Genomic DNA, 272,959 nt, shown 5'->3' with positions numbered 1-272,959 from the left:
ATTAAAATCTTTCCATGCACCCTACCCTAAGTAAAAGTTAATTTTTGCTCTACACTTATTTTTTATTACAGCGACCACCGAAAATCCAGCTTTGCATAAATATGATGTCGAAAATGGAATTAAAATCCGCTGAGCCTTATCACTTAGAAGGGGATATTCATCTTTTATTGAAATCCAAAATTCTGTCATTTCTATGCTGCCAAATTTTGCCTACAAACTGTTGTTGCAAGATAACTCTTTAAGATTCCCTTCTTCTGCAGAAGTAAATTCAGTCTAGTGTTAAATGAATCTTGAATCCATGCAAACCTATTGAAATTTTAATTTTGCAAGTATTTCTAAAACCAGATAATTAGCTGTGATGATAAGTAGCCTTTAAACATGGTTTTTATATCTTGAGAAAGATCAAGTTCATTTGACGTCAAAAATTGCTGCAATATTAAAAAACAATCTTTGCCTACATTTTCATTCAATTTTCTTCCCCATAGTTTGAATTTTTTTAATAAAAACTGATATTCCGTTGACTTCAAAAGGTGCATGTTTTTTTCCCGCAGTGAGAGAGATTAAAAGCTGAATTCCCATTCAGCTTTTTAAAAATGTCGCATAAATTTGCCAGTTTTATTAAAAAATTGGCATCAGCAAAATCTTCTGCAACTTTGTATCCTTCCTTTTTAAGGAAAATAAAAATTTCTTGTCGCAATTCAGAGGTACATGATAAAACATTATCACTAGAGGGTCATCATGCACTGCTATAGTACAACAAAGACAAGTGTTTGGCTCCCATATCCTCACACAGTTTTTTAAAAAAATTTGCTTTCAATGGATGAGATTTTATAAAATACAATACCACATTCACCACACATTGTAACACTTGATTCAGATACTTTGATGTAAGCGTTTTTCTATGAATAATGCAATGGGTCCACAGTGCATTTGGTAATTTGCTTCAAATAAGTGCCTGTAATCCTCCATAGCAGCCAGACATGGAGTGAGCTCCATTAGTACAGACACCAACGCACTTAGGCTAATTCAAATTTGCAATGATATTTTTACAAAACAGAAGGTCGTCTTTAATATTTTTACCATCTATAAACACCATACAAATCAAATGAGCATCCTTATTATTATTATCTGTATCTTCATCTAGCTGCAATCCAAATTCCACTCCTTTAATTTTTTCAATTAATTGATTGTCTATATCCCCTGCCATATGTTGTATTCTCCGACTAATTGAGTTGATTGGACAAAGGCACTTTTAAAAGCAGCTTTCCAGCAGTCTCACCAACCATGATGTTTGTACAGCAGGTGGTAGAATAAGTTCTTCTGCAATGATATATGAGGTTTCTTGCATTTCAGGATTCTGTAAGCCACCTTGTAAGATGCTAGCAAAGTGATGTTTGGTATTGATGCAGTCTTAAAAATGTATTTTTTTCTTATTTCAGCTCTTTTAACTTCCTGGCAAAAAAAAAAAACACAAGGTTTACCTACCATGTTGCGGTGTTTAGCTTCCAAATGGGCTTCAATTTATTTGGAAGCATACACTCTGCTGCCAAAAAATTTCATACAAAATACACATTGTGGTCTCTTTTCACCATTCATTTCTGTTGTTGTAAAACCAAACTCTAAATAAATGTCATCATATTTTCTTTTGTTTCTTCACAGTCGTGCCACTGGTTGAAGACATATTTTTTTTATCTGTACTATTATGTTTATTACTGTTCAAAAATCGGTCCATCATTAAAGATGCAAGAGCAAAAAATCACAAACTATTTATCAAAGACAACAAACAAGAAGTAATATAATACTAATTATATTACATGAACTAATTTATATGAAGCGCTGAGTTTAATTTTACTAGACTTAGATTATAAACTGACTTGACTGAATCGAGCTGGCAACACTTGCTTATATGTTTTTCGCAAGTTCTTCCAGAACAGTCCAAATCTGTTGCGAAGGGTCTACGCACCTCAACATGTCTAACTCAATCAAGAAGGTGCAGCATTACTGGCTTGCGTTTGCTAGAATATTATATGCCGGTGACTACTTTTATACAGAGTCGAGTAAAAACAAATCACACAAAAATCTAGATATTTTTAGCTTCTCACTTTTTTGTTTAGTTAGGCCAAATGTAAATGTCTTGGTTCAATTAATTATGAAGGTTTTACATTTCACAGCTTCCCCGGGGTGCCATGGTGCACAGTTTAGGAATCACTGTCCTAAGGTGTTTAGAATCAATTCATCTTTTTTTTTGATGCTTTTTATCCAGTCACAGAATCTGGTTGACCATTTTTTTGAGGTTCATCCTCTATATTTGTCCTTTACCTGATGACCGTTTTATCTGATGCACAAAATTTTATTGCCTGCCTACTCACACACTTGTTCTTTGATCAACAGTTCATCACTATAACAGCTTTAGACAGTGATAACAGCGTTTACTTCATCTGCTATTAAAAATTCAATTGGGCATGTTGTTTTAGATTACATTGTCTGGTACTCAACTTCATTACAGTGGGAGGTTGAGAACAGTGGTAGTGATAGAAAATGTGAGGGCATGGGTCAACAAATTTAAATCTTAATTGAAAATTAAGAATTAAAATATAAATTTTTTAAAAAAACTTTATATTTTATTTATAAATTATTAATATAATATTTTATATATATGTAATATTAATATATTTATATTTTAATTATTAATTTGGTAAAAAAACAAATTTTGTACGTTAAACAAATTTGTATGTACTTTAAATGTCTTTGAGTTTGATATAAAAATTACAATTACAACTGAAGATGTGGATTGCCATGAAAGCGCTATGTAAAGTTACAATAAAATAAGGTAAGTGTCATCTTATTTACTTTTTAATTTCTGTACTTAGGTGGATCTAGTTGGGTTATATATATATATATATATATATATTAGTACAGAGGGATATGGGTCTTGAAAAGATTGACTTTAGAAAAATCAATATATATATATATATATAAATAAACCACCTAATACAGAATATTGAGATAAGACATATCTTAGTTTTATGCAGAATTCCACAGGATTCTGCATCCTCAAATGATTGAAATATTTAATTACTGCACATTAACTATTAAAGATACTAGTACTTTTGAAATTTTCCTCTAATTTGATTTTAGCCATATTTATTAAACAGAGTGTGTTTTTTAATCTAATCTCCTTTAGTAAAAACACTTTTACGACGAAACTTGCTATTTTAATCTCCTTTAAATGTATAATTTAACAAAGTGATTAAAAATGAACTTTCCCTATAATTAGTTGCTATTGAAAAGTCCCTTTTCTTGTGCAATTGAAAATTATTGATTTCTTTTGTAAGTGATAATGGATATTAGCCCCTAATATTCTGTGAAAACTCAACAAAAAAAAAATTTAAGTATATCTATTCATTGCTTGTTTTTGTATCTCATAAGGTATCCTACTGTAAACCTAGAGCTTTACTATTTGCCCTTTAGCATCTCTTGCTGTTGCTTTGTCAACTGATTTTAGTCAAACCTTTCATCCCTACAACAAAAAGGAGCATGGACACCAAGCAATCAATTTCTTCCATCATTATTCAGTAGTTTATAAAAAATGAGTTGCTCAGTCTAAGTCTTTACAACTGGATTCTGTCGAAAGGTCCTTTCCTAGAGATCTATCTCAGCTTCCTAAAAAGGTTTTCAGATCACTAACATTTTTTAAATTTATTTTTTATATGCCTATAATATTGGTATTTTTTTCTGATGACGTACTTTTTGTATTCTTTGCTGACCCAGCGGCATTCTTTCCTTACAAGGCTTGTTCATCTAAACAATTAAAATAATTTGAAAACCATCATCCTATATTTTTTACATTCTTTGTCAAACAATTTCTGCTTAATTTTTCAACAAACATACTTACAAAAAAGCAAGGGACTTTTAACAGAATGACAATTGTGTTCTTATACCTTCATGCTTTTGATTTTTGTAATTTACATAGTAAGTTGTGATATAGTCAAGTGGTCAGGTACAATTTTCTTATATCAAACACTGATTATTTGTAATTATAATGAATTTCTAAAAATATTTATATAATGAGAAGCACATTAATAGTGAAACATATCTGTAGAAAAGCTCTATAAAGATGAAAGGTTTGAATTGTGTGGTGTCTGAGAATGTGATGTATATGCAGTAAATTTAGTGAGGTAAAGCGGTTAGTGTTTATATAAAAATTAATGAGCGAGTAATATGTAATAAAGAATTAACTGGTAAAATAGTTTTACTGTGCTAGGGAGTATGAATCATGGTTTATCAGTGGTATGCATACTACTTATATTCAACATGCTTAGGTATTTGTGCATGATCGCATAGTGATGACTTTTTCCCAGGACTTCAGGCATGCCTATCAATGAATGGGAGAATTATTTTGTACAACATTTCTATCATTATCATACTAGAATCTTGCTTGTTTCAATGAATAAGGAGTAACAGAATGTTGTTTTACAAATTATCATAGTTTTAATATATCACAATACTGCATGCAACTGGATCAAAATCTGATAGGGATTTTTTTTTTTTTAGAAAAGTTTGAAATGCTTTGTATTAATAATTTTCCTTAAATTTTTTTCCCTGAAATGCATCCTGGTTGAAGAAAAACGAAAAAATACTTTATGAAATATACATAACCACATTTATTTTTGTAAAATGCTTGATTAATTAATAAAATATAAAATAATTCTATGAATAAATTACTAAGTTAAACAGATGGTTTAAATATGTTTAAAATAGAATATAAAATCATTTTGCATGTTTTCAGTGAGGAGAAAGCTTGGACTAGATTGACTATTGTACTTTTTTGTACTACTTCCCTCTTGTTATTTTCATTATCTAAGTGGTTAGACTTTAGTATATTATTTTTTAAATTAGCTATTCTTTTCAAAGTATAGAAAGCTTAGTTGATGAGCAGGAGTTGGATAGGTGGACCAGTGGACTGATGTCTTGTTATCTATGACACATGATACTATGACCAAATGGATAATATACTCCCACAGTAGGAAACTGTTCTCTGCTGCGCATGACATACTGACAACTGCTAACCTGCGCCATCAGTTAGTATATAGTATACCTTTAGTTTATAAGCTGGTAATTTAGCGTGAATTGCCATTGTGATCCGTGCTTTTCTGTGTGTGATTTACTTATTTTTTGTTATTCTCATTTTAGCAAGCATATTGTTTGTATGTGTGTAAAATTTGTGAAGTGTGTATCTAAAAACTGTGTGTAAACTGGTACTGTATGTGTGTCTGTTTTTAGTTTGAACACATGTAGATAATTTTACGAATTCAAAATTGTGATGTGTACTGTTTTTTGGGTGTAATAATAGTAATAAAAAACTCAGAAATAATATCTATAAACTTGATAAGAAGGTTATGTTTCACTCATTCCCAGAAGATAATACACAAAGAAAATTCTGGGTAAACAAGCAGCAGACAAGACAATTTTAATATCGTCAACACCAAAATTTGTAACATGCATTTTAGACCAGATCACTATGAGTGAGCCTTACAAAGTAAACTTTTAAATGATTAACTGTGTAGAAAAAAATTAATAAAAGATGCCTTTCCTTCTGAGCACTTAACCTAAAACAGAAACTGAGAGTAGATTAACTGGTTCAAGGAACTTACGGAGTGAAATGAGAGAAAGGAAGAAATAAGTAAATGAGGTGCTATCAAATAAAAAAAAACGTTGCTTCATCATCGAAAAATGACAACATTCATCTGTAAACATTGAAGAGGAAAATCTCACCATGACGGGTTCTCAGAGAGCCAAAAGCATGGTACTAAGTACATCTACAGGTGAAAAACTTAAGCTGCTTAGAGAAAATATCAAGTTAGAAAACACATTTACAGGAAGAAATTTCAAAATTAAAATCAGAAAATTATTCACTGAAGCAGCAAGATAAATATGAAAAAATATTGACTACAGGCCAAATTCAAAAAAATGAGAAAGAGCGTTGAGAATCTGATCAAAGTACATGCATAAAGTAGTCTTTAAAGATATTTCTAAGGCCTTGTCATTACACTCAGCTGGACTATATGCTTATAGATACCTATTGAAACCGAAATATCCACTACCGGCAGTTTCGACTTTGCTCAATCATTTTTTAAAAGTTACAATCACACTAGTATGTCATCATAAGTATTTTGAAGGACTGCAATTTATGTCCATTTGAAAACGTTTATGTCCTCAGAGCCGATGAAATGAAGGTGAAAGAAAAAACGATACGCTTCTACAACCTGCTAAATATAGCCAAGTGATCGAAATTCCCAGTTAATTCAAAAATTGGAAGTAGCCTGTTTTTTATGATTACAACTGCAAAACAAAACATAATTTTTAACATAACTGTGTTAGAGACTATTGGATTCAACATCGTGGCCAACTTCTGACAAGCTTTTTTACAAAATCTTTCAAAGAACAAACTTAGTGCTTAAAGAAAATATTATCAAATCTACTTGAAGAATCAGAAGACATATTAAAACTTTTCTTCAGAACTTTTATGTTTTTTCCATTAAGAAACATAATAGTAATCAAGGAAAAGAAAACTTCAAAAGACTGCTATTTACCTAAAAAATATCTAACTTTTCGGCATATATTCTTAATGTAAATTAGTTTTCCATTGATATATTTTTTTAACATTTCAATTATGCTATTCTTGATGAAAGAAATTGTGATTAGTGGTAATGAAAACATAGTCGTAGCACATAGTGAAAAAATATTATTTAGATTATAGCAGTCGAAGTATAGGTCTACTCTAACTAGACATGATATATGCACTTTTCCCATAGATATTTTTAGGAGTAGTCATTCATCAACATTTTTGTAAGTAATCAACTTCATATAAGTAATAAAACAAAATAACGACATACATGCAGGATAACAATAATGTGTTTTGTCAATTTCTTTTGGGTCTGGGCCTATACTAAATAATAGTTATTTTCCTCTTATCTAATTAAAAAGGGGGTCGACATTGCAAATTATCATTATACAAAACCATAACTTCCAACAAAAATATATACAAGCTACAACACATTATAACTGTTTGACAATATAAGCAGTGAGTCAATCTTCGCTTGGGGATGAGTTGTCAGGGCATGACTTCAAATGTGGGAATGAAATAGCTGCAGATGCGCAAGAGACTATCTGTAATTGTAATGTCATGTCTATGATACACTGTTGCAGTACACTATTTCCTGTAGTGTACTAAATAGTGCCAACAGTATCTCAGACATCCCAATAGATCTGCTGCATATCTACGTATTAATGCTTCTTAAATTTTAATGAGCAATACTTAAAACAAAAAAATTAATTGTAAATTTTACATTTCAAAATAGAGAAATTATTATCAAACATTATTCATTTTTTGGATGAGAGGTTGAAGATGAAATAACCATTCCACTAAAGAAAGTTAGAATTTTAGACATAATGAACATTTAAAAAAATTGCTACATGATTGAGATGGTAAAAATATAGAAAAATCAACATCTTTAAATATGATATGCAAAATTCTAGTTGATTAAAGTAAATGCTTAACAAAAAACTATTTTTTAATACCAACTACAATAAAATAGTATTTTTTGATATAAAATCAAAATGCCACAACCGAACTCAACATGCTTGTTAGACAAAGAAGTGATGCTTAAAAGCTAAAGTAAATGCATTATGATTGTATTTAAAAACATTTTTAATAGAAAAGCCAAAATACTATGTTAATTAAGGTTGCATGGCTAACTTTCTGGGATATCAGTAAACATGTTATGGAAATGAAATGGAAAAGTCTCGTCTCATTTCACAACACGACTGGAATATTTCAAAAGCTATTTACCAAATATAAGAGTGCATGCATTTTTGGTTAAGAGCCAGTGCAGTTGTTACTTTCACATAAGTGTGTAGGTAGTATATCCAATTTTTTGTAATTGTAAAGTTTGTTTTTTTTGTGCCAGCCAAATGCCATCCACTTTATTGTAACGAATGGATATTAGAAAATTTTTTTGTTGGAAAGTAGCCTTGTGAGATGTTTATTACATGCTTTCATTTAACTTGAAATGTATGTACCATTAATTTACATGAAGTGTGGCTCTTGGTTTAAAAGCATGTAAGCTAAAATTTGTTTTCTTTATCTTTTTGTTATCTTTCTATGCTTGTAGGTGTTATACCCCACCCCTTCTTTTTACTGTTTAGCCTCCGATAACTACCGTTTAGATAATTCTTCAGAGGATGATATATATGAGTGTAAATGAAGTGTAGTCTTAGTTCGACCATTCCTGAGATGTGTGGTTAATTGAAACCCAACCACCAAAGAACACCGGTATCCACGATGTAGTACTCAAATCCGTGTAAAAATAATGGCTTTACTAGGACTTGAACGCTGGAACTCTCGACTTCCAAATCGGCTGATTTGGGAAGACGCGTTCACCACTAGACCAACCCGGTGGGTTAGGTGTTATACCCCTAGGGATTCTTTTGGATCTTTCCAACATAAAATACAGTTTTGTATTAAATTTGTAATATTAGTTAGGTTCTTCTAAATAATCAATACTTTTGATGAACAATTAAAAATAATTCAAAATGTAGCCTAAATACCAACATTGCTTTTGGCAATTGCTCGGTTTTTATATTAGTAAAATTGGCTCCTTTCTAGTTTATCTTGAATTCGTCAGTAAAGAAAGGAAAACATTTAACTACTGTTTGACAAATTTATGATTATGATTGATATATGAAAATATCCATTTTGGATGCTTTCATTCCAATTCCAACTATTATTAAATTTTCATCCCCTTTTATATGTTAATTGCTTTATCAATTTCTTCGTATACACACTACCTCATCATCATGGGTACTTGTAGGAATATAGACTTTAACAATCATTGTTGCTATGCATTTTGAAATACTCTCTTCCCTATCTTCTTGTTCATTACAAAACCTACTCCTACTTGCTCTTTATTTGAAACGGAGTAAATATAAAATCACCTAACCAAAAGTAGTTTTCCTCTTCTCACCGAACCTCACTAATTCCTACATCTACGTTTTATCTATACATTTACCTATTTAAATTTTCTAATCTACCAACTGTTTTTAGACTTTTAACATTCCACGCTCGGCCTTGTAGAATGTTATTTTTGAATTTTCTGGTGACCACCTCCTTAGTAGTCTCCACCCGGAGATTCAAATGGGGAACTAGTTTACCTCCTTAATATTTTACCAAGGAAGGCGTCTCCATCTTAGTTACATGAAAATGCAGAGAGCTACATTTTCTTGAAAAAAAAACAGCTGAAGTTTTCCACTGAGCACTCAAGCCTTCTCACGACCGGCAAGGTCTCATGATTCATAGAGGGAGGATTCCATCATATCATCTTTCAAAGTCAGGTTTTCTGCAGAAAATCGCCTACATTTTCATTGATAAGTTTCCATTAGAGTAAGATAAAAGGTGTCTGATAGGAATGGAGTGAAAGTGTCTTGTGCAACTTTCTAAAATTTATAAGGCACTGGAGGAGAAAGGGAGCTGTGGTTCAAAATGTGGAATGAGGTACAGGAAATGCCAGACATAATTGAGGTTTTAAAAAAGAGCAAATTGTTTATCCTGACTTTTAGAAAGGGTCTGCTGATATTGCTTTCACAGCCCTGCACAACGCATCGAGTGTTCATTTAGCTCCCTTCGTTGAATTAAAACATGGCTAAGAAGCACCAGTGGTGAAAACAGATTAAGAGGATTAGCTATGTTAAGCATTCACAGACAATTGGTTTTTGATAACAAGGTTCAATTAGTTAATACTGTAGTTAGACAATTTGCATCTAATCCTTGCAAACTATTGTTACAAAATTATTATTTTTTTAAATAAATATTTTATTCTTTTTGTTATTGTGTACTATTGCATGCACCCCGCTCATGGACTAACTTTCCACCATGAGTAAAATTCAGAAAGCTGAACCCCCTTTTGTTTTGAGCTGGATATGTCCCCGACATGCAATCTGATAATTTAAAATTACGGTACTTGTAATAATGAGGAATCTGAGTCATTCTGAGGAATCAGATAAAATGGATGGAATTAAGCCATCATAATAAAATTATTTATACATTTAACTTTTTGTTTTCACGTATACTTATTGTAAATAATTGAATAACATGTAGGCTTAATGTTTTACAAGAAATAAATATTATTTTTAGTATATTTTGTATAAATAAATAAGTAAACCGATGCAAAATTTAAAAAATTATCACAGAAAGAAACCACACGTTGGGTGTTTCACCTTACTCTGGTGCTGTAACAAGATAGCTTTGTTTCGTTACCCATCCCTCATCTGAATCTTCCAACCTGCATGAAAACTAAGCTTACAAAACTTCCTCTACTTGCAACTCAGGAATAAACTGCTTTCATCCAATGACTTGGAAGATGTTCTGCCAAACCAGTGAACAGCATTACAATTATATACGTTCAGAAAATTTAATTAACATTTTGTGAACACCATATACATCCATTCAAAAAAATATATTTTGTTCTGTTGTATTTCTGCTTCTATAGGTCAGGGCAATTATACAATTCAATGCATAAATTCCAGTATAATTTATCATAATTGCAATAATTTCATTTTTCTTCTAAAAAGATTTATATTTAATCCATAAAAGTTTATTTTACAAGTAGATCATGGGACTGGTAAAGGTTTTTGCCACAGGCAGGATTCTGGTTTAATGTACATTTTTTACCAACACTTTAAATGCATAACTAAAAATACGATAGAGGAAAAGAGACAACAAAAGGGCAAGTCTGAAATAAACAATTTTCCAAGTTTTAACAATTAAAATAGAATTGTTTTATAATTTGCATGATTTATATTATAACAAGTTTAATTATATTAATGTACTTAATAATGCTTAAGAAGTCACTATAACAGAGCATCAAATTATGACAATACACAGGTCTGTGACCTTATTTACATCATATTTGATTACGAGGCAGGTAAATATATAGTATCACCGACAGATATGTTGCCTTTTTGATACAATCCAAAATATCTTCCAAAAGCAGGTGAATCTCCTTCAAGTTTTATTGCAGCTGGTTCAGTTAGTTTCCTGTAACTATAGTAATACATATTATTTGAAATATTTTTAGTGAACACCAATCAAATAACAGACTAATTTATTAGAACATATTAAAGTTCTTAATTTTTAACTACTATTGGGTAATTATGGAATAACACATTAATAAAATGATTAGAGCTGATAACCATTTTTTTGGGGCATTGCAGCACTGAAAAACCTTTTTCTTAATGTTAATAATTATTGTTAGCAACTGACAGTAATTTACTGACAAAGAGAATGAGAAATAAGAGATTCCAGAGTTTTTTTTTAGATAAATTAAAAAGAGCCTTTTTGTAGCTTTGGTTCTAAATGCCTTGCTTGCTTGATTTAAAATCATGAATCCATAACCACATTGTTTCAAATTAGTAATTTTTCCCATTTTTTATCCACTTTATGAAGACAACTCATCTCTGTACAATTTGATCACACTTCATTGACTTAGTTAAGAATTTATGTTATATAAAATTAAAAAAAAGGAATGTTATTATGACATTTTTTTATTATTCTTTTACATCATCTAGAACATCAGCACTGCTGATAATGCTGCGAGCACATTAACTCTTGAGATTATGTAAAAGTGAACATCCACATCCATTTTAATTTTTATCATTATGTCTTCTTATTTTTGCTAGATCAATTAATCCAACTGCAAAACCAAAATTGTTATCCTTAAAAATTTATAGAATTTATTTATGTGGCTTATTTTCAAGGAAAAATTGAACCTAAAATTAAATTTTTTTAATTTTACAATTCTGCTAAGTAGTAGTACAAGAATTGTACGACTTAGCATTCCAGTGTTATAGTACAATGGCAACACAATTGTTACTGTAGCCAGGGAGATCGGCATTGCTCAGCAACTTGACCGGTTTCAAAAATGTGCCCAATTCAAAGATCAATAATCTTAATAGTAACATTTTCACAAGCTACAACTCCAAAACGGTAAGTGTTACAAGAAAATTGTTTGAATAAAAGTTGTCTGTTTTTTTGAGATTAACAACTTTTCCAAATGCAAAATAGACGAACAACAATTTTTTCTGGTGAAAAAACACGTTTTTTACAACTTCAGCGCCACCTAGTATTTCAATTTCAAATTATACGGCAATTTGACTTCAAAGATATTAATTGTAGAGGAGAATGTCCTCTACATTTTTTGTTTGAAAAACTTTTCTCTTAAATGCATAGATTCAGAGAAAAACACGTTTCAAAAACTTTTTGAGTTTTCAAAACTCTATGAGAGGGAGATGTTACAAATCTGGAGTTAAGCTTCCCTCATCACCCTAACATATGGAAAAAATATCAATCGGTAGGTAAGGATTTTCAAATAAAAATACAAATTTACTATACTGAATAGAATAATGTACAATGAACAAAAATTAAAACTAACTAAAATCACATTAAACTTCATTATATAAATTTTTATGTATGAAACTATTTTTGTGTTGATGAAAATAGAAAATTAAAATTACACTTCTCAAAAGGGGTAAAAAATATGGTATTGTAAAACGTTGTACTTGAGGAAATTATCATTATGCAGTGTCCAAACAAAAATAAGATTAATAAATTATGTTTAAAAAATATTTTTTGACAAGACATTTTTTTAAAGATATCTATAAAAAACTGTCTGTTTCCCCCATCGCTAAATAACTCGTGCCCTTGATTGTATGGTAGACTCTTTGATCCCAGAAAGAATAAATAAAAATGAACGTCTCTGGCAATTTTCATTATTACACTATCCTTTTACTTATAATTTTCTATTCTTATTTGCTAAAATTTAATATTTTCGATTCTACACTTTTTTTTTTGTTAGAACAAAATCTTAAACTTTTGTGCTTCAAAAAACATTTTCAATTTAGCGTTTAAAATACTTGAAAAATCATCTTATATTTATCAATTTTTTATAACCACTTTCTGATTACATAATATGAGTACAAGGTGATAAATTACAACAGATGTTAAAGCTACACTTAAATCTACCTACAAGTAGCTGAGAAGAATTCTTAAATGGGGCAAAAACATAGATTGACTGAACAACTTAACTAAAAATGAATTAAACCTTTTAGAAAAATGTTGTTTTATAACATTGTATGGTAATTTTTCTATGAACTTTAGTCTAACTAAGTGTAGTATTTTCTCAATTGTAAATTCTATTTTAAAGTAACCTCAAAACTGTTATATGAATAAATTTTTATTTCAACTGATTAGTCCCATGTATGTGTCAGATGTTGGCAAAGATGTTTAGCAGTTGCCTTCCTCCTGTAGATATAGAGTTTGAGGTCCAGCAAACTAGACATCTTTTTAATGCTAATGGCTTACTGTACTAACACAATTGTACATGCTGCAGTAAAATCCCACTACTATATACAACAGCTACAATAGCTGCTGAACACAATATAAATACAACATTAATGGCTTATTGGTCTAAACAGGTAAAAAGCTATGGAAACATCTACTATGTGAACAAGACATAGCTAATTCTCAATCTTGAATAAAAAAAAAAAAACACTTTATGTTTTAAAACTTCTAGGTGATCAATCAGCATATGAGCCTCAATCACTTTAAAAATTCAGCAAATGAAATCAGAGAACTGCAAGTAATAACTACTGACACTTAACAATGAACTGAGTGTACTATAGTAGCTTGACAAGACACGATTTGTTATACAGTATATATACATGTGAACAAATAAACAGGGAATACTTTGCACACAATAAACAAATACAGAACAAATTTAACCTAACAATAAGTACAATTAAAATAAAAGTAACATTAATAATATACAGTAATAAGATAAAAAGAAATAAATCAAGGTATAGCACCTTCTCAGAGTTTTTAATGGCTGTACATTAGGGTCACGTTTCCCAGTGTCAGGATCCAAAGTAATCATAGCGCACCTAAAAAATAAAAAGTTTTATAATAAAATAATGTGTTCATGACAATACTACTACAGTGCCATATAGTAAAACAAGTAATCAAGATTATAATAATAAAATAGATCATTATCGCTACAGTTTTAAATACCATTATATCAAAGTACACCCTCATGCAAATTATTTGAAAAACTAATTGTGATTTAATTTTTATGGGTTAGAAGAATTGGAAGAACTTGCACCTACAAAACGTACCAGAAAGACGAGCAGTGTTGGATCCCTTGTGGTGGCCTGACCCAGCTTCAGAGAAGACTGCAGGCAGGAGTTGCATAGGCCATGACGGGCTGAATTTTGGGGGAGCGTCACTAAGTATGCAAAATATTTAGGACGACTCGAGGCTTCACACAGGAGATGTTTATGCTTATAATACAGTTTCTAAGGAGATGGCTGAGGTCTTGGGTGGCCTTTTACCTATAGATTTGCTGATTGAGCAAAGGAAGAGACCCTGGGCAGTGGGACTTCTATCTCCTGCCGATAAAAGGAGAATTTCTGCTGATACTGAAGAAGAGTTGTTAGGAATCTGGCAAATCAGGTGAGATGACGAGATGAAGGATGGTGGACACACCGCATTGTTGAAGATATTAGAAGCTGGTACCGAAGGACTCATGACAGCAGGGTTACTCTTTAATGCAGTAAGTTTAATGCATAACTTGACCAACAGTAAGCAGGGATTGTCTCGGTTAAAACTATCTTTTTGAACATTGGTTGTGTACTTTATGAGTTAATCAAAGTGTTCCTTAAATTAACGCAGAAAAAACAAACAATTAACTGCTTTAAATAAAATAACATGAATAAAAAAATACACAGATTGATGGCAGCTTTTTATTTATCTTTTTTTAGACATACTTCAAATATACATTATGATTCAAATAAGAGCCAGATTAACAAATCTAACAAGTCTTTAATCATTTTATTTTTGATGCTCTCACTATCGGGATTAAACGGATAATCAATGGTAATCGATTTTATCTAAATGAATGTGATTTTTGTTTCACAAAATACACAACAATTAAATATATTTATGACAAAATAAATAAGTAACTGTTACCTGGTACATGGTTTGAAGCCTCTCATTATGACAGTGTCACCTATCTTTATCCACTGCCATTTGTCTTCACTGAAAGGAGAAATTCCACTTCCTGAGACAACAATATTAGGCCTGAACTGCCTACAATTTGCAATGCCATTTGGTTTTAACTTTTCATTCAAATCATTCAAAGATTCTTGGCTAAAAAGCATGTAACTTGCAAGATCAGAATAAGCACCCTAAAAATCAAACATAAAGACATTGCCATAATTAATGCATCTAATTATCTCAAATCTTAGTTATTATATAAAATGACTTGCACTGAAAGCCCAGGAAACTTCAATTCAATGAGTGACCTATCATTTTTGATATTCATCACAAACCAATATACATTTTTAATTCATGAAATTAATCCATCTTCTGTGAATTTTTAAAATGGTATTTTTGTATAAAAAAAAATTTATTAAAAAATATTAATTTTATAATAAAAAGTTAAATTAAGCTAATAAAGTTCTAACCCACATATGGCAAAAGGCATATTTAAATGTATTGACAGACAGAGTTGTAACTTAGAAAGCATCCAATTGAGAAAAATTAATATTCAGAAAAAATACTTTAAGACAGAAATCTTTTAAAAATTCTTTTATCAATTTTGGCTTCATTATCTACTAGAATGCTGCAAATTCTGTATGTTAGGAAGAGTTTGTACCATAATACTTAAGTAACATACATGGAGAACATAAACTGTTATACAACAGTTAAATAGAGGCAAATTGGAGCATAAATTGGCAACATGGGAATTTCATATATAGTAAAACTTCCCAATATCAGATATGGCAAGGGAACAACAATCTGTTTGTTATTTAGAGGCGTGCACTATTCAGAAATAATATTTATGTTTGATTATTGTATAGAAAAAAACACTTTGAATAGATCAGTATTGTGCATTTATTTCATGTAAATAAAAATTTAAAAAAAAAAAAAAAAAATTAGTTGCTAATTAAAACGACTAAAATTCAAGTTTTTTAAAATTGTTTTTCTGAAAATAAAACACTGTCCTCTTAAGTTCACATTTGAATAAAAAAAAATAAAATACTATACTACTGTAGTTGACCAATAAAACCAGATAATAAAATTAACTACTAGTACAGAATTTCCTTCTACTCAGACACCAAATTCTCGACTACAGCACCAGCATCACCACAAACATTTTTACAGCGTCTGAAAAGTTCCCGAACTAAATTTCTGTGGTCAGTACAAGTAGCGCCATGTCTCAGCCAACCAAGGAACTATGTAGTATGTCTTGACGAGTGTGTGTACAAAATTTCATCATGTTTTGTCACTCCAGTCTCGAGTTATATTCGGTCATGTGACCTTGTGCAAGCTCACAACATGAAACAGAGAAGCAAGATAAAATTTTGTGTTTGACTTCAAAAATCTTTTGTTGAAACTTATTCTGTAGCAAGCTTTCAGTTATGAAGCCACATCTCATACTACAACATATATGTGGTGGAAGCGGTTTAAAGATGGTACAGAGTCGTTGGATGACGACGAAGAAGTGGGAGGCTGTTAATAGCTGTTCACGATGAAAACGTTGCGAAAGTGTGAGTGTTTCTGTTTAAACAACCTCATCTTTACCTTTCAGCCTATAGCAGAAGAGCTAAACATCGGTAAAGACATGGTACATATAATTCTAACAATGCTAAGGTGTGTCTTTCTCACGCTCAAGACTTTGTTGAAACTGCCAATAGCAGAAGAGCTAAACATCGGTAAAGACATGGTACATATAATTCTAACAATGCTAAGTGTGTCTTTCTCGCGCTCAAGACTTTGTTGAAACTGCCAATAGCAACCCGAATTTTTTGCAAACAATTGTAACTGCGGATGAAAGCTGGTACTTCATATATGATCCGCAAACGAAGTGTCAATCCACTGCTTGGTTGAGCTCTGCAGCACAAAGACCAACGAAAGCCAGGTAGCAAAAATCACGAGTGAAAACAATGTTGATTGCATTCTTCAACTCAAAGGGCCTGATTCAACATGAATTTGTCCTGACTAGTCAAACCGTGAATTCTAAATTCTATTTGGAAGTAATGAAATGCCTAATCCGATGCATTCGTTGAATCTGGTCTGAATACTAGGATCCGAGCAGTTGAACTCTCTTGCACGACAATGCCCAGGCATACATGGCAACAGTTTTAACATGTTATTATGCTGCAAATCAAATCACCGTCTTATCCCACCCACCCTATTCATCTGAGTTGGCTCCAGCAGACTATTTTCTGTTCCTGAAACTCAAGTAGAAGATGAAAGGCCACTTTTTGGATGACATTCCGACCATCCAAAGGGCTTGCACCGAGCATGTGAAGGTGATTCCAAAAAGTGATTTCTCCAGAGAGTTTGACAGGCTCTACCGGCACTGCAACAACTGTATAACATAGAGAAGGGTTATATGTAGAGGGCTGATGTGAATAATTCAATTATCTAAATCTGCATTTTTATTTAATTTATTTTGGGAATTTTTCAGACATACTATGTATATGAAACGCTATGTCTAATTCGGAATTTATCTAACTAACCCTCTGATATTTTAAACTCATCGTAACTGAATTCTGTAGCAATTTCTAAGGCTTTCTTATGTATAAAAGTTCTATAGACCAGAATCTTTTTGGCATGAACCCTGCAAAACCATTCATAAGTCAAATGGTCAACCATTAGGACTGGTATTTTAGGAAATGCACGCTTGCTTAACTGACTGTCATTTTCAGTCCATGACTTTATGATATCAAATTTTGATATCATGTTTTTTAAGATATCGCTTATCTGAGTTGTCCTGACATAAAATTTTGCGATATCACACACACTGAGTTTTTTCGTTCACATTTACAACTCCTATTTTTTCTTTTCATGTCAAACACTAACAATTCTGAGGTATTTTAAGTTGCAGTTATGATGGTAGTAAGGATTTTTATAAAATACACAAAACTGAACGCACAGTAAACACATGAATAAAAGATGTACTATAAGAAAAAATACAGTAATATACCATAACAAAAAAATTACAAGTGTTCAGTGTACAGTATACACTTGCACAGCAACTGATGAAGAATCATACTGGTAGATGAATTGACTGAAATCATAATAGCAACCTAAGTGGGAAGTGATGCAATTCACAACAGATAAACAAATTAGATGCACTGAGTATAAAATAAAACAAGGAAAATTACAATTTTTATTCCTGCTGTCAGTTTTTCAAAACTTGATTGAACAGTTTTTCTAGGTAAATTCATTGTCCGCATCTGTTATTTAGAAGGTCTGTTATTGAGAAGTATTTCATCCATTAAACCTCTATAAAATTTCCGGGGAATCTAAAAGTGTCCAGTATTAACAGAAGTCCGTTAAGGGAAGTTTCACTGTGTCAACCAATCAACAAATACATTCATGAACCAAACACAAACAGTAAAGGATGACTACTTTAGCTGAAAATTTAATCTTTTTCTCACATAACTGAGTTCCTCTTTTTCCAACATGAGGGAGCACTGTCAGCAATGTATACAACCAACAACAAGTAATGTAAATTTTCAGACATAATAGGTACATTTATTTCAAATTTGCAGCCAAGTAATTAGGTTGTATTTTATTATGAGTGGAAATTATTTGATTTATTTGTTCGAAAATTACAGAACAAAGGATTTGCATTAAAAATGTAATAAAGTGCAATGAAATAGTAATGTTGGAGAAAGTTTTTAGCAAGAATGCTATTTTGACACCAAGGTTAGTGTTTATGATGGTACAAATGGTTTTAAGAAGACCGTGAAGATAATGAAGGTGACAAAAGAGTTGGATGTTTCAACACACCAACAACCAATGAAAACATTCTTTGAACCACTATGAGAGAAATTGTGAAGAGGTGGGAATCACCTCCGGAAATATCTCTTCAAACAAGTAAATTTACTTGTTTGAGAAAGGCAAATCAAACATGTAAGCCAACCAACCACAAATGTACACTCAAATTCAATCAACCTGTTTACATAAATCCACATAAATAACAATCTATTGTTAAAAACTGAAATGCATAGTGTAATTCAACAAAATTAATATAGCCCTTCCTGTAGAGAAATGATTCACTATATATACACTGCCTCAAAATTTATGCAAAAAAAAACCTTCAATCCCTAATATTTTTTTTTTTTTTTTTAGATAAAATACAAAAATTGACTGAGATATCTCAGATATCTGAGTTATCATAAAATTCAAAATTTATTTATATGTTAATAGGAAGAATAAAGATGCTATTGTAATAGCAAAAACACTTTCATGAGGTTGGTGTCTTATTTTATCTACACTGTTAAGTTGATAAATAAATAAATATAAAGTGTCTCATGAAGAAACGGAAAGAATTTCGGGGCATATTCTGCAAGTAAACATAAAGAAAAAAGTTCATATAAACATGAATTATGTCAACAGGAAATGCTTCATTTTTGAGTAATAGCTTGTAAAAATTTCATCCTGATTTCTGATCCAAAGGAATAATGAAGGCATACTGAAATTCTTATAATTATATTAAGGATAAATTTCATGGTTTCTGTCCTGAATAAATAAGTCCCAGAACTATAACTAGTAATTTTTGGGAAAATTCATTTATTCACAAAAAACTGATGTCGCAAAACAATTTTTTAATAGTATTCAACTCTTAATAGTCTGAAGAAAAAAGAATTGTATTTGGATACAGCAAAATTTAGAAAAGCATAGGGTGAATTACAGGTTTATAATATTTTAGCCAAAACGCAGCAAAAAATGTAGAAATGTTGAGCCATTTGATCTAAAGGATTACCACAAATACATAGAAAAAATGATGTCAGTCAGTTAATGGTTTACACTTTTATAATAAGATATGAAAAACCATTTGGACTTCAAATTAAGACAAAGAAAGCCTATTACTTTAATATGACCAAGGGAAGTTAAAGTGGAAATATAAAAAAATATAAGATATGAAAAAAAATTCTTTTCATATAAAGATATGAAAAAAGTTTGGGCTTCAAATTAAGACAAAGAAAGCCTACTACTTTAATATGATCAAAGGAAGTAAAAGTGGAAATATATAAAAGTAGTATCTTAAACTTACCAATTCTTTATCAGTGAAATTTTTATAAACTTCAGCATACTTTTCATATGGTCCCATTTTTATTTTTCGAAGACAACCTTCTGAAATAGGGCAACATCCTAGCCTGAGACCAGATTCTTCATCTAAAATAACTTTTGATAACCAAACTGCCACGTCATTTCCACAATCAATGGTTTCTACAACTTCATTACTATGCACACTGTAACCATTTAATTTCATGACTTTAAATTTTAAATCAATCAAAAATCTCACATCATACAATTAAAACAGAACATACCAGCACATCTATGTAACTATAGACTACAACCATTTTTTTCAATGAATATAAATAGGCCCCCCAACACTATCATGCATTATTTCACATCTAAGTGGTAGGATGGCTAATGCATACATGTATAACACAGTCACTGAAATTTTGAATATAAAAACTCTTAATTTTTCTACTTAGTTCAACACAATAATCAAACAAATACATTGAATATTACCAGATATTTTTTTTCAGATTTTTATATTAAAATCCAAACACCTTTTTCGATGATGGTGAGTTTGTGGTATGTGCTACATCTTCACTAAATTATATACTGTCACTAATACAACTTACAATCAGATAAGAACACTATATATTCAACATTTTATCAAAGTTAAATTCAACATATTAAGTTAATGTAAATAATTGACAGTAATGATCTAAAAATTATTTTACATTTTTCAAATGACACTGACTAAAGTTGTTATTAGTCACCAATAGGTGCCAACAGCAAATCGAGCAAAGCTACATCCAGTGTTGTTAACTTCAGTAATCAACAATTCATTAAATGCAGATTTATCCTTATGTTACAATTCTATTCCCTTAAATGCTGCAGAACTATCACCTAGTAAGAGCTGTGTTGTCTATGTTAGGAACTCAAACATATTTTTGTCAGTTTTCCACCTCATGACATTGGTGGAACCATATGTCATGTCTAATGTTTATTTTAAACAATCTTTTTTTTAATTCCTGTGATAAAATTCAATGATAATTGCTGTCTCTTACTGACAAACTTATGAAATTGTGACTGATTCAAAACAAAAGACACAGCATGCATATTCAGAATGTAGAGTTGCTTAACAACAATGCTTGCTTGTGCACTGCTGCTCAATTCTAATAACTCATCTCATGATTTGGGTGAAAATAAATAGATTGTATTCCACACCTGCCCAGATTTAGGATCAAATTGTCATTTATTTCTGTAACTAAAGAGATCCCTTTTCAGGTAGCATTTCAACAATGATGACTATGTGAAATGTAGAATAAGTTACTGCATAGGTGAGTTCATACTATGATGTTGGAATATAAAACTTTCTACCCCATTATGAGAAATGTCTCCGTAAAGGGGAAAGGAATGTAGAGAGAATTTTTTTTTAGTATAAATAACAAAGTAAAAATAAATTTCTTTTGGTATTTACTTACTGAATACTGTACTTTCTGTAATTTAGAAATATAACAAACTCCCAACTTATGATCAATATCTTCATTGGACAAATTATAATGACCCCCAAAACTTACTAAAAGTAAGTGTTTGATGTGTTATATGAAGAATCTAGGCGTTTACTTGCTGTATGAGTCCATGAAATAGTACAACAGGCTTTTAAAATTTGATTTAATCCAAAATTGTCTCTTCCTTCCTACTGAATACTCTAGTATCTAATGTTAATATATTTCATTTTCAGAATATTTTACACCCAACATTATATATTTTATATGAATGCTCTAAAGCAGAAATTTCAGATTTTCAAGACAATTATCATTTGTTTTCTTATGCTTGTTAACAGCTCAGTGAACAGTTTTTTGAGTATTAATAACAGTATTTTAGTCAAATATTTGACCAAAGTTTTTGTTTAGTGTGTTCTTTTATGTAGAATGAAGTTATTTAAAATTTTTACATTAACTGATATTCATCAAAATCATCAACTTTTACAGAATAAATTATAGACATAATTAGAATAATCAATTTACCATCACAAGCACATAATATTTTAGCAATATGATAAAAAGAATTTTACAATATTTAAAAAAAATTCCAACAGGATGATTACTTTAAAAGAAAAAAAAGAAAACAAAGAAAATCGGGTATAAAAGTATATGAAATATTTGAAAAATGTAAATTATCTCATTCAAATATAATTAATATTATGAAAACAGATATTTGAAATAAATAAAAACCCAAAACTATGCTATTGAAGAAAATAAGAACTTATGAAAGTCTTTTATGTTAGTAAACACAAATTTTAAATAAATGGATTAACCATCAAATGATAAGCTTGTGTGTCTTTCAAGAAAGACACACAAAAGATAGAATCTTCTGATAATTTTCTATTTTTATTGATTACGTTTATTGAAAATATAACTTAAATAATAGTAGTAAAAAAATTGGGAAGTGATTAGTCTCTTAAATGCTGCTTTGAGCAATTAAGAGATCAGTTAATTTATACCATACTAAAATGTTATAGTAATCTATAGATCTAAATGATTCAGATGCTTAAGACTATCTTAATATATTATCAACTGAAGAAAATAGAGGAAGGAAAATATTCAGGTCACTTGATAATCGAATAACAAAACAAGTTTCTACTGGAAATATATGCCTTTGGAAACATATACAAAGAATAAAAAAGTATACTTGGTTTTCAAGTTGTGCAAGACCAAGTGTATACAGGACAAAACAAACTGATTGTACAATTGAAATGATGAACTTTAATTTTATCTAAAAATACGCTGAAGAAGTAAAATCTTCCTGTGTTTGAGTCTATAACAATATCATTATAAGATGCTGAAGAGCCAACTACCGACATACAATTATTTTCCAGGAACCAGTAAGCTCTAAAGGACGAACTGTAATAAAATAAAATAATCAAAACCTAGGTTAATAAAATACTCACATGCACTGTGTTCTTTCATTACTTTGATCAGGTACCCTAAATGTTATTTCTTCCTTGGCATCTGGTGAATTTAATGTGACAGTATCTTTATCATTAGATTTAACAGCTATTAACAGCAAACTAGTTTTCTGTCTAGCCGTAAGGAAGTTCTGCGATTTCTCATTATATATAATAAAGAACCTGAAAAAACAAAATGTATACAAAACACATAAAAAATATTAAAAATCAAACTGTTTTTTGAAATGAAATGATTTTAACAACAGGATTAAATAAGACGTCTACAGGTAAATGTGAATTACAGTTTAAAAGACAAATATTGATCAGTTAGGTTATGGGTAAATATAATTAGCAAATACAATTAACAACACATATTATGTGTTTTAGATTAAATTATGTAAACATTATTGGTACAAGAGTTGTGGTCCACTCATGTTTTCAATAAACCAAACTAGTTTTAAAAAAATGGTAGTTTATAATAAATAACTTTTAAAATACAAATATCACTGACTTTGTTTAGATCACTATTAAAGGCAATATAAACAATGATAAAATGATTAGTTTATAACAAGAAAATGCACAAAACAGAGGTGCAGAATATTGTTATTTATTGTATGTGGCAAAGTAGTAGATGGCCAAAGACATCAAATCACGACTAGCACTAATTAGCAAATGTTTCATCTAAATAAGATATCTGTTGACTTCAAATATATACCAAGAAATTCAAATATTAAACATTTGTTTTTCATCATTTTTTTATGTAAGAACTTATTTATTTTAATATCATTTTAGTGCAACACTCTATTTATATAAACATTTGTTATGATCAGATAACTTGATCAGAACAGAGTTAAAAAAATAATAATAAATAAAAACAAATCATATAAAAGCCTCTGTACTAATATATAAACATGAAAAGAAATAGGTTATAAATGAAGTAAATTTGTAAGGATATGGAAATAATTTAAGCACATATTTTTTACGTATGTTTTGTGAGGATGCAGAAAGTTCACATTTTATTTTTTAAAATTTTATTTTAAATAAACTGATGGTAGCTAAGAACTGTTAAATGATTAATAATTATTAAATATAACAAAGGAAACATATTCAGATCCTTAATTGTACACTAAAGTGCATTATGTTGAAAAAAGTGCTTTAGTCTGGTTTGAAAAATCTGGACGCTGTATTTTTTTGTTGGAATAAATGGCTACATTTTAAAATTAAATGATTTAATTTTTACATTTTCAGGCTATATGAAAAATTTTTCTTATAAAGAAAAGATCACATTATGCTAGCCAGTGAAATTACCTGTCTCGCAGAGTGAATCTTCCTTTTTCTTCATCAGAAAGAATCTCTTTTAATCCAAGTTCAGTGCATTCTGCTGTTTTCAATTCTATTGCTTTGCCAGACTTCAATGGATATACAAATAGTTGTTCCACTTTACCAATGGGCTTCCATTCTGTAGGGATTCTATTTCTTTTTTTTTGTTGTAACCAATATGAAATTGCAACCACAGTTGTTGCTATAGCTATGCTAATACCAGTTGCTATAGCTGCATTATGTGGTACCTCTATCAAACCCATAACAGAATCTAAAAACATAAGATACATAAAAAATAAATAACAACTAAGAACAACAAAACTCTAATAAGCTTTTAAAATAAGAAACAAAACAAAATTTTATAAATGGAACAACTTTAAAAATCTTAAAAACCAAAATTGAGTTATATTTGTATGAAGATTACTCTGTTTTTAATACTTTGAAAAAGTAATTTTTTTTGCAAATAACATTTTAGAAATACCCTTGGATCAAAACATGTTTCAGATAACAGTTGTAGAGCTTTCAGTTTTTGGTCATTTGCTTTGTTGTACTAATGTATTAAATATTTTTACAGCGTCTGATTGAATTTGGCCATTGTTCATTTATTTTGAATAGTTATTGTCTACACCATGGAATTAAAATGCTAAATATAGAATAAATATGTAAAAATGTTTTGTATGAAAACTGTTTCAAATTTTATTGGCTTCATTTCTTGTCACCTGAAATCTTTTACTAAAATACATCCTTAACAAGCTAATTTCCAAAAGCCTTTACTTAAGATAAGGGAAGCAAATCCCTGTTTGATATTTAAAAAAAGTTTCAATAAAGCTGTTTAAAATTCTTTTCAATCAATTTTTAATGTTAAACATTCATCCTCTACTAAGAGGATGAAAAGGGAGTTTTGGAAAAATGAGTATAGAACACCATATCTCATTTGAAATGAAAAACACAATTTTTAAGTAAATGTGTCCTTAAATTTTATTTTTGTACATTGAAACAATTTAGTAAAATTTATCATGTGTAAAATTAAAAAATAGTACACCATTAGGGTAAGTAGTTTGATTTGTAATGCTATTATTTTATTCGTTTATTATACATATATTTTTGTTAATGAATTTGTAGTTTAACATCCTAGCAGTATATAATGATTACTATCAATAATAAATAAAATAAGAAAACCACTTGCTGCTTATTTCTAAAAAAAATTCTTTCACATTAGTGCTTTTGCGGTGTTGTGCACTGCTTCATCAGATGTATTAAAAACTTTCTAAAAATATGTGAAATTTTAAAAAAGGATGTAACTCCTTAATCACATTGTTAAATGGCAATTTAAAGGAAAATATTTATTGATAATAACACATACTGCAATCTGTTGGATGAATTTATAATTACATGACTTCTACTATTTTTTTTTTTTTTTTTGTTTAACCTCCGCGGGACCACGGTTAGATAATGTTTCAGAGGATGAGATAAATGATTTGTAGCATAGGTGAAAATGCCATGCCTGACTGGGATTCAAACCCAGGACTTCTAGATGAATTCTACTATTTGCTGAATCCATTAATCACATTCACTTGCTCATTTATAATATTAATATTACTGTTTTTATTATATGAATTTTTTCAAGAAACCATGTTTTTAATTTATAATTACTTATTTCTAGAACTTTTACGTCCTGTAAATTCAAAAATGTATTTTTGCTGTATTTTATGTTATCTGCATAGTTTGATCTTAGTATATTTAAATGCTTGTAAATGTTCCTTGAATCTTTTTTTAAATGTTTTATTTGTCATATGTATACAAAATTTATTTATTACACTCCTTATTATCACAATTAATTCTATATAAATCTGGTTTTCATAAACCTTTTTATCAGATTCTTTAATATTATTTTTTTTTGTGTATAACTTTCTTTCTTTTTCCTGTTTAGCCTTTGATAATTACCGTTCAGATAATACTTCAAAGGATGATATTTATGAGTGTAAATAAAGTGTAGTCTTGTACAGTCTCAGTTACCATTCCTGAGATATGTGGTTAATTGAAACCCAACCACCAAAATTACCGGTATCCACAATCTAGTATTCAAATCCGTGTAAAAATAACTGACTTACTAGGACTTAAACACTGGAACTCTCAATTTCCTAACCAGCTGATTTGGGAAGACTTACAAAGTGAATAGTTTACATAATTATCCATTTGTCATGCTGTCCAATGAAAAAATATAAAAATATTGCATATAGAATGTACAATATATGTAAAAAAAATTATAAATAGTCAACATTCTTGAAAACAGTAAAACTAAAGAATATTTGTAAATATTAACTAAAATTTTCTTTAACTAAAAAAGAAAATTAAAGAATATTTCTTCAAAACCTGCAGATGCAAGTGCATAACAGTAGTATTAAAAAATGCATACATGATAATAGTCATACAAAGTTGCAGTTATCTGTGTGAGCTTGATTAGTATCGACTTTGGTACATCGCATTTAAACTATATAAAGCAGCTCAAAATTGATACGATAATACATTTCCAATTTAGTAGTAAAATTTTACTTAAGTGAAAATATGTTTAGCCTGATTTGTGAAGTAATTGTCTTTTCTTTTTCCTGTTTAGCCTCCGGTAACTACCGTTTAGATAATACTTCAGAGGATGATATGTATGAGTGTGAATGAAGTGTAGTCTTGTACATTCTCAGTTTGACCATACCTGAGATGTGTGGTTAATTGAAACCCAACCACCAAAGAACACCGGTATTCACGATCTAGTATTCAAGTCCGTGTAAAAATAGCTGGCTTTACTAGGACTTAAACGCTGGAACTCTCGACTTCCAAATCAGCTGATTTGGGAAGACGCGTTCACCACTAGACCAACCCGATGGGTTGAAGAAATTGTCTGGATTGTCATTTCTTGTTACTCTGCAATTCACTGTACATACTTCACAGAAGAATTAAAAAAAATTGATTTGTTTATTTCGAATGTGTAAATGGTGCTTGTGTATGAATTTCTGGTTACTAGAAGTAGTGACAATTAATTTGATTCAAGGTATACTAAACCCTTAAATTTGATATTTGTAGGTAATACAAATTTTGTATTTTGCCACATATTTTAGTAATGCTTCATTTGGTCAGTTATATATGAGTAACGCTCCTAACTTCAATTCATCTTCTGATTTTATACAATTTAACAGGCTACTTAATATAGCCTGTTAAGTGGTAATTTAAATAAATATTTTGTCTTTGCCACTTAAGTTTTTTCTTTTTATAGTAATTAATGCTAGTGCTGGCTTCTGGATCTGCTACTTTGGGATTCACTATTGAGCAAGGGCATTTTATTAAAACATCTGCATGTATGATGTTTTAGTAAGAAAAAATAAGTAATAATAAATAAATATATACAGAATCAGCTGCTTTGTCTTTGACTTAAAATCAATAAAATGAGTACATGTAACAAATCTATTTACTTATGTATGATATTTTGTGCTTAGAGTTAATTAATTTTTTCGTTATCTATCTGTTATCTTATTAATAAACTCATTTGGGAAGTGTGGATAATTTGATGATAGGATTTTTTTCACAAAGATCAAGTACATTATTACTATTTTTTTGATTGTGGAGAGGAATGTAAGCTAATAAAAAATTCTATTGTGAGATAACTTCATGCTAAAACGAATGGTTTAAATAAACTGACTACTAATATTAATGAAATGACTATTATTGAAATAACACAAAACAAAATAAATACCGTATGTATTTAAAAGTTCTCTGATGCTAAATCTGGGTTTATTAACGAATAATATAATAAAGGTTTTACTACGTATTAACAGTCAAATATACATATTTTTCCTTTACAGGGAATGTTAACATCTATAGAAATAAGTACTTGGACACATATTTTTTGTGAATACTTGAACTAATTTAGATCTAGTTTAAGCATTAACTTAATATTCAAAAAATTAATACTCCAATAACTTTCGCCTTACTTGAATCGCGCTCACAGTTTGAAAACTACTGCAGTAAATTGTTTTACACTCATCAATTTTCAAAGAGTATGTTTACTAAACTCAATAAGCTACATAAACACATTCAGCACAAAATACAACGATAATATTTTCTTCTGTACTGATAACCTACTGAACCGCACGTCACTATTCTGTAACTATTTCGTATCAGAAAGTTCACTGCAGTAGTTAAACATTTACTTTTGTTAGCTTAACGATGTTTAAAACAATCGATTCTTCTGAGGAGTACTGAATATTCGATATTACACTTTTCGGTTTACTTGTGCATTTCGGTTATGGCTGATAATTTAGGTTATGAATCTCTTTTTTGGTTGTGTAAAGTTACAATGGGATTTGATCCTCAAAGAGAACTGATCTCAGATGCGATTAGCGACAGTAAAAACACTGAAAAAGGTAAGAATTAGTTGTTTCAACTAAAAACATTAATAATTTTTTTTTATAAATTGGTATCGGGTTACCTGCGAACGTATTTGTGCATTCATCTTAAACAATTTGATTTTTTAAATGTGTCAGTTATTGTTTTATTTAATTATATTATCAATTGAATGACAAATTTTTAAACATTTGACGGTTTAACATTATTCGTTTTCAGGTTTGTTATAAAAATTATTTTTAATTGAATGAGCCCATTTTTTGTGCTCATTCAAAGTAATGTGTTAATTTTTTTATTGTAAAATCTAGCAGAATTACCCAAACATTTTTAATTCAAGTGTATTATCCGACACAAAGTAGCAACATCGTTGTACTGTTAAATTCTCTAAATAAGTTATTGAGCTGAACATATACGTAATTTAGTATTTCATAATGAGTACTAAGTATAGCCAATAATTTTAATTAATGAAATTGATAGGATTATATTAAATATGCTCAATTATCTAGAATCGGGAACCGTATATTTTTATTCCTCTGTGGTTTGTTGACCTTTCATTCTTAATGTCTTACTTGTAAATAAAATGTGGAGGTATCTGGAAAGTTAAGGGTTCTTATATTTTTGATACCTTTGTATTATAATCTATGTCTAATTAATTATCAATCTTAGTAACTCTTTGTCCACCAAGGTGAATACATTGAGGAAAGTTCATGGTAGCTTTACACTTTGTTTATGAAGGGTAATTATTTTTAATTAGGAACTCGCCTCCGATTTTGATGAAATAATTTGGAATATATCTTGAACCTAAGTTATTCATTACAATTGAAATGTTTCGTCTGAAACGTCTTTTATCTTAGTTACGCCCCTCATAAGTTGCACAGTACCGTTTCCTAGAATTTCGTAATTCAACATTGTAGATGTGTAATATACATTGTTTTTGGACTAAATAATTTAACCACCGGGTTGATCTAGTGGTGAACTCGTTGCAAATCAGCTGATTTCGAAGTCGAGAATTCTACGGTTCAAATCCTTGTAAAGGCAACTTTTATTCGGATTTGAATACTAGATCGTGGATACCGGTTTTCTTTGGTGGTTGGGTTTCAATTAACCACACATCTCAGGAAGGATCTACACTTTGCATTCATAAATATCTTCATTCATCCTCTGAAGTATTACCTTACGGTGGTTCCGTAGGCTAAACAGAAAAAGAAAGTTTATGTTAATATTCCGGCATCCGTGGCGCCAGAGGTAGCGTCTCTGCCTTTCATCCGGAGGTCTCGGGTTCGAATCCCAGTCAGGAATGGCATTTTCACACGCTAAAAAATTGCCGTTTCATGTTATCCTCTAAAGCATTACCTAACTGTGGTTCCGGAGGCTGAAAAATAGTGAAATTCAGTACACGGAATCGTTAGTTACCTAACCTACCGTAACCTTAAACGTAAATGAATCTAAATTTAGTTAAATTTTACTTAAACCAAATTATATATTCTGTAAATTATGTTATTGTATTTAACCTAACTTGCACGTAAGCTTTTCGTTTCTTAACCTCTCTTGAGGTTAAGAAAGCGTGGTGACGTTTAGGGCCAAGGAGGCAGCCCTACTGTGGTGAGGGTGTAGGTCCACCTGACATGTAAGAGGAAGGTGGGTCGGCGCTACTCGATGAAGCACTGGGGACCCTCGAGGTAACGAGATAGGTCGCGAGGGGTAATGGGGACATGTAGAGGACATGTTGCCCATTATAGGATAGGATGATGAGGGTAGCCCTGCCGGGGAGGGGGTCATGGGCACGCCAGAAGAGGGATGTCTGTGGTCTCTGTCGATACCGTGAGGACCATAGCTTGGCCCGTAGAAGGGCCAAGCTAGGGGGTGGTAGTCTGCTGCCACGGCATGTTTATGGGAACTGTGTTTGCTTAACGGCGGGGATCGGTTACCATAGGGGTGATTAACCTCTGAGGTTAAGCACATGGCTTCTAGGTTGGTTGGCGCGCTTTTTGGTGACGTAATCCAGGGGATCCGGTATTGTGTGCCAATTTAGCAGAATAACACAATGTGATTCGAGGTTTGTTGTTCAGTATTGTTGCGCTAATCCCTGGCGTAATTGGCACCAGTGGTTCAGTCGAGATCAGGTCTGGGTGTTACCTGGCAGTAGGTTTCGATACCGTTATCTCTGGTGTTTGGTATCGGAAATCAAGCCCCTACACGGCATGGTGCAGGGCAACACCAAAATCAAGCGGAAGATAAAAGAAAGTATCGCACCTCTCCTCAAAGCGGCTGATGACGTCCTCCCGTTCAAGGGATCAGAACGTACCGTCAGACTAAAAGAAACAGCGGTAGCTGCCATCCAGACACGAGGGAAACGATGAGCTAAATTCCCGTATTTCAAAGGAGGTGACATATGACGAGGTTGTGGGCCTTGTCTGTAGGATTTGGCTTCGAAAAGTCTGAGCTCGTGAAGAAATCCGTTTGCAATTACCATGAGGCGGACAGAGTTGTTGTCATTGACCTGACGATCAACAAGAAGGATACCTACGTGCAGAAGGTCTTCACCAGGATCCCGGGCCTCGGCCATTCGTTGAGGGAAGTCTGTGAAGCCTGCTCAGGTTCTTGTGGACAGACCTGCCGCCGAGTTCTTCGCTGACCAAACAATGGAGGTCAAACTGCATCAAACCTTTGTGGTCGTTTAGACTCCAAGAGGGGGCGAGGAACTGGCCGTCAGGGAGCTGCAGAAGCAGCTCTGCAAAATCACGGAGACGTCGATTACCGCTAGGCTGGGTGTCGAAGTCCATTCCGGCAAAATCAGAGATTTACAGGGGAGTGGGTAAGGCGGATGCGGAAGCATTGCTTACCCGCAGTTTACAGGACAGATGGGATCAGTCGACGGAAGGCAGATGGATCTACAGACTGATCCTGGACCTCCAGAGATGTCTGTGCTGGAAAAACTCCGCAGGATCCCGATTAGTTCAAGGCATGGGGCCAGTAATAGAGGTGTGAGGATGGATACAGAGACACATGAGTGCTGTGTTAATACTATAAGATTGGTCCGGCATCCCGTATTGAAGACGTAGAGAGGTTTGAGTGGGTAGGCTCGCAAGGAAGAGTCCCACACTACTATGGTGCCTATAAAGGTTTTCCCCTTCTCCGATAGAAAAAAAACTTAATTTAGTTTTAAGTGAATATAATCTCATTCTGAACAAACTATTTATTAACAAACTTTACCAAATTATTTAATCCGAAAATAATGTATTTTACACTTGTACAGGGTTGAAATTTGAAATAACTTATGAGTGACGTAATTCGGGTGAAATGCGTTTCCGACTAAAAACTTCAATTGTAACGAAATAGAAATCAAATTGAGAATGGTTGATTTTATTTTTGACGTTTTTAGTAAATTAACGGGCTAATATGTCCGAGAGGCATTGTTCAAAAGAACAATCTGATTTTCAGTAGGCAGGCTAGATTGTTGTACTTTTTATAATGAAGAACATTATTTGGTAACTATTTGCAGAAATGACACACATTCAAAAGAAATGACACACATCTTGACATATATTGTTATGGTCGAGTTAATCATCAATAAACAAATAAAAAATGTTACTCTACCGTATTTTTTACCATCTTTTTGTTGTAATGATAATGATGATGAAGTTTTTTCTTTTCTTGACTTATAAAGATTTTAAAATCAAAAAATTACATATCCCCATAGTTGTTAGATTACTTTGAAAAAGGTTACGTTAGGTAACCAACGATTCCGTGTTCTACAATCTCAACGTAACTTAACGCTCGCTAATCTCGTCTAATTGTTAAAAACATTATCCTCGTCACCACGGAGTATATAATTTTTTAATTTTAAAACATTTATAAGTCAAAAACTACAATAAAGGGACACTTTTTTGCGTGTTTACAGTAAGCGTGGTGAACACAACATACGTTAAGATTATTACTTGAATGCACATTATCTTTCTAAATAATTACCGATCGTTTCTTTATCTTTATTTGGCTGGTTTTATAATTTTCTATTAACAGAATACTGACTTTTTTTAGTTTACTAATAAGTACTGTAATCTGTTTAGTTTATCCATGAAAGTAATTTTTAGAAATCAGTGTTTATATTGAATAAAATTAAAATTACAGATTTGGAATAGCTGAGCCAAAATAATTAAATCTTAGTTTTTTCTGAAGAAATTATTTTTTTCATTGACAATAATACACTAATTTTAAGTCTTTATTTCTTACAGTAACGAATTCTGCACTTAAACGATTGTTTACATTGTCCTGTAAATAATTCTCAGCATCTTTTTGAGATAAAGTGCATTTTAATAAATGCATTTAAAAATTAATAATTAACAGTCACACACAAATGTACATCACACTAATAAACAAACAGTATGTGGTGTACATACTGACTAATTGTAATAAAACAGATTAGCCAAATTATTGTATGAAGTATTTTTTTAATTTATTCATAATATTATGATGTTTAAGTAGATTTGAAGGTATCATAATATTTATGCTTTATTGTATCTAAATGGTTACAAAAGATGAAGTTTTCCAGTAAAGTATATCATTTGAATTATTTATGTGACATAGCATTGGTATTTGGAACTCTTTTAAATTTTACTGTTTGATTTAAAGTGCATTGTGAGTTAAATTCAATTCAATTCAATAGATGTGTATAACAAGCTATTCACACACTTTTACAACATTTGTCAAAGTATATGAATTGGTTAAAAGTAATTGTAGTTAATTCTATTCTTTTCTTAAATTAAGAACAACAGTTAATTTCTATTAAATAGCTAAAATTGATTATAGAAAAAAAAGTTATTATACTTAACAGTCAAATATTTACAAGTAATTAATTTTTTTTGTGTTTTGTTAGTAATTTATTTGTATGGTAGTTTATTTGCTGCATACTGATTAAAATTATTCCTTGTCATAACAATTTTTTGGATTTGATTAATCATGAAAAGCACTGCTACACATGTCTGGTTTAGTTTGTGTTGCATAATCCTGTCTGGTATGTTGTGTCAAATGTTAAATAAGATTGTAGTAGTATGTGATTACAGTAAACTGTTAACTAAATTTATATATTTTAATGTATTTGAAAATTGTTGCTCAATAATATAATTTTATTTTTTCATCAGTTGTAACAGTAATAATAATAATCAGAGTGAAAAGAATATCATCCAGCACATGTTTCAATTGTAATTTTACAGTTACATATAAAAAATACAGACCTTTAATAATTTCTGTCACTGATTTTAGTATCAATTATGATGTCTATACAGTTGTAAGCTGTGTTTTAAATAAAATGAAAATACACTCCTAGTATGTTTTATGTTGTTAAGTATGCCGTTTGTATAAATTGTTAAAAATAGTATGTGACCTTGATACTGTAAAGGAGATTATAAGTAAACCATTTTTTGCTTATGTAATATCTTTGCTTATTCATTGTTTAGATAATACTCATTCTTTCATCACTTTTTATATGATAACGTAATAAGTTTTGACTTCTAATAATTAATATTTAAAATGAATTGTCATCATTTGGGTTATTGTTAAAAACCATTAAATTACCTAGTTAAATTAAGGCTTTTGGTTGAAAAAAGTAAGAGTGAACTGAGTTTTTGCTTAAATGTCTTTTATATCTTTTTTAATCATTTACCTTTGTGGTGGAATTTACCTTTGTGTCTTCTATTAGATCTAGATTTGATTTTTAACTTTGTAATGTTTTGTACCATAACTCTACACACAAACATCGAATCATGAAAGCAGTAATATTAATCTGTTTTATCATAAAAAAATCTATTCTTTGTTTTATTTTAATTGACAGTTGAATTTAAGCTTATAATTAATTAATAATTGCTTACCTGAACTCTTTTTCTTTTTTTTTTAATGAAAAACTACATTTTTATTTTCAAACTAAAAGAATAAAACTTTTCAAATAAATTAGTCTTGTTTTAAAATAAAAATATAAATTGAATTAAATCTAAAAACTATTTTTTTTGTGTATTTATTTTTTATGAAAATTTTAATTTTTTATTTACTAAAATACATTTTAGTTTTGTTTAAAGCACTCAGAATAAAGCCATATTTTACAATCATCACATGTGGCACATTGACAGTTCCTGCAGAACAGTTTTGTTGATTGGTCTTTTGTCTTTGACAAAAGGTGTATCTGGATTCCTTTTTGTATTGAGAATATTCAAAAGAACCTTTGGCTTGATCTTAAGTTCCCTAGTATTTCATGTGAGGTTATTGTATTAATCCTGACACACAAGTGTGGTTTCAGTAAGTTATAGAGCTGATGAATATATCTGTTCTGGTGGTTTTTTTTTACATGATGTACAAACACCTGATAACACCTAAACATGTTATGCTATTTAAACATGTTTAAATGGAAGAAAACAACTAAGAGTGTTTAGTGGTAAGGACAAGTGAAGGAAGAATAGAAAAAATAAAAATGTATAGACATTAAGGACTATGGTGACAAGAGGAGTGGAAGAGGGCATTGGAAATAAAAGAAAAGCTAGCAAAGGTAAAGAAAGCTGTAATAAGAAAGGGGAATTACTGTGTAGTAAAAGTCTGGAAGAGAGAAGAGATTTGGCAAATGCTATCTATGCAGTGTCTTGTTATATGGGAATGTGAAACATGGACGATGGGGAATTGGAAAAAGGAATAGATTAAGACTTTGAGATGTGGATTTGGAGAAAGATGGAAAAAATAAGATGGATGGATAAAGTGAAGAATGAGGTAATAATGAACAGTATTAAAGAAGAAAGAGCACTTCTGTGGGAAGTACACAAAAGGAAACTGGTTAGGACATGTGGTTGGAGGAAGTGGAATATTGACAATTGCATTGAAAGGATCAGTAGAAGGAGAAGAAAGCAAGGAAGAAGGATGAAGTTAGTAGAAAAAATGAAGATTGTAAAGTAAAATGGTATGAAGGAAAAGACTTTGCACAGAAATGGATGGAGATAGTGGTGGCATAAGGCACCTGTTGCTGGACAGAAAACACCACCTGTAGGAAACTTTTCTGGCACCTGCCACCACGAATCTGATTCAGGAGTTTTGTTATCAAAATATTTAATTCTGAGAAAATTGATGAATAAAGTCTAAGGAAAACAAAAAAGAAATAATCAACTTTTGTTATTAAAAACAAGCATTAACAGAAAAATGCTATGAATTTGTAAAAATAGAAACAGCTGTTTTTAGTTCAATAAATTTTGACCTTTGAAAAATTAAACTACTTTTAATTTATTTAAAAAAAAATCTGATGTGACACCACCTTTCCTTGTACGCCAATTAAATTACGTATAAACATTTTTTGCTGCACCTCATTTAAACTTATACTGGTTAAACTTTAATTAAACAGTATACAGGAATTCACTAAATGGGTTAGTTTAATTATTAGTTCATGTATTCATTTTGTTTCATGTCGCTCAAGTAGATATGTGATGTAAGTGAGAATCGCTCCAGTAGATATGCAAGTGAGAAACGTGTCGGATCCGTAACCATGCACACATCTGTTTGAATCCGACTTCATGTACGTATATTTATAAAAAAAAATTGTTAAATTTAAATATATTGATTAATTATTAATCTTTGATTATACATTTTTTTGAATTAAAATGAAAAGTACATAAAATTTTATTTCACTAATAACTTCTGATTTTTTTTCATATTGTTATTATTTATTGTTAAATTTTTTTTACAATTGGAGTTTAATAATTATTAATAAATCAATATATTTAAATTAAAAAATATATTTATATGAAGTCGATTCGAACCGATGTTCCTTGTCCCTGTAGATTCAAATATTTCTCTGGAACCAATGAAAATAAGTACTACTTATATATTATTGAAAAACTCTCAATGAGGTTGAGAAACATTTATTACTGCAGTTAAGAAAAAGTCCAAAATCCAAAAAAAATTGGATTTTGGTCCTTTTTGGACACTTTTGGTCCAGTCGATTGCAATCAAGAGAGAAGGTGCACAACTAGATGTTACAACAGTCCTAAATACAAAATTTGAACATTCTACGGCTAATCGTTTTTGAGTTATGCGAGATATATACGTATGTACAGACGTCACGCTGAAACCAGTCAAAATAGATTCAGGGATGATCAAAATGAATATATCCGTTGAAATCTGAAAACCGAAATTTTTCGCGATTACAATACTTCCTTTACTAAGTACAAGGAATAAAAAAATCAGTTGGTAGTTTTATAACTGAGTATTCTTCAATCGATTATCTCATTACTATATTTAATTTATATAATTATTTACCATTTTTAACATTTTATCTTTGAGTTATATATTATTACTTTGTTATATTACCAGTGAAGAGATTTTCTTTAAAACGATGTGTATTGAATAGTAAAAGAGTACGTAACTTATTTTTGGTTATTTATTTTTTTATGTTTTGTATTTCCGCCAAATGTTTATCAGTTGCTGATATATCTTAAATTTGTAATTTTGTAGTAACTTTTATTTCTACTTTATATTAATAACTGGTTTATATTACTCGTATAATAATACTGATATTTGCCATATTTTTTATTTTAATTCTTCAATAATACTATCTTAATGACTATAATAATCTTTATGTTCTGATAATGATCTTTATTTAAGATGGGAAAAATTTTGTGAAATTTAATTTAGCATAATTGATTTTGCGGTTTATTGTGTTCGGTTATCATTTTTCACATGTATGTACATGTATTTTATTATTATAAAATAGATCTGGGTCTAATAAGGTAATTTTAGTGTAAGTGTTGAAAGTTAAGAAAGCGTAAACACACAAGTCTAGGCGTAGGGTGTGGATGATCGGTATACAACGTAGGAGGAACGGAGGATCGGCCACACTCACACAAGTATGTAGTGCGTGCGTGCGTGCGTATACTCAACAGTGCGCTGAATGTTTACGGATACACAAGGTATGACCGTTTCTCTTTTGTTATACTTATTGTTGGTTTAATTTGCCTATTTCTTTTTGTTCGTTTAAATTGCTAAAATATTTAGTTTTTTGATTTTACATTTATTACCTTTTGGAATTTCATTTATTATCTACCGGTTTTTTAAAATTTATTTAATTAACAGAAAGAGACAGTAAATTAGGATAGACAAGGGTGTTTTAATCAAGCGGCTCAAACCCATCCATTATCGGATCTCGCATCACCTGTATCATCCTTGCTCGATAACTCTGATTCATCGGCGCTCTCGCCACTGTCATTAACGCAACTGTAAACCTTTAAGTTTGCATGACGTTTCATAATATATTTTTTTTCTATTGTTAGTGCGTGTTCTCAACATTGCTTCCAATATTCCGCTTGCAGTCCAGAAAATTTTTTCTCAGCAGTTTCTGTATCATTTATATTTTTCCGATGGGACATTTTCGTCCGCTATCTGACTTATTTTCGCCCAAGTCAACACAATCGGGTTAATTTCAGGATGGTAGGGTGGCAATCATATTACTTTGTAACTGTAATGCAGTACTATATCGAAGCAGTACTCTTCATATCGAGGCTTGTTAATTCGCACTACTTCGTACAGTTCTGTTTTTAACATGTCTGCTGAGAGCATGGAATATTACTGTCTCGTGATACCACTCTTAACAGTTCATGTTTTTGCTGTTTGAATATGGCACCTTGTGTAACTTTACGTTGTTACCGAGCATTATCTATTACCAAAACCAATCGACGTGGAAGATTTGGGAGGATTAGCTTTGTTCTCAGCCACTTTTGGTATCGGCATTCATATTGTTCCGGTATTTTCCGTTTTTTTGGCCCGATGTAAAAATTAAAAGACATTTTGAATTTCTCCTGCTTCATTGCCAACGTGAACCAATATCAGCTTCGATCCTTTGGATACAGGTGTTTTATAGCCTTTATTTGAGCCATCGGTCCAACCAAAACTTTTCTCTTGTGTCAAGTGAATATAAGATTCATATGAAAAAAATTATTGGTCTTCCTTCCCGTCTGTAAATGCTCATTTTCTTTAAATAATTTACTCGTTTATTACATATATCTTATTTTTCTACTAAAACTTTCGTATTATTTTCAGTTTTCTTCCATCTAAAACCTATACTTCTTAGAATTTTCCTTAGAGTTTCGTGACCTCAATTCATCTGTAGATCTGGGTGACCGGTTTTTAAAACGAATTATAACTTTTTAAACGTCGGCTGGGGCTTTATGTTGTATATGATATTTCGAACGCGCATTTTTGGAAGTTGTCGATGTTAACTTTCATTTTCATTTTATTACGAGTTTTTCCGCGTACTAAAATTCTCATTTTCTCCTAGTTTATTTGATTCTGTTAATACTTTACGCACAATATGAGCAGATACTCCACAAAGGTCTGAAAGCAAGCATGGATTTCTGCATTTACTATCGCTGGATTTTCTTCGACTAGTTTGCTGTACATTCTTTATTATATACATTTGCTTTGGCTTTTTAGAGGTATTCCTCTTCATAATCTATGATTGCTTCTTGGATAAGGCATTAGGAAAATTAAGTATTTAAAAATCCCGTTAATGAAACAAAATTAGTTTTGAAAAAACTTTATAAAAAAGTATTATTGAAAAATACTGCTTATAAATACTGGTAACAATGTGCGAGTCAACTACAGACAACTGAATTTCCGCTTCCACTCAGTCCTTGACCGCATCGCACTAACCTTTTTTTTCTCCTGTTTAGCCTCCGGGAATCACCGTCAGGTATTACTTCAGAGGATGTTATGTATGAGTGTTAGTGAAGTGTTGTCTTGTACAGTCTCAAGTCGATCATTTCTGAGATGTGTGATTAATAATTGGAATCCAACCACCAAAGAACACCGGTATCCGCGATCTAGTATTCAAATCCGTTAAAAATAACTATTGCCTTTACTAGGAATTGAACGTTGGAACTCTCGACTTCGAAATCTGCTGATTTGCGAAGACGCGTTCACCACTATACCAGTCCGGTGGATTACGCTTTCTTAAGTTTTCCCCCCACAAGATCACTGAGAATGGTCCAGCAGTTTCGCATTACGCATCCTCAGTGGTTGCTGGCCTCTAACCTGCCGGGACCCTTCAGGATCCGGCGATTCCGTGACCTGCGGTGGTTGCTCACCCAGTAGGCCGGGACTCGGTTTTCATTGTGCTATGCCTCAAACCAATTCCCCTACAAGGAGGGGATCTAGCCGGGTCTCCGGTATTTTCATTTTTCCCCGAACTCAAGGGGTCCTCGGTCACTCATCGAGAGTGACCCACCTCAGCGAACTGCCTCTCATAAGCAAGGCTGACCTTGTATTTCCCTACCTCCAGTATCAGTCCCCATCCCACTCCCTAGCGTCTCTCTCCTTGATTTGTATTACTCTGGTTACCATAGAGGCTACGTTATCTCATTCATGTTTTCCCTTTAGCATGTACTGCAACGTGTTTTCTGGATGCAATTTACTCATCCCAAATGAGTGCCTAATCTCGTTCCATCTATTACATCTGTATATCGAGTGCCCTACAGAGTCAATTTTGTTACAATGTCGTTAGTCTGGGGTCATCCACCTACCAAAACGATGGAGGTAGGCCCCAGACTCACGATGTCCAGATAACAGTTATGTGAGATGGAAGCCCACCTCTCCGTACCCTCTGTTTATCTATGTGCTGACTTGGGGAATTATCCTTCTGGTCCAGCCTCCAGTGTCTGATGTTTCTCCCTGTTCCTGCCACTCTTCAAGCATTTGTATTTTAGCTTCACTTCTAGGTATCCCACAGTTAACTCGTTGGAGCATCAGAACCTTAAGTCTGACAAGGGGTATTCCCGCTATGACTTCTACTGCATTTTTTGATACTGCTTATATGCGGACACAATTCCTATCGCAGCTTCCTCTGCAGTGCAGATACCTTATATAGGTTCTTATCAAAGGCCTCGGCCGATGCAACTGACAAAATCAGGCTCCTTATCAACGAACATGTACCTCTGTGATTGATATGAGCCTGCTCAACTTAACAATTACAGCCTTGTCTCGCTGTGTTACCCTGTTCAAGTGTTCCGTATATAGCCTTTCTTTCATTTTTCTGTTTAGCCTCTGGTACTTACCTCTCAGATAATACTTCAGAGGATGAATGAGGATGATATGTATGAGTGTAAATGAAGTGTAGTCTTGTATAGTCTCAGTTCGACCATTCCTGAGATGTGTGGTTAATTGAAACCCAACCACCAAAGAACACCGGTATCCACGATCTAGTATTCAAATCTGTGTAAAAATAACTCACTTTACTTGAGCACTGGAACTCTCGACTTACAAATCAGTTGATTTAGGAAGACGCGTTCACCACTAGACCAGCCCGGTGGGTAAGCTCTGTATATAGCCTTTTTTTTCCCTACTCCCCCCCCCCGGGCCGTACATAGTAAAACTCAGCCCAGGGGAGTGTCCTTTACTCTATTGCAGTAAGATTATTAGAAGGAATGAAATGCAGATAGTGCTAATGACAAAAAGGAAGTGCTAAAAAAATAATTTCGAACCTAAAAAAATAATTTCAGATTTGACAATGTTGCTTTAAAATGATTAAAAAATAATTTACCCCAAAAAATTAAAGTTTGTTTTTTATTTGTTAATTATTATTTTTATCACACTTCATAATAACTTATTACTTACAGCTGTTCTTACAAGTTATAAAAAATGAGTGAATACCACATAACTTCCTTTTGCACCTATTAATTACATATACACATTTTTTTAAAATGAAAAGTACATAAAATTTTATTTCATTAATAACTACTGATATTTTTTTCTTTTTTGTTGTTATTATTGAGTTATTATTTCTTTTATAATTTTTTTTTTACAATCAGAGGTTAATAATTATTAATAACTCAATATATTTAAATTAAAAAAAAAGTAGATGAAGTCTGAAACCAATGTGTCTTCTCCCCTTGTAAGATCCAAATATTTCATTAATTAAAATTTTATTTGTCTATAACTCTGGAACCAGTAAAAGTAAAGACCACTTATGATATATCATTGAAAAGCTTTTCATGAGAGGTTATACTTCACTTAAAAAAAAGTCCAAAATCCACATTTTTTTGGAAAAAAACAACAATCCTAAATCCAAAATTTCAGCATCCTATATCGCTAATCGTTTTTGAGTTATGCAAGATACAACATACATATGTACGTACAGATGTCATGCTGAAAATAGTCAAAATGGATTCAGGGATGGTCAGACTGAATATTTCCGTTAAAATTTTAAAACCGAAATTTTTCACAATTTTAATACTTCCTTTATTTCATACAAGGAAGTAATAATGTAGTTTGTGTTGTAATAATGTAGAATAGATGTTTGAAAATTTCACCAAAAATGTCAATACACATCTCAACTTGTTTCTTTACATTTTCTGTTGCCAGCTTAATGACATCTTTGTGTTCCTTGATGAGGACAGGAGCATTGAGAATGCTAGCAATTGCTTCATTATGCATGTCTACTTTTTGCTTGTATACCTTGCATTTCATTTATCCCCGCCAACAGTAATCTGAGGAAGAAAGGTCTGTTGATCTAGGTGGCCAATTTAATGGAGCTCTACGTCCAATCTATTTACCAGTAAATTTTTTATCTAATAATTGTTTTACTTCATCCGTGAAATGTGTTGTTGGTACTTCAGTTTGATATAGTACATTTCAATTTGTTTTTCCAATGAGAAATTTTCAAGCACTGTAATAAAAATTTATTGTTAAAAAATTTCAGATGATTTTTTCCCGCTTGTTTTTCTGTTACGAAATGTCCTATTTAATTGGTTGTTGATCATGCCACATCGTTGTTGGTAATTTGATTCGACTACAGCGTGTGGGCTTAATTCAGACCATCAGTATGAATCCTATGTGTTGTTTATGGCATTACAGATAAAAGTAGCTTCATCCAAAAATAGTATGAAAAAATTAAGTGGTAATTATTGTTAACCAATTAAAATTGCAGTTGTCTGGTATTTTCACCAAGCTGGAGGTGTTGAACTTTCTGTACATCTTAAGGATGTAGTCAGTTAGCATGAAACGCCCTCATTGCACAATGTACATTGTGCAATGTTGAGTATGTAGAAGTTCTTTGTGTGCTCATTGTAGGACTAAGCTGTACCACCTGAACAATGTTTTCCCTTTCATCATCATGTACCAGCTGACAGTCAGGTGAAACATGAGTGCTGGGAAGTATACCATTCTCAATTTGTTAAAATTAATAATTTACATTAGTGATTTTAATAATTAATTAATAATTTAATTAGTAAAATTAAAAACAGCTGTTTTATAATTTTTACAAATTCATAACATTTTTCTGTTGAGTTTTGTTCTGTTTTATTTTTAATAATATAAGTTGATTTTTTTATTCTTCATAGACTTTATTATATCAATTTTCTCAAAATTAAATTCTCTACAAGTTTTAATAATAGAATTTATGCTTTGTTAGTCATTTAACAAAGTTATTATACTTCAGATCTAAAATGATATGTTTTTGTCACAGATTTATTCTGTTTTATGTTGGATATCATGAAAACTACAAGAGATACAGTTCTGGAACCTGTTTTATCTGATTTTTCAGGTCAATAAACATAAGAAACCATAAAGTTTACCTCTTATATAATGCCTTAAAAATTTGAATATGACCTCGTTTCACCAGGGGAACTGAAGTTCAGGCGAAATTTTACTAGCCGTTATTTGATAACCAAGCATTTTTTAATATCAGTTTGTATAAGCGTTTTTCCTTATTTCAAGCTCTAGAATATCCCCCAATTATTTCCCTTTCCTCCTGAATCACTCTGTATATCTTTTATATATATATATATATATAAAAACAACATTATACACCATATTAACACTGACTATATTCACATTCTTATGCAGTTTCTTTGCATGCACATTCCTTTCTAGTCTTGAATGATTATGTACTGTTAAGGAAGCCAATGGACATCATAATATAAATATATCTATTAAGGATTTTTAAACTCACAATTTGTAGCTTACTTTGTATATATATATATATATATATCTTTACAGATAAACTTTTAGATAAACATATGGACAATTTTTAAATTAGAAAAACTTACTTCACTTCAGATCGTTTTAATTAATAAAAAAAATAATACTTTTAGGAGAACTGTGCTTGCTTGCTGGATTTCATTTTTTACAGTTAATTTAATATTAGTCTAGCTATTATTATTTCTGTTTGTGCAATTAAAATTATTATTACGTTTTACTTTTTTATTTGGTATATTTTCACTTAGAAAAAGAAAGAGAACAAGCAAGCTGTATAAGTAATGATGACAATTGTGGTGGTAGTAGTGTTATTAGCTTGGATAAAACTATCAAAATTCATGCTTGTGATTATCCAGATTGTAACGCAAAATTTGATCGCCCATGGAAACTGTCAGCACATAGATGCGTGCACACTGGAGAGGTGAGTTATGTATGAATAATTATATATGAATAATTTGGCAGGATTAACAGGCCAACCAAGCTTTACTTACTGGGGACCTCAGTCCAGGTTGGTTCTTTTTGTAGAAACAGTTTTTTGTGGAACAGTTGTTGTAGAAAATCACACGACACACAATTATCAAGCTGAATTAGTATGTGGCTGGTAAGGATCTTACCAGCCACAGGATTATGGTAAGTATCTTACCATAATCCTCAAAATGCCACTGAGGAGGGAAGTATCAGTTGTGAGAGAAAAGAATGAAAATTGAGAAGGGATGAGTTAGTATGTTTTTGAAGTAGCTCTATAAATTTTGTATGTTTTATTTTTTAACTCTCTCTCTCTCTCTCTCCTTCCCCCTCACTCCCCGCTCTTCTTCCCCCTCACTCCCCCCTCTTCATCACCCTTCCCCCTTTCTCAACCCTCTCTCTTTCTCAGGAAGGTTAATCGTATCAAGCTGAAATTTCATTTACTGCTTGGGTATTTAGAGGCTTACCTGTATAAAAATAATGGATTTGTTATCTTTCGATCCATTTCAAAATGGTGGTCAGGTAGACTCTTTAATTCTTTATACCTTTGCAACCACTGGATTATTAAATATTTTTTTTATTATCACAAAAAAAAACATTTTAAGCATTTTGTGACAAAGAAAGTGACATCTTATTTAATCAAATCTATTCATAAACTACAAAGTTATGGCCAAAATTCTTGAAGTGAGTCACTCTAGATCAGTATTTCTCAACTTGGAGGTTGCAAAATTAACCTACAACTTTACACTTAAACAATAATGCAATCATTTTACGAGAAAAAACATCTTTTATTATAAACATTTTACTTATATTATTTTGTAAGTCTGCATGTAAATAAAATAATTTGATGAGATGTTTATGTTTTTTTTTATTTAAAAGTTTCTCTATACAGGGATCTATGTTAAAAACACACAAAAGCAAATTGCTTTCAAGTGTTGACAGATTATTCCTATATTTACTTTTAGTGCAACCATAGATGAGAAACCCTTTTCACAGAGGCAAGATGTGGCAAAAGGCAAGGGAGCAGAATATGTCCGAATGCGCAAATGTGGTTCAGGGGAAATTTGGGCTGTCCAGGAAAATTTCATGGAAATTTTTACCAGTCATGAAAAATAGAAATCACGACGTAAATATCAACTGATGTATTCATATCATTTTTACAATTATTAATTAGAATAATTAATCTTTTAACAAGTTTTGAAAAGAAACATTCATACTATTGAGTATTAGGCATAATAAGAACAGAGGTAATGTCATTACTGGTGAGTGACTCATAGACTCAAATCGCAACAGGCAAGGGATGTATTAGTGATAAGATGCATTGTGGTCACCAGTGTGTGTGTCTTCAGCTCTACTGTTTTTATTAGTTGGCTGGCTGCAAGCGTATTGTTTTCTTTTAATAGTGAAATAGTTAAATGACTTTTAGTAGTGTTAAGTGATATACACAATATACAGTATAGTGAGTATAAAATATCATAATTTTATTAATTAACTATGATGATATTTAAAAGTAAAGTTAGAAGACATAAACTGTGTGTCTTGTGACTATCACAGCAGATGTGATAACTTGGAAATCATTTTGTAAATAAACACCCAAGTGAAAAACCAAGAACTAAAGATTAAGCTAGTATTTCTGTATTTAAAAAAAAAAAACAAACAAAAACTCGTGATGATGAAATAAGTACCAGTGACCCTTTAAACAAACAAATAAAACTTGATGAATCACAGTTACTTTGTACAGAATTGGACTCATCTTGCAGACAAAACAATGTCGATGTTGGCAGTAACATGTCCATCTCTTAACACGGCAACTATTTATCCTAATGTTTTTGAACAGTTATCAACTATAAAACAGGTGATATCCAGCCTTAATAAAAAAGTTGATGAACTATTAACATCGAATCAGGTTAAAACTATTGAAATAGGCCCATCTAGTGCACTAGTCAACACTCCAGTTGAGATAAATGAAGAATTTGAAGCAAAATCAAATTAATTAGGATAAGCAAATTGCTTCCAGTTATTTGTCAGCTAATCTCATGCTTAGTAGAACATATGAGCACAGTACATTGCTCCCCATTTGTAGAGCAGTATAAAACCATTCCCAAGGAGGTAGTGGTTCTTAAATCTGGCATCTTTCGTATTTTCTCTATCAAATGAACACCAGTTAATTCAACCGGTTTAGAGTGAAATTCAACTGGTTCAGTTTTGAAATTGCTGTATGAATAGCTGTATGTGAATCTGTTGGATTAGTCATTGGCAACCATCTGCACAACCGAAATGTACAACTGGACCCCCTTTTTCAAGATCAAGAAGTATTCATTTCTTGAAATGGTCCTCCCATTCATCACGCAGTACACCTTTTAAAGAGGTCTTTGGACAGACACTTTAATGGTGGAAAATACCATTTTATGAAATTTTCCTCAACCAATCTTATAAAAATATTTAAAACATCAAAAGTCATTGACAGTCTCCACAAAGGTTGCCTTTTCTTAATAACTTGAACTGATAATCACAAGAAATCATCTTTATTTTCCGGGAAATATTCTGCCAACTGAATTTTTAGTTTACACAAATGCACTTATATGCTATCCAGATTGTGGTGAATAGTGTCTTCATCCAAATTTTTGGATATAGTCGGAAGTGAGTGGAGACATTTCACTCACTTTTTGCTTTGAAGAAGAATAATCCAGATATTTAAACACACTTCTTAATGAAAACATGAACTTCATTCATTCTGTCTCATTAATAAAATGTTTTTATCATGTCCTTGTAGTCACATCCAGGTCGTTTATTTGCAAAAATACATCAGCTAAGTAAGCTAACAGCAACATATATTCATTACTCTGTAAAAAACATTGAGAATGGCATTTGTTTATCCTGAAATAATATTATTAATTCATATTGCAATTTCAATAACCAGGTTAACACTTTTCCCTGCAATAATCATCTGACTTTTGTATAGAAAAGAAGAAATATTTTCTTTTCGCCCATTTCATCTCATAGTTTAGCAAACAGCCTGTTCGGTAATGGTCAACTTTGAATAAAATTACCCATTTTTACAGCTTTACAAAGAATTTGTTTGAGATTTTCTGGCATACTTTTTGTGGCAAGAGCATGTCCGTGAAGGAAGCAATGCATCCATTCTGACCTTTATATAAGATGGAATATATAAATCTTTAAAATTTTTCAGAAATCCACTGTTCTTTCTTATTGCCTTTGCACCATCACTACATACTGCAAATTTTGTCCAATCTATGCTATAGTTTTTAGTAGCTGTATAAAAATCATCAAAAAGACATTGTCATGTTGCATGACCAAGTGTTGATTTGCAAAAAAATATTTTCTTTGATTGATCTGTCCCTTTCGTGTTTGTATCTTACAGAACAAAAGAACTGAGAAATGTTTGCCATATCTGTTGATTCATAAAATTTAATACCAAAAATTCATTTCAACTCGTTGATTTCATTGAGTTTTGGTTGGGGGAGGGGTTGCAAAATGTTCATTATATGTTTTTTTTATTTTTTGCGAGATCATGGAGTAAAAAAAAGATTGGGAATTACTGCTCTAGATTAAAAAACCAGTTTTCATTCTTCCCAAGTAAAAAATAACTTGAAACGATCTCAATTGGAGTAATTTTATTAATGTTATCATGTGATAAATTATAGAGATTTAACAATACTGAAAATATTACAGTAAAATAAAATATTGAAATCATGGAAATATTAATATTGAAAAGTAATTTGCATTACATGTTTTTCGTTTAATGAACAGGCACTAGTTATTTTCAATTTTTTATATAATTTTTTATTTATTATTTTATTAATTTTCTATATAATTTTCATTTTTTTTCAATAAAATTTATTTAACAGCAATAAATTATCATATCAGATAATAAAACAATAAAAAATTACAATTGCTGTTCAAAATTGCAGCCCTTGTTCAAAATACATGGAATCAGGTGTTTTTTCATTGACCAGACAACTCTTTCAAAGATGCCAGTTGTCTTATGAATCATCTTTATCTCATTTACAATTCTTGTGTACAACTCTGCTATGGTATCCATGGAGGTGTTGTGTACAAATGTGTTTAAATAGCTCCATAAGAAAAAATCAAGGGGATTGAGATTGAGAGACCTTGCAGCCCCATGCAACTGGGCCTCCTTGACCAATCCATCTGTTTGGATATGCTTCATTTAGCTCATCTTGAACTTGTAATCTGTAATGAGCTGAAGCCCCATCTAGCATGAATTACATTTTGTTGTATGTGTTTAATGGCAAATCTTCGAATAAAAGTGGATAATTGTAAAAATCAACCATCAAGAAATACTCAAATTCAATTATTAAGAAATGTAAATATCTTTCACCATTGAGTGTTTTGGGTAAAAAACAGTCAAATAAGTGGTCACCCAGAATATTACTCCATACGTTAACAAAAAACCGATATTGGTGATGATTCTCTGAAATGGCATGAGGTGTTTTCAGTTGACCATATGTATGTGTTGATCAATAATGGCCATTCTTTTAAATTTGGCTTCATCTGTAAAGAAAATGCCAATCAAAAAATTCAGATGAATAACATTTTTTGATAAGCCATTGAGATAGCTGAACACAGTTAGTATAATCTTGATGTAAAATAACTTGTACTCACTGATAGTGATAGGCATGGTGTTGCTGCTTATGCAAAACCATCCCAACTGTTATATTACTAACATTGAACTCTAAAGTCAGCTCTAGTACTATTTTCGGGGTGGTTAGATATTTCATCTAACACATCCTCCTTGAATTCAGGTCTACATATGAATATGGTCATACTGATTTACCATGTTTTTCATGTTTTAAGCTTCCTGTTTCTCTGAGTCATCTGTGAATGGATGAAAACATCCATTCACTGTGTGTGAAGGTAACACTTGATTGAGAAAATGTTCCTGATGGAGCTGTCTCACCCAAGGTTGTTGCAGTGTGTGAGACTACATTAAATACATATCAGCCATTCCCAAGTTAGTAAAAATATGATTCACATTATCTATCATGGTGAATAAGAAAATAATAAAAAAAATAATAACTCGTACAGCACAGACCAATGTATTCACTTGATTAGTAGCAAAAGACAATCTGGGTATTGGATTTTATTTACATAACTATGAGTTGTTAATTATAATATGTTTTAATGTAAATTATTTTTCAATAATTTATTTTATAAATTATTATTATTATCATTTATTATAATATTTCATGATTTCAATAATATTTTATTGTAACATTTCCGGTATTATTAAATTATAATTTATTACATAACATTAATATAAATTAATTATTCCAGTTGAGATTTTGTCAAGTTATTTAATTTTATTTTAGAGGAAATGAAAACTGATTTTTTAAACTAGAGTGACTCACTTTGCCAAAATTATGTTATTTATGAACGAATTTGAATAAAATTTGTCATTTTCATCATAAAATGCTTTAAATTTTTTGTAATAACATAATATTTAAATAAACCATTGGTTGAAAAGATATTAATAATTAAAAAGTTTACATGGCTACCATTTTGAAATTGATTGAGAGATCAGGTTCATTATTTGTAGAAAAGTATATCTCTATGTACTCTAGCAGTAGATGAAATTTCAGCTTGATATGATTAACCATTTCTGAGAAATAAATTTTTGTGTTAAGAATACAAAATGGTGGATAGCCGGTAAACTAAGGTTTTCTGGACATATGTTGATATAAAGTATTTTCTTTATTTTGATGTGGGAACCATATCCTGAATTCTTGCAATGGATTTTATAAACACTATATTCTGCATTTCAGAGAACTTAACATCATTTCTCTGGACTCTTTTCTTATTTTTACAAAGAGTTTCTCTTATCTTTGACTTTCTTGGAATGGATTTTTTCTTAGCATCATTCTTTGTTGACCTTTAATTAAGTAAAATGAAAAAATGTAAAATAAAATAAGTTTAAAAAAACTTGGAAAATTGCATCCTAAACAGAAAAAAAATAATAGTATAATTTTTTTTAAATTGTAATTTTCCTGAAGTCCGTTTAAATTAAGTCTTAGCAAATTATTGTTAGTTGTTTTTAATTTGGCGTTGATTTGAAGATGTTAAAAATTTATAAAGTATTAAAAAGTTTTATTTTTTACAGAAGTTTTGGTTTTCTTTTAGAGCAGAATTTTTTGAAATGGTTTAATTTTTTTAAATTGACTTAATTTTTAACTTTAGTTTATAAAGTTAAAAATCTGGATTTGACAAAATTACTTCAGATTAATCAGAAGTTTTCTTTATTATCTATGTCTTTTTGAAGTATTTTAATCGTACACTAACTTTTAACCACATTGGCGTTTTACTGTGAAATTTAAATAGAATTTAAAGTAAAATTTACAATTTGTTTATTATTATTTTAGATTAATGTAATTTTGCAACATTGAAACAAAATGTTTGGGAAAAAGTAAATTAATAATTTTCAGAAAATGAATTACCCACTCACTCTAACAATGTAGTATGGTGTATTAAAATTAATATTTTATGGAATGTAACTGAATTTATTAATTAAATTTCCAAAGTGTTATATTAATTTGTTTGTTTACATTATCTGTTCTGCTCTTTTTTTATTCCTGAGATACAGTAAAGTAATTTTATGTGCTAGTTGGGGCTGCTTTCGCTAAAGCTAATGATGTTCATTTTACAATCAATCCCTGTTGTATGTAGTGAAGGAGTTGCTTATAAGATTGTGTATTGTTCACCTGCATTTTAGTAGGCTTGGCATGATGATTTTCAATATTACACTTGGTTTTTAAATAAAGTTCCAGGAAATCAGTTTATTCCTTATTTTACCTTGTAAGTTTGGCATGTGATGCTTGTTGTTTGTAAAAATAAATGTGGCATTTTCAGAGGTGACCAATATCACATGTCAGACCATCTTTATCTGGTTTGGTTATGATATACCACACATACAATAATTGCATTTTGTATGTAGTGTTCATATGAAAGTTCTTTAATGTATCTGTTAGTTATAATTTCTTAAAAATTGTAGAGAAATTTATGATTGGCCTGGATTACAACATTCAGATTAACAAGATTATACTTAATCAATTTTTATTCTCTGTCTAGTTTTCTTCTTTCTTTGGAATTCATTAAGTAATGTAGTGTTATTCTTTCTTGTTAGGTAGATGCTTGATTTAGAAGATGGATTTTTATGTCTTTTCTTTATAATGGAATTATTGGAAACAAATTTATATTAACCTCTGTGACAGAAGAACTTGAAATGTTAAAAAGTTTCATTATATGCATAATGAAGTATCTTAAAATTGTGATGTTAAAATAAAATATCATTACAGGAAATTAATGGCTGAGATTATAGGTAGTTAATATCTGCCATTATTAATTATATTTCTTGATACTAATAAGATTCTAAAAATATGTATATATATATATATATATATATATATGCTTTGGTAAAAGTAGACTCAATTTTATAATAAAAAGGAGAAATTTAATGGTGCTTTAAAAATTATCATACATGTTCATTTTCATTTATCTTTCAGTAATCAAGTTTCAACTGCACAATCGCTGACATAAATAGTTGTAGGAAAGAGGAAGAATTGATTTTATTATAAGATTAAATGTTAAGATAATTTTTTTAAGCTTATAACATTTTCTTTAATTTTATTTTTGTGTGAGCACTATAAAACCACAAATATGCTGTTAGAGAGCATTTTGAATCATCTCTGTGCATGTAAATATGTAGTGAGATCTTTCTAGCTTTCACAAATATATTACCAATGCACTACTTGTCATTCATTTGCTTTGTAGAGTTTAAATTTTTTTAAACAATTGACGGAGTTTCTGACTGAAATATTGGTTATGTTCTAATGGTTAGCCATTTTTTTGAATGCCAAGTTTGTGAAACCAGCTGAGAAATTAGCAGATTTGTATTTATGTTAAAAATATAGACCATGGTGGAATTATGAGGAGTAGGTTTGAAAGTTTAACAAAAGATGAGAAAACATGCTTGATGAGACACAGCATAGCAACCAAATTGTTAAAGTTAATGATGATTTGGTGAAGATCATAGATGAATGAATTCAGCAGATGATCTATGATCATTACTTTTCTGTTTTAATTTTACAAATTTCAAGAACTGTTCTGTATGAAATTGTGATGAACACTGGCCATCTTCACAGGTGTCATCATTTTGTAAAGATGGTAATTGATTCCATACTGCAACAAATGCCATATTATTTTGGTAGAAGCTATGTTGAAAAGTAGTTTAAAATATAATTTTTCTTGTAATAATAATTTTTTTTTTTAAAGTAAATTATTATTTTTCAATTTCGTAAAGAATTACTTTTTGATTGTGCCTTGTGTATGTTGCTTTCAACATTGTTTTACCTCCTGCTTTTCTCTTCAATAGACATATACTTGTTGGAATATATTTTGAATAATAAGTTTCTGGATTTGATAAAAATGTGTATTCATATATTCATTTAATGAATAAAGTTAACAGTATATAAATTTCTAGTAAATTATCTTTTTAACCTTTTATTTTATTTATTTGTTTCAGAGACCATATAAGTGTAATAAAAATGGCTGTAATAAATCATACACAAATCTAACTCATTTAAAACGACATGAGCACACCAGTCATATTGATAAGCATGGTGATTCTGGCCGTACACCTTCTGCCTTCTTGTATGTATTTTTGATTTATAATCAATTATTTTTGTAACACAAATAATTTTGAAATGGATGTAGCACATGGATCATTTTTAAAAATTGTTACTGTAAAGCAAAAAATTCAAATTTTCTTTATGGTTTATGTCATGAGATTGCACATTTACCCTTCTGTCCATATAGAACCTGTATAGAAATATCCATTTAGAAGTTAGTGTACTTCTGAACCAGTAGACAAAAATTATAATAATTTTGCAATTTAAACCCATTATTCTAAGTTTTATATTAATCTCTGTTATCCATTGTTATTTAATGAGTTGACAGATTAAACTGATCATTATATCTAACTCTTAACTTCAACCCACCGCTTATCATGCACTTTTAACACCCATATTGCATCTTTCTCAAAATCATTTCCTTCATTTTTGTAAACTATATTATGTTATCAAAGATTAATTTAATATTTTATTTTGCCATTATTATTGGAAGTTATTCATATAAGCAACATGTTGATAAAATTTTACATGTTGCAGAAAACAAACAGTGGTGATGAGGGTATATGTTTGTTGAAAATTGTTTTTGCATGTTGTCATCACATCACAGACAGAATCTACAATATTCTTTTTTGCTGAGATTAAGTTCATGCACTTCAAATATTAGATGACTAATTTATTTCACAACCAAAAAATTAGAATGTACAAGCAACTTGCTCATTTCACAGGAACCAGGTGATACTTCACTACGCCCGCAACATAACTGGTTTTTAAGAATTCATCACATTCCGTCTGAGTGTGTGTATTATGGTGACATTGTGATACAAAATTTAAATCAGCATTATTTGTGTCTTGTTACAATTCTGTTTTTTTCTGTTACCAGTTAGAAGTTGTCTCATACATCTTCAAGTTTATTAATTTGTATTAAATTCTTCAAACTCTGAATGAGTGGTGGTGTTTCATAAATTTGGGCAAAGTCAAAAGATTGTGCTCATAGTATGTTGAGAACTCATTCTTAGTTTCTCACATCTCTGCTAGAAGTATCCGTCAAGTTTCAGTTAAATTCATTCATAATTCTGTTGTTGGCAGTCATTTGATTTGGTCAAGTATTGTAATTTGTGAAAAATGGATGAAAGGGAATTTTATATGGTGATCAAACTAGAGATGGATAGTTACAGGATTTTTCTGTATCTGATACAGATTGGTAATATACTGAAAAGTACCTGGTACTTTTCATAACTGACACTAAGTATGTTTTATTAGAATAAAAAAATATGGGCTGCAGTTGATACAATTTCGCACTATGTTTGAAACTTTATCAACTGTCTTGCAATGCGTGCACGTATTGGGTTGGTTTTACGGTTACTAGGAATCAGCACCATTACCACAACATCACAAGCATTCAACATTAGCTTACAGCTTAGCTGCTTAACCCGGGATATGGTGTCTTAATTATTTTGTTTTGTAAACAGTAGTAACCATTTCTAAAACTCATGTGTTGTGATTCATCGTATAATCATCTTTCATTTTTAATATAATTTCTTTCGTATGAATCATCCTTCATTATTAAATAATAATTATTAATAATTTTTAATTAATACAATATATTTAACATTTTTAATATTTACAAAAGAAAAATGGCATATTTCAACAGTTAAAAAATTAAACAAGTAAATCAATGCAAGGACACATGACGAAAGTAAAGCTTTTACACAATATTATATGAATTATTAATGTTGTAAAATAATGTATACACAAATGATATAATTTATTATTAATAAGAAATATATACTAACAATGAAATATGCATATTATAAAAAAATATTTTTTTACATAAAACAGAAAAATTTAAACATAACATTGTTCAGTCATTATAAATTGGAAGCTGGAAATCATCAAATCTGGAAATTGGAAATCATTATAAATCATTAATTATTATAGTTACAAAATATTAAGTATTTTTATTCACACATTTTGGATTAGAAAGATTGTTATTAGAAAGTTTGATTTAACATTATTGCTATAGCAAATTATTGAATAAATAATCTTTTGTAAATTAATTAAATTTTTGAATTGTGTTCAAATTTTTATGAGTTTAAATTACCAAAGTTTGACTATATTTTAATGTTGAGAACATTGGCAAAGTTAACATCCAGCTCTATATGGTCGATGAATAATTTTCTTTATAAAAAGTTTGAATAAAGTTCTGTTATTTCAGATTTAAGTTTTTAAATTATACTTTTTGGTAATGCCTCTGTGATTTCTATTTAAAGAAATGATATATATACTTTGTTTTTCTTATTTAATTATTAAAAATATTTTATTTATGGTAGTTATTATATCTCATTATTATTTTATTTATTGTTTAAAAGTTGCAGTTCACCCGGTTGTAATCGTAAGTTCCAAAGCAAGTGCAGCTTAAAAAGACATCATCTGCTAAAGCATGGTGGAGAAGGAATTAAGTGTCCTGATTGTGATATGGTGTTTACTAGCCGCAACCTTTTAAAATCACACATGTTTACTCATGATGGCGTATTTCCATTCAAGTAATGTCATATGTGATGCTTAATTATTATGCTTTGCTTGCTGCCAATTTTAAAATTTTTATTTGTTTATTTTATATGTTGATAAATAGTTAAACTTAGTTGAATTAATTTATTCCTTTTAATGTAGGTAGTTTGTTCAGACCAAACCATTTCAAACCCAGTTTGTGTTTCAGCATTACTTTTTTCATAGGTCTGTATTCATAATAATCCTAATTGTAAAAAAATTACACATTTGTGTGAATCTTTTTGAAAGGTATCGACATACGAGGGATATCTTTAAAGTAAAAACTGCTGGGAAATTTCTCTCCTTAAGGTTGGCGAACCTGTGTCGTTCATGGCCAGGCTGGTAATATACACACTGCATTGTTGTCTATAAGTTGTCATGTTGTAGTGTCTTTGATTATGTGTGAGTTATTTTGTTATAAAGTGAATAGGAAAATCATTGTTGCTGCTGGTTGTGAAATACATGGTCATACATTTTTTAAACCATCAAAACGTTAAGTCAGCTGAAACCCATAGGTAGTTGTTTGGTGTGTAAGGTGATAATGTAATGAATGAAAGAAACGTCTGAAAATGGTGTGAAAGGTTTAAAAATAACAATATTAATGTGAATGATGAAGAACGTTTAGGGAGACCCTTGATAATCGTGGACGACTTGTTGAAACGCGTCGATGATGAAATCAGAGAAGATTGTCGTTCAGTGATTTCCGACCTGGCCCTTCTTTTTCCTGATGTTTCAAGACCTCTTATCAATTTCATTTTTCGTGACCATTTAGGCTTCAGAAAGGTTTGTGCACGTCTTAACGGAATGTCACAAAAAAATCCAAATGGGATCTGCTTTAGAATTTTTCATGGGCTACACAGAAAAAGTTGATTTCCTTAATTCAGTTGTTACCGGCAATGAAACATGGATTTCATATTACATGCCAGAGAGAAAACAGCAGCCAAGTGAATGCTGTCATTCTCAATCACCAACCAGACCAACACAGATCAAGTAGCATTTGGATGCATACTGATGGCCATAGTTTTTTGGGATTGGTTTGGCATATTGCTGATTGATTTTATAGCACATGAAACGACTATAATTGCAAAACTCTATAAAAGTTACAGCGTGCCATTCAAATTGGTGATGTGGGCAGCTGACCAACTGCGTTGTCCTGCTGCATGATAATGCACATCCACATGTTGCAGGTCCGACGTGATTTATTGAGAACATTTAGATGGGAAATTTACAATCACTCAACTTATAACATAACCATTTGTTTGGGAAATTGAAAGAATTTTTGAGTGGTAAGCAATTTGCAGGTGACTATGAACTTCAAAATGCTGTTAATCAGTGGGTAAATCAACTGGTGGCAGATGAATACGATGAGGGTATATTGAAGCTGGTGTATTGCTACGATAAATCTCTTAATTCTGTGACAATTATATATAGAAGTAGTATAAGGTATGTAGTTTAAGAGAAATAAAAAAAATATTTATAAACTTTTCAGAATAAATTTTTTTACAATGAAATGGTCTTTATTTTAGAGATAACCTCTCGTATTTTCAAAGTTGTATTTTTATTTTTGAGGTTTTTAATTATATGAAATTTTTAATTTGTTAAAGGTTTTCATAAAACATACGAGCTGTGTTCAAAAAGTAATGAGAATATTTTTTTTTTTGGAAAGAATTTTATTTATTCGTCTTCATTAATGTTATCCCCTTTAGAATAGTCGCCATTAGATATTATACACTTTCAGTGCTTTTTCCAATCCTGAAACATTAATGAAACTATTAATGTAGAAAACATAGTCCAAATTATCATCAGAATTGCAATTGCAATACCAGTATTTTTCTGTTAGCCAACTTTCACATGGACTTGGTGGGACTATGTTGCACAGCAGCTGCTATGTCTTACAGTTTTTCTTCTAGTAATGATTGTCTACCATTCGCAGTCCTTTATTGACCCCATTTCCCTAAATTTCTTGATTGGCAGTTTTACACTAAGTCGAATAGGAACTGGTGGTATACCTGGAAATCTAACAGAAAGCTAATCTTTCACTATCTGTGTGTGCTCACCATGCTCATGGAAGTTATATTGAAACATGTATGAAAGGACATGATCTCAGTCATTGAGAGGTCATGAATACACAATGAACACAAAAACCAGACACATCTTCTCGTCTCTAGGTCACCATCCTGACTGGCTCATAGAAGCAAACTGCATCTGATGCAGGATTTCCATCTGTTGCAGAAAACGTTACTTGCAATGCATGGATTAAATTCCCTCAACATATAATTGTGTTTTTTATATAGGTGCATAATTACTTTTTGAACACTGTACATTATTCTTTAAGCTGTTATAGATATACTAAAGCCAATATGGATAATGCTTCAAAGAACTTAATTAAGGTACTTGTTGCACTATATTTTTTATTATTTCCTTTCTTTTTGTTAAATCAAATTTTTATAATTTTTGTGGGATTAGGTGTGGGGGATTTAAAATTATTTTTGCAATAGATACTGTTTTTATATTATAGTACAGGATCTTGTAGCAGGTTTTGTGAATGACTGACTGCTTATAAATTTACAAATTGCCTTTTGTTTTCTTTTTTGTTTAAGAACAGGTGTGTCAGTGTACCTAATATTGCTAATCTCTGCTGTATTTATAGAATAATCATAATTGGTATTTATCACTGTGCTTGTTTGATTGTTATGTGGTATTTGAATCACTTTTTCTGTATTTCATTACTGTTGATGTTAATGATGATTTTCTCTAAGATTAATTAAAAAAAAACAGAACATTTGTTGTTTTAGGTGTGCATTTTGTAATAACACCTTTCTTCGTCATGGTGATATAACCAAACATATTAGAAAACATAAAACCTATAAGTGTGACTACCAGGATTGTCCTGAAGGTGAAACTAAAATATTCAGCAGCCATAATGAACTTAGAACTCATTTAGCTCAGATACATCCATCTAGTAAGTGGCTATTTGTAATCTGTGTATGAGCATTTTGTTTTTATTCATGTGTTTTTTTTTGCGTTGATTAACATTCAGAGTACCAAGAGATACTATTTTCTAATTGCTTATATAATTATGTTTTTGTATAGTTGCTTGTGATAATTTTCTTTTTGATTTTAATTTTTTTTTTTTTATTTACAACAAAATTTATTATAAACTAGATTATTATAATAATATAATTAATATGATTAATAATGTATAATTATTAAATATATAGTATAATCCAAAAAAATTACAATGAAATTGTAAACTGTTCTGTAAGAGTCTCGCAGATATCATTTCTTCTGCTGAAAAAACAAAGATTTCTGTAATATAAATAAAACTGTATTTAATAAAATGATACTGATATCAAAAAAGGTATTCTGCATTTATATTATCAAAATCTTATTAATTTAGAATTTTGTTTAAAAAAAAAATACATGTTAAGTATATGTAATAGACAGTAAAATACAATAATAAATAGTAAACAATGTTTAAGCGTTCCATGTAATAAGCAAGTCCCTTGCTGCTGAGTTTTCTAATTATTCGCCAGATATTTAATTTTTTTATTGGCAGTTATATATTAGTTTTTATTTTAAAATGGACAGAGTTGGGGATTGTGCAGTCCTTTGTGGATTGCGTTTTTAAATACATTTTACTTGGGTTATTCCTTGGGAGATTAGCAAGATATTTTTCGTTTTCCCAGTACAAATCTCCTTCAGTCCATCCACTGAAGGCCTTTCAGTCTAGTAGGAATGTGTCTGATGGGGCCCTAGTTTTTGGAAGGTGCAATGCTCTCTCTTCATGGATTGAGTTGTATATGATAACTGTAGGTTAATAATTGTAAGATGAAGAAAGGAAGGATAATGAATTCAGGTTTAGTAGATTCTAGAAAATTTGCGACAAATTTTTATCATTTTCTCTTTTTTTTTGGTTTTATTCCTCTTAATGGAAATTGCCTGTTTTTACTGGGTTATTCATAATTTCTCGATTCAAAAAGTTAAGTAATAATTTTTTTTTTAGCTTGTGTACTTTCTTGTGTTTTAAGCAAGATTAATTGAAGGTACAAGTTAGTTGTACATTGGTTTATTACTTAGGATATTTGCATCAAGTACATCAAAACCCGGTCCTGATCAATGCTTGATTATTTATTATATTCTCAGCCGGCTTAGCAAAAAAGCGAATGTCCTTTAAACTAAAATCTGTATTCGGAAAAGTTTCAGCAAGTTGTTCTGCAATAATAAACTATTTAGTAAGTGATTTACACATTGTAGTCATGCTTTCATTTCTACTGATTAGTTGAATGTTATAGCTTTTATTGGGATAGGTTTTTATTACTTCACAGAATGATTTAAAAATCTGTGATTGATTGAAATTTTTCAGATTTTCCATGTGACTGCCTAGTCACATGGAAAATCTGTCATTAAAACAGGTGCTTTAAAAAGCTGAGATCTATAGTACTTATTTTTTTTTTAAAGCTTAACTAATTTAACTGGCTAATTTCTTTATCTAAGATAATAATATTTTAATCTAATGCTAAGTGATTGCATTTTAAGTTATATGAATTGTTTGTTTGCCTTCATTGAAAGTTTAAAATTTTTGTATGCTGATTGTATTGTTTTGTCATTCATAAATGAAACTTGTACTGATGGACTGAAGTTAATTCTACCTTATTTTTCACACCTGTATTAACTATTAATTTATTGTTCTAATACAGAATCTTAAACTTCCTTATCAGGCAATTTTATTGGATTTTATTTTATTTTTAATCCTTCCTTTATAAAAAAGATTTTTCATAAAAATTAAATAGTATTTGTTATTTGCCAGAATATTTTGTTTGTACTTAGATTTAACATATTAAATGTTTTCAATTGTTTACAGTATGTGGAAGTTGATTAAAAATTATTAGCAACAGAGTAAAAATAATGCAATATGACTTGAGGGAATAATGATTAATGTTATTCTAGAGCATTCATTCTCAAAGTGGGCGATAACGCCTCCTTGTGGGTGCTGGAGGCCTTCAGGTGGGCGGTAGAAGGCCCACAGAAAATTGGGGGCGTTCAGGCAGTCTAGGAAAGCGATGGCTGATTAAAAAAAAGATAAAAATTGTTTTCCTGATATTTGAAATTAAAATTAAATACCTACTACACTAGTACAAAAAATTAAATGGACATCTATATTTTATGATAAAAAATGATTGTATTTAAACTACTTTAACTTTGCAATCAAGAGGCTTAAGAGAGATGAATAAAAAAAAATTAAAGCTTGAATATTGTACTTTTTGACAGTATACTTCAGATTTAAAAAATTATCAAATTAAAATAAAAGTCGTGAGGAGAAAAGTTTTAAAATTGTAAGTTTTTCTTTGTGTTGATCGAGCGCATATCTCCCAATTTAAGCAACGTATTGATACAAATAAATATGGAAATTCAAGGGTTATGATCTAGCTGCTCTAGCTTTAATGGCAAATTGTGAGGTCTTTAATGTAGTGTTGCAGTTTTTGGATTTTGTTTGTTTTGTACTGAGGTATTGAAATCTTTAAAGATTGAGACTCAGCTTAACCCAAGATCATGTTGGCAGTAAAATCAACACTTGGAGAACCTCCACGATGATTTCAAAGAATGATTCTAGGACATTTTAAATATGGACATGCCAGACTGGGTGTCGGATCCTTTTTCAAATGTCAACATAGCAGGATCATTCCATTAGAAGAACAACTTATAGAACTGACAACAATGAAGAAATAAAAATAAAATTCAAGAATGGCTACCAAGAATTTTGGTCACAAAAGCCAATCTTGCAACTATACCCTGGGTTGTGGTCAATTGTTCAATGATTTTTGATAGCATTCTTATTGTCAAATATGTCTGAACGTGGATTTAATGCTGTAAAAATTTTACTCTAACAGTTGGTGTAGAAAGTAATATCCACTTTGGTTATGAAGTTATTCTTTTATGTGTCATTTAATAAAGTTTTTTCTTAATATTTAATCATAAAAATATGTGATAAATCTTTAAGAGAAAGTAATATTGTATTTATATTAGGAAAATTAAGTGGTGGTATTAGTAGTGATCACTTTCTGGATATCAGCAAAGATTACTTATGAATGTATTTCATATCATTTAGCAGACAAGAGTTAATTATGTGCTGATATTAATGAATAAACATTACAGTGTAAATATTTCTGGTAGGTAATACCATCAGAAAAAGTTTCATTTTAGAGTAAAGATGTTGGTATTACTATCATCCTAACACAAAACTCACCTCCTATTCTTGAAAGCTTTTCTTTACTTCAAATATTGAACAAAAAAAAAAAAAGTACAAAAATTTAAAAAAAAGTACAAAAAGTAAAAAACAAAAATTTGATGGGAAGATTTTGATGGTTATATCAAAATCTTCCCATCAAATTTTCATTTCACTTTTACTTTTCTGATTATAGCTGTAAAGGAAAAGTATATATAGAAGGTCCAAAATTTTGATGTAGGGTTTTTTTTGTAAATTTGAAACTTCATGACCCTGAGTCCAAAAAGTATTAAAAAAAAACTAGAAACTTATGGAAGATGTAAAATATATAGAATGTATGCAAATATAAAACATGTAAATACATGGCCTGTATTGTGATTAATATCACTGAACTTGCTCAAAGCAAATTCTAAAAATTTTTAATAATTGAATTGGTGGCATTAGATTTTGTGAAAAATTAAAAAAGAGGAAGGAACAGTTTTTCATTTTGAATTTTTGGTTTTTTGTACAGTGGTCATAGAAAACTGAGGTTTAATGAAATGGAAGTACTTATTAGGTTATTTAAAATAACAGATTTTAATTCAGTCGGAATTAGGGGTTGAAGGATAGTGAACATTATTTCTAAACAGTTTTCACCTTACATGTCAAAAAAAACTGTTAACTAAAAAAAGTTGAAATTTGGTACAAATATTTGGTTTTATATACATATTTATATATATACCATTTCAGACATAGGCATCAGGTAATGATATTTTTGCATTTTTTTCTCTTAAAGACTATCATGGAAGTTGTTTGACAAATTTTAAGGAACTGATTCAGGACATCAAAGTAAGCAAAAAAGTCTCTGTAGCCAAATGCCCTAATCCGTCTGTCATTTTCCGTCTGTCATTTTTTTTCCTCTGAAAATAGCTTTATGGGAGCCTGGGATGTTTCAGCCAAAAGAGGCTGATCCTGGGCATCTAAATAAACAACTTTATGATAGTTAAATACACTACCTCGCTTTATTTTTTTCCTATGCTTGCCATTTTGTGTCTTCAATAAAAATTTACATTTTATAAACAGATTTTTAATTCTAGTATTGTAAATTAGTATCAAATTATGTAATAATTTTTTTTCTTTTGTAGGAGCCGAAAAATATCTTTACATTATCATTTGGAAAACAAAAATATAAGTTATAAAAAAAAAAAAAACTATAAACTAATAAAACATCATAAATTGAAACAAAATAAAATAAAACTTGCATGAACTAAAAAACTTAAACTAAAACATTAAATATAAAACATTTTAATAGAACTACTATCACAGCTAACATAATATAAATTTAATTATAACCACTATCACAAATAAAAACTTATCTACTGACATAGATAACAACTGTTTATATATATATATATATATATAAAACTAAAATAAATTTAATGAACTCCAAGAGGAGTGTAAAAGGCTCCTTTTTGGTTAACAGAAAAAATAAAAATTTTAAATGAAATTCATAACAGAAAAAAAAAAAATAAAACAACACTACTAGAAATTGTCATAAATACCAACACTTCAAAGAAATAATAGGACTGATAATAATAGGACAGTGACAAAACTTCTTTGTTATTGTCCAGGATTTGACAAATGTTCCTGTGCAATTTAAATTTAAATTTATGACGCAAGGCCGCATAATGTATGCAATCCACAACGATGTGGCACACAGTATACGAGTCGCTACAAATAAGGATATGACAGTAGTTAGGGTTAATAATATTCAAAGCCTTATTTATATTTATAGTGTATAGTTCAGCACTCGTAATACCAGGTAGATCAAACATATATAGGTTTGGTCATTAACATTAGTGTTCATCGAACGGTATCATTCTGTTTCGATCCATCTGTGTATACTACTGTGTCTAGCTTTGTCTTTGAGAGAATATGGTGAAACATTTGTCGGAAGAAAATAGGTGGTGTTCATTCTTTATTGTATATCGTGAGGTCTAACATAAAATTTATAAGGCTGATTCTCCATGGAGGATATGAACACGGATAAGTTGGAACAATAGAAGGTGCGTCAATATCCATAAGGTGCAGTAAATGTCGGGTATGAAAACCTCCACATGCAGTATAACATGGACAATCCTCATATCTTTGAAAATAAGGATTTCCAAGACTGCGTCAAAAGCCCAGACAAAGATCTGCGTCAAGATTTGGCTGTCCCGTAAGACGGGTAAAATAAGGTGCTAAAACCTGACTCACTGCAATCAACAAGGATGCTTACGACAGGGCTTGATCTAAAGGCACCTGTAGTAAGTTGAAGGAAAGCACGATGTACAGCATTCAGCATTTTAAGCTTGGTATTTTGCATTGAAGAGTAGGTGACACAACCATAATCCAAACGGGAACGAATTAAGGAATAATTTTCTAACAGTGATATTTAATAATAATAAAACAATTGATATTAATTTTCACATTTGGATAATTTTACTCGGTGACTATTACTGCTGATATGTTAACAGTGTAGAAAGCAATGCACATTGTTTAAAAAATAAAACCATATGATTTTAAAGTAATTTAAACTCATTGTTTACTTGCAAGTTTAACATTCAGTGTCATTGATTTATTTTTTAAAGTTTGTTTTTTATCATCATGGAGTTTGAATATTCTTTTGCGAAAATGTGTGACAAGCATTTAAAATGTGGTTTAGTAAACTGCAACAGGGCAGGAGCAAAATGACTGTATGAAAACAGGTTTCCTAATAGATTTGTGTCAAATGAAAAAGATTTTTGAAAAACTTCATGTACGACTAAGGGAAACAGCTTCATTTACACCAGGGAATCATGACTGGTAGACCAAGGAATTAGATGGAAGTGTTCTAAATCGTGTGGATTCACGATTTATACTTTTATTCAGGGGAAGAATCCCCTGATAAAAGTACACATTCTCTGGCAATACAAGAAGGTGTGAGCCATGTGACTGTGTGGTAGATTTTTAATGGTAACTGTCTTTACCCTTATCACTTGCAGTGCGTACAGGGGCTGACTGACAATGATTTTCCACAAAAATTGGCTTTTTGTAACTGGTTTCGAAGAACATTAATTGAAAACTTTATTTTCAGCAAGGATCCTATTCACAGATGAAGCTTCTTTCAACAGGAATGGTATTCAAAACTATCACAACCAGCATATCTGGAGCGACGAGAATCCTCATGGTGCCTTCCTAAGTAGCCATTAACAAAGATTTTCCCTGAACATATGGGCAGTTATTTGTAATGACTATCTTTTGGGTTCTGTCATTCCACCAAGTTGTTTAAATGGGGAAAATTATCTTGCCCGTTTGACCAAAAATCTTCCACATTTGTTGGAAGATCTACCTCTACAATTTAGAGGAAATATGTGGTTTCACCATGATGGAGCTCCAGCACATTTAAGTCAGTTGGTATTAAGATTCCTGCTTGAAACTTTCCATGAAAAATGGATAGGCCACGAAGGGCCAGTGCCCTAGCCTACTCGATCACCTGACTTAAATCCTCTTGACTTCTACCCGTGGGACCGATTGAAACATATTGTTTATTCAATTCCAATACTCAGCATTGAGGATCTTCAACAAAGGATCCAAAATGGATTTCAAGAAGTTAGGAATACTACTGGAATTTTTGAACGGTTAAGACAGTCTCTCTGAAAAAGACTGGAGATGTGGAGATTTCTAATGGTGGGCACTTTGAACACCTCTTATAACTTTTAATGATTGTTTACTGTTTATTTTTTTTTTTAAAATACACCTAGCATTCTGTAACAATCAACATAAGATTATTACAGGTAGTTGTTTTATTTTTTTTATTACTTGGTCTATTATTGTGAGAAAATTATTACTTAATTTGATACTAATTTTTAATACTAGAATTAACAGTAAATGAAAACAATTAATATTTAATCGAATTGAACGTAAAGTGGAGGACATGAAAACAGACAGAAAATTACATCAATTTTCTGCCATAACTTTGCTATTTGTTAACCGATTTTAAAAAATAAAATGTAATTTGGTTCAAAATAAAAGGCTTAATATTTTAGCAAAACAAACATTTTGATAAAACTAATATTTATGGAGATATAACGGATTGAAAAATAAACATGGCCGCCACTTCGTAATTTGCAAAGGTAGTTTGCAGATTTTAGTTTTTATCCTTCATTAGTAGGGTTGGGGGTTTGTATTTATGGAGTTGTTCTTTAGAAGGTTTTGTGGTAGTCTCTTGACTGTATTTTGTTGAATTCTATTGATTTCGGTGTGTTTTTATGGTTTTGTCTTCTTATTTTCTTTAAACAGATTTTATAATAACGTGTGAGATTTAATTAAAATATTTCCTTATAAGGGAAATATGCATTATGTTTTTAATTTTTACATAAGATAATCAGAACCTCTATGAGCACTCTGTAGAAACCTATTTCTAAAATTGTTTACTAAATACATTATCTAAAGTTGATTAACAAAATCATTTCCTACTTGTACTTCTTATTTTATTCAATTGATTTTAAGTAAAAACAATAGTATTTAAAAATCCAATGGTGTAATTGAAGTAAAGGTCTGTCAAGGCCGAAATCAGAATATGCTTACATAGCTATTACTACATTTATTATTATAAAATGATTAAAGAAATTAGTCTCTAAATGGTATGTAAAATACTATTTTGTAATAATTTTCAAAATAACTGTAATGATTAAAAAAGAACTGCTGTAAAATTAAATAAATAAAAATTTACTACCATTTCTGGGATAAAGATGCTAATGAGTTAATGGCTGTTTGAGGCAATAGTTAAAGTGCAGCTTCTATGTGCATTAAAAAAAAACAATAAAAAAACATCGAATTAAAAAAAAAAGATAAATTTAAGTGACATTATGTATCAGGAACTGATTTATTAAACTTGATTTTTGCTGTGGGCATCTTACCTTACTTTAGACCCTTCAGTTTTCAGTATGCTATTCATTGAGACGTTCCAGAAGTTGCTGAATCATCATGTTGTAGGAATGCAGTTTTACTACTTACAATTTTTTCATGAGCACAGCTCTTGAGTATGAACAGGTACTTGAACTCTTGATTTTTTAGTGATCATTTTTTTACTTGCTCATAAAATTTCATAAAACTGTTGGAAGTGACTTTCATTATCTTTTTCTTCCATATCACGGTCCTTGGTCTGTCTGAAAAATCTATTTTGTATGACAAATAGGGTTTATAGGCGATGAGAAGCATTCTCATGACAAATTTGAATTGTATACAATATCAAATATAGTATGCAGTATCTGTTTTTATGAAAATTAATAATTATATTGGAACATGTTTTCCCTATATTTATAGCTGCATTACTGAATTTTCTAGACCATGTAATAAACTTTTCTTTTTTTTAGCCAAAAACAAATTACTTACATTACTATAGTTAAGTGTGTGCAGTCGCATTTTCTAATTTATTATTCATTTTTGCTTTACATCATATGTGCAATGTAAAATTTATATGCTTGCAATTATATGTCCCCCAGTTTTCACTATGTATGAAGAATTTGTATTTGAAAGCTCCCTGCCAAACACAAAACTTTCTTAGATATTGTCTTACTTGAATGTTGAATATGATTAATGTATTGTAAACACATTCACTGATACTATTAGGCCAAATCTGCTTAGATAAAATTAGATTAAATTTAGTGTTAAAGATATACTATTATCAAACGACATGTAAAACAATTTATAATTTATTAAATTATAAATCTATATAATAAATATAATTTATTTTTTTGTATAAATATAATTTTCTCTAAATATTATAATTTTTTTTCAGTATAATTTTTAATTCTTATAAGACCAAAATAAACATGAACTAAATATGAATGAAAATACAGTTACTAAAGTGAAAAGTATTGATAAGATACAAATAATTCATTTAATGTAAAATATAATATTGAGGAATCATTGTAAAAAGTATAAGTTTTGATTTTTCTTCCTTTATTTGACTGTTGGAAAGCTTATGGAAAGATTGTAAATCAATGATTTAATCTGCAAGTTAACTTGACTTGTAACCATGCGTTTGGAAAATATGTACTAAAATATAGTAGTAAATTATTTGGAGTATATGGCAAAATCTTATCATACAAAATGCATTTTTAATTCTTAAAGATGCTAGGTTTTATTTAAAAGAAAGAAGAAATAAATGTAAATACATTTACATTTATTGTAAATAAATGGTTGTGCCTGCATTTGCTTATAAATAAGCAAATGTAGCACAACCAAGAACACTAAGCAGCTACGCTATCAACAGCTTCCTTGATAATATCACTATACTTACCACAATGACCTAATGTTGGAATGTTGATTCACTTTAATGCAGCACTACTGGTGTGTAAAATGTATTAAGAAAAAAGTTTAGAATATACTTTTTGATGTGGTGTGCTATGGGATTTGAATTAAAACATCAAACAACAATGTAGATTGAAGGTAAAAACAGAAATATGTTGAGGATAGCAACATATCCGTTCACAAGATGGGCTATGTGAAAATTGTGTATGCAAGTGTGGATGACCTTAATTTATTTTAATATTTTATATGATATCAGTTAATTAGGTTTTTTTTTTCAGAATATACTTGTGAAAATTGTAGCAAAATATTTACATTGAAGTGCAGGTTAAGATCTCATAGTTTATCATGTGGCAGTGACAAAAATGATAAAAATTATAAATGCATTATGGATGACTGTGGTCACACTTTTAAATTACACCGTAATATGTTGCAGCATGTCAAACATAAACATGGTGCTCCTCGATATGCTTGTTCTGTAGAAAATTGTGGCAAGAAATTCATTTGGAAGGTGATTATGTTTTTCTGTTATCATTTTTAGGATTACTAATTATACTATTTACTGTTAGAGATTTTTCCAGAAAAGAACTTAAGTATTTTTGATCTGCCATTTCATTTTATTTTTTGTAAAATACTTATTGCGTAAGTCTTATGATAGTAATATAATATTTCTTAAAATATTTTTGTATCTGCAGAGTTGTTATCAGAATTTCAAACAATTTTTCTGATTTATCATGTAAAGCCTGAAGTATCACCCTTAAAAATTGTAAAATCTGAATATGTTTTTTAAACATTATTTTCTGTTTCATTATTTTGTTATGACTGTTCTGCTTACATAGTTTTTCCCATTATATGTTATAACTTGGTTGTTTGGGCCCACTTGTTATTGAATTGTTATTGAATTTACAGCATCCATATTCAAATTAAAAAATATACATTTATTTGTAATATTACAGTTGCATAATAATTAAATTAAACTAACCAAAAAACATAAGAATCCGTGATTAAGTAATTCATCCTGAATATTTATTTAGATCGTAACATAATTATAAATTATATAGAGATTATATCAGGAATGTTAGGTGACCTATTTGGTTGATAACAAATAGAAATTTCTCCAGAGTTTCCCCAGAATAATTGATGGAAACCATTGAAAACCTTGCATCTCAATTAGAGAAATGATTGATATTTATAATAATATAAAAAAGCTGACACGGAAGTTGTAATACTTTCCTGGCATTTATTATTTATTTATATATAATGGAAGAATAATTAATTCTACATGACAAAAGTTACCTAAGATTTCTTTATTGGGGTGGGTGTGAATAATAATAAAATTTTATTATATTTTACCTAAAGTTGATAATGTAGACTTTTAATAATAGTAAAAGTTTAATATCACTTTTAATAATATTAAAAGTTTAAATAAAGAAAAAAGTTTTGAAAAACTAAAAAAAATTATTTTTTAACTTTGCCACTGGGCTCCTCTATCCCCAAAGTATTTTTTTTTTGGTCGCTTGCACTGCAACTGTGTCTAGGAAGACATTAAAAAAAATTTAGTTAAAAAATATGCAATAAATAAGATAACTTTTTCAATCTTTAGGGAAGGGGATTTACAAAATTTTTTAAGATGTTTAGGTAAACGTGCACACATGTATTGAAGTTAATGTAAAGTGGGGTTATGTTTACAAAATTTTGAGAAATTTAACCCACAAAACCCCCACCCCATCCCCTGGAGATATTGATCCCAAAAGTTTACTAACAAGTTACTCCATATACACAAGTTTCTATAAAATTTCATCAAAATCGGTTTAACCAGTCAAAAGTAATTAAGCTTCAACCCAGCCAACACATGTACATATAAACATTACCCCTATTTTTGTTTTTTGGGGTTCCTGGGTCATGAAATGTCGAAAATTGATAAAAATCTCCCATATGCCATTTTTTGATTGATTACCAAGCTTTCTTTCTTGCAGCATAGCTCTATAATTTTATGATGACTGAAAAGTAAAATATTGAAAGTACAGGAAATAATGTTTTTGCTGCTGTCTAAATGTAATAAATAAACAATATGTATTAGCACAGAATAAAATGACTGTTTTGATGACAATTGATAAATATACTTTTAATTCTTATCACCTAGTGGCTGAGATAAGTCTGAACTACAGAATATTGCAGGCTTTAATAATTAGATAATTTTTAATTATCCAGTTTACATTTGTACCTCTTCAACAGTCGGTTTTTAATTTAAAATCGTTTTAAAAATTATTTTTTTTCTGAAGGTAAGTATATTAAAAGATTTTAGAAAGATCATGTTAAAAAAATTGTGTTTTTTAACTGAATTTAGAGAAGTTATAAAAATACCATTTTGGGAAAAATTATACAGTGCAATTCATTTTAATTTGATAGTGTTAAAAAATACATTTAATGATAAAACCATTTAAAACAATACATTAAATTTAAATAATAAAAATTAACAAAATTTTAGATGTGATATAGACATTTTCATATCTTCTCCTTTACATAATTACTGTTCATATTTATGTATTGTGTAGTTAAAATATATATACAAGTATGTATTATTTATATATATAAAGAATGAACTAATTAAAACTTAATTTAAAAATGGAAATGTATTGGAAAGTAGATTTAAAAGAAGCTGAATGTACTATTTTATTTTATTTTACTTTTTAAAATAAATAGTTAATTAAAAAAAAAAATTAGAGTAGGGAAATTAATATAGGGTGTAATGTACACCATATTATTTTATAAAATACATTAAATTTCTTTTCTTATAAATCAACAATTGTACCAGATATATATAAAAAAAAAAAAATTAAAAAATCTATATGGATTGTGCCAGAGCTGAAAGAGGTACACTGTTTATGGGGCTATGTATGACTGTTGACTGGAGCAAGATATATATCTAGTGCTATGAGCCAGACTGCACATGTTTTTAATTAATTGATGAGGAGATTTTAGATTCCTGTTTAGTTTACTTATTTATTTATTTTCTTTTTTTTAGAAAGTTGTATTAGTAAATACTAGTATGTGAAAGTGTTTGAATTTTTAATTTACTGAAAATCAGTATATATTAATCATATTTACCAGCACCAAACAAAAGATTTGATAGCTCATTTTTATGTCCCGAAAAATTGTTTGTTGACTTTATAAAGTAACCCCAAGATGTAATATTATATTTTAGTCAGGAGAATACATAGGCTTACTACTAAATGTTTAACAACAACAAGCTTTAGTAGCTGACTAAGCTACACCGTTTCAAAGTTAAACTATATAGTTTGATCGTATAAACAAAATCGAACATTTTGTATTATTTGATGTGTAAATGTAAACTAAAAATTATAAATAAAAAAAATGTATAAAAGAGAAAAAGAAAATAAAAATTCAGTTTTAAAATTAAACATTTAAAAATATAAAAGATTAATTCTTTTTTAATAATTTTATGAAAATAACAGAGATGCTAAGATTCTCCCCAAAAGTATAGTGTTATATGTAACAGCAAACCTGTTAATGCTTTATTAAAGTCATATGAAGCTATTCTTAATGTAACTAACTATTGCTTGACAAATTAAAAAGAAGTAAAAACAATTTATGTACTCTATGTTACATTGTACATCCCAGTGATGTAAAAAATAATACATTTTTTTAAAGGAATGTCTGCTCTATCTCTGATGTATGTTTACACTGAACTTAAGATTAAGTAGGGAATAGTGGTTCAAGGTACTCATATTTAGTTTTATAAGAAATCAGATGGTATAAAACTGTCTAGTTATAAGTTTTTTAAATGTGTTATTCTTTATTTTAATAATTTGGAAAGAAACAAGAAAGGTGTGCTATGCTTTTTGATAATGTTTGCATATATTAAGATTCATTTTTAAAACTTCATTTGCTATGTATAGCCGACAAGAAAAATTAGGTTTTAAAATTGTTGGAAAGAGGAAGGTTTAGTATTAGACATAATTACAAAGAAGAATACAGATCAGAAATCTTCAAATTAAACCACATGCAGTAGAAAAGAAATTTAAAACCAAAACAATTCAAGTTAAAAAAATTGCCCTTATAAAAATTACCCCATTTTTTATAACATTTTTTTAGTAGTGATGAAAAATTTGAAAAGCTTTCCCTCTACTAAGTAGAAGAAATGCTTATAATGCATTGCTTCTAGATAAAAGAGATATTTAGATTTAATTTATAAATATGTAAGTTGAAATTCATATATTAATTTGTTGATTTAAACAAAAAAACAGGTTTATCTGTGTTTTCTTTCTTTTAGCTACAATGGGTGTAGAAGCATCTTCATTACACTAATCAAAAATTATTTTATCTAAAATTAATAATTATTACAGCCAATTTATGTGGTGAACAAAGTAAAGGTGTCTTGTAGAGCAAAACATTTTCACTTCAGTAAGCTTGGTGTGCTGATGTACAGAAGAATGGCTTAGTGAAAACTAGTAGGAAACCTGTTCATGTCTCATATCAAGTAATGTTAAACATAATTTTAATGCTTAATTTAGCAATTCAAACTAAGGCAAACTCTCCCACGTAAAAATTGCTTATAAAAAAGTTAACTGTTTTTAATTATCTTTATTTTTATATAATTTTTTTTTTTCATTGAAAAATTATTTTAAATATATGCATAATACACAAATATGGTTCTTACCTTTAATGTCATACCACACACTTCTTTATAGTACTATGTAATAACAAGTGCACAATTATGAACAATCTTGTTACTAAGTTTTCTTGTTTTAATATTGTACTTATATTTTAAATCATTTAGTTGTTTTTCATTTACTAGCAGTGTAGGTCCATTATGTTTCATCTAGATATTTTCTATGTGTATTATTTATAAATTGATTTTTGTAACCATCTTATTTAACTATTAATTTTATGTGAAATATTACTAAATTCAGGTATTTTTCATTGTTTTAGGTGTACTTTATGCTCTGTGAATCATGTGCTATGTTCCTATTTTTGTGACCATGACTGATGTGAATCTTTATATATTGTAAATATTGTTACTTTTTTCCTGTGTGTGCCCCAGTTGCTATTGTTTGGTTGATTATTATAAAGTTTTCAAATCAAGTGTAGAGTATCAACATCATTAAGTTATTATAAAAAATTATAAACAATTTGAACTTTAATGGCTCCATACTAAACATTTGTCTTATGTTGTTTATACTAACACCAACTGAGCAAACAGCATTACACATCATCTTACAGAAAATTTTTAAAATGTGTTCAATACATGATCCAAATTAATTACAGCACCAACTTAACTGGAATTCCATCCAAAATTTTCAACCATATTCCATTACATTTTGAACAAGATATTGTGTAAATATAGCAGTGCAGTTCTACATTCTATAAATGTTATCATCATTAATAGGCAATGAGAATTTTGTAAACAATTTTATGGATATTTCTTTTATAAAAATTGTTAATAACAGTGCTTATGTTCATTGAAGACTATCATCAAGGAATTCATTGAAATAAGTTGTTTAGTTTATTTTATTTACTGTTATCATCATCATCTGGTTTTCTGGAGTGGTTTAATCTGCTTAGACCTCTTGCATTGTTGGTTATATCCTTAACACTGCTTACCAACATCAGCTCTTTACGCTGGTTGTTTCATTATTAATAAATCTTTGTTAATTTTTGATTGATTAGTTTGACATAAAATTGAATGTTTATTTGCTGCTCACTGAAGTTACTGATGTAAAAAATTCCAAAACACACCCTACGCAGCATCACTTCAAAGTAACATAGTTTGATGGCTTGATGTAAAAAAGGATTTTTGTTCTCTCAGTACCATTTCGCACCACCAGCAATAATAAACTACAGCTATTTATTTTTGTCCTTCATTACAAGTTTAGGAACTTTTAAAATCAGTCTTTGTGCTGTTTATTTTAACAAATTTATAACATTTTTAATAGTTTTCTTGTTGTTTACAGTTTTATTGCTAATGTTATATAAATGTTGCATTGCTTATTTCAGATGTTAATCTGAGATCTTATAAATAACGATTTTTAAGAATTTGTACATAGTCATGTACATTTTATTATTTTTTTTTTTTTACTATTTCTTATAGTATTATCTTTTTAATGTTTCAGATTTCTTACAAAAAACATATTAAAACTTACCATGATCCAGAATACAAACGAGAACAGGTTTCTGATAGTCAGGTAAGAGTAAAAAAGCAGAGAAAGAAACGAATAGATGCAGGTAAACCCAAACACTCAGTGGCTGAAATTTTATCAAATGTAGTAGTAGATGAAGAGACAGAACAGGTGTTGTTATCGAAAGGAGATGTTGATACTGATGATGAAATGATACAGAAAGTTATTCACTCAACTTCAATTGGAGAAGATCTTAGTGATGATAGTGATCATGATTGTAATGTTGGTGATAATGATTATATTAATAATAATGATGATGATGATAATGGTGATAACTGAAAAAGTATTTCTGCAGTGATAGATTTATGAACTATTCACAGTGTTTTGGCTGGCATAAAATTAATTAATGACAGTTTGATTCAGTTTTAGGTAAATTTTCCTCATAGTGATCATCAGTTTTAACTATCAAGAGCAGTAATCATTAAATGATGGTTATAGTGATATCTTTCTCAGATAATTTTTTCAATGTTTTGTTATATCCTTGTATACGTTTATATTTTATAATTAGATATTTCAGAGTGTAGTAAAAAATTAAAAATAGCTACAGTAGAGTTCTAATTTTTATTTTGATGGAAAAATAGCCTGTGTGCAAAATGCTATTTTGAGAAAGTTAATTTATAAAGAATTAATTATTGTAGCTATCATTTTCAATTTTTTCTTAAGCTTTGATTTTTTTCTAATGTAAATTAATGTGTGAAATATTTTTGTTTTCTAAATAAAATTCCTTCCAGTTTGCTTTCCATCAAAATAACTGAAACTGATGAATGTTATTAAAATCCTCACTAACTTAATTTACATTATATTTATTGAAATCTGTTGTGCAAAGATTTTAAAATAAGAATATATTTATTATATATAATTTTAAGAACAGCTGATTACATCCGTATTGTATAGTTTCACAATTGTTCTTATATAGTAGAATATATTTATATTTTTCTTAGAAAAATTACATTCTTTGTGATTGAATTATTCATAATTTGAGTCATTATAATCACTATTTCCCTTTGAATAATTATGTTATTATATTTCTTCAACTTTCTGAATGATATTTTCAATATTATTATTGCTTTATGGATAAATTTATTAATAGCTTTGTAATTGCCTTCAAAAGATTCTAACTTTTTCTAGTTAAAAGATTATTATATTTATGGATGTGAATGACTGTTTAAAGATTAAATTTAAACAGTACTAATCACTAGCTATCATAGCTATGTTGGTTTTATGAATAAAATTAGTTTCATATTTAGTATGTGTCATTTTAAAATATGTTTGAATTTTGAAAGAATCTTGTTTTATTTTAGGTTTTTAAAAAATATTAAAGACGAGATAAACTGTCATTTAGAATTGGACCAGCTCGTATGACAGAAAAGGGTTGAGATATTCTATAGCAATTCCTAAGAATATTAATGTAGTCTTTTGTACTATAAATATTTTCTAGATTCTTTTATTTCGTTTTATAAATTCCAAAGTCACAGTCATACTGATTGTAACTGTAACTGTGCCTTAAAATTGCAAGAACTGGATGATATTTATATTGCTTGTGTAAGATATTCTGAAAGAAAAAAACTGTATCGCATAGTACTTATTTATCTCTTGCTGCATACAATAGAAGTATTTTTAACTGGAAATGAATTAAATTATTTATTTTGAAAATCTGATACCATTAAACATCTATTATTGGCCTTGTATTAAAAGAGGAATAAAAACTACTTTCTATATCAATTTTTCTCTGTAAGTCAAAAATACATATCCAAATTAATCTTTATAGAAGACACATGTAGTTTCATTTTTCTAAAAGCAAGTTCTGATCAAATTCAATTACCAGTGTGCCTTTACTAGTAACTTAGAATTCTAAATTTTGTTTTTATATTTATTAAGGAGCAATTTTCCTTTAGTTACATTGTCTACTACAATAGTACTCGGCAAAATACTACCTTGAATGAAAAAGTTGCACACATTACTGAAAGGAAATCTAAATGCATAATCATAAACACTTTTTAAATTGAGTGTGCTTCATTTTTAAATATCTCTCTCTTTTCACAGGAATACAGTTTTAATGGTTCAAATAAAATTGCTTCAGTTATTTTAAACATATTTTTCTGATTTTTTATTATCTTAATGGAAATACTTGTAAGGATTATATTTATAATGTGTTTTGCTTAATCTCAAAGGTATGTTTATCCTGTAGAATCAGTTTTTTTCATACTCTATATTATTACAACTGAATAGGTTGTTTAAAGGCAAGGAATCTTACCTTTAAAAGCCATACCTTTTGCCTTATAGAAAAATTCTGGCCATACTGCTCAGCTGTATCGTGGTGTCACCATGATTTGGTAAAATTTCATGAGACATTTAAAGCCTGTCAGTTTGTCTCCTCGACATTTTTGTCCCCTCGTAAACAGTCGTAACTGTATTTATTAGATGTTGTGGGTACCCATTCTTCTGAAGTATTTCCAATAACCCATTTATATCTACTGTATTGAATGCGTTCTGAAGGTCTATAAAGGCATATGGGTCTCTAAATTAAACTCTGTGTTTTTCAATGATTTGTCTGATGATAAAAACATTATTGTGCATGATCCCTTCTTCCTAAAACTGCTCTGCTCCTCCAACAGTAAAACCTCAGAAATTTTTCTCATTTGACCTTTAATAATTCTTCTATAAATTTTATAGGTACAATTAAGTAGACCAATACCTCTATAATTATTGCAATTATTCTGATTCCACGCGATTTTTGAAAATTAATTTTACCAAGGCAATTCTCAAAGAATCTTGAATTTTGGACTATTTGCAGCATTCATTCATCAGTATAAGAATCTCATTTCAAGGAAGAGCCCTCTGTATTTGAAAACTTCTGCATTTAACCCATCTGATCCAGCTTCCTTCTGATTTTTCTCACTCTTCTGCCTTTCCCAAGCTCCTGTACAGTCAATGAATCCATCCCTACAAACTCTTTCTCAACATCCTCCCGACTTCCTGCACCATCTCTCTCACTGACCCACAGTTTCCTTTAGTGTTCTGTCCATTCCCTCATTGAAATCATATTAAACCAAACCACATCACGTTCTGACTTATTCAAATGCTTCATAAATTTATAAGCCACTTGTCTTCCAAACACTTCTTCCTCTGTCTTTCTTATAAACTTCTCCCATGAATAAGCCTTTCTAATCAAAGTTTTAGCAAGATTTCTTTTGGCTTTGTAAATCTCCCTAGTCTCTTCTGTGTTCCACTGTAAATGTAATTTGTAGGCTTCTTTCTTTTCTCCTATTGCTCTAGTTATATCATCATTCCAAATCTTCAAACTTTTTATGTTATTTCATTTTTATTTTTCCCTAAAGCTTCAAAAGCCGCCTTCTGTACACACTTGAATATTGGTTCATTCCTTGTTCACTTCATCTGAGGTAGGGCATAACTAAGATATTCCTGAAGCTGCTGCTGATACAGTTATGCAATACTAGGTTCCCATTATGCAATCAGTACCCATTGCTAGGTTTCCACTTAGCAATTAAAATGATCTTTGCCATCAACAAAAAATGATCTGTGCCAACATCACAGCCTCTAAAGACTCTGACATCCACAATATTCGAAACCAGCTTGTCATTAACAATCACGTAATCTAGAAGAGACTGTTACCTCTAGCACACCACATAAACTTATGAATATCTTTTTTCCTGTAAAAGATGTTGGTGATTTTGCGCATATTAAAAGATGTGAAATTCCTCAGTACTACACCATTCCCATTCAATTCATCCTCACCAAAAGTTCCAACAACCTCAGGAATCAGTGTATTTCTCACTCTCACGTTCATATATCCAGCAGTTATTATATGATTATTCTTATATTCATTAAAAACGTCCTGAAAGTTTTCATTTAACAACACTGTTTTCTCTTATTTCCCCTCTTAGGTGCATACACTCCTGTCACTAACTACCAAGGTTCCATGCTCTGTCTTAACACTTGGTACAACTATTCTTTCACTTATATATTGAATATTTCACCAACCTATCCTTTCGTTTCTGATCCATTAAGATTGAAACACCACAGGATGCTCTCCTATTACTCTCCAATCCACTGTAATTCATTGCCTGCCTCTTCCCCTTTCTTCTTCGTTGGGAACTCTCTTCATTCACTATTGAGACCATTGACTATTTGCTCGCGGCTGTGCTTATTTGTTAGTGGCACATACTCACCATGTCACCACATCATCAATGAATATATGTTACTTTTCTTAAGAATAATCTTACCACAGATTACCCCATCACACCCTCAATTGTGGCTGCCTCGATCTGGAATTGCTTATTTGGCTAAGCCTTAATCACAGCTAGTCACCATATCTGGTGGCCATTCGCTACCTCCCACGTGCCATCTACCCAGTAGCTGAGGCTTGCCCCAGGCCTCCTTTGTAAATGATAAAATAACTCTTATCTACTTTAGTGAAGATTTTTGTTTATAAACTTCATGTAAGATATTTTTTCTTTTTGTTCATTTTGATAAAAACTTATCTTACTGAATTTTTCTTGAACATGCTGTAAATATTAAAAACATTTCAGATTGAATTTCATTATCAATTGTTGGAGAATTATTAGCTTTCTTGATAATGACACTGTGATTAAGAAACAAATTTTTAAAGATTAACAATTATTAGAAAAAAAGAAAAAATGTTTATACTAACCACTCTAAAAAAAGATATGTGACATCAAATGATTTGATGAATCTGCCAATTCAAAATTAAAGCACCATAAATATTGATCATAGTGAGAAGTACATTTATGAGGTGGGCTATGTGTTGCTGTGATCAATAGTTATCAGTTGTTAAATTAAAAGAAAATAACATTTTTAAAGTTAGAAGCAGCCTTGTACATAAATACTGCGTGATCATGATTATAGTCACTTGGAGGAAACTGCTTTAAAAGAGGCAGTCTCTGTTCAAAGCTTTAAAAGAAAATCATAAAATTTATTATAAGAAAATATACTATATTTTTATAGTTGATAGTATTGATACAACTAATTTAATTATAATTTTTTTAATTCATGGATGTTTTTACATATGTAATAAAGATGAACATTTTAATTAACTATTGTACTATGATTGTTTTATCTTGGTTGTAAAGAATAATAACAATAAAAATATATTGATGTTATTTAATTGATATTAATTATAAGTAGTTATTAACATATTTTATTCTAACTGTAGGTCTTTGCAATCAGATACCACAATCTTATTTTTTTGAAACATCTAGTTTTGTATTTTGATAAGTGGTTGTGTTGGTAAGTTATTTATTATTTAATTCTTGTCATTATGGATTTGTTAATATGATAATATTGCAGAACTTGATTTACTGAATTGCAAGTGATCTTAAAAAAATTGAAACTCCATCAATGTCTTCTTACTAGTTTATAAATAGTTTTCATTCTATTATCTCCCATTAGAATTTTGTTTAGGATTTTTATGGAAAAAAATTCTATTATGGTTTGGACTATTTTGTCATCGTAGGATGTTTCATAAATGTTTTAAAAACTCTTTTGAATGTGTTTTATTTCATTTGTGATGCAGTTTCAGTTATAAACAAGAATTTCTATGCTTTGAATACACAGTAAATGTACCTATTGAACACACACTTGTAAGCCTAAACTCAGTAATACTGGCTGTTCTTTTTCTCCTCCCTATCATTGAAATTCACGAATCTGTGCAGTAGATACAGTGATGCATAGAGATTTAATATATTTCTTTCATAGAAGTGTTATGCCATCTAATATTAATAAGAAAATTAAAAATCTCTAGAGAGGATTGTCTCTCTCTTTCAGTCTAGAGCTTACAAATTATCACCATGACCAGTGCAGGTCTTTCAAAGAGGACCAGAAGAAAATTAAAAATGGAGCTATTGCTGGTCAACCAAGAACCTGAACGTAGACTGCAATTAAATATTTTATTCAAAAAAGTTTGCATACTAGGTAAGTGCTTAAAACTTGAAATAATTGTCATTGACAGTATAGAAAAAGTGGTAAGAAATTTTTACACATATTATTAAATGATTGCTAGTTGGGTTCTCCACTTTCTGCAACCTTAAAAAAAAAAAAAAAAAAAAAAAAAAAACATTGCTGACAACAACTTAGTACTGATGTAACAAGGTCTTTAAATTGTAGTAATTGAGTTGCACTATTTCATCCCAGGTCAAGATGAGCAAGTATTCAAGTTCATTTCTACTACTGAAAAAAGATACCACATTTATATGTGGGAAATAATAACAACCTTCTTTTAGGATTCATAGGGATTAGGCTGCCTTCTTTAGGGCTTTCTTTAAAAAAGCAACAATTGTCATTGCTCTGGGCTGTTACAATTTTTATTATTATTTTATTAAAAATTATTATTATTATTTTTTACAAGTGGGCAGTTACTGTATCTTTTGTTTATTTCCTCCTGGACATTGCTTGCCTTCTCTGTGCAGATTTAACTAACAGAAATGCTACAAAAACTCACAATATGATTGTTATCTGCCCAGTCCACTTAAAAGATTTTAAGAGGGAAGAAATTAGATTTGAATTTGGAGGTCATTGATGCCGGGCTAGTATAGGTCAACATGCAACCAGACATTTCTTTTGGGATCAAGAAGCTTCTTCAATACTGAACAAGTGCTTTGATATAGCAGGAACATTGAAAAATAGTGCGAAGGTCATTGTAATTTACAGTATAAATTATAGTTATAAATTCCTGTTCATGTTTCTGAATGTACTCATAATTAATCAATATCTTAAATAATAAAAAAAAAAAAAAGAAATTTAATAGATTGGCTAATGCCACTGAAATAATATAGTTAGCTGTATCAGATTTTTCAATATCCTACGTACTTCCAATTGAATATGGTGTAGCTGGTTGTTAAATCATATACTGATTAGATGTACCCTACCTTTACATAATCAAAATGTCTGTGTGCTTGTGTGTGCCTGCATGCATGTGTGTGGTGGGGTGTGGTGACGTTTATTAAACTTTGAGAACTGCTGCTGAATGATTATTTTACGCTGCTGAATGATTATTTTACAAAAGCTTTTCTTAAAATTTCAGGTTGGTTTTAAACATAAATTTATCTACATAATTCCTTAGCGGTTGGCAGTAAAGCTTAAATAGAGAGTGTGTTGTGTTTAATCACATTCTGTGACAGCTATATGGTTTGCACAAATGGTATTAAATTCATTAAAATAACAAAGAATTTTATTTGGTATTTTGTTTTTAAAAATTGGGTAAACTATTTCTAAAAATTCCTACTATTTCAATGGTCTTGTTTCTTTTTCAATCTATTTCCATTATTGCAATTTTCATCTCTCTGGTTTTATAGGATTAGACACAGATGACATTACTTGTTTTTAACAAAATGTGAAGAATGATCTTACTTGAACTAGACATAGAAATTGATATGGTTGAAATTTCAGTGATGTACAATTTCACTGTTATTTATCAGTGAACCTCTCCTCTTTGTATCAGTGAACCCCTCTTGATGAAAAATAACTTGGAATTTACTCATTTAAGGGTGCGTTTAACAAGTAAGAAAGAAAAAAAGTAATAGGACAAAAAAGTAGACTGCACACCATTTGGTAAAATCTCTTTTAATTTACACACTTAGGATGTATTTTTTTAAATTTTAAGCAAATTATACTTTTTTGACCTTTCACAAGATTTCTTTTGGAATTTCAAATTGGGATCTTTCCTGATTTTGTACAGTTTTTATGATTTTTAAGCTGTAGATGGATTTTAATGAAAAATTACAGGGGGGACAAAAATTAAAACAAAATATTGCTTAAAAAATTTTATTACAAAATATTCATTGCCATTTTGACTACGATTTGTATCTGGGTAAGATATGGTACCTAAAGGAACTCTCAGTAGTTCAGCTTGTTTTCAGATGTTTTCAGATTATAAATTTTATGATTAAAACTAGTACCACTGTTGTTAATGACCTCCAAATATTATTTACTTATTAACAAGAGACAGGTTTTAATACCACTTAAGTGGTAGTATTGTAATACCATCTCCTAATAATAGAAGCAGGTAAATGGTTTTTCATAAACAAGAAATTGCAAAAGACCAAGTGGGTAAAAAAATAGTTTTTATTAACTTTATGCAACATACAGAAGGAATCATTTTAAAACAGTTAGAAAGGGTAATGCTCTCCCATAGATATCTCCAAACAATTTAAATATAGAATGCAGTATATTTTATTGAGATAAAAGAAAAAAATCTCTAAAAAATTATAAATATGGTTGTTCTTAATGTATAACTTGCTTTAAAAAAGAAAGATATGTATGTAGCAATACTCAGTTTTTCTCAAAGTACGGGGCTGGGGTTTAGAAGCCTTTGAAGGAAGTAGGATGAATCTTTTTGACATCATAATTTTTTTCTGAAGTTACAACATATTTTAGAAAAGAACTGTTTGAATTTTGCAATATTTTAAATTTTGGGCAGCAAGAGAACTGAAACTAATGGACACTTATGTGTTTCATTTTTTTATGAACGTGGAAAACATATTGAAAAAAAAATTTTGAATAAATAATATTCAATATTTATTATATTAGGAAAGGTAAAGGGTGAGTAGAGGCTTGTGCCTCTACTCACACCCTTTGGGTACCCCCATGAAGTGCCCCCCTTGGGAACTTTAACCCCTTGGGCACTTTAACCCCTTGGGCACCATGATGTTTCTTAATTTCTACATTCAGTTATGAGTTTGAATTTTGAACATCAATAAGTGTTTTATTTATATATTTTAGATTATTTCATCACTTTTAACCCTTAACTGGTAACACACATCAGATAGATGCTTAGGTTTGCTGGTTCTCCGCATTTTATAATTTAGTGCTACTTGTTAAATGAAACCTTCAGTGTATGCTCAGGTTAAACATTGTAAATAACGTTTGTGAAGTTTCAAGCTCTACAGTTGTGATTTGTGATTTCAAAAAGGACTTAATTAAAATGTACGCTGTCTGAGAGATGCCTGTTACTGAAAGTGTTGATATTTGTGCTCATCTTACAGACATGTATTATCTGAAATGTTTTCTACTACGTGTGAGGTATGTATCTTACCTATGATATGTTTTACAATTGTTTGTGTTTGGTAAGGATTTTTACATTTGGTTTTCTCAATTTATTTTTATATTTCGTACATTATTTTTTATGTTAACATTTCATTTTTGTTAAATATTTTTATTTACTCTCCTAAATACCATGGAATCCAGCATAAAAATGTTTTTTTTACTGATTACTTTATTGATTGCATAATTTTTCTCTTTTTCTTTCTCTGTTCATTACGAAAAATATGCTTGCAATTTACAAAATTAAATATAATTTAGTGTAAATATATACATTTGAATTCTGTATACGTCATTTATTTTTATTTTTTCAGCATGGCAGGTATATTTTTGGCTAGAACAAAAATAATGTCAATGGTTGCTCTTTCTGAAGAAGAGGTAGATCCGAGTGATGAAGAATTTGATTCAGATGATTCCTACAATGCTGAGGATGAAAGTGAACGCTTACAACATGACAGTGAATCTGAATTAGACAAGCAAGACAATTGAGGATGAGGCAAATGAAAGGGTCAGTGGAAATTTAGTGGAAGATGTGGTTCCTGGCTCCTCTGCTGATGGTTATTCAAAATGTTGTGGAAATGAACCAATGTATTTTTTTGGAAAAAAAATTGTTTTACTTTGTATTCAACTGAGCCAAAGTTTACAAAGACTCCAGCCAAAAATATTATGAAGATTAAACTTCCTGATCAAATGTTGAAGCTTTGTGATCAAATGTGAAATCACTTGCCAAAAATCCTAATGTTGAAGATGTATGGTGCCTTTTGTTTTACAATGAGATGATTACACAAATAATAGTTAACACCAACCAAAAACTGGAAGCAATGAGAAAAAACTGACGACCCTAAACTCCCCAAATTACAAAGACACTGATGTCATTGAAATTGAAAGTTTGATCGGGCTCATGATGTTTTATGCTATTTTTAAATCATGAAAAAAGGATCTTGCATAATTATTTACAGTGAAACCAATTGAACGACCTATTTTTCAAGGTATCATGTCTTTGAAAAAGATTCCAAACTCTATTACTGGTGTCAAGGTTTGTTTGATGATGCCACAACTAAGAAGAAACGTATGAAATGTGATCCTTGTGCAGCAATTTCATTATTATTTTCACAGTTCATAAAAAACTTTCAAAATTTATTTGAAATTGGAAACCTTACCCCTTATACATGAAATGTTGGTGAGTTTTAGATGGAGGTGTTCTTTCTGGGCTTATATGCCAAATAAACCAGTAAAGTACGGACTCAAAATACTATGAGCTTGACAGATGCACATACTTCCTATTTGTATAATGTGTATATGTACTTGGGGAAAAACAGTGAAGGATTTACACTGTCAAGTGAACATCACAAAGCATTATTCGACTAATGAAACCTATTGCACACTACAAGCGCAATGTCACCGCCGGGAATTGGTTTTCGTCATTGGAAGTGGTTAATGAATTAAAAAAAAATCAATTTAGCTTTTGTGGGCACTTTGGGAAATAACAAAAGAGAGATCCTACCTGAATTTCTATCTAATAAAAAAAGTTCAATGGGTCAAGTTAATATGATTTTTGCAAAGATGAAACACTTTTCGCATATCTACCTAAACAAAGTACAACAGTCAATTTGATATCTTCAATGTACAATTCCAAATTTACAGATGAATCTAATAATAGACCGAAAATAATAAGTTTCTATAATTCAACAAAATCAGGAGTGGATAATTTAAACAAAATTATTGCCAATTATTCACCTAATAGACAAAAGACGGTGGCCCCTGACAATGTTTTACAACATGATTACAGTTATTAGTCTTGTAAATTCTGGCTTTATCTATGCTAGCTATGATGAGATGCCTTTGGTGAGTGGATTTTATTTTATAAATTTATTAGCAAATAGTTTTATAAAACAAACGGGTGCAATGTCGTTTGTCAATTCAAAACAATTGTTTGTCAATTCAAAAAAAATTGTAAAAGATATCTTGGAGAGCCTGATGAGATGAGCAGCGGTTCTCAGGAAATTTGTGATAAGCTTCCAAAGAGAAAAACATGCAGGTCCTTATCAAAAAAGTAGGCAAACAGCATACAAATGTATAAAATGTGAAAATCCGTGTTGTCTAAAGTGTTCAAAAAATGTGTGTAATTCTTGTGTGAAAAAGTAATTTTAGATTATGGATTCTGATTTTAATTTATAACAAAAAAATTCATTTAATTTTTAAATCTTTTCCTTTTATAATAGTTGTAAATATTTTTTGTAATGATTCAGATAAAACAGTTTTAGTTTATTTAAAGTTTTATTCAATAATTCACTCCTAAAATCAATCTTTGCTTATACATGTCTCACTGACGCATGTTATTCACAGTGTTGAAAACGATGTGTACGACCAGTCAATGGTTTATAATTATTGCATTGTATGTCATTTGAATTTGAAAATAACTTTTTTTTAATTGATGAGAACTGTTCTCTTAAAATATTAAAATGTAGTTTATTGTATTTTTTTTTGTGCGTATAGTTTGATTGTATGTAATAGAAACCATCTATGTGATATCGTTTTAAAAGAATCCTTTTATATTTACAGAAAGAATCATACTGTATTCTTTTAAACATATTCAGTTATAAAGATAACTAAAACATTTCATCATACAGATATGTACAAACAACAAATAAAGTAGTCTATAAAACAAGAGTAATAAATAATTTGTAATTGAAATTAAAGGTAGAAAATAACAAATAATTATAAAAAGTGATATTAGAAGATGGATAAAAGAAACAGAATTTTGTTATAGAGTTATAATAATAAAGTTAAAAATTTGAACATTGTAAGGAACAGCAAAATCCAAGACTATAGTGTTGAGTAATATCTGAAGGCGGGTTTGTAGTACGCTACGGCATCCCCTCCACTGCTCTTAACATCAGCATCAGCAATTGTTAATGATAATCGCTGACACTGACATTACGTTTGTAAATAAATTGCTGCTGATGACAATTTTGATGTTGAGCAACTGCTCAATGTCAGCGATTTCTCTTCACACCAGCAGCCAAAGTAGTTTATTAAAACTCACATCAATAATTTGCAATGACTTACACCATATCTAATTATGACATCACTATTACAGTAATGAAATAAGTTCTGGTAATTTTTTACTACAAATAAAATTATTTATGCCTAATATTATGTTCAAGGTGTATTTGAAGTAATTTATTTATTTATTTCTTGAAAGTATATGTTTTTTTTCTTCAAGTGTGTTAAACTAAGGTTTTGTTATAATAAACATTAGAAGTGACGTAATACGAAAGTATGTGAAATGAGTTGTTTAATTATTATACAATGTTATAACTTTCCTTTTTTAATTTATTTTATCAGTTGTAATTTTTATTACATATGTTTTAATTTATTATGTATGATATTAGTTTTTTTTAATTTCCTCTTCAAAAAAACTAATATACTTTTGAGCTTCGTAGGCCTACAAAAGTACAAAATAAAAAGGTTAAATTGTACGAAAAAATACATAAATCAATAAAGTATTAAAGAAACGTGAGTAGAAGCAATATAATTATAATCATTATTAAATTCATTATAAAAATATTATGAGTATTACGGAGGTATTAAGTTCATACTATAATAAAAGTAAAATTAATTAATTGAAAAGTTAATTTGTACTTTATTTTGTAAACATAAAACATAAAATGATTTCATACAAAATAATGTATGTATAGTAGTTCAAATAATTAAATAACAGATGAAATTAATAATTAAACAACAAATCTAATTAAATAATAGCAAAAATAAAATAATATGGTAGAATAAACTATAAAAAAGAAAATAATAAATACAAGTCTGTATCATTTGGAGGTTTTACTTTTGTGGTAACCAGTAACACTTTTTCCACATGCTGGGTTAAATAAGTAATGTAGAGGAGGCAAGTACAAGCAGCTTGTAGGGCAGACCTGCCTTTAGATTTTACATATACTATAGCTATGACCAGAAGAGCTTTCATTGAGAGAGGCAAACTAGTATCAGAAAAAGCAGCAATAAGAAATAAGTTCCTGAAATTGTATGTGTAATGCGGAGAATTGTAGCCGAAAGTAAAACTAGAATGAAAAGAACACAGGTGGTTTGAAATGTGCTGTTACAGGTGAATGGTGGAGCACTTATTTTCATTCAAACAATACTATAATATCATAAACAGTTTGTAAATAAATTAATAACAAAAAAGCAGGTGCATAATGTGCTCCAACCAGAGAACTCCTGTTCCACACATGCCTTTTTATTCATAAAGTACTTTCAAATCTACATTCATCATGTGTTTCTATCATTTTATTTCGATTTCAAATTGTTATAATTGGTTTGTACTAGCGATTCCAATGGTAACAAATTTGTCGCAAAACGCTTGTCAAATCTCTGAGTATGCTTCTTTTTCAAAAAAACTTCATAGGTATTTTAAAAATCGTTTTATCAAACTATTACTCTGCAAAGTGATAAGTAAGGGTTAGATGAACAACTTATTTGGATATCAAGTTTTTATCCATGACAGTTATTTTATTGTTTAAATTTTATTTCCCTGAAAATCTGGAAAACCGTGTTTTTTTCTATTCTCACGGCAATGAAAAGAAAACAAAAGATACTGGTAATTATTGTTTCACATGTTATAAGCAGAAGCAATTGATTAATGTAATGGTGTAATTAAACTTTTTTTATCATTTTTTTTACGATAATAGAACAGGAAAATCAAATTACATGGTGCTTGTTATAACAGATTACACATAAGGTTGGAGATGTTTCCGATTAATTGGTATCATTATGTTAAAAATGCTTTATTCGCATTAATTAAGCACAAATAAATTATTATTTATTTATCCATAATTTTATAAAAACTGTTTTAAATGTATGTAAAAAAAATATTTCCACATCTTAAAATTTTAATGACAATTCCTTTAAATGCATAATATCCTTACAAAATACTGGTAACTTGTTAAAAATCATCAGAAAGAATAACAGTCTGGTATTTGAATTATTTCACTCCTTGGTTTCAGTAATAAATAAACATTTAGTTATAGTAAATTAAACCTATGTGTACTAAACCCAGCATTGATGATGTTTCTTATATTAAAAAAAAAACAAAACATTTTATATACCTTATACACAAATAAATACCTTAATGGTAATATTCATGTGTATGAAATAAAAGAATTCTGTAAGCTCTGCTTCTTCATTATTAAATGAATAGTTTTCTTTTGCAAAGTAATTATTGATTTAGTATGTTTTGATGGTATATGCCGTTCCAACAAGAAATTATATGCTGTAACTGTGAATTAACCGATGAAAAATAAATTAATTTTGGAAAATAAGATCAAAGAAAATAACTTGCTTAGAGTTCTCAATTTTTAGATTGCTAACATGATCTTGACAGGTAAACTTTTGATCACTAACTAATCTTACGTAACTACTTTGATAAATCTCTAAACTTCTACAGTATCCACATCACTTCTAATACTACCTCACATGGCTATAAACAAGGTCATATTTAATTTTAATTTCTTACTTAAACTAAAAATCATAGATCTATTTTTGTACTTAATATTATGCAATTCAATTTAATCAGTGTCTTAATCTGTTTTGGTCACTGCATCAAAGAGCCGTCAAATCCTGAGATAAATCTTTTTTTTTAAATATGAAGGAACAAATCACAAATTAGTGCGTGTTTACAGGTCCTAACCTGCACTGTATCCACTCTAGTTACTATCTTAATGTCATTTGTTTTTTGGCTATGTTTGTGAAAAGAGATAGTAATGTCGCTGTGGTCGAATACTGAATTCTGAGCAATTTTATTTGTAGGTTAAGTGTTGATAGGTGTTTAGAGGAAATGACTCCTGTGCTTGGAGAAGACTGCCTTCTTTGTACAATATTTAGATGGTACAGAGAGATTGAAAGAAGAAATTTCAGCCTGAAGGACACTTCAAGGTCAGGTCGACCATCTTTGTCTGTGACAGAGGGAAACATTGCTGCAATATGAAAAATGTTTGAGACAGGTGTGTGGTCTATCACCAATTAAAGATGTCCTTAGGTATTAATACATCAGCAGTTCATGCATTTTGTGAGATTGCATTCAGATTAGAAAGTTTTGTACCCTTTGGATGCTACGTAACTTAACTGACAATCAAATGGCATTACTGTGTTTCACGGTATCGTGAAATGCTGAAAAAGTCTGAAAATAGGAAAACTTCTATGTAAATAGTATTGTGACAGTATGAAACTTGGCTGTACTATAATGATGGCGCAACCAAGGCTCAGAACAAAGTGTAAGGGTTGAAAGTTGAAGAGACCCCCCCCCATGGTTGTTGAAAAATCCAATTGGTGAAGAAGAAGGCTTTAATTTTAAGTATGATAAGAATATTAGATTATGTTGTGTCAGAAATTTAGAAGATAGTTACAGGGAATTAGTAACAGAGAAAGCCTGTCTAGCATTGACAAAGCTCTCAAGAATCTGCATCCAAACTCAAGGATGGACACATTGTTTCTTCACTATAATAACCCTCCAGCATACCACTCCAAAGTTTGCTCTGAACATTTGTCCAGAACTGGAATAAAACTGTTAGAGCATCCTCCCTTCAGTTCTGACCTCACTCTGTGTGAGTGCTCTGTCCCCCCCCCCCCCACCGCCATGAGTGAAAAATTGACTGAAAGGGAGGGATTTTATGAGCGATTATGACCTCCTAAGGGCTTGGGACAATGAGTGTGCTCAGATCACTGATGAAACATTTTAGGGTTTCTTTGAAGACTGGTTACGAAGGGTGGAAAATTGTGTAATGTGTGGTAGAAATTATTTTAAAGAGTTATAAAAAAAATAAGTTTGTATTGCAAAACTTTCCTAGTGCCCTTTATAGAAGAGCTAGAAGATATTCAAAGTCGTAAAAGAAGTTAGGAATTACGAGAGATTACAAAAATATATATATAAAATTATTTGGATCTGTAGGATCTTATGTGAAGTGACTAATTACCAGGAAGTGTAAACAATTTGGAATTTTTTCTGTGTTTTTTTATACCGATAAAATAATTGTACTAGAGATTTTTATTTTGAACACACCTCACATATATATTATTATATACATATGATTCATGAAATGTTACATCCATTCCAAGAATGCATTCATGGAAATCATTTGAAGTAAAAAATTCATCGCATAAAAATATGTTTGAAAATGCTTGCATAGCTATTGAAAATTTTCACCCTAATTCTAGTCTAAAGATAAAGTAATAATGCTAGATTCAAATTCTTGAAACATATAATAAATGGCAAACCTAATGATTTTATTCTGATATTTTAATGATTCTTTTAAATAGTTCCATAACTATACCTAATATACTTTCTAAGAAAATTATAGTAAAACAAAATTTTGAGCTTAACTAAAAATTTTTATTAATACTTAGAAGTTTTTCTATTAGAAAAAAAACATGTTGTTGTTTAGTTTTCACTAAATTTGTTAAATTACAAATAAATAAATAAACTTTTTAACAAAATTTATCTGTTTTTAATTCTAAGACAATTGATATAAATAAATCAAAACAAAAAACATTATTAATAAATATTTAACCAGCCAAGAATAATAATTGGTTTAAACCTAAATACATTTAAATACAAATATTGATGAAAATGAACTGAAAAATTATTTTTAATAGTACTCCAGTTGCACTGAGTGTGCTTTAATATTTAAAACTATATTAAGTAATCCATAATAACAATTGTAAAGTGTAAGTAAAGTAACATTTAGTATCTGAACACCTTCAAAAAATGCTAAGGTTACGTACATCTCACGCTAAAGTATAATATTATCTCTTGAGCCTCACTCAAAAAAGTCACAATGAATTTTCAAGACGCAAACGTGCAGTCAAATCATCAGGGTCCATAAGTATGAAGAAGTGTGTGTTGTCCCATATTTAGAAAATTAAAATTGTTCAACTTATCCTTTGCTTATATTTATAAATATAAGCAATCGTTGCTAAAAAAGAATGATCACTTATTTTTAAGAAAATAATATTATCCAGTTCTAATCTAATCAGACAAAAGGAAGTGTTTTCATATAACTCAACATAACACTTTGGCTTATAAGAAAAGGCATAAGTTTCTGTTATTTTTAATAAATTTCTGAACCAAAAACATCTACAACCAATTTATAAAAGTAATTTTTTTTTCTTTTACAAAAATATTATTATCATGTTGACAACATAGTCCTTTGAAGAGCACTGCATGTTTTTTTTTGTCAGGTTTAGTTTTATGTTAAAAAGACCAACTGACAATTTTGCCTCAATCTTATTTTATGCAAGAAAGATGAATGGCAAAATTTTGTTAAGTGTCAAAATAACGTTTGGACAGATCGCATGTTTGGTTATCATGGAGACATGGCAGTCCACTTGATAGAGGGTACCTTTGTTGTTGTTTAAAGTCACATATGACAATTAATATTCAGATTGTAAACAAAAATAATTATTTTGAACAGCTATTAATGTTTTTATTTTTACAGAACATTCAATTATTTGTTGCGTAATATGTAAATGTCATTCGTTTGTTATTGTTTTTAGTCAGCCATGAAACCACAGTTTGTTCATGGTGAAAAGGAATGCTTTATTTATTTATTTCGTTTTTTTACAATCCTGTATTTATTGTCATGTTGTATAGTACGTAGATGAGCCGAGAACATTGCATGCTTATTGTTTTTAGTTTTTTGTGACGTTCAAATCGTAATATTATACTTATTTCATCTTAGTGTTTAGTTTTCTTTTTTCAGGGAATATTTATTAACGAGTTGCTATAATAGGCAAAATGTGAGATACATTTTGACCACCGAGTGAAATTGATTGGGAACTTAAGAATGTTCAACCTGATAGTGATTTGTGTACAGACAGTTCTAAAAAATTTAACAAAAAGTAAAAATTTCTAAACAAAATTTACAAATTTGACTAAAATTTATCTATTTCTTGCCAAAAATCATGAAATTTTCAGGTTTAGCACAAAACAGTACAACAATTCTAAAAGTCATGATTCCTATAGTAAAATAGTTTCTTGATTTTCGAGTTGTGACTTGAAACTAATTTTTTCATTTATTTTTTATTTATTTTTTTTTGGGGTTCATTAATCTTTAGAAAATTTTTTGAATAAGATATGACCATAAAAAATATTTCTAGTTGGCTTTCCAACAATTTAAAAAAAGCTAATAAGTATCAATAATAAAAAGATTCATAAATTTTGACCACTAGTTTACAAACAAGTCACCATAAGGCAGTGTGCAGTTTTTTTTACCAAAAATAATTTAAGACTGGAATAAAATGTTCAGTTTTTTTTTACCAAAAATAATTTAAGACTGGAATAAAATGTTCAGCATTTTAAAAAAAAATTAGGGTTCAAATACAGATATAGAAGAACAATTGCTAACATTTACAGGAATCAAACAACAACAGTAATAATTCAAGAACATAAGAAAGAAGCTGTAATAAAGAAGGGAGTTTGACAAGGATCTCTATCCCCGTTACTTTTTAATCTTTACGCAGAACTAGCAGTTAATGATGTTAAAGAACAATTTAGATCTAGAGTAACAGTACAAGGTGAAAAGATAAAGATGCTACGATTTGCTGATGATAACGTAATTCTAGCTGAGACTAAAAAAGATGTAGAAGAAACGATGAATGGCATGGATGAAGTCCTACGCAAAAACTACTGCATGAAAATAAACAAGAACAAAATGAAAGGAATGAAATGTAGTAGAAATAATGAAGATAGACCACTGAATGTAAAAATAGGAAGAGAAAAGATTATGGAAGTAAAAGAATTTTGTTATTTAGAAAGTAAAATTACTAATGATGGACGAAGCAGGAGCGATATAAAATGCTAAATAGCAGTGGGAAAATGAGCCTTCAGTAAGAAATATAATTTGTTTACATCAAAAATGAATTTAAACATCAGGAAAACATTTTTTAAAGTATATATTCGGAGTGTAGCTTTATATGGAAGCGAAACTTGGATGATTGGAGTACCTGAGAAGAAAAGATTAGAAGCTCTCAAAATGTGGTGCTATAGGAGAATGTTAAAATCAGATGGGTGGATAAAATGATAAATGAAGAGGTGTTGTGGCAAATCGATGAAGAAAGAAGCATTTGGAAAAATATAGTTAAAAGAAGAGACAGACTTATAGGCCACATATTAAGGCATCCTGGAATAGTCGTCAGGTAGAAGGAAAAAATTGTGCAGGCAGGCAACATTTGGAATATGTAAAAGAAATTGTTAGGGATGTACGATGTAGGGAGTATATCGAAATGAAACAACAAGTGCTAAATAGGGAATCTTGGAGAGCTGCATCAAACCAGTCAAATGACTGAAGACAAAAAAAAATCATTTAAGCATGGGATTTTTTTAAAATATCTCCAAATATAGTCTGATTCTTAAAGGGTTAATTAGAATAATTAAAAAAACTTGAATGTTGTATATTCTATTTAACATGTACATTATAATATGTGCTCAAATAACTTTCATTAAAACCATCTGAATTTTCTATTTTGTAATAGTTTAATATTATTTCAAGCATTTAAATTTTTAATTTATTTTTATGGAATTTGATCAGGAATATTTTTTATTATTTTACAATTGCTTATGTATTTTTTTTATTCTGTTCTGATTAAGGTTTTACCATGGTTTCCCTTGATCCATCTAGGCAAATGCTGGGACAGTTCCCAGCATGTATCTGTGTTGGCAAATCTACTCATTCCTAATTTTATCTTTATATTAAGGTCTAATTATAATAAAAGATTTATTTATACATGAATAAGATGTAGTTGTAAAAATGTAAGTTAACACAGAGATATTACATTACATTCAGTGAAAATAATTTACTAATAGATATTTATTCGGTAAAAGTACGATAGATACTGTTCTTTTACTAATAAAACACCCAATAATATAATTTTAATATTTTTTTTTTTAAACACATTCTACCAAATTTAGATCAGTATGCTAAATAAAAGTATTTTCTGCATTTGTTTTTCATTTGATTTTGTTTACATATTAATTTTCTCAGAATAAAGACCAACATAAATTTCAGTAATTTATTTATAAATTAACCAAATTTAATAATCAATTTAAATACCTGTTATTTTAATCAATTTTTAAGTTTTATAACAATTTTCTCAGAAAATACTTATAGTTCCAGGGCCAATTTAAAAAAAAATCAAATAACATATAAAACAATTAATTTGTTCTATAAGTCCAAATTTTTTTTATATATTATTTCATTTCTGAAGGAAAATTATAAAAATAAAATATTTAAATAATTTTTTTTTTTTAAATGACTCCTGTAGTGAAAGTAAAATTTCATGAATCACATTGTATGTTATTAATATTAAAAGTAAACACATAAAATACAACCAACTAAGCACATTATAATATTTATATAAAGAGTATTACTGAGTCACTTAGAAATGCTGCTGCTGCATTTTGACTGCTGCCATCTTATAGCAACTGAAAAAAGTAATTAAATGAGAAAAAAACATCAAAACTGGATCATCGTCATCACCATTTACATGCATGTAAATATGCACACACCTGATTTCCTCCCATTTTGTGGCACGGATATAATCCGACTGGTTTATGGAAATCACCCTTTCTGGCTGCTGAATCAATTCAAGTCTTGCCCCCATATCCAAGATTACGCACCTATTTAGTAAATATAACTTAAAATATTATTTTACATAGAAATAATCAGCAATAACTGTTCACTCCACAGTAAAAAATATTAGATACATAGTACAGAAAAATACCATGAATAATAATTAAAAAAATATTCCCTCATGAATGAAGCGAAGCCTATCATACTTAGCTTTCATAAAAAAAAAAGATCACAGTTTTAATTTTCCAAATTAACAATTTCTACAATCTTTACTTTCAAAAGAAAAGAAAATCTGTTGATTTCTTTAGTGGTCTAATAACATTTTACTGACAACTTACTTTTTTAAATCTAAAACATTTTTACGTTTTTTTAATTTTGAATTCTATTGAATTATTTTATTCTCACTTGAATATGAATAACATAAGACCAAGAGTGTCTTTTGATATCACCAATTCCAAGCCAGGGACCTCATCTTGCAAGCAAAGAAGAAGTGCAGAAGGGAGTATAGACTTTAAAGAAAAAATTTGGGTCGATCTGTCTCTAAATTTAATAACCACCCAATTATAGGGCACCTGACTTAAAAGGAAAAAGTGAAACTGGTCAGTGGTTTAAATGAAAGAAAATACTCCGTGACAAAGAGGGCAGAGGAGATTAGGAGAGCAAACCCTGAAAGAAAAGTCTGCAAACTTGGAGGTAATAAGGCAGCAGTTCTAACAACAGAATAAACCTACACAGCATTCACAATGTGCTCAGGAGATTTTGTTGTTGCTACTGGCAGGAACCAAAACAGCCTCAAAGTAAAACAAGAGAGGATTGCATAGTAATTTATCTGATTCCTGGAACAGGCAGAAATACTCAATTCATGATCTGAAGAAGAACACTGATTATTAATTCATTTTGATTATCATTTAACCAATCAAATGTACATCTTTGTTCCATTTTTTTGTTCCTATGCTAATTTTTTTTAACTCAAAGTATTAACTGAATTCTATATTTTCAATTATTTACTTCAAGAATTATAGATTTCTTTGATATGATTCTCTCTCAAAAAAAACAAAAAACACCTTCATGCATCATGAAATCAATCACGTAATAAAATTTTCACGTAATACAAGAAGGGATGTTCAATAATTAATGAGACAAAAAAATGGTTCATTCAACGACAATGAAACTTTTTGAGGGTCAAGTTGGCAACCTTGGGAACACATTTAAGCAGCTGTTTGATCATAATTAATCTAAATATAACTCTTTTGTTGATTACAGAATGTCAGCTTGGCTTGAAACATGTATACCAGAAGAGCAATGTTCAGTGGTAAGATTTATAGGAAATTGTGCTAAAATTCCTTGATTACATTGAAACCGCTTCAAACTGTACTTAGAAATGTTTATTTGTTCATGCTTTTTATTCAGTTGTATTGCGGTTTGCTGCAGCCATTGTGGTAAATACAGATGGTAAAACTGCTGCACATGCTTCAGTTTTCACGTAAATAACATTCATGTGAAATATGATTAATTTCATTAATTTGAGATGATTTCATATGATTAATTTGAGATGTGAAGATTAATTTTAGACATCTCAAATTAGCAATTTCATTTGCTTATAATCTTCTAACCTCCATCACTATATCATGGATTTTTTTATAGGTATCAGTTTTATCTATTAAGTACTTCTTGTAATTTTTAATTTCTCTTTTTTTATAAAAGATGAATGCTGTAACAAAATATTTCATATTTATTTTTTCTTCTTTTTTATTTCCACTCTTTTTAAAAACTTAATTCAAATTCTCTACAGTTTTTAATTTAAGAATAAAAACAATTATAGCAATAGACAACATCTTTTCTTTCAGATATTACCAAATCAGAACTTGTTTTTCCTATCCTTCGATTCCTTCCTTAATACGTAATTCTACAAAAAAATTGTGGTTGTTAATTTTTGTCATACATTCCTTTGTTCTCATAACATTTTAAAATTTCTTATCATTTATTTTAAACTCTTATCAGTGCTGTTTATTCTGTACACTATTAACCAGATCACAAAATAACTACTATTCTGCAGGAGTACACACTTTATAACTCATGGTATACATCTACAGCTAAACTGCATCATTACAATCCCAGGATGAAGTATATCTAGTTAACAATCACACATTGTGATTATGCATACCTAAATGCATCCCTGCTTGTGTATACCTAAATTGGTATTAAGAAATGAATCCTTTTTTAATTAAATATTATCACAAGAAGTAGCCATATAGATTATTGGATTACATACATTAGTATAACAAAAACTAAATTAAATGATAAACTCCTCCATATAGTAACAGTAAATCTCAAACAGCTTGCCACACCTTTTATTATATCTGTATATGATTATGATTGTAACAAAGGTTTAAAATTATAAACTGGCATGTCTAATAGTTTAATATCTATCTAATCGTCTAATAGTTTTAAAATATCTACAATAATAGGTTTGTTCAGAAAATAACTGAACATCTTTAATTATGCACCGATGGAGATATTTAGTGACTGTTCTGCATAACCTCCTCTGTAACCACATGTTCTTGGATTATTGATAACTCATTTCATTTTCATGTTATTCTTATTTGAATGCAACATATTTAAGTGTTAGTAGCGATTTTTGTAATATGTGATTTTTTGACGATTGAACTTTTGTCTCAATTTTGTAGTCATAAATTCAGATTTTGTCTCCCACTATGATCCTTTGCATGAATTGTATCATCATCATCATCGGCTTGTTCAAGAAGTAGCTGACAAATGTTCTTTCCGTTGTTCGGTCATCAAACAAGAGGAACAAACTTTCCTGCGACTCAATGCATGTTCAATTTTTCAGTCAAAATGTCATGGCATGATCTGATTGAGATGCTAACCTCTTTTGCAAGTCCTCTGACAGTACAAAATTTGTACCCACCAGATTGTTGACTTTCTAAATGCGGGTGTTATCAGTTGAAGTTGAAAGCCTTCCTGGTCAAGGGTCATCTTCAATCAACTGACAACTACTTTTAAATCATGAAAACCATTTGTATAAGATCACCATTTCGGTAAATTTATTCAAAAGTTGAAACGTTTCTGTGAACGTTTTCCCTGGTTTCACACAAAACATTATGTTCTATCGTTGCTGCTGAAAATCACTACTAACACTTGATCTTGCACTCAAATAACAATAACATGAAAATTAAATGAAATATCAACAATCCACGAACATATGATTAAAGAAGAGGTTATGCGGAACACAATGATGCCAATCACATGTCACTAAATATCTCTACTGGTGCGTAAACAAAAATATTTAGTTATTTTCTGAACAGACCTCGTATTATAGATATAATATTATTTAGATGTTACTATAGGTATATTCACACACATTTACTTTACAAGTTCCTGGAATAACTAATTAATGTTAGAAATAATTATCAAGAGGGAAATTATTCTTTTATAGATTAAAAGTATTTATGATGTTAAACTATAGTTGGTGTTGTATTTCCATTCCTTGTAAAATAATAACGCTTACGTGTTTATATAATGCAAATTTGACTAACATACTGTACATTTTGTAATATAAATTTGATTACTTTTCTTATCAACATATCTTATTATTTATAGAAACTAATCAGAATAAATGGTTTTAAATAAATATGATAAAAAAGGTGGGAATTCTCTTATAAGACAATTCACGTTAGATTCATTCATGACAATTAACAAGTATATTGCATGATATATGTAACAACTCTGAAGAGTCTACACCATACCCCCACCTTATCTGCAAGTCTTAAACCTGATCAGCAGCTAATTTTTACTAATTTGCTTATATAAATTCAACTCAAAAAGATAAGAATTTCAAGGGAAATTCTTTCCTTTTAGTGCTGATTCAAGAATGGTAAATTAATGAAGAACACGTTTCTACAAATGGGTTACACGAATATTAAAAAAAATTTCAGAAACTTTTTGAAGATAACTTGTTTATATAAATAAATTCCTCTCTATAATCAAATCTATAATAATAATAATAAATTAAATTTATTAAAAATACAAAAATATATATATAAAATAATAATAGAAATAAAAACAGTTTAATACATACCTCGCCAGATGCAACTGCATCACCAGGTACAAATAATTCAGGATATACATTTTCTAAATACCATTTAAATGATTTACAACCTAATCTCTTCCTCAAATCTTTTTTTATTCACCCTAAAAAAAAAGTATTTTCAATTAAAAAAATATTTTTTTTTTTAATAATTTCAATTCAATTTAACACTACTACTAATATAATTAAGCTATAATATAACTTAATATTGCACCAGAAAATTGCTAGTCTAGTTTTAATGAATTATGTAAGCTATGTTATTGGTTCATTACAGCCGATTTATGTAATTCATCATTTATAACACTTTCTATTTATTTTCATTCCTATAAACTGGTTATTGAAGTAAGATGAACATCTATTTTCATTCAAAATGTAATATTAACACATATATGCATTTAAAGTTTATGCTAAACCAACATGTAGTAAAATAATTATTTCACCTTTACCTAAAGTTCCTAAAGACAATATATTTTTGTTTTTCCATATATAAAATTTTGATTTATGTGCATTTTATCTAAATAAGCAATTTTCCTTTAACTATAATTATTTATTTTAGACATTTTCTCAAGAAATTTCACTTGTGTACATAAACTGTCTGGGTATTCGATTTTCTTTTAACATTATACATGCACACATATCAATTTTTTAGTTGTAGATAGCAGTAATCTTTTCAGTGACTGGGCATTCATTGATATAAAGCTTAAAAATTGATTGTCACACTAATAGTACAACAAAATAGTTTAAGCTTATAATATTACTTTGTTTTTAACATTTTCTTAGTTGATAAAAAAAAAATGACTGTCTGTATGAACTCTTTGAAGATTTTTCATTAATTTCATTTTATGCGAGAAACATGATTCAGTAAAATTTCATCTGTCAAAATGACATTTGTAATGATCACATGTTTGGCTGTCATGGCAAACATGGCAGTCCACTTGATAGAGGTTACATTTGTTACTGACTAAGTCATTTGTGACATCAGAATTAATATTGCAATGTTAAACAAAAATTATTATTTTGAACTTAATAATTGTTTATGTTTTTATTTTTAGAGAAAATTTTTATTTTAGGCGTGTTCATCATGTAATATGTAAATTCTGTTAGTTTGTTGTTGTTTTGAGTTGGCTGTGAAATCATAGTTCAATCAGAGTGAAAAGAATGCTTTATTTTATATTAGTTTTTTTATAATATTATATTTATTGGTGTGTTGTATAATACGTAGATGAGCCAATAGGATTGTGCGTTTATTACTGTTTTTAGTTGTTTGTGATATTTGAATTGTAACATTATACTTATTTTATCATAGTGTTTTGTTTTATTTTTTCTGACAAAATGTATTACCAAGCTGCTGTAATACACAAAATGAGCGGTGTATATCAAACATCTAACACAAAGTAAAATTGATCAGAAATTTAGGAATGTTCAATCTGATAGTAATTTTTCTATTGTCTAAAAAACTTAACTTTACAATGACTAAAATTTATCAATTTCTTGCCAAAAATCATGAAATTTTCAGGTTTCATAGTTCTAAAAATCATGATTCCCATAGTAAAATTGGTTGAGTTTGACTAGTTTATTTTTTGTTTTTTACTTCCTTGTATAAAGTAAAGGAAGTATTGTGATCGTGAAAAATTGTTGGTTTTAGATTTCAACGGAATCACCCCTGAATCCATTTTGACTAGTTTCGACGTGACGTCTGTACATATGCATGTATGTATGTATGTACTTATATATCTTGCATAACTCAAAAACAATTAGCTGTAGGTTGTTGAAATTTTGGATTAGGACTGTTGTAACATCTAGTTGTGCACCTCCCCTTTTGATTGCAATCGACTGAACCAAAAGTGTCCAAAAAAGACCAAAATAAGAAAACTGCGGATTTTGGACTTATAACTGCAGTACTAAACCCTCATTGAGAGATTTTTAATGATGTATCATAAGTGGTACTTATTTTCATTGGTTCCAGAGTTATAGTCAAATGAAATTTTAATTAATTAAATATTTGGATCTTATAAGGGGAAGGCACATTGGTTGGAATCAGACTTCGTCTTCTTTTTTTTTAACTTTTTTTAATTTAAATATATTGATTTAATAATAATTATTAACCTCCAATTGTAAAAAAAAAATTACAATAAATAATTATTGAATAACAGCAATAAAATAAAAAAAATATCAGAAGTTATTAATGAAATAAAATTTTATGTACTTTTTATTTTTAGAAAAATGTGTATATATAATTTAATAAGCATGCAAGTAATGTGGTGTCCACATGAGATTTGGTGAAACATCTGATGATTATTCTTTTTTTTTTTCATTTTGTTGATGGTTACATCATAACAATTTTAAAAAACACAGCATTATGTAGATATAAGACATACATTTATTTAAAGAATAATGAAGGGACTTTTACTCTATTCTAATGTTTCATGTAAGATTGTTGAATTAATAATCTTATAAATATTTGATATTAATAACTAATATGTTAGCAATTGTGTAACTGTTTGTTTTATTAAAGAATTGGAGAATCATATCTTACTTTCAAATGAAATAAGTTTGAATCGAGTGCAGCAAAAAAAGTGTATATGTAATTTAATAGTACAAGGAAGTCCAGTCATGTGATGGTATCCATATCAGATTTTTTTATATTTGTCTTTGGGTTCTTTAATCTTTAGAAAACTTTTCAAATAAGATATGACCACAAATAAACATTTCTAGTTGATAGTGGATTAGAATTCCTACAATTTAAAAAAAACTGCTAAAAAATAACAGGGTAACAAAAAATTTATAAATTTTTTACCACAAGTTTATAAATGAAGTTTAGTTTAGTCGTGTGGTAAGAAATAAAAGTAAAGTGACACCATGACTTTATTAAATATAATAAATTAAAAATAATAAACCTTTTCCCACTCCTTACAGATTTTTATTTTTTAATTCATGTATTTAAAGAAAAATCTCCATGGTGTGGAAGATTTTCTGATAAAAAATATTAAATAATCAATATTTAAGGTAATTTTGGGTCAGTTCAAGCTGTCATCAAACTTATATAAATAATAATAATAAGTAAATAAAATAAAGATTAAAAATTACAAACCAAGTCATTTCCAACACGCTGATAATAGTATTAGGCATATTCATCCATCCATACTTTAGCTAGTCGAATTGAATTTCTTTTCAAAACATTAACACCAGTTCTCCATTTGTATGGTGAATGTTTTCAAAATATATGGCCAATATGTGAACATGGAACAATTTCCAGTGTTCCGCCACACATCCATGTTTACAAAAAATAATATAAATACATTAAAAAACAAATAATATATGTATTTACAAATATAAATAAATAACTTGATCTACCAAGTACAGAATAAAATTAAATTAGGTAATATGACACTTTTTTTTTTTGAGGGCGAAAAACGTCTATCATTGCCCGGATTTTGTTTTTTTTTATGAAAAAAAAGAAGAAATTAAAAACTAATCTAACGGATTTAAAACTTAAAACTAATATCACAGGTAAAAACTAAAATAAAAACAAAAGTAAATATAATTTAACAAGATCTGAGATGGGTGTAAAAGGCCCATTCTTAGATAACAAAAAGACTAAAAGAAAAAAAAAAATAGAAAGAAAAAAAGCTAAAAAACATAAAAACACTAACATAAAACTTAAAACTAGGTTAAAAACTAAACTAGTAAAATTAAATAAAACTTAAAACTAATACAAATTATATAATAAAAAATTAAAACTAAGTTAAAAAAAAATAAAAAGGTGAAATGAAACTTACAACTTATATCACTAAAATCTTACAACTAATATCACAGACAAAGTTTTCTTAAAATATAAAAAAAAACTATGTAACATTTGATAAATTCCGATACGGAGTGTAAAAGGCACACACACATTATATAATATTAAATTATTATAAATATATATAATAATTAAACTGTATTCTTTGGTTAGACAAATATAAAGAAAACTAAATAAGTTAGAAAATTATCCAAATTAATAGAAAATTTTCTAATGCAATTAGGTCAACAACCAAAAAAACAAAATAACAAAAGCAGAAAACCCCCACAACTAAAAATGTAATCATTTTCATAGATACTCCCACCACCATTCCAATGATAACACAGTGTCATTGGATGTTACAACCCAAACAAAAAATACTAATCCTAAATTAATTAACCTAAACTACACAAAAAAAAGCCAAAATAAACAAATAACCAATAAAACACAATCAATTTTAATCTATTAAAACACATTAGCATATGTAATACTTAAATCAGATATGTCCGTTCTATTATTTATAGAATTTATATCCTTTTTAATGCGGATTATCTCAAATATATTTCTTTTTACGAAATTAGGTTCCCTTTCTAAAATTTTTACATTATCATAATCAAATTTATGTTTTTTGGCTTTGTCATGCTTATTCGATGGAGTAATTTCATTTTTCCTATATTTATGTACCTCAATTCTTTTTCTAAATATTGGGATATTTGTTCAATATAACATGCTGAATAACCACTATACAGATTTTGCTTCTTTGTTGGCACCTTTAATTTTGGAAAAATGTTACCGATTGTATTGTACCTACTATGAGCCACCATCAGTCTATTTTTAAAAACTTTTTGAATATTTTCAGACAAATCAGGATCATATTGAAGCGCCAAATATTCTTTTTCATATTCTCTTCTTTATAAGAAAATGTATTGTAAAGCCTATAAATTCTAGACTTCACACAATTTTATCAATAAAACTTTTGGAATAGTTATTTTCCAAAAGCAACTCTCTAACTTTTTTAATTATTATCTGTCTTTCTTTAGGATATATACATAGGATGTATTTCTTTAGCATACATATATATATATATATATATATATATATATATATATATATGTGCGTGTGTATGAAACTAAACTTTAGCCCCAGGTTGGAGCTTTTTATATCCCACAATAATGGGGAGTTCCTGGATTGATCAAGTAAAAAATAAACTTAATATTTCAAGAGGAAATCCAACAGAGAATCAGCTGAAAGACACCATAATAAACCACCAGTGAAAAAGAGATCTATGTTAAGAAAAAAAATGGTAAATCAATATGAAAAGAATGATCTACCTTTATGTAGCAATAAAAAAACAAGCCAAACAACCACATCAAAAAAAAATGCGTGCATCACTAAGCACAGTGGACACCTATCCACCCCAGAATCCCTCAGGTGATAGCAATATCCTTATCCATAATAAAAATAATACATTTTACTGATCAATGGATTTTCTACTGACCAGCTTAAATAAATGCAATAAATTTCTTTTGGTTCAGATACAAAAAAGAGTCACCTTTTCAATTAAAAACCCAATATTATATAGACATTTAATGACATTAAACAAAAGGGTTGTCTTCTTCACGATTCATAATTATTTAGATTGAATAAAAATAGTAACAATAATTTAAGTCTTTAAAATGTCAAAACAGATTTTAAAACTGCCTAGGTAAAAAAAGTTAACCACCGGGTTGGTCTAGTGGTTAACGCGTCTTCCCAAATCAGCTGATTTGGAAAGTTGAGAGTTACAGCATTCAAGTTCTAGTAAAGCCAGTTATTTTTACACGGATTTGAATACTAGATCGTGGTACCGGTGTTCTTTGGTGGTTGGGTTTCAATTAACCAAACATTTCAGGAACGGTCGAACTGAGAGTGTACAAGACTACATTTCATTTACACTCATACATAATAGAAAAATCAGGGTACTTAACCCAAATGAGAATAGTATATTGCTGATGTAGGACTTTTTTTTACATTCACCATAAAATACAATTTACATAACAACATAAACTACTTTTCTTCCAGAAATAATAAAAAAAAAGAATGCTTAGGCCTCATCATCCTTTATGGAGGTTTGAATAAGACTGAGCACTGTCTGAATGATCTTAGTTTCCTAAGGGGAACTTAAATTATACATAAAAATTTTCTTTTGTAAAATTTTGAGATACCTAACTAATAAGACCTAAATTTTCCTGCCAGTAAGACCGATAGCAACCAAAATTAAATTGTATCATTGCAACAGATATAGAAATTATCATGTCAAATTTCATCCAAACCAAGTCTGAAGATATCAAGCAAAAAATAAGCCAACTTATCTATAAACAGATCTTTCATTGTTAAAATTGTGTTTTTTGATTAAGTGGGTCCATATGAAATGTCAAGATGTTCAAACCCCGACATTCAAAGTTAGATCTGATTTGCATACTTTCCCTTATAGAGTGTAATGTATAGTTATATTAGCCAAGAAGGAATAGTAAAAACATTATTAATCATAAATGAATTTAAAACGGATGAAAAAAGTATTAAAAAAAAACAGACAATGAAAAAGTGAAGATTTATATTCTTTGGTCAGCTTGTTAGAATAGTAAAAACAGGTTAACTTAGAAAATCTTTGATTTTTTTAATAATGGGATAGAGGTAAAATAGATTAAAGAAGTTAAAAAAGGACAAAATTTAAAATGTATATCAGAAAAAGACTTATACAGTACATTCAGAAAGTTTTTTTGCAGTACTCCAGTACGCTTTAGAATTATGAGGTGTGTTCTGTTTTTTTGGCATTAGGTTGGTTGCTTGTTGGGTTCGTTGAATGTTGCTTAGTAATAAACTAAGACATCAACTGTTGATTTGTGATTGAACGTTTTGCGTTCTGCTTTGTATTGTTTCGTCTACCAGAATCATTAGTAGTGACAAACAATGGTTCTTTTGGTAGAGGAATACATTTTTCTTGTTGAACACATCTTTCATAAAGATGACAAGTATACTGATTTAGTGAAGCACAAATTTTCTGAAAAGTATTCAAAAATATTCCTGTTTCCCACTACAATGCAGTTCAAACTCTTATCTAAAAATTTCATGCAACAGGCTCTGTTGAAGACGCTGATCGAAGTGGAAGACCACCTAAGCTAATTGAACAGGAGCTACTGATATTTCAGATGCTATAACATAAAGCTCAAAGAAAGAATTGAAAGTTTTCCCCTACAAAGTAATTTGTTACGTTACATTTTTTTATAGATGAAGCGTGGTTTCATCTGGGAGGATATATTAATTCACAAAATACTCTACTGTGGTCGATAACTAACCCTCATTTACACAAACAAGCTTTACATGAAGCAAAAATTGGAGTCTAGGTCGGTATGAATAGGACAAGCATTGTGGGTCCAATCTTTTTTGAAAATACAATTAATAGTGATCGTTACTGTGCTATTTTAACAAACTTCATTAGTCTGTAAACAAACATGGAAATTAATAACAGCTGGGACCAACAAGATGGCGCCACACGACACAACTAACAGGTCAATGACTTTTTTATAAAACATCTTTGGCGAACAAAACATTTCGAGGGATTTGTGACCTCCATGATCATCTGATATGATTCCTCCAGATTACTTTCTTTTATAAACTATTTCAGTTATTATAATATCAGTTTTTATAAAATAATGAAACAAAAATTCAAAGTAATAATTAAGAAAGTTTTATCATTACAATTCCATAATCCCAGTGCACAGCAACTTTCCGAATGCACTGTAGAATAAACACCTTTTAAAACCAAAATTATGATGTTAAAAGATTTACAAGAACAAAAGACCAGGAAAGAAAATCAGGAAATGAAATGGTCGGAAGAGCCCAAAGAACATGCAAAACGAATGAAGAGGTACTGGGAAGAGAGAAAACAGCATAGGAGAAAGAACTTAAGGAGTTAGAGTTAAAACAATATCCTAAAGTGACTAAAATCAAAAAGAAAAAAGAAACAAATACATATAAAAACAGAGGTTAAAAATAATTTTAAAACAAAACATACAATATTAATAAAATTTTAAAAAATAAAAATTTGTAAATCAAAAAATTAACTGACCTTAAAAGATAATTCAAGATTTTCTCCACCCCATATATCAAATCCACTATCATAAGTGCCAAGTTTTTCAAAGAAATCTTTGTCAATACTAAATGGTCCACCAGCCATTGTAGGACTATATACAGGTTCTGCAGTATTCTTGTGTCTTTTTTCTCTCTCTGCGGTACTTGATGCCAATTAAACTGTTAAAAAAAACGAATCAAGATAAATACTGTAAATATATTCAAACACCCTACTTCTTTAAATATTATAAAAATATGATAAATCATTCGCACCTAGGAAAATAACTTAATTATAATATAACATCCATTAGTTGGATTATTTAGACAAGAAATCCATAAGATCTCTGGATAAGTTCACAAGCAAAATATTATTGTAATAATATTGCATTTTATAATTTTAATTGTTTAATCCCTTGTTATCTGTAGATTCCAGTCAAATCCTCCTACATTAACACCAATAGAATCTCTCCAGTGATATTCCATAGTATTGTCAATGACATCAATAACAGGACAAACAACAGTTGTTGGATCTAATGCAATTCTATCAAGTAGTGGTCTAGCCAGCCTAAAAACAGGTAAAAATTTATTTATTATTGAAAATTTATTACTATAAATTTATCAATGCAAACCTTTTTATTTCATAAACTGTTTTAAACTTATGCAAAATATCACCATTATTTTACTTTGATTTGAAATAGCTAAAATTGAATTCGTGTTGCAACGATGATTCCATTAATACAAGATTTATTGTAAAACACTCATCAGATCCCAGAGTATGCTTCTTGTGCAAAAAAACTATCATGAGCATTTCATAAACTGTTTAATCTAACTAATTTACTTTGGAGATCGATAAATAAGGGTTAAAATATCACATTTTTATCAGCATGTATATTTTAATACCTGACTAAATTTAGTCGGCTATTAAAATAGCTGACTAATGTAGAACATTAGCTGACATATGTAGAATGACCCTCTACATAAAAATTTTCTTTGCTTTGCCACAGATAATTTCCAATTAATCTTGCATTAAGCATTATAGAATATAGAAAAAGATTTGGAGTCTTTTTTCTGGCAATGATGCTATCAATAAATAATGGCTAAACATTTGTTGTATAATCGTGTAACCATAACATTTATGTAGAAATATACTTTTATTCATTCTAATAAGCTTATTCAACATAACAGTTCTACAGCTGTTCAGGCAAAGTAGACATTTTCTACACTTACTTAAACTACAAAGGTGAATCAAATATAAATGGTAATTTAAAAAAAATATATTTATTAATTAATAATATACACACAATTCATACCTTCATCATTTCTCTATATAGTCTCCTGCATGATCTACACATGTTTGCCAACAATTTGAAAGCATGAATATTCCTTGTTCATAAAAAGTTTGAGGATGAGTCATCAATCAATTGCCCAATGCAAAGGTGCTCCTCAATGTCTTCATTGTTTTTGAATCGTTCCCCCCTCCAAGTGATTCTTTCAAGGGCACAAACAAAAAAAGTAACAGAGAGATAAATCTGGATTGCAGGAAAGGTAATCGAGGATTTCCAAGTGGACTTTTTCAATTTATCCCTTGTCAAAATTAACAGTGTGCAGCCTGGCATTGTCATGGAGAAGGATGACATCTCTGATGGGCATACCCCATCTTTTGTTTCAGTAGGCGGCTTTTGTTGACTGTAGCAGATGACATAGTAAGCCGCATTCACCGTTCATTGATTGTAGAGAAAATCAATGAGTAAAACTCCCCTTGAGTCAAAAAAAATCGTTGCAAGCACTTTTCCGGCTGATAGATGGGTTTTGGTCTTCACCGGGCAGCACTCATCTTTCCTTCACCACTCCTTATTCACCATTTTCGACTCCAAAGTGTAATGATGGATCCATGTTTCATCACATGTGTTAATGTGCCTCAAAAGATCATCTCTTCTTGCCAAAATCGATTCAGAAGTCTCTCACAGATCTCCAACCTGACCTGCTTTTGATTTTCAGTCAACAATCTCAGAACCCATTGAGCACTAATTTTTCTAAATCAAGATGATCAGTGATAATGGATTGAGCACTCCAATAACTGATAACCACTTCTGATGTAATTTCTTCAACAGTGAATTGGCAATTACCGTTGATAATATCTCGAACAGCACAGATGTTGTCAGCTGTGAGACTTAATCTTGGGCATCAATCTTGACTTTTTTCTAACTTTCTCACCTGCCCTTAAATTATCTGGCTCACGTATACACTCAGTTATGGGACAGTATACCATCCCCAAAATGTACCTTTAAACGAGTTAAAATTTCTGCAGGTTTAACGACTTCATTAGTTAAAAACTTTATGATTATACACTGTGCAACAGGGGACGGAACCTCTTGCTCACTCATGGCTGTACTGACAACAGAACAGGGCAGAAGAGCTAAACAAGCTGGTGTGCCCTTTCTAATACACCAAACATTAACCCCCCCCACTCTGCCATCCAGCTCAGAACTGCTTGCTGTGTAGAATAGAAAAATTTCCGTTTAAATTTGATTCACCCCTGTACTTGCAACATACTCCATTTACCTATGAACTTTTCTTCCAAGCCACCACAGTTGATGACTTTATATCACATGAAGAATATATAATTCCATATAAAATTATAATAAAATACTACTTGCTTGTTTGTTTGGAAGATACAGTTAAGAGTGGTTTTTTTCATTTCATCTGGTAATATTCCTGTATATCCTCTAGCAAAATATCCTTTATAAAAATTAACTTTGTTAAACCAAGATTAACAAAAGATGAGAAAGTTAAATAAAAGAAAATAAGGGCTTTAATTGTTATTTGTAAATTTTTTCCAGATTAGTAAGCAAGAGTTGAAAATTTGTCTGCTGGACTTAATTTTTTAAACCAGTACATTTTCAAACAAAAAAAAAAAATACCGTACTTATGAAAACTTTTTCTGTCAAAGAACACAATGTGCAATGGGGCAGTATCATTAAACTTAAGTATAAAATGGTTTTTAAAAAATTATACTTTAAGCCTCGATTTTTCTTGAAAGAAACTGTTAAAAATTTTTCCCTTTATAATTTCAAATTTTCATATAAATTCAGTTAAGCCCATTACATCAAAGGATTTTCATAAAAAATTGTTTTTTTAAATAATCAGTTTTTAACCTATATAAAAGAATAATTTTTACAATACTACTAAATTTATACTTTATAAAACTGGTTTAAATGCAAAGTTTCAATTTAATTGGTTAAGATTTCTCATAGCTCTATTGTAAAAAAATCTCTAAGAAACTTTTTAATATAAAATTATGAAACCAGAATTATACAAAAATCTTTTATTAAGGAAATTGTTTAGTATTCAGTAATATTAAGAGATGTTAAGTATTGGATCATGTCTCATAAAAATAAAAACACATAACTTACTTAGTTCAGTAACTTGTCCCCTTTGAAGTAGGTTCCTTGTGATGTATGAATTCATCCCAGCAATATTTCCATTGCTAAAAATTAAAAATCTTTTTTTCATACCATAAAACCCTTGTCGCAATTCTTTTGATCTATTCTCTGTCTTTAAATCTCTTTCCTTTAAGTGGAATTTTAAGCTGAGGAAAGGGCCAGAAATTGTATTTCTTGTGAATAAGGTATATTACTGAAGTTTTTGATACCATTTTTTATTTAAAATTTCTGGATAAGTTGTGATGCATGATACGGAGCATTGTCACAATGAATTTTTACTTTTCTTTGTTAGATAAGAGATGCTGTTATGAGCTTTGAGAAAATTGCCACTGGAAAATTCATCATGACATGATGAATTTTGGGAATTCATGGTGATGTATGGGGTCCAAATCCCATACATCACCAGTTATCCCGAGATTCTTGGTAAAATATGGGATCGAATGACTTCGGCAGGCTTTTTACTCATGAGACGTGGCGGCTCACTGTGATTTTTGACTGTTTTCTAACCTTAAAATTCTACTTAAAGGAAAGAGATTTGAAGAGAGAGAAGATTCTGAAAGTTTTCACCTTCAGGTAAAATTTCACGGTTGGAAACTCAAAATTTAAACTGATATTACTAAATTGGGATTGTTCATTGACCTCTCCTTTTATTCTGTTATTTATTATTTTATCTGCTTCTTACATGGATGATTATAAAGTTCCTTTGCACAGATAGTTCTTGTTCATCTAGTCTGTAGTAATAAACACTCCTCCTGGATATTTCTTGATTCATAACCTCTATTGTAGTCACTCACCCCAATATGTTTATCCCTTACAAAATAAATAAATAAACTCTATATGAATTCCTTGTTAACTATTTCTGAAGTAACACTTATTTTTTTTACTGTTAAACTATTTAGATATTTTTATGTGACTGTTTATAACTAAATGCAAAACAATATGTAATCCCATGAATAATGTAATTTAAGAATTTCAAATAAGATTTGGTAGGCAGAAATTATACTTTGAGAAATTATAAAATCTTTTATGGGTATGAATGCTGATTAAATAATTTTTTAAGGAAGAGCAGAGTGGGGAAATTAAAAAAAAAAGGAATTGGAAAAAATCAGGAAACACAAAATATGAAAAATTTATTCAGGAAACTAGGCAAAGAAATGATTCTGATCTTAAAACGTACAACAATTATGTAAATATATAATTTAGGCTACATTTACTGTCTATAGATTCAAAATAGCATTTTTATCAAATCTCCTAGATTGTATACACTATATAACATATCAATTGAAGTTCAAATTAATGCATACAACTGATTTTATTTTATCAGTGATGATGCGTTTGAAATTGCAATTTTAGAAAGCGTAATTAAAATTTTTCAAGTATATATATATATATATATATATATTTTAAATAATATTAAACGTTCAATTCAAATGTTCAATGAGAAAGTTATCAGGTATTCTCAGTAAGAGTAAATTCATGTTATAACATTAATAACAAAATTGATTTTACAACATTCTCTTGTAAAATACTGACAGTTAATATTGACTGTTATTAATCAACATTACTGTTACTCATATTCCTCAGAGAAATTTAACTAATTTATTAATAAATTTATTTTCCAGTAATTTAATACAATATTGTGTATCACATATTCATGTGGTTAAATTAAGTAAACATTTTTAATACTTATTTACATTAATTTAATATTCCATTTATCTCAAATTTTATTTAATTTTTTATACTTTTTTTTTTACTAATAAACAATTTATTTTAACTTCAATATCAGTAACACATAACGTGGTAAGAAAACAATCTTTTATGCAATTTAATAAATATACCCATCATGTATTAACAAAAAAAAAAAATATAGCTCTAATACATGTGTAGACTGACCTTCAGCACACTCACAGTGAGAATCAAGATATGTTAATACAGGCGCCATTGTAGATGTACATGCTTGTTAGTACAAGCATGTTTAGCACGTAATAACCTGGCAAGTGTAAGTCCCTCTCTCTTTGTAGCTCGAACAATTCTTACTTTTGGATACATAGCCATGTATTCTTCTAGTTGCCTTTTTAAATGAACTGCGAACAAAATAAATCAATAATAAAATAATCAGATGTTAATAGTAAAAAATAGAATACAAAGATTAGAATAAATAAAATCTGGGATTATGTTTATAAAAAAAAAAAATGGAGGCATCTCAGCCACTAGTTTGGCTTTATGTAAAAGTAAAACCTTAACAGGATACTGCCAGAACATTTTTTATAAAATTTTCTATTTTTATAAAATGTTTAGACTATTTATTTGAATTTATTTTTTTATTTTTACTATTACACTCGTCTTTTTACTTCCACTGGTTGTAATATATTTTTTTACAATTTAAATTACATAAGTTCTGCATTTTTAACATTATAAAAGAAACACGTCACAGTTGCAACTGTGTAATCTAAAGGAAAATAATAGAAGCCTGTTTTTTTTAAAAATCTAGTACCACACACATATGGTACCCATGAGTACCACAGTAATAACCTGCTGGAGGACCTGTTAATAGTTCAACAGGCACGTAGGTTACCATCCTGATAAGCTCCATAAGAAACAACCGCCCTGTTGACCATTAGAAGGCGAGAGGCGGGTTGCCATAGATGAAACAAGTTGACTAGACCAAACTCCCATGATATTTGTTAAAGGAAAAAGGTAAAACATACAAGGAAAGGGGAAGGGAAGAAAAAAGGGTGATTGCCAAACAGAAACTGCCTCGATCAGGGTATTTTATCATTTTCTTCAGCATCATAAAAATACGATTATCCTCCTGTTTAAAGTAGTCCTCTTATGCTTTAAAAGATCACTCCTGATGCTTCTGCTGCTGCTGCTGCTGCTGGGGAAGGATCTTACAAAGGATCTCCTGTATTAAGGAGATTCATTAAAAATAATTACAGCCTTTCAGTCTGAGCTTCTTCTCAATGAAGAGGCGAAAGGCAAAGAAGGCTAAATCTGTCAAGTACAAGGGATACAGTTTGATGACCTGTTGTCATAACCTAAAATCTCACATATTTTGTGCCTACGTGCAGGAAAATTGTAGCAATGGAATGCCAAATTACCGTAGCACCAAAATTTTGGGTTTTTGCATCTAATTATACTCCGTTAGAGACTTCAGTAGAATTCACTATCAATAATTCTGATCTACAAGGATAAATTCAGACGCACATATCCTCAATTCAGTTACGCTGACCTCTTTTCATCCTCATGAACATCCTGCTCTTCTTGAAACACAAATGCCATCCGAAATACCTTTGCCTGGCATGTTACTTCATTGCCATCAGCCTAATGTATCACTGTGTAAAGTTTCCGCTACACTTACCGGAGTTTGATACAGAACATGATTGTATTTTTGTTTCTTTCTGGGCCATAGTGATATTACAGATAGGGATATGGATAAGGTCACAAAGATTCATGTTACTCAAGTCATGGACTGAAGCTTAATGATACCATTTATTACACTGAACATGATCACAGCTTTGCCTCATCTTGCCCATCCTGAATTCTATATATCTCTTGTAGGACCAGACATAGAAGTTTTTGATCACACGTTATAATCAAATGATAATGAATAACGGATAAACAAATATTGCAGTAAGATTATACTACTACACAAATAGAAGTCGGGAAAAGTAAATAGAAACAAAATTACTAATAATCTCTTTTACATAGTACATCTATATAGGAAAGAAGTAAAAAACAATTGTTTAATTTTTTAAATACAGTACATTCGCAAGCTTAATTTATAAAGATGATGCATCATTTTACTATGTATAAAGGTACATCAATTTTATGTTTACACTATCCATTCAGTGTTTATTAGTATTATGCAATGTTGCTTTCTCTAATAGTAATGATGTTCAATGTACATTTATATTTATGCTAAAAAGAAGATGGTACATTTATAAGGCTAAATAAAATATGCATTTTAGAGAGTTTTGTTACTTATGTACGATAGAGTAAACAGTTTAAAACATAACGGTAGAGTAAAAAAGCACTGGAGCAAACCACATTACTTCCTTGCATACCCTGGGGCCAATAATACATGTAATGCTTGTCATTCTTGAAACATAATTTTCAGGTATGAATAAAGTTGTGCTATCTAATACAATAATAATAATAGTATGCACCCTATTTAAAAAAAAAACTAATCTTAAAAATAAAAATATTAAAAAAAGATGCAATACCCATATCAGAAAAATCATCCACTAAAATAATTTCATACAACAATTTGGGTGGAGATCTATCCAGCACAGAATGTACCATCCTTAATAATACAGACTATGCTTCATTGTGAAAACAGATTATTACAGAAGTTGAAGGTAAATTTCTTGGTTTACCATCAGTTGACTTATAACGATCTGGAGCATTACACCTGCAAAAAAAAAATTCAAAATCAATAAACATTCAAATTATAAACCATTAATATATATATATATATATATATATGTGTGTAATTTTACAATATATATAGGGTTGTAAGTAAGATCATTAAAATGAAAGGAATATTTTGACCAACCAATTAATTTACAAAGTCTAAGTTGGGTGTCTTAAGCCAACATATTTATAACCATTCCTTTCTCCCTTGAATTTGTACATTTTGGGCTATAGATTACCAGAATTATCAATAAAAATATATTCTGTATGATAAAACATACACAGTGTAATGATTTAATTCCCAGAATGCATCTGTAAAAGACATATGTTTGAAAATGTACATAAATACGGTACAGCCATTAATTACACGATCTCTGTCTGACTGTACTAAATCTTAGACTAAGTTCACATTTGTGTCGATCTTTTTTGTTTCAGAATGCACACTTTTGGGTTCATAATTATATTCTGGGTCAAAAAATTAACAAAAAGCTCCTTCTCAGATATTAATATATTAATAAAATAAGGTTAAAACTAAGACTAAGATAGTAATAAGATTAAAACTAAAATAATAAAATAAATATCAAGATAAAATGTGTAACACAAATAAAAAATCAAATCAAAGTCAACAATTGGTCATCATCATTAAATCTTATGAAGTATAAACATTCTTAGAAACAAATACCCGTCTAGTACATACTTATTTCCTAAAATGCGACAAATGTCCCTCAGTAATTTTAATTTGTGACATAAGGCTGCATAACATATGCAGTCCACAATGATGGTGGCACACAAACAAGCAAGTCACATCGTACACACAGTGGTGCGTTTTCTGCTGACATCAGGAATCTGTGAGTAGCTCTGGTATGTCCTAATTGCAGTCTGCATGGGACCACTTCCTCTTTGTGAATTTTTCTGCATGAAGAGTCCCATGGTAAAACCGTACCTTTTATGTGTTGGAATTTATCATCTGCTATTGCAGCCTTCTTCAAAGAGTATGTTTAATGGAATTAATAAAATCGGTAGTAATAATTCAAGTTATAAAAGACAGTCGGCTACATGCATCTTTAGCAGCAGAATCTGCGCTTTCATTACCCAGGATTCGCATAAGACTAGGAATCCAGTAGAAATTCATTTATGTAGTGATGATTCAACTTGGCAATTGTAATATGAATTTTGGTGATGATGTGATGTCTAGATACAAATCTTCTATAGCTTGGAGTGCACTACACAAATCACTACAGATAAAGATACGACAATATTTTGAATTAATGAAATTCAAAGCCGTATTGATAGCCTAAAGTTCAGCATTGTAGACAATTGTAATATACCAGGTAAACAAAACACACAGGTTTTGTGATTTACAACAAAAGCACATCTAATGATATCATTCAGCTTTAATCCATATATGTAAACTCTACTGCATCTGGGTTTGTCTTTGATAGAAAATGGTAAAATGTTTGTTGAAACAGGAGTTTCAATTTTTAGAATTTTTACAATTAACAGGAGTTAATTTTTTATTATATAAGGTAAGGTTGTAATTAAAATTTACGGGGTTAAATCTCCACAGAGGATATGAACAGGGGGATAGGTTGAATCTCTTGTATTGTTTGTATCTCAAGATACAAAAGTTTGTATCAGTAATATTTTTAAAAAAAATCTTTCCAAAATCTATTTAAAATATAATTAAAAGATTTTCTTTTACAGAAACAATATAACTCTGTCGACCAACTTTTTTTAAACAATGCTAATTAAAAATTTTAACCTTAATTTTCTTTAAATACATTCAACATATGTGCTCAACTATATTTCAGTAACTTTATTCGGCTTTACTTTCATTGTTTTAGTACAAAAACGTTAAATACAACAAAAATGAAAAATCTTTTGAGGGAAATCTCAAAAGAAAACTAATAAATTCTCACTTCATCGTGAAAGGGTTTAAATAAATAATTATACTAATATTCGGGAATGTTAATATTTAAAAAATGAAAATCTGATGTGGACATCAATGACTTCCTTGTACGCCTATTAAATTACATATATACATTTTTAAAAGTATAAGTTTTATTTCACTAATAACGTCTCATTATTTTTTCATATTTATTTATTTTTATTGTTATAATGTAATTATTATTTATTGTAAAATTGTTTACAATCGGACGATAATAATTATTAATAAATCAATATATTTAAATTTAAAAAGAAAAGTTTAAAAAAAAAGAAGGAAATGAAGTCTGATTCGAACCGATGTACTTTCCCCTTGTACGATACAAATGTTTCATTAATTACAGTTTTATTTGGCTATAACTCTGGAATCGATGAAAATAAATACCGCTTATGTTATATCGTTGAAAAGCTCTCGATGAGGGTTTATTACTGCAGTTAAGAAAAAATAAAAAAATCCGAATTTTTTGGATATTAAATTTTGAACATTTTTGGACGAAAATGGCACGCCTAACCGGGATTCGAACCCAAGAACTTCGACGAAAGGCCGAGGATCTAACTCTCCTTCACGGAAATTGGCAAAGAGATTTGGGAAATTTTTTGAATACATACAGAAAAGAAGGCCAGATATAATTCAATTTTAGAACAAAATTATTAACGATCAACATAGTTACGCGACTAGTTAAAACGAATGCTGCTGCTTTCTTGTTTAAAGAAAGATGTTATTCCATACACTTTAACACCTTTTAAACACTCGTACTGCAACCAGTCATATAATAAAATACATACAGTAAATTAAGCCGTACAATAAAAAAAACTCTGATTCCACATTTCTCCATTAAAATGAACACTGTTCATTCACCTTCGGTGATTATTCTGAAAATAAACTCGTTTGAAAATAGCTAGAACAAAAATAAGGATTTTTCTTTATACATCATGGTGTACCGAGGTGTCTTCGAAAGTACGACCTCTTACGTCGCGTCCGTTTGGACGCAGCATAAGAGGTCATTAGGTCGGAAAGAAATCGAGCAAAATTTAAGAGCGTCCAGCGCAGGGCCTTAATCGTATGCGATGGTGTATTTAAAACAACCTATTAAGAGGCTACCGCGTATTGGGAAAGGCTCTCCCAATCGATATAGCGGTGAAAGTTCGGGCGGCCATGTGTAAATTGCGAAGAGGTAGGCAAGCCGAAGTATTTGTGACGCGGTTTCGAGCCGGGCCTGTACCGGAGCGAAACGGTGATCTCAATGCATCGATTCTAAATTTCGAACGGTTGCCAATCTCCCGCCTTCGGAGGAGGCTTTACAGCCTCCCGATGGAAGCACGGTAGCAAGAATTGCACGCCACAAATACGGGTAGATCCTTGTATAGATTTATACAGGACTTGGGCGGACGGTACGCCTCTAGTTCGTTTTTAAGGGCAACGGGAGCCCTAGTACTCTCGAACCACGCGAATTTGAAACGATATTTGTTTCGATTCCACCTGGCAGCCGATGAGCTGTGCGTCTGCGGGGAGTTCCAGTCGAAAGAACACATTTTTTTTTGACTGCCCAGCTCTTGGGGAGGGGGGCAGAACGCAGGCCACTCTGGTACTTAGAGGTCAAGGGGAAAATTGGCCATTCGTAAGCGGCGAGTCAATATGGTGTGAGCCGTATTGTCGGACCGTGTGGAAGTTCCTTGATGCCGTCAACCGGCATCAGCGTTTTAAGGAATATAAGTCAACTACCGCTCGCCGTAGGAAGCTACCCTCGAGAAATGGCTGGCCATCGGTCAAATATAGCTCCAAGCGCTACAATATGGTAAACAGGTATTTGCTGGCATTCACCGACCTAGGCGCGGCAGGAAATTGCTGTCTTTGACGGAATAAATTTTAATTTATCGGGTTATATATTTTAGTATGTAGACGGGGTGCGCCTACGCTTTTTAGTAATATATGACAAGTGAGCGGTGGGACACGCAAGAGAGTGGTATACGGGACCACACGTATTCCGCTCACGCAGTTAGGTAAGGTGTAGGAGCTATTTAGGATACCGGTCGCTAATTAGGATAAAGTCGCTTCGGGCGACCGAATGGGGTGGTGGTGGGAGAAATGCCAGACAAACCGATTACTAAAAACCGTAAAATAAAAAAAATAAACCGCAACGGGAAACGCAAGTAACTATATAGCGCGGGCGAAGCCGCGACGTGCTGCTCTATCTATATATTATATATATATTGATGTTATTTTCACGGCAATTAATTTAGCAGTAATTAGTAGCGGTAATACTTTTATAGCCGCTGTTACTGTACGTACGATCCGACTGGCTGCATTTGCTTCCGATTATTTGACTAAAAAAAAATTAAATTAAATTTTTAAAAAAATGAGAAACGAAATACGGTCGGTGGTGTTCGTCGGGTAACGCTAAGAACCGGGCAAAGTAAATTTTTACTTTTACGAAGTACATGTAACCGGTTATAACTAATATTTTTAAGATGGAGGCCGACTGTTTTAAAACTAAAATTCTTAGATCGCTCAAAGCTACGGCCTGTACTTACCAAACTGTTGCTGTGAAGAAATTACAATACACCGACAGTTATTATTATTATTATTATTCTCACAAGCATGAGTTTAATGAGCACATGAGACTCCAGGGGGCAGAGCTCTCTGCCTAGTCGGGAAGGGCTGCTGAAGTGAGCCCAGACTGACTAAACATTCCCTGACTGCTAGTATAAACAAGTCGTGATAGGTTCATAATCAGCGCCCGGCAATAACTACTGAAGAGAGATTGATAAAAAGTTGTACACACGTTTTTATCGCGGTGTAAGTACAGACTAAGGAAAGATTTTTGAAATTTCACATTTAAAGAGCTAAAACGAAATAAAATAGAATATACTTGAATTTCTCAGTAATATATGGATATCATCTTCATTTTTGGTGCGTGTAATTTACATGTGAATATCTAAAAACGCATTTCTAAAATTTTTTTTTGAAATTCCGAGTTTAAAGGGCTGAAATGGATATCTGAATGTTTATTGATATTTTTTTTTTTAATTTCTCAGTAGCAAATGAAGATAATAAATTGATCTTTGATGCGTGTAATTTTCATGTAAATATCTAAAATTCTATTTTATAATTTTTTCGATATTAGAAAGGGGTGAAAGAAAGATAAAAGTATTTTAAACGATTGCAAATTTTTTCCATTTCCGACTGTATTAAAGATTGTTTTTAGTACTGAATGAAACCAAAAAAATTAGTAGTTCTTGTTAATATTCGTAAAGAAAATAATGGAAAAGACATTAGAGAATGTTAAACAAAAAAAAGAAAACCTTGATTCCAATTCTTGAAGAGCAGAATCTCAAGCAACTGATAAAGAGAATTTAAATGTAGATTTAATAGAATCTTGTGATAACCATCTCGTTAATAATATTATCATAAATTCATCTGTCACCTCTGATCCTTCAGAAAATGTATTTTATATCAAAGATTTGGCTAAAAAAAACTTATTACCAATGAAATCTGAAATAGTAGTAGTTGATGCTTGCACTTCTCATTAAAAAAAAAATAACTTGTATTTTCCAAAGAAGAATGATGGGGTAAAAAGAATAAAGTCAAACAACATAAGTATAAATAAAAAAATGTCTGATGCTTATCATAAAAAAAGCAAAATTTGCACAGAAATAAAATTATATGGAGAAGAAAGAAAAACAGTTAATTATGCAACAAGTGTTGAAACAGTGAAGAAAAAGGCAAGCGTAAGAAAAACATAATAAAAAAGTTTCTGATGAGATATTACCTGCGTATCAATATGAGCAGCAAAGCTGAAATAAATACCAGTGATAGTGATGAATGTGATATAAATACCTATGAACTTTATTAATAATAATAGTTCTGACTTACCTAATTGTGAAAATTTTTGTGTTTGTAATTACATAATAGCTTTGTACGGTGGTTCAGAATTTTCTAGATTAGTTGTAAAGTATTAAAAAATGAATATGAAGTAAATTCCATAAAACAAAGTGGAAAGATGCCTAATTTTTGGAAGTGGCCTACAAAACCAGAACAAATCTTATGTGACAAAGAACATGTAGTGAAAAGTATCTTCTCCAATACTGGAAAATGTTAGAGAAATTTAGATTTTTCCTTAAACTGTGTTTAAATTTGTAGGCAAAATAGAATAATGAGAACTTTATATAGGATAATTAAAAGTTCAGAGATTATTAATTTTTTTGGCTAACTCAAATTAATCAGTTTCCACGTACAATATTATTAATTACCTGCTAGTTATTGTTCATTCACTATTTCTAAATTTATTATTAAATTTTGCACTTTCTAAATTTATGAACATTTATTGTTGTAATCTTATTCAAAAAATATTAAAATAGCTATTTTAATTTTTTAGTAATTTCTATAGAATATGTTAGATATGTTTTTATAGAATATGTTACAGTACTATTTTTTCTAAATGACACTAAAGATTAAATTACTGAAAGTTAAAGCTATTCAAGCTTCTAAAATTTTCATTCTCTGGAGCATTCATCCTATTAAACTTGGCTTTTGATTATTGCACAGTCTTAATCATAGTTTTACAAATAAGGGTTCATCTTAATTAGTCTGGCAAAGAAACATTCCAGTTATGTGAAAAAGTAACTAAACATAAATATTAAATAGTATCTTTCATCTTTGAAACATACAGAAAACAGCAAAATAAGGTTATGATTGTTATCCGTAATAGTTAAAATCATTATGAACTACTGAGTAATAATTAGAGAAAAGGAACAAGTACTCTTGCTCTTGAAGATAGACTATAAGAAATCATTATTGCCATTTAAGTTGGTGCATACCTCCATCAACACATACACGAGTAACCTCAACAGAAAAACTCAGGGTTTTGTCAAACAAAATTCCAAGCCTTAATAACTTAATATAGACTAGTCATTATAAAATATCATTATGGAAACATAAAAGTGACTTGAAGTGATGATGTTACCAAGGAGTTAGGGATAGCCCCCTTCTCCCTCTCTATCTCTAAATATTTTGTGTATATATATATATATATATATATAAAACATATGGTGGCTGAAAAGTAACTTACATCCCCCTCTAATTCTTTTTATGATTGAGATAATTGGTTTCAGTTTGTATTGTTCTTACTACTTGCACCAAAGGCTTACTTCGATGAAGTTATATATCATTCTTTTTAATTTTTGGGTGGTGGGGTTAAGGAGAAACTCAAAAATTTCAAACGGGACAACGGTCATTTGATATATCATTTTAAAGAGTTTGATAATATGAGATAAATTATGTAATTAAAACTAAATTTGATTGCCCAAAATTCAGTTCCAGTTATCTCTATTATAAAAAAACATTAGAGGGGATCTGTGTAAAGTTACTTTTCAGCCACCAGTATATATGTTTTGTTTTATCCACATTTAAAGACAAATGATAATATTCAGCCCTTGCACCTAATGAGACAATATCAATGCTTTATTTGCAGCATCAGAAATATTATTTAAGTAAAAATTATTACTTAATATAATTTATGAGTATAAACGTATACATTACATTTATTACATATATACTTTTAACTTATTTAAATGAATATTATGAAGAACATAGCAAAGGCTTTAAAATAGTATTATTAGGAGAAAGTCATATGTCATTGATTCATAGCTAGATGGATATTATTAGGTATTTTTAATAATGCTGTTGCAATACTATGGTCCAGCCGGAATCCACATTGATATTCATGAAAGAAATTAAACGCAGATTTATACCTGTAATGGTCTAATTACACCTGCATATACTAGTTTGTCAATGGTTCATGTTCATTCTGTTATGGGCAACAGTATTCATAGCATCAGCAGGAATATTAAGAAATGTTATACTTAATGTTGTCATCATTTTTGTGATGGTTCCAAGTAGTATTGTACCCGATATAATGAACGCCACCCAGTTTTATAGATTAGTTTGTCAATTGTACTTAATTTGAACATATGATGTATGCCTATGGCAATAGTACTTGATAAAAATGTCTTACTAAAGATAAAAGTTTGTTTTAAAAAATTACTGCATTGTTATAAGATTTACAATAATTATTATTACACGGGTGTAAGTTGACCCAACTGCTGATCATCACGGCATTCTGTTATAATGATTAATTGTTTATCATCAATGGGTGGTTCATAAACTTTTTCTTCAATTTTACTTAAAAGACAGTTGAGTAAGCTGTAGATATATGTACAAATGTCTGGAACAGCAAAATTAATTATATTTATTAAATCCTTATTTATATGCACATAACACGTATAGTTTGAAATAAAATTAGATCATTGCCCATGAAAAAAACACTACTCATGATTATGAAAATTGTAATATGAAATGAATGGTAAATAAAACTTTTTTAATGTTCTCAAAATATGAGTCCTTTTTCACGTTTTTTTTTTTTTTTTTAATAATAATTGAATAATAGAATACATTAATGTATTTATTTATACTAATTGAACTTATTCAGCCATTATAATCATCTTCTGCTTCTCAAATTCCATGCCTGACTACTCCCTGTAAGTGCTTCACTTGTTATTTATTTTTTCAGTCTCAGCTACTTTTCATTCTCTCTAAATTTCTCTTTTCTTTCTCAATGCAGTAATGACCATTTCCAAACCCTTATTAGTCTCCTATTCTTCAGCATGGTTTTATGAATCCACACTTACAAACTACATCTTCTTCAAGCTCAATTAAAATTTTACTAGTACAAATTAATTTTAATTTTAATTTCAAATCATTTAATTTTTATCTTGGATTCTCCATATTCAATTTCATAAAATTATTTCCTCATTCCTAACCTTCTCCTTTAGAGAATTAGTTTACCAGAACTCATGTCTATTGCACATTTGTTCTTTGTACTCTAAGAAACAGATTAAGTAACATACATATTTAACGTTTCTACATACTTGTACTTTTTGTACATCTTCTTAGATGTCTACTTCATTCCACAAATCTGAGTAAATACATGACAAACATTTACCTCTTCCTTTTTTCACTATATTGGTAAAGCAGTTTCACGTCTAAAATTTGAAATTAAGAGATGCAAAGATGAATTTGAGTTTTTTTGTTTTACCTGTTGATATTTGTAAATCTCTTTTATGCCATTCAAATTTACACAAATCTGAAAGTCTGATTGATGGCTTCCCTAATTAACATAAAAGTAATATTTTACAAAATTATTTGAAATTATACATACAAAGTTAAACCGGTTATGTATTTATTTCCTTTGTAGTGTGTAATGACTTATTAAAAAATGCATATATATGTCTATAATAAACACTTTTTTAACAACCATTTTTTCAAAAAAACTATTCTGTTCTTGGTCTGTGAAACAGAGCAGTGCCATAGAGTTCAGTGGAACTCTACCTCTCTCTTTACCATTAAATACATTATATCCCTTGCATCATTTTAAATTATCAAAAATTGAAAAAAAAATTATGTGATATTCAAAACACATTGTACCTTTAAGAAAGCACAGGAAACTTTATTAATGGTGTTCAAAAGGTGCAAGTCTTGATTTACTTGGCCACTGTGTGCCACTGCAGCAGTCATTTAACAGAAATTAAAATATTCCAATACTCAAACCAATCTTGTCAAAAAAAGATTCTATATATGGGAACTAAGATAAACTCAACATTGTGATAATTTGAGTGTTATTCCTTCTCTAGGCACTTTAAATTCCAAGGTTTTTTGTAATTAACAAATTTATTAGTATTGTGGTATAGAAACTTTTCTTTTTTACTACATTTCCTTTGGCACAAGTAAATAAAAGAATTTCATCAGAGATCAGTTCTACTACTTCATGGGATCCTCTATTCACTTGAGTTTGAAAAAAATATATATAAATATTGCATTATTAATGTTGCTGTAGGATCTGGTAAAAATAAGTATCAGGATTCCCCTTTATTTAAAGTATTTAATAGACGCATTCGACTATCTATTTTAATTTTTTCGGTTTAACATAATCACACAGGACTCTTGTAAAAAAAAAATTAAAAAATTACTTAAATTTGCAGGTTTTTATGGTAGGAACATTATTTTTTAATTTTAATTTCTGGCTTTATATAATAATTAATATATTTACTGTTACATAATAATTATTATTACATAATAGTTATATTAACCACATAAAAAAAATAAGTAGTTAACAACATTAATAATTAATTAGAAATAATACTAATAATATGTCTATTGGTGTATATAGCATTAATATTCCGACAGAAACTATAAATTATATTGCAATCACATAGTACTTTATAGAAAGGCAAAAAATATTCATATAATTGTTGTATTGCCTTTTTTTGTAATGGAATTTTGCATAAGTAGGATTGATATTTACTGATTTTCTCATATTATTTATACTTCACATTACAGATTAACTACTATTGATGATGTTCACATAGTTTGACCTTGTAGTTCCTGGATTAGTTTTAAAATACACCTTAAATATTTAATTTTTAACTGACTTCATAAATCAAGCAGGTTCTCGGCCAAGCTCATGAGTTCTGATATTATTTGAGAAGTATTCCACAGATCACGATAAAGCTTTAGCAAATGAATGTACATTGTCAACATGCTGTATGGCAAGTAACAATTCATCTTTTTGAATCTTAGTCTCAGGCTGATCAATTCTAAAACTTACAAAAAAAAAAAAATATTCCAAACACTTTGTTATTATATTCAATTTGTTTTATTACTTGTATTTATCACTACATTGTGGCAGTAATATAACTATTCAAACATCTGGAAAAGGGTTGCATAACTTTTCCAGCTATACCTTTGACAGATTTTTATTTCAAATATCCTGTATGGTTTTAGTCCGAATACGGTTTTTAGCACAATGTGTTTAAAAACCGTGCACCAAATTCCTGAATGTAATAAAGTGTAGAATTAGACTATTATCCTGCTTCCATATATTCTATTTGATTAATTTTTTTTGGTTCTTTTATTTTATAACAGTCTTTAACCATGGCCTTGAAAAGATCCAGAAAAGAATTTTCTGGAGCAGCAACCTCATTGATTTTAGCTACGAGCCGCCACTGTTTGTAAAATTCCAAATTAACTTACTATTGCCCTTAAAATTTATAATTTTTTTAGAATATTAATTATTTTTGGACAATCAGTGAAAGAATTTCAAACATTTCTATCGATTTTATATTCATTAACTGCAAGGATTGGAGAATTATATCCATTAAACCACTCAGTTGAACGTCACGGCCTTTCATCCGGAGGTCCCGGGTTCAAATCTCTGTCATGAATATCATTTTTCATACGCTGCAAAATTTAATTTCATATTCCCATGCACAATCTTTCAGCTTATATGGTGAATTAATCATGAGAAAAAACGCAACATCTGCTAGCCTCAAATATGTATAATTCGGTGGGTTTTTTATTTTGGGTTGAAAAATTTTTCAAAAGAAAATATTAAGACTTCTGTGGACTTTTATGAATCGCAGAATATGACGAAATAGTATTGTTAATGTGGGAATCAGCATACGATATTTACCGTGTTAAAAACTAAAGTTTTATTTTATTTTGTTTTTTGTGATGAATTTTGCAGCTCAGACAGTAAAAACGTATCGAACGGGTCAAAAGAGGGACGAATAAAAAAAGTTCTCCAGCTACTTTTATAGAGATAGCAGTATTTTTTTTACACTGTCGGATAATCTATTTTGTACTTATTGCTTTCAATAGTATTTGGTTCGATAGACATGATTTTATTGTTATTTAAATTTGAAGTCCTTAAAACCTCTGTCGCAAAATATTCCTCTCGTACAAAATTAAATAATTTATTTGATCGACGGAAATAGGTGTTATCGTTTTTGGATGTCGATACGATATCATTGTGGTACACTGTTTCCGAACTAGAACGCGCATGGCCATCATCCCGTAACCATGACGACCGCATCGATGATACAAGGGAGGGATGTATAATGAAGAGTGTGCGCAAAATACGCGTACAAAGGAGAGAGAGAATACTGGACCGGGTGATGGTCATAGAGGAGCCCAGGTCAGTTTTTTGTAATTCCTTTTATTGATATATTTTTTCGTGAACATGTCGGTAGTCGTTTTTTTTTTAAAGTAAAAACAGAGAAAGAATTATAATTACCGATATGTTTGATGAGATTCGTTTTTGCAGATTTAAATTAACATAATACTCGTACGCCATTTGTTTTCCATAGAAGCCTAAACTTAAGTGTGTCCAAAACGATGTATTAATCGTGACGATACAGGAAAAATTAACGTCGTAAAATACATCGCAGTTTAAAGGTATCAATAACAGAGTAAGAGTAGCACTATTACCCGGCTATCAAAGAATATTTTTAAAGTGTCGTTTTGTTATTAAGTATAAACATAGTAAGCAGCTGTTATCGATATCGGTTGAGTGCAAACATTATCTAGTTTTATTATTAGTATTGTTTTAAGAATGTTTATGGCTAATAACAGTCATTATTATGTAAAGTAGCCACTTCATCGGTTTGAATGCTTTCTTCTTCTTAGTAACATTCATATAAACTAATCTTTTTATTCACCAGCCGTTAATAGTATCAACGAATGTAAATTTCTGGAGGACGTTGTGGTTTTTAATGCATGTTGTTTTTAACCATAGATAACTTTAATTATAATTGCAACTGTATTTTTCTGTAATAAAATTGTATTATCGCTTGATATGTACTACATACAGTATATTAAATTATGAATATCTTTACTATTTGAAAATAAATTGAATCCCTGAAAGAGACTAAAGCCCTGATTTCATTAAGGAATATCAGCCGATAAATGAGGTAAGGAGAATTATTGTATTTATATATTATAGTTGCACGTTTGCCTGATGACTGAAAATAAGATTTTTTTTTCATTAAAAATTGTAAATAAACATTTTGGTCGTTGGGGTTCAGTTGATAGCCGCGTTGTAGAAATGATGGATCTACACCGGACGAGACTAACCAAAAAATTCTAGTTCGGATGTAAAGCTAGTGTATTCTGTTTCTCATTATCTTTATTTATTACGTAAAACGTTTTTTTACAATTTATAAAATAGTCAGAATTTTGAAAAAAGAATAAATTAACATTTAGGATTTAAAATTATAAAAAAGCGGGAACGAGTCGCAATCTTTTCTCGACTTAATGGTGGAATTTTTCTACCTTATCAAAAGACTATTTTTAAATAAAATAAATTATCATCAATGTCTTATTTATAAAAGTCATATTACCAAATTTCAAACTTTAATGTTGTCAATACCAGAGTTGGGATATAAGAGCAATAACTGAAATTCATTTACTCTTTATAAATAATATCTTCTTTGGAAATATTAATGAAATTAGGACTTGAGCACTACAAATCATATATTACACCAATAATTAATTAGTAAATTACTATAGACATGGTAAAAACCAGCTCTGATTGAAATTCATATATTTTAAATATTTTCGAGAAAGAAGGTAGTTTTAAAAACGTTTTTCTTACTTATATCAATGAGGCAATAATTAAAAAAAAAAATTACCCATCTGATATTTATTTTGTACCGTAACTTAATTTTTTTTTTTATACCATAACTTTTTTTATCTCTCCATCCCTGGTTGGTATGTACCTTAATTTTCTTATTTCTCCCACTTCTTTTAAAAATTTATCAAAATAGAAGTAAAAATTGATTGAAACAAAAGTTGTCAGTATTGATAATATTAGTGAATTTGAAGGGAAGGATTGTTTTTTTCCATTCTTTAATAGTACTAGTATAAAGAAGGTTATAAAAAGTAAGAAAATAACTTTTCCCTTCGGATATTTTTATTGAGATGCAATACCCACACCTCCGTAATTCCAACCCTCTCGGCAGTTCCTTTCAAGATTTTTATAAAATCAATACCCCTACGTAGAAATCATCCTACAAAATTTCACGTTTCTACGTTAACCTGTTCCTGAGATAATAAGCTAAATGGAGGTAATAAAAACACATTCTTCACACGACCGTCTATTATATTTTATAATAGTTGGGAAACTGAATATTGAATATTATAATTAATATAGTAATTAATTCACGAAGAATGTAAAAAATATCAGAACATATTCTACCGCTGAAAATAAAGAAGAAAGTTCAATTAAACATAGGTTAGGAAAGCTTTGTTACCGAGTGTCGGCTAGCCAAAGTTTTCGCTCTGATTTCTGAGCCTTCGGTAAAATTAATCCAGATTGTAATTCTTGGGACCCAAATAAAGGGATAAATTTAGTAGTTTATATGAAATTTGACTTGCGAAACCGAAAAAAAAATAGGTACCAGAACTGTATTTGAAGTAGTTTTTGAGAAATCTGGGGTAAAAGACAAAAAATTGGGTTCGAAAAACACTCTATTTTATGTTTGGCATATAGTAACTTTGTTAAAAGTGTAATAAACTTATAAAAGTTTTAAATAAAACTTGTTGAGAATTTGATTCTGATTAAAGTGGTTATAAAGATCACAGAAACTAAATACAGACGTAGGAATTTCGAAGTTTGTTTGAAGACAAAACATATCAAAATGAAACAGATTTTAGCTAGGTATTAAACGAAAAAATGTCGTAATTACAAAAAAAAAAAAAAATTATTAAATATTTTAAAAAACAACAAATATTTATACAAATAATAAAATCAACTTATAAACAATTAAATAAACTGCTGAAAGTGTTTTCCGCCACAGCAGATAATCATTCTGTTCTACGAACAGTGTTTTTAGTAGCTTTCCGTATTTCAACAGGGTTATTTTGCGTTAGATGTAAACAATAACTCACCGGGTTGGTTTAGTGGTGAACTCGTCATCGCAAATCAGCTGATTTAGAAATCGAGAGTTCTAAGGTTCAAATCCTAGTAAAGGATTTGAACCTTACTACTTTTATTAGGATTTGAATACTAGATCGTGGATACCGGTGTTCTTTGGTGGGTGGGTTTCAATTAACCACACATCTCAGGAATGGTCGAACTGAGACTGTACAAGACTACGCTTCATTTACATTCATACAAATCGTCCTCTGAAGTAATTCTTACGGTGGTTCCAGAGACTAATTAGGAAAAAGAGAAGAAAGATGTGCAAGAATACAGTATGAGAATTCTAATAACTAACTCTTTTCTTGCATTGCACTTATGTTTGTATACTAATGATTTAAATCGGCCCTACAGGTAGTAGGGGCAACCCCATCGTGTTGCCCCTTCTTGTTATCAAAGGAAAATATTCCAATAGATATGGCAAATAATTCTGTAAAAAGTTTAAGTATGAAGCATCTGAAACATTCTCATTGAAAATAAGTGGTCTCAATTTTTGTTGCCTTAAATAACGCACCAAAAGTTAATCTGGAACCTGTGTTGGTATCCAGTGTCGGCGATGACGTGTGAATTTTCATGAATCAATATGGCTATATTTTTTGTTTTTAATTAAAAATTCCACTTTGAGTAAATGCGGCTCCATCGGTAAATAAAACAGAAACTTTGTTATTAATATTTTCCAGAATCCAGTGACAAAATTTAAACTTATAGGAAGATTTCTAGGAATTATATTTTGCACCTTTTGTAGATTAAAAGGATGATGTTTATCTTTTTGGAGAATTCTTCATACCTAACGTTCTATTAAACCAGTGCGGTTAGAAATTCTGCTGGTACTGATGCCCGGGTAAAATTCAGTTTGCTGAATTATATTTTCTTTTTCCCCAGCAGATGTTGTTCTTGCCGTTAGGAGCGTTTTCAGCGCAGCCCCTGGCAACTTGCGAAGTCATGTTACCGACCAAAGCCACTCACTGAACGTCTGTCCAGTGTTCGGTGCGGGCTTGGTGGTCGGGACCACACATTAACATCTGTGGCGACTTACCAGGTGTTCCTGGATACTCTGTTTCCAAATGCTCCGGAAGGTGAAGCAGAAGTCGGCGTCAGGGCGGGTGAGACACCATTCCCTGGCGTGCGGGCTGTGGATCCCGTGGATATCGACCGAGTGGTTTCTCGAATGGCACTGAGAAAGGCACCGGTATTGACCAACTTGACTCGGATATCTTCTATCATCTGCTGCCTGTCATAAAACAGCTGCTTGGCAGGCTGTTCTCGGGGTACCTTACCTGGGGTTGCTTTTCGACTTGTTGGAAGGTGGCTTTGGTAAGGATGCTCTTAAAACCAGGAAAGGATCCGAGTGAGGTCGGCAGTTACCGGCAAGTTGCTTGAAAGGCTGGTTGTTGAACGGCTGTGGAAATGCATCTATATGAACTGTCTTCTAAATCGAGGCCAATATGGCTTCATGAAAGGGGTTGGAACCGAGGATTGATTGCAACTTAAATGTTCTTGCCGAGGTGGAAAGCGCCGACTGTAAATATGTTTTGGCAATATTTAATAAACATAGAGGCAGCATATCCTTCCTTGTGTTGGAGTTGTCCTCAAATGAGTTGGAACGCCGCAATATTTTTAGTTTGGTGAGAAGTTGCTGTTAAGCAACCACATTAGGCGAGTAGCGGTGGGTGCCATCTTTGAATGCACAAGCTTAGGAGGATTGCTCTGAAGGATTACGGGCTGTGGGGCCGTCATTTGTACATGATGTACCAAGGTGTCTTCGAAAGTATGACCTCTTATGCTACGTCCGTTTGGGTGCATAGGTTGGACAAAAATAGAGAACTTATTCAGAATTTAAGGAATGCCCAGTGCAGAGCCTTAATAATATGCACTGGTGTTTTTAAAACAACTTCCTATGAGGCTGCCACCGTATTGGGAAAGGCTCTCCCAATTGATTTAGTGGTGAAAGTTCGGGTGGCCATGTGGAAGTTGCGAAGAGGCAGGGAGGACGAGGTATTTGGGATGCGGTTTCGAGCCGGGCCTATACCGGAGCGGAAGGGTGATCACAATACACCGATTCTCCAATTTCGTTCAGTGGCCCATCTCTCGCCTGCGGAGGAGGCTTTACAGCCTCGCGATGGAAGCAAGATTGGCACGCCACGACTAAGGGAAGATCCTTGTATAGATTTATACAGGATTTGGGGGGTATGGTATGCCTCTCTTTTGTTTTTAAGGGCAACGGGTTCCCAGGTGCTCTCTAAACACCCGAACTTGAACCAATATTTGTTTTGGTTCCGTCTGGCAGCTGATGAGCCGTGCGTCTGCAGGATGGTACAATCGAACGAACACATGATGTTCGACTGCCCAGCTCTTACGGGTGCCAAAACTCAGGCCACCCTGGAAATTAGAGGTCAAGGGGAAAATTGGCCGCTTTTAAACGGCGAGTCAATGTGGCGTGAGCCGCGTTGTCGGACCGTGTGGGTATTCCTTGATGCCATTGCGTTGTTCAACCGGGATCAGTAGTTTATCTAAGGGAAAGGATTCCTAACTTGCTGCTGTGGGAAGCTACCCGAGAGTTATGGCTGGCCACCAGCCAATTAAGGGTCCAAGCGCTTTAATATGGTGAACAGGTACTTACTGGCATTCAGCGACCTAGGCGTGGCAGCGAATTGCTGTCTTAACGATACAAATTTTACCTACCCATTTTATAAATATACGACAAGTGAGCGGTGGGACACGAAGCGAGTGGTGTGTGGCACCATACTTAGTTCGCTCACGCAATTGGTTAGCTCCATGAGCTAGTTAGGACTATGTCGCGACCAATTTAGCGACCAGTTAGGACTGGTCGCTAAACTGATTTCGAGGCTCAGTTGCTGTTTGTGGCACAGACATTCGGTCTTATGCTTTCGGGCGACCGAATGGGGTGGTGGCGGGAGAAATGCCATGCAAACCAATTGCCGTTCAGCAGCATATAAAGACGATAACGATCCAGTTAAGAATCGAAATACGTAAGCAAAGATTCTGTGGCCTGGAATCCTCCTACTCAAAAATCTTTGATGACATTCTCGCTGTGCGGCTCATGCGTTAACCCATAAACAAAAATTATTTCTGCATATTCTTCATTGCAAAATTTGTAAGGCATTGTTTGATAATGATGTATACATGAAATTCCATTCATTTATTTCAATGTTTATTGCTGTTTACATGCAATAAAAAATTAATTGTTGGAATCAGCTGTTTGCCAACTTATGAAATAAATTATTTCCAACAAATTTTTATAAAATTAATTTTTAATTATATTTGAAGATGTCTACTAAATTATTTTATTAACGTGTGTTGACTATTTGATATTTAATTATGTTTTATTTTTATTGTTTATTTTTCTAAAATATTTAATTCTTTTTTCTTGTATTAATGATTTTGTTTGGTTAATACCTAGTTAAAATCTGCCTCATTTTGATATATTTTGTAATAAACGTTTCATTAAAAAATTTTTACTTTTGTATTTAGTTTCTGTAAACTTTATTCGTACCATTTTATTCAGAATCAAGATACTCTACAAATTTTGTTTAAAACGTTTTTGCGTTTATTACATATTTAAAAAAGTTATTTTACGCTAAACATAAAATAGTGTGTTTTCGATCTCAATCTTTCGTCTTTTACCCCAGATTTCTTAAAAACTACTTAAAATACAATCCTGGGACCCATTTTTGTCAGTTCTGCAAGTCAGATTTACCCTTATTTATTACGGGTATATTTATACAAAAAATCATTATCGCAGTTAAATTTAATATTAAATTTCTGTATAAATAATAATATTATTATTTATCATTTAGGTAGATTTCATGAGAAAGCTGTCTATTGTAATGGGTACCATTGTACTTCCGGAAAATTTCGACGTATCTTTGCGTTTTACATCTCCCAGACCCCAAAACCACCGTCAGTCCAAAGGTTTATATATACATACTACTACGGGTACGGTATTACGGGTATCCTTTATTTATTAAAGTTATTTACCTTTAATTTGGGTCCCAAGAACTACAATCTGGCTTAAGTTTACCGTTGGATTAGAAATCGAGACGAAATCTTGGCCAGCCGATACTCGCTAACGAAGAGTTTTCGGGCTTATGTTTATATTAACTTTCATTTTTATTTTATCCTTAAATCATTCTGTGTAAAGTAATACAATTAATTGTTATGTAATGTGCATATAATGGATTTTAATTCTAATCTGTGATATATTCTTTCTAGTTATATATGTATATAATTTATACATTATATTTAATTTTATATATATACTCGTATATATTAATTCTAATGTGTCATTAATAAAAAATAATAATTTTCAAGAGAAGACAGATGTGAAATTTAAAAATTCAATTTATGAAAAGTTCTTTTTTTTTTCTTTTTTTTTTCTGAATTTTTATGGGCATCGACTGCTAAGGTCATTAACCCTCGTCATAATCTTTAAAAGAAACTACTATCACCATCTGGATCGTCATATGTAAGGGTGAAAAGGGCCCTTACATTTTATTTAAAAGCACAAAACTACACAAAACATTTAAGACATAAAGACAAGGACAATCACAAACACTTATGGGGTGTAAAGGGCCCCAATATTAAAATTTGAGATAGGTTCCCAAAAGACCATTAAATTAAAATTAAAACTTATCCTACCATATCTTTCTTTCTTTCTTCTACGAGTCTCATTTATATTTTGTTTAAGCACCCTCGGGGCGACCAGAACCGGCGTTGAGCAGTATATCAGTCGCGCCAGGGTGCCGTGGCAGTTGAATCCTTCTTATAAACAGGCTGTAGGCATGCACAGCGTACACCCACAGCCTCGCGCCCTCAATCCACCCTTGAGGGTCCCCCATGCCATCATCGGACACACCCCGACTCACTGCTCTTGAATGCAGGTGAGCCAAAATGGCCTAGGCAAGAGGGCTACCTCCCGTCACTATACGTGCCACGTTTCGAGACTCCCTTATGTATATATGCATACATTTAAAATTAAAATTAAAATTAAACTTATCAATACCATTTTTTCTTTATATATATATATATATAAGCTACCGCTTAGAGTTTCTTTTGTCACAGCTTTAAACTTTCATTTTTATAGACTTTTAAGAAGTCCACTGGCGTGTAAAAATGCAACTATATTTTCTTCATTTCCATTATCCAGATCAGCAGTAATATTATTTCTAAAACGGAACCTCTTTCTGAGGTCCTCATATATGGTACACTCTTCTATAAGATGCTTGATTGTCAGTGTTTTATTACAAACACCGCACATTGGTCTCACTTCGCCGGTTAACAAATATAAATTTGTTAATCGCGTATGACCGATTCTAAGTCTGGTCACCGCTACTTGTTCACGGCGAGTCAACTTATAGTCGCTTTTCCATTTATAAGGAGAAGATTTTACTGTGTTTAATTTTGTATTTAATCTCCTCCATTCAGCATTCCACTTGTTTTTTACTATGTTTGTTAGACGGTTTTTAACATCTGCCACTCTTACAGGAAATGCATCCAAAACATCGCAGACTGTTGCCTTTCTGGCAGCTTCGTCTGCGATTTCATTACCTGTAATACCAGCATGCCCCGGAGTCCATACAAATACGCATCGCTGTCCTCGTTGTTTTAGTACGTATAAAATGGACAGGATGTTTGCAATTAGGAGATCCTTAATGTTCTTGTTCCGAATTGCGACGAGTGCACTTAATGAATCGGAACATATTAGCACTCTCTCTTCGCAATAGTGTTCAGTGTAGCGAAGAGCTTGCTGAATTGCAGTGAGTTCTGCCGTGTAGACACTGGCCACATCTGGCAGTCTCCAAAAGTGGGCTTCTTCATTTACATATATCGAGCATCCAACACCATGTTCGGTTTTAGAACCGTCAGTATAAATTCTAATATGTTCTTCGTAATTACTGACGGTTGCCAAAAATTCCTGCTGGATGATCACTGCTGGTTTCTTTTTTATTTCTCCTTGATAGAGATCCAAACTTGTATTAACCGCTGGCAAGAGCCATGGCGGTATTTCTCTAGTAGAAATTGCCAATGTATCTGGAATGGCAATTTCATATTTATTTCTTAATTCGTGGTACATAATTCCGGCTGGTCTGGAATAAGTAGCACGACGTTCGTATAATGCAGCCATGGGATGATTCGTAAACAATTTATTATTTATATGAGCAGGGAAAGCCCATATATTTGCTGCATATCTTAACAAGAGGATCTCTCTTCTATAATGTAGTGGCATTATTCCGGCTTCAGACATCAGACTAGCCGCCGGACTTGTGCGGAAAGCACCTGTTGCATATCTTATTCCGCTATTATGAACTACGTCTAACTTTCTTAAGTGCGACTTTCTAGCGGATGAATATACGATACATCCGTAGTCTAGTTTAGATTGAACCAATGCTTTATACAATCTCAATAATGTCTCTTTTTCTGAGCTCCAATTTAAGTTCGATAAACATTTTATAATGTTTAGGGCTCTTTTGCATCCATCACTCAAGTCCTGTATATGTAATCCCCATGTAAGGGATTTATCCAATACTAGTCCTAAATATCTTACGCTGTCTTTATATTGTATTGGATTATCATCAATTGTCAACGCAGGACTTTGATGAGGAATTCTCTTCCTACAAAAGTGTACACAGCACGTTTTTTCTGGTGAGAATTGGAATCCATTATTCCTTGCAACTTCATTTAGAGCATTGATCGCTCGTTGCAATTTGTACCTCACCATAGCAGTCTTGTTGCTGGCATATACGATTGCCAGATCATCAACATAGACGCTTTTGCTGATTTCTACTAGAATGGCTAATATCAATTTATTAATGGCAATGGTAAACAAGGTACCGCTCAACGGCGAACCTTGCGGTATGCCATTTTCCAAAATTCTTTCACATGAATATTCATTGTTGACGCGTACTTGGAAGGTACGGTCATTCATGTAGTTGCTGAGCAGTATAGGCAGATTGCCACGAATGCCCCATTCATGTAACTGGAGCATTATACCATGACGCCAGGTCATATCGAAAGCCTTCTGAAGATCAAAGAAGACTCCGACACAATGTTTCCTTGTAATAAAGCTGTTATATATAATGTCCTCTAAGCTGATCATTTGATCAGTGGTAGAATGGTATTGTCGAAAACCTGCTTGATACGGTGATATCAGGTTTTCATTTTCCAAAACCCAGACGAGTCGATTATTAATCATTTTTTCCAATATTTTCCCCATAGCACACGTCAAAGAAATAGGACGGTAGCTATTGGGGTCTGTTAAATTTTTATTTTTCTTTGGTACTGGAACAACATGAGCTTTTTTCCACTGCTGTGGGTACGTTCCATCCCGCCATATTTTATTATAAAGTTCTAATAATCTACACTTTGCAGTGGTATTCAGCTGCCTGATCATATTATAGTGGATTTCATCCGGACCAGCAGCTGTGTTACCTGCTTTTTCCAACGCTTTCGCGAATTCTTCCATTTTAAATGGTACATTATATGAGTAATTATACTCAGTTCTAAAATTTAGTAGACCTTCGAGTTCTTCTTTTTTGGTTCGAAAACCTTCCTCGTAGTTGGCCGTTTTGCTGGCTTTTTCGAAGTGATTGGATAACAGCTCTGCAATTTCATATGGAGTATCTTTTATTTCATCTTCATCTTGAAGGCTAGTTATGGGAGCAAAATCATTACGCCCACAAATCGCCTTCACTTTCCTCCAAACATCTGATGCAGTAGTAGTTTTGTCGATGGATGACACGTATTGCTGCCAGGATCGTTTTTTCGAATCTATCATAAGACGTTTTGCATACGCCCTGTATTTCTTAAAGGAAACAAGATTTTCTATACTAGGACGCTTCTTAAAGGCGTTCTTTTCTTTCTTTTTATAGCTTCACTTATTTCATCGTTCCACCATGGAACGGGTTTCTTTGTAAATTTCCCAGATGTTTTGGGAATATATCTCGATGCCGACTCAATTATTGCATTTGTTATGGCGTCGACATCGTCTCCGATAACTCCAGTTGTTTCCGGGAGTATCGTTCTAGCTGTGAAGCTCGTCCAGTCTGCCTTTTCAAATAACCATCTTTTAGGGATGGGATATATTGTTCTTGTAACATCAGTTACAATTTGCACCGGGAAATGATCGCTTCCATGCAGATCGTCTATAACATGGAAGCTGTACCTCGGTGCTATCGATCCGCTTATAAGTGCAAGATCTATACAGGACGTCGATCCATCTCTGGCATTGAAAAAGGTTCCTGATCCGTCGTTTAAAATAATAAGTTCTGAATTCATCAGGAACCCTTCCAGTTCTCTTCCACGGGGATCTACTCGATCTGATCCCCAAAGAGAATTATGAGCATTAAAGTCACCCACCAGTAAAACAGGTGGGGGAAGCTCGGAAATTAGTCTTGCTATGTCATCCTTATTCCAATCAAAACACTGCAAGTATATGCTGCAGACAGTGACCTGGAGCGGACGCTTCATTCTAACGGCGACCGCTTGTAGGTTTGTGTTTAGAACAACCGCTTCGGTGGTAGCTCTAGTCGATGTTAATATAGCTACTCCACCTCTAACTCTTATATTTGGCGGTTGATCTCGCCGAAATATATTGAATCCTTTTAATTTAAAATTTTCATTTCGGCGGAAATGTGTTTCTTGCAGACATATACAGGTCGGGTCTACATCATGTACCAAGCGTTGGAGCTCATGGATGTTTGAAAAACATCCATTGATGTTCCACTGTACTATCGACTCACTAATTTTTAATTAAATTATTGTCTGGGTTTTCCTTTCGGCCATCCTTTTTTTCGCTTCTTCTCCATGTTGCGAACAGCAGCATGTTCGCGGAGAAGGTCGTCGCCTGTAAGGCTTCCGGTCTCCGTGTCGGAGACCACCGAAGCCGCCGCCGACGACGACGGACATGGATCGGCGCCGGTTTCAGGCGCCGATTGAGAGGCGGCAACCTGCCCACTCCTCGACACGGGGATAGCACCGGTCACCGCCTGTGGGAGGGGGGACACTCGCCCCCCCCTGTGTGATTTTTTGTGGCCTCTGGGGTTTAGAGGCCAACTCAGTTGCTGGAGGCTTTGGAGCCTCCATAACAGTCTCTGTAGGAGTCACCTTTTTCTTTTCATCAAGAATCTCACTGAGGCGGACTTGACTTTCTGCTTTGGCGTCCGTTTTCTTGAGAGTAAGAGCAACTTTCTGTGTTTTATCTTTTTGTACTAATATCTTTGGCTTTATTGGCTCTTTACTATTGAGAGGTTTCATTTTATTGTCTATAATTCTTTCAATCATATTAGCCAAGGTCGGAGCAAGTTTACTTATGAGTTGACCCTCATCGACAGCAACTGGAGCAGTGACAGGAGCGGCAGCCGCAGCCTGAGCGTAAGTTGTTGTTGCTCTAGGCTTACGGGCGTTAACTATCTTCTTTGCATCGAAGTAGCTGACTTTTTGCAGGGTTTTTACTTCCTGCACAGCTACTTCATCTTTGTAGACAGGACAATTCCTTGATCTACAAGAATGCGCTTCTTTGCAATTAATACATGTAGGAGGCTCTTTACACGGCTCTTCCTCATGCTCCTCTTCACCGCACACGCATATTTGCGGTCTTTCGCATCTAAGAGCGGTGTGGCCAAAGCGTTGGCACTTGAAGCACCTCATTGGCTGTGGGACAAATGCCCGCACATCCAAACGGTGAATCCCCGCTCTTATCTTTTCTGGCAAAGTAGGCCGGTTGAAAGTGAAGACATGAGAAGCTGAGGGTAAGACCTCACCGTTCCTTCTCATGTTCAACCGACGGCACTCTATTACTCCTTGTGCTGCCAGTTCCTCTACAATCTCTTGCTCCGAACAATTTAAAAGATCCCGACAGACCACAACACCCCTTGAGGTGTTGAGCGTGCCGTGGGGATCAACACGTACTGCTAGCTCTCCAATTTTCTTCAGTCCTAGAATCTTCTGAGACTGTATATCATTAACAGTTTCTACATGAAGTCCCGTAAAAGTTTTTCTTATTTCTTTAACAGGGCCTCCAGCACATTTGTTTATTTCTCGAGCGATGAGGAAAGGACTCACCCTCGAGAAATTACCTTCTTCCTTCGTAATAACCAAATACTTGGGTTTTGGGATGCTGCTCTTGAAAAAAGCTTTCTGCAAGCTTTTTCTAGCCTCAATCTCACTCCTCTTAATCTCCGTACTCTTTCGGCGTTTCGGTTCAGGCGAAACAGCCGGCTCTAAACGAGGGTGTTTACGTGAACCCTCTGCCACGTTTAATTGTTCAGTTTCCATGAACAAATAATCCCTTCTGTAGTAAGGCTAGCCGCCGGGGTACACCCCCACTCCAGGGCTACCAACCCTGGAGGTCCGTTCCGGTACTCCGGTGGAACCGGCATATGTCCTGGCAGAGAGCGGATGCGCAGTCTCTGCACTGACTCCAGGCCCCTACCCACCGAAGCTTTCAGGGCTCCCATGCTCCGAACATGGGCACCTTAACTACATGCTTGCCATCGCGGGGGGCATGTGGACGACGAAAGGTCTCCGTTACACCTGCAAATAACTTTGACCGTGGCCGCCACATCGCCAGCTCTAACGGCGGTATTAATCCATTTCCGTAATCGTTAATAATGTCGTATCTGCAGGTGGCCGTAAAGTCCAGTCCTGTAATTCGGCCTATAGATGTAAATCGACCGAAAAAAATATATCCGAGAAACAACACTCGGAACCCCGTTAGCCAGCTATATGTAATGTACTTGAGTACAGCTGTTGCCGCCCTGGATGTGGAACGTAGATGTTGTGTTCCGGACGTGGGGAATATCTACCTCAGGGCTGAAAAGTTCTTTATTTCAATAATATAAAAAGATAAACTTTATAACGAAACAAAAATAAATTAAGTCCAACTGCAATAATAGACGTAGATAATATTTGTCATTTATTGTCGATATTATTCATTTTAAAAATGAATAATGTTAAGCAAATAGAATGTTAAGTAATAAAAAAGTACGTAAAAATAATAAAATAAAATGTAAAATAAAATAAAAAAATAAATAAATAAAATAAAATGTTATGCATGAAACCATTTCAATTTATTTAACTTCATTAATTTTACGACAAAAAAAACAAAATATTATTTAGATTGAAAGCTTTGAAGATGATGTTAAATGATTAAACTTTTTGTAGAAAACAGTTTAATAAATAATTTTTAAATAATATATAGCGTAAAACGTGATCGTTAATGTATACATATATTGTTGCGTGTTTGGGTTTCGAAAAGGGTATTGAGAGATAGCAGATGTAAAAATTCTTATAAATGCAATTTATTTACTCTTAAATAAAGTATTATGTACAAAATAGGTCAATTATAAGTCGTAGATAATGCACATATAATGCATTAATATATTCACATATTAATAAAAATTAATAAAAAAAATATAGTTTTTCTGTTCATAGATATGAAATTACATATATAAGTATATTTATACAAATACATATAATATTATAACAATGTAACGAGAAAATAACAGAAATTATTATGATTTTAGTAGTGCACAAGTTAACCTCTTATCTCTTCGTAAGGAAGGTCGACAGATACAGTTCTAACCCTACCAATTGAATTTTAACTCTGTTCTTTAGTTGCGTCTTTCAGCTACCACTAGTTATTGGACCTTATTAAATAAACGTTTTAGAAGGTTAAAACGTTTATTTGTGATTTGTGTATACCATTACTTCAGAAAAAAAGCGTGCAGTTATTATACACGCCATTTTAAAACTTTTACAAATTATAATAGATTTGTACACGAACATGAAATATTATTGTTACACATTATTAGCGTATTAAGCATATCAGTTAACATAACCTAGAGACTACTACGAACTACTTACGAAGTACTTGAAAAAAAAAATTAAAATACTTGTGTAGTTTAGCTAGCTGGGATTAAAGGTAAAATCTATTTACAATTATTTCATTGCTGATTATTCTGTACGAACCATTACGCTGAGTAATTTTTGTAAATTTTTCAGACAAAAAAAAAATCATTCTTGAGATGTTACAGAGATTTTCAGCGGTTAATTTGATAATGCCTAGTGATTTAAGCTTTATATAGTTTAATTAAACCTACTTAAATGTCGTATTGTATTATAATCGCGTTATATCATTGCCAATTAATTTGCAATCTAAAACCTCGTTTCCTATTAATTACGAAAAAATTAGATGATTGTATTTTATTTTTCAATCAGTTTTCTAATAATACAAGAACTAATGGATTTTCTGCTATTGCCCATTTTTCAGCTAATAGGTATTTCAACAAAATATTTTGATAAAAAAACAACATACACAAGTTTGTTTGCAAGAGTATTAATAAATTTAAAACCAGTCTTAAATCTGTAAAAGATTAAAAAACACGATTGCCAAAAAAAAGTAAAAAAAATAGGATGTACAGCCAATGCAGATTATAATACGACAGTGTAATGTAGAAGTGTGAAGCCCCTAAATTTCGGACCACTGTCATTAGATCCGTGAAGGCTTTATGCCAGTATGACTTGGCTGTAGTATTTAAATTGATTAAAATATCCGCGTACTATAAACTTCCCGTTGCCTATATCTTGTAATTGACATTGAAAACAATGAAACATCATCATGAACAATTGACATTGTTCATTTCGTTCGACGTATTGATTTTTCTGCGTTATTTGTATATAATTTTTTTTTCAGTTTTTTAAAATTTATTTAAACATATATATATAGCTAGCCTACATTCCGTTTTGGACGTCGTGTAAAAAACCAGTATTTAAACTTTTAAGGAGTAAAAATATAAACTTATATAATAAAATTTACTTTAATAATAACTGCAGAGTTACATTTATTAATTAAATTATTTAATATGTTTAATGAAGTTAACAAGCTAATTAATACCACTAATTAAGCGACAGAATATTGCTTAAAAGAAAAAGAATAATTTGTAATCGCTTAAGCAGTTTATTTTTATTTTTTAAATTTACAGGAAGAGTTGTTGCGAAGTTAATATTAGTTTTACTAACGGCACTTTATCTTAGCCAATAATTTTTCAGTTTAATAATTTGGTTTATAATTACACAAGAAATTCAAGGATGATATTACTTTTATTTTTCAGGGTGCAAAACAAGCAATTCTTTATCATTATTGAAAAAAAAAAATATATATATAAAGTTTATTTATTTGTCTTGAAACAACAAAAAAAGAATTAAAGATGTTTACAATTCTTTACTACTTTTTAATCTTATTTCATAAACATGTAAAATGCCTACAAAATTTCTAAAAGATATATCAATTAACTGATAGCTAATCTTTTCTCATTTTCCTTGACAAATTTAGGCATTTTTAGAGTAACAGTTTTTCAGTTAATGTCTGTTTTCCAAGTAGTAGCTATTTCAATGAGGAATTATTTTATCAGAATTAAAAATCTGATGTGGACACGACTTCCTTGTACGCCTATTAAGTTACATATATTTTTTATTCCATTTTTTTTGTTGTTATTATTGCATTATTATTCATTGTATTTTTTTTTTATTATCAGAAGTTAATAATTAATAAATCAATACACTTAAATTTAAAAAAAAAGTTATAAAAAATAAAATGAAGTCGGATTCGAACCGATGTGCCTTCCCCTTGTAAAATCCAAATATTTCATTAATTGAAATTTTATTGGGCTAAAACTCTGAAATCGGTTCTATGACAGAACAGAAGTTCATAAAACAGAACATGAAGAAATAGAACACTGAAAAAACAGAATAGCGAAAGAACAGAACAGTGAAGAAACAGTATTATGAACAAACGGAACGTATCATATTTACATTCGTCTAATTTTAATTGATTAAAGAAAATACAGTATTTATTTTTTGACTATTGAAGGGAATAATTACAGAAATACTTATTCATATAATATAATTGTAATTAAATTTTCTAATGAAATTTATTTAGGATTCCTGGCACAAAACATGTGTTTAAACAAAATAGCAAACCCAAATAACAACAAATAAAGTATTTTATTTAATTATTTTTATTTAGTCATATTTTTATGCCATAATCGCAGAATAGGGTAAGAAACAAAATGTTTATTATTAATCTTATTGTTTAATTATATCTACTGTTTGAGTAATAGGATAAAACACTTTGGTTTTAGAACGAATACAAGTAGGCTGTTTGCTTATAAATCCAAAAACACTAAGCTATAAATTTAAAATCAATTTAGAAATTTAAACACTTTTACCTACAATCATCAAAAGAATTGTTATAGAATGTTATTACAGGTTGAAAAAACTTAAAAAAAATTTAAACACTATCAGGCACTAAAACACTCTTTAAAATACCGTATTTATTCGAGTATCCCCCGCACTTTTTTTCTTGGAATTGGAGAGAAAAAATAAGAGTGCGGGGTTTACTTGAAACATAGCCTTTAGCCAGGATAATTTATGAAAAGTAAACGTTTTCTTAGAAGTATCTAAATTCAATCACATAAATATAGTTACATTAGGATTTCGTTTATCAATACCGGATGCCGCATATACAGAATATATCCTTAATTATTAAATCCTGTTCATATTATTGATAGGAACGAAGTTACGGTATTTTTATAAAACTGATTCATTCTGTATAGGCTGCATCCGGTTCTAATGACACTACAGTTAACAGTATCAGTTACCGATCGTCGTCTTGTCTATTCGCCATAGTCATTGTACTGTTTGTATATGTGAACGGTTATGTGCATTTTATCTGTTTAGTTTATTTTGTAAAGTTTAATACGGTGATTTATTTTAATTACAGCATTAAAATGAGTACAAAAGAACAGCGTCTACGATCTTTTACAGTAAATGAAAAACTGCGCGTTATAGAAGAGGCTGAAAAAATTTGAAATCGGCGGCAGGAAGAAAATTTGACGTAGATGAAAGCTGCATTCGAGACTGGCGTAAGAAGAAACAACTTCTGGTGAAAGGCACTGGTAATAAAAGGGCTTTTCGTGGCTTAAAACCAAAATACACAGACATAGAAAAAAAATTGTATGACTTTGTTATAGAGAAAAGGAAATGCGGTTATGCTGTCCGACAGAAATGTGTCAATCATATGCTCGTGAAATCTCTAAATCATTAAATAAAGTTGATTTTAAAGCAAGCTGTGGATGGATGACACGATTTTTTGGACGAAATGATTTGTCAATAAGACGAAAGACGACCATTTCTCAACGACTTCCAGACGCTATGAAAAAAAAAAATTACATTTTCACAAATACAAAATAAATCTTAGAAAAAATAAAGGCTATTTGCCTTCTCAAATAGGAAACGCTGATAACCCCCCCCCCCCCTATAAATTGAAATGCCATTTGACAAAACCGTAAATAAGAAAGGTGAAAAAACTGTTACGATTCGCACTGGTGGTAATAAAAAACAAAGGTGTAGTGTTATGTTTTGTATTACTTCTGATGAATCAAAATTACCTCTGTACATTGTTTTTAAAAGAAAAACTCTTCCTACCGTACAGGTAAATGGAGTTATTATCAGACCACAGGAATCAGATTGGATGGACGAAACCTTAATTTTAGATCGGATCAGGTGTGTATGGCAAAAGCGATCAGGAGATTTACTTAATAAAAAAAATACCGGTACGGTAGTAATGGATATTTATCGGGGACATACGACTGATAAAGTGAAAGACATTTTAAAAAGGGGTATGACAGACCAAGTAATAATTCCAGGCGGATTGACATCTCTATTGCAACCACTAGATGTCTGCATTAATAACCCGTTCAAATCTGCATTAAAACAACTGTACAGTAAATGGATGGCTGATGAAAATTTCTTTCTCACACCTACAGGAAGAATCAAAGGCCCAGATTTTAACCGGATTTGTGTTTGGATAAAAGGTGCTTGGGAAGGTATTTCCACGGAATTAGTAAGGAAAAGTTTAAAAAAATTCGGAATATCTAATGAACTTGATGGTAGTGAAGACGATCGATCACCTTTGGCAGAGCGACGTGGAGACTACCGGTAACTCTTCTATAGACATTGACAGTGGCAGTGATTAATTAAAAATAAAATCCGATATTAAAAAGTGTATTGAAATGATCCTTTTCAACATGATACTTTCTTTTCGTTTTACTGGCCTACTGATTCTGAACTAAGCTATTACTTACGGTAATTAATTATTAATGTAATATCAATATTGTCATTTAAATGAACGAATTAAATGCTTTACTTTCTGAATATTTTCGTATTTACGTACTCGTATTTTTTATCATATCTGTTGCACTTTAAAATACCGGTATGTACTCGATTTTTTTTTTGTTGATTTTCGGTCCGGAAAATCGTGGTGGGAGGCTTATTCGGGGGCCGGAAGTGCTCTAATAAATACGGTATTTGATTGAAAAAATAATACAAAAAATACAGGTAACTTTCTTAAAATCCCATTAGAAAGATTAGGGATTAATAATTACACAAACCCATTACACGGATTTTAATGTGCTCTTCCAAGAAACGAAAAAAACTACCTATGATCACATTACAAATTCTCAATTTGAATTTTAAAATTTTTGTTTCGTCTTCGTAACATAGACAATTGTCAACAATAAGTCCGGCCAAAGAAAATCTACTTTTGGTATTTTTACAATTTTTATACCATCGTATTCTATCAACAATTCTGCATAATTAAAACCCACATTTATTAAAATCGGTTGATAATGAACAAAGTGATGAATTAATATTTGAATAAAGGTGTAGTAACATCGAACATTTTCAGTAATAAGTCCGGCCAAAGAAAATCTACTTACGGTATTTTAAAAATTTTTATACCGTCGTATTCTATTAACAATTCTGCATAATTAAAATCCACATTTATTTATTTATGTTATTTAATGACGTTTCGCGGCTCTTTTTAGCTACATCTTCAGATATAATTTTTTATTTTAAGTTAGACCTTCGCGTTATAATAAAAAAACCAATCGAAAAATAATCATCAAGAGGTCAGGAATTATTACAAAAATTTCAGTAAATAGTTCCAGTAAGTAGCAAAAATGTTCAGTAAGTACAACATGGGTTTACCAAAAAATAAATATATAATATAATCGTTCATTTATTAAATATTATGAAAGTTAGTGTTCGATATTTTAATTTTGATTCAGCTAAAACTTAAATTGTATAGTTAATGAAAATATTGTTTTTTTTTATAAAATAACTTTATCAGATTCAGTGAAATGATACTGCTGATTATATTTTAAGACATCAGACCATTAATTTAGTATTTATACAAAAACGAACTAAAACGACAAAATAAAAATAATAATGGATATTTGTTCTTTCCTATTCTGCCATTACAGGATAAATATTAATAATTAAATACAAAATTAATAAATAGATAATATAAATTAAAGGTTTTTTACTTTATTTAAACCCATGTTTTGTGTCAGAAATCCTAAATAAATTTCATTAAAAAATTTAATTATAATTATATTATATGAATAAGTATTTCTGTAATTATTCCCTTCAATAGTCATCAAATAAATACTGTATTTTCTTTAATCAATAGAAATTAGATGAATATAAATATGATATGTTCTGTTTTTTCCTTGTTCTGTTTGTTCATAGTTCTGTTTCTTCACTGTTTTGTCAAGTTCTGTTCTGTCCGGTTACGCTGGAATCAATAAAAATAAGTATAGCTTGTCCAAGCCGAATTGGCACAGATCTGGTCTTGGCAATGACTGCCTAGGCAGCGCGGGGCTGTAATATGATACTTGTGAAAGACAGTATGTGTACGGTATAATAAATTTTAAGGTATATATATATATATATATATATATATATATACACACAGTATATTAACTCGCTCTTGGACTATGTAGGTGAGATTCATGGTATGGAACATTTCAGTCGAATTTTAAAGCACTTCCGCTTATCCATTCGCTCTGAAATTTTGCATGCAGGTTTTCTCCTGATGACAATACATTTTAACAACATTTTCAAGTCGCTAAGATGCCCCTAAGTTGTTAAGTAAAAAAAAGCCCCTTGAACTTATGCAACCTCGCTTACATGCATATTTTCTTACTGAAAGAAATTTTTATAATGAAAGATAACCTTGCCTGTTTCGGTAAGTTTGATTTTAAATTCGCGACCGAAGTTTTGGGAAAATTTAATACCTTAATAATCGGATTCGAATTTTCGGGTGAAAATCGCAAATATCTCGAAAACGGTTGGTCCTAGCGCTTTCAAACATTTTCCGATCCCCTGGGCGGTAAGCCCATCCGCTCCCAGTGATACCCATCGGATGATAATATTTTCAAGTGTCCTCGGGGCGCCGTTCGGAAATTGGGGAGGGGTTCGATGGGGCGCCACCGTAATATCTCGGCAACCGCTCGTCCGATTTTCACGATTCAAACGGCGAACGTATCAGTAGGTCGACCGCTAACTGTTTAGCACATCCGTTACACTGTTGATCGACCCGATCTTGGCTATCCGGAAATTAAATCGTTGGCCCTATGTTTTGGTTGCTGTCACCCACCGTAAAACGTACCGATCCATTCTTTCGCTAAATACGCTCAAACCTGTGCGCTAACGCAGCTGTAAAATATAAACTTATGAAGACGAATAAGTAGAAAATAAAAAAATATATATAAAAAAACAATCTAAAAACCACTCTTATATTAAGTGCACAAAAAGGAGAGAATAAAATACAAAAATTAAAAAACCACTCTTAAATTAAACGCATTAAAATGTAAAAAATAATTTAGGACGGTATCTCAGAATGGATTTGACAACAAGCTTTGATGGTGATATGTAAGATTATGTGAAAGTTATAGCTACAAATTAAAAATTTGATGTTTTTGACAGTTTTTTTGGCCTAAAGAGTGGGTTGCGTACATCCCTCTTTTTTTTCGGTGTGGGAGGCCATACCTTCCAGAACGAAGGGCGAAAAGCGTAGAATAAACAGTAGACATCAGTAGTGTGCGTGTTTGGCTTGGATATTTTATACAGTTATTAAACTATGAATAAATAAATTTAGGACTAATCAGTAATAGCCGATTAGTCTGCATTTATATTGATAAAATGAATAAGAACGAATTAAAATAAGACGTAATTAAAGTAATCAATTACTACAAAAAAAATTATTTTTAAGTCTTATTTAAAAGTAACTCTTGTCTTAACTGCTGTGGAGGAAAACGTTCTGAAACGATCGCTTAACATAAAGTTCACTGTTATGCAACCTTCTTCATTAGACAGTCCGACTGTTATTTCTTTTTTTTTTGAGAGAAACTGATTATTGCTCGAATTAGGACGAAATAACACTTGTAGTCATATTACTATCATATTTTACTTCACATCTTTATTATCTTTATCATCATATATTTCTTTATTATCATACATTACTTCATTGCTAATGTAAATTTTTCTTATCACACATATTTTCTTACACCGTTTATTACAACAAAAATATATATTTTTTTTCTTTTTCTGTTGGTCAAAGATCTACCAAACTGGGTGAAAACAATAAGAATACTCGTAGCTTAATTATTAAGCAGTTAATAACGCGTAATTTTAGAATTTTTGCTTGTTTCACTCGGGATTAAAATTGTGTTCCTTTAAAAAGTAGGAAGACTGAAATTTTATAGGTTAAGAGCAAAGTGAATGACATCACCAATTTCTTTATCGTTGCTATGAAGCGAGTTAATAGTCACAAACTCATTGACAAAGATACAGGTATACTGCCCGATTAGCATATCCTTACCTCGAAAACAGTAACAAAATTATCATTTACTCTTGTAATGCGAAATATTATCATATACTTTATTCAGAACGTTTGTTACATATTTATTAGTCTTTGGTTAACTTATTAATGCAACCTCACTAACTTAAGAATTGTGTTTATTTTACTCATAATTTTACATAATATATATTAAGTAGTTAAATTTAAATTACAATTATTTACTATTCGAGGCAAAAACAATACTTTTTTTTAGAATTTATCATAAATATACGTGAATATGTTTGATTTAAAGTAAAAATATTTAGCTTTAATTTCAAATTTTACCGGAATAAAAATTGAATGAATTTACATACATCCTACAGAATACTACATCCTACCCGGCTTTATTAGAAAAATTCCCCGCTGCAGTGCAAAGGTATTTTTTACTGACGAATTTGCAATCTATCGCAGTTCGCGTGCCAGAAATGTGTTATTTTGGGAAAAACAAAATTCTTATTACCGGACAGAGTTGGAAAGAAATCCACCAAACGATATGGGGTGGAATGACTTAAAATAATGACCATTTGTTTTGTCATTATTTTTTTGATGGACCAGTGAATGCATAAACTTATTTAGAGATATTGGTGGCGTGGTTAATGCCACAGCTTCAAGAGAAGGATCTTATGGGACGAGTATGGTTGCAGCAGGATGCAGCACCTGCACATTTTGCTCTATCAGTCTGTGCGTTTCTGAATGAAACCCTTCCAGGACGTTGGATTGGCCGCGGTACTCCATCATCACAAGTTCCGTTATCATGGCCACCTCGAAGTCCTGATCTCAACACACCACAATTCATTATGGGGAATTATCAAGGCACATGTATCTCCACGTCGCTACACCTCAAATGAAGAATTGTGTGACGCTGTGAGGGACGCCTTCCGTAACGTAACACGAGAAATGTTCCGTCGCATGTCACAGAGGACGTGGTGACGTATAGAATTGTGGGTGCAACATAAGGGCGAACATACAGACCCACTGGATCATTAAAATTAATACTATGTATCAAATGAGTAAATAAAATAATTCGTTATTATATCGCATTTTTCATTTATAACTCATTACAAATTTTTAGTTCTAACTTTAGTGGGTACGGTGACTTCCCGACCACTCTGTAATTAATTTAGTATTTGACAATCAGAGTTATCGAGATTTATGTAATATAATTTTTTTTGTATTATAAATGTTTGATACTTGTTTTTGCGTTACATAATTTGGTTTAATTCTTAACATTTAAAATAAATTGATTTGTGGGGGAGTTGACTGTTTCTTTCAGTGAACATTTTATTTGTTTTAATGATTTGTAAGTGTTAAATTATATATATATTTTATATAATTGTATACAACATTTTTTACATGTTCCAGAAGCTACGTAGGTTCCATTACACACACACACACACACACACACACACACACACACGCACACACACACACACACACACACACACACACACACACACACACACACACACACAAATATATATATATATATAAAACACTAAATGATATAAATATATATTATATTATTTTTCCCTTCCTAATAAAATCACTAGCGAACTAGTCAGACAAATCATCCAAAAATAGATTTTTCATTGGACATTAAAATCCCCAAAAGAGCACAAGATGACAGATTATTGCTGTAGCCACTTAAAAACATATTTACATTTAAAATAAATGTTGTCATATCTGTCAAACCGGGTGTAATAATCCCGCAATTCTTAAAAGCTCATCCTTAATGAAAATTCGTTCAAAAAATTATAAGACGAACTACATTCATATGTTTTATCGCCAAGGTTTATTCTTAGATCATCCTTTTTTCTTTCTTTTTTCTATCTTCCTGACGTACTCCACCTTTGATTCCAGAGTGTCTGACCTCGGAGATGGAATCTGCCGATCCTCCGCAGTAAATCACGAATATATTTGGCTACCGACATCAGATGATACCGGCCCAGATGATACGATGAGCATTGTATTAGAATCGAGAGTTGACGCACTCACCGCTAAAGTGTTTTGGGCAGCTTAACTGCTCACCCCCTCTTTTAAAGGCCTCCGTACTTTCAGGGGCTCCGTTGTTGCTTGTGCAACACTCTCTTATCTATCTTCATTATTTCTTCTTCCTTAATTCTCTGAATGGGGATTTTCTCGATCTCTACTTGCGATGCATTTAGTTCAGGTTTTCTCTGAGCTTTCGTTTCATTTTCCTTCGCCTTAGAACTGGTCGAAGGCTCATTCCTTCGACCAGTTCTATCTTTGTTTGAAACAAACAAAGAAATCTTTGTTTTAAGAACATCTGCTACCGGTTTTTTGGCTGGCTTCTCAAATTGATCGACTTTTCATTTCTCAATAATGATGCTTTGACCATGCTCGCTAGAGTTGTTGCAAGTTCAGAGATTACGTGTTTTAGTTTGAAGAAGACTGCAGGAGCTGCAGCAACCTGAGTGTAAGACGCAAACTTTGGCGATACGCTAAGCGTAATCTTTCTAGTATGGCAGTAGCTGACCTTTTGTATGGTCTTCATCTCCTGGATTACTACCTCATCTTTATAAACCGGACAGTTTGGCGATCTCAGAGTGGTGCCTATGACAATTGACACAGACAGATTGATCTCTGCACAGGTCATCAGGAAACAATGGCTCACCACAAACCTAGATTTGCCTTCTCGTGCATTGAACTGTTGTATGTCCGTATTTCTGACATCCAAAACACAGCAATGGGATCGGGATGAAAGTACGTACGTACATTTAATTTATGAAAGCCAGTTTTAATCTTATCTGGACACTTAGGTTTGTTGACAGTCAGGACGTGAGGCGCGTAGAGTACAACTTTTCTGTTTCGACGTTTGTTCAGTCGTCAACATGCAACAACTCCTTGTCCATGAAGTTCCTCAACAACTTCATCTTCTGTAAGTTCAGAAAATCCCTACACACAACTATTCCCTTGGAGGTATTTAGTGTACCATGCGGTAAAACCTCAATATTTATTACTCCCATCCTTTTGGCTTTAAGTAGCCGTACCGGTTGTAGGTCGTTGACAGTTTCAACAAATAGTTCCACAGCAGTATTCCTTGTCTCCTTAACAGGTTCTCCTGCAGCTTCCATGATCTCTGAAGTAGTTATAAAAGGATTGAATTTTGTAAAATTCCCTTCTTTCTTCCTTACCACCAAATATCTTGGAATCGCTTCACTATCCTTTGGTCGAAACTTACTTCGATTCTTCTTTTCAATATCACTAAACTCAATCCTCTTCCTTCCGCTTGGAAAGACAAAGGCTCTCCTAGACTAGGACTTTTATGTGGACCCTTTGCAACAGAAGTCGTGGAAGTTGAAGTTTCCATGAATTAAGTTTTGCCAGTCAATATGTCGCAAGGTGCGGGCGGAGAGACGGTTGGGCATTCCACGGACCATTGATCCTGCCTGGGTTCCCCCAGTCAGCCGCCTCCCACAAATTTACCCTGGTCGGGTTGTCAGGTACTGACTGAACAGCTATATCGACATTCTAGGGCCCGAACGTAGCACTAAAGGATCGGATACTCTTACCCATTGGGCAATCCCTGTGGAGGGCCGAAGTGACTTACTCTCGTCGAGCGGGACAAGACTTTGGCAGAGTAAGCTTATATTACAGTTCACCCCTAACCTGGCTTCCACCACCGGGAAGAGGCATAAGCACTTCCCGTTCGCACTCCGCTTAACCTTGGAAAGAAAGAGACCAAAATCGATCACAGGAGTAGATAATTTTGATAAAAGTGCTATACTTTGAACGGTATACAGTTTTTACTGGGAAAGTTTGTGACCTATCAGTAACGAAATTAATGATCAAACTGAAAGAAGATACAAATCTCAAAGGTAATGGACTAGTCTAAAGAAATGTTAAAAAAATTGGATTTCGGTGGATCAGAATGAAAGATAACAGAGCTATTTCAATAAAAGCACATGATATTATAAGTATTGCAACTACTGTAATCCTATAAGTGAATATAACCACCACAAAATAATGACAGTATAGATTCTACACTGTCCCGTTGGCCGTCCAGATAGGCTATCTTCTACACTGTGTAAAAGATAGCTTATCTGGACGAGAAGAAATAACGTATAAAGTAGTGCTCAACAAACTTAATGCAATAATTAACCAGTTAGTATGACTGACCTAATTCATTTATTAAAGAAACAATGAATGCGTAACAAACAGTAAAACAATTACTAACATTCTATACTTGTTAATTATATTAGTTTAAAAATTAAGTTAGTTTTGATCAGGCAATGTGTAGATTAATTTTTAACCGAATGTACTAATGGATTGAGGATCAGAGAGAAAAAAACACTAGCTAATAGTTTAAAAGATAACGGCACGTTCTCTAACTTTGTAGTGCCGGTAATTTTTAATTTCCTTGCGCATCAGATCGATGAAGAACGAACGACAGTTCAATTCCTGGTCAGGTATGGAGTGGTAAAGTTTTAACTTTTCATTTGGAAGGTCCTGTGTTCAAATCGGGGTCAATCTTGGGGTTTTCCTATGCTATAAAATTTCCATTGCGAAACTATGAAAAAAATTGCGTCATGCGATCCAGAACAAGTGATGTGGCTGGCTTACCGGACCACTGAGTTGATTCACGACGACGCTTATACACGTAGCAACCTAAAAGCTACCAAAAAGTCTTCTTTCCCCGACCTTCGTATGGGAACAATTCAGTCATCCTCCCCTACAGCCCGTAATTTGTACCAAGTTAGCTATCATTTGTTCCTGGATGTTAAAAGTTCCTGTTTACACGAGTTAGTTCTAGATCTAATTAATAGACCTTCGGAACTTACTTTTTGAAATATTCCTCATTGTTAGATGCGATTAACATACATAACATATTTTTTCTTATTTATCAACGTATTTATTACATTTAAGTGACGACTCAATAGTGATTCCCGAAATCTTAAATGAAGTTATTATTTTAACAATGGTGTTAACAAATATCGGGTACTCTATTTAATATACAGTCATCGAAAAAGGTTGCAGCACACAAAAAAAAACTCATATCTCTCTGTGTAATTGAGATAACTTGGAACTGCAAAATAATTGGGATTTCATAGAGTTTTTTAGACGTGACCGGTAATGGCCTTGAGCCGATGCGCACAACGCGCTTTGAGCGTATGAGCCTGCTATCACAGGGAATGTTTATTTTTAATGTTTCCACAAGATGATGCGTCCCCGCACTTCAGCCTAGGCGTTCAACGCGCTCTCAAGGAAAGATTCCCTAATCTTGTGAAATCCCGTGATTTCGTATTCCCTAATGAAAGGGCCGGTCCTGCGATTTGACTTCCGAGAAGCCCAGATTTGACACCCCTAGACTTTTTACTATGGGGATACGTTAAAACATCATCTAATAAAAAATCAAGAATGTACAACATTTACGACAACGGATCACAGCTGCTATTGCCTCAGTTACGCCTGCGATGATCCATTGGACCTGTTTTGCAGAAGTTGATTATCGGCTGTATGTTTTCAGAGCGACCATCGGAGCTCATATTGAAACATTGTAAGGTATGTAAAAAAAACTCTTTTTGAATTGGTGAATTTTGAAAAAAATATTCGTTTGATTATCTCTAGTAGTTGTTTGAGATACGATTCTTTTAAATTGCTGCAACTTTTTTCGATGACTTATATTAAATCTAGAATTTACTACAAATTTTATGATGCCCAATTTATTTAGATTTAACTACAGGCGGTCCGATACGGTAAAGTGTTTTATTACTTTTTTCGTTGACAAAAGTTTGCTTTGTATTCATATTTTTTGAGTTCTGCCGATAACAATCAAGCAAATATATACGTCCACATATATAGAAATGTGGCAATAATTTACATAATCCGGAAGATCCTTCACTTATAAATAAGAGTTGGAAGAGTTGTACTGAGTTGAAAAGAGAAGAATTGTACTGCTCTGTACTACGCCTTTCCTCGTTTTAACTTGATTCGAAGCAGACTCTTAATTATATTACTATTATTAAATTTAATGTTGGGTTCCTGTTTTCGATTTTCCATAGAAAATATTGAATTCAGATGAGTTTTAATCCCTTAAAACTCCATTGTTCAAGTTTATCAGTTCTCTATGATTCACCAAATCATTAAAAAAAACTCCCGCGGTAAAGTTATCTTCGTCAAGTACTAAGTATCACTTAGAAATTGAAGCACAACTAATCTAGTGGAACGTCCATTTCTAAAACTGTTTATATAAAAAAACACACACACACACACACACACACACACACACACACACAAATATATGTGTACGTTTTTCTTACTCTTAGTATAATTTTAAACATAGTTAAAAAATTGAGGAAGTTCTCAGTTTTATTCGTATTTATATTCAAACATAAATAAATGGACCGATTCCGATTATTTTATTTTATTTTGTAAAAGACGTCCCTCTGGCAAACAGTTGTAAGTTTTTCTAAATTATTTATAATGGTATAAAATATATACTACAAAAAAAATACGTAGTCATGTAGACGATATTTACTGTTTTCGCCTCTTAAAACACGATTGGATTGTTTTTATTGCATGTTGATAGACAGTCAGATGTGAATATAATACTATTTTCAAGCGAAACTTCAAGAAAATTGATTAGAGATTAAGGTAAAAGAAAAATACAAACAAAATCTATATTTTCAAATTACAGAGAAGCATAACTCACTTTGATATTAATCGCCTTAAATCGTTTCTTTTTCTGCATTCTTTTATTTATTTATTTTAATTAAGACAGGGTTTCTCATTTTTTCTTTCCTTGTGAACGGTTAAAAAAAATACGGGTGGGTTGGTCTATCTGTATTTTAAATAATAAGTAAAAATATTTTAATGAAATGTATTTTTTAATAATTTTAGAATCGTAGGCGTGTGCCTACGTAATAGTTTTTTCAATATTATTATTTATCTTCTAATGTGTGCGTTGCAAAATTTATATTAATAAAAATAAAAAAAACATATATGTTTGCAGTCTTGCATAGACTCAGGCTGACCATTCCTGAGACGTGTGATTAATTGACTCCAACCACCGAACTATAGCTTGTCCAAGCCGAATTGGCACTGATCTGATCAGCAGCGTAGCTGTATATCTTGCTGCCTAACGAGCACGGGTTTATAATACTACTCAATTAAAGACAGTATGTACAAGTATATGGTACGACTATTTTTTATTCGAATCAATGAAAAACTTCACGTCTTATATTTATTAGTTACTTATTTAATACTGAGTTTATATATTATCAAATTAATAATTTATTTCTTTATTAAATACTGAAATAGATATGTTATGCAATATTATGCAGACTAACTGACTGTTACTTCGGATTAGTGTTTAGGCCTAAATGTATTTATTTAGAGTTTTATAATTGTATAAACTATCCAAGCCAAATACGCACAATACAATACAATATTGATGTTTACTATATGCTACGCTCATAACAACGATAAAGAAATTTCTGATGTCATTCACTCTTTTCTCTTAAACTATAAAATTTCAGTTTATTACTGAAATTTGTTTTTATATAAACTGAAGAGAAGATAAAAAAGTACCCCATTCTTACTACTTTTTAAAGGAACAGAATTTTAAGCCCGGGTGAAACAAGCAAAAATTACGCGTTATTATCTGCTTAACCTCTGTAAATCCGCATGGGTCCCGAGTCTTCTCTCTCGAGAGTTACTAGTTACGTGCGCGAAAAATTGTAATTTGTCACTACTCATTCATTTATAGTCGGAAAAAATATAAAAAAAATACAGGTTATAGAAAACGATTCATAGATTCGAAAAAACTGAACTGTATGTCTGTGCGTTTTTTTTTACGTATGTTACAGCTGAAAATCCGACAAGCATAAAAAAATTCGGAAACAATACGTGACTTTCTTCGTTTAACCCTTACCAGAGTAAAAATCTTTTTATCGGAAAAAACTTTTATACACAGTTTTATAAAGCACATTTCGCAGATTCAAAAAAAAATAAATTTTATCCAAATCGGGCCAAATTTGAGTAAGATAAAATGAAAACTAACGTGAATGGCGAGACCGGGACGCGTGGGGTCGCTTGGCAACAATGCGAAAATGATGGAATTCAGCCCCACCCTGCTGGAGTGATAGAAAGTGACAATTTATTCTCATTTTCCTATCTTTGTTCTATACATTAAGTAACGGTACATGCTTCTTGGACAAAAGGCTAAGCCTACACAAGATTTGGCGTAAACGTTGACAAAAAATTCCCCTCCCACTTGTAACTCGACAAACTCTGTTAGAAATAAGACTAACCGAATGATCCCGATGTCGCTACGCTCTACGAAAACGAACGACTCAAACTGAATACAAAGCTAACGTACGAGGTTGCAGTGGGATGTTTTTCATAGCATATACACACGACCGGCTTCCTCCGCTGGCCGCAGTAATGGAACTTCAAATTTCTATAACAAAATTTCCCTTTACAATGTACAGATACAAACTACATAACGTTAAAGATTGAAATCTGTTCTTTCCAACGATAATAACAGCTTATGAATAGAACGATCGGTTCATATTTTACAGGAGGCAAAAGAATAGCCTTACAAATCACCGTTATTGGGTTAACGGCATTTAACAGGTTAATAATTAAGCTAAGAGTATTCTTATTGTTTTCACTCAATTTGGTAGATCTTTGACCAACAGAAAAAGAAAAAAAGAAGATATTTCTGTTGTAATAAGCGATGTAAGAAAATATATATGAGAAAAATTTGCGTTAGCAATGAAGTAATATTTGATAATAAAGATGTTACAAGTGTTATTTCGTCCTAATTCGAGCAATAATCAGTTTCACAAAAAAGAAACAACAATCGGATTGTCTAATGAAGAAGGTTTCATAAAAATGTAGTTTATGTTAAGCTATCGTTTCGGAACGTTTTCCTCCACAGTAGTTAAGACAAGAGTTACTTTTAAATAAAACTTAAAAATAATTTTTTTTGTTGTAGTAATTGATTACTTTAATTACGTCTTATTTTAATTCGTTCTTATTCATTTTATCAATATAAACACTGTGGTTTTTTTTATCGTATAAGGAAGTATTGTAATCGCGAAAAATCTCGGTTTTCAGATTTCAACGGAAATATCTATTCTGACCATCCCTAAATGCATTTTGACTAGTTTGGTTTTTGATGTCTGTACGTATATATCTCGCATAACTCAAAAATGATTAGCCGTAGAATGTTGAAATTTTGGATTTAGGAGTTGAGACTCATAGCTTATGAGTCGTTTGTAAAACCTTTTTTATTCAGGTTTGTGTAAATTATAACCGAACGATGTGTCATTCTAAACATTCAAACATTAAATCTTTATTTATACAAACCGTTCCTGATTCATTCAGAGACTAACTTGTTTTTGTAAATGATTCCGTTCTAATTTATACTGTATTTTTAATATGTATACTGTATTTATACAGTAACTTGTCCAGTTAATTGTGTGTATCCAAAAAGAATATGGTTATCGTCCGATTATAGCGTTCTTTGTTATTCAATTGTTGAAAGTAGTTTAAGTCTTAAATGAAATTTTAAAAGTAATTTATTCGCGTTAAATTACTAAATTTTTGTCAGCTCTATTATTATGGAAGTGAATTGATTTTATTAATTTGCATATTATGTCTAATTTACGTGGAAAAGACGACCGTTTTCAAGATATATGCGATTTTCACCCGAAAATTCGGATCTAGTTAAAAAGTACTAAATTTTCCCAAAACTGCGGTCGCTACTGCACAAAATTTCAAGTAGCAACTGAATAATTAGCGCTATAAAAATTAGCCCATCGCACCCATCGAACATGATTCAAACGGCGTATGTATCAGCAGGCCGAACATTAACTGTTTAACGCATCGGGTACGCTCTTGATCGACCGAATCTTGGTTATCCGGAAATTAAATCGTTTACCCTATGTTTTGATGCACTCACTCACCGTAAAACGTACCAATCCGATCTTTCGCTAAATATGCTCAAACCTGGCGCTAGCGCAGCTGTAAATTACAAACTTATGAAGACTAAAAAGTAGAAAATAAAAAATATTAAAAAAATTTTAAAACACCACTGTTAAATTAAACGAATTAAAAGGTAAAAAATAAATTTAGGACGGTATCTCAGAATGGATTTGATAACAAGCTTTGATGGTGATCTGTAAAATTATGTGAAAGTCCTAGCTTCAAATTAAAAATCTAATGTTTCTGCCAATTTTTTTCATATGCGTGATAAATGGCCTAAAGAGTGGGATGCTCATGCTTGCACCCCACCTTTGGATATTTATTTATATTTTTTATATAAATATAAGACTTAATTTAATTTAAAAATTTATGATGTGAATTTGTTTGTTGATTGGAATAAACTTAGTATAAAAAATACTAAAAAAAAATAATATTACCGTAAATTTGTATAAAAAGATTAATTAAATTAAAAGATTTCTATAAGATAAAAAAAAAATTGTATCGTATGTATACCGTAAAATTTATTGCACCGTATGTGTATTGTCTTCCACGAGTAGCATATTATAGCCCAGCGCTAGATAGGCAATCATCGCCTACATCAGATCTGTGCCAATTCGGCTAGGACAAGCTATACAGCTGTATCCGCCGTCTATTATTCAAATCTGCTTGAAAGCAACTAAATTTTGCTAGGATTTGAATCTCACAACCTTCGACTTCAAAAATCAGCTGTTAAACTGTTTTAATATTTATTTTTTTTTATTTTCCGTTGAAAATTAATTGGTTTTTAGTTAATTATGTGGATTTACTTTTTACATAATATGATGTAATAAAAAACGTTGTATTTAGGTGATTGATAAGGGTCAAAATCATTTCTTTTAAATCAATAAATACACCACTTAAGTTTTTTTAAAAATTGTTTTAGTATTAATGAAAACCGAATTATTATGATTTTCATTTACTAATTTATTATTATTATTATTTTATTTATTATTGTTTAATTTTATTATTGCCATTGTTCACTAGCTGAACAAATTGCAGTGTACGTATCAGGAAAATAAAAATAAAATTTATTATTCATCGCGTGATTAATTCAATGAGTACACATATTTTAGTGTGTGTATGTGTGTGTGTGTGTGTATATGTATATAAATATATATAATTAGCATTGATAATCAGCTGTGAAATAGTTGATTTTGTATTTTAATTCATGGGTTTCGGAGATTTATTAAATATTTTTATTTTTTGCTTCATTTTATCCTCATAAGCTTGAATCAATTTCTAAATACTTCAGTTATTGGTATAACGATGCTAACTGGTATACGCAAATTTAAAGTTAAAGGCTGAAATGAAGTAATTAAACTGTAAAAAAATGTGAAAAAAGTTTATGTGAAACGTTAACCTACATCCAGGCTGATTTGTTTCGGAAAAATTAAATCTGTTTTAATTTAATCTATATGTATATTGAATTAATCTACACATAGAAGTTTTTTATCCATCAGTTATTATTGAACGTCGCATATACTAAGTGAGTAAACTCATACATTTAAAACTAAACTTGATATTATTTATTTTTTACATCAATAACTTGTTGATATAAATTATGTCCCTAAATTCGAACGGTGGAAATAGAATTTTTTTTTAAAATTCGGTTGTAGTTATTTATCGAAGTCATGAAAATACGTTGAGGTTAGGCATTATAAATAAACACAGGGAGTTAAATATAAATCAAGTTTTATTTTATTCAGTAAAGTATAACATTTTTTTTTATTATTTAAAATAAAAGATGTCAAATGGTATTTTCAACTAAATTAAAAATTTAATAAAATTTAAATTTGCTTTGCAACTATTATCATTAAAATTAAAACTACTTGGGTTTGTTAGAGATTTTTTTTAATATTAATATATTAAGCGTTTATTACATAAAACCAGAAGTTTTTTCTGCTTAACTTATTGGATTTCTATTTCTGTCAAAACTTTATTTTCGAAACAAATTAATCCAATCACAAATAATCAGTCATAGAGTTTTTTTTTTACTTCTTCATTGAAGCAAAGTCCTTACGCTTTAAAAGGTTAGATTTAATTAATGATTTCAGAATTTAGTTCATTAATGTAACGAATAAAAAATATAATTTATTATATTAAGCATAAAACTACGATGATATTGAAAATTATAAACACCTAGTTTCATCAAAATTGTGAGTTAATATTATCCTTTTTTGACAGCTTTATAACCTAATAACAGATTTATGGCTGTGTGAAAGACATAAAATAATTCTATTATATCTCATATTTATTGTTTAATGGTTTTACTAACATCGATTTTTTAGTAATCGGTAAGTGTTCAAGTAATAATTATTGTCAGGCTGCCTTAAACCGTTAATATAGCAGTTTTTAAAATTTGTTTTTTTTTTTTTAACACCGTATCATTCCCGTTATAAAAATTATTATTTTTAATAGTATGCTAATCTTTTTATTCAGCTTATCTTTCTTTTCCCTCTTTAGTCTGCGTACCTTTCAGGTATTACTTCAGAGGATGATATGTAAGAGCGTAAATGAAGTGTAGTCTCAGTTCGACCATTCCTGACATGTGTGGTTAATTGAAATGCAACCACCAAAGAACACCGGTATCCACGATCTTGTATTCAGATCCGTATATAAATAACTGCCTATGCTAGGACATGAACTTTTGACTTATTATTTATTCAGCTTGAACCTATCAGGAAAAAAATTCCCAAATTGGGTGAAAATAATTAAAGAGATTAGGGCACATTTTCGTTTCTTCCCCCTCAAAAGTTTGCAAGTTTTTCATCTGGAAATAACTAAAAATAGCAGGAAATATTGGTATTAACAATAACCAGGTTGGAGAAATAACCCAATAACTCGATACTGGTAATATATATGCCATTTATATTAACATTTTTATACATTTACATTTATTTTATAAATATAATCTAACCAAATTTCACCTACGCTTCACTGGTTAACCTTGACTAATTGACAAAATAAGTATTTAAATAATAAATTCAGTAATTATTGCAATTATTTTTATAATCAAAACATTACTGGTAATTAGTCGAGGTTACCTAAAACATTACTGGTAATTAGTCGAGGTTACCTAAAACATTACTGGTAATTAGTCGAGGTTAGCGAGTGAAACGAGAGTAGGTTAAGTTTTGTTAGATTATATTTATAATTTATAATTATAAGCAGAAATGACTATAATTTTAGTACATAAAATATATTAAAATGACCGGTATAAAACAACATGCTAGTGTGTTATAGGGTTACTTCTCCAACCTAGTTATTGTTAATATCAATATTTCCTGCTATTTTTAATTATTTCCAGCCGCCCAGCATCGGCAAAAACAGATCACAATCATGCCTCACACCCCCGCCATAAAAACCAAAACCGGGTAGCACAACCGCAATCAGCTCGGACACCCCGGGACCGCCAATCCTGTACTTCACAGGGAACTTCTGAGCAAAACCATCACCCTCATTGGCCGACATAAGAGAAGGTATCGAAATACGGTGTCGTTGACCGCCTCGGACGTGTGTAGATCTTACTGCACGGACGTGGAGTTGGAGTTTATCCTGGGCATTATTATTATTATTAAGTCTGTAAATGGCGTAGCTCAATCTAACCTTTTTTTTAAAGAGGTGGAGGAACCCCATTTACGGGCGCGTTCCGCAAGATGTTATTAAATGCGTATGTGTTCCTGCGCACTACCGACTAAACCTCCACTCCTGGCTGCCCACCCTTCCTAGTACAGCTGGTGTGCATTACTTCTGGAAGGGGGGAATACGTCCTCACACACATTCAGACACCACATTCAACAGACACGGACCTCACACCCACAAGACACCAAAAATCAGACTTATTCTCACCAATTGATGACTGGATGTCATGTAGATATCCAATCATCACTAAGAAAACATACCTCATCCGGACACTCCACACATCACATCAAAGCCTGTCACATCCAATCACATTAACAAACATCTCACAGACAATCGAACGCTATAGTATACTTACTTCACGGGTCACCATCGGATGCGGGAGCGGAGTGCCCACGATCTCATCTGTCATCTGTCGAAACGCATCCTGGCGTTCCAAGATTCACATATTCCAAGATATTTTATTGCAGTCTTTGCAACTATCCTTTGGTTCTCAAGCACCATCTTCAGTGTTGGCCATCGCTGGATTGTTGTAATCACAACAATCTCCGTCTTATCTGGAGCCATAGTTAACCCGACTCCGTCCATCCAAGATGTGATTGTTGGGTATGAGCCTTGTATCTGAGCGACGGACTCAGGGCACTCGATTCCACCACGAGAGCCAAGTCGTCTGCACAACCTATGAGAGTGACGCCTGGCAGTTGAGGAGTGCGAAATACGCCATCATACACTATATTCCAAAGGGCCGGCCCAAGGATCGACCCTTGTTAAACTCCCCTATCTATGCACTGTTCGACCGCTCCGTCCTTCATTTTGCAGTTTAATTTGTGCTCACTGAGATAGGAGAGAATTATTCTTCTCAGATATGGAGGGGCTCTCATACTCTTCAGCGCAGTCCTAATGGCGTCATGAGTCATACAGTTAAATGCGTTGCGAACTTCAAATGCCACGATCACCCAGATCTTCCTACCTCCAATGATTCTCCTTGCCATACCAACAACTTCCGGTATCTGCTCTTCCGGAAGAGCAGATCTTCCTCTACGAAAATCGAATTGTTTATTCGAAAGTCCCCCTGCGTTCTCAATAAATCTGGTCAGCCTCTGCATCAGCATGCGCTCGAGTATCTTTGGCATGGCGTCGATCATCGCCAGTGGCCATAAGAGAACGGAAGAACCGGGTTCCTCCCCGGCTTGGGAACCATGACTAGGCGCTGGCGTCTCCACCTCTGAGGGAACACCCCCTCATCTAAACAATTATTGTATACCTTCAAAAAGACAGCAGGGTTCACTCCATCTTGACTGCCAAATTTGGCAAAAGGTCTGGTTCCGGCGCCTTATCCAGAAGCATCTGTTTCACTGTTGCTGTAATCTCCTCTCTGGTGAAAAGCGGAGGGAATTCACATCGGTCTCAACTTCCGCAACGACCTCATCCCCATGAGAGAACAGGGTTTCAATTATGTTCTGAACCTCTCCGGTGTCCAATGATAAGGGGGCTCTAGCTCTTAGTGCCCTCTTAACGACAATTTTAAATGGATTCCCCCATTGGTCTGTATCAATTTCTGAGAGAATTGCTTTCAAGATCCTCTTTTAAGAGTCTCTAATACGCTTATTGAGCTCGCTCCAGCACCTACTATATCGGACCATGTATAACTGTCCTAGCGAATACGCTGCGCGAGCCTCCTAGCCCCAAGGCACTCTCTACGTTTCCGAGCGATGTCCTCTGTCCACTAATATACTGGGGAACGATTCTTTCAATAATACTTGTGAGGGAGAAGAGCAGCACATGCTGTTTGCAAGCAGTCGACCAGACATGCGGCCCCGTTTTCTGCCGCAGTAACCTCGCGTACCGCACTGTGATCCAGTGTCTCCGCAAGTTCTTTCGGGTCCATACCCCCTCGTACTCCGGCACGGGGAACTTGCCTCCCAGCCCCAGGAGAACCTCCATCTGTAATACTCAAGAGGATGGCCTGGTGATCACTCGCTAGGTAGTCTTCACTCATCCGCCAGTCCCGAATTCGCACCGCCAAAGCCCCCGTAGCTAAAGTATGATCAATAATGGACCCAGTGGTTCCCCTCTTTAACGTTAGTGCGCCTCCAAAGTTGAGTCATTCTAGATCCAGTAATGCGATGGCCTCCGTCAGCAATCTTCCCGTCACGTCGGTTGTGGTGACCCCCAGGTAACCAACCAGCCATTAAAATCCTCAGCCAAGAATGCCGGCCGGTTAGCTTCAAGGTCTAGTGAGCGAGATCAAGACTTCCCTGTATCGTTCCACAGACATGTTAGGCGAAAGATAATAGCTGTAATAATAAATGCCTCCAATCCTCGCCCCAACGAAACCACGCTCTTTCAGAACGTCCCGCACAGGTAGATGCGCAATCGGCCAGATAACCGCACCTCGATCCTCAGAGATAACCCACTCCAGCCGCAAGCGATGAACGTAGGGCTCAGAGATGAGCACAATATCAACGCCCATCTCCGAGACATACCTTGTCAGCAGGTCAAGCGTAGTATCGTATGGTTTATATTAAACTGAACAATTTTCATTTCCATCAACAGGTTGATGTACGCACCCGGTCCTTCCCTGGTTCTCCTTGTTATTCTCCCTATTGGCTCCCTTGGGGCATGTGGCACTGCCAGTGCGATAACCCTCCGCATTACACAAAGACACTTCGGTGTTTTGATACATTCTATAGCGTAGCTGAATGCATGCGTTGCGTAGCTGAATATCCGTCACTCCAGCAATTGTAACATACAGCCTTCCTGTCTTCATCCCTGCAGTTCCTTGCCAGATGTCCTGTTTCTAAACATCGGTAGCATCACAGAGGGAGATCAACAACATCTACTCTACAGCTCACAAGCCCGATCTTCACCCTTCCCATTTTTACAATGGGTGTAACAATCCGTGCTGGGAGGCGACATGCTCACCTCTCCAGTTTCTCCAAAACCCGGTCAATTGCCACTATCGTGTCAGCCGACAACTCCTGACTGGAGACCGTAGACAGCCCCTGTAAGATTTTACCTGACTGTATGCCGATCCTGTACCCGGAGAAAGGCCGTTCTTGTCTTCATGAGAACACTACCACATTTTATAGTTGACGAAAGTATCTCCTTATGGGCGTCATAGGTTTTCCTTTTCTCCTTAACTTTAATCTCCATATTGCCGCCAGCCTTCTTTATAGAGAGAATTTTTGAATCCGTTGGGATCTTCAACTCCGTCTTAAATGATTTAAGGAGTTCCCCACTGGACGCCGCCGTTTTAACTACTATAGTCTCCGTCCTATGATTATCCTCAGGGGGAACATCACTACTCCATGCAGCTGAGAGTTAGCCAACCGGCGCAGTAATATTGATGCGACAGCCCGTTGCCCTCCCTTCACATCCAAGGATCTTCCGGACCAAGGTTTCTTTATCCTGCCCGTATAACTCTGCTTGTAGTGGTCCCAAACGGCCTCCATATTTCTCTTTGATTTTTGTAAAAACCTCCACTAATGTTTGCGCAAGATCTCCGTTATTTCCCGAGACCACGTAAGCCCCACGGAACATGTTGGAGACCGGGGCCTCCCACCTCTAACTTCCCCGTTACAGTCTCGTCTCTAGAGCAGCCCATACGATATTCCCAGCTTTTACTCCTCAGCCAGGCCACCAGTGGGTGTTTAGAAATCTGTGTGTCCATCGACCTAGGTCTGCCAATGCGTGCATATCAACAACTGCAACCTTATTGAGCGTCCCCTCAATTTTTTCCGGGATCCCAACATGGGTACTTCTGAAGGCTTTTCTTTGGCCAGGCTTTTTTGATAATGTTGACCATCTGGGACGCCGGCATCCCGTTATCCAGAGAATCCTTAGTAGGACAGCCCGTAGAAACCGGCGTCTGCGTCGCCATCTCTGCAGTCAGTTTATTGCCAATGACAAAAGAAATACCAGTAACCATCCTCCTCAGATCTTTCACCTCTATGCTGAGTTCCGTTTCCAGCTCCTTTATACTCTTCATGTTCTTATCAATATTTTTCTCAGGTCTTTGCCAACCGTTTGAATCTGATAACAAGAACCTCTAATCCAAGGGGCATTTCTTCCTCCTCTTTCGTAGAGGATTGCTTCGTTTTCAGCCTTTTTGTCCTCGTCTTACTGCCCGTAGCAAGCCTAGGGGGAGTCCAGTCAGGCTTCATCGTACACTCGGACTCTTTCTCTGGAGATTGCTCCAGAGTAGTAGTAGTAGTAGTAGGCCAGACGCACACGAACTATTGACGCATTCTGTATATACTTAATTATACACAGAAAGGATTCGATAAACTACAGATGTAAATTAGACAATAGTTTAAAGAGTCAAGCTACAGAACCTATCTTATGAAACAAACCCGATAAGATAAGAAATCGAATTAAAATTAATAACTAAAGTTTGTTATCAGCCATCAGTATAATAGCCACTACACACTATATATTACTTATAAAGTATCAACGTAATGACTTAGACACAGACAATTAAACACCCTATTGCCTGTAGCAATAAGGTCGATATATTACAATTTAAATAAATAATCATTCCAGCGTCCAAAACTCGAAAAAAAAAAAAACATAATAACACTTTCAAAATACTCCAAACGTCAGATTCCAGTTCTACAATCCGTTAGAATACCAACAAAAAAAATCAGAAAAACAGAAAGAAAACCAGAGCGCAGAATAACACTATCACTAGCTTCAAATACTCGAACTCCACTAGCTCACTCTAACCTTACCCTGTTGTTATTTATTCTGTTTATGGATGATATTGGTCTGGATATTTCTTCCAAGGCATTATTATTTACTGACGATCTTTAAAATCAGCTATGCTGATAATGACGTTCTGCAATTTGATATTGATACAGTTAATAAATGGTCAGTTGATAACAGGGTGCCTCTTAATTTTGTTATAACAGTTCTTGTAACTTACTTTAGGAAACTTTTATGACGAAATAAATCTACAGGATCGCTCAACATACAGTTTTGAAGGTATTCCTGATCTCAGGGTTTACTGGATTCTAAGTTAATTTGTAATGAGCATGTAAGTTGGATAGTCTCTAATCCTGAAGAAATCTTGCTCTAATTTTTTGGGTTAGTCGGCACTTCCAGCATGTATATACCATGTTGCAGCTATACAAGACTGTGGCTATTCTTGATTATTGTACTGTTATCTCAAATTGTTATGGGAACTATACCTGTAGTAGTTCTTTCTTTCCCGTATATTATAAAGATGAGTGCTGTTTTTGGAAGATGAATCGCTCAAGGTTAGACGCACTGTGCAAGAACTTCTCTTTGTCCATAAAATTGTCAATGTGGTTTGGGAAATATAAGCTTACGAGTTCCTTTTATTCGTTCTAGTAGGCACTACTTGTTTAAATGGTTTAACGAAAGCAGGTTGACCCCTATAGCAAAATGTATTTAGCAGGCTAAATGAGTACGGTCGGCTAGTGTTTATATTTCATGTTAAAACAGCGATATAATGATTATATCTGAATATGCTTTCTTTTTGGCGTCTCGTTATGTTGTTTGATTTGTAACTGATTTGCATGTAGTCTTTTTTGTTTTCCGCATTACCAGGTTAGTGTCGTAGTTTAGTAACATTTTTCTATTTAGTCTAGTGCTCTGAAGTTTCCCTGTTTTATACGTTTGCTATAGCACTCGTACATACACCATGGTTTTCTTAACTATTCTATGCATTTTCTTCATATCAGATTAATTCACTCAGCTTTCCTGATAGTAAGGTTTTCTTCATGGAGGTTGTGGTGGCTGTAAAATGAGATTAGGAGGCCATCCAAAAAAAATTATTAATTATTTGACAGTTTTAATTTTGAAAATCATTTCATATAATCGTAATAATTACTGGTGTCTATCAAATGTAATTGCTATAATGACTTAATTTAATAATCTGTTTGATTTTACACTGCAGTTACTAATTTTCATTGCGTTATATTCAAGAAAAGGTAATATTAATCGTAGTTTAGGAAGTGTAAAGACATAGATGTGCAGTAACTCTACCTGTGGGTTGTGAACTAATGTTGCCGCTAAATAATGGAGAGTGGTGCGACAGGACAGTGTTGGTAGCAAAAAGCCAGATGCTGGTCCAGTAATCCATCCTCATCCTACGCGTCAGCTGAGATTTTTAAGCTTTGACGAGTGACGCAAGGCGGTTTTAAATTATAAAATCGTCTCGTACTGTTTGTTCTGCTACTTATAGAATGACATTAAAGTTGATTGATACAAGAAGAAGCAACTCTTTATCGGTTTACATATTATATTTTAGCGTTGTACTGATATTGGCTGAAATGTGATGTTGAAGGCTAATGCCATCGAGATACTATTTTAGAGAAATTAGAGTTTTAATTTCTGTAGAAAGAGAAGTTTTAAGTTTCTCTAAAAGAAATATTGTTTAATTGTATTTTAAATAAAATGACGGAAAGCATTTTTAAATGATTCAGTAATTTATAAGAAATTGGTAACCGAAAGAAGCATAATGAAATCTTTCTCAGAAACTGAAATATTTTCTTAAAAACATGAAATATTTTATTGACATAGTTTTGTTATCTGGTTTTTGTAGAGATGGATGTTGTTATGTTTTTAAGATTGACTATTCTTTTTAATTAATCTTTCATGTGTTTAATTTGTGACTTTTTCATGTGTTTATGAACGTGCAAATATTGCACGTTCATAAATATAATAAGTTAAAGTTTTTAATTATCTTCATTAATTTGTTATTTTTAAAACTGTTTTGTATTTCAAATTTACGATTTAGTGTTCTTACCGATAACGTTAATTGTTAAGTTCTGCATTATGCTACTAGTAGTTCTCTAGGTTACCATTTTTTTCACACAGTAAGTTATTTTTGCAAAATAAAAATATTTTTCCCATTTGGAGTTAAGTTGTCTCGTTTCTTTCACTCTTTGATAACATAATGTTTATCCCTAGCTCGGCTGTCCCATTCGCAAACAAAACAATGTACTTACTATAGCCTAACTGCATGCCTAACAAAATAGATATAAATTTCAAATCACCACATATGTTCCAGCTATGGTTTTTATAATTAATTTTTTCAAGAACGTCTTTCATCACATCGTATGTCTCTCTCAAATTAATACCTTAAGCGATTGATATCGAAGGATATTTGTTACCTTTGTCTACTAGAACAAATTTTAAACTATAGTTGGACGAATCAATGAAAAGCCGCCAGTCCTCAGGTTTATGAACTTCTCCTAAGAGCAAAACTCATCAATATTTGTGCAAGAAACCAAATTATTCTCATAAATAAAGTACTGAGAAAGTTCTTTTTGTCAGCTTCGAAAGCCCGAAATTTTTGTATTTTTTTGAAGTAAATTCCAAGCTTGCAGTCTTGATCCTAACAGTTCAGGTCGATTTTTTGATAAATTTAAATCCCTAACCAAGTCATTTATAATTCACCTTATGATATAAGATGTGGCTTATCGTAAGATAACTCAAAATCAAAATCATTGTTGTCTTCTTCAATACTGCCTGATTCTTCATCACTGCTTTTGAAACATATTGACAGGTAGTTCAGGAACTGGAATAATTTCACTGTGAGGTACAGGCCTGATTGCAGATTGCAATGAAGGATATTTTACAGTATGTTTAGATTTTTTAGAAATTCCAGACCAACTTGTTAAACAAAAGTAACACTCGGTTACATGATCCTTTGGTTCATGCCAAACCACCAAATGGCAAAGCCTTCCGTGTACCTTTAAGCCATGCTCTTAAAAATACAGAACAATTAGTGCATACTATATGAGGATCCCACGTCTTATCCTGGTCACCAATTTTACACTGAAAGTATAAATGATATGCTTTTTTAATTAAAGGTATAAGGTTTTTTTATTTGATTTTATGGTAAACTTACCACATACATAATAAAAGCCATCCACATCATTCACACAATTTCGAGGCATTATGACACTGCACTATTAACAAAGTTAAGACAACAATAAGAGTGAACAAAATTAATTCATTCCTAAATCCCGAGCTTAATACAAACAACACAGCTGTGTTTTCAGCTACATGTTTTGACCTGCACAGACATGATTAATCTTGTCCATGAAGGTTCACTCTTCAGTATTAGATACGATGTCATAATATGTGACTATGATATGATTTAATTCTTTGTCTAGCATTGTTTGTTTATAGCTTACTAATTACGTTAACAAAGTTAAACAATAAAAAAATGAGCTAACAATATACAATATAGGAGCTAAAATGCTAACTGTACGTTGAAAATAAAAAAAATCCTTTAATTAAAATTTAAACATTTTTCAAAAATGGTGGGTGATAGAAAGATTCTGAGTTTATATTAGTTTTCAGCATTAAAAAACAGATCAAAATCATGTATTGCATGTTTGGAAACAAACATCATGTTTATCAGTGTTATTATTTGTATTTTGTATATTACAATCATTATTTTTCCTTTTTAATTCCTTGTACGAAGTAAAGAAAGTATTGTGATCACGAAAAATTTAAGTTTTGAGATTTCAATAGAAATATTCATTTTGGCTATCCCTGAATCCATTTTAACTAGTTTAAATCCATTTTTTTTTTGGCTTTTGGACTTTTTCAGTAATAAGCCCTCATTGAGAGCTTTTCAACAATATATCATAAGTGATACTTAATTTCATTGGGTTCAGAGTTAATAGCCAAATAAATTTTAATTGATGAAATATTTGGATGTTACAAGGGGGAAGGCGCATTGGTTCGAACCAAACTTCATTATCTCCTTTTTTAACTTTTTTTTAAAAATTTATATTGATTTATTAACCTCTGATTGTAAATTTTTTTTTACAATAAATAATAATTCAATAAAAAAATGTAAAAATATTATAAGTTATTAATCAAATAAAATTTTAAGTACTGTATATATGTAATTAAACAGGCGTACAAGGAAGTGATATAATGTCCAAATCAGATTTTTTATTATGAAACGTATATTTATGTATTTTTAATGTGTTCTGTAATATGTAAGAACAGCATAATTTACATCATGTATAAAAAATTACCTTTAATTAAAAATATTTTAATTTTTTACTGAAGTTTGTTATTTTTTAATCAATTACTACTATTTACTTAGTCACTAGTTTATTTAGAGCGTTTTTGAGGTGGTGGTGCAGTTTTTAAAAAATGTCTCGAAATTATTTTTTAATTGTTGAAAATTACTATTATTTGAATTAATTTCGTTACTATTTACGTAAATTAATCTTTATTTACTTTTGTTTTACTTTATGATGCCACCTTAATTGAGTATTTGATAAAATTTTAACTATTATTTAAGAATATAAGTGTACTTTTCTTTGTTCTTTTCCGTCTAGCGCTGTAGCAGACGGAACTGCTTCCAGACTAGTAGCAGACGGACTATTGCTTTTAAAAACGTATTGTAATCGGTCCAGTTTGGGCATATACGATTTTCACGGGATCTTTGTTTTTACACATAAGGAACCCAAAAAACCGTTTGGAAATTTTCCGGATGTTCGTACGTGTATGTGTTCGGTGTCGTGCTCTAAATCACGTTACATTTCCTGAACTACTCAACCGATTTTGAACAAACTTGGTCAGATTACTTCTATATATGGGACATTGATGCCATTAAATTTTCAAAAGGTCAAGAGGGCGAAACTGTAGAATAATTATGGTATTCAAATTTTCTTAATACGGAAACCTGCTGAAGGGTCTTAGCGGAACCCTATATAATGTATAATTTATGAAAATAAATAATAATAATTATTTTTATTATTATAATTATTATCATCGGTGTTATTTTTTTAAATTATTTTTTTTACTTTCGTAGTATAATAATTACGAATCATTTTTCTTCTTTAATGAAATCTTAGGTTTACTGTAAGAGCTTTCAAGATTTTTTAAACTTAAAGCTTTTTTTAAAAATAAATAAAAAGATTATTTTAGTCATAGATTCAAGGTGGTAATCCCCAACACAGACTGTATTATGAAGTTATCTAAATTTGCATCAAATCAATTTACGTGTCATTAATTATTACATATTATTTAATTAGCTATATAATTTTAATTGCTACGTAAATTTTTTCTAGTTTAATTGTAAATAAACATTATTATTACGATGCAAATACATAAAATAGAAAATATATGGAATTATAATACTTAAGATAATAAAAAAAATAAAATAAAACTTGTTCATAAATTTAAGCACGTTTTGTCTTTAATTTTTTTTTTTAAATTGTTATATTACGATAACTTTATCACTAAACATTCATAGCAAGCTGACAAATAAGTGTCATAATAAAAAATAACTTAATCAGTTTGCTTTGTTTTTATTTCTTTCGTAACATACGATTCATTTCGTGAGCATTTATATCCTCTTTCTTTGGTACAGTAAATGCCACCAATTTATGAGTTCTGTATGTTGACGACTATTATTACCGCCGTAAAAACAATTCCTCCGCGCTTAATAATCACCTATTACCAAATAAACCATTTAACAAATAACGTAATAATTTTGAAATGAAATAGATTCTGTGTTTTATATAATTACATAACGAATGATAAAATATTATTTATTAATTAATAAAGTTATTAATAACTGAAAAATTATGATCGGTTAATATCGCCGTGTAAACATGAGTTTACAAAATTTATATCGATAACTAGATTAAGGGCTTTTACTTAACGTTAATTACCAATAAAAAATAAAATGGGATTTATAAAACGCCATAAAAACCGAAACAAAACTTTGAGTAGACATATGAAAAAAAAAAAATTAATTAGAATTATATACGAAAATAAAAGTAGTTACTAAATAAACTGGATTCATAAACGTTGTCCAGTTTTATAAACAAAGACTTTCTTAGAAAGCAGAATTAAAAAACAATAAAAATAAGATATCATAAAATTATTTAATCGAATTATAAATAATATGAATTATTAATAAATGGAGGGACTAAAAAAAACTTATTAAAAAGTGGAGGGACTAAAAAAAAACTTATTAAAAAGTGGAGGGACTAAAAAAAACTTATTAAAAAGTGGAGGGACTTAATAAATGGAGTTAATTAACAATTGTAATTTGAATTGCAATTGTATACTAGAGCCCGTTATACTGCTTACTTCCGAGAATACTAAAAATAGTACGAATGCAACGCTGATAAATATCTTTGTTGCGAACGGCTGGCGCTTTCTGTACGTTACATCTATTTCCGGGCAAAACCTGCTACTTTCTTTCGCTGTACATTCCTCAATAAATGTCCTTTATCTTGGACGGATGAAGAAAGGATTTTTTCCTTAATATATCATATCCAGCCAGTAGCGATTTCTCTCTAAATTCCATTACGTCTTCTTCATGTGCCTACAGTCCCTGATATATTCTGACACATCTATTTTAATTTTGAAATGAAATAGTTGTTCAACAGATCTGTTGCAGATTACTTTTTTCTTTTTTTTTAATAAACTGGTTACTGTATTATTTTAAATACCAAATCTCAGCGATTTTTATTAAATGTTATTCCCCTTTCGTGAATAATATTGTTAGTATAGTTTCTTCAATTGCATAATTCTTCAAAAATATTTTGTAGTTAGGTATCGTTTTCACAAAATATTAAATTTTGAAGAAATAATCTATCTACAGCATCGCTTTAAAATAGGAGAATAAGAGTACGGTTTAAAACATATACGCACGCGTGCATTCAAATAAATGCGTACGTAGGGCTAACATATTATTACAAGGCCGGTATAACGGAATCGAGTAACGGATTTCTGCCAATTAAGAAGAAAGTAGTAGAAAATATAATAACGGGAGAAATCCAGAAAGGAGCTAAAAGATACACTTTTAGTAAAGGTAACAGGTCCGTTTAACAATCGTATTTTGTAATACTGCCCACTGACACACCTAAACAGATGTTCGTTCCGTGAGAAGAATTACCGCACCAAGGTTTGCAATTTCACGGGAAAGTGTGAGGACGGATCATTCTTACGCTTCGAGTTGGGTCCGGTCCGGCAGGTAAAGAGGATAGGAGTATCCTCTTACTCCGGGAAAGACCAGTTAAAACTCAGTTCTACGAATCAGTCTAAGCGAGACGTTATAATGCGAGTCTGCGAGGAGATTCCGCGAAAGAGTATTCTGGGAGGTCAGTGAAGGAGCAAATTTCTAGGCGTACACGTTCGACGCGACTAGGGTAACGTTACAAGTAATTCCAGTACATGAAAACAAGAAATTATTCGGTGAGTTACTGTAAGACTATAAGTGAAAGAAATGTGATAAATTTCATTCATAAATTGTTAGGGTAGTTTTATTTGTGAACAGCAAAGGTGTTTGCAGTGTAAGAACTTTATAGTTGTATTATCTATTGTATTATTGTTAATACAACACTAGCGGTTAAAAGTGTTAAGATTGACTGTGTTTTGTCAATGGGACTGAATTCTGTTTTCCAATATTATTTATCTACCTATGAATCCTGATGATTATTTTAAATTCTGTTTTGTGTGTAATCACTGCCGGTAGTTATTATTATTACTACTGCTATTGTTGTTGTGGTTTATTAATATTCTATATTATATTTTATATTATAATTAATATATAATAGTTATATTATGATTAATATTTAATAATATATACTATGATTAATATTTGTATGTTATAGACATTTATTATTTTTTGCTGTTATCATCATCATTATTCTGTATTATTATTGTGGTTGTAATTACTATTTTTATTATTTGTTTTACTAGTGTCATTATTATTATTGATTCGTCTTGTTTTACTTATGTTTTTAAACCATACATTGTAATATAATGTAAACATTTTCAACTGAATCTCTCAATATCCTGATCGAGCGGCGAACACACGACAATATTAAGAAGTAAAGAAGAATTGATGTTAAGGAATAAAAATAAACATAATTATTAATATACCTTGTGGGCTAAAAGTCAATTTCCCCATTTACTAATAAAACTACTTAAAAAAAAAGTTAAACAAATAACTTTACTATTATTTCATGATCAATACACACCAAGTGCTTGAAGTGTCGTTCTTTTATCCTTATGAATTCATGATCTCTTTTAACCACTAACTAATCAACAAATTACACAATTTTATCCGATTTAGAAAATCATTTGAGTTTTCAATCAACAGATTTTATTGGTTCAAATTTTTTGTTGAATTTGAAGAAAATAGCATGTCTTTACGATTCATCAGAATGAAAAATCTTAAGGTGTCAAATCAAATGAATGTGGTGTTCATTCAATTGTTCCTCGGCACACTATTACATTAAAAAAAACGTCTAATTGATTTACACACTAATTTAATGAATGTAGTTAAATAGTGGGTTTTTCTAACAGCTTGACACTAACATCTCGAAACATCTGCTTTGTTATCCGCAACGTAAATTTTTATTTATTTTCTCTCCGGTAATACAAAGCCTAGGTCCAAATACAGCTATCCTATTCTATTTAGTTGGGTGATAAGAAATAATTTTAATCGTGTTAAAAAAAATATGCCATAAAATTACAAAATAGTAATAAATTTGCCCCAATACTAAATTAACAAAAGGAAATTAATCGTTTGTACATTTCTGAATAATTTCCTATCTACTGTTAACCCATTAGAATGATTTTAAGTATTTATATATGTTTAAATCGTTACGCACGTTTCAACCACAAAAACCAAATTACCGTAACATATATTTACCAATTTGTCCGGATTGAAGTTGCAGAAATAGCCTTCCTTTTTCCTGTTTAGCTTCTGGAAATTACAGTCAGGCATTACTTCAGAGGATGAATGAGGATGATAAATATGAATGTAAGTGAAATATAGTCTTGTACAGTTTCAAGTCGACCATTTCTAAGATATGTGTTTAATTGAAACCCAACCACCAATGAATACCGGTATCCACGCTCTAGTATTCAAATCCATGGAAAAATAACTGCCTTTAGTAGGACTTGAACGCTGGAACTCTAGACTTCCAAATTATCTGATTTACGAATTCATTACCAGACCAACCCGGTGGGTAAGCAGAAATAGCCGGTGCGTCGTACATGAATTTTAAGGTTTCACATTGTTGCAATCATATATATAAATCAATCCATGCAAAATCGTAATACAATCTCGTTTTTTTTACTACGAACCTACATCCAGTGAAGAGTAAAATTATTTAAATAAAACAAACTACCTGGCTATGAGTAATTAACGGTATTAGAAAATTAAATTCTTATCTAAGACGTGGCGCCATACTTATCAGAAGCTGTCCTGTACATTTTCTCACGGCAGGCAATTCTTATTTCATACGAAAACGTTTTTATTGATCACTGTAATCATTTTATCACCAGTTTTATTATGTTAACGACCGTTCGGAACATAAACTTTTTGCGAACTGCATAGGCTAGTGTAGCTAATTTCTACAGAAATTTGTGTCAGATGCAGCCCTAGAGATTGCCGATGAATGAAATGTCGGTACGAATGAATTTAAAGCTAATCGTAACGTGGTAAGCCGATTTTATTTCGATATAGTTTCTCTATTCGTAGAACAACGATAGTACAGCGGCTACTAGAAGCATACGAAGATAAACTTATCAAAGTTTCAAAGATATGTCATAAATTTACGAAAAAATGAACAATTATTAACTAAATCAAATTGAGAATGCGGACCAGACACCGGTGACTTTAGAAATGCCATCGACAACAATTGAAGTTGCCGGTTACGAAAAATAATGTTGCTTGGTTACGATGATAATACTTTCGGACTGGAAAATTTTAGCTTCGTATGTAATTTTTAGAATAAACCGTCTACCGAAAGGTGAAAAGTTTCCACTTGATATTATGGTACGGACGCAAGAAAGGAATGGATATCTGCGTAAACCGACCGTTTAAAACCAAACTTCGTGAACACTACACAAATGAATGGCCAACAAGAGCATGATATTACAACATATGATAAAATTAAAAAACCGTCTTTGATGTAGATTTGTAAATGGATTATTGCCGTTCGGTCAGAAATACCGGATGAGTTGAATAAAAACTCGTTCAAGAAATGTTGTGTTTCGAATATTTTTGATGGAAGTGTTTTGAATATTCTCGATGGAAGGACTATTATTTGCGGTAATGAAGATAAGTAATTACGAAGATTATTGTAATTCTACTGATGACGGAAACCCGAACTCTCATGACAGAAATTAAGGTAAATTCCTACTACAATTTCTGTGTTATTAATTGTCAATCTTGTCAATCTTCTATTGACAAGATCATCATCTTCTACGATGATCTTGTCAATAGAATGTAAAAATATAGCAATATTTTTTTTACTTTTTTCTATTTTCAAACCTTGGTTCGCGTTTTACATTGGTGTGCGTGGTGCATGGGTGTATACTGTATTATACCATTAAAGGTAGACTATTTTTTTACTCTCCCTCTCTCTCTCTCTCTCTGTGTATGTTGTGTTTGTGTGAGCGCGCGTACATGTACATACAGATAAGAATATGAAATGATATGTGAATAAAGGAAATATTTAAAAATAATCATCAAATGACCTTGACAAACATTTAGTCTCATTGATCTTTACTCCTGAAAAAAAAAGAAATAATCAAATTTTTTTATCTAATTATGGACTATTGTATATTTTCCTCATATAATAATATATATATTTATTCAACTGCAAAATTTTGTTGAATTCGTTATTGTTAGTTTGCTTATTGTTTTCATTTCAGGCACTTCATGGTATTCTCGATAACAAGTACATTACCGTTGGGGAAATTAAAGCTCCTGTGGGTGATCACATTTCTCTTTCTGGTGGCTCTCTCGGTCTTATTTCAGACCGATATTAAGAAGACGAGTGTACAGTTTTTTCAACCGGAACTTTTTACCACCGGTACGTACGTTATAATTTATTTATTTATTCATACACTAGTAATACTAAACAGAAATTAAGGTAAATTCCTACTACAATTTCTATGTTATTAATTAAACCTTTACAGTATGGACTGATTTACTGACATTATGCAAATAACAATGATAATAGTATGATAGATGATGATCAATTTTGTACAGTGTGAGAAAATGCCATGCTTGTCCGGGTCTCTAAACTGGAATCTGGATGAATCTAAACTGGGTGAAAGGCAAAGATGCTACCACTCCGCTATGTAGATCGGAGGGGTTATAATAATAATAATAATAATTTAATGAAATTATTGAAAATTGTGGCAAAATATTACTTATTCAGGTTGAACTTCTTATTCTTGTAACCTAAGCGCTTTCAAGGAAAATTACTGTTTTCTATTTTTCCTTTTTGATTTTGTCCTTAATTTAAAATATTAAAAAAAAACAGTATTAAATAAGAGCAAAAAAAGATAAAATGCTAAAAAATAATTTGCAGGAAACAAAAATATTTAATATTATTCTAATTTCAAAACAATCATCAGCAAACACGGGAGAAGTTATAGCAATAATTTATTAGTGTAAATGGAAAAAAAGATAAAATTTTATATATATATATATATATATATATATATTTATTATATTAATTCTATTTTATTTATATTATAAAATTATACACGAGTGATTCAGTAGGAATGGGAAATAATTTGGGAATAAGGAAAAAAGGTGAATAAGGAAAAAGATTCATAGACACAAACTCCGAAAATGCTTTGTTGTCGAGTTACGACTAATGAAAAATTTCGTCCCACTTCAGTCCCCCGGGTGAAATGAAGTCATCTGAAATTTTTAAGTCATTGTATAAGGGTTATACTTGATCGTTTCTTATTTTTGTTGATCTGAAAAATCGAATAAAACAGGTCTCAGAACTGCACCTCCCATAGCTTTCATGATATCCAACGTAAAACAGAAAAATTCGCTGACGAAAAACATGTTTTTTTAGGTTTGAAGTAAAACTTTGTTAAATGGCTAAAAAATGTGTAAATTTTATCATCAAAACTTGTAGAAAATTTGATTTAGAGAAAAATGATGTAATAAATCTCTGAAAAACAAATAAAATCAACCTTTATTAATAAAAACAAATCTTAGCAGAAAAATGTTAAGAATTTATAAAATTTAAAAACAGCTTTTAGTATAATAAATTTAAATTTTGAAAAAATACTTTTAATTTACTTTAAATTAAAAAAAACTCACAGTAGTTTTATCATAATGTGAGTTGTATCATAATGTTTTATCATCTTTCTTTCTTTATACACTATTTTACAACAAATGTTCAAAAATTCCACCATTGACATCAATGCACTTACATCAACTCGTTTCCTTATATTATCTGTCGTCAACCTAATTAATGATATCTTCGCGATCCTTGATGAGGATGGCATCATTGAGAATATGAGCGATCAGTTCATCACGTGTCTCCACTTTTTTCTTGTGTACCTCGCCAACGGTGATCTAGATGGCTAATTTACCGGCCCTCTACGTCCAATCCATTTACCAGTAAATTTTTCATCTGAGGATTGCCTAACTCATTCGTGAAACGTGTTTATACTCTATCAAATTGATAATACATTTCAGTTCGTTTCGCCAGTGAGAAATTTTCAAAAAAATAAAATAATAAAAAATGCCATGTATTATTTGAAATTTCTAAACATTGAATTTCTTACAGTGCTTAAAAATTTTTTAATTTTTACTTTTCATTTTTACAAATGTTTTTAACTTATACAAATTCATTACATTTTTCTGTTGTTTTGTACTGGTTTGTTTTTTGCAACAAAATTTGATTCTTTTTTGTTTTTCATAGACTTTATTACATCAACTTTCTCAGAATTAGTTTCTCTACAGGTTTTGACAATAAAATTTACGTATTTATTACAACCTCCTAGAATTCGGGTGTACATATTGAACGTGAGCTTCCTGAAATACCAAGTTTTTCCGGTTTTAATGTTCCTGTGTCTCTGAGCCGTCTAATGGACGAAAAAAATGTGTGAGAAGGTAACACTCGAGTGGGATACTTTTTATTATTGTAATGTAATATTTTCAATTTATTAAACTATTATAATTTGTTACATGATAATATTAATGAAATTATTCTAGTTGAGATCGTGTCGAGTTATTTAGTTCTACTCGGGAAAAAATGAAAACTGGTTTTTTAATCTAGTGTGACTCACTCAAGAACTTTTGCCATAACTTTCTTATTTTGAATGGATTTGAATAAATAAGGTGTCATTTTCTTTCTTTATCATAAGACGCCTTAACATTTTTTTTATAATAACATGACATTTAAAATGACCCATTAAATAAACCCATAAATAGAAAACATATCTAAATAAACATAACATTTAAATATTTATTTAAGTATTATAATATAATATTATATTAATATTAAAATTATACGGTTGCAAAGATATTAACAATTAAAAAATTTACATGACCGCCATTTTAAAATAGATTGAGACCAATTTCATTTTTTTATTCAAGTAAACCTCTAGGTACTCCAACAGTATGCGAAATTTTAGCTCGATACGATTAACCACAGGTTTATACGTTAAAAATATAAAATGGTCAGATAGTCGGTAGGTAAGCGTTTCCCGATATGTGTTGATGTAACATTTTTTCTTTATTTCGACTTGGGGACCGTTCCCTGATTTCTTGAAACGGTTTTTTATATACTCTGTACATATGAGATAAGATCTACAAGGAATTAATCAAACTTTACATCTAAAAAACATAAGTGTATTTAAAAATATCCTTATTATTTAATACAGGAAACTTCCCTTAACAGACACTTCCCAATAACAGACTTCTCTTAATACTGGACATTTTTAGATTCTCCGGCTGTTTTATAGTGGTATTAATGGATAAAATACTTCTCAATAACGGACCTCCTACATAACGGACGCGGAGAAACAATTTACTTATAACAACTGTTCAATCAGTTCTGGATAAACGGACAGCAGGAATAAATTTGTAGTTTTTCTTGTTTTGTTTTATACTCAGTGTGACTAATTTGTTTATCTATTGTGAACTGTTCTACTTCCCGCTTAAATGCTGATGATGATTTCAACCAATTCATCATCCAGCTTGATTCGTTATCAGTTACGTGCAAGTGTATGCTGTACATTGAATACGTATAATTTTTGTTACGATATAGTACTGTATTGTTTGTTGTAGTACATTTTCTATTCATACGTTTACTGTACGTTCAATTTCGTGTATTTTATAAAACGTAAATGCTTGACATCAAAAGAAAAACTAGCAGTTATAAACATTCACAAAAAAGAAAAACTCAAGTGTAAGTGATAAGGCAAAACGTTTTGATGTCAGGTAACTCAGATAAGCGATATCTCAAAAAGCAAACTTGATATCCTAAATTCATGGACTGAAAATGATAATCAGATAAGCAAAGGTGCATTCCCTAAAATGCCAGGTTTAGCGGTTGACAATTTGAACAGTGAGTAGTTTTGCAGGGCTCATGCTAATAACATTCTGGTTTCTGGAACTTTGATACGCGAGAATACCCTAGAAATTGCTTAAGAACTCGGCTACGATGAGTTTAAAGGATCACTGGATTGGTTAGATAAATTCCGAACTAGACAAAACGCTTCATTTAAAAATTATGTGGTGGAATGTCTGGAACTGTGATGAGAATTTGATGTCTGAGTGAAAGGACAAGTTAAATGAAATATGCGTGAGTTAAAATAAAATAAATGGTTTTAATTGTGATGACACCGATCATTTTTTCGGACTTTTCCAGTAAAACAATGTGTTAAAGAGGAAAAAATGTACAGGGGGAAGAAATCAAAGATTGATTGCTGTGTTAGCTGTGAATATATCAGTTGAATTTGAAGAGAAAAACATTAATAATCGGCGATTAGCCACGATGTTTTAAGGGCGTAAAAATAAATCCATTAGAAATTGAATGGTATTCAAATAAAAAATCTAAGGATATAGTGACGAAATGGTTAAGTTTTGATCGTAGAATGAAAAGACAGAATAGGAAGTCATACAATTCTTGGACAATGTAAAGGCTCACCCACCCTAACGTTAGCTTAGAAAGTATATAATTAATATTTGTTTAATATTATTTAGTATATCAACCGCTTGATCAGGGGATCATTCAGCACTTTAAAATTCAGTACAGAAAAAAGGTGTTACATTACTTATTGTCAACAATGAATGAAGTTACGGATGCTGATGAGCTTTTTAAAAGCGCTGAGAGTGCTGGATGCAGTTTTATGAGTTCGTATGGCAATAAAGCAGGTTACTACTCCGACAGTGAGAAATTGTTTCATAAAAGCCTGTATTAAACCTCCTCAAACTAACTTCCAGTTCCGACATTGAAAATCTTACTGAACCAAATGAAAATTTTGTGGATCAGAGTAAATTATAAGAACTTACTGAACCGTTTGGAAACTACGAAGACTACATGTACGTATATTGACGACGCGCTCAACACAAAAAACTTATTGACTGACATTCGTGATCTTGTTACTACCTCAGTCTTGATTACTTTCAAAATAAACGATGATGAACCCGAATTTACCATCACGAGTAAGGAAGTAACAGAAGAGGTTTTAAAATTAAAGCGATATTTTTTACAAAAACGATTACCAGAAGCCGTTATTTTAATATTAGAAGTGCAGTCGCTTAATATAGACCAGCTATTTTAAACCATCTACGTATAAATAACGTATCCGTATTTGATTTTTTATTTTGATTTTTACATTATTTTTTGTACATGTGTTTTATTTATATTCTTGCATACTCTAGCTTCTTTGATTAATATACTTTTGCAGCGAACATTGTTTTTTATTCCATTTTAGTATACTAAAGTAATTTTATTCTTTATTTTATTAGTCGATTACACTAGTACAGTATTATTTTTTTTATTAAAGTATGAACATAGAGGACAGTCTTTTTACTTTTAGAAAAACAATAAAAAATCTTTTTATTGAATTTTTATAAAATGGTTTTCATTAGCAATTACTTTTTTAAAGATTTTAATTTACATGAAATAAATACGCAATACTGTTGTTCTATTCAAAGTGTTTTTTTTCTGTACAATAATTGAATATAACACTATATTTACATTTTTCTGAGTAGCGGACGCCTCTAAATAACAGAAAGATTGTTGTACCCGAGCTGTGTCCGATGTTGGGAAATTTTACAGCATTTGTTTACTATTAGGTAGATTTCATAAGAAAGCTACCTATTGTAATGGGTACCATGATTTGACTTCCGGAAAATTTCAACATATCTTTGCGTTTCACATCCCCCAGACCCCAAAACCACTGTCGGTTCAAAAGTTTCACTTTCTTGTGAACACGATAATTGCCGTAATTTTGCGTCAATCACTTTCAAATTGATACATAAAATATAACGACCCAAAATCTCGGTCGAGTTCGTTAATGGGAAAAATCGGACCACTGGGGTTGAAATGAGGGGGGGGGGTTTCGAAAAAAACAAAATATCGCTATAATTTTCTTATTAAGTAAAATATCGAATTTCCTACTATTCTTTGGATAAGGGCCTAAAAATTATCTAAGTAAAGTTTTTTGATATCACCAACATTGACCCAGGGGGTGGAAAAAATGAGGTTTCGTAGACAAAAAAATCATACCTCCCCTAATAGACACAGTATCGAATCGGTTTTAAGTGGTCTTTAGTTCTCTTTAGTTCTCAAATCTGCCTCCGCCTTCCGGCTTGCCGAAGGGGATTTTTATTTTAATTTTTTTTAAATCTGCTAAAGCATTGATTCTTGAAAAAAAAATTAGGATACGTAAAAATTAGGTTAGATAAAAAAAACTTATTGGTCCTTATCAACCATTGTTAAGTTGGTTGGCGAAGAGATTTAGAGCAGTAGAAAAAAGTATGATTACTAGGGTTGATACGCGTAGACGCATCATATAGAAAAATAAGAGTGAATTTTTGGGTAGTGGAGCCGAAATGTATTACTCAATTTTGATCGCTTCAAATAATCCCTTTGTAGCTTAGGCGGTCAGAAAATTTTACTGCTTGTATTTTCAAAATGGATCTAATTATGGGAACGTTTTTACTCCTCTTCACTTTGAAAAGTAATAGTAGCCTTGACCAACATTTTTTTTCTCTTAGTTGTATCTTCTTTACCTGAAAGTGATTTTTTTTTTTTGTTGAAAGCCTACATCACGGTTCTTTCAAATTGTTTTATATACGTATTTTATAACGTATTATACACGTCAGTTTAGTTTTATACGCGTCAGAATTAGATCTCCCGTTTTCTAATTGCTCAATAATTTTTAATTTATTGAAACTGAAAGAATTTTTCTTTTAACGCCCGACATTATTTATGTGCCGTAAAAATTTATCAAAAACACCACAGAAATTTATCAATTCCAACACGCTCGCAGAAATTATACTGAATTCAGCTCGAGCTAAAAACATAAATATACTGTATAAAGCAGCAACAAACCCGTTTAAGAATCGACTACCTGAACTCGATTGTAAAATTACTCGCATTTCCCATCACCATATTACCAGTATAAACTTAATAATTGTGAGGAATAGAATTTCTCAGAATCCAGAAATAGCCCGGTACAAAACTGTATCTGACTGCATCGGTTGTTTCTTATTTCCCATTTCACTTATTGTTACGAGGTCATTGCCTTCGTAGTCTAATTGAACAACGTCGTTATAACATTGAATATTACAAACATCAGTACTAATGATTTAGATAAAATTTAATTTCTGTACCTGTATTTTAAAACTATTCACATGTTTAATTACTCAGGTAACAAATTTGATATTCGAAAAAAATAATTTGTTATAATCGACTTCAAACTTCGTTATTAGCTCGTTAAAACAAACTTTATTTTTATTTTTACTCATTAAAAACGACCTCGATATATGCGAATTCTACTGTTTATAAAATGTTATTTACGCCGTAAACGTGTTTACACCGTAATTTTTTTATTTATTAGAAAAAATCTGTTTAATATATATACCAAATATTATGATAATTCAATTCGATTTTCGATCTTAAGATATAACTTTTCTTAAAAACATAAATTGGCGGACAGAAGGAAAACTAATAGAAATTCGCCGTTTTTTCTTAGAGCATTTTTTGTTCATTTTATATGTACAATCTGACACAAATTCAAAAAATTCAATTTAAATGTTACAAGTCAAAGTAAAAGATATTGTTTTCAACGACTTTTAAGAAAGAAGGTGAGTTCTTAATTCAACACATTTATTTTATTTGTTTTTATGTACGGAAAGTATTTATTTTATCTTGCTTTTTATCGAACAAAGGGTTTTCTATTTTCTACAGAAAATTCCTCTGGTGATTTAGTAATAGGTTTCTTCCAAAGAAATTAAGCAGAAGATCTTTTAACGAAATATCGCACGTTTTAACTATGCATTTTGAAGATTTTTGTTTTTGTTTTCTGGCATAGTATTTGGCCCTATATAATTATCCATAATCAGAATTGCAGGATTATTACACCGTTGCGTTTCTTACAAACAATAATTTTTTTTTATAAATACCGCGTTATTTGTATGTAGGCTGCGCTTTTTTCTAGTATTTTTAATACTTGACTGAACTATCCTATTTTAACTAAATATTTCGGGATTTCGTCTATTAATGAGGCAGTTATGGCCTAACGCGTTTTCCGATTTTTGTATGTATGCGTAACGATTTCTTATAACATTTTTTATTTTTAAAAAGGTGGTTGCTATTCTTTTTAGGCAGAGGAAAGAAGAGATGTTCGACAGGATGATGCGTGATTTTCCTCTAATCCTGTGGCAACCTACCTCTGCAGTCAGGTGTATCTCCTAGCGGATGTGCATTAGATACTTTACTATTGTTTGTTTTATACCGTATGAAAGTCCAAAGTTTGTCTTTGGTGTACCCCGTTTTCTTACCTCTGTGTAACATTGTGTTATTCTCAGTACACTAGTTAGTACCAAAACTTACGTCGGTTTTTTTATTAATTTTTTAATTATTTTTCAGATATTCTGTTTACAAAATAAGTGTTGAAAATACAGAATATAAACAACATAGTTATAGTGGAAAGATATCCTATACAGTATACCCAGTGGAAGTATATTCACCGATGTCCGGAGTCCATGGAAGCCGTACTTACAATGGCTGTACGATTAATTTTGGACTGTATAAAAATTTTCCTAGTCAATCGCCAACGACAGTTCTATTTTATAGTTTATTTTTATTTTCATTTTTTAAATTAAATTTAGTTGCACATCTAAATTTATCATTTTCAGCACCAAATGAAAAACTGAAAAATAAAACTGTTTTACGTATAAAGTTTAAAAAATTTTGTCGATTTTAAAAAAAGCACGTACTCTTAGCAATTAAAAAAAATTGTTTTCTTGTGTATATCTTTTGACGTTTTGAAGTCAGTGGCAAATAGGAGGTAAGTTTCTTGGTGTAAAAGACAAGATAAAATAGATGCTCATAAAACAAAAATATTAACGATCAAGCAAAAATATACGTTTATTAATTGAAATGTAAAATATAATTTAAAACTATTAAATCTTTTAAATTACACACGTTTATTTGTTTATTTATGAAACTATAAACATAATGTTAAAGTAAAATAAATGTCGTTAAACATCGTTTAATCGGCATGTTTATTAATTTTTACAAGAGTTCACGTTAACTGTTTTTTTTTTCATATCAAATGAGATTGGCTAAATGTAATAATTGTTTTTAATTTTTCACAGTCTTCTAAAGTTGAAATTAAAAACAAATTGAAAACGTTTTTTATTATCTTTTTTGAAGCATTTTTAAAATATTTTTTGTTTTTATGTAGTTTCAATAATTTGTTTATATCCAGGTAAGTAAAAATAAAAGTATAAAGCGCGCGCAAACACACACACACAAAGTTTTAAATTATATACAAAATAATGTTATAAAGTAGACTTATTATTTAAGTCTGATTTTCTTTTAACTTTCAGTTTATAATTAGTTTACATGCTAGTGTATTTATTTTTCAACTCTCTTCAACTGAAAAAAATGTATTAAATTTTTATTACTTTCTGCTTTTTATTATTATCACAAAGACAATTGTTATTTTCCCACAAAAATTTGAAAAATAAATAAATAAAAGATCTCTATTGTTTATGAATCATTTATAAAGAAATTAATGTATAGTAAATGTAAACATAAAGCATATATTTGCTGAAGAGTTTGAAAAACAACAACTTTCTTATAAAACGGTAAAGAAAATTCGAAGAAATCTTATTATATTCAATAATCACTTTTTTGACAAATTTATTGAAATTTTTCTTGCAAAAAAAAAAAATAAATAAAATGAAGCGTTTTGATTACTTTTTTAACCTAAAATAAATTTAACTGTCTGAATCGGGCAAAAAGAGGAATTCTGAGAATACGAGGTGTGTGAGAAAAGTAATGAGACTAAATTTTTACTTACCAAAGATTTTATTTTTTTCAAACAACAATATTATCCCCTTCAAAGTAGTTCCCTCGGGCAGCTATACACCGGCGGAGTCGTTTCCACTCCTGGTAGCAGCGCTGGAAGGCTTCAACTGGTAGGGCTTTTAATTGGTCGGTCACAGTCTTTTGAATGTTCTCCAGAGTTTCAAAATGACGTCCTTTTAAGACATGTTTCAATTTCGGGAAAAGGAAAAAGTCACAAGGACTCAAATCAGGGGAATTAGGGGGGTTGAGGAACCGTAGGAATGCGTTTTGAGATCAAAAATTCCCTGATGGAAATGGCCGTGTTCCAGGGGCATTGTCATGATGAAGCATCCACTTATCTGCAATGTTTGGTCTCACGCGAATCACTCTTTTCCTGAGCCTTTCTAGGACACCTTTGTAAAACACTTGGTTGACAGTTTGTCCTGGGGGAACAAATTCTTTATGCACGATACCCCTACCGTCAAAAAAGCAAATCGGCATGGTTATGATCTTTAATTTGCTCATTCGACATTTTTTCGGTCGAGGAGATGAGGGAGTGTGCCACTCTTCGCTTTGCCGCTTTGTTTCAGGATCGTAAAAATATCCAGAATTCATCACCTGAGATCACACGATTGAAGAATTCTTGGTCATTGTCAATCCTCTCAAGAAGATCAACGCACACGTTTCTTCGATTGCCCTTCTGTTCTGTTGTGAGGTTTTTCGGCACCAATTTCGCATGTCCAAATCGTCTGTCAAAATTTAATGTAGGGTGAAAGTGTTTAAATTTAACTGTTCTGTTCACTCATCATCCTTATTGTTAAACGACGGTCTGATCTCACAAGAACCCTCACACGCTCGTTTTCGTCAGATTTTGAAGTTGAAGGTCTGCCTGAGCGAGGTTGATCTTCAACGTGTTCTCAGATTTCCAAAAATGATTTGTGGCAGCGGAAAACTTGTCCTCTTGATAAACAATGTTCCCCATAGGCCTGTTTCAACTTTTCCAAGGTCACACTCGCGGATTCCCCAAGTTTAACACAAAACCTGATTGCACAACGTTGCTTCCGATGTTTCATTTTCGTAACACACAACGCCTTCCTTGGTAAAATATTCCGGAGGTAAAATAGTCCCCCGTTCGGATCGCCGGGTGGGGACTACTAAGGAAGGGGTCACCAGAAAATTAAAAAATAACATTCTACGAGTCGGAGCGTGGAATGTTAGAAGCTTAAAAAAGGTTGGTAGGCTAGAAAATTTAAAAAGGGAAATGGATAGGGTGAATGTGGATATAGTAGGAATTAGTGAGGTTTGGTGGGAAGAGGAAGGCGACTTTTGGTCAGGTGATTTTAGAGTAATTAACTCAGCGTCAAATAATGGGCAGGCAGGAGTAGGTTTCGTGATGAACAAGAAGATAGGGAGGAGAGTGGAGTATTTCAAAACGCATAGCGATAGAATCATTGTAATAAGGATAAAATCAAAACCTAAACCGACAACGATTGTTAACGTTTATATGCCTACAAGCGCCCATGATGATGATGAGGTAGAGTGTGTATACGAAGAGATTGATGAAGCAATTAAACACGTAAAGGGAGATGAAAATTTAATAATAGTTGGAGATTGGAATGCAAGCATTGGAAAAGGCAAGGAAGGAAATATAGTGGGTGAATATGGGCTGGGCAAAAGGAATGAAAGAGGGGACCGACTTATAGAATTTTGCACGAAGTATAATTTAGTAATTGCCAACACCCAATTTAAAAATCATAATAGAAGAATATACACTTGGAAAAAGCCAGGCGATACTGGAAGGTATCAGATAGATTATATCATGGTTAAGCAAAGATTTAGAAATCAACTCGTTGACTGCAAAACTTACCCTGGAGCAGACATTGATAGCGACCATAATTTGGTGATAATGAAATGTAGATTGGGGTTTAAAAACCTGAAGAAAAGTTGTCAGATGAATCGGTGGAATTTAGAGAAGCTTGAGGAAGAGGAGGTAAAGAAGATTTTTGAGGAGGACATCGCAAGAGGTCTGAGTAAAAAAGATATGGTAGAAAATGTAGAAGAAGAATGGGAGAATGTTAAAAAGGAAATTCTTAAATCAGCTGAAGCAAACTTAGGCGGAATAAAGAGAACTGGTAGAAAACCTTGGGTTTCAGACGATATATTGCAGCTGATGGATGAACGTAGAAAATATAAGAATGCTAATGATGAAGAAAGTAAAAGGAACTATCGGCAATTAAGAAATGCTATAAATAGGAAATGCAAACTGGCGAAAGAAGAGTGGATTAAAGAAAAGTGTTCAGAAGTGGAAAGAGAAATGAACATTGGTAAAATTGACGGAGCATACAGGAAAGTTAAGGAAAATTTTGGGGTACATAAATTAAAATCTAATAATGTGTTAAACAAAGATGGTACACCAATATATAATACGAAAGGTAAAGTCGATAGATGGGTGGAATATATTGAAGAGTTATACGGAGGAAATGAATTAGAAAATGGTGTTATAGAGGAAGAAGAGGAAGTTGAGGAGGATGAAATGGGAGAAACAATACTGAGATCTGAATTTAAGAGAGCATTAAAAGATTTAAATGGCAGAAAGGCTCCTGGAATAGACGGAATACCTGTAGAATTACTGCGCAGTGTAGGTGAGGAAGCGATTGATAGATTATACAAACTGGTGTGTAATATTTATGAAAAAGGGGAATTTCCGTCAGACTTCAAAAAAAGTGTTATAGTTATGATACCAAAGAAAGCAGGGGCAGATAAATGTGAAGAATACAGAACAATTAGTTTAACTAGTCATGCATCAAAAATCTTAACTAGAATTTTATACAGAAGAATTGAGAGGAGAGTGGAAGAAGTGTTAGGAGAAGACCAATTTGGTTTCAGGAAAAGTATAGGGACAAGGGAAGCAATTTTAGGCCTCAGATTAATAGTAGAAGGAAGATTAAAGAAAAACAAACCAACATACTTGGCGTTTATAGACCTAGAAAAGGCTTTCGATAACGTAGATTGGAATAAAATGTTCAGCATTTTAAAAAAATTAGGGTTCAAATACAGAGATAGAAGAACAATTGCTAACATGTACAGGAACCAAACAGCAACAATAACAATTGAAGAACATAAGAAAGAAGCCCTAATAAGAAAGGGAGTCCGACAAGGATGTTCCCTATCTCCGTTACTTTTTAATCTTTACATGGAACTAGCAGTTAATGATATTAAAGAACAATTTAGATTCGGAGTAACAGTACAAGGTGAAAAGATAAAGATGCTACGATTTGCTGATGATATAGTAATTCTAGCCGAGAGTAAAAAGGATTTAGAAGAAACAATGAATGGCAAAGATGAAGTCCTACGCAAGAACTATCGCATGAAAATAAACAAGAACAAAACAAAAGTAATGAAATGTAGTAGAAATAACAAAGATGGACCACTGAATGTGAAAATAGGAGGAGAAAAGATTATGGAGGTAGAAGAATTTTGTTATTTGGGAAGTAAAATTACTAAAGATGGACGAAGCAGGAGCGATATAAAATGCCGAATAGCACAAGCTAAACGAGCCTTCAGTAAGAAATATAATTTGTTTACATCAAAAATGAATTTAAATGTCAGGAAAAGATTTTTGAAAGTGTATGTTTGGAGTGTCGCTTTATATGGAAGTGAAACTTGGACAATCGGAGTATCTGAGAAGAAAAGATTAGAAGCTTTTGAAATGTGGTGCTATAGGAGAATGTTAAAAATCAGATGGGTGGATAAAGTGACAAATGAAGAAGTATTGCGGCAAATAGATGAAGAAAGAAGCATTTGGAAGAATATAGTTAAAAGAAGAGACAGACTTATAGGCCACATACTAAGGCATCCTGGAATAGTCGCTTTAATATTGGAAGGACAGGTAGAAGGGAAAAATTGTGTAGGCAGGCCACGTTTGGAGTATGTAAAACAAATTGTTGGGGATGTAGGATGTAGAGGGTATACTGAAATGAAACGACTAGCACTAGATAGGGAATCTTGGAGAGCTGCATCAAACCAGTCAAATGACTGAAGACAAAAAAAAAAAAAAAACACAACTTCACTGATGGCGCTGTCAAAAATAATGTGTTGGCTGAAAGGAGTTGAAACTCGTACTGAGCATGTGGAAGGATAAACGAACCGGTAGACACAGCGTTGCCAGATCGCTCGCAGTGTTACCAATCTCATTACTTTTCTCACACACCTCGTATTCTATTAATATTACAGAATAACTGACATTTCTCTTTGCCCTCGTCCAGTTAGATGTTTTACGACTAACGGTTTTCCAATTACCAACCGTTGTTAAGTAATACTTATTTCAGTAGAACGATTATTATTATCATTAATATTTTTTTTTAACTGGTGTGTACGTTTTGATAAATTTAGTAAGAAAAATTATACATTAATGAAAACAATCAGTATTATTCTGAAGAGGAAATTGTGTAACAAGAATGCGATTAAATATTTCGCCACTGTGCGGGAGAGATGTTCCATAACACTCTCATAAAAATGACTTACCAGTGCATTGTTTAGCAGAAACTTCTAGAAATATATTAATCTATGTTACACGATCGTTATGTACTTTTCCTCATCACGCCTGTTATTAAAACCCTTTTTTCAAAGCATTTCATCCTCCGTTTCATTAACAGTTAAATTTAATTAATATATACATTTTTTTTATTTAATAAATAGAAAAAAATATACGGGTGTTTTTAATTTAAAAAAAAAAACAAAAAAATGTTCTTGGTAAATGGTCGATAACTAGAAACCCATTGATAGGAAACAGTTTAATTTGAAAAGAATATTAGGAAGGAGAAGGTTAGTTAGTTATTAAATCATATTTTTAGAATTATTTTTTGGGCTTTCCAAAATATTTGAATGGGATTACTTTAAAGTAAGACTAATAAGTGTATTTTTTTTTCTAAAGACAGAAGACCAACGTTTTTGTAGACAAATTTCAGTAAATGAAATGAAATCAATTGAATTGTTAAGAAAAGATTTATTGGGAAAAAGAATAAGAATTTGGAAACAGGTTACTAAATTTAAACTCATCGGATAAGCTATTCTCGGAACTATATATAATATATCCTGTATTGGAATCGGAGTTATTAAATCGTATTTGTTAATGTTCGTTAAATTCGGTTTAGATGTTCTTGAGTGATGTGCGAACAGATAGACAGACGAAACTTGAGATAGTAAATTAATTCTTGTCAGTTCTATGATCTGCGTTATTAAAATATATAATCAAAACTTCTGATATGCCGTTTGTATAAAACTATCATCAAGCATTATAAATGAAAATAAGATTTCATTGTGATTGAAACGTTTTTAATCTATTTTACAGAGTGGCGCACGAAATGATCCAACATTTGTTTTGGCAATAATTGTTTAGGCAATAATTGTTTAGGCTAATATGCTTTACGTTGGTAGAAGTGACAGCTGACAAAGGAAAACTGACTGTTGAGCAGCGCGTAAAAACTGTTTTTTTTTTTTATGAAATGAAAAATGTGCTGCTTACACAAAGACTGTTTCGAGCACATTTTCAAACTCGGTGGCCTTCCTCACTTAAAACAAAACGTAGACTTTAGGAAAAATTTAATAGTGATGGTTCAGTATTTGAGAGTAAGCGCGAACGGCCTGCCCAATGTTCGTTCTCCACAGAATGTCGAAGCTGTCAGAGTAGCGTTGCTGAGGAGCTCGGGCAAATTAACAAGAAAAGCAGCAGCACAACTTGGGATTTCTAGGCGATCTGTGCAGCAAATTTTAAAACTTGATTTGCCTTTGTATCCGTACAAAATAACAGTTGTACCTAAATCAATGGCTGACAACTAACCGAAGAATGGCATTCGCTGAAAGGGCTGTGAACCAAGAGGTTTGTTGAATAATGTTTGGTTTTCAGATGAAGCACATGTTCACCTAGACGGGGTTGTTAATAAAAAAATGTGCGTTTTTGTGCTTCGGAAAATTCACATGTGCTTCATGAAAAGGTGAATTACGCTCTAAGAATTACGGTATGGGCCGCTACCTCAAGTCATGGGGTAACGGCCCATTTTTTGAACAGACAGTGAACGTTATTTAAATATGCTGCGTAATAATTTAGTTCCTCAGCTTCTTGCAAAAGGGTTTAATTAGAAAATGAGAGGTTCATGTAGGATGGAGCCAGACCACACACTGCTGATGTCGTTTTAGACATCAAGTTTCTGTATGAAACTTTTAACGCAAATGTCGCTTCAAACCGATTACCAAATCGTTTTGCATATGGACAGAACTGGCTCCCGAACGATGTCTATAGGAAAAGATTTTCCCTAAACATCCTAGTACAGAATGGAACTGTGAGTGCGGATCATTGAGGCGTGGAAGAAGTTGCTAGATGTGGTGATGGTGGTCACATTGAATATGGATAAGCAGAACATAATCTCCAGGTAAACTCGTATAGTAAACACGTTGTATTTTACTTTTCTGTATTGCGATTCGAATTAATATTTTTTAACAAAACCAAATGTTGGACTATTTTGTGGGCCACTCTGTAATTCCTGGCAAAAAAAAAAAAATTATTAACGTACAGTTACACATGTCAATAGCAGTTAATGATGAGGCTAAACATTGAAACAAAAGTTTAATGAGAAATCTTATTTTTGTCTTTTCTGGTGATGGTCTCCTCCTTTATTTTTTACTCTCATTTCATACCATAGCTTATTTAACGAAAAAAACACCTCTTCATTAAAAAAGTTATAAATTTTTAACTCATTCAAATCAAAGTATTTTCTTTTATACATTGTTACTTTCCTGATTGTTATACTATAGAATACGTTTAAGGGGGCCTAAACGCCAAATTTAAAAAAAATAGTTAGTTCCTTTTAAACCATGTATACTGTCTCTTGATCAATTTAGTGAACATTTTATCAGGAAACTTTTAAAAACTATTAGTCTAAAGTTAAGGTGGTCAACCTTTTATTCCCCTGATTATATTATTTGATTTATGTATAATTTTGTGGTAAGTTTACTAGAATACATACGCAAAAGATAATTAGCATAAAAATATTTCAATATCTTCCTTACCCACAAATCAAAATATTCCCTCCCTTATCTTCTCTTGTCAAAAAAAAATTAACTAATGCTCAAGATTTTAAACTTTTGGAAATTTAAAAGTAAAATAATACATATAAAGAACTGATAAAACTATAGGATATCAGTAATGAAATAAGATAATAAAAGAAATCCAAAGGTCAATAATAATTTTAAAATTTATTCCTGGATTAAGGATTAAATATTAACTACTATGCAAATACCTAACATTGGTGGAGACCTTTTAATATTTTCAAAAACTTTTCTAACAATTTTTTGAAATTTAATATTTTTTTTACCTATATTTTTGTTAAGTATTTGGCTCTAAGGAGAAGGGACAATAATGGGTGGAGGTGTATGAAGTATGGATTTGGAGAATATGGGGGAAAAATTGAACGAACTGACAGAACGAAAAATGAAGCTGTGTAGAGAGTAAATAGAATAGAAGATTAATCAGAACAACTGACAAAGAACACCCAGAAGAAAATCAACTGGGTGAGATGTATTACTTGAGGAGATAGGTTGATTGCATTACTCTTAAGGATTGGTAAAATACGCTAAATACCTACTCCCTTATTTTTCAGACTGAACAATAAAGATTTTGCTGGGAGGGAATTTAGCTTCCTTATTGATATTAGTTGGATTTACAAGCCATCAGCATTACTCAACTAGGTGCATCATTGCTAAATTGTCGTGTGTGTAGTGATTGGACTACTTCCCATGTGTTTTATTAGTAATCTAGCTATCTGCTCACTTTTCTGGCGAGAGAAGTGAGTGAAATAAATGCTACGTATGTGCAGTCTAACAACAATTAAATGCATGCTCAGCAATCTGAAAATTAAAACTAGAGAAATAAGTCAGTATGGTAGATTATACATAGGTAAAAATTATGCGATTTGAATCTTTTTGCAAAGCAGTCAACATTCAGAATAAATGTCAAGACTGCCACTGTTTGTCTTTAAGGGTGGTTAAAGAGTACATTCTTTTTTCAATCAGGTTGAATCATTTTTAATAGTCATTCTTTATCCAGAAAAATTTTTTCTTTGTACTTCTCTAAATTTACAGACAGTTAATTGAAAAGAATTAATAATTAATAGACAATTAATTTAAAAGAATGATGTGGACGTTTAGCTATTTTCACTGGTATTGTTTTTCCCTTTTATAGCAAAAAAGGGATTCTCATGTCATTTCCAAGTATATCAATATGAAATGGTATTCACTGAATAAAAACAATATTTTCTATCGCACTCAATAAGGTCAGGGTTTTAGTTTTCTTTTTTATTACTAGTGTTGAAATTAATATTTTTCAAGCTTGAATGTCTCCTATCTTGAGTGAATGGTAGGTTTTGAGCCACAGAGAATGAAAATGTTATTTCTGAAGTTCAGACCATCTAATTAACTATTTCAATGTGATATCTATTGCAATTCTCTGTGAAGGTGGGTTTGATATTTTTCTATAAATTTATAGAAAAATATCTATACCATTTAGATGTAAAACCAAGCGTTTTTTACATTTTGTTGTAAACAATATAGCAAATAACACAAATTTAATTAAACATTTATGAAAGAAAAGAAAAGACTGCCCTTCAAAAAATTCACGATTCTATACATCTTTGAATAAAAAATAAAACCGTAAAACTTTGTAGTTTCTTGACATTTGTTGTAAATGATCAGCAGGAAGAGCATTGGCATGTGATTTTATCTGTGAGGACTCTTCAAATGCTGTAAAGTTTTGTTTTTTAAACGTAAGCATTAAAAGAAATTTTCCTTTCCCGAAGGGAGACATAAATAAAGAGGTTGAATACTTATACTAAAATTGAACTTTTTTTTCAATAATATATGAATTTAATATAATGATGTTTAAAAGCTTTTCCAAACTTATGCAAACAATTAATTGTACTCAAGTCCTGTTAAGTCATATGAATGTATTTCAACATTTAATTCTCAAAAAAATCCATTCACAAATGCTGAAAAATTTGTCTATCATTATATATTAAGTTTCTTTTTCCAGATTGTAAATGGGAGTAATGCTAAAAGATTTGTATCATAAACAGAGATCAAAGTTTTCAGATGTGTTAAAATAAAGATCCTAAAAGTCCTTATTTGAAAAACCACAGTGGTACATGTTTATTATCAGCTCTGACTGTCAAGCTTGGTCACAAATTGCAGTTCTCTAGGCTCAAATCTCTTCATTTTGAGAGAAACCGAATTACTTTGGTGAGGAATGTTACTGCAGTCATTGGCTAAACATGACAGCATAATCTAATTAAATTCATATAATTGTAATTGAGTCATCATGCTATACATACACTGATAGAAAACATTTGAGGTTTCTTTATGAACTCACAATCTTGAAAAAATAGTATTTTTTTGTATTAAAAAAATTATTTTTTATAATTGCTGAAAAAATTGTAGGAAGCTATATGTGCATAAAAATTTCCAAATTAGTTTACTCTGTCAAGAGAATACAAAATTACCGTAATTTCATATGAATAAAGTACAATATTATTAACACGTCCTGTAAGTGCAATAAAATAAAATGTTTATATTTTTCAGAGCCTGTTGTATCGCTGTTGAACTCAAAATATTATTTAGTTAACACAGAAGGATGTCGTATACCTATGATGAATCCATTCGATCCATCGATTCAACGATATTTGCTCCCCAGTACGGCTAACAATGATGAAAATAATGATCTGGGTGAAGAACGCCCGATCAGATGTGGTCCACCCGGAAATCTACCTCCTTTAGTATCCTCAAATCATACACACCTGTTTATTGATCGTCGGTCAGTTCGTATGCATAACTTAACATCACTGCATTGCTGTTTCGTACCCTTCTGGAGAAAACGATTGAAATTTTCAGTTTCTGTAAATGGAACTACAGAGGAAATACTTTGCCAGCACAGTAAAATTGACAATCAATTTGAGTAAGAAAAGTTTTCTTCATAAATTTACAGATTCTTTATCATTAATTCATTCATTCTTTATCATTATTAGTTTTGTTGCTGCTTTTGTTTTCTTCTATGGTTTGAATGTGTCTATGGCTGGATGTTTCTATGTTCCTTTGATGTTGAGGATATATAAAAGCACTTCCCTCTTTAATATTAAAACAAAAAATTAACTCAGGATCTCCAGATCTTCCAGGGTATGTATTTGTAATTTTTGAAAAGTAAGACAATTACAAACAGAACACAATCCAGACCTCTAATTTTGAGTATATCAACATATATAATAATACAGGTAGAATTATGTTGCTTCAGCTACCACTTACATTCATTGCCTGATCAGCAGTCTCTGATTCTATTTCATCTAGACTAGGTGGGGTTTTATCTGTGGGTTTGAATTCAGTGAAAATCTGTGAATTTTAGCAATGTTTCTCACCTTTTATTATTCTTAATGTTTTATCTTGGGATGGAGCTGAGCCTCTCTCTATATTTGGGGTATCACTGCTGCCATTACTTTTTTATTTCAATCAGTTCAATCTCAGCAGTCTTCTTTAAGTCTTCATTACCAGGATGTTACCTTATTGAAGATTGTAAATGATTTCATTATTTTTTTTAGTGTGTTTTAGCTTTGTTTCAGTAAGCCAAACTAAATTGTTGAGTTTCTTTTAGTTCTTTATGACTTTAATATCATACTGAACATCCACAGCTCTAATTTTTTAACTTTGATCTGGCTCACATTTATGTTTTTATCAGCTCTTTTTTAAGCGGCTTATCTATGTTGATTTTGCATTTGTATTGTGTGTTGTTAGTTTTTTTTTTTATTATGCTTTGAGGAAGATATATTTCTACCTGTATTTCTATATGCATTATTGTACTCAATTAGATGTCTGATGAGTGCATTGGTTGTAATTATCTTGCTTTTTGGAACAAAATATATATTTAAAACAGCTCAAAAGCTTGTTTTGTTTAACTGTTGAATGTGCATGGATGTAATGTATACTTAAATATTATTTAATTAATGATCAAAGAACCCACTTACCAACAATTAATTCTTTTATATATGTTCAAGCACTTTCAGAATAAAATTCCATCATCAGGAATTTAAACATTTTATGTTAATAAAACTAAAACTTCTTCTTCATGTAAATTTGTTTATGCAATGTAATAAAACAGTGGTTATATGTTTAAAATTATGTTGACTTATGTCCTGTCATTATGGATATCGTTTTTATTGATATCGGTGGAGACATTCATAATAACGATCACTGTTATGTTACATAAACAAATTTACATGATGAAGTTTTAGTTTTATTAAGATTATAACATAAAATTTTTTAGTTCCTGATGATGGAATTTTATTCAGAAAGTGCTTGAACGTATATATAAAAGAATTATTGGTAAGTGGATTCTTTAATTATTAATTATATAATCATACCAAGGGGCCATGCTTGATAAAATTATTAAATATTATTTCTTGAATTTTGAAAGATTTGCATCATGTATCTATAGATTTTAATATTTCAAAGGTTTTCAATTTTTTTACAATCATAAATAATCATCTATTGTTAGATTTTTTGAAGAAAAAAAATATCCTATTATTCTGGTTCAGCATGAAAACAATCAACCATAAACCAGTTTCTGCATCTCTACATTCTATTTGTCAATAGATTTTATACCTATTTGTCAATAAATTTTTGACATCATAGTCAATAGTTTTGACAGCGTAGTAGTCCTTATCTTACTGCATATCCCTTCAGGAGCAAATGTATTGAAGTAAAATTGTTTAAAAAAAAATGCTCTATTCATGAAAAATTTGGGTAGAAAAAATTCATCATTGAAAATTTGTGTTGGTAGAAAATAAATAAAATTAATCATAACATACTGTGTTTGTAGATGGTTATGTTACATAAGATAATGTATTTCAGAATTGAAAAAAAATTATAATTGTTATAATAATTTATGCTTGGCCAAATCCAAATGAACAATTCTAAAAGTCAGGTTTTATATAGGATAGCATAAAATGATACTTCTGACTAGTTACTAATTCAGAGTTTTGTTATTTAAATTAATACAAAATAATGATCAACTGGACAAATTGAACATAATGTGGAGATGGATTGTGAATTATCATCAGTTATTTAAAACAAAAAAAAACCTTTGAAATGAAAAACTAAATTAGTTCCTTCAAACAAAATTCATTATCGTTTATAGTAACTATGAGTGCTGATGCCCAATGCAATAGCAATGTATAAAGTAACAAGCTAACACCTATTATTACTGTGTAAATAAGTAAATGTTTATGTGTTATTACAATACAGCTTACTTCTGATCATTTTCAATCTTTCTTGCAACCATCTTCTTCAGTAACTAATATCAACTGACAGAATTTTTGAGTTTGGCAGACAAGTAGAGAAAAAGTGTAAAAAAATATGTTGGATTGCATGTCGTTATTAGTACAATGTAATTGTGTATTTATACATTTCACAATGTCTGAGTGGTTTTTTGTGTGTGTACGTGTATAATATCACTGTTGTCGTTGGTGTTAGTCGATTTTATGAAATGGTTGTTGACAAACATTGAATCTATGTTGCTATGAAGGGCTTTCAAATTTTCATTGTACCTTTGTTTGAAGCTGTACCTTGTTTGACCAATGTAAAGAATTACACAAACAGTTCAATTTATATATTCTATATTATGTTTCTTTGGTGATTGAGGTCTGTGTTTAATGGTAGTTTAAATATATTCTCCAAATTGTGTTCATATTTTTAAATTTTGTGAGCTATTCTGTCAAGTGTTTATTTAGTATGTTAATCCAGTTTACTTTTTCATTTAATTATCTTTGTTTTTATTATCTTTTTATGTGAAGGGGTCTGTCATTTGTATGCTGTTTATATTCATTTGGTCTCAGGTATTGCATAGTGATTAGTTCCTCTGTATAATGTGGATCTGTTAAGCAGGGTGTGGATCATACCTGTAAAAGTAGAAAGTTTGTTGTGGAGGGTTGGTTTTACATTTTATGAATGAGAGTATCTATCATTCATGGTTTTCTATGTATTTTGAAAGTGTGTTTCTGTTGGTTGCTTTTTGTGATATGAATCAAGGAAATTTATTTGTTTATTGTATTCATATTTAGCTGTAAAGTTTAATCTACAGTATATTTTGTTTCTGTATATTTATAATTGTTTACATTATCTTGTACTGCTTTGTTATATTTAGATTATGTCATCAACATATCAGTGCCAGTATGTTTCAATTAATTCTATAATCATCTTGCTGGAAAGTATATGTTTTTGTTTTAAGTGTGTTGTGGAAAGATCTCTAAGATAGTGGGAGAATCCTAGAAGAAGACCACCAGATTGAGTGGGATATTTATTTTGGAATATAAAGGAATTTTGTTTTGTAATAATGTTAGTATGTTTATCATTTCTAAGATGTGTTCTTGTGATATTTTATTATGTTTCAGTTTTGTTTTAAGATTGGAGAATGTACTTAAAAAATCCAAATATGCTTGGTACTACAACATTTACAACACACGAAATATCACAAAAACAACTCACTAAACAAATCAATACACATGGAATAAACATATTATTCAATTAAATACCTGAGAGGGATTTCCTAACCTTTTTATGAAGGTGCTATTTACAATAGTGATGCTGTTGTTCCACTGAAGAGGACTAATTAACTCTAATAGCCTTTGGAAGAAATTTTTTTTAATTAGAAAGCAAATTAATTAATAATTTTGTCATAATTAAAACAATTACTGAAAACATTATAATAATTTCATAATTTCAATTAGCTACTACCCATTAGTAAATGTCTGCATGGTGAGTTGAGTAGAAAAGTAAATAAAACTTTGTTCTCTTTATGTAGTATTATTGTACCATAAACAGATGTAGGTAATCTGATTCAACATCTATGTCATGCTGTGAGTCATTGGAAAGTGAGGAGTGAAGTAATCACCTGTTGCCTTTTTTGAATATATTGCTAAATATATATATATGCCTTCTACTGACTTGCCAAGCATATAAAAATGTTGCTGATATTTAGCTTTCCAAATAGCACCTTCAGTCAGATTTACCATAGGGACTAACTGTTTAGTTAAAATCACTGTTGTCAGGAAGTAACTTTGAGTGATGGTTCTTACATCCTAGGTGGTTTGTACATAACAATGGCCCTGGATAAGACTGTTCAATTCCCATCAGAAGCAATTGTGAATTGATCTTTTCCTTCTCACCTTTTTCTTGTTCTTTATTATTTTTTTTTGGACAAATGCTGTGAAAGTTGAGTCATCTATGACTGTACTATCTTATATCTTTTTGGTGTTGGCAGAGCTACTGACTCTTTATTGTAGCTATGTGTCTATGGAACTGTCCAGTGATTCTGTTTCCTATTTGGGAGTTACATAAAATTTAAGAATGAAAAAATATTGCAGAGCATAATTACTTTACATACAACAACAAATTAATAACAGATTACCAGTTTTTAGTCTCCTGACTGAAATATTATTACACTTTGAAAATACATTTCACACAATGAGGAATATTCAGATATATTACACTGATATCACTGAATTGTTGACATCATACTTTTGTATAAAGAGATCAAGACTGTGCCCTCCATTTTCATTAAGAAGTTAACCCTCAATTTACATTTCACTGCAGAGAATGAGTACAATAAATCACTTCTTAACCTCACCATATTCAAACCAATTAATACTTGCATTTTTGAAACATACAGAAAACCCAACACACTTACAGACAACACATCTAACCACCCCATAGTAGAGACATTCAACTTTCTTACACGTGTTATAATCACCTAATACTTACACTTTCTACAGCTGACAACTGCTCTGAAGATCTCACATAATAAATATTTGGTTCAAGTTAATGACTACTCACCTACACTTACATGTTTGGAAATTACATAATATTATTTTGTTGTATTCTATATAAAACACATAACAGAATCAAAAACACACCTTGTGACAAAAAACAGTACTGATATACATAAACTAATAACCATTGAAAATTGCCAACATTTTCAGTATAGAAGTTACTGTAAACCTGCCAAAACCTAAAAAAACACACAAGATCATACAGCAAACTAATAGAATATACGCTGCCAAATACAGCAATCCAAGCTTCAAATGAAGCTGCAGCGATTGCGCTAAATACTACAGACTGGATTATATCCAGTTGCTTATAGATATAAGGAACACATACTGGTCCTATACACAACTGAAACAACTTTTACTAGAAAAATACAATATATTAACCATATATAAAAATATCAAATTTCATACATGGCATGATCTTAATATAAAAGGCTATATGAAACTTACAAACATATCAGGTTCAAAGATAAAATATTAAATGATAAAACATGAAAGAATATATTACTTGACTACATAATTAAGCGATTTCCTAACTTTTTAATGGTGAATGGCTTTATTTTTATTTCATATTTTATGTTTATAAAAATGTTATATTTATATTTTACATTTTTATTATTTCATTAAAGAATTAAATTGAAAAGTAATTATGAAGAATAACTTCCATATAATTAAAAAGTAAGGTGTTCATGAAAAATTATATTTTAATTAATTTAGAAAAATTAAAATCTTTTACTTTATTAACACTTCAAGGCATGATGTAGAATAATTTAATAAATGTAAATATTCAATAAAATTGTTGAAGTTCTATTTTTAAAATATTTACTTTTAAATACAGTTAGACAACATTTAGTACTAAAATGAATAATGTTTTCTACTTGCTGTGTAATAAAAGATGAGCAAAGTTTTTCATTAATAGCATATGAAAGCATATATATCTAAATAATCTGTCATACTATTATAAATAATCTGGAAAAACATTTTGAAGTTCATATGAAAGTAACTTCTTATTAGTTATCTCTTAACAATTATTTCAGTTTCTGGAGAGGTAGTTTAGGAAATAGTAAATATGAAGTGAAATCTTAGTGCATATAAAATGTAAACCATATTGGTTATGAAATTAAATAAGAGGATTTATAGGTAAATTAAGACTCCTTTGAGAGAACAAACATGAATTTTCATACTCACACATCCTTTCTCTCTACACTGCACACTATGGTAGATTGAAGACCAAGAAACTGCTCTAAATGTTTATAAGTTTATTTCTAATTATATATTGCTATTCAGAATCAAATTATTAAAATGATCATTATTCAAATCTGCTTATATGATGCTGTTTAATTATCAACAAAATAATTTCAGATCTGTTTAAATAAGCTTCCAAATTAGATTATGGCACTGTTATTTTAACCTCTGTTTCATATTCTTTAAAGGATGCTTATTAGAGATTAGCCAGACAATGTTATTTGTGTGATTTAATAACATTATCCTAAGCAAATCTACTAGATAACTATAATATTTATTAACAATGAAAAATGCAAATTTATTTTTATACCCTGTTTTACACACGTATAAGATACATGAAGTAATAAAATTAAAATGCCACTCTTTTACATGTGTCAGCATTAATTCTGTTAGATGGTATTTTCTATTTTGATTATAAAAGAGGAGGTAGTGTTTTGTTTGATTAAAGGTAGCAAGCTGGTACAAAAAATAACATGCTTACTTCTAACACCAATTTTAACTAATAATTAATTGTAATTTAACAAATAATTATGTGAATATTTTACTCAGTCTTCCTTCAGCTGCTGCCTGAATGGATCATGGAAAGAATTTGAAAATAAATGGATGAATTTGAAATAAATAACTGAAAAGCATATATATGATTACCAACCAGTAAGGTCTCTTACTGGTTGGTAATTTATTAAACATGGCAGCAGAAATTTAGTGAAGCTCTCTGTCACAAGCTGAAAAATTGTGCTGTGCTGGTAAATATAATAATTTTGTTGTCGGGTTTGATAGAGGTGGTTTTATAAGGTACATTCTTTATTTAATAAATGATTTGTATACGATTTATATTTATGGATTTCAAACAATGATCTATATTAGTCCAATTCCATGTCTTGAAAATGTACTTTTTCATGGAGCCTTGACAGATAATGCTATACATATCGGTAGAGAATTCACAAGTACAATAAATGATTAATAATGATAAAAATTAAATTTTTTATTATGACATTTCAGAGTAGTTAATTTTATTGCAGACAAATTTGATTGTCACATGTAATTTTATAACTCAGAAATTTAATACTCAGTAATTTTTCATAACAGTACCGTTACTGTGACCATGGAAAATTGTGCACATAATAAACTATTTCTACTTGATAAACTCAATCCAATGATCTAATTTATTTCAAATTATCAACTTTTTAAGCAACAAACTAGTTTTATACAACCAGTTTGTATAAATATATTTTAAGTTTAACTTTAATATATGGTTTAAATAGCTTACCAAATTCCAGTTTGATTTCCTTGAGTGCTTTCAGCTATTCTGCAATCTTCAAGAGGATAATCATGATTAACATATATAAAACTATAATCTTACATAATTGAATTATTTATATATATATATATATATATATATATATATATATAATTAAAACAATTGATCATCATTTTGTTGAAATTCGTCAAACATTAAAGTTTTAAGCCTAAGTGACTATGTCCATATTGTAATAGTTTCTCAACTGTTATGAGCTCTGTAAATTGTGGAATCAGTTTAGCCAAATTAATTATTGTTTATTATCTGCTTACACAAAATATCATCATTGAACTTAACCTGTTCACTCATTAATTTGTCATCATTATTGTGTATATGGAATTTTAATAATAATTAAAGTAATCCAATATTTCGATATATTTATTTGGATCATAATTATGCTTATTTTCCAATATATGTTTAGTGATATTTGAACGGTCTTTCTTTGTTATACAATTAATATGTTCCTTAGTTCTAATTAAAAATAATTGATTTGGTCATACCAATATATCGTAATTTGCAATCTTCACATTTCAGGCTGTAATACTCCCAGTCCATTCAAATTATATTTATTACCATTTATTTGAGTTTTAGTTGGATATCTATTATTAATATAATTTATGATTTTATTATTAATTGTATATGCTGGTTTTAGATTAAATTATTTATTTTATTAAATTTTCTATAATTTAAATTATATTTCATTTTTACATAATTGCTTTCCCAAGTTATTATGTTTGTTTTATTTTTTCTGTTATGTATAATTTATTTTTTGATTTGAAGTACAGTTTATCTATTAAATTAATATTAGATACATTCAATGTGGCAATGTTTTTATTATCATTTAATTTTATTGTGTTATGTTTGAAATACTTAAATGCTCTGTAAATTAATGATTGACAGTGGCTGTTTTCTGGTTCCATGGATGAAAAGAATTAGAGTGTATTATGTTATCCTGTTGGGTTGACTTCCTATAAATATTTAAGTCCAGTTTATTGTTACTGAAATTTTTATTAATTTGTTTATCTAAAAAAAATCGATGTTACTGTTAATTTCTTGATTCATAGTGAATTTAATATTTTCATCTAATGAGTTGAATTCATTAACTATTATATTTTCTTCATTATTAATTTTTGTAGTAAATATGATTAAAATATCATCCACATATCTTTTTTTATTCAGTATGATTTGGTATTTGTTAATTATTGATGGTAAAATTGCATTTTCAAAATTATTCTTAAAAATGTCTGCCAGAATTGCTAAAAGTGGTGGTGGCACCCATGGTACAAGTCCTTTCTACTGTTGATAGAATTTATTATTGAATTTAAAGTAATTATATTTAAGGCATAATTTTAATAAATCAATTATTTCATATATCAAATTGGTTTGTAATTTCAATTTAGACAAAGGCAGTATTAATTATATTTATAGTCATATCTATGTCAATACTTGTATACATATCTTCAAGTGTCATAAGTTTAGTATTTTTGTTTACATTGATATTATCAAGAATATTTATTAATTCATAGCTGTTATTTAAATTATATTTATTGTATATTTTGATATGGTCTTTAAAGGTATTTGATAAAAATTTACGTAACTGGTATGTGGGTGAATTAATAAAATTTAGGAGTGGACGTATAGGCTTATCGGTTTTGTGAATTTTTGTTAATGCATTTAATAAAGAGGCTCCACTATTTTAGTAAATTAAAAATTTTGTTTAGTGTAATTGCCTTTGAAAATATGTTTACATTTTTTAATCATTAGAGCAGTTTCCTTTTTGATTTTATTATATTATATTTTGAATTTATTCGTTTTTTCGTTATGACAGAATAGCCGAAAGCGCTCGAAGAAATCAAATTGGAATTTGGTAAGCTATTTAAGTAATATATAATAGTTATTATACCAAACGGTGCCATGTTTGTAAAACAGAATTTAGCATTTTACAATAATCTGAAAATCTGAAATTCAGTTCTTTTTTGTTAATTGGTATTATTTAATAAATCTTAAACAGAATAGATTTTGTTAAATAAATTTAACAGTGCTGAATTATCAGCATTATTTAAAGTGTACAATACATATACAAATAATTTTAATTAATGCATTCAAAAATTTTTTTTGATTATTAATTATTATCTTTACATTTCTGCCATTTTATTATTATTTCACGACTGTAAACACACTTTTCTTTATTTCAATTTTCTGATTGAAATTTTCCACTTATTATTTATTTTTTCAGGTATACCATAGCAATTTCCTTTTTGTCTGTGAAGAAGCATACCTACTCGTTCCTTAGTTGATATATAATTGTGTATCAAAATTAATAAAATGTTCGTTTAATATCATCAATAAAAAGAGTTAATTACATATTTTAATAAATTTATATTACTGTGGAAAATGTTAAAAGTATATTCAAGTTAAACAATTTGACAACATACAATAAATTTTAATTTATTAAATAATAATTTTTTCATTATAATAATTTATAATTTTGATTTCATTTTAATTTAAAGAAATTCTTTCTTTATATAATGGAACAGTTTATTTTTCACTTACAAAATAAATAAGTCACCTGATTTTTTTAATTTAAAAATAAGAATAATTAATGAAAAAAAGTATTTCATATTAGGGTAAGACTATTTTCAGATAATGTATTATTTGTCATTTAAAAATTAAAAAAAAATAAACAAGACTGACCTATATTAAAACAGCTTATCATTTATCAACTTGGCCGATCGTTATGCATTCCAATTGAATTTTACAACACGGAAAGTAAACTAGTTTAGTAACGACTTGTCCACAGACAAAAGCAAAAATCTCGTTATAGAACTGTAATTTATCACCTAAGGAATGCTGTTTTTACATTTTGTTTTAATTGTTTTTGCAGATCCAGTTCATCATGCATCGATTTCGAAGAATCGGCAGACGTCGGCCCCAATGAATTTGTTGAAGTGAAATGTTATTCGGATACGAATAAAAGTGAAGTAGTCTATAAAGATTTCCATTCCTTTGTACCAATGCCTAAAATTCAAGCGAAAAAACCGGATTCAAAACGTAAAAACACTTTCAACACCAACGGTACAAGTCACCGGAACATCAGCGTCCTTATTCTAGGAGTGGACGCAGTCTCCAGATTAAATTTGATTCGTCAGATGCCGAAAACGGTCGACTATATAAAACATGAACTGAAAGGTGTCGAAATGTCGGGCTACAATAAAGTAGCCGATAATACATTTCCAAACTTAGTACCGGTGCTTACCGGGTTTTCTGTAGAACAACTGAAAGATGTTTGCTGGCCGACTACCGATTCTTGTTTTGACAATTGTCCGTTGATTTGGAAAAAATTTCGAGCCGCCGGATACAAAACGTGTTTCGTGGAAGACGCCAGTCAAATGGGAATATTCAATTACTTGAAGAGGGGTTTCGTGAGACAACCTACCGATTATTATTGGAGAACTTTCAATTACAGAACCGAAAAGGAGATTGGATCCGATAAAAGACTGAATGCGCACCTTTGTGTCGGCTACCGGATAACGATACAAACGCTTCTCGACTACGCTGAAAAATTTGTCGTCACAATGTTGACGTCGAACACATCATTTTTTAGTTTTATCTGGGGAACCAGTATTTCCCATGATTATTTAAATCTTCCAAAGTACAGCGACGACATGTACAAGAAGTTTTTGCGGACTCTTAAAGATACGGGCGCGTTAGAAAACAGCGTACTTGTATTTATGAGCGACCACGGAATAAGATGGGGAGGCATAAGAACAACCTATCAAGGTTATTTAGAGGAGAGACTGCCGTTTTTATTTTTCGTATTTCCGGAATGGTTTAGAAGGGGATACTCAACCGCTTTAGGAAACCTCCACGTGAACGCGCACCTACTCACTTCTCCTTTCGATTTACATAAAACGCTTTTGGATCTATTGCATATAGAGGAATTAGAAACCGGTTCTATCAAGAAAAGGATAAAATCAATGTATAAAACGAACGGTGGGTCAAAGGGTATGAGCTTGTTTTTACCGATATCAAAAAATCGTACTTGTGAAGACGCTGGCATACCAGAAAACTGGTGTACCTGTCACAGTACGGCTGTCATCTCCACGAACGATGCAGCGGTAATAGACGCTGCTAAAAATCTGGTTAAGCATATTAATAAATTGTTGAGTGATAGATCGGAATGCGCGGAATTAGAGCTCAATAAGATATTGTCGGCGCGCGTAGAACACACTTCAATGCAAGAAAAGGGTGGACCCTCCAACTTGTGCGATGACTGTGTGAAGGACTACATAATATCGATCGAAGCGAAACCGGGCGGTGGGACTTTTGAAGCGACCGTTAGACGCAACATTGATAATATGTATTACACAATGGGAACAGTCAGCCGTACCAATGTGTACGGTAATCAAAGCGCTTGCATTTCTAATTATCGATTAAAATTGTATTGCTTTTGTACGGCCAATATTGAAAATTACAATGATAATAATAATAATAATAATAATAATAATAATAATAATAATAATAATAACAATAATAAAACTGCCTCATTTAATTCTTATAATTAGTGGTAGGTAATTAAGCATAATAGGTACTTAATGATCTAATGAAACTGTGATATACACGTAATAGGGCTACGTTATTTTAAGTTAAAAGAAATTTTAGATTAAGTATGGAGTAGGAGTATATTTTAAATAAATAATATTTACGATTATGCGCATATTGCATTGTATAGTTTTTTAATTTTAATTTTTATTATTATATTTTTTAGCCAAAATAAATAATAATGAAAAGGAGTAGTATAAATATAGGTAAACAATTTTATTGGATCCCGCTTAAATCACCTATAAAATTTAATCTTTTTTAACGAATCATTGAGTGCATGCAGAAAAACTCGTTCGTTCGGTTTCATCGAAACCTAACAACTATCTTGAGAGAAGCAGTTTGCTATTTGTTCCGATTTGCTGAGAATTAACTACGCGGTTGTGTATTACGTACTTATTGTTTACGTTACAGGCGAATGAACCTTCATCATAATGACATTCTTGGACGATAGTTATTACAAACCGGAGCGATAAACCAAAGATTTTTTCAATTTAAAAAATCTTTGTTTTGCATCTAGTTGGAGAATGTGCGTACTTATTTTTATTCATGAAAAGGGTATTCCGATCATAGGATCGGAATATTTTTCTGAAAGTATTAATTTAAAAAAAGACTGCGTTGTTTTGTTACCTGATTATCAAAAAATCATAATTATTTCACAATCCGAGTAATTGATAACGTGTAATACTTTTTTTATATGAAGATTGGGCTCGATCGCACTTATCACTCTTACTCTTCTCTTGTATAATTTAACTATTCACTCGGACTGGCCAGTACAAGTCATCCAGTTTAACTGGTTTATACACTATAATTAAGTTCAAAGCAAAATGTTTTGATTAACATCTTGTACATCCTGGGTCTAATATATTTAAACATGACCCAAAAGAAATTCATTTTTGTAGTGTTTCTAAAGTATTATTTCATCTTGTAACTGTTGTTAGTGAGGTATTTCTTTTATATTTATAGTTTATTTGAAGTTTCGTTCCACTACTTATAATTATAAAATATTTGATGATTCTTCCTCAATTGAAATGCATATCTAGTTTTATACTTTTATTTTTTACTGGTCTGATTTTAGAAACCTATTTCTTACAGAGCTTGATTTGACTTTGTTGTATTTTTATGTAACAAAAACAAAGTGGAGATTAAATTAGATTTAAAATATTTAAATATAATAATATGTTCAAAATATAGCTAAACCAACCAGTTGGTAAGTCTATTTAAAATAAGAAAAATCACTTAACTTATAATGAAATAGAAATTGAGAAATTACATTATGATTTGAATGTCCATAAAGGGTCTCATGCTTTCAATTAAGAGTATGGCCCCTTATATATTCTTTCATGGAATCATGACTTGTACTTTTCACAGAATTGTAGAGCTTTTAGAAGAAGTGAAATTTGAAAAACACAATGGCAAGACCTGCTTTGTTAGAAAGATGTAGGTGGAATCATTCTTACCAGGGGAAATTAAAATTAATATTCTCTTGAGTCTTATCCATTCATTGTGTGCCTTAAACTTGCATTTATTTTGTGCCTTAAATGTGTGTATGCATAGAGCTGTTATCACTATGTGTGTTTGTTATACCTATGCAATAATGTAGGTATCTGGTTTGTATCATATTTATTCAGTGGGTTATTTTATTTGATATAATTAAATTTATTTCAAATATATGTCATTTTTAACTTCCGTTTATTTTTTCTTTTAACATAAATGACAAGCAGATTATTCCTGAATTGTCAAAAGGCAGAACTCATCAAAGATCCATTAATAGTAAGATTACATTTCTGATTACAAGTTCATAGAAACAAAAATTTTGAAAAATTAAAAAAAAATCTGGCACTTGGTGAAATCTATGAATTGAACTGAAAATCCTGAACTGAAAGAAAAAAAGACTGGGAATTCATGCCATATACATTCACAAAGAAAGTACTGCTTCTAGTCACTCAATCATCATTACCAATGATTGATAACTGTGAGAGATAGGTACTGAATTTGAAGATGGGACACACATGTGCATGTCAATTAATGAAACAACATTCAGTTATAATTGATGAACTCGTTTAAAAAGTTGAATAAATTGGGAATGGTAACCATTGTTTTCATGATTTAACAGCTTTAGAATGATAGTTCAGAGGTCACTTCAAAAAAAATGTACACAAGAAGGATAGTTCTTCATTCCAAGAGAATGCATGATGCAGTCTCCACCTAGTGCCATCAATATTTAGTGCTTATAATAACACCAGTTTTTGCTATCACCATAGTAATTCACTTAAAGATATCTAGCCAGTTATTATTAACACATTCTGTGACTCATGATAGGTTTCAAAGCACTCAGGCATTCTTTCATCTTTGTGAAGAGGTAGTTAATTAATATTAAGTAGAGGCAGTAAATAGTGCAAAATCCAAATCTCTCACTTGTTTACAAATTTTGTTTTAATTGTCATCCTTTTCTCCTTATTATGCAAATTTGAGCAACCCTAACCAAATTTAGTTTCAGTCAGGACAGTCACTCATAATATTATCTCTATAAACATTACTCAATTGTTGATGTATATGGCTACAAAGACCGCTGTTTTATAAGTACTGAATAGAATGGATGGCAACTGAGTGTTAGCGTTAGTGATTAGCGTGGAAGTGCTGTGCTATATAGGAACCATTTTATTTTCAACAGCCAATCCAAAGCTCTGTTTGTTAAAGAATAGTTCATATATAAATTTTGTTTTTGTAATTAATTTTCACACTATATGAATTAATAAAAATTATTAAAAAAAATTATTATTCGAGTAATCAGAGATGTTTTCTCTTACTTGTTAGGAGTCTTGATGTTCATTATACAGCTATTCTCTATGGTGAACAGAATTAAGGTATCACTTGTAGATTGAATATCACTTCAGTTCAAAGGGTTTGACATGGTGATAAACAATAATATCAAAGAAGAAAGCAACATGAAATCACTTCACTCCTCACTTTCCTTAATAAACCTGACTTAAGGAGCTTGTTATTCTTGATAATAGTTATTTCACTTTTATGAAATCATGTTATCCATGATTTCACAAACCATTTTACTTGTGATCTATATCCTTAATGTAATGCTTTACTTTGTGAAGTACTATATCTCCAAAGTTAACTAGCTTTAACAGCTAAAAAATGTTTTCTTTGTTTTAATTTATAAGTGTTAATAATAATAAAAACTTTACATTTAGATAAATTATATTTTTAAAATATAAATTATGTTTTTAAAATAATACCTATATTTATTCTTCACGATGATATTTTTTTCAGAGTATAATCTTAATCTATTGTATTTGTTTTTATACATTTTTGAAATTTTATTTATTTACATATTTATTTTTACAAACGAGACCTTATAATTACTGACCCATTTTTGCCATGCACAATATTACAAAATGATAGTAAATAACTATCATTATAGTAATAACTATTATTATAGTAGTAAATAACTACTATTATGGTACTTAACTAAATTAAAAAAAAAAAAGATATTTAAGTCAGTAAATGGTACTTTTCCTCTAAAGGCTTTTTGGAGTTACTCTCAGCACTCTTTATCAGAGAAATGATATAGGTGGCACTAACCATAAGAAGCTTTTAAAAATTAAGATGTCAACACTTTGTAAATTATACATTTTCAAGTAATAATAATACATAATTTGACAATTAAACAACATAAAAGTATTATTTCTATGTTGAGTACTGTGTACTGTTCTTAGCTACATTCTTTTATTTAAAAAGAATGAATATTTTCATAAAAATATTCATGATTTGCTAATATCTTTAAGATGAGCCTGATTATAACAGGCATTATCAGATATTACCTAATAATCCATTGTCATTTCAAAGAATTATTTTTTTTATCACTATTCAACCAAAAAATAGTAAGTAAAATTTTATAGAATTTATAGGGTGACAAATCTATACAAATCTATAGGGTGATTAAATCAGCAATGGATCAAAATATTTGAAGATCCTGACAAAAATTACAGTAAAAAAGTTTTCATCTTGAATAAATGTACAGTCTAGTTGTGTTAAGGTAAAATATAAAATATATTTCTAGATCGATGTAAAGTGACATTTTTCAAGCACAGGCATTATTAACTTCATTACAGATAGTTCTTTTTGGATATAAAAAACAGCTATAATAACAACCAATAAGTGATGAGTTAGTAATTTTGTATAAGCGAAATTATTTAAAATTCAGTTACCATAAATATATTTTCTGACTTATTGAATACTGATTTGTTAAAAAAAAGAAGTGTAACAAGAAATAATCTTTGATCTTGCCACATAGTAATGTAATAATAACCTGATTGGTGAGAAACTGCAAGAATTTATCACTACAAAAGTAATCACAACAACAAATAGTCATGGCCGCCCTTTTTATTACAGCTGTTGAGACAAAGCAGGTGAGAGATGAATCAAGAATATTCAAAATCTGAAATATCTTTTAGAATAATAAATTTGTGCCACTCTTAATACAACTAACAAAAGGTGGGCTTTGAAAAGATTTGTGCAGGCACCTCTGACGAGAAAAACAAGTAAAATATACCAAATGTTTTAATTTGATATAATGGTGTCACAAAAATTTTATTTTTTTGTAAAAGTAATTAAAAAATTGCAAAAAAGGTTTTTAGACAAGTTTTGGAAATAAAAAACTAATATACAAACATTTCATAATTTTCTGATAAATAATCCACCATAGCAGAAATTGAATCATACTTCTGTTATGACACTGGATACTATAGTTTACACACCATTTTATTAGTTTCTTTTGTTCTTTTTAATTCTAATGTATATATTTATGTATTTAAACTTCTCTTATAAAAGATTATTATAATTAGCATCTATATTAGGAATGTAAGAGAGTATGGATCTTAGGATTTCATCTGGTTTAATTTGTTTGGGGATTGAGGACTGGCTTTGCTTAATAGTTACCCAGCCAACAGGCTTGTTGAGCAGCAACTGAAAAGAAAATTATATAGATACTAAGGTGCACTGTCACTTCAGGTCCTGGCACCCTTGAATTTGAGTACTAGCAGGATTTATTTTGTACTTATAAAACTGATAATGGGAAGAAAAGAATCAAGAAAAAGAGGTGTGGTGATGCTTTTCTCAATCCTAAATCCTAGATGCTTCCCTAGATCCAGGATATTTTACTGACTTTCCAGGACCCAAAGTAGGATGTTAAGTTAAAATAATTCAACTGAAAAATTTAATATCACCGTACTTTGAGGTTTTTTTAAATTAAATTGGCGATTTCCAAAAAAAATACCATGTATAGTAAGTAATTCAACTATGTTGAAACTGAATGTGGTAAAAATACTGTGGTAAAGTTGAAAATGTATTGTAAAAAATTATCCATATGATGAATCAATTCTCAAAATATTTTCTTTTATCAGATATATTTTTTTTAGAATCATCTCAAAAATTGTAAATGGAATTGGTAATATTTACATTATTGTACAAAAATAAAACCTTTATAAACGAGTTGTTTTTAAAATAATTTATAATTAAACTAAGTTTTATACTAAAAAGTTTTAATACAATGTTATCAATACTAGTGCTGCTGTGTTTCTTACTGCACTGATTTCCAACAGAGAAGTATTTCTGAGTAAGAGATGCTGAACTATATAAAGAATTTAAATTTCTTCTTTTCATTTATTATTTCATATGAACGCATCTGAATACAACTAACCTATATTCATTAAGAACATCTATTTCTGCGATGATATGTAGCTTATTTCACGAATTTTAACAAATTTGAAATGTCGATTGGCGAGTTGGTCAGAGTAAATTTGCGAGTTTGGTCGGACAAACTCTCGCCGGCGTCATTCTACCGAATGATTTGATTTGCCTATTACAAACGAAAACTATATCACTGCACTAGGGCTATTAGAAAAGAGATTCGATAGTAAGTATATATGCGCCTTTCATAATGCCGAACGAACTTTAAAAATTAGATTCTTTAAAGGGAGAATCTTTGGACATGTTGTCCAGATTTATTAATGAAGTGTCTTATGTATGTGCTTTAGAGGTACTGTAAATTCCAGTTAACATATATGAATCCATTGTAGTTCAACTTTTAACTTTAGATTAGTACAACACTTCTAAAAAGTGGAAGGAGAAACTAATAAATCAATAGTTTCCCACCTTTCATGATTTGTTAGCATTCCTCTACTCAAGACGTAAAATTCTTGAAAAAACCGATCCAAATTCATCAAGCTAACAAAGGAAATAACGCTAAAAGACAGCGTTGTAATAATGCAACCAAATCTTTTACCAAAGATTTACTTCAAATACTAATAAACAGTACAGAGGAAATAAACTTAATTTTTGTTCAAAATCTAATTATAAACTATGTCTATTTTGTAATTTTAAACATCATTTGTACACTTGTAAGGATTTTTAAAATTATCTACTGATGTACAAGGATATTTTTTAGGACATAATAATTGTCGTAAAGGCCACTCTGTCAATGAATGTCATTCTACTAATATATGTAAAATCTGCTCTCAGACACATAACACTTTTGTTCATATGGGTGAATTTATTGAATCTAAATTAAATGACTATAATAACCATTCTACATTTAAATTGCAATCGGACAAAAACGTAATTTTTTCTACGATAATAAGTAATTCCAATGATATTCATGGTGATGTTCGAGCATGTCGGGTCTTGTTAGATTCAGGAAGTCGTGAATATTTGTACATATAATTTTGCCCAAAGGTTTAGGGCTTCCGTTTGTAAAAATTAATCTTCTCATTATAGGAATAAATATTCACTTTCTCAATCTCAATACAGTGTTGTAATTTCACTGCACTCTTTACATATGGATTATTCATTTAAGGTACAGTGTGCTGTTCTTTCAGACATAACCGATTGTCTTCCACCATACACCTTTGCCATTCACATTTTAATTTATCTAATAACTTATTTTTGGCAGATACTGATTTTAATGAAAAAAATTGTATTGATATACACATTGGAGCTCAATCTTATTCCTCCAGGGAATTTATGCGAAATTCTAAATATCCTATCATACAAGAAACCAAGTTAGGATATATCCTCAGGGTCTTCCTATTGTAAAAGGCAATAATTCAATTACATCATTCTTTTCTCGAAAAGATTTTACGAATCTTTCAAATACAAGTATAATTGAAAACTTTTGGAAGATCGAAGAAATTAATAAACTGATATTTCACTTTATAAAAACGTTGAAAAACATTTTCGAATCAATTTTTATAGAAATGAGCTAGGCAGATTCATAGTGTCGTTGCCACGAAAGTAACGTTCAATTGGGTGACTCCTTTGTTAGTGTTAGTAATAGATTTTTATACTTGAAAAAACGACTAACCAACAACTACAACCTTAAGAGACTATTCCACTTTCACTCACGAGTATCTAGATTTGGGACACATGTCATCGATTAACTCCGATGACTTAGTGAGATAAATATCTGGTTTGACTACTAAGCTTTGTGTTGTTTTAGACGGTTCATATTAAACCTCTAACGGTCTATTTCTTAATTATCTTAGTTGGTCCTGTAATCCAGTAACATTTATTTTCAAAAATGATAAATTCAGAACTCATAAATATGTCATTATATTAGACAGCAAAGATGTGTATAGTCAGGTTACGTATATTATGGGATGATTTTCCAGATCAGGAAATAAAACACTATGCGTACACTAATAAAACACTAATGCGTACGTAATACGCATTACGTACGTTCTATTAATCCCAACAATAAATTTAAGGTTGAGTCAATACAAATTCAAGGTTTTTGTGATGCCTCTATAAAGGGCTACGGTTGTTGTATTTACATACGAATAGTATTTGCCAACAGCACAATATCATCAAATTTGCTCTGCTCAAAACCAAGATTGGCCCCCTCTTAAACAGATAACTTTACCGAGACTGGAATTATGTACTTGTTTGTTACTTTTTCGTTTGTTGGTAAAGGTGACTAATGCGTTACAGGTAGATGTTCGTTAACATCTATTTGTAACATCTATTTATCTCGTTGATAAATCTATATACAGATTCGACAATTTTAATTTCAGATATTCTGTAGCAACAGAATATCTGAAATTAAACAAGATACAGCAGTTGTTAACTGCCATTATGTCAAGCCTTCGGACAATCCTTCTGACGTATTATCTAGAGGTTTTTCCCCAAGTAAATTAATTGACATGTCGCTTTGGTGTCATGGTCCGGTTTGTTTCTACAATTTGACCCAGATTGTTTTCTGGAAGACGTAAAACTATTTCAATATCGTATGTGTCTACTGTTCAGCTTGATTATACCCGAAGGTTCTCTCTCTACACACTTTACTCCGTACATAGTTTTTGTTTCAGATTTATTTATAATAAGTTAAACCAATTGGAACGAATTCTTGGTCCATTACCTACACAAGAACTAAATCATACTCTTACCTTTTTCTTACTGCAATCCCAATCTATATATTTGGCAATGAGATAAGTAGTCTTACAATCAAGCTATTGTTAGACAAAGCAAACTTGTCTCTTGATCCATTCTTGGATGAATTAGGTTTAGGAGGCAGGCCTCAACATTCGCTATTATATTACCATGCAAAACATCCTATTATTATACATCCAGATGCTAATATTACCAAATTAATCATTAATGCTGAGCGTTTAAGACGCTTACATTCTGGCATTCACTTAACACACCACTCTTTACGTCCAAGGTACAGGATATTAAATGCTAGAAGAATTATCTCGTCAGTCATTCATCATTGTTTTTGTTATCGATGTTGTGGAGAAATACTATTCAGTATCCCCCAACTTGTGGGGGAATGTCGAACACGCACGGGTTCGACTAGATGTTGTTATAGTCTATGTTTGTCCGCATCATACCGTCTAAAACTCCGGTTTCATTGTTCCTCTCCACCTGGGGGCGGTTTTGCAATTAAGTACATCATAACTCTGGGGGTGACAAGGCGGGGGACTTAGGATACTAATACGTTTACTACAACTCTCGCTTTATCGCATTATGCGGTGAATATTGCTGTCAATTCTTCTGAATCTTCTATATCGGCCAACGTTTCACCTACCACTTCAGAAAACCGTATACACCCACTCTTCGAGGTGATTACTCTTTGTGGCTTCAAAAAAAACCCCTTGGTTCCGTTGTGAACTCATATGCTATTATGAAGTGATCTGACAGTCTTTCTTCTTCTAGTATTCTCCAGTTACATAGGGTGGAAATATGCTCCTCGGAAATAAAGATGAAATCGCCGAGCTAGCGTTCCCACGACAAAAAGTCGGCTCGTCCTTGTTCATGTACGTCAGTCTTAAAGCATTGATTTTATCAGCTAGATACTGCCCCTCTAGGTTACGTACTGTCCCCGCAAACTCTGGCGACTTTGAATTAAAGTCGCCAGCCAATATTATCTTTTTACCTCTGAATTTCCGGACCTCATTTCCCAGTTCATCAAGGAAGGTGACAAAACTCCCGACTGCCGTATTATGTGAGTGATATACAGCAAAGATCATTGTATCGCCCAGATCCGTCCGTATATAAATAACCCTTGCCAAATCCGCATGTCTCTACCGATGTCCCCACCGAAGGGAAACCAATTGCTGCAACCATGTTCTCATCTCTGATCGAATCGGGCCGAGTAATCAATAACGCGGTAGGTTCCGCCGCGATAATAGTATCTACTCTCTGTTGCATTGCTATCTCCCAGCAGTTTTCGTGTGCCCTTCTGTTGCGATTCATGTTTAACTGCAAGATCTTCATTTCTAGGGCACATATCTCCCTGTCCAATGGCCCTCCGATCCGAAATTGCATATGTCATCGGTTTGGTGCATTGCGCACTATTATGGCCCGGTCGGTCTTCCACAGTTGAAACATAATTGGGTTATGTCTTCTCCTTTATATGTCGCAGAGAGGTGGGCTGAACCCCAACAACGAAAACATCAGTCCTCAGGCACGCGAATGTACGTAAGGCAATGCACCCAACCAATCCGTATGGGAGCTAATGTTAATTTCAACGCTGCTCTACAGGTCGTGATTATTGTCGCCTTTTTTGTCTTGCCAAAAGCTGGTCTGATTGATGAAAGCTTAAAGTCATCTGTTCCTCCAGTAATCTGAGCTATAGCGTCTTTGACATCCTGCACAGTTGTATCAAAACCGATGTTTTGCAAATTAACAATTGTTCTCCTTCCATCTTTTGTCCGCACACCCACTTGCAGGTCCGCAGCTTTGTTACGCAATATAGTGGTGAAGTCTTCTCCTCCCCCTTAACACGGTTGCATAACATGGATCTTCGTTGTTTCTTTTCTTGAGTGACAGTACCTCTCCCGCTTCTTCTCGAGTTACCGTCTGCTCCATTGTATTTAGGAGGTCCGCTTATGACCTACGTTATGCCTTGACCACTATTGTGCGGCTATCCTCCATGGGTGAGGTAGAGCGTTTGATCCCCGAACTCTTGTCTTCCTGACTAGGTTCTGATTTTGCAAGTAGGAACTTGTACTTGGTCTCTTCTATCTTTTGTTAAGTAGACTAGTATCTTTCTATGGTTCCCCAGTCTGCCACCCGGCAACATGAAGGTCGCTGTTCTGATGGGTTCAAGTATTCTCCTTATAGCTTTAGTACTGTCATTGCCATATTTTCTTCTCCTTTGTTTGTTTCGTAGTATACATCTACTTGCGTGACTCACGGACTGTTTTCGTCCTATGATATGTGTCCTCATATGTCCTATGAGTCATTCTTAATTATGTCTCCAGCCACAACCCCTACGACACTAGGAGTGCGATCTCTTCTCTAAGCTTGATTAGATAGATCGTGAAAGCTGATTATGTCTCCTTCGTCTGGAAGCTCCTCGACTTGAGGAACCATCCGACAAGTCCATATCTTAAATTTGTCTTCATCCGGCAAGTCCATATCGAGTAGATCTCTTACCCCTTGTTCACGGGACCCTCGGTCTTCGTTGCTTGTGTAATCGTTGTCAGGGGCGGAGACAGCTCCATTAGACCCTTGAACCCCTTGTAAATTCTACACAACTCCTTATCATGGGTCGTTATATACTTTGCTAGACCTGCACCGTAATTTTGCTTCAAATTGAACACCAGTAGCCCCAATTGACTAAACTCATCCACGGTCCCTGTTACAGATTTCTCCTTTTCGGAGGATTTTTTTTTGGAATTTTTTTTGTAGAAGTTGGGAAAACATTTGCTGAAAGACAATAGGAGTTGTTGATTTTTTATTACATATGATGTCATAATTAAAATTTATGAGGTGGAGTCTCCGTGGAATATATAAAACAGGGATAGGTCAGGAAGATAGAAGATGTGTCAGTAAACAGTAGAGTGAACACTGTACGAACATCCATTCGTGCTGTATTATATGGATGATCTTTATACCATTATAAATGAGGGTTTGCGAGGGCTGCTTTAAAACCAGGTGATTTGGTGATTATCCTTTAATTTGAAGGCAGAATAAAAGGCAGCAGCTGTCCTGTCTATCCCAAAGTGATACCTCACCGCAATCAGCACTTGATGCTGGAAATGAATCTTTTTATTGTAAAGTCAACTATCATTATGAGGGTTCTGAAAAGTTTTGAGACTAACTTAGAAAGATGTATTTTTCCTGTCAAAAAAGTTTTATTTTTCAACAAAGTCTCCTTTCAAGTCGATAACACGTTCTCCAGCGATGCCCTAACCTCTTTAACTCTTCCAAATAGAAGCTGGCGTCTTTCTCCGCAAAATAGGCGTTGTAATAGGAAAATTTCGTTATAATAGGAAAATTTCTTTCCTCCAAGCGAAACTTTGAGGTAAGGAAACAAGAAAAACTCGCTTGGGGCCAGATCTGGTGAATAGGGGTGAGTGATCAACCAATTCAAAGCACAATTCGTGAATTTTAGCCATGACGACCGTCGAAGTGTATGCAGACTCATTGTCCTGATGGAAAATTATTTTCTTCTTCTTCTTCTTTAAATGTGGTCGTGTTTTTGCAATTTCTGCCTTCAGCTTGTCAAGTAATGATGTAATACTGTCCTGTTGTTTTACTATATTGAAGATAATCGATAAACAAAATTCCGACTGTTGTTTTGTCTCAGGAGTGTATTGATTTAAGTTGATTCAATTTTGTTATATTGTGATGGCTGCGCGGGACAAAATCAGAATGCGCATATTGTACATACATTAATTGTCAAATTGTTTTATGTCTGTTGTGTTGTAGGATGTTGGTCATTAAATAACTGTTTTTGTTGAGGTTGTAATGAGTTTGTGTATTACTGATATTACTTCCTTATACGAAGTAAAGGAAATATTGTGATCGCGAAAAATTTCGGTTTCCAGATTCTAGCGGAAATATCCATTTTGACCATTCCTGAATCCATTTTGACTAGTTTCGGCGTGACGTCTGTTCGTACGTACGTATTTATCTCGCATAACTCAAAAACGTTTAGCTGTAGGTTTGTTGAAATATTGGATTTAGGATTGTTGTAATCTAGTTGTGCACCTCCCCTTCTGATTGCAGACTGAACCAAAAGTGTCCTGAAAAGCCCAACTTCCAAAAAAAGTTTTTCTTAAGTGCAGTAATAAGCGCTCATTGAGTGCTTTTCAACGAAGTATCATAAGTGGTACTTATTTTCATTGGTTCCAGAGTTAGCCAAATAAAATTTTAATTAATGAAATATTTGGATCTTAAGGGAAGGCACGTTGGTTAGAATCAGACTTCATCTCTTTTTTTTAATTTAAATATATTGATCTATTAATAATTATTAACCTATCATTGTAAAAAAAAAGTACAATGAATAATGAATTATAATTTAATAACAAAAAAAAGTGTGTGTGTATATATATATATATATATATATGAAAAAAAATCATGTTTTTAATGAAATAAAATTTTATGTACTTTTCATTTAAAAAAAAAAGTGTAAATGAAATTTAATAAGCATACAAGGAAGTAATGTGTTGTTCACATCAATTTTTTTAATTAAAAATATTATTGGTATTTAACACATTTTGTTAATGTTACGTAAGTTAAAGAATCCTTTATACAGCCCATCAATTTTTTAAAAAATTATTTTAATTTTATGAAACTCTTTAGTTGATTTTTAAAAAAAATATATTTGTTGTTAAATAAATAGATTTATTTAATTTATTTTTTACCCTCATTTGCTATGGCACCTCATTCTCATTGTTGTTTAGATAATCAGCTTATTATTATTTTTTCTTTCTTCATGTTTTATTTATCTCTGATATTGTGTTTAATATTGCACAATCAATTTGTTTTTGTTTTATTTTTGGTTCAAAATCAATCCATTTGGTATATTTTAATAAAATAAAACTTTATTCATTATATTAATTAAAATATATTCAAAATAAATTCATGCTTCTAATAAAACTAAAAAAGCAAACCTTTTTCCCATATTAAAAAGATTATTATTGTTTTCCCTAATTGTACATTATTGTTTCCCTTTACACTTTCTTTGGCTTTGGGAAAATGAAGTCATTGTTAAACATTCTTAAGATTGTCCATTAAACAGAGTACTTTCTGAAAACATTATCCCAAAATTTCATTCTTTCTGTTAAAAATATTGCATCCACCAACTTTAAATTTTCTCCTATTTTTAAATGTCTCACTTTGTGTTTAGTTGCAGGTTCCCAGTAAACTTCTTTAGTGCTCTTTTCATTTGGCGAACTGAAAATAAGAAAAGATTATTTGGTTTTTGTAAATTTATTGGTGTTATATAGAGATTATAACATTAACAGATAACTTTGTATCGGGAAAGAAAGAGCAGCTTACAAGATTTGTTAAATTATCAATTTTTTAAATTGCTACATTAAATTTTTTTTAAACAAAAATTTACTAATAAAAATTCTGTACATTTGTAAAAAGTAGTCTCATATGATTCAGCAGTTTGGAATGATCATTTAAAAAAAAAAAAAAAAACAATGGAGTGAGTAGATAACGACTATTGCAAATCATGTAGTTTTTAAATTATAGATCACATCAGGAACTTAATCCATTTGATGTGTGTATGAGTCCAATGTATGATTGACTGATATATATAACAAATATATCAAACTACAGAAAGGATAGTCTTAAATGTTGTTGATGTTTATATAGAGAAATTTGGTGTTTTGATGAGAACCATCTGCTCTTTAAAGTAAAATTAATAAGTATGATGTTATATTTTGAAAAAAACTGAAATTATATTTATGTGTATATCTGGAACATATTTTGTAGAATTTAGTCATTAAGTGATGATTAAGTAGTCATTAAGGGAAAAATCTGTCAACTGACATCATGCAAATCAGAAAAGTGAAATCCATCACTCTATTTGTAAAATCTTTTAGGAGCAAATTAATTAACATGTGATTATCAGAGCACATTATCAGCAGTTTATATATTCTTTAGATAGTGAATTGTATGCTGATGATGTTCTTCAGATTGTGAATAAAATGACATATTGAGCTTTCTATCATATGAGGGAGAATCTTATCTTATTTCTAAAGTACAAGCATTAAATCTAATACTAAATTCAATGTGCTTATGTTTTGAACCTCATATCTAAAACTGCTTCTGTAAAGATAGACCAACTCTTTAAGGGAACCTGTTACTGGCCGTGCTTCCAGTGTTAAATGTCACAACTTACAGTATCCTCAAAAACTGTTAAAACTACAGAGGTGAAATTGTGAAAGCAGAATTATTGGTATATCTTAAATTAGTAAATCCAACTTGACTGATTTTTAATAAATCTTGAAGTAAAAAGAATGCATTTAAGACACTTACATTCAAGAGTTATTCACTTTTTTTGTGTTTACTTTTCAGTGAAATTGCAAATTCAACTAATTAAAAATTTGTTTTTCTCCAGAAGGCAAGTTTCTTTATCTCAGCAACCAGTTGAAGCAATGACTGAAATTAATTGTAGTTATTCTGCACAAATCTAGACTGTTGTGGAAATTAAATTTTGTAATTGAAAAACAATGTGGATGTAGCCGGAGTACTACATAAAGTTGTGGTGGAACTCAAAAGAGACTGTGGTACCTGCCTCTGTTGCAGCAAACAGTATGGATTTATTAGAAATGAGTAAGCTTCACTAAGCGTAAAGGGGATTAAGAATAGGAGGGCTGCCAGTTCAATGAAACTCAATAACAACTTATTATTTCTAACAACAAATTATTTAAGCATAGAGGATTACATTTAAAATAAAGACATCTATGCTTTTAAGACCTCTGAAACTTTGAAAATAGCCATTTCAGTTTCCTTAAGTAAAAATAAAAAAAGGAACTTGTAATAATTGCAGCAGAATATATAAACTAACACAAGTTACAAAATGTATAGTAGTATGGTTATTGAAATTCGAAAGGTTATATTGCTCATAGTTTAATATTGGACATGCAGAATTGTTTTAGACCAAACACTTCATGTATACATAATGTGTTTCCACTCCAGAAAATTACTGAGGAAAGATGTGAGTATGATTTGGAAACTCGCAGTCTTTGTCAATTGTGAGAAGTGTTCAACTATTTTCTAGGGTTAGCAGGTTTTAAAGTTTTAATGTTCCGGCTCATTAATCTAATTAGTTTAACTAGAGTCTTCATTATAATACTAAGATAGAAATAAAAAGTACAAGATAGTAGTCTCTTCCCTACATTATTACAAATAAACATAGCGAAAATAGTTCAGGAAAAATAAACCAGTGGAGAAATATTGCATGTACGAGCAATGTTTATAATATACTTTCTCTTTTAAAGAAATTACTTTGAGAAACCTTTTCTTTTTTTTAATCAAAATGTACATAAAAATTTGAGAAAAAAAGAAATGAAGTTGTGTATAATGTATCAAAGATTTTATATATTGTGATTTAGTGAAAGAATCTACTTGCACATAAACAACAAAGGTATTAATGGCAATTATAATGGCATTACATTCCTAAAATACATACAAAGAAACATGATAAAAAATTCAGAAACATTCAGAACAGAAACGTGAAATGAAATATAATAATTGCATGACAAAATTTCTGAGCAACCCCAAACTTATTTAAAAATTACCTTGCTTTTGCAAAACTTGTCCACATACTTGTCATACGGTGAACTGTTCGTATTTCATGACTGTTTACATCAAGTGTTGCTGTTTTATTTTGTGGAAAAATGTAACCAAGCTCATCTGCATGAGAAACACCTGTTGAAAGAATCCAAGAATATTATCATTTATTTTTAATCTATGTAAATATATTTATATCATTCATATGTGTATACAAATATATTGAAATCAATGTATTAATTATTCAGAAATAAAATATAGAAAAGATATTCTTATTTCTAAAATATTTTGTAGTTATTCTATATTAATTTATACGTAATCAAGCTAGTTTGGACTGGTTTGTCAATGCAAAAGATCATTTTGTCAATCAGTTGATTTTTTAATAGTTAGATTTAAAATAAATAAAACAACACATTTAAAAAGCAAAAACCACCTTAAGTTTTTCCGTTCTGTTAATTTTGAATTTTAAGTCAGCATCAAATTAAAAACAACTTCAATTTGATGGAGATTTAAAAACAAAAAGAATTGATTTAAAGAAAAATTGAACAAGTAATTTTTCAAATTTTAGTGTTTTTTGTTTAAACAATTTTATTTATGAAGCAGTTTATGGTAAGAACTGTAGTTATTGACATTTTGAACAATAGAATGTTTAGGACAGCATGGCAGTTACCCAGCCAAAAGTTAAAGCTTTCTGGAATTCAGAAATATTAAATTTTTTTACCCTAAGTTTATTAATTAACTTTCTTGGAATTTCATACAAAAATATTTGAAAGATTAGAATGATATCAGGTTGTCAAGTGATCCAGCAGGTTCCTGTTAAATTACTGTATTTCTCTAATTAAAATAATGAATAATTTGTGAATTGAAATAATTATGTAGCTCATAAATATAAGAAATGCTTTGTTTTTGAGTTTCAGCTGGACAAACATTATTCTCATATTTTGGGCTTAGATTAATAAATTCCATCATGTAATGAGACTGCCATAATACAGAGTGATTTTTTAGTCCTGTAATTTAAGAAAGGGAAATTTAGGTGGAATAAAAAATGTATTTGTTACTTATAAAAGAGATTTAATAAAAAGCTATTACTTATATAATTGTTAAAGAATATGCTCAGAATGCCCACCCCTTACGGTTATACACGCACGGACTCTTTTCAGCATATTAGCAGAAACCTTTTTAAGAGTTGCATTGGAAATATTCATGATTAAGTCTGTAATATTGACTTTTAAGTTCCAATAGTGTGAGGTTTGTTTTTGAAGGCCTCGGACTTAATATAGCCCCACAAAAAGTAGTCAGGAGATGTGAGGTCTGGGGACCTTAGAGGCTATAAGCCCTTGCTTATTTTTCAATCATCAAAGAACTCTTGCAGAAAATCCATGGTTTCTCGAGACGTGTGGCATTTAGCGCCGTCTTGCTGAAACCAGTAATACCGTTCTTGAGGTTCCAGGAGGAAGCCTAGAAAGCCTCCAAAAACTTGACATTTTTTCTGGCGGAGGAACACCAGCAAATTTAATTTGAAATGATTCTTTTACACTCGCGTACGATTTCGTAACAAAATATTGTTCAAGAATGAAAACTCATTGTAAAAGACATTCTGTTCGTAACACGACCGGAAACAGCACAAAGGTTTATACAGCTCAAGGAGAATCAACTCACACTGGCGTATCTGTACCGGTTGAGTAGTGCTACCAACTTCGTGTCACAAAACAAAATTTCACTTTCTTAGAAAAAAATTACCAGACATTAACAACTGGGTAACAGGACTAAAAAATCACTCTGTATTTCCTGCATTTTTGATTATTAAAAATTGTTTTTTTTCACATATAATCTAAAATTACCATTATAATTTATAGATAATCTGTTATTTATTTATTTTTTTGTGTAACTTTATACATGTGAAGCGGTGCATTTACAGCAGTATAATACAGTTAAAATTATTTTACCATTAGGAAGTGTCCACTTAGTCAGCTTCTTAATTAGCTGCTTAAAACCATTTAATTTTCCATCAAAAGTAAACTCATAAATATATGTTTTTGAATCAGAATGTATTAAAAAATGATTTATTGTTTTGTTTATACCAATATTAAATGCAATGTCACCACATATCTAGACAGAAAAAAAAATTATATTAATTTTAACACATCATTAACAGTTCAGAACAAAAGATTGATTGATTGTAAATGAGGTTTGCCAAAAGATTTTGGTTACTAGCATTTTAAAAAATAGAGAAAAATCTAATTGTTTTTATTATTATATGTGTTTTTTATAAAATTTTTTTCCAAAAAAAAGTTAAGATGGATAATATTTATAAACTCAATGATTTGTAAACTTAATTGATTAGTAGTGTGACATTGTTATTTTATTTATTTTTTTTTTGAATCCCTTTGCTTTCATTAACTGTAAAGATATGGCAAAGTTAATATATGAGGGAGGAATTTGCTGGTTGAAAATTAAAAATTAAATGAAATTAAAAATTACAAATGAGGATTTTCCTAAATCATGTATTATTAGATTTGTTATTTTAATTAAACTGCAGTAATAATTCTAAAATTTAAATGTGACTGAAGTCTGTCATCTGTAGCATTTATCTTTTCTCTCAATCTGTTTGGTGCCATAACTGCAACAGTTGCGGGTGATCTGACATGGAACACAAATCGCTAAAAAAATAAAACCATTACAATGTTTTTTTAGTGATCCTCTATTATCTATAATGTAAGAAAGTATAGTAAAAGAATACCATGCCCATGCCAGCCAGACTTATTATTGACTATAAAGAACATGACAAACCATAACTATCTTTTCAAGCATCATACTTCTCACAAATAATCTTCATCATAAATAATAAATTTCAAGTTGGTCAACTTGTACATTATTTACCAGAGATTGGAAGAACTGGAAAAGCCATGATGAAATTTCTTTTGCTACAAATCTTAAAAAATATTTTATGAAAAACATCTGCTCAGTCTTATTTTAAATTAATCCCAGGATATGTTTACTACATTCTGAAATCATTGGCGTTGAAAGCATCCAAATCTGTTTTTGATTAGTTTGTAATATGTTTTGATGTGAAATCACATTTTTCAAAATGTTTTATCTGGATCATGAAGGTAGGTGATAATCTCCACAGAGTGAAGATAATCATTCTCACAATGTTTATTGTAATTACTTAAATCCTTATAATAAATAATTAAATATACCCTGTAAAAATCTGTGAGAAAGTATTTGAAATAGTCTTTATATAGATTAATGTTTTTTGTGTACTATGAATGACAATTTCAACTTAAAATGTTGTAAAAAATTTCCCTTAAGTTACAAATCAGTGTTTTGTTTGAAAAGCTGATGTAATTTTCAAATAGATATGTTCCATATTCCATATTCATAGTGGAATGGATAACAATTTTAAAAATGGATGAGACAGCACAAAACAATAGATAGGCCGTCAATCAAGGGATATGACCACTCAATATGACCAAAATCAAGGGATATGACCACAATCTTATATCAGGTTTAAGAAGGAAATTGAGGAGTTGATTGGCTTTTCATATATTATATATTCTTAATAAAGTATAAAGTGTATTCAGTGTATCACTGAATACACTGTTGCTCTTCATTATGCCAAGCTTCCGAAAATGTCAATGAAATTCACCTCCACAGCAACACTTTTACTTAGTTAATACAAGGACTGGGTATATGATGAAAACCTACTCTAGAGAAGGTAAATCTGACTAATGATTTTAAATTCCTTATGTGCTTCATTTATATCAATTTTATAAGAAATATTGGAAAGAAAACAAAAGTAATTTTTTTTCTGTGGGAAATCAGGCATTATATTATACACTGTCACCATTTGACTGAAACATTTCCTCTTAGTCTAAGATCCTTAGACTAAGGATCCATTAGCCTTAGTCTAAGGCTGATTTCTGCAGGTATCTGTTTTTTTAATGAAACTCCATTTAAATGAGCGATTACTGATAATTTAATACATTACTATCGGGTTGCCCAGCAAAAATTAGCGGTAATAACCTTTAATTACATATATGATAATTAATTTATTTTAACGAATTGCAATTATATTTTTTTAAGCGAATTAAATATCATTTGAAAGAAAATGATGTGAAGAATTTAAAAAAAAATAATGGTTGCCAGCTTTCAGTCAGCTGCAACCTTCAAGTTGCCAGGTGTAAACAGTTATGTTATTGTTAATTATTTGTGCTCAAGGTGTTTTTCAAAAAAAAAAAAATTACTAAATTGAAGTTTAATTTTTTCTGCACACAATATAATGCATGGCTGGCTGTACAAAAAATGGCCACAAGTAGTGGTTGCCATTATTTGAATTACTTTCAGTCTGGATGAGTGTGAACGATAGAGAAGGAATGCACGCGGTGCTTCATGATGTAAACAAGGACACAATTTGGTATAGTTAAAGTAATAATGTTTTTTAATTTTTTATCTGTGAAACGATTTTTAAGTATAAAGAATATGTTTCAAAGTGACTGTTCTTGATTTGGGGCCCCTCTTTGTAACTCACCACCTTTTTCCATCTTCTCAATAAAAAGTGGTCTGCGCCTCCACCTGGTGTGGCTAGATACCTGGATAAGTAAGGTGAACTTTTCTTTGGGAACTAAAACAAATCCCTCCATAACAACTATAGTTGTAACTAGGGAGTAATCCCAAGGTTGACAACCTATGACAGTCAAATATGGAAAGTCTTTTAAGATAAAATCCATTGTCAAGCAAAGACTGCACTCGGATTCACTGAGCAGTAACCTAATTGATACGGATGAGTCGGAGCAAATGAACAAAAAAATTGAAATCATGACAAATAAACTACCTAGCAACCCACACGTTAATTCTTTAATAAAAGTTGGAAAACTCAAAACACTTATAGATACGAGGTGTGTGAGAAAAGTGATGAGACTAACTTTTTACTTACCAAAGTTTTTATTTTTTTCAAACAACAATATTATCTCCTTCAAAGTAGTTCCCTTGGGCAGCTATACACCGGCGGAGTCGTTCCCACTTCTGGTTGCAGCGCTGGAAGGCTTCAACTGGTACGGCTTTTAACTGGTCGGTCACAGTCTTTTGAATGTTCTCCAGAGTTCCAAAATGACGTCCTTTTAAGACATGTTTCAATTTCGGGAAAAGGAAATATTCACAAGGACTAAAATCAGGTGAATAAGGGGGTTAAGGAACCGTAGGAATGCGTTTTGAGGTCAAAAGTTCCGTGATGAAAATGGCCGTGTGCCAGGGGCATTGTCATGATGAAGCATCCACTTGTCTGCAATGTTTGGTCCCACGCGAATGACTCTTTTCCTGAGCCTTTCAAGGACACCTTTGTAAACACTTGGTTGACAGTCTGTTCTGGAGGAAAAAATTCTTTATGCACGATACCTGTACTGTCAAAAAAGAAAATCAGCATGATTTTTCGGCACCAATTTCGCATGTCCAAATCGTCTGTCAAAATTTTATGTATGGTGAAAGTATTTAAATTTAACTGTTCTGTTCACTCATCATCCTTATTGTTAAACTACGGTCTGTCTGATCTCACAAGAACCCTCACAAGCTCAACGTTTTCGTCAGATTTTGAAGTTGAAGGTCTGCCTGAGCGAGGTTGATCTTCAACGTGTTCTCAGATTTCCAAAAATGATTTGTGGCAGAGGAAAACTTGTCCTCTTGATAAACAATGTTCCCCATAGGCCTGTTTCAACTTTTCAAAGGTCACACTCGCGGATTCCCCAAGTTTAACACAAAACTTTGCACAACATTGCTCTAAATTCCGATGCTCCATTTTCATAACACACAACTTCACTGATGGCGCTGTCAAAAATAACGTGTTGGCTGAACGGAGTTGGAACTCGTAGGAGCATTTGGAAGGGGATGAACAAACCAGTCTAGCACAGACCGGTAGATACAGCGTTGCCAGATCACTCGCAGTGTTACCAATCTCATTACTTTTCTCACACACCTCGTGCATTAACAAAACACAAAATATTGATAGCAGGACTACAAGAAATGATAAACACTTCCCCAGAACTATTGGAATCACAAGGATTCAAAATATATAATGGATTTATGGGTAAGAAAGTCATGAAAAACAGCTCTACCTTTGGGACCGGATTCATAGTAAGCACCAAAATCCTAAACTCTTCAACTTCAAAGCAATATCCCCCAGAATAGCCACACTCACAGTAAAAACATCTAACAAAATATACACAATAATAAACAGACATGCACCTACTAACGACAAAAACAACAAAGTAAAATCACAACAAGAAGTGAACGAATTTTGGGAACTACTAGGCCAAACAACTACCAACATCAAAAACAAACGCATCAAGATACTGATAGGAGATTTCAATGCCCAACTAGGCAGAGAAAAGAAATACAGAGTTGTGGTAGGAGAACATACAGCACATAAATGTAAAAACAGAAATGGAAGGAAATTAATAGAATATTGCAGAAACCACGGAATGATATCTAAATCTACATACTTCTTACGAAAAACCTGTAAACTCAAAACCTGGAAATACCCTGACTGGAAGAAAGGAGAATGGCAACTAGACCATGTATGCATGGACAAGAGCTTCCATAAACAAACACAGAACGTCAGACTGCTAAAAGGCTAAGACACAGGATCAGGTCACTACGTGGTCGAAATAAAAATGATTTTCTTCCTACAAAAGAAAATACCAAAAACTACTAAGAACAAAAATAAATACAATACAGACAATCTAATAAATAACTAAAACTAATAAGAAGCAACCAAAAGTATTAATGAAAAAGAATTAAGTAAACTCACAACAAAATTAAAAGATTCAGCAAAACACATTGCTCCAATCCAACTAAGAGCCAAGCACTAATGATGGAATAAAGATTGTGACATTGCAGTAGAGAACAAGCACCAAAGTTGGATCAAACACCAATGTGATCAATCAGAGGAGTCTCACTTGCATCTAACAAAACAAAGAAAAGAAACCCACAAAACAATAAAATACACCAAAAGACAATTCCAAAAAGACCTACTAAAACAAATTGAAACTGAAAGCGATAAAAATAATTAAAGGGAATACTATAGAATGTTTAAAACACAAGTACAAAAATATGAACCACCAACTCTAATCCTAAAAGATGAAGATGGTAAGCTCTCACACAATAATAAATAAAACGCAGAAATATTAGTTAAATCGTTCAAAAAACTACTAAATTGTGAAGAACCCACAGAACTCTTTCAAATTGACACAAACACTCTTATCAAATAAAACCAAAACCAAATAAACCCGCCTACACTAAAAGAACTAACCCAGTCATTAAAAGAAATGAAAAATCACAAAGCAAGCGGGGAAGACCAGACAGTGATAGAACTTTGGAAATACTTTTCCAAGGAGACTAAACAGTCACTTTTAGAAAATCTCCAAAAAAATCTGGAAAGAAGAAACATTACCTAAACACTGGACTACTGCACTCATACACCTACTACACAAGAAAGGGGACAAATCCAATCCTGAAAACTACAGAGGAATTTTACTATTAGATTGCACATATAAAATACTCTCAAGAATAATACTGAATAAAATAAAAGATCAACTCTAAAATGGACTGGGAGAATATCAGGGGTGGATTTAGACCATGGAGAAGCTGTCCTAAGCAAATAATCACTCTCAAATTAGTAATGGACATACACAAAGTAAAACGAAGACAACTAGTAATATCACTCATAGATTTCAAAAAAGCCTACGACAGTATTCATAGACCATCAATGCTGAAAATACTAAGAAACCTAGGATTGCACCCGAAACTAGTAAAAATGACAGAACTAACATTAACTGACACATACTCCAAAATAAAATTCAGTGGAGAAATATCAGAACCATTCCTAATCAAAACAGGTTTAAGACAAGGAGATGGACTATTGCCGGTGCTCTTTAACTGCGCCCTAGAATATGTAATGAGAGAATGGTATAAAAAAGACCCACTACATGTAACAATTGAAGCCAGGAAACATGTAAACCATATCAAAGTAGACTGTCTAGGATTTGCAGATGACCTAGCATTTCTCGCCAATAACATTGCAGAAGCTAGAATCCAAGTAACTTCATTGGAAGAACTAGCAGGGAAAATATGCCTAAGAATATCATATGAAAAGACTAGAATAGTGGCCATGGATCCCCTGCTACTGAACCACTGCTATTGAACGGACATAAAGTCGAGCTAGTTGAACGATTTAAATATTTAGGAGAAAATATCACACATGACCTCAAAGAAAAAATAAACTTAAGAAAGACCACAAAAGCTCAATTATGCACAAACTACCACCAAAACAATATATAATATAAGATGCATCTCAATAAATACCAAACTCAGACATTACAAAACTGTAATCAGACCTACAATATCATATGGAAGCGAAACACTCTTTAAACTAAAATCCAACATTTCCTACTCAGCAGATTTACAAAGAATAGAAAGACAAATTCTAAGAACATGCATAAATAAAAGATGTCTGATGGGGGAGAGTGGAGACTCATACCAAACCAAGAGGTACATAAAGAGACATAGAACCAGCTCTAGACTACTTTAGATAGAAAAGAATTTCCTTCTTTGGACACATAATAAGAATAGACCTGTACAGGCTCGTCAGAAAACTGGTTAAGAAATACTGGAAACTGTCCAAAATACCGACCTGGATATCCAAAATTAAACAAGATATGCAAGCACTAAAAATCACAGTAGAAGGTTTACGAAACAAAACTGACAATATAAAAATACCAAAAGAAGCAAACTCCAGATTTAAAATTAAAGAAAAGAAAACAACAATAAGAGTTCATTCAGGAGAACTCAAAAAAGCAAGATCTGATCAAATGAAGTATTGGGAAGCAATCAAGAAAAAAAGTAGATAAAAAGAAATGACCAACCAGAGTTGACTAAAGTGGTCCACTGACCTCAAAATCCTAAAAAAAAGGATATGTTTCCTGTATAAGGAGAAAGGAATCTTAAAAACATAAAACATGTATTTCATACTAATGACATTCGAAAAGCAAAATAAACATTGATATATACTTATAACAATGTTTATGTTATGTTATATATAATGTTAATGTTTATGTTATGTTATATACTTATAACAGTCACGCTGTGTTCTTGTTTACAAAATGAAGCACCATGCGCATTCCTTCTCTCTCATTCACGCTCATCCAGACAAAGTAATTAGTTCAAATAATAACAACCACTACTTGTGGCGATTTTTTTATTGCCAGCATGTGTTATCATGTACAGAAAAAATTAACCTTCAATTTAGTATATAAATTTTTCAAAAACGGATGAACATAAATAATTAACAATAACATACCTGTTTACACCTGGCAACTTAGGAGGTTGCGGCTGACTGAGAGCTGGCAATAATTTTTTTTTCATTCTTAACATCATTTTCTTTCAAATGACGTTTAATTCACTTTAAAAAAAAATATAGTTGTAATCCATTAAAATAAATTAATTACCATATATGTAATTAAAGGTTATTACCGCTAATTTTTGCGGGGCAACCCGATAGTAATGTATTAAATTATCATTAATCACTCATTTAAATTGAGTTTCATTAAAAAAACAGATACCTGCAGAAATCAACTACAGGATCTTGTAATATCTGTTGAGTGTGATTAAAACATTAAGTAAACACAAAAATTATTTCATTTAATAGAATATTACAATAAAAAGACATCCTTCTACTAGGCCTGTATACCTCTAGGTAATAAATAATACACAGAATGTTGGTTTCACAAATAAATTAATTCTGAATTAAGTGTTAGCATTCATTGATCCAAATTTTATATGTATCACACTAGTAGTGAATTTATATTTAAGATGTTACTTATGGATTATTATTTTTGACCATATGAAAAGAATTATGTAAGACATAACTTATAAACCTCTTGCACAGAATTAGCATATCAATGATAGTAAAAGTTCTTGTCTTGCGTAGGTCCATCTTTTTTAACTTTCACTTACTTTTTAATACTTAAAAACAAATAAACAATAATAATGAAAATATGTAACTGTAACTAATAACTAAAATATCTTCAGTTTAGTTTGTGAGACAATAGATATATGAGAAGCAGTGATAGTAATTTAAGAGAAAATTAGGTACCAGTATCTAAAGTTTTTAGATTTACTTTTTTAAAAGTCTACATTTGGCTGGGTTGACGGATTTTTTAATTATAACATAAGCATTATTGTTACTTGAGATACTGGTACTTGATCGCTTTATCATTTTCTTCTGATGACATTCTTAGTTTCTGATACAATATCTAATAACTTATTAAATTTTCTTCAAGGTTGATAATCCTGTAAATTTTGACATAATTGTTAATATTGTCATTTAATATTTATGTAAGTGATATTGCAGTAGTTTTTTTAAATTTCTCTAATACTCAATTTCAGATAAAAGATTTAAAATGGAAGTGATTCTGTAAGATCACATAAAATGCAGTATTATAAATGAATTTAAAGAAAACAAAAGTTTAAGTATTTATTTCCTACGGTGTTCTTCTTTTATTCAACATTCCTGTAATTAGGTATTTTTACTTTTGTTTTATATATTGTTGGTTTGGAACTTACAGATTTTATTCCATAAAAAAAAATATTAAAAGAACTATATTCCATTAAACATAGCCGACTGGCTATTTCTATAATGTTATGTCACAAACTTTAAAAATTAAAAAAAAAGAGTAAAACTTACATCAGTATATTCATCAAGGTGATTTACATCAACTGGATTATTATGGAAAAAATAAGTTTTAATTTCTTTTGCCAATTCTTCATATTCTTTGCTACCTTTTACTAAATGTAACTGTTCAGGAATAAATTGCTCGTAAGTCTTCTTTGTTGTAAATGAATCTGAAATAAATAAGATAATTTTAATACAAATACATTAAATTAATTATTTTTTATTTACAAAATAGTCATTCTCTACAAAATGTCTTCCTTGTCACTTACCATCTTCCTTAATCTTGGTCCCTTCCCTTTCATGGTTTAGATTCTTTAGATCAGGGTCATATTTCTGATGGGGTTGTCTAGAAATGGTCAAACCAGGACCAAAAACAGACAAATAGGTCAACAAATAGATTTAATAAGGTCAACTGGTAGGGCCATTCAGAACCTTTGTATCTGTTTGATGCCTGCATAATAAATTTAGTTGGCTGTGATGATTGTAGGGTGTTACTGAGTCTCTTAATTCCTAATGTTCAGCATTAAAATTAATATCCGCAATACATCAAAGATATTTCCCAACAGTTACTAGTGTAGAGAGAAAAAATGCAACTGGTGTAATTCAGCGAAACAGGATGAGAATGAGCATGTTAGGAACATCCTAAAAGGTAACCAAAAGATGGATTGAGGGAATTTTCACTAAAAACTGGAGCCTTTCCTGCACTCTCTTTTAGTAAAGTTGTAGACAATTAGTCCATCCCCTCATTTTTGTAAGATAGCACTGATGTAGTTCTATATAAGCACTAACCATTAAAATATATCAAAATCAACTATCTCTATAAAATGTTTAGGACAAATATGAGGATTTTAATTATTTTTACATGAAAACTCATCAAAATTCATGAAATACTGTATTAATGAAATATAGTATATTTAAAAAGTAACTATACACTTTCATGCACTAGTAAACAACACCTTTCTTTTTTCTGTTTAGCCTCTGAGAATTACCATTCAGGTATTACTTCAGGGGATGAATGAGGATATGTATGAGTGTAAATGAAATCTAGTCTTGTACAGTCTCAGTTCGACCACTCCTGAGATGTGTGGTTAATTGAAACCCAACCACCAAAGAACACCAGTATCCACGATCTAATATTCAAATCCAAATAAAAGTAACTGCCTTTACTAAGTAAACAACACCTAACACAAACTTACCATACTGTAATTGTTGGAAATAGTCCCTGTGAATATCCAGACAAATTTTCATGTGTTTCTCTTCTTGTTCTCAAAGATTCTCACAAGTCATTCAAGTGAAAAATACTTGCATAAATTACAAAAAGCATTTTGAAGTTCCTGGAAGCTGTAGGATTTTCCTCTAACCTTTTGCATAACCCCAGAAATAAATATCTGATGGGCTTAAGTCTGGAGAACAAGGTGATCACAAGCCCTTTGAAATGATTTGATCTCTGAAAACACCTTGCAATAACTTTGTCTACTGGCTGTACATGCAGTCTATCTCTGGTCACTTTTCACGAGCAAAGATTTGTGTTGTATAAAGTCTTTTTCAGTGCTATTTTTGGGCTGGTGGTTGAGTGTGTACCTTCTCCAGTTTCACAATCTTGCTGTCTGAGAACTGTTACAATGATTTTGCGCCCTTATTGTAAAGATGATTCATACCCTTTTCACGGGGATTCAGAGAATTTGGCCCACGATTTGTTCAAGCACTCGCCTCATCGCAGCGAAAAGAATGGTAACGTCTCCTGGTCGTAAGTCCCTATTATGAGCAAAGGGGCCTTTACCCTTAGTCCTACTACCGCTCTTTTAGAGCAGGGACTCTTAATCTGCAACTGTGTGTTGATCTTTGATTTCACACATTTGATTCGGTAGCAGTGAAGAGGTGCAAAGAGTGACAGGAAAATACAGAAGGTCTCCAGCTGCCCGTGGCTCACTGCAGGTAGTCGTCACACTCGTGGGCTTGTGCCCAATATATCTCGATAGAAAGAATACAGCGAGCACTTTGTTCGTATACTGTTAGGTCAGGGAATCTCCGACCATGACTGACTTTAGAGAGATAGATAAGAAGCCTAGCTGGTGGAAGGGGCCGGAGGAGCTTTTCCTTCAACCTCCTGAAATACAGGTTCTGACAATGATAGTTCAGAAGTGGACATAGGGGTGACCACCTGGGAGGGTATGAACCCACTCATTGAAGAGTATTCTCATGCCGGGGGCAGGCCTGGCAGCTCTGCCCACGATGTTTTGGCAGAACTAGAGGGCTTGTTCTATCTAGCAAACTCGAAGTGTGACAGTGCAGCTACCAAGAGCAGATTATTGCCTCGTCCCGAATTCTTCCAAGCGGCTTTCACAGCTCTCATTGAGGGTTTTGAAAATCTTGGCTCGAAGCCTAAGGAAATAACTGCAGTCCATAAACTGGCCTCGGCCCCAATGCAGCCGCGTAGGTATGCTGAGGTGGATATGGGCGGACGTGAAACCAGCCAGTCCAAGAAATTGAGGTTGCGCTTGTCAGCAGATCGAAGGGCTCGACGGTGTCCAGCAGTCAGCTGAAGAAAGGCCTCCACTTACGTCGGTATTGTTAACGGACGAAGGACCTTTTCAGGTACAAATATTAACATCACCATTGGTAGCGACATTCCTGGCAGGATCCTTGACTGGTCTGTAGTCGACAACTGTTCTAGCGATCATCGGTTGATACTATTTGAAATAGCGGATAAGATGTGTGATGGCCATGAGGGACACTTTCCTGTTTACTGGGGGCGCTTCCTGCATAGGAAGGCGGACTGGCCGAAATTCTCCTCATTGTTGGATTCCAGACTGGAGATTTTTTCTCGACAGCTTGACGGCCTGCCATTAGATATCCCGGCAGAAAATTTTACTTCTGCGGTGGTGGCGGCGGCAGCTGAAGCCGCCATTCTTAGAGGCACTGGCCGGAACGTATATCTGGTTGGTAGTTTCAGAATTTGTCAGCAATGAAGCACAGTCTGTGAATCGACTCAAAAGGGCAGCGCAATGAGAAGATGATCCCGATCGGCGTGCGGCTCTAACTGCGGATTACCGCAGAAGGAGGGCTAGGTACTTTCATAACATTAGGTCCTTCAAGCGTAATTCCAGGCACTCCTTCGTTCAGGAACATGGGAATAGAAACCCTTGGAGCGTTGTTTATAGAGCCCTTGGGGCGTTGTATATAGGGCCCTTCGGCATAAGCGCAGGAAAGCTGTCCTTTTGTCAGCTTTGTCGACCCATGAGGGTGTGGTAATTGATAAAGACCGTATCCTTAATATTTTAATGAATGATTTGCTCCCGGATGACAGTATGATGGGTGAGGTTTCATACCACTGGCGTGTCAGACGGGAAGTCGCGATTTTCGTGACCGACTTACAATCTTCTGAGATCACCGAGGAGGAGGTACACCAGGTGATCTGTAGCATGGCACGGCACAAGGCCCTCGGATATGATTGTATCATAGTGGAGCTCCTCGTCCAAACGCTTCCAGTAGTTCTTGGTCCTCTAACTAGAATTTATAATAGATTGTTCTTCGCCAGCCCCTTTCCGGCGTGCTAGAAGCGTGGTGAGTTGGTATTGTTGTTCAAAGGTGATGACAAAGATCCTACTGTTAGTTCTTCTTACCATCCATTAACGATCTTGCCTGTGATTGATAAGGTTTTTGAGAAGGTCCTATATTTGCGTATTAATGTTAGATTGATCACAAATCATTTGCTAATGGATAACCAGTATGATTTCCAACCGGGCAAGAGCACTGAGGATGCCATACTAAAGGTGATGGATATAGCTTCCTTTAGTCCATGTAAATATGTATTAGGGATTTTTCAGGACATATCCGGAACATTTAACAACTTATGGAAGCCTTCTGTCTGTTTCAGATGTAGAAGCATAAGTGAACACGAAATGAATTGGAAGTGCTCTCAAGTTATTTCAGCTATCGAATCTTTTCCCTGCGTGGTGGCGGCTCGGAGGTTCGTAAGACCTAACTAAAGGATGGCCTCAGGGCATGGTTCTGAGTCCCCTTCTTTGGATCATAGAATTCGATTCCATGTTGCGGTTGAGATTGCCATGTGGTTGTCGTATCGTCGCTTTTGTTGATGACGCGCTGGTACTGATTGAAGGGGATTCGCGTAACGAGGTAGAGTTCCGAGTTGCTCATGCTTGTGAGACACTCCGACTGTGAAGTCTCCAACATAAAATTATTTTTCAGGCCAGAGAAAACCACAATGATGTTGCTTAAGGGCCGATTGGCTGCTTCCCGACGAATCCGGGTTTGGTTGGTTGGTCTTCTCCCCATTCGGTACGTTACGGCTCAGTAGTACCTGGGTGTTATCCTTGATGAGAATTTTCGGTTCAAGGAACATCTACAATATGTAACAACAAGGGCCGCTGATGTTTTATCTTTTATCCGTAGTCATTCATCCCGATTGGAGTTTGAATTACCGAACCACGCGTATCCTTTACAAAAGTGTCAGTGAGGCTATTATTTTTTTGCTGCACCTGTCTGGGCTTACCGCATCGCTTTAAGATGTTACGCGGACATTTTGCTGCGGGCCCAGCGATTCCTTTTGCTAGCTGTTATAGGCGGTTATAGAACAGTCTCGCGGGAGGCAGTCTTTGTTATAGCCGGAGTCAAACCAATAGATATCTCATGTACATATTATCTACTCAACTTGTCAGAAAAGCTGTCTCAAAATTCCTATTTCAAAAACAATTAAAATCTCTAAATAATAAGAGTTAAATGTATTCTTCTTTAACACTTACTTTTTCAGTTAAATTAAAAAAAAACTCAACTTTGTTCTTCATTTGTTCGGTTTATTTTTTTACCTTCATATATTTGCAACATACTATTTCATTAAATAAATTTTATTTATTAATATGAAACATAACATTTTTTTTATCTATGAATTTTTGTATTTTTTACAGTTTTTCATAGTTTTCTATTTCCTTCTTCGTAAATGTTGCAGCAGTTTCTTTTAGTATCTGCAGGTTTTATTATCAGTATGAAGTGTATATGATTTGAAATTCAGATTACCGTCAACCGGGGCTACTTTGGTCCTTGCGGGGTTACTTTGCTGCAACACGAAAAAGTTATTAATTTCTGTACTAAATAAACAATAAAAGATAATTGGGAGGTTTTGGGCTTGAAAAATATTTTGTATCCTACTTGAGGGTAAATGAACAGTTTGGGGTAAATTTAATTTTTTGTTAGTGGCAAACCTGTAGTTTTTCAAACATTTGTTTACATGTGAAGATTTTTACTCACCAAACTTTCTCCTGTGTTACAATCTGTAAACGAATTAAAAATAAGATAAGTGTCAAAATATTACCTTTAGTAATCTGTTTAACTAATGTGTGATCATGTTTTTTTCTTAAATCTTTTGTTTTGACAGTAAATATTAAGTTTTTCACAAACATAACCTAAAAACTAGTTTTAGGTACTACTTTGTGCCATGACCAAAGTAGCTCCAGCTATTTATAAGTATCTTTTTTTTGCCATCAAATCTTTTAAAAAATGTTTTTAACATTTTTTTTCAAATGTTACTGTTATAAAATGTTATTGTAGTTGTTTTTGTTACAGTTACTGAGGACATCATGACGAGAAATTACAAAAGAAAGGCAGGTTTGAGAAAGTATGCCAATTACAATGCTGAGACCATGCAAGCTTGATTGATGGACATAAGAAGTAGAGTAAGAACACAAAGAGATGTAAGTCAGTATTATAATATATCCAGAAGTACAATAATAAATAAGCTTAAAACAAATGAGGTAAAAAAACATAGCCATCCCAAAGTGTTTTCTCAAGAAGAAGAAGAATGTTCATTTGAGGCTCATATCAACAAGTTGGCAAATTTTGATTTCCAATTACTGATACTGATTTGAGATACTCAATTGCTTTCTTGATAAACAGGGACATGCAGTTAATAACTTTAAAAACAATTTCCCAGGACCTGATTGGGCAGCATTGTTTAGAAAATGCCACCCAAACTTAACAGTGCATGCAGCAAACAACATAAAAGAGTAAGAGCTGCTATTGATGAAAAAGTAGTCAATGATTATTTTGACAACTTATTAACTGTCCTCAATGATGTACCAGATGAAAATATCTGGAACTATGATGAGACAAATCTACAAGATGGGCCATGGTCAAGTAAGGTTATTTGTAAAAGAGGACTAAAGTATGTAGCATGCATTATGAAGTCTACAAAATCTTGAACCTCACTAATGTTTTGTGAAAATTGAGCTGGAGACATGTTACCACCTTAAGTGGTGTACAAGTCTGAACGCTTGTGGTGTACAGGTTATAGAGGGTGGACCTGCAGTATGTAGGTATAATATATTCAAAAGTGGTTGGTTTGGTATGGGGACATTCGAAGATTGGTTTATCTCATCCCTGCTTCCTTGACTGAAAAAGCTGCCCAGAGTCAAGGTTGTGATAGGAGATAATTTAACTTCCCATATCAACCTAGCAGTTTTAAAAGCATGTGGGGGAAACAATATATAGTTTGTGTGCCTACCCCCAAACTCTACTCACCTCACCCAGCCATTGGATGTTCCCTACTATGGTCCTATGAAAAGAGAGTGGCGTAAAATATTGATTTTTTGGAATGAAAAAACAAGCCAGATCCTTGGGCACAAACTTGCCCAAGGATCAGTTTCCTAAACTCTTAAAACAGCTGGTTGAAAAATATGACATCTGGGTTAAAAAAAATAGGTATCATACCAGTTGACAGAACCAAAGTTCTGGAACACTTACCTCAAAAGGACATAAGCAGTCCTCTAAAAGAACTGATAGGAGACAGTTTCTTGCAAAACCTTGCAGAAAAATGCAGGATGTGACCAAAAAAGGGCCTAATAAGAAAATAAAAAAATTGGATGTGTCAGCTGGCAAAAGTGTGTCTTCAAAATTGTTTGATGAATTGAGCGCAAATGATATGTACTTGGAAGGAGTACCAACATTTATGCCTAAGCCGAAAAGAGGGCGCCCATGTAGAAATCAAACACAACTGAATCTGATTACTCCAGTTCTTACAGTCTCCATGACCGCAGTCGTTCTGATGACGGTTCCAACTTTTATGAAAGTTAATCTGAAGATTTTGAAGAAGATGTTAGTTCCAGTGGGCCTAGCAAAGAAGATCTTCTGGAACCAGAGTCTCTAAAAAGTAATTTAGAAGAAGATGATTTTATCATAGTCAAATATGCAGGCATGACCAAGACCAAAAAGTCCTGGAAATGGCCCGATAAAAAGAATCTTCTTGTTTACAAATGGACTGACATCAAGAAAAAAATCAACCCTCCCAAGCTAATGAAACGAGAACACTTCAATGTTGCTGAGATGGCTGATTATGAGTTAGAATGAAAAGTTTAGCATTGATAAAATTGATAAGAAAAAGGACAAGTTTTGAGATATTGTTTTTCATATTTAGAATTGGTTTATTGTGTTTCAATACGATAAAAACATTTTTTTTTTGCTAATTTGCAGTGTCAATTTATTAGCAGATGCTTATGCAATGGATGCAATAGTCCAATATTTTAAATCTATTCAATTTATATGAAATTAATTAATGGACCAAAGGAGCCCCAAGCAGGGGTTACTTTGTTCCAAAACTTTAAAAATAGTAAAAAAAAGGAAAATATGTTTTTAAAACAATACAGTTTACCTTTTTTATATCAAGTTAATTGGTTAAAACTCAATTTGGATGTTGAAAATCCATATATTATATTTTTTAATAATGGAAGAGTTAGTGAATACATGAAAAAGTGACCCAAAGTAGCCCTGCTTGATGGTATATCAGAAATCGGGTCAAACAGCTTATAATCAGCCAGATTTAAACCACTAAGCATGACACAACATTATGTAAATATAGTACAACATAAAATCTGTTCTAACAAAATTTTTGTTAAATAAAGAAATAATTTTACTGATATTTGTATGCCTGTGTTGTTCATGTGATCGGTTATTGGGATTCAGTTAATGGTACTGCATATGAAGAGTTGGAATAACATAACATCAAGCTGGGCTGTAAAATTTAGGTAGTAGCTGAAATTCAACAAGATATCTTTAAAATTCTATGAAAATAAATCTTAGGGATTTCCCTAAAATTAATCCCTAAATTAATGAAACTAGATTAGAAAGTCGAAAATTTTACTATCCAAGTGTCTATAAGCTAGAATTCCATTCTGAATGTAATTTCTAACAACATCTGAAAATAATTGGCATTTCTTCCTTAAACACCTCTAAAAGTATAAAACAAAATCAAGGAAAAGTATAAAAAGTTCAGAGTACTTGTAAAAACGTATATGTACTTTGTACAAGTAAAAAGTATAACAAAATCATGAATTTTGTAATTCCTGCAGGTGTTTCTAAGCTTTTATATAAAAATTATAATTTTGGCACAGATGCTAACTATGAAATTCTAGGTATACATATTTCTTCAAATACTCTTAAGAAGTTGAATCTGGATCAAGAGATTTCACATTTCTAGTTTATATTAATTATAAAGGAGAAGGCCATGTTGAACAAAGTCATGTTTAGATCAAAAGAGACAGAACTATAACAGAAAGCCAAATAAGGATTCAGTTCATAGATGGAACCTCAAATTTCAAGACTACAGAAATTGTACATTAATTTGTAGGTACAAAGTTTTTTTTTTGAGTTTGACGATGTCATATAAAAACAGAAGCTTAAAATTTCTATATATGCTGAAGTGAATTAAATTAATATTTGTGAAAGTAATTTTTTTCAAACAAGATGTTTTTTGTAGTAGTTTTCTACTCATCTGTTTATTTGATTAAGAATTTGTTATTTGTTTGGTTTAATTAAAAGTTTTATTTTTGTGTATATGTAGGTTTGATTGGATTATTAACAATTTATTTAATTAATGAATTAGAAATGAGAAACACAAAAACACATACGCATTAATAACATTAAAAGTCCCTCCTTGCTGTTGAGCCCAATAATTGCTGGGATATGTGCAAATTCTCCTCGTTCTAAGAGTGTTCTAGGGTGTTCTGTTAAGAAATTGTTGCCAGTTCCTTCCATTTCTATGCTTGGTAGAAATGGAAAATCTAAGCACTGTTTAGATTTCTGAAAAAATTTAGATATTTTTATACAAACAATTTTCTTTAATGAATTTACTTATTATAAAATAATAGGTATCAGTACAAATTAAACTTATCTTTGCATCAGAAATAAAAATTCATAGCCTTGGTAAAATGAATGACAAAATAATTCTAGCTGTTTAGATATAAGTATATCCTTTATGAGTATATTTATATTATAAATAAGAGATGGCTATAAATAAGATAGTTTATTTATAAATAAGGTATGTTTTTTTTATTTAATTGCTTTTCTATAATTATTACTCCTTCAACTGAAGCATTTCTCCAACAAACCACTAGCTTTTTTATCTTGATATTGATTTGCATTTAATGTTGAATTAATATTAATCTTGCATTTAAAATAATTTTAAAATCTTCTTTAAATTTTTTATTTTTTTGTAGTTGACACTAGAATAAGTTATTGATATGTTTTTGTTTTCAATCTGCATTTATAATTAAAGTTATGGAAGTTTGATAAATCGCATATTAGATAATTGCATAAATAAAAACTAATTGTAACCATTGTAAAATTAATCACCTCATAATCTACCATTTTGTTCTGAGTCAAAATTAGTTTTTCTGCAGGAACATTTAATAAATATTTAAACAAATCAATTTCATCTGTACCATTAAAATCTAGTATTTTACCCAACTGAAAAGCACAATCTTTTGGGTCTTCAGTGAATGCCCATGGATTCAATACGCTGCCGCTTTCCATTATTATTCTATGAAAAAGCCCTAAAACATTAAAAATATACATATATAATAAGGTAAAACCTGACAAATAATAAAGCATATAGAAACAAATTAATAAAGAACTAATGAAGAAAACATCAAAAAATTAAAAACAAGTATGGTACCACAAAATTTCCCTCTTTTAGAGATATTTTGGTGTCATAATTTTCATCTGTTATTCCAGTCATCATTGCAACGTGAAGAAAATTAATTCATATGATTTATATAAACAATGACCTTATACTCCATGATGGTGGATAGTGAAAAGTATTAAAAATTAAAGTATGATAAAACAAGCCAAACAATTTTTTTTAATTTACATCAAAACATCAGTTACACTTAATTATCATTGATGCACTGGGATGTTGTTACTGATAATTTTTTATTTTTTAAAGAAAGTGTAACATATTTAGAATGTGATCATAAGGTATTTGATTTGAAATGTTTAATCGATTACTAATAAACATTACTTGTTTTTATATACTTCATCTAACAGCAGCAAATAGATAGCAATGAATTTATTGGTTATCCCAATATTACTTATATTACAAGTATTTGGGAACCACTGTATTAATATTACTAAGGTTATGCATATAATTAAGATTATAGTAGGTATAATTTATTTGTATTTTGTGAAATCTCTTCCCAGTAGGGAAGAGATTTATTACCCGTTACTATTACCATTTATTATTTATTACCCATTACTACCCATTTATTCAAAAAGTCTCAAAAATTTTCTTTCTATCTTTTTTTTACAACCAGAACCTTCTCTGTACAACTCTGTTCTATTGTTTTAACAAATTTACTCCATCCAATATGCTATGCTACTGTTTATCCAAACTATTTTTATTAACATCAACATTTGGGCATTCAGAATGGTACTTATACATTAACAAAATACCACTTTATAGGTTTTTATTTTGTTAAATGAATAAAAATTAATGAATATATAATATGTAAACATTAGTTAATTCTACAATTAATATATAATATACTCTGGAGTTGCTTACCAGATTACAGATTTAGTTTTGTTGATTGTAGTGTATGAAACAAGCAATGGCTGTATTACTTCCTCCCTAATGTTTTTCTTCAACTCATGCCAGGCATATCAAACAAATGATGTTTGATAGAAAAAATTTAATTTTTTCTACAAAATCATTGCTTTAAATTTGTTGACCCAGCATACAGTCATACAATATAGATTGGTTGAAGAGGGTGTTAATTGGGCAACAACAAAAACTGTGCTACTGTACAAGAGCACATGGAAAGATACTCACAAAGTTCATTTAGTGTAAGTTCATAAGAGATGTGGATTGTTTAAAATAATTTTGTAATAAATGTAAATTTTACACTCCTATTTTTTAAATGTGACATTGTAAATACTTACGGTACTATTTATTTAAGGTAATTAGACACTACTTTGATAACAGGCAGTAGAGTAGGATACGTGTTTGCATCATTGAAGATTCTGAGTTGAATTGCTAGCTAGGTTCTAAAATATTTATATGTAGTAAAGTGCAATTTAGTTGCTAATGTCTCTCAAAAAAAAAAAAAAAAAATCATAAGATTTGAATCCTGTTACAATTGACATTAAGTAGATTATTCATACAATAAAATACTCTAATATCCTCAATAATAATTAAAATTTGAATTATACATCTTAAACTATACCTTTTCACGGTTTTCAGAGACTACGTACCCAAACATTAAACACAAATTATTTTTTTAATCATTACTCAGTACTTTTAAATATATAAATGAATCTTTATTTAATTAGTGTTAGTGTTAATATAAATTCTGAAAAATAAAGTAGTTATTTATATAAGTCTTTTTATATTATAATAATTATTACTAGTACAGAATATTGAGATATTATTATATAATTATTATCATAATTTTAATGATCTTATTTTTATATTTTTCTCATGCAATAACGATATTATTTCAATAATGACTGAAGATGCGGGATTCGCAAAAGTACTTTCATGAAAAATGAAGGTAATGGAATGCAAGAATGGCAGGAGTTTCAATATTTCTCCCTATAGATCGCAGAGCCTGGACAATGTCCCTTGGTGCTGTACCTTTCTATTATTGGGCGGGTAAATTATGGTAAGATATATCTTATCTCAGTATTCTGTACTAGGTGGTTTATTTAATAGAATTTAAATATAATTATAGTTTACTTAATTTTTAACTACATAAGATAATATTAATGTATCAAATAGTTTGCACTACTGAAAATAGCAAAATTATGTATTAAAACAGATATTAAAAATCTGATGTGGGCACCACATAACTTCCTTGTATGTCTATTAAATTACATATATATTTTTTTTAAATGTGAAGAATAAAAACATTAAGAGAAGATGATAAATACAAAGAGGAAGAAAATGTTAAAACAAAAAAAAAATAAAAAGATTAAGAGAAGATAATAAATATAAAGAGGAAGTAAACATTAAGACCATGTAAAGAATAAAAAAAATTAAGAGAAAATGATGAGTATAAAGAGAGAGAAAATTTGAAAACTAGAGAACGTGTACACAAATTAAGATCAGAAGAATTATATCAACCAAAGAGCGATTAAATGATTGGCAATAAAAAACAAATAAATGAAATGATGATCAACCCCAAAATTATGGAGAATATTGTCCGACAATATCAGAGGAGTAATGAACTAAAAGATAAAAATTTTTTGTAATTTATTACAAAAAATTTTTATCTTTTAGGTCGGGCATGTATACCTCAGTGCGCATGTTGTTCTTGTGAGGGCCTATTTTTTATTCACTGTATAGTTAACTTTAATGTAGATAAAATTAAACAGAAATTCCAGAATAATTAAACAGAAATTAAACTAGAAAATCCAAAAATAATACATTTCTAAATTATAATTTTCAATTAATATTAAATAATCAGATGTCTCACCAAGTCTATTGCATATACACATATGTAATAATGCTTATTAAATTACATATACACGTTTTTAAAAGTACATAAAATTTTATTTCACTTTTTATTTCAACTTCTGATTTCTTTTCATACTTTTTTTTTATTGTTGTTATTGAATTATTTATTGTAATTTTTTTTACAATCACAGGTTAATAATAATTATTAATAAATCAATATATTTAAATTTAAAAAAAAGTTTAAAAGAATAAATAAAAAAAATGAGATGAAGTCTGATTCAAATCGATGTGCATTCCCATTCTAAGATCCAAATATTTCATTAATTAAAAGTTCATTTGGCTATAACTCTGGAACCAATGAAAATAAGTACCACTTATCGTTGAAAAGCTCTCAATGAGTGCTTATTACTGCAGTTAAGAAAACGTCCAAAATCCAATTATTTTTGGATTTTGGGCTTTTTTGGACACTTTTGGTTCAGTCAATTGCAATCAAAACGGGAGGTGTACAAGTAGATGTTACAGCAGTCCTAAATCCAAAATTTCAACATCCTACAGCTAATTATTTTTGAATTATGTGAGATACATAAGTACATAAATACATATGTACGTACAGATGTCACACCAAAACTAGTCAAAATGGATTCAGAGATGGTCAGAATGTATATTTTCATTGAAATCTGAAGACTGAAATTTTTTGCGATTCAATACTTCCTTGTATGAAGTAAAGGTACAACTAGTGAGAACACTCACAAAAAGTAGCACTTTCGAGAAGTTTTTTTACATCACAAGCTTAAAATTATCATAAAATCACATATAATAAATGAAAATATCAGTTTGATTGATTTAAATTTTAAAACAATTTAATATATTTTGTTATAATAGATATTTTTATAAGAAATTTTTCCTAATAATGAGAAAACTTCTTCAAGACAATGTATTTTAACAGATGCTCTTTTTTATATAGTTTTAAACTGTACATAGAGCCTAATATTTATTTTTATTATAATATTTAATATAATTAGTTATTCAATTTTAGACATACTCTTATAATTATATAAAATTAATTAATTAATAATTATTTTTTTACCTCTGGAAAGTGGAGATAAGGTATGATACTGTACTGAAGCAGAGCCAGCGCTTTCACCAAAAATTGTAACTTTATTTGGATCCCCTCCAAAATTGTGTATATTATTTTTTACCCACTTTAATGCTAATAATTGGTCCTTCAGTCCTGAATTTCCTGGCGCATTCTTGTTTAAAGTGTTTAAAAATCCTAAAAACAGTAAAGTTATGCACTTATTTAATGATTAATTAATGATGTTGTAGTTTGTTCTTGTTGCACAACTAATGTACCTAATAATTGCTAAGTTGTTAATAAAATTTTATTAAATAAATTTACATTTTTAAAAATAATTACAGAATAATAGTAAAAATTCTATAAAAAAAAAAATACTACTTATAATTACTAGAAAAATGTCATCGTTACACATTTAACTGCAACAACTTTACATCCAGTTTCAGTGATATAACTATAAATATTTATGTGATTTCATAAGTTAATAGGCAACATGGACAAAAAAATGATATAATGTAATAGAACTATTAGAAAGAAGCAAAAGGAGTGTGATCATCAATATTTTATTGAACAACCAAGTACCTTTAAAGCTCAGCTTTATAATCAAGTGAGTCAATGATGTCAGCACAATCTTATACACTTTAAAGAATTAGTTAATCAAAACAAAATTTATAAAATGAAGGTACCTGGTACAAGATCTTATTTGGAAATAAAATAGCAGACTAACTTTTTAAGCAACATAAAAAACATCTCTGGTTGGTCTAGAATTATTTTACCATAGCTTATCTTTCTGTCAGTGCAGGTAAGTTTATGAGGAAAGAAGAAATATGTCTTTACTGAAGAATACCCATCCCTGGCTTAGACAGTCCAAAATCTTCATTTTTAATTGGTGTGAAAAAGTACTTAGCAATAAGTAACAAGGATCTTACTGCTACTAGTAGATATATTAACTCCAATGGTCCTATTTGATTTCATATGAAGTTGGGCAGATGTTGCATGCAGTTCTACACACACTGCTAAGGGGAGACAAAAATTGCAGAAAAGATCACCTTGGAATGTACAGCTAGCTATTTCTATTCTCTGAAATAAAATCTTTGAATATACTTTTGAAATGCAAAGTTATATCCTTCTGAAGTTTGAAAGCTTATATCCATGCTGTGTGTGGGTGGAATTTGTTAATTGCCAAATTAACTTTGCCAGCCGCCAACAATATTGTCTAAATAACCAAATTATATTTTATAATAATTAGGCAGTTAATAATGCATATTTTAGAATATTTTTAAGTATTTCACATGGTTGTTAACAAGCAGTCAAAAAGAGAAACTTTCTTTAATTTTTTAAAACAAATTTCATTAATGAAATGAATTGTGTAGGCTAATACTAAGGTAATTATAGAATAAAATAAGATCACTCTCAATTTTTTACTGTTATGATGTATTGAGCTTCAATATTACTGATAAGATATAAACACTGGTAATAAAGTCAACTAGCTTTAAGACGCATGACTTCTCTGAAGTTTCTTATGGTTTATTGTTTGCTAATTAAAAATTTATTACATTTAAAATAAATCAAAAGAAATTAGAAAGACGAAATAAGTATTTTAATATACTAGAACATATTAAATTAAAAAAAAACAAAATAAAATTATTGGCTATATGAATATATATAGCTCTTGCAGTTTTGAAATTGTTGATAGTTTATTCTAGCTCCAAAAGCAAATATTTCAAAACTTCCAAAGAATATCTATTTAATGCAATCAAAACAAGCTAAATTTTTTTGTAAAATAGAATAATGTATAGTAAGATATTTTGGAATTTCTTTTCAGAACTATATGTGCTTTCTTATGAATCAAATAATTAGCTGGAAGACTACTTACAAAATGGTATCACAAATTGGATGCACAACCCTAGATAAGAAAATGATGGAGAAAATGCCAGTGTAGTCAAAGTCATGATAAATAAGTTGCTTGTAGGTAAATAATGCTGGGGAAAGTTTTATAGTATGTACATGGTAGTCCCTTCTACACATCTAGTTTCTTTTAATGTAACATATTACATTGTATGGTTGTACTTTACTCAAAAATTATGCTACTTGTAATTTCGCAATGTTTTTATTACTATTTTTAGTTTGGTTGTATTTTTTGTTCATGGATTTTATTTCTATTATAGCTAATTATTCTTCTGTTTGAGGGGCCTTTTGCAATCACTATTTTGTGTAATACACATTGAAAATTAGTTTTATTTTAATTTATGCGTTTACAGATTTTCTGCAAAACTCTGTACATGTTTTCTATAATTAGCTACATTTCAGCATCCTGTTGTGCTTTTGTTTTTAGTAAAAAAATAACCTGTTTAGTTGTGTTCATCCATAAAAATAGAATTGTAGACTTATAACCACAGCAGCCAATTCCGTTTAAAAAAGGTATGGTTCAAGCCTTCACATCGAAGACAAGGCTCAACTACAAATTCATTTTGAATCGAGAGAGAATATGCTTGTGTAATTTACATTAGGACTGCCATGGCTCTATCGAGTGATTATAAATTTAAACAGGGTTCGTCTATTTGGTTGGTAAATTGCATGATTGGAGATTTTTTCTCAAGACCTTGACGGCCTGCCATTAGATGTCCTGGCAGAAATTTTCACTTCTGCGGTGGTGGCGGCAGCTGAAGCCGCCATTCCTAGAGGCACTGGCCGGGAACGTATATCTGATAGCAATGAAGCAGTCTATGAATCGACTCAGAAGAGCTGCGCAACGAGGGGGTGAGACCAATCGTAAATTGCGTATTATCGACTGCGGATTACCACAGAAATAGGGCTAGTACTTTCATAGCATTAGGTCCTTCATGCGTAATTCCTGATTTTATGATAACTTTAAGCTTGTGATGTAAAAAACTTCTCGAAAGTGCTACTTTTTGTGAGTGTTCTCACTAGTTGTAATACAGAACTAATTTTAACCTTTACTTCATACAAGGAAGTATTGAATCGGGTGAGAGTGTGGGGTTTGTCCCCGGCTCCTGCACGGAACAGAATGGGGTTACGTTCCTCTTGTTAGGTGACCTTATTTGGTCGACTTATTGGGTGTAGGTCTGAATTTCTATGTTGCGTAAAACATAATTTTGATTGTTATGAGTGTGTAGCACTGATTTGACTTAAAACTCGTTCATTTTCTGAGGCATTTGCAGTCACGAACGGTGTTGTCAAATTTAGATTATTCACGGGGTCCGCGGTCTCGGTTAATTAGTTTGAGGAATTCATGTTAGGTTGGATGTGAAGATGTCCATTTGAGTTCTATGTGATTTGTATTTGCAAAATTTGATTTGTATTTTACTGATGCAAATGTCTGCTGAGTCAGTTACATCGGTGGCATCCCTACTGAGGCCTGGCTGATGACTGTGAGATGTAATCAGTTAGAGGGTCTAAAGACAACCTCTGGTAAATCCCCTCGGGGCTCGGAACAGAGGGGGTAGTGTGGCGACCAGTAATGTTACAAGGTGGGTGTCTTCCCCTACGGCGTTGGGATGGGAAATTGTGTAGATTTTTGAGAAGGTTTTGTTTATTATATTAGTGATAGGTTTTTAGAAAGCTGTTGATGGATGATCAATATGGTTTTTTCCCAGGCAGGGGCACAAAAGAAGATATTAAGGTTATGAACATTGCTTCTTCTAGTGAGATGAGTATGTTTTAGGTATCATTTTGCACATATCAGGAGATTTTAATAATCTGTGGTGGCCCTCTGCCCTGTTTCAGCTGCAGAAGCATGATTGTATGCAGAATGAGCTGAATGTGTTATATATTTATTTCAGAGATCAAGATGTAATTCTTTAAGATGGTTTCTCAGAAGTAGGAAAGACCCTATCTAAAGGGTAATTTTTAGGACCCCTGCTCTGGGTTGTTAAATCAATTCTTTGATGTGATTGAGGTTACCCAGTGGATGCCACGTCGTTGCTTATGCAGAAGATGGGCTTTTGCTGGTTAAAGGAGATTTAACGAATGAGATCAAATTCAGGGCATTCAGGCTTACAAGATACTTCACTTTTGGAATTTTCAACATAAGATGGTGTTTAGCCCAGAGAAAACAACAATATGTAGCTCAAGGGCAGACTGGCTGTTACACAATGACCTTGTGTATCAATGACAGCTCACTGAATTAGTTATATATTGCGCATAAGTATTTAGGTGTTATCCTTGATGAGAATCTTTGATTTCAAGAAGCACTTTTATATGCAACCAAAAAGGTTTTAAATGTTTTCTTTGGTGTTTGGAGAGCAGTTCACCTACTGCACCAGTTTCCACCTGTCTGGGCTCATCAAATGAAGTGACAAATGTTGTAAGAGTATTTTGTTGAGCCTAACATCTCCTATTTAACGAATGAGATCAAATTCAGGGCATTCAGGCTTGCAAGATACTTCACTTTTGGAATTTTCAACATAAGATGGTGTTTAGCCCAGAGAAAACAACAATATGTAGCTCAAGGGCAGACTGGCTGTTACACAATGACCTTGTGTATCAATGACAGCTCACTGAATTAGTTATATATTGCGCATAAGTATTTAGGTGTTATCCTTGATGAGAATCTTTGATTTCAAGAAGCACTTTTATATGCAACCAAAAAGGTTTTAAATGTTTTCTTTGGTGTTTGGAGAGCAGTTCACCTGCTGCACCAGTTTCTACCTGTCTGGGCTCATCAAATGAAGTGACAAATGTTGTAAGAGTATTTTGTTGAGCCTAACATCTCCTATTTAACGAATGAGATCAAATTCAGGGCATTCAGGCTTGCAAGATACTTCACTTTTGGAATTTTCAACATAAGATGGTGTTTAGCCCAGAGAAAACAACAATATGTAGCTCAAGGGCAGACTGGCTGTTACACAATGACCTTGTGTATCAATGACAGCTCACTGAATTAGTTATATATTGCGCATAAGTATTTAGGTGTTATCCTTGATGAGAATCTTTGATTTCAAGAAGCACTTTTATATGCAACCAAAAAGGTTTTAAATATTTTCTTTGGTGTTTGGAGAGCAGTTCACCTGCTGCACCAGTTTCCACCTGTCTGGGCTCATCAAATGAAGTGACAAATGTTGTAAGAGTATTTTGTTGAGCCTAACATCTCCTATTGTTATCATGACTAGTGCCTGTAGGACTGTCTCTTGAGAGGTGGTCCGTTTTATTTATGGCACTAAGCTCATTGATATTCTTGCAACTGAGCGCCTAGAAGAGCTACCTACTATGCATCATGCTATGATGCCTAGAAGGTAGACCAACTTAGCTCAGAGCACATAAAACAAATAGATGACCAGGGTTTCCATTTATGACAGGTCAGGTGGACGAATCATTTAATGGCCATTAAACACATGATATTTTTCCTAATGTGAAAAGATGCAGGTTGTTAGGTTGATTTTCCCCAGTTGACGTATTACACAGTTTCTTTCTGGTTATGGTGCTTTTTGACATAGGTTGGCCAGATATGGTTTAATTAATTCAGGCTTGTGTCTGGAGTGAAGGGCCACGGTGATGTACGCCATGTCTTATTTGTCTGCCCCAGATATGAAACTGAACATACCTAAGTAATTAGTGAGCTTGCGAGGATCAATTCTGGTTGAAAGGGATTGGAACATAGTTGCTGTATTCTTGAGATTCTTAGCTCTGCAGAGGATGGGTAATCTTATGTTGTTATGGATGTATGGATGGAATAGCAACCTAAGTCTGTCTGGGTGACAGGGTTTTTTCTCATTTGGCCCTAATCCCCGGTTTGGTGAGATATTCACTGTTAGGATGAGAATGAATATGTTGAGTACTCTGTGATGGAGTTGCAGAGTGGAAAGGTGTAGGTATTAATCTCACTTCTGAAAGCAGAACAGAGCAGAGAGAAATAGGCATGTTTTCATTAGAAGCTCTTTAAATTAGTGAATTTTTTCTTGATTTGAGTAAATCAAGAGATCTTGAGTAAATTGTAAGACAAAATTGTCATTGTGATCAACACTTGTTTAGCTGGTATGAGAATAGTATTTTTGGTGTTTAAGGACTCCTCGATTACATAATGATCTGAATGCATAGTGTAATTAAAGTTAGATATGGGAAGACTTTTTGTGTGACATCTTCACTGTTACAGGAATGCATGGCAGGGATCGCACTTTCACAAATCTGTTAATTTGATGGTTGTAAGTTGTGGTTGGTGGTCATAGTTGGAAGAAGCTGTACAAAGGTGATAGTAAGTTGTTTAAAAACACCATGGAAATTTTTGCCGAGGCATGTGCATCGGTGGCATTCTGACAGAAGTCAAACTGATGACTGTGATGTGTTATCAGGTTTAAGGGTGTAAAACACGATCTCTAGTAAAGCCCATTAAGGAATGAAGGAGATGGTGTGGCGATCGGGATCATCACAAGGCAGGTAGGTGTCTTCCCCTACAGAGATCAGGATGGTGAATTGTGTGTTGCATAGTAAGTTCAGTCAAGCTGAAATTTGATGTTTAACTATTTTCATTAACCTTTCTTGAACACTATTTAAAATATTTGTATTTATTAAAACTAATGAGAAATTATGTAAAAGGAGATTTACTTACACAAAATAAGATTACTTAATTGTGTAATAAAACAGCAAATATTACTTAGACAGAATCTGTTAGCTAAACTATTATAAAAAATATTCTGAACCCTTTTCTGTAAGAAGATGAAAAATTGCAACTAATAAGTATAAAGTCAAATTGATTTTTTAAGATATGAAGAAAAGCAAAAAGCAGTAAACAAGGTTTATAATATGCATTAAGCTGATCTCTGTGATATGTTGTCCCTGGCTTTCATCTGGAACGTTCTGGGTTCAAATTTCGGTCAGGTTTGGTATTATTTTCAACATTACTAAACAAATTTCTAATCATACAAAAGAAATTAAGATAACTGTAGTGAAAAAATAAATACTGGGCATAATTATTAGATTCTGTAGTGAACTTTTAACTACAAATTCCTAATATTTACTGCTGCAGGAAATTAAATTTTTATATAAAACTGTTCCACCGATCCATCCATTTTCCCCAATTCTGTCCTGATACTTAGAATTTTCTATCTATCTACAGAAATAATTATTCACTAGAAGGAGAGATATGGATGTGAAAAGAATGATTACCAGTATGATTGATATATTTATAAAAAAAAATTGAATTTTTCATACCAAGAACACCTAATCTATAGTTAAGAGTCACCAACACTATTCCATGTTCTATTAACAAACCAGCTCCTTGAAAATGTTCACTGCTACTGCCTATAGTAAATCCACCACCATGAATCCATACCATCACAGGATAGCTATCAACTCTTTTTTCTAAAATCTAATAAAGAAAAAAATATATACTGATTAATAAATAAGATAATTTTCCTGTCATCACTCTCTACTCAAGAATAAGTTGATTATAGAGAGTTTAGTGAAGTCACAATAAAGTGACTATTATTCAAATGCATGAGTAATAAAGTGTAGTCTACAGACAGGAGGAAAACACCCAAGCAGGCTATATCCAACCTTATGAAGTTTAATTTTCTTATATATTCTTTATTTAAATGTATTTATTCCAGGTAAATTCTATTGTATAGCAATTTATATAAACAGTCTTAAATAAATTAAATTTTTTATTTGAATCCTTTTGGAATAAACATATTTTTTATCTGATAGCACTATTATAACAGTTTTTTCTGTTTTAATAAGGTTAAGAAACTTCTTAAGTATATAAACAATTGAAGAATATTTAATCTATTTGTTTGCTTGTTTAATATACTGTTTTTGTTTTAATTAATGTATTTAATATTGTTCAGAGTTGTTAAGATTTATTCTTTATGTGCCATGTGTAAAATTTGCATAATGCAGTTAATATCTTTGTATCATGTTATTTTTCAGTTGTAGTGTATTTCTATTGTGTATGTGTGATATGTGGTTGAATTTGTGTCTAATATGTCTGACATACTATTTAGTAGAATCATTGGAATGTATTTTATAAAATCCTGTTTGCTGTGCTCATCAGTGTAAATAACTTGTATATTTTCTCATCTCTACACTGGGTATTAGCAAAATAGATAAATGTTTTAGGGTGACTCTATGAGAACTTATAATCTTATAGAAAAGGCAGCACAGAAAACCTACTATAACATAGATTTATCCACAACACAACAAATAACTATAATACAGGACAAACTTGAAGCATTTTTACACATTATTCTACACCTAATGACATACTTTCTAAGCTACCTAAAGAACAACACAATGCAACAAAACATCTGACACACATTATAAACTATCAACACAAACTTATAGATAAGACATTACATAAAATTTAGAGGACAATGAAAAGCACAGCTAGTTACAGAAAATATAGGACATTAACCAACAGTCATAAAACATTGGCAAAACTTTCAGGAAAGACAGTAACTGTGTAGCTTTCAAAACCAAGTACAGACGGTTTTTAAAAAAAACTAAGCAAATTAATAATTTTTTATTTTTAATAAACAGCAATATTTACTTATAAAATGCTAGTTATATTTTTCATTATTTACATGCAGCATATCAGATATGATTGATCAATCATTTTGTATTTAATAAAATATTAACTTTATTTGTCTAAAAAAAAAACTGTAAGAAAGGGGGCCTTCCATAAACATAAATGAAAGTTCATCTACTTGATACATGCCACAGAGATTATTTATCAAGTACATACTTTAGATTATTTATTTATTTTTTATCACTTGTGATAATGTGATTTTTCATATCCCATGCATGATTTCTGACGGTGGTTGAAATGTGACTTCTGATGGTTATATGAATACTGATTGTGAATTCATGACATTATGATGGTTCTCTTTATCACTTTACTTTTACTCCCAGTTCAATATTTGTACCTTACTACTTTATTTTTCTATAATCATAAGTTTTTAAAATATAACACTGTACTCAGAAATTTCTAAAAATTCTATTTCAAGAACTTTAAATAATTATGTTTTCTTGAACTTTTATATTCACTTAATTCAAGATCATCTGTCTGAAGAAGAGAATTTTATAATTTGCAAGATTGTTTTTATTCTTAGCCAACAATTTTTACTGTCTTAACTAAACAAACTACAGGCTGCAGCAAAAATTGACATTGGCTACCTAAGTCATTTAATTTTGTTGGACATGTGCAATATATGATTCCCTATAGCCAGTAAAAGAAACAGACTTCCATGAGGTAGAATAGATTTTAAGTTGGAAAGAAATCTGCTAGTATCAAAATATCAAACACAGATTTAGTTATCAGCCATATAAGAACTCATCTCAGATTAGTGAATTTATTTATAGAATGAAGTTTAATGGAAAAAAAACAATAAATGAAGATAAAGATTAGAATAATGGAAAAATATAATTAAAACTTTTTATTCAATAAGTATTCCATAAACAAAACATAGCACAGTGATATTTTAACTAAAGAAAAATAACCCATAAACATTGCTTACTTAATTACAGATTAGAAATCTGTATAACTAAAAGTTTTTTGTTTATAATCTATTACGTTTTGTCCACAAACATTGTTAATAAAGATTATGTAAAAGTATGCATTGGAAGTGTCTGCTACAATGATTGAATGTTATTGCATGAGCTTAAAAAAAACTGTAGTTAATAAATCTCTGGTCAGGTGGCAAAAGGTGCTTTAAGAATACTTTTCTAAGAAAGATCTATCAGGTGGTAAAATATGAGAGCTGTAAGAGTTTTAGTTGTGTACAAATAACTGTTTCAAGAATGACAAGTACAACATTTTGAATAATGAAATTGGCATAATATAATATATTATGATGACTCTTTTTGTCTTCTTGTTTTAATGTCATTTTTCCTTAGGAAAAATTTGGCCAAAAGTGATATGTATCTATATTTTATTTTATTTCCTAAACACTATGTAGAATAGCTGAAGTCATATAATGACCAGCTGTGATAAGTCAGCATCTAATATTTTGCTTCTTTGTACAAGAAGAAGAAATGTATTTCATAAGATAGCAAAATGTGATTTCTGGACTTGTCACAATCGCTTTCCATGTATGTTATCAAATTCATAAGATGACAGGGTATCATTAATGTCACAAAGCTTCATAATGCAAAAATGTTTGTTTTTTTAAACTGGAAATTTATTTTGTAAGCTCTTGTTTGCCAAAATAATAAAATAAAACTTATCTGGTGTAGGTTAATTACTTTTACTTGTTACTAACTTTAAAATAATATTATGAAGGCTGTGGTTTAAGAGGATACACTATGCTGAATTCTATGAGAGATTACAACATGCTGTTTGGTGCCTATTAATTTGTGTTTGATTTTTTCAGTAGTAACTTTGTTATTATTGCGATAAGGAAAATAATTTTTTTATTAAAACATGTGGCGTGCTCACAATATAATAACAATTTTGTGACCAGGCTTTCATTTCTATTGCACAATAATGGTGATTGTGTACAGATTAATGTAAATGGAACTGAGAGAGAAAAACTTCTAAATTTTTACTGTATGAAAATCCTGATGCAAGTTCTTTTTATTTTTAAATCAGCTACAGATATGCTAAGAAATCATTTATTAAAACAGAAGTTTTATTTTTACTGATTTAACTTTAAAAAATCTGAGCTTCATTAACATTCACAATGAATTTTTGTACCACTAACTAGTCTTGTGCTCTTAACTAGCTGTAAACTAATTAAAACTGAATAATAATTTTAGCTGTAATTTTTTTTTGTCTTCAGTATTTGAATGGTTTGATGCAGCTCTCCAAGATTCCATATTAAGTGCCAGTTGCTTCATTTCGGTATACCCCCTTACAACCTACATTCCTAACAATTTGTTTTACATATTCAAACGTTGCACAATTTTTCCCATCTACCTGTCCCTCTAATATCACAATGACTATTCCAGGATGCCATAATATGTGGCCTATAAGTCTGTCTCTTCTTTAACTATATTTTTTCAAATGCTTCTTTCTTCATCAATTTGCTGCAACACCTCTTTATTTGTCATTTTATCTGCCCATCTGATTTTTAACATTCTCCTATAGCACCACATTTCAAAATCTTTTCTTCTCAGTTACTCAGATTGTCCAAGTTTCACTTCCATATAAAGCTACACTACAAACATATACTTTCAAAAATGTTTTCCTGATGTATAAATTAGTTTTTGATGTAATCAAATTACATTTCTGACTGAAAGCTCGTTTCACCTGTGCTATTCGGCATTTTATATCGCTCTTTGTCCATCTTTAGTAATTCTACTTTCCAAATAACAAAATTCTTCTACCTCCATAATCGTTTCTCTTTCTGTTTTTATATTGAGTGGTCCATCTACATTATTTCTACTGCAGTTCATTACTTTCGTTTTCTTGTTTATTTTCATGAGGTAGTTCTTGCGTAAGACTTCATCCATACCATTCATTGCTTCTTCTAAATCTTTTTTACTCTCAACTAGAATTACTATATCATCAGTAAATTGTAGCATCTTTATTTTTCACCTTGCACTGTTACTCCAAATCTAAAGTGTTCTTTAACATCATTAACTACTAGTTCTATGTAAAAATTAAAAAGTAATGATGATAGGGAACATCCTTGTCATACTCTCTTTTTATTGCAGCTTCTTTCTTATGTTCAATTATTACTGTTGCAGTTTGGTTTCTCTAAATATTACCAATTGTTCTTCTATCTCTGTAATTGAACCCTAAAGTTTTGTAAATGCTGTATATTTTATTCTAGTCTACATTATCAAATGCATTTTCTAAGTCTATAAATGCCATGTATTTTGGTTTGTTTTTCTTTAATCTTCCTTCTGCTATTAATCAGAGTGCTAAAATTACTTCCCTTGTCCCTATACTTTTCCTGAAACCAAATTGGTATTCTCCTAGCACTTCTTCGACTCTCCTCTCAATTCATCTGTACAGAATTCTAGTTAAGATTTTTTACGCATAAGTAGTTAAGCTAATTGTTCTGTATTCTTCACATTTATCTGCTCTGCTTTCTTTGGTATCATGACAATAACACTTGTTTTAAGTCTGATGGAACTTCCCCTTTTTCGTAAATATTACACACTGGTTTGTATAATCTATATATTGCTTCCTCACCAACAACATTTTCTTCCTTGCTTTTTCTGATGCTTGCATTCCAATCTCCAACTATTATTAAATTTTCATCCCCTTTTATGTGTTTAATTGTTTCTAAATTTCTTATATACACTTTATCTCATTATCATCATGGGCACTTGTAGGCATATATATGTTAACAATTGTTGTCGACTTAGGTTTTGATTTTATCCTTATTACAATGATTCTATCACTAAGCTTTTTGAAATACTCTACTCTCTTCCCTATCTTGTTCATTATGAAACCTACTCCTGCCTGCCCGTTATTTGACACTCAGTTAATTATTCTAAAATCACCTGACCAAAAGTCGTTTTCCTCTTCCCACGAAACCTCGCTTATTCCTATTACATCTACATTTATCCTATCCATTTCCCTCTTTAAATTTTCTAACCTACCAACCTTTTTTAGAGTTCTAAAATTCCATGCTCCAACTTGTAGAATGTTATTTTTTAATTTTCTGGTGACCCCTTCCTTAATAGTCCCCACCTGGAGATCTGAATGGGGTACTAGTTTACCTCTAAAATATTTTACCAAGGAAGACACCTTCATCTTTGTTAAATGAAAATGCAGAGAGCTACATTTTCTTGGGAAATAAAACAGCCATAGTTTCCCATTAATTTCAGCTGCGCAGTAGTCAGAAGATTGAGTGATATTGATATGGCTGTTTAAGTCCTCCTGACCTGTGCCCTTAGTAACTGCTGTATTGCTTTTAGTTTTACTGAAGTTTTGCTTTTAATAATACATATGAATATTTTTATAACAATGCCATCATCAAGAAAATTAACAGATGATATCATTCAGTTTACTGCAATATATTTTTAATTTTTTGCCAAGACATAATAGAATGATCTTCAACATAAAAATTTTTAGCAAAAACTTCATTGTAACCACAATATGAGACAATTCAGCATATTAATACTGTTTGGCATGTAGCCATTATGATAACTCCTTCGCTTTGAATTAAGTTTTTTAAGTCACTTCAACATTTAGAATAATGTAATTTCATTTACAACATTTTGAGTAATGAAGTTGGTGTTTTACTAATATGCCACATAACATTATGTAACATATCATTATGAATCTTAGATATTCAGCAGTATTTACTTCCTAGATATTCAACTATTGAATTGAAGCAGAATTCTCTTCTATCATCTAACTTGGTGAATATAAAAATATAGCATTCTAAATCAGGGCTCCAACATCAATTTAAAATTGTTTATGAACAAGAGACATGATAACACATGAAGGCTAAAAGCCATTTTAGGATTGTATTTAATACTGAGTAAAAGGTATGACTAGTAATGTACGACTCTTCATCAGAGAATCCCTCTCAAAAATTACATGTTGAAATTGTTATGATATCATCATATCATCAGTGTTCATCTGAAAAAAACAACAAAAAGTCCTTGCTATTATGACTAAAAACTGTTACTTGGTTACTAAAATGGAAGGCTGATTTACTTGATAACAAATTCGTTTTTTTAATTTTCAGTTGATGGAGAAACTCAAAGTAATAGGCACATCAAGTTGGTTTCTAAAGAGAAAGCCACAAAAATTTCAAATTTTTTGTAACAATCTAGTGTAACTCAAGAATGGATCAACCAAACTTCAACAAATTCTCACATCTACAACTTCAGATACACTACAACAACGTATCAAAATGTCAATGAAATTGATGTGTACTTTTTTGGAATCTGACGGCTAATTAATTTTTTTTTTAACTTAATACTTGTAAAACAGCCAGTTATTAAACAGAAAAACATTCACTAACATGTTAAAGCATTATTTCAAAAAGATATTTACCTGCTCTCACTTCGCTTGCTAACCTTGACTAGCAAATGAAGATTTGTGAGCGTAGGTTAAGTTTGGTTAATTATATTTATAATTTCTCTGCACATACCTCCAAATACCTACTGATTTGAAAAAACAAAACAGATTTTGTATTTTCTAAATATAAGTTTTATATTATAAAATATAATATTTTCTGGGAATTTATCATTTTACCTCTATTTCTTCAACATATTTTTAATTAAGCATCAAAACCATGCTATTTTTTAAGCCAATTTTAAATGTAAGGAAATTACATTTTAAGTGAATGTTATTTTCATACCACACATACCTCAAAATGGAAAAGAAAATTTAACTTCACTCCCCAATCTTACTGTGCAACTGAAAGTAATAACCTACTTTTCTTTGAAAAGTTGGTAAAGTATGATTGATGGCATTATTTTTGCATTAGACTTCTTTTTTTTCATTCTTTAGAATGGAGAACTGGTGTTTTTTAATTAAAAATATGTTCACTAAAAATATTAAATTGCTATTTGAATTGGAACCTTTTGCCATTTCACCACAGAAATTTAATATTACTTATTGTTTAAAAATTGTATAGTTTAAATACTTTTACAATTCTATGGGATATACAGATGATTTCCAGCTTTTATACAATTCTTGGCTTACTGATTGTTTTGTTTTCTTTAGTAACTAGTAATCCACTTTAAAAAAATGATTACAGTTAAAAAAATTATTTTGTAAAGATTTACTTTTTGTTCATAGTTATGTTTATGGCCAATTGCCAGTAATAAGTCAGAAAGCATGCCACGAAACTGCAAACAACATTGCTTAACTTTAGCAGTTTGTGGTAACTGGTGATTAAAATTTGAAACAATTACATTTACCCCTATTTCACACCCTTCAATTTCCCATAATTAAAAAAAATAATTTTATATAGATTTGCATAACTGTTTTATGCATTAACAACATGACTAAGGTTCAAGTCTACTTATTGGTATAATTTCTTTTAAGTGGAAATGTATGCATGCGTTATAAGTGATAAGTATCAAAACTGTCATTTTGTGTATATTAATGAAAAGTTGTTATTGAAATTAATGACATTAACTCATTTATGGTGACCTGAGACATAAGATGATGTACTGTTAAACAGCTTGATGTAAGGCAATATGAACTTGAAATATAGTAGTAGAGAAGCAGAATTAGAAATTAAACATACTTGAGTTGTGTATACATTAAGATATAGGCAGTCTTCATCTCCTACTAGTTGACCAGAAATATCAATTTGAATACACTTGTTAACTTTTCTTGAATTATTTAAGACACCATCCCAAGGATCTGCTGGTTGAGGATCCTGAAATTTACATCAGTATTAAATTTTGTTTCTAAGAAAATAGATTTAGTAGATTTTTTGAAATTAGTTAGGATTTTATAGCAAAAGTATTTTTCATTTTTTGGATATCAGATTTATAGATTATTATATTAATTCTCTGCAGCATACCTCACTAAGCTGTTTTAGCAGATAAATAAAACTGCATTTTTAATAAGTTGAATAATGTATAAATTGTACAAAATTAAGTTACAAATTAATAACAATCATTTGATTTCTATGTAAAAACATCATGGCTTTTATTACTAAAAATTAAAGTTTCAATTTACCTATACATTATAATTTATTCCAAAAATTTGCTCAAACTCTAGACTCACCTTTATCTTTGATAAATACTAAACATATTTCAAATTTTTTCTGCGTGATATGTTGGAAGAACTTTTTTAAGTTCATTTGAAGATGCTAAAATGTATGCATCATTATATCCATTAAAATTAAAGCAGTCTTTACTGTACTCCGTTCTTATCTAAAATTTCATTTTATGTGATGTTTGTGAACAGTCAACAGTCTGTTTTAGCATCTATTTCTTAAATGTATGTTTTACAATAAGGTCTATTGGTATGACGCTATGATATTTATTTCTATCTTCCTGATATTATGCAACATAAATAAGAAAAGTAAAAAAGGTAAACAATGAACATGAGTTTTATAAACGTAGCTACTTTAACAAAATATGAATTCTCTTGATCAACATTCTTCATTTTAGAAAACTATTTTTTTATGCAATTCAGCTCTTAAAAAATAAATATACAATATGTTTCAAATTATTAATGATATATATTACTGATATATAAATTTGAAATTTTGTTTTAAATAACTGTGGATTCTAGTAACAAGTGAATTTAATAATTTTAAAGGTCTTTTCAAGAAAAAGTTCTACCTTTTTTATTTTTAAATAATTTAAGTTAAAAGAAATTTACAAAATTTAGTTTAAAAGACTACACAACAGGTGCCTTGCGCAGGCATGCTTACTTAACTTGCCATAATGTAGCCATTTATATTTATACTTAGAAAAAAATCTAAATCTAAAAATTTAAGTCATCTTAATCATAACTGACTGTTAGGTCTTTGAAATGGAACTTTTTGAAAAAAACAATTACGAATTGTGACTGAATAACATTTAAAAATCGATTTACAGTAGTCATCGAGATAATTACTTCTGCATAAATCAGAAAACAAAAATGGATGCATGAATACTGTTATCCATTATTTAAAACAAATAAATAAGGAAATAATAAACAAAATCAAAAATATAAAAATGAACAACCGCAGGCAGAAGTCTCAAGTACATATAAGGAAAAAAGAAATTTCAGTGAAGTTAGAATTTATAACAAAAATAGAATGTAAATGCAAAAAAAAAGAATTGGAGGAAAGAAATAAAAAATAATTATATCAAATAAGCAACAAAAAGAAAAAAAGGTGTAATATCACGGTTTACACTGAAGTTAAAAATTATTAAAAGGTGAACAGTTAGTTCAGCTGTCACTGATAATATCGTGATTGGACAAAACTAGGCTTGAGTATGCACTGCTTAACTGGTGGATATATCGTGAACTGATTGTCACAGTAAGGACTAGTTTTTTAGTGCGAGAGGAATATATAAATGGGTGCAAATAAAATATGGACTAAACTGAAAACAATATAATTTATGAGCATCAATCAAGTGTTAGTATTCATCTATTATAACAGCAATTTTTTAATTTCAAGTTGTAATTATGTCTTTGCCAGATCTGTATAAACATTTTGTGTCTGTTTGGGAATCGGTGGCTGAAAATCAACCAACTTAAGTAATTTAACAGCTAGATTACTGATACTGTAGCATTAACTGTTAAACATGTAATTAAGTTTAGTCTCTAATGTTTTTATTGTGGAAAGGTTGGATATAAAAAGAATCATGTAAGAATTATTCAGGTTCTATGAAAAATAAAAGTATTGTGAACCATATAGTTCACAGTTTGTAAGAACCTTGCATCCTAAATTACATAGCATGATGGGAGTTGTTCAAAATATTCCCCAAAAAAATTTTCAAAAAGCTATACTAATGAAAAAAGCTTTCCACTTTATCCCAGAAGAGCTTAAAAAATTAGTGATCTTTCAATAAAATTAATTTAAAAAATTGTAAAAGTATATAAGACATGCAACAGAGATTGTTCCATGTTGCCCTATTTAGTCACAATATTTCAATGCTATCATTAATATTGTACATTATTTATCATTGAATATATCTGACCAAGCATTTTTTTCAGGTTTGGATAAAGTCAACAGAATCTTAACTTGTCGAACTGGTGAACTAATAAACGAATCTATTTTTACTTGTTGAATTTTAATGTCTAATTGCACTAAAAATAGCAATATGGAAATCCTATTTTCTGCCACCTACAGCAAAACCTGTCTGGAGAATACTTTCTTTTGACAAACATGAAAGACATCTGGCAGTGATGCATTTATCTGTCCATCTTGAGTTAATTTTATTTCAGAGAATGTTTATAAACAGTTAAAGGACTTTTAAAGGATTTTTTTTATTTATGTAGTGAGGCACCTTTTGCAGTAAGTTTACTATTCTGAAATAACTCTATGTTCATGGAATGGTAAAGGTTTTTACAGTTCATTCTAATAACAATGAATGTTTATATTTAAACTAACTTAAAGCAATATAATTTAAAATTTTTAGAGGTTCAGAAATATGTTACTCAATTTTTAACAGACTTAAAGAAGATAGAATTTTTGTTTCCTATATCATAGAATATTTACTATGGGTGAAGTAATTCAGCCTACAGAATATTATGCTAAAATAACTGATGAAAAATATTAAGAAGTAATGTTTAACTTGATTTAATTAAAAGGTGTTGTAAAAGAAAAATTAATTTTATATTTTAAAAAGTAGAGTATCCTCTTGTAAGAAGGCTACAGGATACTTATGAATTTATCTGCAAATATTTATTGACTAAATTATGTTATCTCTAGAAAGAGCTTCAAAATATTTACCTTAAATCTTAGTGATCCGATTGGAGGTTTTGCATATGGAATTCTTTTAAATGCATAATATTTTATCTTGTTCAATGTAGACCTTCTTTCTTGACCTCTCACCAGCCCTTGTTGAATTTTAACTACCAAATCTTCATCAATACTGCCAATCTGCAACAAGTTAATTGAATTAGACAGAAATTGAAGGTTAAAAAGTAAATTATTTGAAAATATGATAAAAATCCTCAAAATGTTCACCTAGATGGAGTGACAAATCTAAATGGACAATCTGAAAGCAAGTATTGTAATCATTTCTTTCTTTTGATAACAATATGAAAATATCAAGCAAAAAAATATAGCAAACTCTTAAGACTGTTTCTAATTTGATTGTAATGGTTTATTAGGAAAAATTGGCAGTGCAAGCTAAGTTTAATATCAGATACTCTACACCTGATTAGTTAAAGCTAAACTGGCAAAAACACTTGTATCTATGTTTTTACTTGATGAAAATTCATATTTACAAAAGAAAAAACGCAAATAAAATTTGATTTTCATAAAATTATTTAGAAAACCCAATAAACAAGTACACAGAATCTTTCAAATTTTAAATTGCTTTTCTTTTTTGTTAATATTTAAGCTTTTTTTAAATTTTTTATGTAAAAGTAAATATATAAGATGAATAATTTAAAATTAAATAAAAAGAAGAAGCTTATGTCAATATTATTAATTCTTTTTTAATCTTTATGCTCTGATAAGAAAAATACTTAAAATTTAAAAAAAAAAAATTTATTAAACCTGTATTAGAGTAATCAAAATTTCAGGACAGTAAGAGTCCTGAGAGAAGACGGTCATCATTCTGAGATTGAAAATTACTTATTATTTCATTCTGCGGCTATAGAGAAACTTATTCATATAATTGCATCGAATAAACACAAATTGACATACAGACCATAGAAATGGGAGGGAAATTGGAGCATTTGAGACAATTTTCAAATAGTGTCTTTGAAAATAAGAGATACATTGTGTAAATGGGGAAAATAAACTTATTGAAGATAGATGTGTTCAGGTATTCATTCCCTTTCTTGAATTATTATAAATGAATTTAGCTGAACAAAAATAACAACAATAAATGTATTTGGGAGGGGAGTTACTTTATTTTTGCCTTGTCCACTCCAGCCCCACCAGTCACCATTCTACAATCAATTGCTACTCCTGTTGTGTTAAACGTAATTCTTTAAATGATATGCTTTCAAGAATTAAAGGTAATTTTACTTCACTCTTAACTTTAAAAAAATATATATATTTTAATATTTATGACAGATTAACAAAACGTACATTAATACTGCATTGTTTGTGTTCAAAATCTAGATTTTATTATCTCACCTTGGCATTTAATTCTCCAAATAATTATTGCATTCTATTCTCATCTACTTTGCTGAAACCTTAACTACATGAGCTAATTGAAAGAAATAAAGAAAAATACAAGGTTTTTATATTTGATGAACTTGCCAAGAAAAATGGCCATAAAGTTTTATGCCTACCCCTGTACCATCCAGACTTACACCCTATTGCAATGGTTTGGTCTGAAATAAAACAATATGCTGGAAACCACATTGTCACTTTTGACTTTAATGATGTTCAATGGATTTCCAAAGATAAATTTTATAAAATGGACGCATCGCACTGGAAACTTTTTGCGAAAAAAATACAAAAAAATGAAGATGAATACATTAGACAGGAGCACATAATTGACAACACTACGGTTCTTATTCTAAGAAATGATCAAGACAAACAAAAAATGAAAATATGTTTAATTCATGTACAGTTAAAGTTTTCATTCAATTTACAATAAAATTATAATAATTATAACTATAAAACATGTTCAACTTACAACAGGACTACTACAGGAAAAATGTGACTACAGAATAAAAAAGAAGCATTGAAATGAGTTCATTTGGTGAAGAATAAGACTTTATATAATTTTTTGAAAATTCAAATAATTCATTAATATATTGACCATTGTGTTAATAAAATTTAATATTATACAAAATGTAAACCACTGAAACAGTAATTAGATAAATTAATATGGTAAGTATAACTTATCTAATTACTGTATTATGGTGTTTATATTTTGTATAAATATATATTTGTGTATGTTTATATTGTAAAAAAAGGATTGATGCTGAGAATTTAAGCAAATAGAAAACACAAAATTTTCTTGCCAAAATTATTTTGAAAATATTTTTGCATTAGAATGTATTAGGTTGTTACTTATTCCTTGTGTTTTGTTAATTCACAGGAGCTTAAAAATACTATCATTTTTTCCATTGCCACATTTTTAATAATCAAACTAAGGAATGTAAATATAAGCTACTTTATCAGTTTCAAGACAAATGATTGCATTTTTATTATTTTCTAAGATTGTTTAGAATAACTCAGTAGTTAAAACTGAAGCATCGTTTTCTGTGGTGGAAGGTGCAATCCTCTATTCCTTAGATGGTTGTCTAAAAAAAAATCTTATATTTTGCTATTTTCTAATATGTTAACGTTCTGTCTTCTATTATTAATGATACATCTTGTTTCATATCGAGCTCAACAAGTTAAACTGTTTCCCTACACTAACAAGATTGTTTCATAATTAAATTTATCGAGTTGGACTCTTCTTTTCTTTCAGATAATTCTCCTTACACTATTCTTATATTACAAAAAATATATTTCAATTCAAAGTTATTTTAATACTTTTTTATTTTAACCAAATGAAAATTTTTTACCTTTATTTTTTCATGTATGTACATGTAAAATACACCACTAAAAGTTATTATTATAATACCTGCTGCTACCAATGTTAATAGTTTGATCATCATCACCAGATTCACAGTTAGAAATGAACTGATATTTATAACATATAACATACACTTATTAGAGAGAAAAATACTATGTTTATTACAACTACATGATGACCCCCTCATTAACATAAAACTGAGATTTTTTTATTAAAGATAAACAGTCACATTATTTGCTTTCTTATCAATTTTTTGTGTTAATTGGGTCAACAAAAAATCATAACTTTTCTAAAAATTAATATTATTTTCAAAATATGTTTATGTTTTTATAACATCATTAATATGCTAATTGATTAAACATACAGAATTATGTTGGATAAATATTGAAATGTTTGAGGATAGTAAAAAATAATGACTTTAAATCCTACAGACGAATGACGGTATGATGTCTATACTTGTTCTTGCTTAACATAATTGGTCAGTCTCTTAAGTAAGGTGGTATTCATAAGATCTTTGTTTCATAATTCCCAGGTTTGATTTAGCATCTGTCCAGATTTTAAATTAAATTTAGTCAAAATCTTTGCACAATTTTTTTTTTTCAGAAATTATGAAAAAGGTTTTTTAAGAAATTCTGATCCTTCCACAATATAAAAGATTATTTTATGAAATCAAAGATTCTCTACAAGTATTATTATTACATTTTTTACCATTCCAGGAAGTTTAATTAATTTTGGGAATATAGAACAGTTGAATACAAAATTTTTATGATAGGCATAAATCATTTTTTGGGTACTTTTAAGTCCCATTTTATCACTTCCTACACTTAAAAAAAAGATCTGGAAAAAATTACAAGCAGTCATTACTCTATTAGAGAATAGTTTACATGGTAATTACATAATTACAATCATGTCAATTTCATTTCCAAGACTGATAGTCCTGGAGTGAGATGTACTCCAGCAGCTAGCCTTGCTACAGAAGAAATTTATCTTTCATAATGAACAATCAGATAGT

General features: G+C 31.0%; 4 protein-coding genes, 1 long non-coding RNA gene and 1 pseudogene across 11 annotated transcripts; 3 read left to right on the top strand and 3 right to left on the bottom strand.

The window, feature by feature from the left end:
- Positions 1–10,812: 10,812 nt before the first annotated feature.
- Positions 10,813–34,193, bottom strand: LOC142319118 (mitochondrial amidoxime-reducing component 1-like). Of its 2 annotated transcripts, none has more exons than XM_075356045.1 (7): positions 34,043–34,193; positions 24,408–24,690; positions 23,103–23,282; positions 20,184–20,382; positions 15,080–15,297; positions 13,921–13,995; positions 10,813–11,101 (listed from the first exon to the last, which is right to left on the bottom strand). In XM_075356045.1, the coding sequence occupies exons 2-7, from the start codon at positions 24,680–24,682 to the stop codon at positions 10,972–10,974; spliced, it is 1,077 nt and encodes a 358-aa protein (XP_075212160.1). In that variant the 5' UTR covers positions 24,683–24,690; positions 34,043–34,193; the 3' UTR covers positions 10,813–10,971. The 2 variants fall into 2 exon arrangements, with proteins under 2 accessions (XP_075212160.1, XP_075212159.1); XM_075356044.1 differs by lacking the exon at positions 34,043–34,193 and adding an exon at positions 28,400–28,602.
- LOC142319117 (transcription factor IIIA-like) lies at positions 28,605–75,072 on the top strand. Of its 4 annotated transcripts, none has more exons than XM_075356041.1 (7): positions 28,605–28,831; positions 44,051–44,223; positions 52,828–52,955; positions 55,309–55,476; positions 58,276–58,442; positions 68,300–68,529; positions 74,153–75,068. In XM_075356041.1, exons 1-7 carry the CDS (start codon positions 28,714–28,716, stop codon positions 74,495–74,497), a joined length of 1,329 nt encoding a protein of 442 aa, XP_075212156.1. In that variant the 5' UTR covers positions 28,605–28,713; the 3' UTR covers positions 74,498–75,068. The 4 variants fall into 4 exon arrangements, with proteins under 4 accessions (XP_075212156.1, XP_075212157.1, XP_075212155.1 ...); XM_075356040.1 differs by having other exon boundaries at positions 28,607–28,831; positions 55,303–55,476; positions 74,153–75,063; XM_075356042.1 differs by lacking the exon at positions 55,309–55,476 and having other exon boundaries at positions 74,153–75,070.
- A 19,684-nt stretch (positions 75,073–94,756) lies between these two features.
- LOC142319931 (putative polypeptide N-acetylgalactosaminyltransferase 9) lies at positions 94,757–123,585 on the bottom strand (annotated as a pseudogene).
- A 3,096-nt stretch (positions 123,586–126,681) lies between these two features.
- LOC142319116 (uncharacterized) lies at positions 126,682–210,522 on the top strand. Of its 3 annotated transcripts, none has more exons than XM_075356036.1 (4): positions 126,682–126,762; positions 178,631–178,791; positions 197,896–198,268; positions 208,610–210,522. In XM_075356036.1, the coding sequence occupies exons 1-4, from the start codon at positions 126,686–126,688 to the stop codon at positions 210,288–210,290; spliced, it is 2,292 nt and encodes a 763-aa protein (XP_075212151.1). In that variant the 5' UTR covers positions 126,682–126,685; the 3' UTR covers positions 210,291–210,522. The 3 variants fall into 3 exon arrangements, with proteins under 3 accessions (XP_075212151.1, XP_075212153.1, XP_075212154.1); XM_075356038.1 differs by lacking the exon at positions 126,682–126,762 and adding an exon at positions 126,791–127,537; XM_075356039.1 differs by lacking the exon at positions 126,682–126,762 and adding an exon at positions 141,208–141,487.
- Positions 210,523–223,347: 12,825 nt separating this feature from the next.
- LOC142319114 (juvenile hormone esterase-like) lies at positions 223,348–272,117 on the bottom strand. The gene is made up of 11 exons (XM_075356035.1): positions 271,937–272,117; positions 269,187–269,336; positions 266,031–266,165; positions 258,079–258,235; positions 250,924–251,109; positions 246,737–246,936; positions 246,013–246,184; positions 237,110–237,267; positions 228,321–228,483; positions 226,383–226,512; positions 223,348–224,022 (listed from the first exon to the last, which is right to left on the bottom strand). The coding sequence occupies exons 1-11, from the start codon at positions 272,075–272,077 to the stop codon at positions 223,860–223,862; spliced, it is 1,755 nt and encodes a 584-aa protein (XP_075212150.1). The 5' UTR covers positions 272,078–272,117; the 3' UTR covers positions 223,348–223,859.
- LOC142319115 (uncharacterized) lies at positions 242,691–264,812 on the top strand. The gene is made up of 3 exons (XR_012755108.1): positions 242,691–242,805; positions 257,024–257,304; positions 264,516–264,812. It is a non-coding gene; the product is annotated as an uncharacterized LOC142319115 (long non-coding RNA).
- Positions 272,118–272,959: the final 842 nt, after the last annotated feature.

The sequence above is a fragment of the Lycorma delicatula genome, chromosome 2, assembly GCF_047948215.1.
Source record: "Lycorma delicatula isolate Av1 chromosome 2, ASM4794821v1, whole genome shotgun sequence".
Lineage (NCBI taxonomy): Eukaryota > Metazoa > Arthropoda > Insecta > Hemiptera > Fulgoridae > Lycorma > Lycorma delicatula.
Note: the sequence above shows the minus strand (reverse complement) of the source record. Positions and strands in the feature narration are given on the sequence as shown.

Excerpts from the sequence above, each read along its gene's own strand:
- LOC142319118 (XM_075356045.1), bottom strand. The coding sequence starts at position 24,682 with ATGGGTTTGATAGAGGTACCACATAATGCAGCTATAGCAACTGGTATT. Across the intron at positions 23,283-24,407 it reads AGATTCACTCTGCGAGACAG|GTTCTTTATTATATATAATG; the intron begins GTAATTTCACTG and ends TTGTTTTTTCAG. Across the intron at positions 11,102-13,920 it reads CCATTAAAAACTCTGAGAAG|TTACAGGAAACTAACTGAAC; the intron begins GTGCTATACCTT and ends GTATTACTATAG.
- LOC142319117 (XM_075356040.1), top strand. The coding sequence starts at position 28,714 with ATGGCTGATAATTTAGGTTATGAATCTCTTTTTTGGTTGTGTAAAGTT. Across the intron at positions 44,224-52,827 it reads GATGCGTGCACACTGGAGAG|AGACCATATAAGTGTAATAA; the intron begins GTGAGTTATGTA and ends TATTTGTTTCAG. Across the intron at positions 68,530-74,152 it reads GCAAGAAATTCATTTGGAAG|ATTTCTTACAAAAAACATAT; the intron begins GTGATTATGTTT and ends TTAATGTTTCAG.
- LOC142319116 (XM_075356036.1), top strand. The coding sequence starts at position 126,686 with ATGAAGAGTGTGCGCAAAATACGCGTACAAAGGAGAGAGAGAATACTG. Across the intron at positions 126,763-178,630 it reads ATGGTCATAGAGGAGCCCAG|GCACTTCATGGTATTCTCGA; the intron begins GTCAGTTTTTTG and ends TTTTCATTTCAG. Across the intron at positions 178,792-197,895 it reads ACCGGAACTTTTTACCACCG|AGCCTGTTGTATCGCTGTTG; the intron begins GTACGTACGTTA and ends TATATTTTTCAG.
- LOC142319114 (XM_075356035.1), bottom strand. The coding sequence starts at position 272,077 with ATGTTATATGTTATAAATATCAGTTCATTTCTAACTGTGAATCTGGTG. Across the intron at positions 266,166-269,186 it reads TCGGATCACTAAGATTTAAG|GATCCTCAACCAGCAGATCC; the intron begins GTAAATATTTTG and ends TGTAAATTTCAG. Across the intron at positions 224,023-226,382 it reads ACAAGTTTTGCAAAAGCAAG|TTCGCCAAATGAAAAGAGCA; the intron begins GTAATTTTTAAA and ends TCTTATTTTCAG.